The sequence below is a fragment of the Crinia signifera genome, chromosome 1, assembly GCF_055691185.1.
Source record: "Crinia signifera chromosome 1, ASM5569118v1, whole genome shotgun sequence".
NCBI lineage: Eukaryota > Metazoa > Chordata > Amphibia > Anura > Myobatrachidae > Crinia > Crinia signifera.
Window position 1 is genome coordinate 259,771,848 of NC_139217.1, and position 262,891 is coordinate 260,034,738.

General features: G+C 44.7%; 2 protein-coding genes across 5 annotated transcripts in view; one reads left to right on the top strand and one right to left on the bottom strand.

Annotated features, from left to right (window-relative positions):
- Positions 1–38,851: 38,851 nt before the first annotated feature.
- Positions 38,852–168,813, top strand: CELF5 (CUGBP Elav-like family member 5). The gene is made up of 13 exons (XM_083181472.1): positions 38,852–39,174; positions 89,665–89,747; positions 149,050–149,098; positions 153,035–153,163; positions 153,460–153,539; positions 155,364–155,510; positions 157,943–158,087; positions 158,654–158,800; positions 158,902–158,967; positions 160,032–160,109; positions 163,976–164,119; positions 164,234–164,399; positions 164,557–168,813. Exons 1-12 carry the CDS (start codon positions 38,913–38,915, stop codon positions 164,359–164,361), a joined length of 1,458 nt encoding a protein of 485 aa, XP_083037598.1. The 5' UTR covers positions 38,852–38,912; the 3' UTR covers positions 164,362–164,399; positions 164,557–168,813.
- Positions 168,814–211,508: 42,695 nt separating this feature from the next.
- The window catches only part of LOC146073909 (hydroxysteroid 11-beta-dehydrogenase 1-like protein), a 77,260-nt gene continuing 25,877 nt past the window's right edge, over positions 211,509–262,891 (bottom strand). Inside the window, exons 1-8 of one of the 4 annotated variants that reach the window (XM_083181504.1) lie at positions 262,051–262,524; positions 260,403–260,517; positions 256,106–256,236; positions 253,431–253,542; positions 222,738–222,829; positions 222,520–222,613; positions 220,523–220,688; positions 211,509–211,797 (exon numbers count right to left, since the gene is read on the bottom strand). In XM_083181504.1, coding sequence (XP_083037630.1) covers positions 211,593–211,797; positions 220,523–220,688; positions 222,520–222,613; positions 222,738–222,829; positions 253,431–253,542; positions 256,106–256,236; positions 260,403–260,484 — 882 coding nt within the window. In that variant the 5' untranslated portion in view covers positions 260,485–260,517; positions 262,051–262,524 and the 3' untranslated portion in view covers positions 211,509–211,592. Of the gene's footprint in view, positions 211,798–220,522; positions 220,689–222,519; positions 222,614–222,737; positions 222,830–253,430; positions 253,543–256,105; positions 256,237–260,402; positions 260,562–261,749; positions 261,940–262,050; positions 262,525–262,891 lie in introns of those variants that run through there. The other 3 variants (XM_083181500.1, XM_083181485.1, XM_083181492.1) reach the window with 3 other exon arrangements.

Consider the following 262,891-nt stretch of genomic DNA (forward strand, 5'->3'; position numbering starts at 1 on the left):
ATCAAAAAATCGGCAGCCCAGATACTACATAAGTACCAAATATTGCAATGGTATATGACAATGGGATTGCACTAAAGTAGTGTGGGGTATCTCCTTGGCTGGCAAAGGTTGTGCATCTACATATTCCAGCAGGCTCTGACACTCATGGTTTGGACTGTAATGCTTAGAGTGTGTCAGGGCATGCTGGCACGTGTAGTTCCACACCACCAGTGAGACATGTTTGACTGCATACATCATTCATACATGTCTGAAAAGTACTTACAAGCTAGATATCAGCAAGGGATAGGTCAGCACCACCATCTGCATCCGTTGGGCTCTGTGTATTAGGCTAAATGTGGGTGGAAGCAGATGGTATTGGTCACACATTAGTTAATGAGTACACTTACAGCACAGGTACATTTTGCAGTACAGGGCACATGTGCTTACCAGAAAAGTATCGGCTGATGATGTGTGTGCGCACCAGATTCCCCCTCTGCGTACCCCTCACTACCGGAGTTGTGGTAGGTTGGGCTTCCTCAACGACTGCTGCATGCTCCTCCTCCACATAGGCAGGTTGAGACAGGGCTATGTTGTGCAGCATGCAGCAAGCCTGGATAATCATGACTACTTTGCCAGGGTGGTAAAGCAGTGTACCCGACGACCTGTCCAAACACCGGAAGCGACTCTTCAAGACGCCAAATGTGCGCTCCACCACATTGCGGGTTGCAATGTGGGCTTCATTATACCGGTGCTGTGCAGGGCCCTCTGGGGTGCGCAAAGGTGTCATGAGCCAGGAAACACAACCATATCCTGAGTCACCTAAAACACAGATAGGAAGTGATTGCCTTATATGGTAATGTATGTGTTGATTTCAAACAGGACACAATGGTAGAAGAGCAATATGCTTGTGAAAGAGGAAACACACACATTGCAGCAGGTACAATTAGGGACAGACAGGGTATTATGTTAAAAGGTACTTACCTAGTAGCCAGCCCTCTGGCATTTGGTGGTTGGTAAATCTGTTCCAGAGGGCTGAGTGTCTCAGAATATAGGCGTCATGGCAGTTTCCCGGAAAGCCTGCAACAACACTCAGGATTTTCAAATTTGCATTGGATACAACCTGCACGTTCAGGGAGTGCCGCCCACGCCTATTGACGTAGACGTGTCCCCGCACGTGCGGTGCCCTAATCCCAATGTGTGTGCAGTCTATAGCTCCCAGCACGCGAGGGAATGCTAAGAGTCTATAGAAAGCCAACTTGTGGTCCTGCCACTCCTGCTCAGAACTGGGGAATCTGATGTATGTCCGCCACAACTTCTTTAAAGCAAGTAACACTTGAGTGAAATGCTTAGAGAAAGTGGCCTGTGATACCCCCAAGGCCCATGAGGTCACAGACTGAGTGGAGCCTGTGGCCAAATAGTAGAGGGCACACATTAATTTGTGCAGCCCAGACACTGCATAGTTGCCTTCCCCAAAAGGGTCCAAATCCTCTCTCACCTGCTCATATAAGTCCAACAGGTTAATGCGGTTCAGCCTAAACATCCCCACAACCTGCTGATCCGAGAGGGAGTCCAGGTAGAGCCGAGCACGATACATACGTGGGGTACGCAGTAGTCGGGGGGCTACCTGGATCTGGCGCGCAGCTTCCTCCCTCCTGCGCAGCTCCTCCAAATGGGCCACATCACAAATCATCAACTCCAAACCACTCTGCAAAATCTCCATGTTTCAAACCCTCACAGGTGTCCTAAATGCTGTTGGGGTTTATGTAGGGGTGTTTGTGAGTGAAAATGAGGGCACCTGTGTTGAAATTAACCATGTGTGCACTTGACCAAAATGAGTTCTGTGCAAATTCGCAAAACAGAACCTGGTCTGAAATAAGTGCGATAATTAGACACCTAAAAAGTGCGATTTGCGAAAACGCATTGCATTAAATAAGCGATTTGTATACTTTCCTATACGAAAACATATGGATGCGATATAAATGCGAAATAATCTCGCACTTTTGTTCCGCATACCTTAACGCACATATTATGCGATTTCAGCCCCTTAGCGCATCCCATTAAATTGGCGATTTCAGGGAAAAATGCGATATCGCCATTTTGTGGTCTAATTAACGCCAAAAAAAACAGATCTCATCCCATAGAATGTCACCCGATGTGTCAGTAAGCCAGTTCTATACAGGGTAGGCTGCTATAGATACACACTATGTGTCAGTAAGACGTGCTATACAGGGTAGGCTGCTATAGATACATGTAATGTGTCAGCAAGTCAGTGCAGGGTAGTAGTGTTCCCGCTAGGCTTATTTCAGGGGGCGCTGCGCCCTGCCCCTTTTATAGCTGCCGATTTCCGCCATGCCTGTTTCTGCCCGCCCTGCACAGTTAATAGCCGCTGCCGCGCTAGAAGTCTCCTCCCGCTGACAGTGTAATCTACTAGCGCAGCAGCGTGTGGACACTCCCCCCTCAGCCCTGACATGCCGCAGCAGCGGGGGGGACAGTGAGCACCAGGAGATCACGGGGCAGAGGCTGCTCTGTGCGTGACAGTGCGTCCACTTGAAGGCACCGGCCCAGAAGCCTGCTGGTAGTGACACCTGCTGGCTGGAGGCAGTGCTTGGCCCCCGGGGCCAGTGATGGACAGCTAGGCACCCTGGGATATGCAGCCCTCCCGCTCCCCCGCCGCCGCACACTTGTTGATGCGCCCGAGTGCAGCGTGTAGGGGGGTCCCGGCTCATCTGCCCCCTCTCTGCAGGCCACACGGACTCCTCAGCGCTGCCTCTGGGGGACTTTATGGGGGATATAACCCGCTCCGGAGAGTTACCCCTGCCAGAGGGCTGGGAGCAGGCCAGGGATGTGGATGGCAAACTTGATTATATTGATTACAGATAAGTGTCAAAGGTCTGTTTCATATGTGCAAGTTTATTTACATGTGCAATGCTAATAACCACCATTGTTGGCCATATAATATTGTCCAGTATACATAGGGAAGTTGCAGGAACCCAACTTTATAAGTTTCATTTCCGGACGCATTGTTTGCATTATATTGATCCACTCACATTTTCTGTAATCACAGTATGCATATTGCCAATCAAAACATTGTCCATAATAAATACAGGATGTGGCCAGGGGGTCTCAGGTGGTCAGAAGTAATGTACTCAAAGCCCAGCAGTATTCATAAATTTATCAGGTTTACATGGCTAAACTCAAGGAATTTGTGCTTGAAATAGGCAATACTTAATGGGTGCCAACAACACTATTGCCCATTCTCCATCACTGACATTATGATGTCAAAGTATGACCGATGTCACAGACCCATACTATTCATTCGCAGTACGAGTGCAGTGCACATGCAAATTGATGGTGTGACGCTCAGGTGTCACAAGATGGTTATATAGCATAAATGTGCCGATGGTGTGATGCTCAGGTGTCACAAGATGGATTATATACAGTAGCATAAATGTGCTGTTGGTGTGACGCTCAGGTGTCACAAGATGGTTATATAGCATAAATGTGCTGATGGTGTGACACTCAGGTGTCACAGGATGGGTTATATAGCATAAATGTGCTGATGGTGTGACGCTCAGGTGTCACAAGATGGGTTATATAGCATAAATGTGCTGATGGTGTGACACTCAGGTGTCACAGGATGGGTTATATAGCATAAATGTGCTGATGGTGTGACACTCAGGTGTCACAAGATGGATTATATAGCATAAATGTGCTGATGGTGTGACGCTCAGGTGTCACATGATGGATTATATAGTATAAATGTGCTGATGGTGTGACACTCAGGTGTCACAAGATGGGTTATATAGCATAAATGTGCTGATTGTGTGATGCTCAGGTGTCACAGGATGGATTATATAGCATAAATGTGCCGATGGTGTGACACTCCGGTGTCACAAGATGGGTTATATAGCATAAATGTGCTGATGGTGTGACACTCAGGTGTCACAAGATGGGTTATATAGCATAAATGTGCTGATGGTGTGACACTCAGGTGTCACATGATGGATTATATAGTATAAATGTGCTGATGGTGTGACACTCAGGTGTCACAAGATGGGTTATATAGCATAAATGTGCTGATGGTGTGATGCTCAGGTGTCACAGGATGGATTATATAGCATAAATGTGCCGATGGTGTGACACTCCGGTGTCACAAGATGGGTTATATATCATAAATGTGCCGATGGTGTGACACTCCGGTGTCACAAGATGGGTTATATATCATAAATGTGCCGATGGTGTGACACTCTGGTGTCACAAGATGGTTATATAGCATAAATGTGCTGATGGTGTGACACTCAGGTGTCACAAGATGGGTTATATAGCATAAATGTGCTGATGGTGTGATGCTCAGGTGTCACAGGATGGATTATATAGCATAAATGTGCCGATGGTGTGACACTCTGGTGTCACAAGATGGGTTATATATCATAAATGTGCTGATGGTGTGACGCTCCGGTGTCACAAGATGGGTTATATAGCATAAATGTGCCGATGGTGTGACGCTCAGGTGTCATAAGATGGTTATATAGCATAAATGTGCCGATGGTGTGACGCTCAGGTGTCACAAGATGGTTATATAGCATAAATGTGCCGATGGTGTGACGCTCGGGTGTCACAAGGTGGATTATATACTGTAGCAATAACGTGCTGATGGTTTGAAGATCAGGTGTCACCATTTTGACCTTTTAAATTAAAATGTGCCCTCGCGAATGAAAAATGTGCCCTCGCGAATGAAAAATGTGCCCTCGCGAATGAAAAATGTGCCCTCGCGATTGAAAAATGTGCCCTTCCCGTGATCAGCACCCTGCCCTAAAAAATTTCTAGAGTGAACACTAGGTAGGCTACTATAGTTACACACAATTTGTCAGTAAAACGTGATATACTGTACAGGGTAGGCGTGTATAGTTACACAATGTGTCAGTAAGCCAGTTATATACAGGGTAGGTAGATGTTACACTGACGGTCAGAGAGCAGTGATTCACTCCTAACATTCCGTTTATAAATCGTTAATGGTATCATTCAGTGTTTAAGACCTAGATCGTTCGCCCACCAGGTGAAGCAATATCTTTATCAATATCTCGTTTGCTAACAATATTGCATAGAGGAGATTCAGTATATCCAATCAGCCTTCCGCAGCTATCTATCCTATGGCTTACAGGTAACTCCACTATTGAGCCCTTCTGTCTAGGCCACACACAGTAACCTATCACTGTTACCATAACAACACAGGTGTTCCGCCAATGCGCATTTCACTTTAATGGCTTTATCAGGGTCGCACATGACCAGTAGCGGTGCCCGAACAGACCTTCTGAGAGCACAGAGGCTGAAGCAGCACTGACAGTCCCCTACCCAAACTTTAGTTTGGTACTTGGCAAGGCCTGAAACACTTGACAGCATTAAGACATGTTATATTGGTATAAAAAACCCTGCCACAATCTGCAAAGCGCCTCCCACTTTGGTAATATATTTGCCCCCTTTCAGGGTTGTAAATTGAGGCAGGTAGGAGATATGCTATTCTGCCCTTGCTTATACATACACATAGTCTAAAGGTGGCCATACACATGCAGATTTATCTTCAGATCTGGCTGCTTGAAACAAAAAAATGGTTATGGATGAGAGCAAATGACAGTTGACCATTTGCTTGGAAATGTTGGAAAACAGACAAACTGTCACTCATCCATAACCATGTTTTTGTTCCAACCAGCCAGATCTGAAGATAAATCTTACTCGTGTATGGGCACCACTTTATTTGTATACATATATTTGCCTGTGTGGCTACTGCTAATACCTGTGTGATGACATCACAATGGCCCTGTGATGACATAACAGTGATTCTATGATGTCACAATGCCTGGTGAGCCAGGACGGAACACTAGGAGTCATTCTGTTGCCTGGTCCCGACTTGTGCAGTCAGAGCTTTTGAACGTGTCTGATTATTCAGCATTTTCAGTTCAAATATTGTGTTTGGAGAGGAGCAAGGAGAGAGAGGAGAGAGAGGAGGAAGGAGGAGACAAACGGGAGCAGCCCTGCGCTGCGTCCCGTTCTATAGTGGCAAGGTAAGTGCGCACTTATTTCTATTCATACTTTTTTGTTTGAGCAATTGGGGTTCTTCATGGATTTCTTAGGGGGGCGAGACTCACCTGAAAGTGGCCGTGTCATAGCATAGAAGGCGGTTATGTCCCAATTTAGTGGGTGTTTCAGGGGCTCTTTGCCCAAACCTGAGGGGTTATTTATTATTTATATCACTGCCGGTTCCCAATGACCCCCAACATTTTTGGCGTTCAATATGAGCTAAAATGGTTATTCGATTCCAGTGGGTTCGTGTCGTCCCCCCCCCCCCCCCCCACACACACACACAAACACTTTTTTATTTTGGTTTAAACCCGTTCTTTTTGTTGGTGGTTAAATAATCACAATTTGCATGTGACAATGGGCACCGATATTATGCCCACATTTCACTGCAAATGAGGTTGCTGATAAATGGGCTTTAAATAATAAAGCCCTTTATTTCCCCCAATACTCCATTATGGTATTGTATTCGCTGATACCTGCATATCTGTGGTCAGTTGTGTAACACATATTTATACTGATCCTACTAGCGGAGCATTGTGATTCCGGATTATAATCGTATGAATATGAAATTAATTGTGACAGGAGATCGGGGACCATATTCACTTTTTGCTTTTCATGGCACCCAGAGAGGTTGCGTGTAGTAGCGTAAAGGGCTCGCTTGGCTGCCTATTTCCGCTGCCTATCAAGCAGGTAAACTCCATCCCACCAAAGGCACGCCCACCCCGCCACACAAATACCCGCACTATGCTGCAACGCGTACGCTTACACATTCACCACCCGCATCGAATGATTTTTCCTCTGTTCGTTGTGTTTCCGTCCACTATGACTAGAAGGGATATTTGTGTATAGCTTATTTGTTATTTAATATTACTATTTTATCTTTAATTAAGGTGACGCAGTGAGTCAAACTTGCTACAAGAGGGGAAATGGCCCAATTGCAATCAGAGAGCCAAGCCAAACAAGAACCCCGGGAGAGGCAGATGCCCCCGGCACCACGGGTAAGACAGGCCCCACCGCCTCCCCGCGAAAAAAAGGCACCACCGCCTCCCCGCGAGAGAAAGGCACCACCGCCTCCCCGCGAGAGAAAGGCCACACCGCCTCCCTGCGAGAGAAAAGCCCCACCACCTCCCCGCGAGAGACAGGCCCCACCGGCACCGAGGGAGAGACAGGCCCCACCGGCACCAAGGGAGAGACAGGCCCCACCGGCACCAAGGGAGAGACAGGCCCCACCGGCACCAAGGGAGAGACAGGCTTCCTCACCATTGAGGAATTCGCCCCCGTCAATATCCACGGTGTGGCAAGAGCCACCGTCACGATCAACGGAATGGTATACGCCCCCATCACCATCCATGGAGAAGCAAGAGCCCCCGTTACAATCCACGGAGTGGCATGAGAACCCATTCTCAATGGACTGGTATTCCGAGATCCCGGAAACATCCACGGAGTGGCAAGAGTCCCAGGAAGCATCCACGGAGTGGCAAGAGTCCCAGGAAGCATCCACGGTGTGGCAAGAGTCCCAGGAAGCATCCATGGTGTGGCAAGAGTCCCAGGAAACCTACACGGAGCGGCAAGAGACCCAGGAAACATCTATGGAGTGGCCCCCCGTCACCACCCACAGAGTGGTATACGCCCCCGTCACCATCCACGGAGTGGTATGCACCCCCGCCGCCATCCACGGAGTGGCATGCGCCCCCGTCACCATTTACGGAGTGGCAAGCGTCCCTGTCACTGGAGTGGCATTCACCCCCTACACCTTCCAAGGAGTGGTATGCACCCCTGTCACCATCACGAAGTGGCATGCACTCCCAATGTAGAGGCGTCCCACTACATATCAACTTCTGTTAAATATGGAATATTGCACATAACAACCAATCAGACTGTATCTATTATCTCCTATACGATACTAAATAAATGAGTAGTCTAGATAATAGACAAATTATTTATTTAGTATTGTCTAGGAGATACTAGATAGAATCTGATTGGTTGTTATGGGCAACATCCCATCTTCAACAGAATTCCCATCTTATACCCCATCATGTGTTATTTCCAACAACAATTTGGGTAATAAAATGAGTGGTGAATAATACTGTATCTCTGTGGTTATTTCCTCATTTGGAGCGTCTCCATGCTGGGTGAATGCTTGGCGGCTACAGTGTCAGAATATGTCAAATAAAACATGTGTCCATTTACTTTTTTAAATATGTCTACACACATCTCAGAGGGTTCCTTGGTCTATGAGAAGACCTAGCCATTACCCGATAATTCTGTCTGCACACATCTCAGAGGGCGCCTTGGTCTATGAGAAGGACCTAGCCATTACCCATCATTCTCCTGTCTACACACATCTCAGAGGGTTCCTTGGTCTATGAGGAGACATAGCCATTACCCATGATTCTTCTATCTACATACATCTCAGAGGGTTCCTTGGTTCCTTTCTCCTATCTACAGACATCTCAAAGGGTTTCTTGATCTATGAGGAGACATAGCCATTACCCCATAATTCTCCTGTCTACACACAACTCAGATGGGTTCCTTGGTCTATGAGGAGATGCAGCCATTACCTCATCATTATTGTGTCTACATACAGGACATCTCAGAGGGTTCCTTGGTCTAGGGGGAGACCCCTTGGTCTAGGAGGAGACCCCATCATTCTCCTGTTTACACACATCTCAGAGGGTTCCTTGCTTTGGTCCTTGCAGTATTTAAAACAGTCATTAAAATCCTGTAATTTCAGTAATGTTACAAATGCCTGGGGAGTTCATACAGTAGGTTGCGGCACATTCAAAATGTTACCTCAGGAAACAAAATGGCCACTTCACAAAGCGCTGCAGTGAGGCCCCTTGTTCACAGTGACTGATATTTTGCATCTTCCTAACAAGTTTGTGCTAAAATAATACACACAATGCAATATTAGCATTGCTGTCTGTCAAAAAGTGTATTAGTAGGTCGACGATAACTAGGTCAACGGTCATTAGGTCAACCACTATTGGTCGGCAGTAAAAAGGTCTACATGCACTATGGTTGACATGGACTAAAGTTTGAGACAAGCAAAAGGTCGACACGACTTTTTAAGATTTTTAGTGCCTAGGTCAACAACAGTCCCTCAATTAGTGTACCAAGTACCCTCGTATGGTGCCTCCCTCGCCATACTTTACCATTACCAATTGTAGGCCACGTGGATAATAAATTATAACAAGTTATCCAAGTGAAAAAGGTTGGAAAGAGATAAAAACAGCCAACCAGCTTCTAACTGCCATGCTACGGCCTGTGTTTCAAAAATGTCAGCTAAGAGCTGATTGGTTGGTACCTTAGCTCTCTCCAATCTTTGATAAATATCCTCCTTACAGACACAGCAGGCTTCTTCCGAACACTTCAAGTCCAGCGCTTATTTGGTCCTGACAATACAGTGTACAGCATACAAAAAGGCCGACAAGCCTTGATGAACAGCACACGTGGCACACTTATCTCTCTCCTTATGTACACACCACTGGAGAGTGGTATAGTCAGATGATTATCGATTTTGGCCACACTTTATTTCATACAAACGGAGAAGAGGAGACGCCCAATCCACATGTGGTAGGGAATATGGATTGTACGCTCCACTGGGGTAGGGACTGATGTGAATGTTCAAATATTCTCTGTAAAGTGCAGCGGAATCTGTGTGCGCTATATAAGAAACTGCTAATAAATAAATTAATAATATAGGGATGTATGGTATTTTCTCCCCACTCTGGCAGGCATCTTCGGTGATGGGTATCCATATATAACAAGAATCCCTTTCAATACTGCGGTCATCTCTACTGTATAAACCAGTTTGAGGCGGAGAAGAGGAGACTAATATACCTTCATAGGGATGTATTATCTATTGATAGCGCTGATGAACGAGACACGATTTCATATGGTCTTGCATATGATCTTTTTCTTTCATGTGTTTATATGGTGTGGGGACACCATCCCTGTGTCTTCATCCACCAAGATGCATTCTAAGCGCGATTTGAACACCTTTATATTACTTTCATACTATAGAGTAGGCTACTATAGTTACACACAATGTGTCAGTAAGCCAGTGCTATACAGGGTAGGCTACTATAGTTACACACAATGCGTCAGTAAGCAAGTGCTTTACAGGGTGAACTGCTATAGATACACACAATGTGTCAGTAAGCCAGTGCTCTACAGGGTAGGGTACTATAGTTACACACACAATGTGTCAGTAAGCCAGTGCTATACAAAGTAGGCTACTATAGTTACACACAATGTGTCAGTAAGCCAGTGCTATTACAGGGTGAGCTGCTAAACTTACACACAATATGTCAGTAAGTCAGTGCTATACAGGGTAGGCTGCTATAGCTATACACAATATGTCAGTAAGAGGTGCTATACAGGGTAGGCTGCTATAGATACATGTAATGCATCAGTAAGCCAGTGCTATTACAGGGTAGGCTACTATAGTTACACACAATGTGTCAGTAAGCCAGTGCTATACACAGTAGGCTACTATAGTTACACACAATGCGTCAGTAAGCCAGTGCTATACAGGGTAGGCTACTATAGTTACACACAATGCGTCAGTAAGCAAGTGCTATACAGGGTGAACTGCTATAGATACACACAATGTGTCAGTAAGCCAGTGCTCTACAGGGTAGGGTACTATAGTTACACACACAATGTGTCAGTAACCAGTGCTATACAAAGTAGGCTACTGTAGTTACACACAATGTCAGTAAGCCAGTGCTATACAGGGTAGGCTACTATAGTTACACACAATGCGTCAGTAAGCCAGTGCTATACAGGGTGAACTGTTATAGGTACACACAATGTGTCAGTAAGCCAGTGCTATACAGGGTAGGGTACTATAGTTACACACACAATGTGTCGGTAAGCCAGTGCTATACAGAGTAGGTTAATATAGCTACACACAATGGTGTGAACTGCTATAGATACACACAATGGGGGAAATTTACCAATACGAAAAACCTAGTTTTTCGTATTGGTATTTTCCCTACGACTGCATACGACTGTTTCAGTCGTATGCAAAGTCGTGTTCCGGAGGGGAATATACAAAGCAGTCAGATACGACTGCTTTGTAACCCTCCGATGGTGTGATGATTCGTATTAGCGGCACATATATACGGCCGCTAATACGAATTCGTAGAGGCAGTCTGCACGGATCAGTCGGATCCGTGCAGGCTGCAGTGTGTAAAAAAAATAGAAAAATAAATAAATATAAAAAAAAAAAAACGGCGTGGGGTCCCCCCCACAGCCGAAACCAGCACCAGGCTGACAGAGCCTGGAGCCGGTAATTAAAAATCAGGGAACCCGACAAATAGGGGTTCCCCGATTTTTAACAACCAGCCCAAGGCTCCTGCTCTGGGGCTGGTTCCCAAAATACGGGGGACAAAATGACTAGGGGTCCCCCGTATTTTAAGAACCAGCCCCGGGCAAAACCAGCCAGCAGGGTAATGCCACAGCCGGGGGGAGACTTTTTATACAAGTCCCCCCGGCCAAAGCATTCATCCCTACCGACCAGTCAGCCTGGCCAGGGGCCCTGGGGGAGTGGGGACCCCCCCAATGAAGGGGTCCCCCCCCTCCAGGACTTACCTGACCAGGCTGAAGCCTGGTACTGTCAACGATGCCCCTGGGCGGTGGGCATCGGGCTGATTCAAGTGTAAAAAAAAAACATTAAACTATTGTTTTTTACTGTGGCACTACAAGTGCCAGCAAGCCTCTCCAGCAAGCTGGGACTTGGAGAACCACAAGTCCCAGCCTGCTGGGCATTAAAGGGCCCGCTGGCACTTGTAGTTCCACAGTTAAAAAAATAGTACAATAAACACACAATGAAAATAAAAGTTTAATACATACATTACACACATACTGATACTTACCTTTCTTGATCCCGTAGGTAGCCCTCTGTCCTGGTGTCCTCCAGGTCCATGTCGGCGGTCCGCGTCGTCCTCCAGGTCCATGTCGGCGGTCCGTGTCGTCCTCCAGGTCCATGGCGGTGTCCGGGTCCGAAGAAATCCATGTTGGAGCTGTGGAAGGAAATCCTACTCACCTGGTCCTGTGCTGAAGAAGTCTTCTCTTGGTCCGACGTAATCCAGGTAATGTTCACAGCTGTCGCCGTTCCCCGCACTGTCCGCATCGGAGCCAAGAAAGTCGGCTCCTGATTGGCCGCTAGGCGGCCAATAGAATTCATTCTGAGGAGAGGCGCCGAGTATGAAATATCTCAGCATCTCTCCTCAGTGCGATGCGGAGACTGCGGGGACCGGCGACAGCTGTGAACATTACCTGGATTACGTCGGACCAAGACAAGACTTCTTCAGCACAGGACCAGGTGAGTAGGATTTCCTTCCACAGCTCCAACATGGATTTCTTCGGACCCGGACACCGCCATGGACCTGGAGGACGACACGGACCGCCGACATGGACCTGGAGGACAACGCGGACCGCCGACATGGACCTGGAGGACGACACAGGACACCAAGACAGAGGGCTACCTACGGGATCAAGAAAGGTAAGTATCAGTATGTGTGTAATGTATGTATTAAACTTTTATTTTCATTGTGTCAGTGTGTATTTATTGTACTATTTTTTTAACTGTGGAACTACAAGTGCCAGCGGGCCCTTTAATGCCCAGGAGGCTGGGACTTGTGGTTCTCCAAGTCCCAGCTTGCTGGGGAGGCTTGCTGGCACTTGTAGTGCCACAGTAAAAAACAATAGTTTAATCTTTTTTTTTTTACACTTGAATCAGCCCGATGCCCACCGCCCAGGGGCATCGGGGACAGTACCAGGCTTCAGCCTGGTCAGGTAAGTCCTGGAGGGGGGGGACCCCTTCATTGGGGGGGTCCCCACTCCCCCAGGGCCCCTGGCCAGGCTGACTGGTCGGTAGGGATGAATGCTTTGGCCGGGGGGACTTGTATAAAAGGTCTCCCCCCGGCTGTGGCATTACCCTGCTGGCTGGTTTTGCCTGGGGCTGGTTCTTAAAATACGGGGGACCCCTAGTAATTTTGTCCCCCGTATTTTGGGAACCAGCCCCAGAGCAGGAGCCTGGGGCTGGTTGTTAAAAATCGGGGAACCCCTGTTTGTCGGCTTCACTGATTTTTAATTACCGGCCCGGCTCCGTCAGCCTGGGGCTGGTTATGGCTGTGGGGGGGACCCCACGCCGTTTTTTTTTTATATTTAATTTTTTTTATATTTTTTTACACTAAAGCCTGCACGGATCTGACTGATCCGTGCAGGCTTAAAGCAAATACGACAGGGAAAGCAAGGTGTATTTGCCTGTCGTATTTGCGTGGGTGTTTCACACCACTTAGCAGCCGTATTATCAGTACGGCTGCTTAGTACATCAGGAACCACCATTCTTTTGAATGGTGATTTCTGTCGTATTCTATCGATGGTGTAGACATTCGTATTTGTAAATACAAATATGAATGTTCCATCTTTAGGAATACGAATTGTTGTATTTTCGGGATTGTAAATCTTGAAAATACAAATTCGTAAAAAAAAGGTGTATTTCTCCCTACGAATACACCTTTTTTCTACGAATCCATTTTGGTAAATGTCCCCCAATGTGTCAGTAAGCCAGTGCTCTACAGGGTAGGGTACTATAGTTACACACACAATGTGTCAGTAAGCCAGTGCTATACAAAGTAGGCTACTATAGTTACACACAATGGGCCTTATTCTGGTTGGAGCGGCCGGGCCGTACGCGTACGTCCCGGGTTTTTTTATGATCTGCGCATGCGTACATTCGCTAATGCGCAGGCGCGACCACTCACCCACGCTTACGGACGGGTCTCTACGTGCGAAAAAACCTGTACGCGAGTGTACGGGTATTGGGGGCGGCATAGGGGCGTGAAGAGGGGAGCGGCCGAAATAATGAGGGAAAATGGGCGTAAATATGGGCGTACACGGGGGTGTGCACCAAAAATGAGCGGTGCTACTATCGACTAAGGCACCGTTCATTTCGGACACAAAACAGGCGGCCGCCAACCGCCATCTCAAACCACCCCTACAGATACCGCATGCCAGCGTGCGCCTGAGTTTGCTAATTAACGCTGATTCCTACTCAAACACATACAGCTGAATGTAATAAGCAATGCTGCAGTCTATTAAGTCCAAACCATGATTTCACTACCTGCAAGCCACACACAGCACTCAAACACATTGGAAGCTTATCTTTCTATACTTCTCTACATTTAAAGGTTTGTTTAATTTAAGGTAAGAATCTTTTTAAGACCTGCTTATATATGCTAAGGTAGGTATTTGCTAAACAGTTAGACACATTCACTACGTGCTTTCATAGACTTTACACAGTAGCACACTCAATCTACACAAGTCGACATGTGTCAACGTGTTCACTGTAATACAAACATATGTTTTGTATTTAGGATACAATAACATAAACCACATCTAACACCTACAAAGGATGTTTCAGCAGGGGCGGATTGGCCCACCGGGAAACCGGGCCGTTTCCCGGTGGGCCGGCACATTTTAAAGCAGAAGTGGCCGCCCATTCTCCTTATCTGAGCCGCGGCCCGCCAAACAGCTATGTCCGTGCTGCGGCCGGCCGTGGCCGCAGCACTATTCCCTAGTTGAAGATGGCCGCGGCTGGCCTCGCTGCTCCCAAAGTTAAAATGGCCGCGGGAGGGCTGGTGCGCATGCGCGAGCGCACTCAGCTGCTCCCGCGGTCTGGATGAAGTAGCAGCGCTGCCTACCCTGTGATGCTCCCCAGCTGCAGCAGCGTGCAGGAGTCGGACTGTTTTGCACGCTGGGCTGGGGAGCTAGATCTAAAGGGCAGCGGCGGCAGCAGCAGCAGCCAGTCAGCAGCAGAAAAAGTCTGACTGCTGACTCTGAGGGCAGCCACAAGAGGTAAAGTGCCAGAAATAATAATAAATAATGCAGCCTGCCTCATTATATATATATATATATATATATATATATATATATATATATATATATGTATATATATGTGTGTGTGTGTGTGTGTATATATATATATATATATATATATATGTATGTGTATATATATATATGTATGTGTATATATATATATATATATATATGTGTATATATATGTGTATATATATATATATATTTATATATATATATATATTTATATATATAAAATCACCGTCCGCCCCTGCCAGTACCATTTATTTGTCTGCTCTCATGAATGCGCCGCTGAGCGCATTGGTATATAACCATGTGTGTTAGCAGTTATTTTCTATGATTGTGTCCCACCCGTGTCGTCTAAGCCGTGTTGTTTTGTCCCAATTACGTTTTCGGCACTGCCTGAATATTGATGAGGGTTAAGTTGTTTGACACCGTCGCGTGTCGTAACCTCTATCCCCCTCCCAGTGTTGGGATCATGGAATTGGTTGACATGCTGACATAGGCGACAATTTAGCCCTGATAGGCTGCTGTCTAGTCCCTGCATGGCTATGTTACTGATTGGCAACGGCTTACATGCCACCACCTCAAATGTGTACTGCTGTCCTTGGCTATATGTTGAGTGACACCGCCGCGTGTCGTCAGTTTCGACCAACTCCTGTCTGATACTATATACAGCAACATTATATGGTGAGCTTGCGCTATCCAATGTCTGGCACTTCTTATTGACTGCAACCTGTAGCAAGCCACAGTCGACTTTCTTAATATATATGTTTGACTACTTGGTCTGACACCGCCGGATCACGTTCCCCACACTATCGACACATTGACACAGCAGAGTACACCACTTTCAGGTCAGCCCACTCTAGTTGCCTTCACTTCAATATAACCCAGTAACCCGCAATGGGCCGATCACCGACTGGTTGACACGCCTCTGTGTAGACTTCAGCCCATTCAACACACCAGCATGCTGACTTGACACTCGTGTGTAGATTTCAGCCCCTTACCCAGAGAGCGTGCTGATCTGGCACGCTGCTGTCACATAATCTACATTGGACTCTACAGCCCTTACTTCACGCAGCCTGGTCTGCTCACTGTCCGGGCTCTCTGACAGCACACATCATTATCGGCTACTACCAGCCGCTCAGCAGGACACACTCAGCCTCACACGGCATGTCATACAGCTCATACAGCTCACCTTAATTGTTTCTTTCACATATACCCTGCCAGGGGCGGATCGGATCACGGTGTGTGGCATCACGGTGTGCAGCATATGTATAATGGGTATACGGTGTGTGCCAAATGTATAATGGGCATCACGGTGTGTGGCATATGTATAATGGGCATCACGGTGTGAGGCATACGTATAATGGGCATCACGGTGTGTGGCATACGTATAATGGGCATCAAGGTGTGTGGCATACATATAATGGGCATCACGGTGTGCGGCATATGTATAATGGGCATCACGGTGTGCGGTATATATATAATGGCATCAGGGTGTGCGGCATATGTATAATGGGCATCACGGTGTGCGGTATATATATATATATATATAATGGCATCAGGGTGTGTGGCATATGTATAATGGGCATCACGGTGTGCGGCATATGTATAATGGGCATACGGTGTGCGGCATATGTATAATGGGCATCACGGTGTGTGGCATATGTAAAATGGGCATCACGGTCTCCCCTCCCTGTATCCTCCACCACTTTGCAACTCCCCTCCCTGCATCCTCTGCCACTCTGCACTCCCCCTCCTACCCTGCATCCTGTGCCACCATGCCCCCTCACACTCTGCGTCCTGTGCCACCCTGTTTAAGTCCTCCCTCCCTTCGTTCGCAGCCACCCTGCATCTACCCTCCCAGCATTGTACGCCACCCTCCGTCCCCCCTCCTTCCCTGCATCTTCGTTCACCCTACCACTCTACTCTCACCCCTCGTCACCCCTCGTCACCCCCTTCTCACCCTTCATTACCAACCCCTCTTACCCTGTGTCTTCTCATTCCGTTGCATAATGTGAACTTTAGCGTTTTTTTTTTTTATTCAGCTGCAAAATCGGGCATGGCCTCGTTGAAATAGGCCACACCCCCATATTGATAGGCCACACCCCCCCCAAAGAAAATCGGGCGCGCCTACGGCGCGCTACAACACTCCCCCCCCCCCATTGGGGCTGCTTCAAGATATTTCCCGGGCTGGTTTTAATTCCCAATCCGCCCCTGTGTTTCAGCAATGTTTTAAGCCCATGACCACTATTTTGCACATTAATTAATTAAATCAATTAATTAATTTTCATAATTATAGTTGAAAGGCAAAATTTGCAGGTCCATATATATGAAGGGTATGTCAGCGTACACGGACGTACGCTCACTCTCACGAGCGGTGACATAAGCTGACTTTTCTATTGAAAACAATAGGGACCCGTCCATGCAAGCTGGCGTACGCTCAGATCTCCGCAAGAAGGCGGTGGGAAGACGGACGAGAGACGTCCGTAAACGGCGCCGTACGCTCAGTTGTACGCCTGTTGTCGGAGTGCAAGGGCTGGGCCGTCCGCGTACGTTGCCGTATGCTCATTTGTACGCCACTCCCCTTCTACGGTATTTCTGCCCGTACGTAAGCGGCTGATTTGTGGGTGGACTTAACCCTAACGGCCGCGTACGGCTAGCGTGCGGTAATGGCGAACGTACGCACGTTTGGCCGCTCCGATCAGAATAATGCCCAATGTCAGTAAGCCAGTGCTATACAGGGTAGGCTACTATAGTTACACACAATGCGTCAGTAAGCCAGTGCTATACAGGGTAGGGTACTATAGTTACACACAATGTGTCAGTAAGCCAGTGCTATACAGGGTGAACTGTTATAGATACACACAATGTGTCAGTAAGCCAGTGCTATACAGGGTAGGGTACTATAGTTACACACACAATGTGTCGGTAAGCCAGTGCTATACAGAGTAGGTTAATATAGCTACACACAATGCTTCTGTAAGCTAGTGTTATACAGGTTGGTCGTCTATATATATATTTTTGGGGCCACGGTCCTCAAGGCACGCCAACAGTGCAGGTTTTAGTGATATCCAGGCTTCAGTACAGATGGTTTAATCAGAATCCCTCAGATACTAATTAAGTCACCTGTGCTCAATTCTGGATATCTACAAAACCTGCACTGTTGGTGTGCCTTGAGGACCGTGGTTGGCAATGCCGTGATTAAAAAAGATTGGGAACCCCTGGAGTAGGCTGATATAGTTACACACAATGCTTCAGTAAGCTAATGCTATACAGAGTAGGATACTATAGTTACACATAATGCGTCAGTAAGCCAGTGCTATACAGGGTGAGCTGCTATAGATACACACTGTGTCAGTAAGCCAGGGCTATACAGGGTGAGCTGCTATAGATACACACACTGGGCGGGATGTACTAAAGGGAAAATGCGGTAAAACCCCTGTTTTACCGCATTTTCCTATGTACCATTACCCGGCCGCACGGATTTCGCCGGGCAGGGTAGCTACATATAGCAGCCTTTGGGCTTCTTTTCGCCACCCGCCGCCTCGCCGCAACCCCGCCACCTCGCCGACCCCCCCTTTCCCCCTCCCTTGGGCCTACCCTTCTTGCATGTCCTCCTGGACCCCGGAAGTTAAGCCCTTCCTCCCCCTATCAACGCAGCCGGACGTCCTTCCGGCTGCAGGGGGAGGAGGAGGCGCCGGGGACAGCCTGCTTAGCTGCCCCCAGCGTGTAGGCATCAGGAGGCGGCAGGCAGGAGACGGAAACCCCCCGCAGGCCACAGTACAGGTATCGCGGGGGGTCTCCATCACCGCATCGCGATGCCAGCCGCATATGTTAGTACATATACGCTGGCATCGCGGCGGACAGCGGCGAAGGGCGGCGATGTATATTAATACATCCCCCCAACTGTGTCAGTAAGCCAGTTGCTATACAGGGTGAGCTGCTATAGTTACACACAATGCGTCAGTAAGCCAATGCTATACAGGGTAGGCTACTATAATTAAATGCAATGTGTCAGTAAGCCAGTGCTATACAGAGTAGACTACTATAGTTACACACAAGGTGTCAGTAAACTATAACTATACAGGGTAGGCTATTATAATTAAACACAATGTGTCAGTAAGTCAGTGCTATTACAGGGTGAGCTGCTAAATTTACATTAAATGTGTCAGTAAACCAGTGCTATACAGAGTAGGCTACTATGGTTACACACAATGCGTCAGCATGCCAGTGCTATACAGGGTGAACTGCCATACTGTTACTCACAAAGAGTCAGTAAGCCAGTGCCATACAGATAGGCTGCCATAGATACACACGATGTGTCAGTAAGCCAGTTCTATACAGGGTAGGCTGCTATAGATTCACACTATGTGTCAGTAAGACGTGCTATACAGGGTAGGCTGCTATAGATACATGTAATGTGTCAGCAAGTCAGTGCTATACAGGGTAGTAGTGTTCCCGCTAGGCTTATTTCAGGGGGCGCTGCGCCCTGCCCCTTTTATAGCTGCCGATTTCCGCCATGCCTGTTTCTGCCCGCCCAACACAGTTAATAGCCGCTACCACGCTAGAAGTCTCCTCCCGCTGACAGTGTAAGCTGCTAGCGTGGCAGCGTGTGGACTCTCCCCCCTCAGCCCTGACGTGCCGCAGCAGCGGGGGGGACAGTGAGCACCAGGAGATCACGGGGCAGAGGCTGCTCTGTGCGTGACAGTGCGTCCACTTGAAGGCACTGGCCCAGAAGCCTGCTGGTAGTGACACCTGCTGGCTGGAGGCAGTGCATGGCCCCCGGGGCCGGTGATGGACAGCTGGGCACCCTGGGATATGCAGCCCTCCCGCTCCCCCGCCGCCGCGCACTTGTTGATGCGCCCGAGTGCAGCGTGTAGGGGGGTCCCGGCTCATCTGCCCCCTCTCTGCAGGCCACACGGACTCCTCAGCACTGCCTCTGGGGGACTTTATGGTGGATATAACCCGCTCCGGAGAGTTACCCCTGCCAGAGGGCTGGGAGCAGGCCAGGGATGTGGACGGCAAAGTTGATTATATTGATCACAGATAAGTGTCAAAGGTCTGTTTCATATGTGCAAGTTTATTTACATGTGCAATGCTAATAACCACCATTGTTGGCCATATAATATTGTCCAGTATACATAGGGAAGTTGCAGGAACCCAACTTTAACGTTTCATTTCCGGACGCATTGTTTGCATTATATTGATCCACTCACATTTTCTGTAATCACAGTATGCATATTGCCAATCAAAACATTGTCCATAATAAATACAGGATGTGGCCAGGGGGTCTCAGGTGGTCAGAAGTAATGTACTCAAAGCCCAGCAGTATTCATAAATTTATCAGGTTTACATGGCTAAACTCAAGGAATTTGTGCTTGAAATAGGCAATACTTAATGGGTGCCAACAACACTATTGCCCATTCTCCATCACTGACATTATGATGTCAAAGTATGACCGATGTCACAGACCCATACTATTCATTCGCAGTACGAGTGCAGTGCACATGCAAATGGATGGTGTGACGCTCAGGTGTCACAAGATGGTTATATAGCATAAATGTGCCGATGGTGTGATGCTCAGGTGTCACAAGATGGATTATATACAGTAGCATAAATGTGCTGTTGGTGTGACGCTCAGGTGTCACAAGATGGTTATATAGCATAAATGTGCTGATGGTGTGACACTCAGGTGTCACAGGATGGGTTATATAGCATAAATGTGCTGATGGTGTGACGCTCAGTTGTCACAAGATGGGTTATATAGCATAAATGTGCTGATGGTGTGACGCTCAGGTGTCACAAGATGGTTATATAGCATAAATGTGCTGATGGTGTGACACTCAGGTGTCACATGATGGATTATATAGTATAAATGTGCTGATGGTGTGACGCTCAGGTGTCACAAGATGGGTTATATAGCATAAATGTACTGATGGTGTGACGCTCAGGTGTCACAGGATGGATTATATAGCATAAATATGCTGATGGTGTGACGCTCAGGTGTCACAGGATGGATTATATAGCATAAATGTGCTGATGGTGTGACGCTCAGGTGTCATATGATGGATTATATAGTATAAATGTGCTGATGGTGTGACGCTCAGGTGTCACAGGATGGATTATATAGCATAAATGTGCTGATGGTGTGACGCTCAGGTGTCACAGGATGGATTATATAGCATAAATGTGCCGATGGTGTGACACTCCGGTGTCACAGGATGGGTTATATAGCATAAATGTGCCGATGGTGTGACACTCTGGTGTCACAAGATGGTTATATAGCATAAATGTGCTGATGGTGTGACGCTCAGGTGTCACAGGATGGATTATATAGCATAAATGTGCTGATGGTGTGACGCTCAGGTGTCACAGGATGGATTATATAGCATAAATGTGCTAATGGTGTGACACTCAGGTGTCACAGGATGGTTAGAAAGCATAAATGTGCTGATGGTGTGACGCTCAGGTGTCACAAGATGGGTTATATAGCATAAATGTGCTGATGGTGTGACACTCAGGTGTCACAGGATGGGTTATATAGCATAAATGTGCTGATGGTGTGACACTCAGGTGTCACAAGATGCATTATATAGCATAAATGTGCTGATGGTGTGACGCTCAGGTGTCACAAGATGGGTTATATAGCATAAATGTGCTGATGGTGTGACGCTTAGGTGTCACAAGATGGGTTATATAGCATAAATGTGCTGATGGTGTGACGCTCAGGTGTGACATGATGGATTATATAGTATAAATGTGCTGATGGTGTGACGCTCAGGTGTCACAAGATGGGTTATATAGCATAAATGTGCTGATTGTGTGATGCTCAGGTGTCACAGGATGGATTATATAGCATAAATGTGCTGATGGTGTGACGCTCAGGTGTCACAGGATGGATTATATAGCATAAATGTGCCGATGGTGTGACACTCCGGTGTCACAAGATGGGTTATATAGCATAAATGTGCCGATGGTGTGACACTCTGGTGTCACAAGATGGTTATATAGCATAAATGTGCTGATGGTGTGACGCTCAGGTGTCACAGGATGGATTATATAGCATAAATGTGCTGATGGTGTGACGCTCAGGTGTCACAGGATGGATTATATAGCATAAATGTGCTGATGGTGTGACGCTCTGGTGTCACAAGATGGTAATACAGTATAGCATAAATGCAGGGCCGGCGCTACCCACTCAGCAGCTCCTGCAAAGCAGCAGTGGCAAACGCAGGATTTTCAGAAGGGGGTTTCCAGAGGGGCGGAGCAAAGCACGGAGATGGACACTTAGGTGACCCAGTATATGCCGGGTCAGTTAAAGTATTATAGATAGACCAAATGTATATAAATAATAATAATTATATATATATATATATATATATATACATACACACATATATATATATATATATATATATATATATATATATATATATATATATATATATATATATATATATATATATATATATATATAGATACAGGGGCGTCAACAGCAGTGTAGACCCCTGGGCATAGCAATGTATTGGGGCACCTACCGATCCTCCAGCGGTAGGGGAGGGGGAAGCTTTGATGTCCCCCAGGTGGTAGGGGGTATTATATCAACCGCTCAGCATGTAGGGCCTGGATCAGTAATTACCACTAATTACCCCTTTACTGCACAGATGGTGGGAGATGGGATGGGAGAAGAGGGCATTGGGCTGAATGAAGGGGCCCTGATACATAACTTCCAGGGTGGTAGAGGATGTTTAATATGCAGAGGAGGGGTGTATAGTGGAGAGGGCTTATTATTCATAATTTTCTGGTGGGAGGATAGCTTGCTTGACTGAAGATATCTCCAGTTCCCAGAAATAGATTTCTTAGATTTTAATGGAAATAAAACTAGAGAATCCCACCTAGCAAATGCTATTGGGTACTAGGGGATCAGAGTTCAGGAGGCAGAGCAATCTGCCAACGAGTATATAAAACTACATACCAGGTGTGTGGAGCTGGAGCAGTACCCAGCTGCTGATATCTCTGGTTCTGGGAACAGTAAAGACAAGCCACTAGTGTCATTCAAAGGGGGAGAGTCCCAGCTTTTGGAATATACCCTCAGCAAAACTCCAAGTCAGACAGAACCTGAAATATCTGACTGGGAATAGCAATTAACAGGCTTGGATGGGGACCACTGCTTTGAAGTCAGATATCTCCGGTTCCCAAGTTCCGATTTTAAAAATTATTGTACCCATGGAAAGAGGAGACCCTCAGCTTTCAGCCTAGAGTCCTTAGACTCCTTGGGGGGTTTCTGGGTACTCAGAAACCCCCCCTGCGTGCGCTACTGAAGCAGGGAGGCGTCATGCTGAAAAGGCGGTCTCCCTCCCTGCCCTGCTAAAGCTGCCTCAGCCCTCACTGTCACTGCCTCCTGCACGCCACCTGCAGCGCCTGTCTGACAGCAGGCGGCAGTATGGAAAGGCCACTGTCAGTCCTCAACACTCCGGCCCCTCTATCTGCTCCACTCTTCTTCCATCTGCTCCTTCTCTCCCCTCCTTTCCCCCTCAGTCACGAGAGGGGTGTAATGGCGTCCTGCCTACGCAGATAGAAGAGGAGGGACGGAAGTGAGTCTTTTATTATACATGTTTATAACAATTTTTTTTATAATTGTAGATTTTTTTATATTAATTTAGACACTTTTTAAATAATGGGCTGGGTTATGTGCCTAAAGGTGGCCATACACGCTGCAATAGCAGCGTGCGATGTGATGTGCGCGGGATGCAGTTAAGATCCCGGCGGTCGGGATCCCGGCGTTCAGAATCCCGACGCCGGAATCCCGACTGCCGAAATGCCGACACTTTCTCCCTCCTGGGGTGTCCACGACACCCCTGGAGGGAGAAGGGCCCGCTGCGTGGCGAGCGCAGCGAGCCCGCAAGGGGGGGCGATCCACGTCCCCCCCTTGTCGGCATTTCGGCTGTCGGGATTCCGGCGTCAGGATTCTGAACGCTGGGATCCCGACTGCCGGGATTCAATACTGAATCCGATGTGCGCTCCTGCGGGCATCGCACAGTACAGAAAGTACAGATGGGGCCGGGCTCATCTTTGCAGGGGATGGCGATGGCATCGCCATCGCCATTCCCTGCTCCCGCGCCATCTGTGTGTCGGAAGGGGACGCGCGCGCACGAGGTGCGCGCGCGTCCCCTTCCGACGGTGCTGCCCTCGGTCGCCCGGTGCCCACACCGGGCGCCCGCACCCCCCCACAGCCTCCTCGGGTCCCCCCAGCCCCCCTCGAGCGGGAGGCGGACAGTATTGCGTCCGCCTCGCCGGCCGGCCGCCCGGATACTGAGACGCGCGTGCGTGGGGGACGCACGCGCGTCTCAGTCAGATGGCGCGCCGTGTTGCTGGCGGATCGCCAGCAGCATGCTGCTGGCGATTCGCCAGCAAGCATAAGGCCTGCGCTATCTGTATGTGCTGCACATACTTTTTGTACTGCTTTCGGATCGCACACACATTGCATGCATGCCGTGCGATGCGATCTAGCCCATAACGTATGCGATAAAGGTAGTGCCTGCAATATTTTGTGGACACAGCACTGAGACGGTGTATGCGTACATGTACATGCACCCGAGATCCTCCATAGGATCGCATGTTGCATACACTCCCACAATCGGGCTGCAGCTTGTTGCAATGGCAATGTGAAAGGGCGCAAAATGTATGGTTTGCAGGAGGGCGCCGGAAACCCTAGCACCGGCCCTGCATAAATGTGCTGATGGTGTGACGCTCCGGTGTCACAAGATGGGTTATATAGCATAAATGTGCCGATGGTGTGACACTCAGGTGTCATAAGATGGTTATATAGCATAAATGTGCCGATGGCCTGACGCTCAGGTGTCACAAGATGGTTATATAGCATAAATGTGCCGATGGTGTGACGCTCGGGTGTCACAAGGTGGATTATATACTGTAGCAATAACGTGCTGATGGTTTGAAGATCAGGTGTCACCATTTTGACCTATTAAATTAAAATGTGCCCTCGTGAATGAAAAATGTGCCCTCGCGAATGAAAAATGTGCCCTCGCGAATGAAAAATGTGCACTCGCGTTTGAAAAATGTGCCCTTCCCGTGATCAGCACCCTGCCCTAAAAAAATTCTAGAGTGAACACTAGGTAGGCTACTATAGTTACACACAATTTGTCAGTAAAACGTGATATACTGTACAGGGTAGGCGTGTATAGTTACACAATGTGTCAGTAAGCCAGTGATATACAGGGTAGGTAGATGTTACACTGACGGTCAGAGAGCAGTGATTCACTCCTAACATTCCGTTTATAAATCGTTAATAGTATCATTCAGTGTTTAAGACCTAGATCGTTCGCCCACCAGGTGAAGCGATATCTTTATCAATATCTCGTTTGCTAACAATATTGCATAGAGGTGATTCAGTATATCCAATCAGCCTTCCGCAGCTATCTATCCTATGGCTTATAGGTAACTCCACTATTGAGCCCTTCTGTCTAGGCCACACACAGTAACCTATCACTGTTACCATAACAACACAGGTGTTCCGCCAATGCGCATTTCACTTTAATGGCTTTATCAGGGTCGCACATGACCAGTAGCGGTGCCCGAACAGACCTTCTGAGAGCACAGAGGCTGAAGCAGCACTGACAGACCCCTACCCAAACTTTAGTATGGTACTTGGCAAGGCCTGAAACACTTGACAGCATTAAGACATGTTATATTGGTATAAAAAACCCTGCCCCAATCTGCAAAGCACCTCCCACTTTGGTAATATATTTGCCCCTTTCAGGGTTGTAAATTGAGGCAGGTAGGAGATATGCTATTCTGCCCTTGCTTATACATACACATAGTCTAAAGGTGGCCATACACACGCAGATTTATCTTCAGATCTGGCTGCTTGAAACAAAAAAATGGTTAAGGGATGAGAGCAAATGACAGTTGACCATTTGCTTGGAAATGTTGGAAAACAGACAAACTGTCACTCATCCATAACCATGTTTTTGTTCCAACCAGCCAGATCTGAAGATAAATCTTACTCGTGTATGGGCACCACTTTATTTGTATACATATATTTGCCTGTGTGGCTACTGCTAATACCTGTGTGATGACATCACAATGGCCCTGTGATGACATAACAGTGGTTCTATGATGTCACAATGCCTGGTGAGCCAGGACGGAACACTAGGAGTCATTCTGTTGCCTGGTCCCGACTTGTGCAGTCAGAGCTTTTGAACGTGTCTGATTATTCAGCATTTTCAGTTCATATATTGTGTTTGGAGAGGAGCAAGGAGAGAGAGGAGAGAGAGGAGGAAGGAGGAGACAAACGGGAGCAGCCCTGCGCTGCGTCCCGTTCTATAGTGGCAAGGTAAGTGCGCTCTTATTTCTATTCATATTTTTTGTTTGAGCAATTGGGGTTCTTCATGGATTTCTTAAGGGGCGACACTTTTTTATTTTGGTTTAAACCCGTTCTTTTTGTTGCTGGTTAAATAATCACAATTTGCATGTGACAATGGGCACCGATATTATGCCCACATTTCACTGCAAATGAGGTTGCTGATAAATGGGCTTTAAATAATAAGGCCCTTTATTTCCCCCAATACTCCATTATGGTATTGTATTCGCTGATACCTGCATATCTGTGGTCAGTTGTGTAACACATATTTATACTGATCCTACTAGCGGAGCATTGTGATTCCGGATTATAATCGTATGAATATGAAATTAATTGTGACAGGAGATCGGGGACCATATTCACTTTTTGCTTTTCATGGCGCCCAGAGAGGTTGCGTACAGTAGCGTAAAGGGCTCGCTTGGCTGCCTATTTCCGCTGCCTATCAAGCAGGTAAACTACATCCCGCCAAAGGCACGCCCACCCCGCCACACAAATACCCGCACTATGCTGCAACACGTACGCTTACACATTCACCACCCGCATCGAATGATTTTTCCTCTGTTCGTTGTGTTTCCGTCCATTATGACTAGAAGGGATATTTGAGTATAGCTTATTTGTTATTTAATATTTCTATTTTATCTTTAATTAAGGTGACGCAGTGAGTCAAACTTGCTACAAGAGGGGAAATGGCCCAATTGCCATCAGAGAGCCAAGCCAAACAAGAACCCCGGGAGAGGCAGATGCCCCCGGCACCGCGGGTAAGACAGGCTCCACCGCCTCCCCGCGAGAAAAAGGCACCACCGCCTCCCCGCGAGAGAAAGGCACCACCGCCTCCCCGCGAGAGAAAGGCACCACCGCCTCCCCGCGAGAGAAAGGCCACACCACCTCCCTGCGAGAGAAAGGCCCCACCACCTCCTCGCGAGAGAAAGGCCCCACCGGCACCGAGGGAGAGACAGGCCCCACCGGCACCGAGGGAGAGACAGGCCCCACCGGCACCAAGGGAGAGACAGGCCCCATCGGCACCAAGGGAGAGACAGGCCCCACCGGCACCAAGGGAGAGACAGGCCCCACCGGCACCAAGGGAGAGACAGGCTTCCTTACCATTGAGGAATTCGCCCCCGTCAATATCCACGGTGTGGCAAGAGCCACCGTCACGATCAACGGAATGGTATACGCCCCCATCACCATCCATGGAGAGGCAAGAGCCCCCGTTACAATCCACGGAGTGGCATGAGAACCCATTCTCAATGGACTGGTATTCCGAGATCCCGGAAACATCCACGGAGTGGCAAGAGTCTCAGGAAGCATCCACGGAGTGGCAAGAGTCCCAGGAAGCATCCACGGTGTGGCAAGAGTCCCAGGAAGCATCCATGGTGTGGCAAGAGTCCCAGGAAACCTACACGGAGCGGCAAGAGACCCAGGAAACATCTATGGAGTGGCCCCCCGTCACCACCCACAGAGTGGTATATGCCCCCGTCACCATCCACGGAGTGGTATGCACCCCCGCCGCCATCCACGGAGTGGCATGCGCCCCCGTCACCATTTACGGAGTGGCAAGCGTCCCTGTCACTGGAGTGGCATGCACCCCCTACACCATCCAAGGAGTGGTATGCACCCCTGTCACCATCACGAAGTGGCATGCACTCCCAATGTAGAGGCGTCCCACTACATTTCAACTTCTGTTAAATATGGAATATTGCACATAACAACCAATCAGACTGTATCTATTATCTCCTATACGATACTAAATAAATGAGTAGTCTAGATAATAGACAAATTATTTATTTAGTATTGTCTAGGAGATACTAGATAGAATCTGATTGGTTGTTATGGGCAACATCCCATCTTCAACAGAATTCCCATCTTATACCCCATCATGTGTTATTTCCAACAACAATTTGGGTAATAAAATGAGTGGTGAATAATACTGTATTTCTGTGGTTATTTCCTCATTTGGAGCGTCAAATAAAACATGTGTACATTTACTTTTTTAAATATGTCTACACACATCTCAGAGGGTTCCTTGGTCTATGAGAAGACCTAGCCATTACCCGATAATTCTGTCTGCCCACATCTCAGAGGGCGCCCTGGTCTATGAGAAGGACCTAGCCATTACCCATCATTCTCCTGTCTACATACATCTCAGAGGGTTCCTTGGTCTATGAGGAGACATAGCCATTACCCATGATTCTTCTATCTACATACATCTCAGAGGGTTCCTTGGTTCCTTTCTCCTATCTACAGACATCTCAAAGGGTTTCTTGATCTATGAGGAGACATAGCCATTACCCCATCATTCTCCTGTCTACACACAACTCAGATGAGTTCCTTGGTGTATGAGGAGATGCAGCCATTACCTCATCATTATTGTGTCTACATACAGGACATCTCAGAGGGTTCCTTGGTCTAGGAGGAGACCCCTTGGTCTAGGAGGAGACCCCATCATTCTCCTGTTTACACACATCTCAGAGGGTTCCTTGCTTTGGTCCTTGCAGTATTTAAAACAGCCATTAAAATCCTGTAATTTCAGTAATGTTTCAAATGCCTGGGGAGTTCATACAGTAGGTTGCGGCACATTCAAAATGTTCCCTCAGGAAACAAAATGGCCACTTCACAAAGCGCTGCAGTGAGGCCCCTTGTTCACAGTGACTGATATTTTGCATCTTCCTAACAAGTTTGTGCTAAAATAATACACACAATGCAATATTAGCATTGCTGTCTGTCAAAAAGTGTATTAGTAGGTCGACGATAACTAGGTCAACGGTCATTAGGTCAACCACTATTGGTCGACAGTAAAAAGGTCTACATGCACTATGGTTGACATGGACTAAAGTTTGAGACAAGCAAAAGGTCGACATGACTTTTTAAGATTTTTAGTGCCTAGGTCAACAACAGTCCCTCAATTAGTGTACCAAGTACCCTCGTATGGTGCCTCCCTCGCCATACTTTACCATTACCAATTGTAGGCCACGTGGATAATAAATTATAACAAGTTATCCAAGTGAAAAAGGTTGGAAAGAGATAAAAACAGCCAACCAGCTTCTAACTGCCATGCTACGGCCTGTGTTTCAAAAATGTCAGCTAAGAGCTGATTGGTTGGTACCTTAGCTCTCTCCAATCTTTGATAAATATCCTCCTTACAGACACATTTATATTCCGCTTTTTATTTCTATCAGCGCTGATAGAAATAAAAAGCGGAATATAAATGTGATGAACTCAGAAGTAACAACTGATATAGTGTGGAGCGCAAATATGGGAAGTGTATATTCCGCTATGAAACGCAAGAAACGTCACTTCCGCCATACGGGAGCTCTGCATCAAGACCTGGAACGCAAACACAGGAAATATCTGTCCCGCTTTGGAACGCAAGTCGTCACTTCCGCTTCCGCCAGGAGACGGAGTGCGGAAGTAAAAGACCTACTAACGATCCTTACAGCTGTGATTCTACTGCGGCGGGAGTTGTGTACATAACACGGAATGGACTCAAGCATTTATGTTGTTTTTAGCATAGGGGATTTAGTTGGCAGCTAACCCATGTCTGGAAATAGGTCATACCCACTAGGGGTATAAAGATAGGATTAGGATGTTATCTCCACATGCCTTGATAAAGGAACCATTTAGGTTCAGAAACGCGTTGGCCGTGGAGAGAAGGTGGAGAACTCTTGGACTCTGACTGGTTTGGACTGTGGGCTCCGGGGACGCCTGGGAATTCAATCTATGCCTGTTTGTCTGCATTGTTTTTGTAGACCACTCCATCCGGTGAGAGGCTGATATTTTACACCATTGTTTTTAATGTGTTTATATGTCAAATAAACAAAGCGGTATCACACTATACCAGCTTTTAAAACTTTTTTGCATGTACACTTGATTGCAATTGGACATCCTTGATGACGATTCGGTGACGTTACCGCCCCTACATGAGCGCTATTGTCTGCCTATTCTAAAGCAGACCACTCTAAAGGGTACGAGTCTGAACGTCTCAGAAACATCATATATATTTTAGCATAACTTGTGTGTATTTAAAACAGTATTACACTATTGTGTGTCCCCCCCTCTGTTTCATTTTTCGGTTAAACATCTTGAAAGAGGGGAGAAACTGTGGGGATTACTACAATCAGCGCCCAGGATTAAGTTGGTATTCTTTCTTTTACTGTGTGTCTATTTTGTATGATAGGTGATTCATACGCTACCAACTAGATCCTTGGCTGCAGATAGCGCAGGAATCAATCTCAGAGAATCCATTTGTTTTAGTATTATAATTAAACACAATGTGTCAGTTAGTCAGTGCTATTACAGGGTGAGCTGCTAAATTTACATTAAATGTGTCAGTAAACCAGTGCTATACAGAGTAGGCTACTATGGTTACACACAATGCGTCAGCAAGCCAGTGCTATACAGGGTGAACTGCCATAGCAGTGGCAAACGCAGGATTTTCAGAAGGGGGTTTCCAGAGGGGCGGAGCAAAGCACGGAGATGGACACTTAGGTGACCCAGTATATGCCGGGTCAGTTAAAGTATTATAGATAGACCAAATGTATATAAATAATAATAATTATATATATATATATATATATACATACACACACACACATATATATATATATATATATATATATATATACATATATATACATACAGGGGCGTCAACAGCAGTGTAGACCCCTGGGCATAGCAATGTATTGGGGCACCTACCGATCCTCCAGCGGTAGGGGAGGGGGAAGCTTTGATGTCCCCCAGGTGGTAGGGGGTATTATATAAACCGCTCAGCATGTAGGGCCTGGATCAGTAATTACCACTAATTATCCCTTTACTGCACAGATGGTGGGAGATGGGATGGGAGAAGAGGGCATTGGGCTGAATGAAGGGGCCCTGATACATAACTTCCAGGGTGGTAGAGGATGTTTAATATGCAGAGGAGGGGTGTATAGTGGAGTGGGCTTATTATTCATAATTTTCTGGTGGGAGGATAGCTTGCTTGACTGAAGATATCTCCAGTTCCCAGAAATAGATTTCTTAGATTTTAATGGAAATAAAACTAGAGAATCCCACCTAGCAAATGCTATTGGGTACTAGGGGATCAGAGTTCAGGAGGCAGAGCAATCTGCCAACGAGTATATAAAACTACATACCAGGTGTGTGGAGCTGGAGCAGTACCCAGCTGCTGATATCTCTGGTTCTGGGAACAGTAAAGACAAGCTACTAGTGTCATTCAAAGGGGGAGAGTCCCAGCTTTTGGAATATACCCTCAGCAAAACTCCAAGTCAGACAGAACCTGAAATATCTGACTGGGAATAGCAATTAACAGGCTTGGATGGGGACCATTGCTTTGAAGTCAGATATCTCCGGTTCCCAAGTTCCGATTTTAAAAATTCTTGTACCCATGGAAAGAGGGGACCCTCAGCTTTCAGCCTAGAGTCCTTAGACTCCTTGGGGGGTTTCTGGGTACTCAGAAACCCCCCCTGCGTGCGCTACTGTGTGGGCGGCGTTTGGTGGACTCGCAAAGCTGTGAAATTCACAGCTTTGCGATTCAACCAGAATAAGGTCATAAATCCGCCTATGTAGGGAATTTTTTTAAGGGAGAGCTCCTCATTAATAACTCACCCAGTGGGGAGTGCTCCCAAAATATAAAAACCCACCACTGAAGGGGTTAACTTGCACTTTCTAGAACAGTGGTTACCAACCTCAGTCCTCAAGTATCCCCAATAGTTTACATATTCCTGGTTGCCTAACAGGTGCACAGGTGCACTGACATGTTTTAAAAGATCCACAGGTGGAGCCAATTACTTCAAATGCAATTCTGTGTGGAGACATGGAAAACAGGAACTGTTTGGGGGTACTTGAGGACCGAGGTTGGGAACCACTGTTCTAGAAGGTAAATAATCTGATTGGTTGCTATGGGAAACATCTCCAGTTATGTAAAGCCACACTTTAATAAATATAGGAGAGAACACTAACACTGTCACTCAATAAAGAATTAGAAGACCAGGTCCATTACCTTTTTGTTCGAGTCTTGGATAAATTGCAGTAGCTCTCTGAGAAAGCAATTGGAGAAGATCAAACTACATGTTTTTTATTTAACCATAAGTATGAATAATGTTTGTAACATAAAATAAATGTAGTAAAATCTGCCTGAAAGTAGTCTATTATGAACTTTTCCATAAGTTAAGATAAACTGCAGAAGAAAAGAAATTCGCTTAGGAAGCCACAAGGAGGCAGCCTAATACCACTTTATCATTCAATTGAGACAATTTTAAAAATGAATCACAGTTCAATTAAATCTGTGTTCAAAAGACAACATTATAGACATCCACAGACTCTTTGTATTTAAATATGAGGTGAGACCAGATCTGGTAAGTCAATTTAAATCTTTTTGGCCAAAGTCGCTTGACACTACATCATGTATGGGGAACCAGAGAACCATTCTAAATGGTCAGAATCCAGCCACAATTTAAAACACATATTCAGCATTATCAAAACCTATTTGTAATTTGTGCAACATATTGTTAACTATTGCTCTCTAATATATTTTATTTGCGGTCATTCTTACTTTGGAATTTAAGGATGACCTATACCTCGAAATTCAGACATTATACGCCTGGGCTGAAATACCGGTGCAATCAATTTGTCGACATTAAAGTCAAAATGTCGAAAGTATTATACTGACATCTTTGTCATGTAATTCAATGCATTTTTACCATGTTGGTATTATAACTTTAAACATGATGGTTTGCAATAATCATCTTTAAAGTTATAAAGCCAACTTGGTTAAAAGCTTTACAACCATGTTGGCGTTCTTCCATTGACGTAATGATACTGACATCTTTACTGTCAACAGCTTTACTAGCAACATATTGCCTGTATTCTGAATTACCGTATCTGCCCACGTGTTACCAAATTTAGTATTAAGCTATTTGCTGTAACTGTTCAATGTGTCTACTTGAGTTATTCATACTGCAGATAGCTGTGTATCATTGGTTCCCTTATTTGTAATAGCACATTTTAAAAAGAAAGAATTGTTGTACAGGTTTTTTGTCCACTGTGTGGGGACAGTATTTTTTTATTGTCCAGGATTCCTGAGGAAATAGCTAAGATTATAAAGCACAATTATTTTTGTTTTGTTCATTTTTTTTTATTATTGCACCAGGAAATTAAGTAGTGGTATATAGTAGTGTTGAGACAGGGCCTGCTGGTGGGATTAGTGGAGGCTCTTGGCCAGTAACTAAAGGGGGCAAGTTTTCCTGCTTTCCAGTCATGCACATGGAATTTCACTAGAAGGGTGTGGTCGTGCTTCTAGGATTTGGCTATGCCCCCCATCAATACCTGGGCCATGTGGCTAGCTCAACAGTCCTACCAGTGTACTAATAATATTTAATCATTCACACCAGTCACTGCACCATTGGAGCTTACACTCTAATGGGCCGATTCAGACTAATTTGATTGGGTTCCAATTAGTCCCTATCCCCGACGTTCGGGGTTTCACAATTGCTCGGTCGTTTGCTCCAGGAGGGGCAGAATGAGGGAAGGTAGGAGGCGGTGGCAGGGAAACACCCAGCTTTTATGGATGTCCCCATAAAAATGCTGGGCATTCCCTGCATACCCCCTAGGGAGGGGTTTCACAAAGCGGTGGGGGGAGAGGTAACATTGGGCCAGGCAGCTCTTTTTGGTTTCTCAGCCATACAGCATTCCTATGAATTGTACTTGCCTAATCTTCCAGGCAGGGCCAAATTAACAATGTAGCAGATACATCTGCAGCTCTAGATCTCCACATAATAATAAACCCACCATTATGAACGCATGATGATCACCAGATAGACACCAGCTGGTCACATGGTTGGCCATAACTAAGTATTACAATTGCATTCCTATGTTACACATTTATACAATTTTTGTACTTTTATATACTTAGGGAGTCACTGGGGCTTATAGTGTAAGGGTTCTACATGCCCACATGGAATTGGGGATTCGGTATGAAATCCCGACGGTCAAAATCCTGAATGGGTTAAAATCCCGAATGGATCATAATACCGACTGGATCATAATACCGACAAGGACAAAATCCCGACATTTAAAATCCTGACAAGGAAAAAATCCCGACATTTAAAATCCAGACATGGTCAAAATACCGACATATAGGATGTGCAGGTGAAACTGTCAACATGACTTTGGGTCGACAGGTTGCGAGGTCAACATGGGTTTTTTTCAGTTTTTTTACCTGAATGTCGACACCGTCGACATGGATACAGTTGGAGGTGAACTGCAGCCCCTCGTATCGCTCGTTTTCGCTCGCAATGCTTCAGGCACACTATTTTATTCTCCCACCATGCCCTAGTGGATGGTAGGGCATGAAATATCGCCTGTCGGCACATGTCGGATCAAAATACAGTGAAAAAACCCATGTCGACCTCGCGACCTGTCGACCCAAAGTCATGTTGACATTTTCACCCGTACATTGTATATGTCGGTATTTTGACCTTCTCTGGATTTTATATGTCGGGACTTTGTACTTGTCGGTATTTTAAATGTTGGGATTTTGACCTTGTCGGGATTTTGTCCTTGTCAGTATTATGACCCATTCGGGATTTTGACCGCATCCCGGAATTGGCATCAACTCATCCACTTCTGATAATAGGCCTTTGTAAATTTTTAGCTCCAGGCCCATTAAGCCCTTAATCCGGCCCTGCTTCCAGGATATCAGAGAGACTTATGAAATTTGGAGGGAGCAGACTATTCTATCCTCCCGGAAGTCAGCCAATTCTCCAAATATTTGTGTCATTCAACAGCTGGGAGGAAAGTCCTTATGTCAGGATGCCATATACTGTACCCTCCAATAGTACAGAAATCCAATTTTCTCTGATAGGTTACACACAGCTGAAACCATAAAGCATTGAAAAATGTACAGCAATGAAACACATTTGTGCTGCCCTATTTTAAGCATGAAGGCCAAGTCCCTGGTTGGAAGTCGTGACCTATGATATGTTCACTACTGGTCTGCGTGGCAAGAGTATAGGTCCCACCATTTCTTTTTTTTATGGTAAAACTTTTTCACAGTTCTTTTTATTAATTTCATTTATGCGGAACAATACATTCACCACTTTCTGTGGTCCACAAATAATCACATAAAACATTTAGACATATATAAAACAAGACCTACTTATCTGATACATGAGGGGTTGGTGATCAGACCAAGGAGAGCGTTATTCTTTATATTCTATTTAGGTTTTACTCTTCTTTCAATTTCTTTACTAGTTTTTTTTTTGTTCTGTATTCTACCTAAGTTCTTTAATTCTTATATCTTATAGCATTTGTCGATTTATTTAATTTTTACCGCCTTCCTTGATCAGACTAGCCGCCCCTGTACATTTTTTGTCAAATTAACAGCTCTGCTATGATAACAACCTCTTATTCAAAGAGTTATACTCATGTACCAATATCTTCCAACATAAGCGGGTAGATGTGATATCACTATTTCCCTATTTAAAGGAAGTGCAGCCAAGCTCGGCAACCTTGGATATTAACATTCACCACATTACACCCTTCCCTTTACTTCCCTATTTGGGTCAATTTGATAACTTAACGGAGTAGCAGTGTCATACCCAGTTAGAATATTATGAATCACCCAAACCCTGGGTCCTAATAACAATAGGTCTATCTATATGTTACTATGAGTTATAACCTTTTATTTGTACTTATAGTTTTTGTATGTCTATTTATCAACTGTTTAAGAACTAAACACACAGGACTAAACATACAAACACGACATTGACAAACACACACCAGATACAGAAGGTAACGAGGTAGGCGGGGAGAGGGGAGGGGAAGGGGGGGGGTGGATAGCCAACTTCATTGGCTGTAGTATTTTCATGAAGAGGATTGGCCAAGTTTGGAGAGGGAACAAGGGGACGGGGGGAAGGGATCGGCGGGGTGGGAAGGGTGTTTTCAGGTTCATTCTCGCATTTATCCTAAAGTAGGCTTTAGTTTCCCCTTTTAGGTACCCTGTCTTAATTACCTAGAGCCCATATTCCTGCTTCAGAGTCCCTTTTCTTTACTTATCCCCCTTTTTTTTTTTTTCAGTCGATCGGCAGGTTATGGTATATTAACCATGGGGACCAGGTTTCTTTAAAAGTTTCCATTTTTTCTTCCACCATACTAGAGAGGTGTTCCATATGGTACAAATGCCAAATCATTTCCTTTATTGCTATTTCGGCTGGTGCCTTTTCCGTCTTCCAGTTTACCGCTATTTTTATTTTTACCAGACTCAACACATGGCAGATGAACTTTTGTATAGGATATCTCACCCCTGGTGTATTCATGGGGAGCAACATATACTTGGGAGTCTAATACCCACAATTTGATAAATCAAGTCTGATATAAATCTCCAGGTTTCCCAGATTCGAGGGCATTCCCAGAAGATGTGTATTAAATTGCCACTATACCCACAATCCTGCCAACAGCAATCTGTTGTCCCTGGGTATATGTGTTTTAATCTGTTTGGAGTTAGGTACCACCGGGAATATATTTTAAAAGAATTTTCCCTAAATCTGATGGATTGCGAGGCCGAAATCAAGTTTTTTCTAATTTTGGCCCAGGTCTCTGGTAGAAGCTGTTTCCCTAGTTCCTTCTCCCATGATAATTCATGTGATTCTCGGCATTGCCTCCCATGATACAGCAGGAGTTGGTATGTTATTGAGGTCAGTCCCTTAGATATTGACCTCTTCTGGCATAGGTCTTCAATTTTTGTTCCCGGCTGTGATCTTTGTTTTTGTTGAGTGCGAGAAAAATAACTTTGTATCTGTAGATACTGATAGAGCCCCAAGCCTGGAGCCTCGTATTTTCCTCGTATCTCGGCTAGCGACAATAACCTACCTGCTACTGCCAGTTCATTAATAAAGAAAATATCTTTTTTTGCCCAGATCTTTTTAAATACTTTCTCCTCACTAAGAGGAAATTGGGGGTTGTCCCGTAGTGGGGTCAGTCTGGCAGGTCCCACCATTTCTTAAGTGCTGGAAGCGGAACTACACATGTGACTGGGCAGTAGGCACATGCAGGGCTCCCAAAAGAAATGTTGGGCCCCCGGTACAACAAATTTTCAGGGGAACACTGGAGGGGGTGTGGCCACAGCATGTCAGAGGCATGTTTAGCAAATGAGAAGAACTTTCCACTTTCCTCGTCGAGCTGAATGCTCCCCACCCCCTTTTATCGCCGGCATTTGCTGGCTATCGCATCCATAATAATCGCATATACACTAACATATGAGATTAGTAATGTAAAGGATAGCTCTTCCGATAATTGCTGTCCTTTGTGATGCGGCTCCATTGCTAGAGTTCCGGGTCTGGGACGGCGCTGGCTGCGGCGCATGCTGGGAGGAATGCGCGACGGTTCCTTAAACAGAGCTGTGTTGGGCTTTACCGCATTTGGAAATTATCATCTTGTGAGAGCGTCTGTGATGAGTGAGTTACTGTAAACCACAGTCCGATGATCTCCCTCACCCCTTCCGGGCCTGAACTGGCAAGCTGACCGAGGAATATTAAAATTAATAAAAACACATACTGTAATGACAAATTTGAAAAAATGGCTGCTGTGTAAGCTCCAGCCTGGGGGCCCCATGACGTGCCTGGATAAACATTCCCCCAGCCCCCCCCTTGCCACACTGCATGCATGTTTTCCAGACCCTCCAATATAGATACAAATATCTATTTGTGTTCTCTAATGCAATGTTATTGCCCTATGGTCTTTGTCTCACCACAGCTCCATCTACTTATTTTGACCATAAATGAATGCCTTGTGTTCAGTGGAGGGCGAAAGACCGCATGTTATACATGTAACATACATCGGCTTAAGTCATTTCATCCTAAATGATATAATGGTACAGCTAAATAAAAAATAAATAAATAAAACACGTTAATTTGCTATATTATTTGCAAATAAAAAAGACATTTGCTTTGATAACAAACTGAAACTTGATAATGCTACAAAATCTGCAATTCTGCCTGGTGCTGGCTTCCAATTGGATATGTTTGCTCATATTCTGAAGCCTACATGGGGTAAATTTACTAAAGCTTCTATAAATGAAAGAGGTGATGGTTGCCCATAGCAACCAGAGTCGATCATTTCTCTATTGCATCCTTGAAAATGATAGACAGAATCTGATTATTTGCTATGGGCAATATCACCTTTCATTTTTATAAGCTTTAGTAAATTTACCACCTAGATCCCAGGGTTTTTGCAAAGTGTTTCTAAACGGACTTCCCAAATACACGAGCACACACCACAGTGACAGCTGCGTGAGTTTTTGGACCCACATGAAAGCAGCCATGTAGCTCTATCGCTCTCAGCCGCCATCAGCTGCTCCCCGGCGCTTTGTGTGCCAGCGCTTTCCCCTCGTATCTCCGATTCTGCCCATTCCATCCGCCCACTCCCGAGCGCACACCCCCCCCGCCAGCGGGGAAGCTGTCGTACCTGCGAGTTGCCGGCAGGGCGCGCCGCCGAGCAGCGCTGCGCGGTGCTGATGCTGCCCGGGCTCAGTTTCCAGCTGAGAGCTCTGCCTGTGTGACTGATCCAGCCTACCGAGGGGCTGGAGATGGCCAGACTGACGGAGAGAGAGGCGAGAAGGCAGCAGCAGCAGCATCCCCCGCAGCAGCAGCCCCGAGCCTGCCCCATGAGCGGCCCCGAGCCCCCTTCTCAGCAGACAGACAGCATGAAGGACCTAGACGCCATCAAATTGTTCGTAGGGCAGATCCCTCGCAACCTGGAGGAGAAGGACCTGAAGCCTCTCTTCGAGCAGTTTGGCAAGATCTACGAGCTTACAGTGCTGAAAGACCGATACACGGGCATGCACAAGGGTGAGCATCTCCTATTACCTGCCTGTTACCTGCTTACCCCTTGTACCCCTAACCTGCTTACCCCATGTACCAGCTCCTCTCACCTCACCCCAGAGTTCCCTTCCTCATGTTAACTACATGTCATCATGCTTATCTTCGTTTCACCTCAGAATTGCCCAAAACTGGGTATCATCCTGTCCCTTCTCTAGTAACCTATTCTCCACCAATATATGCAGAATTCGCCTATCTCCTAATATATTCACCATTCAGATTATGTCCAGGATGAGTAGCAGCCGGACTAGCTGTGTCCTCTTACCCCCTCATCCAATACAGATCACCTCCCTTTCTTCTTCCTCTCAAAAACTCCCCCATTCATAATGGATATGTAGAAGATGAGAGGCTGTAACCCCTCCTTATATATTTTCTATTCTTTGACACCGTTTTTTCTTCTCATTTTTTGCCCATACTTATGGTAATAATAGGCTTCCTACAGTAGCCTTCTCTTCACATTCCCTCTCCCACTGAAGTGAGTGCATGCTCACATCTCCCATCCTGCACTTTAATCCATTAAAGTTTTACCCCATACTTACCCATGGCAATCCCGGCATGCCTAAGTGGCATTTCATTTAATTATAAAAATCTGCTTTACTTTTGCCTTTACTCTTACAAGTTCATGTATATAGATGAAAAGTATATGTCACACATCACTTTATTGTTTCCTTTCATTCTTTTGCCAGAATTCAGGTGACATGTACAATGACGCCTACTAGCCTGCGTCACTCATTTTACACAGTCATACATGCGTCCTGCTCCCTAAGCTCTGAGGGGGGAAGGCCCACTACGCCCATCTCACACTTTCTCCAAACACCCTGCAAGCCACACTCACCTTGTTTACCTGCCTATACACTGAGCCACTGCATAGACAGTGAGGGCATGAAGTACATATACAGTATGTGCATATTTTTCATTTTGCTAAATAAAATAATCAGTTCTTGAACCTTAGAAAATCTCAGAAATATTAATTTCATTGTAATTTCATGGGCATTTTTGTATTGTGCATTTATAACCCCAATTTCCTCATTTCATACTTGCTGTCATGGATTTGTGTTCTTTTATTGCTCATTCCTCCCCAATTTATTTTACTATACTCTATTAACGTATACATACTTGTGTCTTTGAATTGGAGGCCAGGAGGTAGACTTTTCCACACAAGAAAAAAATGGTTGCCACCTATCAGAAAAAAAATCTCTACAATGCATGATAAATGCCATTTCTGCAATATCCTAATGACAGATCCCGCATACATATACTATAGAGTTACTCTATAAATACCTGAACATGTTATATCCCACAATGTTTTTCTCTCACCTTAATTATGCACATGGTTTATTTGTATTATTTAGCCTTTCTTTCTTCTATTCTACAAGCTGTACATTTCTCAATGCCTTGATTCTACTCCTTTACTGCATCTCTTATTTACCTTTTCTTGGTGTGTCATCTTTGAAACATGGGTGAGATTTAATAGGATGAGAGATTCAGAAAGTGAGAGATTTGGTAAGAAATCTCCAGTTTTTTTAAAGCGGAAATCATTTACACTGCAAAACCAGTTTGATATTGCAGTGTAAATGATTGCCGCTTTAAAAAAACTGGAGATTTCTTACCAAATCTCTCACTTTCTGAATCTCTCATCCTATTAAATCTCACCCCATGATGTCTATTACGCAGCCACAGACTACACCCTCACTATCCTCCTCTTAGCCTTGTTTCCTTTACACCTTGGTCTCACAGTACCATCATCACATCCATTCTGTCACATCCTCACTGCTATCATCTCATGTATTGTAACACTTTCCATCTTCAAACACCTCTTGGCTTTTTGCTCTGTAATTCTTTAACTTGTTCTACTCTTACACCCACTTTTCTCTCATGCTCTCTCTCTCTACACTTCTGAATCTTAAATCTCTTAGGGGTATATTCTCTATGCCTTGGGGAGAGATAAAAGTACCAACCAACAATCTCCTACTTTAAAAAACAGCCTGTAATGTGCTGTTTAGGAGCTAACTGGATATGAATTTAATAGTATATACAATTAATGTCGGAACCATTACAACATTTATTTGTTGGAATGGATCCAACATGCCCTATTCAATACAGCCAAATCTGACTTTCAGATTTGGCTGCTGCTCATCACCCGGTCCAGTGGTGGTGGGAGGCGGCGAGAGGCTGACAGGAGACGGTACAGCGCCCTCTTTGCCAGGTGAACTACTGCTGCTCACTCAGGCCAGTGGTGGGACCGGGTGAACATCTGGGGCCGAAGGGGGGTGGATGGCAGATGGGAGGACGGCGAGCTGCTTCTCACCCTACGCCGTTCTCCCTACCCCAATCCAAATGCTTTTAATAGCGGATTGAGATTGTCGGAAACGGGGCCAAAACCAGATTTCTCTGCAGGTGAAAGCTGCCGTCTTTCAGACAGGATGGCAGTTTTCGACAGCAATTGAATATACCAGTATATCTCTTTCCACTTTCTTCTAACAATCATTATCTCACTCCTCTACTCCCTTATGGGGCCTACAGACATAGCGACGTGTGCGAGCAATCTGAGTGATGCTAAATCGTTAGATCGCTCAGTAAGATCACTCAGCACACAGCGATGCACCAGTGATGTGTGCTGAGCATTCTGGCAGGGCCAGTGTTCTCCGGTGAGAACACTGGCCATCTGACTAGATTTATACTGCATGCAGTCACTCTGCACATCAATATTGCTGTACCCCTACACACAGAGCTATTTTGGGTCATTTCTAAATGACCTAGTCAAATTTAGTCAGATCACTTAGAAAAACACCCAAAATTGATACGTGTGTAGGGGCCATTACACTTATTCTCAGACCTGCCCCCTCCGTATAATTTTATAATTTAGGTTTTTACTATGCCATTGCATTAATTTTGTTTTTACCATTTTCTTATATCTTTGTGTTATACTCTTAACTTTTATCTCTAACAAGTGCATATCGTACCCCATTCCCATTTGTGCCCTATTCCCATTCCCTATTTGCTCATACCTTATCTATCATCTTTCTTTTTTCCATCTCTTAACGCCCCAAAACCATCACCTCTGTTTTTATAACTTCATTACTGTTTACAATAATTGCTTCTTTACCTAAATGCCAAATTCTGTCCTCTTACACCTCAATGCTCTTCTCTTACTCTTTTTGATTCCTGTAAAGAAAGCTTGTAAACATATAGGCTAAATACAAAAACGTTTAAGTTATGGGTACCATAGCATATTGGCATTGTCTGGGAAAATTATCAATCCAACAATTAACTCAAGAATTTAATTTGCCTTTAAGAGTTCTTATTCATTTATTTGAATATAAAATGTGTTATGCGTGTGTATTATGTAACCATGGTTCCCAGATCTAGATTAGCACTGCTCAACTATTAAACACACCTGTGTAATTTATTTAATTTCCAGCTTATACACATTAAATGTGATGCAGATATACATTTATGTATGTGTTCATTATGTAACTAGCTTTTATTTTCTAGTTATACATTATGTAAGAAATATTCGGTACTTGTTTCCTAGCATGGTGCCCACGATATTAAGTTGTATGGCATCGCATTGCATGCCATATGCCCACATGCGATGCGATTTTAAATTGTATAAGCCCCTATATGATTTTTAATTGTATAAGCATCCTAATGGGTGCTTACAATGTTAAATGCACCCCCACTATCAACGCCAACCCGAAGTGTGGCGAGCGTAGTGAGCCCGCGAGGGGCGGCGGTACACGTCCTCCGACCTTTTCATACCCCCACTATCCACGTCAGCGTGGAGTTGATTTTATATGGTGTGGCAAGCACAGCGAGCCACAGAGCCCGAAGCGTGGTGTGCGGCCACGTATTACTTTACATGTATTCCGCGGCCGCTCGCCACGCTTCGGGCTCGGTGGCTCGCTGCGCTCGCCACACTATCTAAAATCAACTCCACGCCAACGTGGATAGTGAGGGTATGAAAAGGTCGGACGATGCGTACCGCCGCCCCTCGCGGGCTCGCTGCGCTCGCCACGCTTTGGGTTGGCGTTGATAGTGGGAGTGGCGTGGGGGTGCTTTTAACATTGTAAGCACCCATTTCGGTGCTTATACAATTAATTATCTTATAGGGGCACATTTAACATTGAAAACACCCATTAGGGTGCTTATACAATTTTAAATCGTATACCATTGTATATGGCATACAATGGCATACAATGCGATGGTATACAATTTAAAATTGTATAACATCGGCTGCCATCGCGTTACATTGCATCGCATCGCACACCATTGTATGCCTTATGGTATGCTATGCGATTGGCGCCGTGCTAGGAAACAAGTACCAAATATTCTAATACCAAACCCTACCACTGCCACACAAACTTTGCCCAGTGCACATCCTCATTTACAATGTTACTTTTACACACATACATTTTGTTTATTTAGGTTGATTATCCCTTCTCCAGATAGCTATCATACAAATTATTCCGAAAACCATACTTTCTGGAATGTACTTTTTTTTCTTAAGGCTTTACTGGGGACTAGGGTGGCCAATGCCGGGATCGGGGGGGATCCCGGGATTTGGCCCCAAAATGTCCGGGTTTTCAATCCCGGATTAGAGTATCCAATCCCGGGATTTCGGGATTAGACTGCGCATGCGCAGTCTTATGCAGGGCAGCTTCTGAGCACCCGCTCAGAAGCTGCCCCCGACCCCGGCGTGCGGCCTGCGCAGCATGACCTCTGACCGTCATGCTGCACAGGCCGCAGCATCCTTCTACAGATGATCATTCCTAGCCTCCCCTCCTGCCCAGCTAGTGCTGCCACTAACTGCCCAGAGGCACCAGGCAAGCACCACCGCAGCGCTGCTGTCTGCCCTGCTCCTGCCTGCCTATGTAAGTAAATCTGCGGGGCGGCACCTGCCCCACTCCCGGCTGCCACGCACCCGCCCATGTAGGGGTGGACAGGGCGTGTATTTTTTTTAGGGATGCCAATCCCGGGATCCCGAGAATCCGAGGTTGAGCATTTTTAAATACCGGAATCCGGGATTGAAAAAATGCCCTGGGATTGGCATCCCTACTGGGGACATATGTAACTGGCACTACTGGGGACATGATATGGAACTGGCACTAAATATGTGAAAGACATGTTTGCTTAGTATTCAAATCCAGTGTCTGAGATTGTACACAAACTTTGTTTCATGTTTTGAAACTTTGCTTTATGCACAAATAGAATATATGTGTGTGTATTTCATGTGTTTGATGTGTTTATACAACATAAATGCATTTATATTGTATATATATATATATATATATATATATATATATATCCACTTTTGATAAAATCGTTTGCTTTGGAAAAAACAACTGGAGTGCCTTTCCTATTGGAAGGATTGTATGGATTATCTAAAGTGCACCCAGTCTAGCTGAGACGGTGACCACTGAGTGCCAGCATACAAAGAGTTGTATATATATTATCCAAAATGCTTCTGGTCCTAAGCAGTTTGGGTAAGGGATACTCAACCTGTATATCATCTATTCCTCTTCCTACAATCAGGCTCCTAATCTTAGGGTTACCAAGTCCTGTCTTATACCCTTATTTCTAATACAAAAGCCACAATTATTACCTTTCTCACATTTAAGCCCCCTCCCCCAATCTCATTTTAATGTTTTTTTTTTTTTATGGAAATATGAACCATACCCCCCACAAACATGGATTAATGTACAGTGCCCTGAAACAGGAAGTGCCCCACATGACTCGGGATAATTATGCCGTGTACACTGCCTCACAGATTACACTACTGTTACTATTCTGTTAGTTTCTCTCCTGTTACACCCACATCACTTTTATTTTAATTTTTTTTTTTTTTGGGGGGGGGGGGGGGTGGTACCACTGGTTTTGCAGATATATTCTGCATGCTATTTTGATTTTTAATGCTTGCTAGCCAAATGTTTGCATTATGGTAAACTATCTATTTAGGTGGTTAAATCGCTTTAATCCAAAGTATAAATTATATATATTTAAAAAAAAAAAAATTGGGGTTAAGGCAGGCATTTTATTTAGCCATATGTGCAAATCCAGATATAGCTACAGTATGTAGTGGCGCACAGGTATTTTTTTTTTTTTCTTTTTGCATGAAGGGGAAATACTGCCTGATTTTCATGTACTGTAGAAGACTAATACTGGGCAGCTTTATTTCATTCAATTTTTAATCCCTTTGCCTATGAGGCTTTTCTCACCCCTGTGCTGAGCCTAATTATGCAATTTATGTGCTGCACATTCCAATAATTTTTGCCATCTCAAACGTAATGCAAACATTGTGACTGAATAATTAGGAGTCCAAAAAAGCACATCATTTTAAAGATGAGAAGTTACCCCATTAACCCCTTGTTCGTTTTTTACTCAGAATGGTGGAGATCTGAAAAAAGGGTGACTGGCACTGCTATAGTTAAACATTTGTAACTGCAGCTTTGTATGTACTAGGACACTAGGGGGTTTATTTATTAAGATTGGAGTTATATTGAAGATGGGATGTTGCTTATGTATTTAGCACCTTCTGGAAGATAAGAGAATTTGATTGGCTGCTCATAGCAACATCCTATATTCAATAGAATGTGCATCTTAGTAATAAACCCCTTCTTGTAGACACACAGTGAATGGACCTGAAAAAAAAACCATAGTCATTGTAAATCAAAAGAATAGAGAACAGATTGTTAATACATTATTTTTGCAACAATGAGCATAGGATACTGTACGCTATTAAAAATGAGATAATTTGGGTGACATTCTATGGGATGAGATTTGTGTTTTTTGGCGACATCGCATTTTTCCTTGAAATCGCATATTTAATAGGATGCGCTAAGGGACGGATATCGCATATTATGTGTGATAACGCATGCGGACCAAAAGTGTGTGAAAAAATCGCATTTTTATTGCATCCAGATGTTTTCGTACAGAAAAGTATATAAATCGCTTATTTAATGGGATGCGTTTTCGTAAATCGCACTTTTAAGGTGTCTAATAATCACACTTTTTTCAGACCAGGTTCTGTTTGGCGATTTGGCCCAGAACTCACTTTGGTCAAGTGCACAAATGGTTAATTTCAACACAGGTGCACTAAATTTCACTCAGAAACACCCCTACATATACCCCAACATCATTAAGGATACCTGTGAGGGTTTCAGACAAGGATATTTTGCAGAGTGTTTTGGAGTTGCATATCTGTGATGTGGCCCATTTGGAGGAGCTGCGCAGGAGGGAGGAAGCTGCACACCAGATCCAGGTAGCCCCCCGACTACTGCGTACCCCACGTATGTATCGTGCTCGGCTGTACCTGGACTCCCTCTCGGATCAAAAGGTTGTGGGGATGTTTAGGCTGAACCTCAATAACCTGTTGGACTTATATGAGCAGGTGAGAGATGATTTGGACCTTTTCGGGGGAGGCAACTATGCAGTGTCTGGGCTGCAGAAATTAATGTGTACCCTCGGTACTTGTTTCCTAGAACGGCCACAATCGTGAGTGATCGTGGCTCTTAATTAAGGGACACGATCCTCACGATGTGGCCGATTTTTTACAATTTTTTCACTTTGATTGACAGAAATCGGGTCAATCGGTCGGTCGCGACCAATTAAAATCGGCCGCGATGCGACCGACCGATTGACCCGATTTTTCCATAGACTTCAATGTTAAAAAATCTTTTAACATTGAAATCGGTCGGTCTTGTGCCATTATAATGGCACAAGATGAGATGGACTTGATTAAGTCCATCTCACATAGGGAAAAATGATAAAAAAGGTGAAATGGGCCAATATGACCCATTTCACATTTTTTATGTGCCCGCCATGACCCCACGATAGACGTGAACCCGAAGCGTGGCGAGCGCAGCGAGCCCGCGAGGGGCGGCGGTGCGCGTCCTCCGACCTTTTCATTCCCCTACTATCCACTAGGGCGTGGAGTGAGAATATAATAGTGTGGCGAGCGCAGCGAGCCACCGAGCCCGAAGCGTGGCGAGCGCAGCGAGCCCCGCGAGGGGACGCGTATACCTGTGAAGTTAGACGCGTCCCCTCGCGGGGCTCGCTGCGCTCGCCACGCTTCGGGCTCGGTGGCTCGCTGCGCTCGCCACACTATTATATTCTCACTCCACGCCCTAGTGGATAGTAGGGGAATGAAAATGTCGGAGGACGCGCACCGCCGCCCCTCGCGGGCTCGCTGCGCTCGCCACGCTTCGGGTTCACGTCTATCGTGGGGTCTAGCACACTTATTAACATTTGGGGGGGCAATTTAAACAAATCTGGTGAAAAAAAAAAAAAAATCGGGTGAAAAATCGGTCGATCGGATCGGTCGCATCGTATGCGACCAAATCGCATGCGATGCGATCGATCCGATTTTTTATCTTACGACCACAACGATCTAAATCGTTGTGGCCGTTCTAGGAAACAAGTACCGTACCCTCTACTATTTGGCAACAGGCTCCACTCAGTCTGTGACCTCATGGTCCTTGGGGGTATCACAGCCCACTTTCTCTAAGCATTTTACTCAAGTGTTACTTGCTTTAAAGAAGTTGTGGCGGACATACATCAGATTCCCATGTTCTGAGTTGGAGTGGCAGGACCACAAGGTGGCTTTCTATAGACTCTCAGCATTCACTCACGTGCTGGGAGCTATAGACTGCACACACATTGGGATTAGGGCACCGCACGTGCGGAGATACGTCTATGTCAATCGGCGTGGGCGGCACTCTTTGAACGATCAGGTGGTATGTGATGCTCATCTCAAAATCCTAAGTGTCGTAGCAGGCTTCCCTGGGAACTGCCATGACGCCTATATTCTGAGGCACTCAGCCCTCTGCCACTCCTCACTCTGCCACCAACACCTCTTCCTCTGCTCACACTGCCACTGCTCCTCTCCATGCTCCTTACTTCCTATCAAAGAGTGAACTGGTGCCAGTGCCCCTTTATATAGGGGGTGTGATGCATAATGGAGGGGACAGAGGTGAGCCAATAGGTTAGGGGGTTCTTAGTCATGCGGAGACAGTCTTGTAAATCGCACTCCGGTTGGTCCAAAACTCGCACATGACCGGCGGAAGAAATCGCACTTTTTTGTCATAAAATCGCACCACTTCGCCGCAAATCGCACTACATCGCACTTTTCAGCCTCCAAATCGCATCCCATTAAATATGCGAATTATTACCAAAAAATGAGAATTAAAAAAGTGCGAAGAGCGGCGATGTGGTGCGAGATAAAAAAATGTGCATTTATCTCATCGCATAGAATTTCACCCAATGTCTTTTTACTGCTTATCATGATAATGGCCTTTTCAACTAGATTCCTGGACTTTATACTAGATCTCCAGCCTTTAAACTAGTTTTCCTCTTTGTCTAATAAAATAGGGTAACAAGGGAAAATGTTGCAGAGGCAACAAACCGGGCGCTGGCTGGGGGTGTGTTGCAAAGCAGCTACTAGAAGAGGGAAGAGCAATCCCTCAAAAATAAAAAGGTCAGGAAAGAAAAAGTAGTGCTACTACACCAATGAACATTCACAGTAATAGATTTAATAACACATAAACATACATTAAAATGACACCTCAGAATTAATAAAGCAAGTATCCGTTCCTATATCTACTGCCGATGAATATCCACATTTAGCTCCAATTAATCATTTTCTCAGAATAGATGGAATAATTGAGTCCCCACAGATTTGCCACCAATAATGATGGGTCACTTGTGCGGCATTGCTGAACGGTGAACAACCTCAAGACAAGGCTTGAAACTCACGCCGGACAACGTGGCTGTGATGGAGAATACCCAGACATGCGGCGATCACGTGTGCCCGATATGTGGGTCACGTGACACCGCATCATAATATCAGATGCTCAATTCCCCTTACCATGATTGGTTAAATCCCGTTTGTATATTGGTTGCTATGACCACCAACCAGGAAGCACGCTGCTACATGAATGAATTACATTATTTTCGTGCATAATAAATAAGAATTTTTATATTACCTTTATCCCTAGGTAATAATGTATTTTTATGTGTTATTAAATGTATTACTGTAAATGTTCATTGGGGTAGTACTTTTTCTTTCCTGATCTAATAAAATAGGGTCTGATTCAGAGGCAATCGCTGTTGTGCAAATTCAATTATCGAATGACTGTGCATGTGAACGGATCAAAGCGTGCATGCGCGAGCCATAATAGCAACACAAATATGAAAGATTATTTAATTTCCTTGCAATTTGACCATCATGAAGGTGGTGTTTGGGGGTGGACACATGCGGTTTTCTGGCAGTGTCAAAATAAACACAGCGTGCCCAGGCATTTTAAAGGAGGATTTGTGAACATAGGCGTGTGCCTAGGCGTGCAGAGGGGGTGGAGCTACACAGGTCCAGGCCAGGGCTACTGTACATTATGTCAGAGGGAGATCCGTAGAATCAGAGGCTGTGAGTATTACCTTGGCATTATTTATATAGACTAGGGGGAATTGCATATATGGCACTATGGGGGCACTATGGGGGCATTACGGAAATGGCACTAATGGAGGCATTGTGTATATGGCACTATGGGGGCATTTTGTAAATAACATTATGGGGCATTAAGTATATGGCACAATGGGAGGCATTATGTATGTGGTACTATGGTTAACATTACATATATGGCACTACCGGTGGGCATAACGTATATGGCACTACGGAGGACATTACATATATGACATTATAGGGGCATTATTTATATGTCATTAAGGGTGGGCATTATATATATAGCACTACTGGGTAATTATCTGTGTAAATGGCACTACTGGGGGCATTATGTGTGTACAGTAAATGGCACTATTGGGCGCATTATGTGTGTAAATGGCACTAATGCGGCCATTATGTGTAAGTGGCACTAAAATGACATGGGGGGCACACAGACACAAAATTTATAGTCATGAGCAGGTCACACTGCGGTGAGCAATGTCTTGGTGTGCAGATTGCAAAACTGGGGTATATGGTAGTCTGTTTCTGCAAAGTACATCCCTTGCAGCAAAGCCACACCCCATTTTGGAGCATGCGTGCTTACTGCTCGCACAAATTCTTTTGCTGCCCATACACGCTGCGATCCCGGCGTACGTTCTGGGCTACAATAGCATCCATCGCATTGCATGGCGTCTGCATGCAATGCGATGTGATGTGATGAATATGAAGTACAAAAAGTATGTGCAGCACATACTTTTTGTACTGTGTGATGAGGTGCCGTGGGAGCGCGCACCTCAAAGCACACATCGGACCCGCCGGGATCGCAGCGTGTATGGGCTGCTTTTGTTCTTGCAATGTCTATAGGGGGCAAGGATCATTTTTAACTGTTCAAACATTTACTTCAAACACTTTAGTAGTGGTTGTGAGGGGTTTAATTATCATGATTGTAATGATTCAGATAATACTAGAATCACACACCCCGACTGGTTCTAGACCCCCACTCAGGGCTAGAAATATATATTTTTTCCCAGCGGTGCACACCCTAATGTGTAATGTTCTACCCACGGATATGTGTGTGATGCCAGAGCCAGTCTCAACCAGCCTGTCTCTGTGACAGACGGTCAGGGTTACTCACATTTGCATAGACTTAAATAATCATTTGATGATTTGTGAATTGCATATGGATGTTTGACAAGATACCGGATTGTGATATTTTCCCAATTCACACGCAGATTTGTACTCGCAGCCATCTGCAACTTTGTTGATGTGAGCTCAGGTCTGAATTAGACCCATTTGTTAAACCTTTTTAAAAATAAGCCATTAGTTTGACCGTTATAGTAGACCCCTGGGGCAGTACAGGTTTAAATAGAATAACCTGTTACATTTTTACATTCTGGAATGCAATGTGTATATGGAATTTTGCCAACTGTGCTGGTTCTTCTTACTTGTGAAATAACTTGTACAATGTTAATTCTTATTTCTATTGGTGCTTGCTCTCTTTATACCATTTGAGACTTTTAGTAAGCTACATTTGAATGATATTTTAATAGAGGCTATACAATATATGTTAATAATGTTGAGGTTGTTGACTAATCCTTTGATATAAACTACTGTAGAGCTACTTCTCATCATGGGCTAGATTTAATGATTAACTCGGTTATGTTAGTTAAAGGCACGTAACAATTGTATATAATAGTCTTGATTATGTTCTCTTTTATTTTTTCCTGCTGCACATGTAAATGTTGGTTTGGCCTAGTGTATACAGTTGCTTGTAGACTATTGTATAGTAGGTTAATTTGAGGGACTCCTGAATCATTAGTAATGGGATAAATTGCAGTGTGATCCCTAAACTATTTTCCTCCTGTAGTTCCTGTAGGGGTTCCAGTTTCCTGGAAACCCCCCTCACATTGTCCAGTGTCTCAAATTATTACCACAATGACCTAGTATATGACATGATTGCTAGAGCTGTTGCCACAACATGGCAACATCATTTAAGAGACAAAACAGAGCTACTAAAATGCCAAATAGATACAGCTGCTTCTACCAAGTTTGCTATCTGAGTGCTCAGTCAGTGCACTAGACAAGAGAGTAGATGCCAGGAAGAAGAGACAGGTGCCTCAGCATGAGGTGGGAAAATATGTGCTTATAAAGTGCAGCTCTTTCTTTTACTGGTTCTATTATGGTTCTATTATGTTTGTGTATTTATTTATCATAGAAGTGGGAGATTGCATTTGGAAACCCCTCCCCTAGAAATCCTGTATTTGCTTAGCTGAATAAGTGAGTGCAGTAACTTCTCCCCGGAAAACACTGAACCTGACAGCACACAGCGCTGACACATTGTTCAGAACGCTCAGATAATCTCCCCATGTGTAGGCCCCTTTGCTCTGCAAGAGGAACTGTCAAAAGCACCTATGAGTTGTATTTATTATGACATTTTGATTTCTATTTCATGAATTGTGATTTGTCAATTTGTTGCAGATTTTTATAGGTAAAATTGGCTATTTGGGTTGGAGAATACAAATTAATTTAATATTCCCCAAGTGGGGGTACATAGTTGCTTAGGACTGATTTGCTTTAAGTCTAGACTTCTGGTGGATCATTTCCTTAGTTATTTGTTCAGCCGTAATAAGGTAGCTAGATAAGGTTTTCTGTAGTTACTGTACGTTTCCCTGTAAAAACCTGGGTACCAATGAGAGCCTCATAAAAAAGGTTTTTGGAGTGTTATTTAAATTATTGTAGAAGTTATCTGCTTAATAGTGTCTAAAATGTGAGTGTGTGTGTGTGTGTATGTTTGTGAGGAGGATGGGAAGGGGGAGGGGGAGGGGTAAGGGGTTACAATGGCTTGTTGAAGAAAAGCAAAATATTAAAATTGACCATGATGAAACTGCGACCTTACTCATGGATGTGTGGGAATGACTTGTCGTGTGGAGCAGGATGGATATCAGGGCCTCCAGATAGCATCAGTGGCGTGTGGTGGGGTGAGGCAGAGCCTTTCTTGTCATACTAACGTATATGAATTATTGATGTGAGTGCCGCTGTTTGTGCAAAATATTGGACCCCCAACTGGGGATACCTTGCCATATAATTTTATGTACGGGAGTGCCACCACCTACAGTGTTATATTTGGACCCCCGATGTGGGGCACCCATTGGAAGGCACCCGATGTGGGGCACCCATTGGAAGGCACCCAGAAAGCTGATTATATATATATATATATATATATATATATATATATATATATATCCATATTTAAAAGATAACATATTCTTTATTGTTCTTTTATCACTGGAGCTTTTTTATTGTTTATGGTATTTATAATAAAATGTATATTTTTTTAAAGGAAGTCAACAGTCATCAGTAATTTTATTGTATTTTATCACTATTTATTTTAATGCGTGATATGTATATACTACCATTCCAGATACCATAGGTCGTTTTATACCATGATCCATTGTTCCCTATAGATAAAATGATAGATAAATAGATAGACACACACACACACACACACACACACACACACACACACACATAAAGGGTGCTATACATCAGAACTACATTTCCAACTGGAAGAAACACAAACTTTATAATAATGAAAGGAATCATATCTGATACACTTGTTTGTGGTCCAAAGACTACCTTTTACAAATTGATAACATAAATAAATGTCTGTCAGTAAATTATAATTTCTGCACTGGTGCAACACCATATAATCAGATTGATTTATTTGGATATATATCACAATATTGTGCTCTCACAAAGTATGTTTAGACTTGTCTGAAATATCCTCCATAGGACAGACATCGACCTCTGCCACATCGCATTGTATCTAGGTTAGGCATCCAGGCAGTTTACAGTACAGAGGGAGCAAACTTCTGTTTCAGCCTTAAATAAGTGAGAAGGTTACACAGGGGGTTATACAGTTCTTGCGGATTTTAATCAACTTCAAGTTCATCTTCCTCACATGTGTATGCTCTACCTTGATTAAATTGAGATTATTAAAATGTATAATAATTGAAATAGAGACACTCCTGCAAGACAAGTCATAAGTGTGTCTTAATCATACTCTATGATACAGATCTTATACTTTCCTTTTATCATAGACGGTAAGAAGTCCAACTGTCAGAGCAGTGTTTGCTATTGCAGTCCCGCTTTCCTCATGTATATCCATGCTAGCTTGCAATAGTAAAAATAGTTCAAGTCATCAAAATATTATTGATATGTAAAAAAACAGTGTGCATGCTCAGTACAATATTCCAATACCGCTAAAAGGCACAGAGGAGCTCTATGGTAACCTTTATTATCTTTATAAATTGCAGTAGAGCAGGGGTGTAACTCCCAGAGGCAATGGAGGCTCTAACCTCCGGGCTCCAAGCCCTGAACGGGCATCAGCATGTAAAGTAGCACATGTGCAGAACACCTGTAGTTAATTGGCTCTATACCGGGAGCCTTGCTAACATCTGCAATAGTAGGAGATAGGATGGCTCCTGCCCAGTACCTCTCAGCCTGCACTGCAGCCAGCATTTCTGCTGGACTCTGAGATGAAACGCACAGGTGAATTTTGACACACACCATATTTAAGGTGGGGGGTATAAAACTCCAACTTGCCTCCGGGCGACTGAGATGAACCTAAACCTCTGCAGTAGATGACATGATAATTCACATAATACACATTTATTTCCAATGGGTACTATATAATTATCAAAAATATATATAGTATATTTTATTTAAATATTATCAAGAAAGTGCTTTCATAGTTTAATTTTATTTAACAAGCTTCAGATTTTCTCACTTTTAAGTGTACGTTATCACTAAGCGTAATTTCTTATCACTACATATTGCAGCAATATTATCACGTATCAGTAATGTTCTGCCGTAATGTCAGTGATTTCTATCACTTAACTGCAGGGATCTGACCAGGACAATTCATTACACATGCACAGCCTGCCTCCAACTACGCCAGATATGCGAGCAGGCTGAAGCTCCAGCTACGCTTTATGGAGCATGATAGATTGGTCTAGATCACAGACCCCATTGAGAATTATGGAGACTATGGTATTTTGCATATATGATATCAGCTTTTGATTAATATTTAAATAAAAAAAATGGAAAAACTAATGCATAAGCAGCCATACTACATGGTTTTCAGCTTGGTTAATAGACCCCTAATTCAGATAGCGAACTGTGTATTTTTCATTTTCTCTCAAAAAAGATCTTTCTAGGGTACTAAATATGCCCCTAACACAAAAAAATTCCAATCTGTTTAATGAATTTGCATATTTATTATTATTATTTTGGGGATCTTGATGATAGGTCAACAGTGTCTAGGTCAATAGGTCTATTCCATATGGTCAACATGGTCAAAAGGTTGATACAAGCAAAAAGTGGACATGGCTTAAGGACGACATGCTGAGGTGCACAGCGGTAGCAAAGCGAGGAACTCAAGCATTATGAGGTAAGCGAGCCATGCGCAGGGATGTGGTACACTAATTAGGCTTCAACCTGTTTAAGTGTCAACATTGACACCAGGGGTTAAAGTGAGGGGGAAGGGGGTGGAATTGAGTTCCACCACCTCTAATGGTGAGGTGGAACATTTTAACCTGCACATTGGCCCTGCACAGTAATATTTACAGAAAAGCATTCTAGTTTGCATGGGAATGCCATAAACCCTACCACTGTCTCTGCCTAATGGGGGGGAGGGGGTGTAATTAGGTGGCATAGTTCACCCACCTCTGCATGACCACTTTGTGCCCTGATTGACACCAAAAAATATGTGAAAAACTCAGGTCAGCCTTTTCATGTGTCAACTTTTTCTGTGTCAAACCTTTGCTTGTGTTACCCTTTTGTCACTGCCGACCTTTTGGTGTTGACCTAGACATTGTCGACCTACTGTAATATACCACACCCTTTATTTTGCTGTATTAGGTAATGCTCGTATATGTAAAATAATTGGATCAAAAAGACTGACCACAAAGAGGGTATAGCCCTTATTCTAGTTCACTCGCAGAGGCAAATTCTTTTCAAATGGGCAGAACCAGGGTCAGCGCCACCAATAGGCTGCTCTAGGCATTTGCCTAGGGCGCCGGCACCTGGAGGGCGGCAGTTCGCCCCTCACCCCCAGCGAACTGTGGAAAAAACTTGCGCCCCGGCGTCCCTGCAGTGCAGCTGGACCGGTCAGGGGTGTCCGTGCCGCAGGGGTACCTGTGGCGCCGTCATGTGTATAAAGCTGGCTGCGGCCGGTGGGGTCCCTGTAGTGAATAGAAAATAACTAGCGCTATGCGTGCGGCGGCGCGGGAAGCGCTAGTTATTTTCTATTCACTACAGGGACCCCACCGGCCGCAGACAGCTTTATACACATGACGGCGCCACAGGTACCCCTGCGGCACGGACACCCCTGACCGGTCCAGCAGCACTGCAGGGACGCAAGTTTTTTCAACAGGTACCACCCCCCCCACCTCCCCCCGGCACCGGGGCGCCCCCACCCCGACTCGCCTGGGGCGCTCCGGTGCCTTGCACCGGCCCTAGGCAGAACCATGTGCACTGCAGGTGGGGCAGATGTAACATGTGCAGAGAGAATTAGATTTGGGTGACTTGTTTTGTTTCTGTGCAGGGAAAATACTGACTGCTTTATTTTTACACTGCAATATATCTCACTTTGAAGTAAAACCCCGCCCAAATCTAATTCTTTCTGCACAAATTACATTTGACCCCCCCCCTGCAGTGCACATGGTTTTGTCCATTTTGAGAAGGAATTTGCCTCTGAGAGTGAACCAGAATAAGGCCCTATGTTTCACTCTTGTGCAATTATTGCCTATATAACTGTGTACGTGCCATTTAATTGCTGCCATGACTACAAAGCATTGTAACAGAACAGTTTGATTGTTACACATATAGGCCCTTATTCTGATTGAGTTAGACAACCATACGGCTGTTTGGGCTCATCATATGCGTACACCCCGCGTTTCATGGGCATTCCCATGAAAACGCTGGGCGTGCGTATGGAAATCCGGCTGTGACGCATGTGTGGGGGGAGGACAGCTGACATAGCCAGATGTCAGCTGCCCGTCCATATCCTTGCTTTCACATGGATAACTGTCTGAGCACTCGTGGCTGGAGCACTCATAGCTGCCTGACCGCTCAGTCTATCATTCGATGGTCGGCGACCATCGGAGAATGGGGGTGGTTCCCACAGGCTAGCGAGTGGGTGTTCACATGAAACATCCACTCGTTTGGCATCCTACCACATTCGTACAGCGTGAGCGATCCATATGATAGGCAGGGTTAAGAACACTCTGTGCCTGTCCGAAATACGCAACCGTCCGAATCAATCAGAATAAGGCCCATAGTCAGACCATAAAAACATTACATGGAAACTTTTTAAAATTCTGATTTAAAACAAAGTTATATTTTAGTCAGATTATTCAAAAATAGATATAATTTTATAGGATTAATATACAATATAACATCATAACTCAAAGGATTTGAAGCATGGCAGTCTTCTCCAATGGATGCATTAAATTAGCCATGTGCAGCCATTTACATCAATGTTTTTTAAATATATTCTCCCCCTCCTACTGTACCTCAATCCTGTAAAAATGATCTGAGGCCAGGAGTTTACTAACCACCGTCATGCTTTGTGACAGGAAAAAGAAAATTCCAGGTTAGTACTTTATCACATTTCCTGATTCCTGCACATGGCAGTTCAAAAAGAGATCAAGCAAAGTGGAGCTGACAGATGCGGCGTCTGCAGTACATTGCCACAAACTTGTTTTCGATTAAAGTAGTTACATCAAACCTATAGCGATTATTAATTGAATAAAGAATACACTATGCTCTACACCTCTAAAATTATTTGGTCTTGTATCGCTTAAATAAATGTTCAATTAACTGTTAAGGAAAAAAGTATGAGTAAGGATGGCAGTTGTGCAAGTCCAAGTTTGGAGCATTAATATTAATATATAATAATATATTGATGAATTATAATTCATATACATTTAGAGAATTATCTGTATTAATAATTCCAATGAGCTGTGTAAATGTTTGTGATCAATTCTGATACTTAATAATTCCAACCACACATTTTGTAATATCAGAGTAAGTTCGGGTACAGTCAATAGCTCTAGCCCTATAGCAGGGATGGGGAACCTTTGGCACTACAGCTGTTGTTGAATTACATCCCTACATACCCAGCATGCCCTGATACAATTTTACTATTTGGCCATGCAGGGCATGCTGGGATGCATAGTTGCTGGGCATGCTGGGATGCATGAGGGCCAAAGGTCCCCCATCCCTGTCCTAAAATAATATTATCAAATATTAGAAGGGCGTTTCAGAAAGGGTTGCAAGAGTGATAAAGCTAGCAAAAAAAAAAAAAAGAATATACTCTATGGAAAGATGATTTAACCAGCATTAGGTATAGGGATGACTGAAGAACACATAAGAACACTGTTGCTCTGTATAATTCTTCCAGTTGTGTCTATGAACTAGGTAACACACTTTGAAGGATGCAAAGCTTCACAATAATTCTCTCCTATAAGTCTAGCTAGGGCTCAGGGTCCTGCAGAGTTTTGTGGAGCCTCTTTCTCAAATATTCCTTGTATGGCACCACTTCTAAATGTAGGACTACAGTAGACTGAGATTGCTCCTAGGTTTTGAAGAAGCAAGGGAAGGACCAGGTTCTGGCTTGAGGCTTTAATTGTTAAACAGTCCCCATGCAGACTTGTTCTGTATAATAAAATAAAATAATTAGGACTGGCCCTGCAAGGGGGAAGAACTGGGGGCGCTTCTACCAGCATTGGGCCGACCACACGGATACTAGTGGACGATGCATATACCCTATTAAGGGTGGTAACTATCCATATAACTATATTCCCTCCAGCATTTAGAGGTACTATAGGAATGGACCCTCTGGCATATCCAACAATGTTTATGGGTGTCATTATTTTTATATCTTATTGAAATTTGTAATTTTGTTTTTCATTATGTTTCATTAAATTTTATGTAAAAGATCATCCAATCTATCTATTAAGTCGTTATTGCAAGTGAACATCATTGTGTGCGCTGATGTCCCCCCCTTTTTTTTCTTGTTCTGTATAATCTCCTGGTGATCTGTAAGTAGTCAGTGCTAATAGAACTGATACATTGAAATAAAGGTCATGCCCTTATCTATACACTTATGGAGCAATGCCAGCCCTATCTGGGATAAAGGACAATCATAGGCCAAAGATAAGCACTCAGAAAAGCCAGGAAAGCTTTCCAGATTTTGTAATATTCAGGTGTTGATTGTTTCTTATATCCAACAATGGGTCATATTCAATGCGGCCGGTGAGGGGGTTACACGGCAAGGATCACCGATAACAAGCGACCCCCACTATTTAATCCCAGCACCTTCCACTCACCTTATTCAACGTTCTGGGGGAATCCTCGCTGTCAGAGGATGGCGAGGATTCCCCCAAATGGCAAGGTCCGCAGCTAATGCAGGGAGCCCACTGCATTTAGCTGTGTGCCTCTCTGTTCTGGCGGCCCCACATGCCATTTCCACGTCACTGTAAAAACGTTACAGATGGAAATGGCGGGTGCAGGGGGGGTCAGTTGAATACTGACCTGTGAGCTTTTGATGGCGAGCAGTCAGCACTGCTCACTATCACAGCTCGCAAAAAGGCATTTAATATTGCCCAATGTCTCTATTGTCTGTTGAAGAGGGCACTCAACTCTGTATTTCTCTCGTCCATGCCATGAGAGCCCGCTTGCTGATACACTGATATAGATTTCACCCCCATTTTGTCAAGAATAATGTTTATGGGAGATACTGTAAACAAACTCTTTAACTACCACAGTCTTTTTTGCCACAGAAGCAGAAAAAACAACATGTGGGCCCTGTTCTTCTCAACATGTGCTCAATTTCTATATATAGTTTGTACAAATGTTTCTCATTTTAACTTTCATATACTGTATCTGGAAAGGTGGCTGTTTCGTTTTGGAAATCTGATTTGCTTTGACCTTGGATTTGAATGAATACTGAGATGAAATTAATATCTTCCCAAGTTAGAACCTCTGGTGCTTTGAAAGACATGGAGACATGCCGCTTCTGAATGTATGGAGCAATATAAAACAGGACTAACTGAACAGTGCTCAGCTCTCTTCACTGGGCCCAAATTTGAAGATGCTCATGTTACTTCTGAGCATAAATATCCATATTTTTTATGTGCTTAAGATTCTCAGTGAAGAATCAAGTCTTCATTATATGAGAAGTTAGAAATGCATGAATACTTTCTTTGGTTCTCAACATTTTTAGTTCATATAGACCATGCGGAGGTTCATGTGTATTTGTAGGTAGTGTTCTTTGGAAGATGCATCTAGGATCCATTCCTTTTTTCTGTAAGAGCCCAACAATGCCTTAAAGTATCTTACTCTGCTTTGGCTGGGAATGCTCATCACCATGGAATTTATGGGAAGTTTTATTTAGACTTACAGGATGTAAAATGAGGTTAGTCCTACGTTACATGAAGCCCATCTGCCAGATGCTCTGACAAGGTGCCACTTTACAGTTTGAGATGTAAAATTTTGCTTTAGCCTTTTCTCCTTGCAAAGAAAATAACTCATGCTTGCAAAATGTAATAATGTTCCAAAGAATACTTCACCTTCAAATGGACATGGATAGGAACTTATCTGCCGGCCTAAATATTTCAATTGCTGCATGGACAGTGTACAGTCAAAATATCAAGAGGGACATAACTTTGGCATGGTCAGAAGTCAGACAGTCAATATTTAGACGGTTTGAAATATCGACATGGTAAAAATGTCATCAGTCAAAATGCCAACATGTCAAAATATCAACATTAATAACATAGCTAGTACAAAACGTAGTAAAAATATCCACAAGTCATAATGTCAACAAGGTATAGCAATCCACAGCAGGAGTTGGCGAACTTTGATCAATGAACGATCAAACAAGGATGGTTGTTTAACCATGAAATGAACACCAATGCATAAATCAATTTAGCCAATATGTGGTGATAGATTTGGAATGGCAAATCAATATTATATGTATCTATGGGACCAATGGGCTTAGAACACCAATTATAGGGAACACCACTTCTTACAACATTAATTATTGATTATCATGGAAGAGGCATCACATATTTTATGCCAAATTGTGTAAAAGGCTATTACATAATGGCCCTTATTCTGGTTGACTCGCGAGTCCCCCAGATGCCTCCCATCGAATGCCAGTCCGCCTGCCCCCTCGCACGCTGGGTTCGTTCGCATGGCCTGCGAATGGATGTTTTGCAGGCTATGTGGAAACACCTACATCACCTACACCAACCAGCATAATGATATAATTGGCCTGTCTATATTAGACTAAGTTTTGTCATGTTTATATTATGAACAGCAACATTTTGATTGCAAACATTATGACCCTGTGGACCTTTCAAATGTAGACCTATTGTTTTAAATGTTGACCTTTTGACTTTTAACTGTCGATAATACGACAATGTCAATGTGTACATTTTGATTGGCAAGAATTCGACCTTTTGACTTTTGACATTTTGATTGTTGATTTTTTATTGTGGATGTTTTAATTGTATACATTGTGGCCATTATTCTAGTTGACTCGGATGTATGCATATTTTCAGATGGCCACCGAGTGTTCTTAGCCCCGCTTACCGTACGGATAGCTCACACCGTCCGATTGCGGTAAGGCGCTGAGCGAACGGACCGCGAGTAGATGTTTCATGTGAACAACTCCCCCATCTGTGGGAACCTCCCCCATCCTCCGATGGTTGCTGACCATCAAATGATGGACAGAGCGGTCAGACAGCTCCGAGTGCTCCAGACCACTCAGACACTTCTCTGTGCGAAAGCAGGGATATGGGTGGGCAGCTGGCATCCGGCTATGTCAGCTGTCCACCCCCCCCCCACGTGCGTCACGGCCGGAGTATCATACGCACGCTCAGCGTTTTCATGGGAACACCCATGAAACGCGGGGCATATGCATATGGTAATGAGCCCAAACAGCCATTCACACCCCTCTCCACCCCCTGTTTGGATTGTTCAGACTGATCATTTTCTGTACGGAATTCACGCTGTATTCGGACGTGCGCGGCATTCGCACATGCGCAGAAACGCCTCTGCACATACGCAAACACAAAATATCGTCCGTCCGACCGAACACGCAGCCATCCGACTCAATCAGAATAAAGGCCTATGAGTAGATCTAGTTTTATGCCCTCCCAGAAACTAAATGATGTTTTCTCTTTGGATCTCATTATAGAATCTCTTTTGCATTCAGAAGTTAGTTGCTGTGCCGAAATATTTAGTCATCTTTGGCACACTGAATACATTCTGGATATTCTCAGAGTAAAAAGGAATAGATCTCAGGTTGTAATCATTCATCTTTAATCAGGTTATTTCATCTTGGATGAAAAATTGTAACAAAGCCAGGTCAAATGAGGATGATGTTTGTAGTAAAGATGCTGTTTTTCCTCAAGGTCACAATCAGGTAGATAAAAGATTTAATCTGACGGGCCCACAGACTCCTGGATTGGTGAAGGACTGGCAAAATGAGATGCCTGCAGAATGTGACCTGAATAACCTGTGTTAGTAAAGGACCTCATACATTCGGCTATCATGTCCTTAGGACAAATCGGACCCAATTCACCTGTGAGCCGCCCGGCAGCTCCCCGGGAGGCTCACATACAATTCGGCACTTGATGAGCCAATTCACATGTGATAAATTGCTTGCGATTTATCACATGTGCGGGGAGCGGCAGCAGGCAGTGAGGAGCAGGGGGCAAGCGGTGATCCTCATCAGGGGGACGCCAGAGCGGGCAGTGGGTCCTGACGCTTTAACTAGCTGGGCGGCGCTGGCGAGTGCTGACCTGGCCTGGGGATGTGTGTTCACAGACATCAGCAGCGGGGACGGGCAGTGCAGTGGCGGCCGAGTATTAGAGTTTTAAAATACCTGTCAAATGACTGGCCATTCTCTGATTGGCTGAGAGCTCTCAGCCAATCAGAGAATGGCCAGTCATTTGACAGGTATTTTAAAAATCTAATACCCGCCAGTCCGCCACTGCACTGCCCGTCCCCGCTGCTGATGTCTGTGAACACACATCGCCAGGCCAGGTCAGCACTCGCCGGCGCTGCCAGCTATTTAAAGCGTCAGAACCTGCTGCCCACTCCGGTGTCCCCCTTATGAGCGCTGCTGCTCCCCCGGTCAGTCTGGAGGTTGGACGTGATCTTATGTGCTGACCGTCCGACCTCCCTGATCTGATCCGATGTGCATGGGAATCTGCGATTTTGGGACGATTTCACCCGGTTATCGGCCCAAAGTGCAGAAATCGGATGAAATCGTCCCAAAATCGCATAGTGTATGGGGGCCTTTAGTCCTTAATCACTAACATTGTAGCTTTTCAGCCACCATTATATATATATATATATATTGGCAGATCCTATGGTGTTGGTGATAGCGGTGTTTGATGTAGGTTAGTTCACATAGCAGATAACTAAACCAGGGATTGGTTTATTAACTGGAGATTGTAGTGCATGCAAACACATACTGTACACCCACATACACACGCGCACACACAATGGTGGAAGCAGTATAAGTATATACTGGTAGCAGTGGTATAAGTTCATCCCAGTTGCCCCCACAAACACACACATACCACCATATATAAATATATTTTTTGCATGTGTCTATGTATGTTATGTGTATTATGTTTAATATAAAGAAAGTGTAACCTCAATGGTCCTGCTAGGAGGGGGAATCAGCCACAGAAGCAATATCTATAGATTTCAATTAATTGTTTTAAAGGAAAAGTGCCCCCTTGGTAGCAGGAGCCCGGCGGCAGATGACTCCATTGCCTCCCAGAGTTCTGCCTCTGACTGGTAGTGACACAGTGGTATTAGAGGTCTCCTGCCTGTGTTATACAGTCTTGTTTTTGAAGACACTCAGGGGCCTGTCCTTAGAATATGTGTGTAGAGATGTGTTCATAGCAACCAATCAGATTCTACTTACCATAGAGGAGATAATTGCTAGAATCTAATTGGTTGCACTTTAGTGGGTCTTGGTGAAAAACAAAAAAAGACTGAAAACAGAGAGACAGAGACAGTTTAGATGTATGAAGCAGTGATAAGGCAGTATAAGTGATAAAGTGCCTGGTACTTTATCATTGGCCAATCAGCTCCTAAATGTTCCTTTTTAAACCCAGCTTGTAACCTAATAGTCAGGAACCAATTGGTCTGTGATAAAGTACCAGGCACTTTATTACTTCTCCTCCCTTATCACTGCTTCATACATCTACCCCAATGTGCAGAGCACTTACTCAACAATACATTGACTAGACAATGGACATTTCCTGATCAACTTTAGGCAGGGGAAAATAGTAGTAACCTGACAAACACATTTGTGATTAAAAGTATTTATACTGTATATCAGTAAACAGCAGTGGCGGCTCCTACCTCTTTCGGGGAGGGGGGCTGCCTCTGGCCGCAGGCACCCCCCTCCCCCTGTCACCACAGCTGTTGCCTCTTCCCATCCCTGGCACCTGTCCTATGATGACAGGCGCCGGGACTGGCGCATGCGCAGTACAAACATATATACTGCACATATGGCCAGCTTCCATGGGCTGCTTTGGCAGCAGCCCATAGAGGTATTCATGGTCCAAGCGCCTGTACATTAGTTACAGGCACCAGGACCAGCGTGTGCGCAGTACCTATATAAGTACTGCATATTTGCCGTTTTTGCTCGGCAGCCTGCAACAAGGCATCCCGGAAGAAGGTAACACCTCCCGATGGGACTGCCTTTGTTACTGGCAGGTCGGACTTCCAATTGGAAGTCACTGCCAGTCACAGTGAAGCCAGTGCAGTCTCACAGAATGCATCTGGCTTCACTACAGTGGCGGATTTTACCTTGGGGGCTGCAGCCCTGCAGCCCATAGGTAAAAAGCGCCACTGGAAAACAGTTCTACGACTCTTGAAGATTTTCCCTTGTATACATATTTTTCTCTCCCTCATTGATACACTGGAAATTTAAATCAAATCCAGTTAACAAGAGTCTTTGTTTCAGAAATGATGGTACAGTATATCAGATGTCAGAGCATAAAACGTAGAATTCAAATAAGACCAAGAGCAAATTCTTATTAATCCTTTGAGTGCCAACATCTCTGTGGGAGATGTTCAAAACATTTGCTAAAATCCCCAGCATCTCTCCCATTTGTTATATAAATTCAAATAAAGAAGGTGTTAAAAAACATTTTATTTTCTTTATAAGGTAAACATTTCAGTTCATTATGATGAATAAAAAAAATTGTCTGGCAATTTTCACACCTATTTTGACACATTCACTTGGCACTCAAAGGGTTAATAAAAAATAAACCAGAGCAGATAATATAATATAGTAAGTTATATGCATAATTATTAGTGATCAGAGTAAATACCGTATGAAGACATTTGTACTCAAAGCAGTACAGGCTTCATTGAAAACGGAACAGCCATCTTACCCTGGCTTCCTTGTAGCATACAGTAAAATCATATGGCGACTGTGGTCATCTATGTATAATGTGAAAATTAACAAAAAAATCCCTGGTACAGTACTCAAAACCAGTGATCTTGGGAAGATACAATGCCCTAGCCTGATCACCAAAGTGGACCCTCCACAGTATAAGTGCCATATTGACATTATGCTAGGGGCATTGGTTGTACACTTTTATTAAGGAAGGTCTGGCTGGTGAGGGACAAATAAAGGCTGAAGTAAGAAAGTAAGGTATATATTTTTATAACATTGCGGCAACTGGCTTTGCGTACACGTCAGTTGAGATTTACTCCACAATACAGAACTTTTGTGTTTGTTCAGGCGCCACCATTCGTCATCAATAGAACCCTTCTTCCTTAAAGCGGGTGCCCTTAATAGCGGTTCTTCTTTCTACAAGGGACTCCAAACAAACATATATAGTGCAATATTGTTCAAAAAAATATGGTTTTAATAGTTCAAGGTTTCACTCACATCCAATTGACTTCAAAAATCGCATAAACTGAAATCCACTGGCAAAGCAGCTCCCAATCGTATTCCTCCAAACAGGCATCAACTGTATTTGGAACTCAAAATACAGATATATAGTGCAATATTGTAATAATACCAAAAGGAATTTATTAAAAATTACACTCACAATAAAGACATAAAAAATTGCATATCACCATATTATATGGTAGTTCCTCCTAGAAGTCACGATCCACAGGATCCAAACATAGATGATAAGATAGGGGGCAAGCCAATCCAGTCCCGGAAACCGTCCAGCATATACCTCCTCCGCATGGAAAACCCCTCTAGGATCCTTCTAGATAGTCTCTTGCTTAAGCGCTTTCAGACCTTCTGGTCCTTCCTCAGAAGCATGAGACTTTTAGGCTCCCGTTTCTTCTTATATACACATCCTAAATGTCAAACTTCCGGTACTTTGAAAAAGCTATATTCTAGCAAAACGGCTCAGGTGACTTTACTTGGCAGCACCAACTTCTCTATTTGGACATACTCCAAACCAGCCTGGACGGATGGACTGCTTTTTTACCCTCATCATTGGGTTTCAGCTAAAAGTTTGCCTACCATTGGGATTACAACTAAATAGGGACTCCTACCTAGAACCAGACCCTCCTTGAGATTACAGGAAAGGTTTCATTACATGGTCTGCAGGACAATCGGAACCCTTATCCCTAAAACGTAGATGGTAACTATATCATTCCAAGCTAAGCTTAGCCTGTTCCAGGCATACATAGGAACGGCTATTGTCCATTGTGCTGCCACTTATTTTAAACTCTATTTTATGTTTAGCATAAATTGTATAAAATGTTTTTATATACCCGTTACTCTGATTAAAATATACTATTGATACTATTTCTTGAAAATATCTTGTGAAGTCAATCCAATCGGTTATATTATTTATAATCAAGGCGCTGCATCCATTACAGATTCATTGGGCCTTGTCGATGCTGGCGATCCGCCAGCATCATGCTGCTGGCGGATCGCCAGCAACACGGCGCCTCTATCTGACTGAGACGCGCGTGCGTCCCCCATGCACGCGCGCCTCAGTATCCAGGCGGCGGGGCGGCGAGGCGGACGCAATACTGTCTGCCTCCCGCTCAAGGGGGCTGGGGGGGACTTCTGGCCACTGTGTGTGGGGGGGTGCGGTCGCCCGGTGTGGGCACCGGGCGACCGAGGGCAGCACCGTCGGAAGGGGATGCGCGCGCACCTCGTGCGCGTGCGTCCCCTTCCGGCATACAGATGGCGGCGGGGCAGGGGATGGCGATGGCGACGCCATCACCTGCAAAGATGAATCCCGCTACCCCTGTATCTCTCTTTTGTTTTTTTGCTTCTATTTAGGTTTGACTAGACTGAATTCTTTGCAGCAGCCCTACCAAAGTTGAGACAGCTCATGCATTGCGCCCCCTAGTTGTCTCTGCCCCCAACTGGGAGACAGAGATAACATAATCCTTCACATGTCTAAATAACCCTCTTGGTCCCACTCAGATCTTAAGTATTCACATTCGTAGATCTCAAGGGCCAGTTTGGCCACCCCTGGTCTAGAGTATAGTGCAGATGGACAGGTTGGGGTTGGAACATTGGAGCTACATTGCACATGCATGGTAATGAGATTTATCATTGCCATGCAGTGACGTATTTATTATATTTATAATTGGTGCAGTGTTTGCCATGCACAGGTGCCCCTTCGCTACTTGACTGACAAAAAGCTGGCGTTTGGGGGTGGTAACTATAGTTTTCTGCCTAAGTGTTTTAAGGGAGGGTGCGTGGCCGGTGCCCTAGGCAAATGCCTAGACCTGCCTAGTGGCAGGCCCTGCCCGCTTATCCTGGAATGAATGCCCCGGCGAGTGTGAAACTCGCCAAATGTGTTCGCTCTGGGGTTTTGCACATGTGCATATCTGCGTATGCGCAAACACCAACAATCGGCTAGGGTATTGAATTTGGCCCGCACCATACAGGTGTAAATCACTCCCTCTGTGCCTTAAAGAGCCCTTTGGGAGTACTTACGTAACACCATTACAATACAGTCACGGTCCTGCTGTCTTTGCTTATTTATCATACTACAAAATCCTTCTTTTTGGGGAATTTTTTCTGGAGAGGGATCTTCATTTTCTTGTTGTCTCTATATACATGCTTAAGCTATCATTTTAATCTTCACTGGACCATTTTCTTTTTGAAGCAGCTACCATGGTAAGGTAAGTATAATAAATACCTGAAAAGACATAGCTTAATGCTCTCTTATAGCAATTGTCATAGCCACAGTTTAGGCGTAAGCGAGCCTGAAAGCTGAGGTTCCCCTCTTTCCAAGGGTACAATAATTTTAAAAATCGGCCCTTGAGAACCGGAGACATGTGACTTCAAACTAGTGGTCCCCATCCAAGCCTGTTAATTGCTCTTCCCAGTCAGATATTTCAGGTTCTGTCTGACTCTCCCCCTTTGATGGACACTAGGAGCTTGTCTCTACTGTTCCCAGAACCAGAGATATCAGCCTTCAAGCAGCTGGTTATTGCTCCAGCTCCACACACCTGGTTTGTAGTTTTATATACTCGTTGGTGGATTGCTCTGCCTCCTGAACTCTGATCCCCTAGTCCCCAATACCATTTGGCAGGTAGGATTATCTAGTTTTTAATTCCATTAAAATCTAAGAAATCTATTTCCGGGAACTGGAGATATCAGCAGTCTAGAAAGCTGTCCTCCCACCAGAAAATTATGAATAACAAGCCCACTCCACTACACACCCCTCCTCTGCATATTAAACATCCTTTACCACCCTGGAAGTTATGTATCAGGGCCCCTTCATTCAGCCCAATGCCCCCTTCTCCCACCCCATCTCCCGCCATCTGTGCAGTAAAGGGGTAATTAGTGGAAATTACTGATCCAGGCCCTACATGCTGAGCGGTTGATATAATACCCCCTACCACCCGGGGGACATCAAAGCTTCCCCCACCCCTATCGCTGGAGGATCGGTAGGGGCCTCAATACATTGCTATGCCCAGGGGTCTACACTGCTGTTTATGCCCCTGTATGTGTGTGTGTGTGTGTATCTTTATTATTATTATTATTATTGTTATTATTATACATTTGGTCTATCTATAATACTTTAACTGACCCGTCTTATACTGGGTCACCTAAGTGTCCATCTTCGTGCTTTGCTCCGCCCCTCTGGAAACCCCCTTCTGAAAATCCTGCGTTTGCCCCTGGTAGCAGCTGAAAATATTATAGGCCCAGTGTTCTATTTAAGGTTATGTCTTTACAGTTTACTGTTTCCATACACAGTGGTGCCCCAAACAGTGAAATTATTGGCATTAAGACAGCTGGCACTTTTATGAAATGTTAGGTCAGCATTGTAATATTAAAACCCCTTTCCGTATTTACTTTTTGATTAATACAATTATTGTGAGGTGCAGAAACACATAAGAAATCCATTTTACCATTAGATTGACGTTACATGGCAAAACATGAATATAATTTCAAGGGTTTCATACAACTCTAGTGCCTTTCAGAGTTTCTATCAAAAATGGTAGTGCTAGTGACTAATATTTAGTACATTCCCTATTCACTGATGTTCTGTGCAAAGTTCAGAGCCCAGAAAAAAGGCGCTAGTGCACATTGCAAAATCAATTAATTTCTAGTGTCTAATTGTATCCCATCAGGACTGTCTCGCAATCTGGTTGGACTGCCATTCTATGGATTCCTATCCTTATGTATCCCTCCTAGTATCCCTATAGTAAGCTGGCAAGTAGGGCCCTCCTACCTCTATATTGGTTTGTTAATACCCAGTTTGTTTTATCACAGTTTTCTATTGTAAAACACAATGGAACATGCTGCGCTTTATAAGAAACTGTAAATATATAAATAAAATACAAAGACCTTTCACATATAACCAGTGTTATATGGAGCTCTTGGACAAGGTTTGCCAGCGCTGGCTGAATAATGTAACCCAGTCGGCTCACAGATGTGACATTTATCCTTTTTTTTCATTTTTTTAATTATTGAGTTTTACATTATCATCAATTATAGTATTATTGATTTTTACAGTAGTATAGTTAATAAATATGAATTATCATTGTGAACCATCTGGGTGACATTATTCAGCCAGCGCTGGTAAACCTTGTTAAATTTCTTAAATTTTAGGGGAGTGACTACCCCTTGCCAGCTGCTGATAATAGCGCACCACACATCCATTGCTTTGTTATATGGAGCTCTCACTCTCCAACACCGGAATATATAATACAGTTGAGTTCACCTTCGGGGCTGGATGCCAGCCAAACTCAGATGTTAATCTAAAGCGGCAATCATTAACAAGGCATGCACCTCTGATATTTCGATGAATATGAGCAAAAAATGGCGGCCACTTCTGTATTAGCCTAGGAGGGCTGGAACCATTAATCAGGCACTGGCCCTGCACCAGAATATGCTGCAGTGGTTCTGTTGATCCATATTGTAGCTCAACCTATACGCTACTAGAATTTTAAATGGAAAATGTTCGGTATCCGGAAATAAATAGCGCTATATGCATACATCTACCTCAAGGTTGGTGCAAACTGATTTACAGAAATTTGGTTGTTATTATGTGTATTTTTGGTTTCAAAGCAAGTCTGAATTTACCATAGATGAGGAATTGTTGGACAAAGGGTATGAGAACATCTTGTGCACAATTACTAGTTTATTATTTGCAGTGCTCACAATGCCTAATAGTGTTGCGTTCGAAGCCACATACAGTATGTGTTATTTAAAGAAACACCAGATTGGCACCGCTAAAAATTTAAATATATATATATATAGGAGATTGAATTTCCTTTACAATTATAATAATTTGTTTAATGAATAATTAAAAAGCACATTATGCACAGTACCATAAATGGACATAAAAAACATATAATTAAAACATGGATGGTTTGCACTATTAGAATAGTCCCATGAGAGGTGATAATTGAGTCTGTTCCTATTATGCCCTCTGGACAGTTGTAAATCAGCAAATATAAAAGCTGTGCGAGTATAAGAGTTTTGTTACCAACCAATAGCGGAGGAGATTTGTCCAGCTACCTGAAGTCTCATATAATATGGTGTAGAGTTCCGGTTGTGTAGCTGGATAGACTCTCACCACTAGAGAAATGGAATGCTGGCGGATGGTGTCCTCAGTCCATATAGGAAATAAACGCCCTGGTGGAATAACTCAATGTTGCTGGTTTGGATAGCAGATGGCTAGGTCCGGTGGTTGGTTCAGACAAAGGTGTCACATGCCGAGGTAGTAGAGATGCAAATTTGAATGTTTCAGTGCATCCTCACAAGCAGCTTTGTACTACAAGCGGGATGTACTACTGAGATATTTAAAAATGCAGCTACACGACAGAATATAGATTACCCATGTGGTATTACAGTTGGTTTCTGTTCCTCCACACCTAAAGAATCCTTTTGGCTTGGATGGAAGCCAGGTGGGCCACAAACGGGCATCTCAAGTTTAATAAAACTGAGGGCTAAAAGATGTTTTAAAGATATATACTTTTTGAAGATAAATCTAGTTTTAGAGGTAGAGAATCAGTTAGCAGCGGATACTGCCTTAATATATTGTAATTTATTCTAATGATAGTTTGACTATGGGGCAATAGCTGTTATATGTAGCCACATAGGCCAATTCCATTTCTTGTGAAATAGGTTGTTTTTCTCCCTTAGTACAAAGTAATAACTCTTTTTCCATGCGAGTCACTTCTTTTAAGACTTGGTCAAAGATATATCTGGGATAGCCTTGCTTTTCAAAGGAAAATCTCATGTTTTTGGCTTGATGCAAGAAACCCTTCATATCTGAGCAGGTTCTTCTTAACCACATAAACTGACCCCTTGGAATAGTTTTTTTACAAATGGAATAGTGTTCACTAGAAAAATGTAGATAGGCATTACGACCCACCTCCTTAGTAAAGTTGGTAGTAAGAATAGAATTGTTGACTGCCTCAAGGGCTACATCCAGGAAAGTAGTTTAAGTTTGGTGCAAGGAGTATGTAAACATAAATGATTAAACTTAGAATTGAGGTGATTTACAAAATTAAGTGCAAAGAGGAGTCTCCATCTCAAATAATAAACAGGTCATCGATGTATCTGCCGTAGAGGACCAGGTCTGCAACACAGTCACCCCCTCCCCCAAAGCAATCTTTGACCTCACCCATATAGAGGTTGGCATAACAGCGCAAACCTGGTCCCCATGGCAGTACCCATGACCTGAAAATAATATGTGTCCAAAAAAGAAAGTAGTTGTGACATAAGATAAAAGCAATAAAGTCCACCAGGAAGTGTCAGTGTTCCACTGTCAGGACAGTATGTGCTATTTACCTGCTCTATATGATTTGATTTGATCGATTTTCCTCCCTACCATCAATCTGTGTAATTATACAGTTGATGCAGAGCAACCCCCAGAAATGGTGATCCTCTTGTTCTCAGACATTGGCATACAGTATGTGGGACACTGAATAGTTTCCTGGTGTATATGATGCATCTAGATGTATGTGCGCATTGTGCTGGTAAGGAAATGAATTGAGTGAATTAATGTAAATGCTTTGTTCTGGTAGGACACCATTATTATTGTATCTTACAATAAATAACCAGTATTCATTAAAATTACTATTTCCTTACAAACTGTGTCCAAACAAACATCCCCTCTCTGCAATCCCCTTCTGCTGTTGTTCTCTTTTAACATTGTTCCCCACCACAATACAGCATGGGAAGCAGCCAACTGATACTTCACTTATGCTGCTGCTTACCACTAGCAGTAGCCTGGGGGGTTGTAGTTTGTATTGTTTGATAGTCACTTGTAGACCTGGTGACATAATATTGTTGTCCGTGGCCTAAGAGTATGGCCCACTCACTGAGGTAGAGGGATGTGTGGTTGCCTCAGTATGTGGGCGAGTCATGGGCCATTATGTTGGGGTGTAGTGTGGTTACCACTGCAATCAGGCACAGGAGGCCCTGAATGGTAGGCAGTTGTCTGTGTTATGTGTGTTCTGCTTCTATTGAAACTGTTACAGGAGCTTTGTGGGACTGAGTGTGATGCAGCGCTACCAGGAGCCATTTAAAGATAGAAATGTGATAATGTGTTCTAAAAATAGCACCACCAATAGTTAACCATCCACCATAGAGGATCAACAATATAAAGCAATTTCCTCCTCAATCATTCCTAGAGCGTCATTTGTCTCCTTATTCTCCACGTTCTCTCTGAAAAACTTCAAATGGAGCAAATATGGTGCAATATTGTCTGATACCAAGTATTTTACAATTTAAAATTCACACTCACATGTAGTGTTGTAATAAAACGCATATCAATCCATTTACAGTTGCAAGAAAAAGTATGTAAACCCTTTGTGATTACCTGGATTGCAGCATAACTTGGTCACATAATGTGTTTTGATCTTCATCTAAGTCACAACTTTAAACAAAGTCTGCTTAAACTAATACCACACAAACAGTTATATGTTCTCATGTTTTTATTGAACATAACATGTACCAATTCACAGTGCAGAGTAGACATAGTATGTGACCCCTTGGATTTAATAACTGGTTGACCCTCTTTTGGCAGCAATAACCTCAACCAAACCTCTCCTATAGTTGCATATCTGACCTGCACAACTGTCAGGGGGAATTTTAGACCATTCCAAAATTGAGGTGGTGTAAATTGCTCTCTTGAGGTCATGCCACAGCATCTCAATTGGGTTGAGGGCAGGACTCTGACTGGGCCACTCCAGAAGGCGTATTTTCTTCTGTTGAAGCCATTCTGTTGTTGATATACTTCTATGCTTTGGGTCGTTGTCCTGATGCATCACCTATCTTCTGTTGAGCTTCAATTAGTGGACAGATGGCCTTAAGTTCTCCTGCAAAATATCTTGATAAACTTGGGAATACATTTTTCCATTGACTATAGCAATCTGTCCAGGCCCTGAGGCAGCAAAGCAGCCCCAAACCATGATGCCCCCCCCCCCCCCCCATACTTCACAGTAGGGATGAGGTTTTGATGTTGGTGTGCTGTGCCTTTTTTCTCCACACATAGGGCCTTATTTTGGTTCATTCTTTCTGACAAAATCCTTCTTAGATGGGCAAAACCATGTGCACTGCAGGTGGGGCAGGTGTTACTTGTGCAGAGAGAATTAGATTTGGGTGGGGTTTTACTTCAAAGTGAGATCTATATTGCAGTGTAAAAATAAAGCAGTCAGTATTTTCCCTGCACAGAAACAAAATTACTCACCCAAATCTAATTCTCTCTGCATATGTTACATCTGCCCCCCTGCAGTGCACATGGTTTTGTCCATCTAAGAAGGATTTTGTCAGAAAGAATGAACCAAAATAAGGCCCATAGTGTTGTGCATTCCTTCCAAACGACTCAACTTTAGTTTCATCTGTCCACAGAATATTTTACCAGTAGTGCTGTGGAACATCCAGGTGCTCTTTTGCAAACTTCAAACCTGAAGCAATGTTTTTTTTTTTTTGTGGACAGCAGTGGTTTCCTCCCATGAACTCCATTCTTATTTAGTGTTTTCCGTATTGTAGCATGTTAGCATGCACCAGAGATTTCTGTAATTATTTTAGCTGACACTCTAGAATTCTTCTTCACCTTATTGAGCATTCGTCTTTACAGGATGGCCATTTCTAGGGAGATTAGCAACAGTGCTCAACTTTCTCCATTTTATAGACAATTTGTCTTACCGTGGACTGATGAACATCAAGGCTTTTGGAGATACATTTGTAACCCTTTCCAGCTTTATGAAAGTCAACAATTCTCAATTTTACTGTAGGTCTTCTGAGAGCTATTTTTGTGCGAGGCATTGTTCACATCAGGCAATGCTTCTTGAGAATAGCAAGTTTAAAACTGGTGTTTTTTCTAGGGCAGGGCAACTTTAACCAACACCTCCAATCTCATCTCATTGATTGGACTCCAATCTTGTCTCATTGATTGGATGATATTGATGTATATGAGAAGTTAATGTTCAGTCCCGGAAACTATCCAAACTACTCAGCAGTCCAGTCTCTCCACCCTCTCCTCCGGTCTCCCAGTTATGATGAGTCTTTTGCTTAGGCGCTTTCAGATGAGATGTCCTTCATCATAAGATATACTGTAAAGATGCTGTAGATATACTGTACTCCCCAGGAAATGCTGGAATTGCAACTTGTATTGCACATGGAGTCCAGGACTTTGCCGGACTTGTGCTCATGTGGTCTTGGGTGAGATGGTCACATAAGTAGCTGAGTGCGGCTTAGGCTTTTATTATTCATCTGACAGCTGGCTGAGCACTACATGGTATGGAACTGTAGTATAGGATGGTGGCAGGAGGTGGTGGGTGGAACTGGCATATTTATAATGGGCTCATTGTGTGCCATGCACATGGCCCCTGAGACCAGGGGTGCCACATTGTACCTATATTGTGAATACTTTTCCCTCCGCTGTCCTCCACCAACGGGAGCAGTGCTCTATAAATATCAATGAAAAAGGTGTGGCTGCCATTCTCCTGGTGTTTTGGGCATACGCAGTATTAGAAATACACGTGCGCATTAGATTCTGAGCCCTCTAGTGCAGCATTGCTGGCAGAGATGGAAACCCAGAAAGAGGAGGCTATGCACAGCCCTCCTCCCCCCTTAAAATGCCCCTGGTGGTTGGCCAAACGTATGGGGTATTTGATTCTGGAGGGCGGTTATAGTTATTATGTTGACAGAAGTTTAGGGGAGTCTGCAAAGGTAAGGGCTGTAATAAGGCTCAGATGTGTGCACAGGTTCTGAAGAAGTGAGGGGTCCAGCACTGAGGTTGTCATGCATAACTGTCTGTGACCATATAGGCTAGGAGTATTTGTGGTGGTGGTGTCTAATAATTTTGTGCCTAGGAGAGGCCTGACCGCTAAGTCCACCTCTGCTCCATACACAGACTCAGCCACAAACAATATTCAATTGTCACATATCAAATTAATCAACACAGTCTCCTGGTACACCGTAGTTGCATTGAGCTGTGAAGCATTTATAGCAAAGAAAGATGCCCAGCTCTGGCGGAGTTGCACAGGACCTGGCACCTCACTCACGCAGGCATCTCACACTGCATTGAGCATGGATATATGAGAAAATATGTATAAAAACAGTGGAACTATATTCCTATGCCTATCCCAAAGTAATATATACATACAGTATAGCACATCATACATACCAAGGGGCCACATTTTTGTGTCCTGTTAGATAGAAACTGGCAAAAGTACGGTTTTATACTATGGAACGTGCATTAGGTTTAAAATAAATATGGCTCCATTACCCTCTCACTACTTTAAACCATCCAATCAGCTCCTAGCTGCCGTGATACAGGCTGCGTTTCAGAAATGACAGGAGCTGATTGGGGTATATGTAATAATCCAGTGAAGTATGTGAAATAAAGGGGGCACTATGCACCTCCATCATTATTAACACTGCTATCTACAAGATACTGTAGCTGCTGTCTACAAGTGGCACTGACTTTTACAACAGCTGCAGCTACCGATTTTGACAGCTGCAGCTGTCCCTGCTGCATGCACAGCATTGTCCTTGGCTGCTGTTTCCGACAGCCAGAGATTGTGTATTTAAAAAAAACAATTAAAATTATTATTATTATTTCAATCCCCCTGTGAATGACATTGGGAGAAAATGATCGGCACATGCTCTGAATATACGCAAACACTGGTTAGTGACAGCAGACGCTAAAAATGGAAAATGGAATTCTCCAGACAAATGAGTTAACACTCTACCTTTTTTGCAAAAGAAGCAATAATACATGCTGCAGGTGGCTGGGCATGCTGAAGGTGGCTGGGTCATGCAGACAATCATACATCTCCCCCTTTATCTCTCTCCACTTTTATTTTTCCACAAAAGCTTAGTACATCTACCCCTATTTCGAATACAGCGTTGCTTTCAATAGGAGTATTTACCTCCTTAAGCCAACTGGGTGTGGTATGGGGTTTCGACAGTCGTGATTGTAATGGTCATTAGTCTGACATCGGAATCCCGACTGCCGAGACACTGACAGGGGTGCAAGCACTAAGAAGCCACGCTGCACTCGCCACCGGTTCTATTCTCCCTCTTGGAGCAGTGTATTGGCATCTGATCCCCTTGCATGTGACATATTTTCATCACATTCTTGTGACATATCGCACATGATCCCCGTTCCCCACTGCAGAGAGGGGGCCAAGCAGAGATTAATGCGAGGGGGAATGGGGGTGGAACTGAGTTCCACCACCTCTAATGGTAGGGGAAACTGAGTTCCACCTCTACCACAGCCTTTAACAGTAATTCCAACAGAAAAGCCTGTCCCCAGCGTCTCTCATCTTCTAGCCGGCGTATGCAGGGGCGGATTGGCCATTGTATCTACCGGGAACTTTCCCGGGAGGCCGACACTACAGAGAGGCCGCCGCTGCTGAAAGGTGCGCATGCGCACACTCACAGTCACGAATTTAGAGTGACAGCCTGTGACTGAGGCCGGGGCTGCTCAGCCGCTCTGAGGCAGGAGGCTTCGCCCACGGTGTGGGCCGACATCCTCATTGGTGGGTGGCTGCCGTCCGTCATAGATGGTGGCCCGCCTCCCCCCCCCCCCCCCCCCCGCGCCCGATATATCGAATGCTGTTTCCGATGGCCGCGACAGAGCAGAGTTCAGTGAGCTGCTGCAGCTGCATTGAGCTGCAGATACAGCCACTGACAGGCAGGGGGAGCACCTCTCAGACTGATGACGTCAGCCTGAGAGGGGAGAGAGAGAGAGACGAAGAGCAGCAGCGCTGTGGCCGGGCTGCAGCATTCGGAAAGAATCATGTAAGTCACACTGTGGGCTCTGGGGATGCCAACACTGGTTGGCAACCCTGTTAGGGAATGATCAAAGTACACTGGTGGTGGGGGCCGCCGGGGGTGGGGGGCAGGGAGGGAGGGGAGAGAGATTCTGTGTATATGTGCCATGCCTGCATATGGGAGGAAGGGGGGTCTGTGACTGCCTGCTGTCTGCATTAGGGCAGACAGACTCACTGTGACAACTCAGATCCCCCTCCAGCTCAGCCCCCCCATAGGCAGACATGTGACATATTCAGACCCCCCCCCCCATAGGCATATCAGACATAAAATGTCTGCCTATGGGGTGGGGGGAGAATGAGCTGTGCTGTGCTGAAGGGATGTGACATGTCTGTCTATAGGGGCTGTGCTGGAGGGGTATGTGACATGTCTGCCTATGGGGTGGGGGTGGGGGCTGTGCTGGAGGGCCTGTGGCATGTGAATATGTGAGTCTGCATATTTGTGGGGGGGGTGGGGGGCTGTGCTGGAGGGGGATCTGATTATGTGACATGTCTGCCTATGGGGGTGAGGGATGTACTCAGGCCCGGCAACAGGCACGGTCCAAGGGTACAGCTGACCCAGGCCCCTGCGTTCTCAGGGGCCCCAAAGCATGGCTGCGGCGATGATGCACTCAGCCGCCTACACAGCACCCTACTCAGCCGACCGCCCACTCAACCCTCCTGCCGTGCAAGTTCCTTCACCCACAACCCAGCCACACTGTGGGCATTACATGTATAGGCGTCATTACTACTGCGGGCATTATGTGTATAAGTAGTGTTACTACTGCGGGCGTTATGTGTATAAGTATCGTTACTACTGTGGGCGTTATGTGTATAAGTATCATTACTACTGCTGGCATTATGTGTATAAGTATCGTTACTACTGCGGGCGTTATGTGTATAAGTATTGTTACTACTGTGGGCATTATGTGTATAAGTATCATTACTACTGCTGGCATTATGTGTATAAGTATCGTTACTACTGCGGGCGTTATGTGTATAAGTATCGTTACTACTGCGGGCGTTATGTGTATAAGTATCGTTACTACTTTGGGCATTATGTGTATAAGTATCATTACTACTGCTGGCATTATGTGTATAAGTATCGTTACTACTGCGGGCGTTATGTGTATAAGTAGTGTTACTACTGTGGGCATTACGTGTATAAGTATCGTTACTACTGCTGGCGTTATGTGTATAAGTATCGTTACTACTGTGGGCATTATGTGTATAAGTATCATTACTACTGCGGGCGTTATGTGTATAAGTATCCTTACTACTGCGGGTGTTATGTGTATAAGTATCGTTACTACTGCGGGCATTACGTGTATAAGTGTTGTTACTACTGTGGGCGTTATGTGTATAAGTATCGTTACTACTGCTGGCGTTATGTGTAAAAGTATCGTTACTACTGTGGGCGTTATGTGTACAAGCGTCGTTACTACTGTGGGCATTATGTGTATAAGTATCGTTACTACTGTGGGCATTATGTGTATAAGTATCGTTACTACTGTGGGCATTATGTGTATAAGTATCATTACTACTGTGGGCATTACGTGTATAAGTATCGTTACTACTGCGGGTGTTATGTGTATAAGTATCGTTACTACTGCGGGTGTTATGTGTATAAGTATCGTTACTACTGCGGGTGTTATGTGTATAAGTATCGTTACTACTGCTGGCGTTATGTGTATAAGCATTGTTACTACTGCGGGCATTATGTGTATAAGTATCGTTACTACTGCGGGTGTTATGTGTATAAGTATCGTTACTACTGCTGGCGTTATGTGTATAAGCATAGTTTCTACTGTGGGCATTATGTGTATAAGTATCATTACTACTGCGGGCGTTATGTGTATAAGTATCCTTACTACTGCGGGTGTTATGTGTATAAGTATCGTTACTACTGCGGGCATTACGTGTATAAGTGTTGTTACTACTGTGGGCGTTATGTGTATAAGTATCGTTACTACTGCTGGCGTTATGTGTAAAAGTATCGTTACTACTGTGGGCGTTATGTGTACAAGCGTCGTTACTACTGTGGGCATTATGTGTATAAGTATCGTTACTACTGTGGGCATTATGTGTATAAGTATCGTTACTACTGTGGGCATTATGTGTATAAGTATCATTACTACTGTGGGCATTACGTGTATAAGTATCGTTACTACTGCGGGTGTTATGTGTATAAGTATCGTTACTACTGCGGGTGTTATGTGTATAAGTATCGTTACTACTGCGGGTGTTATGTGTATAAGTATCGTTACTACTGCTGGCGTTATGTGTATAAGCATTGTTACTACTGCGGGCATTATGTGTATAAGTATCGTTACTACTGCGGGTGTTATGTGTATAAGTATCGTTACTACTGCTGGCGTTATGTGTATAAGCATAGTTTCTACTGTGGGCGTTATGTGTATAAGTATCGTTACTACTGCGGGTGTTATGTGTATAAGTATCGTTACTACTGCGGGTGTTACGTGTATAAGTATCGTTACTACTGTGGGCGTTATGTGTATAAGTATCGTTACTACTGCTGGCGTTATGTGTATAAGCATTGTTACTACTGCGGGCATTATGTGTATAAGTATCGTTACTACTGCGGGTGTTATGTGTATAAGCGTTGTTACTACTGTGGGCGTTACCTGTATAAGCATTGTTACTACTGCTGGCGTTATGTGTATAAGCGTAGTTTCTACTGTGGGCATTATGTGTATAAGTATCGTTACTACTGCGGGTGTTATGTGTATAAGCGTTGTTACTACTGTGTGCGTTACGTGTATAAGTATATGCCCAAATGTTATTTCATATTATTTATTGTTACACAATAAATTGTATATTGGACATTTATTCTGCTTAATATTTTTTTTCATTGGTCTGTAACCAATTATTTGGAAACCCCCCTTTTAAAATCCTGTTTGCCACTGCCTTTACCTTGTTAGTAAGCAGCGCTGCAGCAGTACACAGCATCAGTGTCTGCTCTGATGCACTGCAGCACTAAATTAGTGATAATAAATAAGTGTGCTGCACGTCCCAATATTTTTATTTCATTTATTTACCATTTTTTAAATACGTTCTTGGAAGTGGCATATTCAATAATATGGGACGAGGAACTTTTGGCACTCAAGCTGTTGTTGAAATACACTTAACAACATGTCAGTTTTGCTATTAAAACTGTTGCAAGGCATGCTGGAATGTGTAGTTCAACAACAGCTGGAGTGCCAAAGGTTCCTCACTCATACTGTATATTCCAAAATGTTTTCCTTTGATAGGGCCTGGGCCAATTATCATTACTGTGGGTGTTAGAGTCAGAGGAGAGTGCAAAATACCTATATGCCCTATATATCCTGTCTCTGCAGATGGGGGCCCCTTCAAAACCTTGCTATGGGGCCCAAAAAAGTTCTGGTTACGGCCTTGAGCTGCCCCTTCCAAAAATGTCTGCTGGTCATAGAGGAGGGCTGCAGCGTATGGTGAGCCGCAGCAACTTCTACTCCCATGTGCCTTTGTGGAGTCAGTCTGTCTTCAGGCACTGAGCAACAGCCACCACCCTCCTATATCCAGTCTCCACCGCAGAACACCAAGCTCAGACCCCAGAGCTGTAATCCCCCTGGGCAACAACCATGTAACACCCCCCCCCCCCATGGCAAGGAGTATAAATCCCCTGACATCAATCATGTAATCCCCTGGGAATGAGGATGTATATCCTGGCAACAAGCATGCAACCCCTGACATTGCATATGTAGCCCCTAATATTGGGCATGTAGGTAAGTGGCCCTTATGTGGCATAATATGTGATGAGCATTACAGTGTATGGTATAATGTGTAATGGGCATTATGGCATGTTGTATCATTTGTAAGGGGCATTTTTGTGTGTGGTATAATGTGTAATAGCATTACAGTGTGCGGTGTAATGGGAATCATGGTGTGTGAATGTGTAATGAGCATTACAGTGTGTGAATGTATAATGGGCACTAGTGTGTAATGGGCTTTAAATTTGAAGTAAACAAAACAAGCCACAATGTGTTTTTTTTGTGTGTGTTTGGGGGCCCAAACCATATTTTTGAACCTGGGCCCACAACTTGCTTGTTCCGCCTCTGTGGGGACCAGTGCAGTGGATAGCGCTGCTGCATGCGGTGTGGACGGCTGCTGATCGGCAATGGCAGGGGACTCATTTTTATTTTATTTTATATAACATACATGGCCTGGAGAGGAGGCAGGACAGTAGCCGCTTGGAGAGAGGCCGCATCCAGTAGCAGGCAGGGCACTGTTCGCCGGGGAGTGCACTGGGAGGAGGCAGGGCGGCGGACTCTGGAGTGACAGTCTCACTCTGAGTCTGTGATTGTATGTGTGTTGGGACGTCATGACGTCACCGCGCACATTACAAGAGGCGCAAACTGTGCTGGGGCAGGGTGGGAGGTTCAGAACGGAAGAAGCCTGTGTTGCGCAGCAGTTGGAGTCCTCAGTTGTGGCTCCTACTCCCCTGAGTCCGCTCACAGCAGCAGAAGACTTCTCTCAGCAGTCCAATGGCTGTGGCATCAACTAACTGTGCACTAGCATGAGGGAGGGATGGGATCAATAGGAACAGTGTATGCATGCATGTATGTATGTATGAGAGTTGCGGTGTTGTATGTAAGACAGCGGTTTATGTATGAGATTGGTGTGTGTATGAGAGTGGCAGTGTATGTATTAGAACGGTGTATGTATGTATGAGAGTTGCGGTGTTGTATGTAAGACAGCGGTGTATGTATGAGATTGGTGTGTGTATGAGAGTGGCAGTGTATGTATTAGAACGGTGTATGTATGTATGAGAGTTGCGGTGTTGTATGTAAGACAGCGGTGTATGTATGAGATTGGTGTGTGTATGAGAGTGGCAGTGTATGTATTAGAACGGTGTATGTATGTATGAGAGTTGCGGTGTTGTATGTAAGACAGCGGTGTATGTATGAGATTGGTGTGTGTATGAGAGTGGCAGTGTATGCATGTATGTATGTATGTATGTATGAGAGTTGCGGTGTTGTATGTAAGACATCAGTTTATGTATGAGATTGGTGTGTGTATGAGAGTGGCAGTGTATGTATTAGAACGGTGTATGTATGTATGTAGGAGAGTTGCGGTGTTGTATGTAAGACAGCGGTGTATGTATGAGATTGGTGTGTGTGTATGAGAGTGGCAGTGTATGTATTAGAACGGTGTATGTATGTATGAGAGTTGCGGTGTTGTATGTAAGACAGCGGTGTATGTATGAGATTGGAGTGTGTATGAGAGTGGCAGTGTATGTATTAGAACGGTGTATGTATGTAGGAGAGTGGCGGTGTTGTATGTAAGACAGCGGTTTATGTATGAGATTAGTGTGTATGAGAGTGGCAGTGTATGTATTAGAACGGTGTATGTATGTATTAGAGTTGCGGTGTTGTATGTAAGACATCGGTGTATGTATGAGATTGGTGTGTGTATGAGAGTGGCGGTGTATGTATTAGAATGGTGTATGTATGTATGTATGAGAGTTGCGGTGTTGTATGTAAGACATCTGTGTATGTATGAGATTGGTGTGTGTATGAGAGTGGCGGTGTATGTATTAGAAGGGTGTATGTATGTATGAGAGTTGCGGTGTTGTATGTAAGACAGCGGTTTATGTATGAGATTGGTGTGTGTATGAGAGTGGCGGTGTATGTATTAGAATGGTGTATGTATGTATGAGAGTTGCGGTGTTGTATGTAAGACAGCGGTTTATGTATGAGATTGGTGTGTGTATGAGAGTGGCAGTGTATGTATTAGAACGGTGTATGTATGTATGTATGAGAGTTGCGGTGTTGTATGTAAGACATCGGTGTATGTATGAGATTGGTGTGTGTATGAGAGTGGCGGTGTATGTATTAGAAGGGTGTATGTATGTATGAGAGTTGCGGTGTTGTATGTAAGACAGCGGTTTATGTATGAGATTGGTGTGTGTATGAGAGTGGCAGTGTATGTATTAGAACGGTGTATGTATGTATGAGAGTTGCGGTGTTGTATGTAAGACATCGGTGTATGTATGAGATTGGTGTGTGTATGAGAGTGGCGGTGTATGTATTAGAATGGTGTATGTATGTATGAGAGTTGCGGTGTTGTATGTAAGACAGCGGTTTATGTATGAGATTGGTGTGTGTATGAGAGTGGCGGTGTATGTAGTAGAACGGTGTATGTATGTATGTATGAGAGTTGCGGTGTTGTATGTAAGACAGCGGTTTATGTATGAGATTGGTGTGTGTATGAGAGTGGCAGTGTATGTATTAGAACGGTGTATGTATGTATGTAGGAGAGTTGCGGTGTAGTATGTAAGACAGCGGTTTATGTATGAGATTGGTGTGTGTATGAGAGTGGCAGTGTATGTATTAGAATGGTGTATGTATGTATGAGAGTTGCAGTGTTGTATGTAAGACAGCGGTTTATGTATGAGATTGGTGTGTGTATGAGAGTGGCAGTGTATGTAGTAGAACGGTGTATGTATGTATGAGAGTTGCGGTGTTGTATGTAAGACAGCGGTTTATGTATGAGATTGGTGTGTGTATGAGAGTGGCAGTGTATGTATTAGAACGGTGTATGCATGTATGAGAGTTGCGGTGTTGTATGTAAGACAGCGGTTTATGTATGAGATTGGTGTGTGTATGAGAGTGGCAGTGTATGTATTAGAATGGTGTATGTATGTATGAGAGTTGCGGTGTTGTATGTAAGACAGCGGTGTATGTATGAGATTGGTGTGTGTATGTGAGTGGCAGTGTATGTATTAGAACGGTGTATGCATGTATGTATGTATGAGAGTTGCGGTGTTGTATGTAAGACAGCGGTTTATGTATGAGATTGGTGTGTGTATGAGAGTGGCAGTGTATGTATTAGAACGGTGTATGTATGTATGAGAGTGGTGGTGTATGTATGTATGTATGTATGAGAGTGGCGGTGTATGTATGTATGAGAGTGGCGGTGTATGTATGTATGAGAGTGGCGGTGTATGTATGTATGTATGGTCAATAGTGGCGGAGTATGTATGAGAGCGATGTATGTTTTAATACAGGATTACGGTTAAAAAAAAGTCTGCAGTAAGTTGCTTTGTGGACTAGCATGAAAATCATCGGTAACACTAACAACGGTTCTTGTACGGCACTAGCCATAGTGCCGTAGTGTAGTTGTTAGTTTGGGGGTCTGGGGGCCTGGCACCAGCAAGCCTGGCAGGCCATTGTTGCATGTGGTATACTATGTAATGGGTGTGTGACGTGTCATAGGCATTATGGTGTGATTTTTTTGGGGAGCGCCTGCGGTGCGCACTATCCCAGTTGTCCCTACTTTACAAAAATGAGTAAAGCCCTGACATGATGTGTAATGTGCATTACGGGGTGTGGCATTCGTTTTGCCTGTCAACAATTTATCTAAGTATAGTGATGTAATAATCCCACCTGATGTAATGTTGGCTCCACCCCTTATTGATTTGTTGCCGCCCACATGAGGCCACTTTCAGAAATTTTCCAGGGCCACTTTTAGTTCCCAATCCGCCCCTGGGCGTATGTGATTTCATGCCATCACCACTGTCAAAGTGAAGAAGCCCACTAAGAGGAGTAGGCTCTGTGCTTGCTGAAGACAGGGTGAGAGGGGGCTGGAGGAACTCAGAGGTGGGGAAGCTGCTGGAGGGACACTGGGCATGGAGCTGCTGAGGAACACAGACAGGGTAATAACTTCTATGGGTTATATATTCCAACCAGTGGCGGATCCACCACGGGACTGTCACTGTGTCACGAGGAACCTCATAGGAAGGAAGATTTTTCCTGCTTCCTCAGCAGCGCAGCGTGGACGCAGTGTGTGTGCACACTGATTGCCCAGACTGAATTGCTCCTAGAGACAGTGGCAGTACTATCAACACCCATCAGGCAGGGTTAGCAATGCAACTCCTTGCACAAATGATCTGGGAAGGTAAGAACCTTTGAATTTCGGAAAAAAAATGGGCGCTCAGCATGCAGGTGGCTAAAGTAGGATGTTAACCCCTGTGCAGTTTGGAATGCAGAAGTACCTTGCAAGTTGTGATATATGTAATCATGGTTTTCTTTTTGAACGGTTGTTCATGTTGTAATAAACTTTTACAGAGGTACTGTACAACATCATCATTGTATCACTTTTATTGATAGGGGCCCCCACAGACCTTAATCCACCCCTGATTCCAACCATAAAAGGTACAAGGCACAGTAGCCGTCTTGGGTGCACAATGTAGGATTACCATGGGAGGAATAGGTCACGCCCAGAAGAGATGGCACAAAATGGGTAGTTTCGGCGTCCTAGTGCAAGGGGTAGCGTCCCAGCATAGCCATCGGATCCATGTGTTTTTCATCCTATCCACTGGCATACCAAATTTGGCAGCCGTTTTGGGCGCACTACGAAGGTTATGATGTAGGAGATAAGCCACACGCGATGCACATATGGGAAAACTGATGTGTGCAATAGTATGATAAACTAGGCATTAATAGAGCCACAAGAAGTACATTCTCAGTGTACATTCTAGCACCCTGCAGCTCCCAAACACCCACGCAGTGCCCCTTCAACCCAGGTTGCCTCTCTCCAGCGCTGCGCCTCCAGCGCAATCTGACATGGACCTCAGTACTGAGATACAGACCAAGGAGCTCCAGATGCACAAAGGCAAAGACCAAAACCCCTTGCAGGACATAAGAACTCTGTCTTGGCTCTGTCTAGTCACAGAGGGGGGTGTTAGGGGAAAGGAGTTCCACCACCTCTCCAGGACCACTTTAAGCCCTGACACCAAGTCAGAGATCATAAGTATGATCTCCGGCTCCGATCAGATGTGCACAGGACCGTACATGTGGTCGGATGTCAACACACTTTTCATATTTTGCACTTTTTGGATGGATCAGGTAAAAAACAGGCCAAATCGCACTCCATAATGCTTCATGGGCTAGGGGGCACGATAAGCAGGTAATGCAAGTGGCAAAGACCACATTATAGTGCCCTGAGTTACCTGGATTCAGTGTTTTCTACTGCTATTGTTAACCATCAGTCCCAGTTCCTTCTGATTGTTGCTTGTACCAATGATTATCCTTTCCTTTCCCTCTGCCTAGGACCATTATTCTCTGTTTTCCAGTTATCTTCCTCCATTTTGTCTGCTTTTTTCTGGGGCAAAGTATCCAGATTTCTCTATATTTTTGCTTTATCCCTTGAGCAATTTTCTTTCAGGAGCTTCCCCCAGAGTATTAATCCTGTCACCGCAGCACTGGGCCATGTATTGAAGACAGCCGTTGTCATGTCATGTCTCTGCATTTTATTATCCCTTTTCTAGATTTAGAGAGGTTAACCCTTCAGCGTGCATAATCCTTTCAATTCTGTACAAGTGGATTTTGCACACAATGCAGAATACACTTACAACTAGCTTAATAATAGAGAGGAGACTGTTGAGAATAAAGAATTCTGAAGCAGCTAAGGGCAGTAGCTTTTACATGTGTGCGTGTAGATTAACCAGGTAAGTGAGAGCAGTCATGCCATGTGTCCATCACCTATCACAGGTGCAAGCAGTGTGTATTCAGCTGCACAATTATCTCAGTAGTGGTAAGGGCAATACTATGTAGTGCAGCACATCAGGACTGCGGTGTTCTGTTGTGTGATACAGGTAGTTGCTTATCAGGGTGCTACAGAAGACATACAGTTACAAGCATTCAACCTGCCCTCCTCCGTACCATGGTACATGCCTACACAGATGTTTCTCCATCTTACTCCTTTTGTCAAATGTTACACCAGTGCCGATATACTTTATCATAGTATGCACTTAAAAAGATATAAAAAAATTATATATATATATATATATATATATATATATATATATATATAGAAGTCCAGTCAAATTGGCACTCACGTATAAGAAGTAAGAAGACTCTGTGCCATCCAGATGATCCCAGTCCAGGTATCACTAACATATATATATATATATATATATATATATATATATATATATATATTTCTAGTGGTAGATGAGTATGTTACAGAGTTTTGCATGAGAAGGATAGCTGCTTTGTTCTACCTGTATAAATTGGAGGAGTCATTTTTCCTCTTTCTCTTAGCCATTAATACATCTATGTTCTTACACTATACTCCCAATAACCTATTTTTTCTTAGCTTATACAACTGACCTTAAACTTTGTGTGAATCCGTCACATCACTCTAATGCTATAATTTCCTTCCGCCTATTGCTATCTGCATCTGTCAGCCTCCAGACGTTCTGGTCTCTGTCCTGCTTTATGTATATATTCACATACAGTCTCTCCAATCTTTGCACACTGTGCCTTTCTACTCTTATCTCCTGTATCCCCATCCTATTTCTATCTTTATAAATCCTAATTCTATCCCATGGTTTTCCCCATACACTATTTTCCACTATATTTCTGTATCTCAATTTTTCTTTCTGACAATCTCTTGATTTTTTTTATTCCTCCCTTACCCTCCCCTTCTAGGTCCCCAGCTGGCTTATGGCTGTAACGGAAATCCCCCTTGTGTCCATACCTCTGAAGCTATGCCTAGAAGATAGAGCCTACACACACTTCTGTGTTTCTGCCATGGAAAGGGTTAATGAGATGCCTCTAGGAAGGGGGAGGGTGTTTTTCTTTTTTTTCTCTTATTTTTTTGTGCTCCCAATTTTTTCGTTTAATTGTTTTGTTTTTTTTTGTTACCTGGAGGAGATGGTATTTCAGGCGTTTCCATGGAAACATATCCTTCTCATGTAATGAAGATGCTTGCGATAAAGACGGAAAAATCCCCTTTCTCTCCCCCGCCCCCTATCCATCCTCTAAATATAAAGCTTTGGAGAGGGGCTTGCAGAGAGACCCTGCATCTTGAGGTAGTGATGGAGATTTCAATGTCAGAAATCAGTGTCATATTTGCCTTTTACCTGTACATTGAGGCAAAGGAACTGAAAAATTATACTCCCAAAAATACATTGAATCTTTTCTTATGCCCAAGGCTGCGCAATGGATAAATTCTATTTAACTATCTCTTAACACAGGAAAATACTCTTCAGTACAATGGTATAGGAAATAAAAATATAAATTTTGTTTTAGTAGAAATGATAAGCAATGACAGAGTTAGGTAAATGGAAATTTAAAAATTAAATGTCATGCCATTGATATGTGATAATATAATGGATGGGCAGCTGAAGTCCAGTGATGTCAGTCACCCGCCCCCGGAAGGAACCTGTGTGTTCACATGGGGACGCCCAGCATTTTCCTGGGCGCACCAATGTTTTTGTCACACACACACACCCCACCGTGCGAGCGGAATTGAGACTATGCTTCAGCATCGGTTAATTTGCAGCAGCCAGCAATCAGGTAAACTCCGCCCCTCCAGAGTGAAATTCTGCCCTGCGAATAGATGTCCACGGCATGCGAATCTATTTGCAGGCGTGCAAATAGTTCCAAATACATTTGCAACCTGCCCTAATGATTTTTCCAGTGCAGCACAGTGTGCATGCGCAGTCTATCAGTAATCGGCCTCTGTGCAAATTCACAGCTGTGCGATCAAGTTTGCATTAGGCCCTTTGTCTCCACCATACTGTATTTTTGTTTCATGTTACTATTGGTCAACCCCAATAAAACTGTTTTTTTTTTAAAAATACAGTTTCTTTAAAAACACACGTTAAAATCAGGTGACTACATATGAGAAAGCTATGCAATAATACAGAGATGGAAAATAGATTCCGTCTGTCATCAACTTTTAGTTACAGTATGTAAAATACCTGCATCGAGTACATTAATCTTTGTACTAGTTTATCTTTGCTTTGACTTGTGGCTATAAGCACATTAGTACTCGATACATTTAGGGAAGTGTTCTAATGCCGGATTTAAGTAAAAGTGTGAATCTTAAGATTTATCTATCTATCTATTTATTTATTTATCCATCCACTCGTATAGATTTGTTTGTCTGTCTATCTATTTTAGCAATCTGTTGACCAAAGTATTCTCTTCTCTGCATGTTTTGTGTACTCTCCTTTATTCCCATTCTGTGTATATGAACAACTGCCCAGTATAATCCGTTTTCTTTGTATGCTGCTATAAGCAGCCATTTTTATTACATATGCTGCAAAACTAAAGATACATTGAAAATCTTCTCATCAATTGCCGTCTGCTATTTTCTACATTTTGGGTATTCATCTAAATATCTCCCTGTCATTTCATCCTCAGGCTGTGCCTTCCTCACATACTGTGCCAGAGACTCCGCTATTAAAGCACAAACAGCTCTACACGAGCAGAAGACTCTTCCTGGGGTGAGTTGAATTTGGGAAAATTGGGGATGGTTTGAGAGGGCAGTGCCTGCAGTAGAATTCAGGAAAATACAGAACAGGTTTAAACTACATTCAGTCGCATGGCAGCCTTCTGTATCATTTACATAATGACTGTGTGTTGCTATAGGAATTTATAAAACTATGAGCTATCAATCAAAGATTTCATGTGAACAGGGCATTTTATAAACATTAAGGTGTTCCATCAAGCGTATCATAAGAGGAAAGTGATATGTACTAGACTACAATGAACGTTTCAGAAGAAAATATGAGGAGCAAATGTATTTCACAAAAGGTTGCTGGATTAATGGAACAGCTTCCCCGTGGGGTTGGGGCAGAATGATACAATGAATGGATTTAAAATGTTAGACTGGATTTGACCAAACTCTTGACATGATATAGGCCTATCTTCCTATATATGCATTTCATGTACACGGATCACCTCATAAATCAGCTGCTGTACTTGTAAAGGTTCTTCTCTCCTATTAGCTTAAGGCAAATCATAACCTTTATCTGGATGTGTAGGTAGAAAAAATAGAAGAACGAGTAGAACAGGGTATTAATTGCACATATCCAAGCAAATAAAGAACGGAGGAATAATATGAAATGTAGTTCTACCTTTTGGGGCCTATGTGCTAAGCCTATGGGGGAGATAAAGTACAAGCCAACCAACTTCAAACTGTCATTTTTTAAATCATGGCAGTTATGAGCAGTTTGGCTGGTATTTTATGTCCGTCGACTTTAAATATCTCCAAGGCTTAAAACATAGGCCCTATAATGTATACTGTATTTTAGATCAGATGTACTGGTCTCTGCTGCCTAGAAAATGTAGCTGCATAACAAAAATAAAATATACAACCTTGCTTTGGGTCATGGCTGACCACTGTTGATGCATTATAAAATTCATAACCTGACCTTCAAAATAATGGAACTACATTATATACAGTATATATATATATATATATATATATATCCCTATATCCTATACCTTTTTGTTTTACACCACTCACCAAGGTGTTTATTCTTAGAGGATAGCTGACACCTTATAAATAAGGGAATACCTGCTCTTTATTGTCACCTTTATACCGCATCCCACCTAAAGGGGTGACTACCAGTGTAGGACACAAGTGGTGCCTTTCATCTCTTTTTTTTCTATATATATATATATATATATATATATATATATATATATATATAATGTCTCCGGTTGGTCCCCGGCACTCACGATGTCTGGATACTTGGGCCGGTGCCTTCCCTGATGGCTCACTGCGGACTGCAGAAGTCACATAAATACGTATGCGGTGGTGGCGGCACTCGGACACAGAATGATCACACAAAGGCAGTGGATATGTGCAACGTTTCAGCGCATGTAGCGCTTTTATCAAGAACGTTCTTGATAAAAGCGCTACATGCGCTGAAACGTTGCACATATCCACTGCCTTTGTGTGATCATTCTGTGTCCGAGTGCCGCCACCACCGCATACGTATATATATATATATATATATATATATATATATATATATATATGTGTGTGTGTGAAAGAATAGGCGGCACTCCAGGGAAACTTTCAAAGAACTTATATTGTGAGAAACGACCAAAGTTTGACAATGACCCCTTTGTCAAGGTGCTCAAATGAATCGTGAATATATATATATATATCATACATAAATGAATAGCACTCTCAGGACAATACAAACGATTTTATGGCACCTTGTTTAATCCAGATACATCAGGTGCCAGGGAAAAATAGGCTGTGGGATGGTTTAGAGGGGCAGCACGAGGGAGGGACTCACACTGCAGGTGGGGAGTCACTACATTGAGTGAGAAAAGTGGTGCTGCTGGCCAAGAGAGGTAGTTGCACTGTGGGGGCTGGGAGAACTGATGCTGCTGTTGGAAAGAGGGAGTCGCGCTGCAGGGGCAAGAGACAGCCTGCAAGGGGGAATCGCACTGTGAGGGGGTGAGATGGGTGAGTTGCGGGGGGATACCACCGAAAATATGTCAAAACGCATAATCCATCACACTTTTGGAATCACGGTGCTGGATTATCGGTGGTGTACCTGTAGTAGAATTGGGCAGATCAGTCTTAGTTTTGATGCTTATTGGCTGGTTCTCAACCTCAGTGCTCAAAGACTCCGATCAGTTCACGTTTTGCAGGTCTCCACACAGAATCACAAGTAAAGTAATTAACTCCACCTGTGGATCTTTTAAAATGTGTCAGTGAATAATGAGTACACATTGCAGGGTGACCTGGAAAACATGAACTGTTTGAGGTACTTGAGGATCGAGTTTGAGAACCATTGGGCTAGACAATGACTAGATCAGTGTGCAGATAAATAAAGGACAAATTACATCTATAGATCCATAAATTTGTGGATGGAAGTCAATATGATAACCAAAGACAGTGTGTTTTCTTTCCACTCACATGAGCGCTGTAAAGGTGCCCATATAGTACACAGGTGGGATTTGTTCTGTTTTCATCCGATTCTGACAGATCAGACTTATATATTAGATGAAAACTGGCTGAATTGGAGGTGTTTGACATCAGGTGAGATCCAATGCACATTGGATTGGAGCATGGCTCTCTTATGCGCAGCACATAAGATATATTTTCAATCGGACCATCATTGGTACATCGCGGGTGCTTTTTAGCAACTGCGATGTATCGCATCCAATTAGTGCCGTAACTAGGTGTGTGCCGGTAGTGCCTTGAATCGCTTGTATACACCTATAATCTGCAGAGCAGGGAAGCGCCGGGCAGTCTCCCCGCTCTGCATCCTCTGCTGCCAGCTGCTGTGCCTGTCATGTCAGTCTGACAGGCAGAAGCGTTATGCCCCTCCGAGACCGCTGAATCCTCCCCCTGTCGCTGGCAGCTGCAGGCCTGCTACTAACAGGCTGTGGTAGCGACTGGCAGGCAGAAGAGAGTCAGCAGCTGCACAGCTGTATCGTCGGGGGGGGGGGAGGGGAGAAGAAACAGGGGCTGCTAGAGTGAGTCAGGGCAGCACAGACAGAGACAGCGGCTGAACGAAAAAGTTAAGAAAGGGAGGTGGAGCTGGGACAGACCTGTGGGCGGAGATTAGGAGAGGAGGAAAAGTGCACAGCTACGGGAGGAGGATGAGATGACTGCTGCAGTGCTGCTTACCATTGTATCCATTGAACTGTATGGCCCCTCTCTGCACCCACTTGGGCGCCCGCTCCTGCTGTGTGCCAAGGCTAGTTTCCTGAGCTGCCCTGCAGACGGCCACCCACATAGGGCGGCATACTAATAAATTACAGCCAGGCAAGAAATGCCTTGGATATGAGCCTGGCTGGGGGTGGGGGCATGTGCAGCGCTGCAGCAGCCCTCCCTCCGTTATTACACTTCATGCTGCTGCCTGCCTGATCGCAGCTACCTGCTGCTTCTGTTCGGCCAAGCAAGCAGAAGTGTGAGCCGACCAGATGTTCCGATGCCCCAGTCAACCGCTGCTGCTTGCTGACATAAATGAGCCGGCTCTAGGCTTGGGGTGGCCGCCCCTAGGCATTCCAGATGCCCTAGGCATTTGCCTAGTTTGCCTATGCCTAGGGCCGGCTCTGACTGGCTGTCATATAGTGCAAAGACATTACCCAATTGCAAGTATACATCCCACATATAAACCCCAAATCCCAAGCACCTGTTGCACAGATCCACCCATGGGCCAATTAATCCGTGTTTGGGGCCACATATTGGTATACAAGCAAACACTTATTAGAGCACATTTATATTGATATACAATTTAGTTCGTATCACTAAAAGTCTTTAAGTTAATAATGGGATACTATTACTGTGTATAGTATTAATATAAGATAAAGTTACACATATGTTGGTACATAAGGAGGAGAAAGGTGTGAAAGAACAATACATTAGCGTGGTTTGCAACTGGTCACTAAAAGTGCATAAGGAAAATACCTTTTGATACCTCAATGAAAGTAATGACAACAGATGAGTAAATATATTTATTTTCTGATTTTTCAACTAAGTGATGCTCCATATGTGAAATAAATCTAATGCATTATATTATCTACAGATATTGATATCTTGCCTAAAATACATTAAATAGAGTCCTATTCTGTGTTAGACAATCTGACAGGTACCTTTTGGATGGTGGTTCAGGAAAGAAATGTCCCTTGCACTTGGACAAATAAAAATGAGAATTCTGTATTCAAAGAACAATGCTAAGAGACAGGTCAATCAAATTCATGGCAGGGCAGGTAACTCGCTATTATAAACAATTTTATAGGCCAGGAGTTGGGGCAGGAAGGTCAAAGTTATCAAACAGTAATGGAAGCCATAGGTCAAGTCACATAGATTAGGTTCACAAAAGACAAGAGATGGCAAGGTTCATAACACAGGCTTCTGTTAGGAGTAGCTAGGATCAGCAGTAATCAAGTGTACAGTACTCAGAGGCTGAGCATGCTGAATGTCTTTCAGCATTGTGTTATTTCAGCTGACAACCTTAAATAATGACTCAGTATGCTCCTAAGTGCTAGGCTATCAGAATGATTTTGATGAAACTCATTGGCTAATGTGGGACTGATGAGTTTTGGTTTCTGAATAAATTGGTGGCATAAAATGTGATATTTTTAGTATCTGACCACCACTAAAAGAATGATATTGAACCTCTCCAATTAAGGGAGCTTAGGAAAAAGTCCATAGAAGCCATATACTAGAGTCTTTTTGTAGTTGGTAAAAGACAAAGTAGCATCCGGACACTCATCGCCAGCCAGTGACTTGCGGTGAGGTAAATGGCTGGGGAGGCACTGGCTAGTTTCAGAGCTGAGGGTTCATGTGGGCATTATACAAAGGTTTGGTGGTATATAGTGCTGCAAATTTGGTGTGTTGATTGTTCAGTGATGTGTAGACAAGGTATTATAATATCTTCTTTGTATTTGTCCATAATTTTCATAGTCAGATCTATGGATTATACTGGATTATGACAGGAAAGGCACTGCCCACCTAATGGCACATATCTGATGCAAGCATAAGTTACTAGCACCGTATGCTTGAAGAAAATCACAATTATTATTATTGTTTAATTAACAGTTTCTTATATAGAGCACATATATTCCGCAGCACTTTACAGACTATATCAATATTCAGATCAGTCCCTGCCCCAGTGGAGGTTACAATCTATATTCCCTACCACATGTATACGCACACTAGTTCATTCTAGGGTTAATTTTTGTTAGGAGCCAAATAATTTACCAGTATATTTTTGGATTGTGGGAGAAAACCAGAGTACCTGGAGGAAACCCACGCAAGTACGGGGAGAATATACAAACTCTGCACAGTTAGAGCCATGGTGGGAATCAAACCCATGACCTAAGTGCTGTGAGGCAGTAATGCTAACCATTACACCATCCGTACTGCCAAACAATGGCTTTCCCAGTAATAGCTGTCCTTTGTGATAGAAAAACATCCAGGTGTAATACCCAGGAGTTCTTATATAGCGCAGCATATTCCTTTGTGCTTTACAAATCAGAGAGTGATACAACAAACAGGGTATTTACAGACAGTCAAACGGTAGGAGGGCCCTGCTCGCAAGCTTACAATCTATACTCCACATGCATCGAGTGACGTGTGTGCCACAGGGAGTGTTGGGATTGGATCGTAAAGAAGCCTATAGGATTCTATTGGGTAACACCATCTACAGATGGCATTGCCCACTGCATCCAAGCTTTGGAATGTATCACATTCCAGAGTTCGGTGCTTATACAGTAAGTAGTCACACTACCAGAAGCTGCATTTTTGGAGGTTTGAGCACAAAATATGCATTGCTGCATCTTGCCTTTAATAAGAGAGAGGACTAACAGATGTCAGACACACTTTGTGCTGTCTTGAGACAGTCCATGCCACCATAACACTTTTTAAGCTATTCGGCTGATTTAAGGCTGTACGTAATGCAGATATTTATGGAGTTGAGCAATTATCGTCCTGTGCTTGCATCATAGTCACACTGCGCATGTGCCAAGGTACCTAAGCAATGCCATTCATACCTGTAGTAATGATTTAAAAGTGAAGTGATTGACAGCCAGGGACCGTTTGTGAGAGGTTATTGGGGAGTGACAGCAATTGCGCAGTTGTGTCGACTTGTCCACTTTGCACAAAACATGGCATGAGCAATGCAATTCCTGCAGCCATTCTGTGTGACAATAAGGTTTCCCAGGGAGTCAACTATCGATGGATCTGTGACCACCGCTCTGTATGTGTACACAGTTGATTGGATTTTTGATGAGGACATCTCAGTACATTTCCAGGCAGCTACAGCATTAGCACATTTTCACACATCTGATGAATCAGGCCCTTAGTATGATGGATTCCAAAGTCACCTCCCAAATTACAGTATAATCATATCTGAATTATAGGTCCCCTCAGGTCACATTGCATAGTATGTACACACTATGGTCCTCATTAAGATTCAGTTGTACTTTTGCAAAAAAAAAATAGCAAAACTACAACTGCTGTCACCAGCATGAATTGGGGCTTTCAAGGCCGCCCCGCATGCTGGGTCCCTCCCCATGATGCAATAGCAAAATGTTACAATTGCTAAATACAAAAGTGCCTGCATTATTATGGTAGCCCACTGTCTGCTCAGCCTAGCTGTGAAGGCAGATGCAGGGCCGCCATGTTGTGGGTTAGAGCGACTCGGTTTAATGTCATAGAGCTGCCACAGCTTGCACTGCAACAGGTTAGAACATGATCATACCTTCCGCACTCAATGACACATTACTGCCCTCCCGTGCATTTCCACCATGTGCCGGCCCTGGGTGTCGTACGTGCCCCTGACAGCAGGGCCGGCAACAGAAATCCTGGTGCCCTGTACTCTGATTTTATTGCCCCCAATCCGCACAGTGCTGCGGATCGGAAATAGATATCTGCAGTGGGTGGGGGCATAACGGCTGGCCTGGGCCCCTAGGACTTTGGGGCCCTTGAGCAACTGCCTACTAAGCTCATGCAAAAATACTGCCCTCACTACACTACACACTGGCACTGCCGTGCCTGGCTCTCTCTGCACAGAGATGAGCTCCAGCCCCCAGGCAGCTCCTTAGTTCCTTGCCACCTTTTCTCATTACCTATACCATTAAGGATCATGGGGGGCTTCATAATTCAGTTGGGGACTCTTCTCCAACTTTACAGCAGGATCAGCAGCCAGCAGGGCAGGACTTGGGGCAGCCACAGCCTCCAGGCAGCACACAGTGCGGAACACAGATCGTGTTGCCGCACATGCGCAGAAAAGGTCCATGCGCAGTGCAGCCAGGACACAGCCGACTCAGCCTCTGAGCGATGAGCGGCTACAACTTGGCACTGACTGTATGCGCCGAAAACTGTGAGTGACAGCGCTGTGGCAGGAGAGAGTGGAGACCCGTGGGCGGCGCGCACAAGTGGTCGGACGGACAGCACACAAACACAGAGTGCAGACTGCGACAGACGGGCCCTGGCTGGGCTCTGGGGCCCTTTAGATCGCCGGGGCCGTCACATATGTCCCCCTTGACCCCCCCCCTGTCGCCGGCCCTGCCTGACAGTCCTTTTTTTTTTTACATCAGAATCCTGACTGTCAATAGTCTGACAGGCAGCTAGTCCCGGCTGGCGGCCATGGATGCATCTTCGGAAATTGCCTAGCGCATATTTACATCTGTTTCGTGTGCGGGATATTACCATTTCAACACTAAGCGATTATTGCACCTCCAATTACTAGTACTCCCATCAAGAAGCTCCCCCTTTTCACAATCGATCATCATCTCTGCTCCCCGATACACGGAATCGAACGGGTAAGAGCAAGGGGATTGACACTTTATTTGATGACTAATTTACCTTCTGGGTTCCTTAACAATCAATACACTATTATTATTTGATGAACTTTCCGGGATAATATATATAGATATTTAAATTTATACCCTCTCAGGAAGATTGAGCATACCGCAAAGATATTGATAGAAACCGACTTATTATATTTTAGCATTATATTATTGTGATTATTATTATTTTTACTATGTATGTGTTACTATTATTATTTTCATTTCATATAGATGGTTTTTAAAGTAAAATAAATATATGTTTATTTCATAACAGTGTGCTCTCTTTATTGATTGGTTATATTGTAAATTGCCTTTTAAATGAAAGATTTTAGCAAAGTCTTTCGACTTGAAAATCTCTTGCTCTTTGGGGAAAATAGCACAGTGTGTATGCACTACTTTGGTAAAAGATATCTGTCAGAGATTTTGGTAAAGTCTTTTGAAATAAAAATCTCCTTTGGGCCTTTAAGGAGCCCATACACAGTGTGTTTTTTATGCGCTATGTGATGCGCGCTCCCGCGCACATTCAATCACACAGCTCAAAAAGTATGTGCTGCACATACTTTTTGAACTAGATTGCATATGATCACACATAAATCGCATGCAAATCATATGCAAAGCCATCCTGAAAGCCGCTCATCTGCCGGTATAACCAGCAGATGAATGACTTTCCCGGCGATGTTGCGGGAGCACACAGCAGCGCTCACTGCTCATCGCCGGGCCATACACACTGGGCAGCTTTGAGCCACTCAAACCTGCTGTTTTGAGCCACTTTCAGCTCAAAGTCACCCAGTGTGTATGGCCTTTAGACTTTACAGAATGTGGCTGCAATCTAACAATGTCATCAACAACAGCAAACTCTTTGGCATGGACACTGACGATATATCGTTGGTAGGCACTATATCCTTTGACTGTGATCTTAAAGGAAATTGTTGATAATATCGTATTGTTTGCACATCGATTAGTGTGTACCGAGCTTAGACATGTGGCTAAGATAAATTATATTTAATTTCTAAATTCTGAATAGTAAGAATATATATTTTTCGGCATAAAGAAAAATAATGCCCAGTGAGCTTCTCATAGTTCATCTCTACTTTCAAACATTAGATATTTAAGTCTTTGTAAGGAATGTAAATGAATACTTGATGAATATCACCATTCTGGAATCAGCACCATTCTTGTATGGAAATCTTAATACATAATAGTTCCCATTCCCTTACATCATAGTCTGTTTTAACAGGGGTGAATGTTTTGTAAGAGAGAACTATTGGATGGAGGAGACCAATGGTATACATTCTCTGTGTAGATTACCCAACTAACTGCCATGTCTGAGGCATAAAACTTTAGAGTGAATATAAATGTTCAGGATCTATACAAATGAACCTGATTCCGAGATAGAAGCTAATGCAGATACAAGTGTGGTTTTCTCAGCAACTCTGCTGATATCAGAAAGTGAAGCTGCCACCCAGAAATGAAAAAGAGATACCCACCGGAGCTACCAAAACTAAAATGCATACCCAGCCTATAAGTGAACATGGGAAACATTGACTGCTTAATAGGTCTATGTAGTGTTCACGCTAGGTTATTTTAGCAGGGCGCCACACCCTGCCCTCTAACAGTGCCCTGCTAGAACTGCCTGCTTTAGCACTTTATGGTGAATGTGCAGTAGCAAAACATCCACCATTGGATCAGTCTGTCAACTGACAGAATGCAAAGTATTATTAAGGTAGATTCTGTGGAGACAGATTATCTGAGGGTATTGTTTTTGGCAATCAGGGACGGTGTAAGGCTTCCCCCCTCCCCCCAATCCCACAATGCCACCGATACCCACTTTCCAGACACTCAAGTGAAAGTGTGGAGGTGGCATCTTAGAAGTTCCACAGCTGCCAATTTCATTAAGTGCAACAAGCATGTCTCCTCATAGACATCCTTCATTTTGTGATAGACAGACAGAGTGGTGTCCCCTTAGATTCCAGCGACCCTGCCTTGGTGGCCATAGCATGTCACCATCAGTTAGGATCGTTCCAGCAATTAAGGTTCCATGGCTTAGGTATGCCAGAAGAATAGTTGTTACAACACTTACATTGCTAAATAGGACTTCTCTGCACTATTAATAGTTAAAACACAAAACTGACATGAGTGACATATATATACCAGATACCATAGGTGTGAAATATTTACACATTTATTATACATCACTTTTACAATTATATACCTTTGGAATAAGAAACATAAAGTAAAATCGTATTAAGCTATCCAGCTCTAATATAATGTTGCAACATTCATTTAACCATTGTATCAGATCAACCTTCCCCATGCTTGGATAAGTCACAATGTTAATATGTATCAGATACAGGTCTTGCTGCAGGGGCAGCAATACATGTTCATAAACCCACACTCTCCGCTCTGGGAGATATGTTGTAGTGTCTGGGCAACAATTTATGCTGATAAACCCGCTCACTGGGCGATGTAATGTCCAGGCAGCTCTGGGGGAGTTACCTCTACTCATACAGTACATCCTTGCGGCAGTCAAAAATGCAATGAAAATGTGTCTTAAGGCCCATACACACTTGACGATTTTCAGCCGAAAATCGCTCAAAACAGCCGTTTTGAGCGATTTTCGGCTCAAAATCGCCTAGTGTGTATGACCCAGAGATTGCCCACTAGCGATGATGCGCGCTCCCGCATCATCGCTAGGAAAGTGGTTCATCTGCTGGTTTTACCAGCAGATAGGTCCATTCACAATGGGCAATTTTCAGATGAAAGCAGTTCAGTTTTGTGTATGGGCCAGCGATGAGCTCCCGCATCATCGCTGGCCCTGTTGCTCATCTGCTGGTATTACCAGCAATTGAGCGGCGGGGTGGACGGTTTTCCATAGTGTCCTGCCATGGAAAGTCATCCACCCCCACCCGCTGTGAAAATAGCTGGCAAGGGGAAAAATCGCTCAGTGTGTATGCACTAAAGGCCCATACACACTGGCCGACTTTGAGATGAAAGTCGCTCAAAACAGCAGGTTTGAGCGGCTTTCAGCTCAATGCAGCCCAGTGTGTATGGCCTGGCGATGAGCGCAACATCGCCGGGAATGTCGTTCATCTGCTGGTAATACCAGCAGATGAGCGGCTTTCAGGACGGCTTTGCATAGCACTCCACTATGCAACGCTGTCCTCCCACCCTCCGTCGGCGCCGGGCAGGGGGAAAGCCGCTCAGTGTGTATGCACTGAGCGGCTTTCTTCGCAGCCATGGTGGGCATACATGGTGGGCATAGTGCCCAGTGTACACGGACCCTAAACGATTTACAGTCCAGAGATTTTCAAATCTTCGTTGTCCATACACGCTGGGAAAAATCGTCCAGTGTGTATATACCTTTAACCCCTTCCCGACGGGGCGTTTTTTGTTAACTTTTTTTTTTTTTTCCTCCTCGCGTTCAAATAAGCGTAACTTTTTTAATTTTCCGGCTATATAGACACATGAGGGCTTTTTTTTTGCGGGACAAGTTGTACTTTTTAATGGTACCATTTACTATACCGTATAATATTCTGGGGAATCAGGAAATAATTCAATGTGGGGTAAAAAGAAAAAAAAACACAATTCCACAATTTTGCGCTGGTTACGTTTTTTTTGGAGTTCATAGTTCGTTTAAAATGATGGGTTATCTTTATTCTATGGGTCGTTACGATTCCGGTGATACCAAACTTATATAGTTTTCGTTACGTTTTACCACTAAAAAAAAAATAGAAAATTTTACGGTTTTTCTAATTTGCGTCGCGTCGCCATGTTCTGCGGCTTATAACTTTTTTATTTTTCCACCTACGGACCTGGGTGAGGGCTCATTTTTTGCGGGCTGAAGTGTACTTTTTAATTAATACCATTATGGGATATGTGCGACTTTCTGATCTCTTTTAGTTACTTTTTTTTGGGTAGGCGATGCGACCAAAAAACGTAGTTTTGGCGTTGGGAATTTTTTTCCGTTTACGCCTTTAACCGTGCGGGATAACTAATGTTAAATTTTAATAGATCGGACTTTTAGGAACGCGGCGATACCAAATATGTTTATTTTTTTATTTTTTATTTATTTTTATTTGTGAAATGGGGAAAGGGGGGTGATTTGAACTTTTAATATTTTTTTATTTTTTTTTTATTTTTTAACTTCTTTTTTTTTTTTTTTACTTTTACTACAAGGCCCCCTAGTGTACTTGACCACTAGGGGGCGCGATCGCCTGTACTAGGTTCAGCCATAGAGCTCTATGGCTGAACATAGTGATTTTCAGCACTTCCTATTACATCCTGCCTCAGGCAGGATGTAATAGGAATGCTGACATGGCCAGCACAGGGGTCTACATTAGACCCCTGGCTGCCATGGCAACCGATCGGCACCCTCCGATCTCGCCGCGGGGGGCCCCGATCGGCGCCGGAGGGATCGCCCCCCGCAACCGTCATATGACGTACATGTACGTCATATGTCGGGAAGGGGTTAAAGGCCCATACACACTGGGCGACTTTGAGCTGATAGTTGTTCAAAACAGCAGGTTTGAGCGGCTTTCAGCTCAAAGCCGCCCAGTGTGCAACATCGCCGGGAAAGCCGGGAAAGCCCCAATAAAGGGGTCCCAGCCCCAGGCTTCACCCATCCAGGGCTGAATCCCCATGCTGTCCCCTGATTTTTTTGTGTAAAAAATAGAATAAAAAAAGAACATTGGTTTGTGTTGTGGAACTACATGTCCCAGCATTTCAACCATGTTAAAAAAAAACACACACACCCAGAACAGGACAACTTTAATAACATACATACATACACACACATTCACACACACAAACATAAATACTCAGTATACACAGTAGCACTCCAGAGGTTTAAAAAAAATAAAAATAAAGATGTATGCAAACCCTGAACTTGAAGAAGTGCGGCTCTTCCCCGATACTGAGGGAAATCCCAGTGACTTCAGTCACTGGGACTCCTCTCAATCAATCAGGGCTACTCTCCAGAGGAGCTTCCCACCTGATTTCATGTAGCTGTCTCCATGGAGATGGCTACATCCAATGAGGTTTGAGCTCAGCCCTGCTTGGTTGAGAGAAGTCCCAGTGACTAAAGTAACAAGTCATGTGTTATATAGTGCGATTTTTTTTTTTAAATAAAAAATTGCATTATCATATATCTCACCCCAAATTTGTTTATTCGTATTCAGTAAATAACAGTAAATACCAATTAATTGCCAGTTAATCAAAGCTAATAGCGTTTTTAGATCACAAGTGTAACATTATATTTTAAAAACCTTTTACTTCAGGGTTGCCTACTTTTCTAGTATGCACTCCAGGAGAAGCCCAGAGAGGAGACTTAAGCAGCAGACTTTCGGGTGGTTGATCGTGATGTCATCAAGACCTGCCCCAGGACTGCAAATTACCCGATTTGCAGAACTCCATATAAGGGGTGTGGCTAAAAGGACACCATTATGATGTTTTAGCTCCTCCCCCTCCTTGGGGACCTGTGGATTGCCGTATTTACCAGCTGCGGTCAGGGGGAGGATGCCACGATCGGGCGGGGGGGGGGGGGAGCGGTTTTCGGGAGGTAGTAGAGCAATTAGAGCTTTCCTAACCTAAACAATTAACTGTTTTTTAAGCCAGGAGGGGGCCCCGGTTTTCGGGAGGGTAGTAGAACAATTAGAGCTTTCCTAACCTAAACAATTAACTATTTTTTTCCCTCTTTGATATATTTTATATCTATCTCAAGTTTCATGGCTAGCCTTCAGTGTAATTAGTTTTCCTTGTTGGTGCTGCAGTTTATGAAAATGTACTGAAGTGGTTTTTATTTCTAATTTATTTACAGTGACTTTCTATTTACTTGTAGCATGACATGCAGGGTTGTAATTACATCCTATTCTCACAAGTGGTGTACAAACTTCTCAACAATACAGTATCCCATATATATTTCTTGTAACAATATACATGACTTATGTCCTGAATCATCCATTGAAGCACATACACTGAGTGGTCAAATTATTATGACCACCTCCTCAATACAATGTTGGACCACCTTTTGTCCTTAATACTGCATGGATTCTTCTTGCCATGGACTCTATGAGATGTTGGTAGGTGGTATGAGGAATTTGAGACCATATCCGATGCACTGCACTTTCCAATTCCTTAAGATTTGATGGTATTGGATCCAGCTGCCTGATGGCCCGTTCGAACTCATCCCACAGATTCTCAATTGGATTGAGATCTGGTGATTGTGCAGGCCAACTAAGCAAGGTAAGTCTCTGTCATCAGGGGCGTAACTAGGACACCAAGGGCCCCATAGCAAAATGTTGAAAGGGCCCCCCCTCCCCCCCATTGTCAGTTTCATACCTCTCAGGAGGGCAGGAGACATTGGGGAATGAGAGATAAAAAGGGTGTGGGAGAGAGAGAGAAAGGAAGAAGTGAGAGAAAGGGAGAGGGTGTCAGGCAGAAAGAGAGATAGAGGGATGAGAGGGGGAGAGCACGAGTGGGGTTCAGAGGTGGCAAAAGAGATGGAGCAAAAGAGAAAAAGAGGGAAGCGTGCAAAAAGGAGTGTGAAACAGGGTTTCGGGGAGGGAAAGAGGAATAGAGAGTGACAGTGAGAGAGAAGGAAAGTGTCAGTGTGAAAGAGAGAGAAAGATGGTGTCAACAAGAGCGGGAGGGAGAGAGAGTGTGTGTCAGGGAGAGAGAGGAGCAAGAGAGAAAGGGAGAGAGGGAGGGTGAGCGATCAGATCACTACCTGATTACAGCACAGAACAGGGGGCATAGATGGACAGACAGACAGATGAGGACAAGGGTGGACAGGTGATGATTAAGAGGGCATAGATGCACAAACAGACAACCATATGTGGGCATAGTTGGTCAGATGAACAGACAGAGCATCATATGGGGGACATAGATGAATGGTTGGGGGGAGGGGACACAGACAGACAGGTGGGGGGTAGGGGACACAGACGGACGGGTGGGGAGGGTAGGGGACACAGATGAACGGGTGGGGGACACAGATGAACGGGTGGGGGACACAGATGAACGGGTGGGGGGGGGGGACACAGATGAACGGGTGGGGGACACAACTGAACTGGTGGGGGGGTAGGCGACACAGATGGGTGGGGGAGTAGGGGACACAGACGGATGGGTGGAGGAGTAGGGGACACAGACGGATGGGTGGGGGGGGTAGGGGACACAGACGGATGGGTGGGGGGGGGGTAGGGGACACAGACGGACTGGTGGGGGGTAGGGGACACAGATGGACACGTGGGGGGTAGGGGACACAGACGGACAAGTGGGGGTAAGGGACACAAGCGGACAAGTGTGGGGATAGGGGACACAGACAGATGGGTGGGGGATTAGGGGACACAGACGGACGGGTGGGGGATTAGGGGACACAGACAGACGGGTGTGGAATTAGGGGACACAGACAACAGAGAAACATATAGAGGCAGATGGATACAGGGCAGGATTGATATAGAAAACTGACCCAGGAAATTTCCGGAAGCACGCCGATTCTCACAAAAATGACTGCATGCCGGCCGCACCATCTTCACTGCAGCCCGAGACGTGACAGCCTCTTGCGTGCAAAGCTCATATTGTTATGACCCCTGCAGTCAGCTCTGACGCTGACGCAAGGGGTTCTCTGCACTCCGGTCCGGCTGGTAATGCGGCCACCCCTGCAGCCGGCTCTAGCGCTGACGCAGGGGGTTCTCCGCGGTGTCTCCCGGCTGTGATGTCACAGTCAGGGCGTCGTCGCGTCAGGGGGCGTCCCCGCGTCAGGGGACGTGGTCGCGGCAACGACACACGCCCCCCGTCTGACGTCACGTACGGCCGGGAGTCTCACGCCCGGCCACTTCCTCAGCGCACGCCCCGGTTGCCTAGGCGACGGGGGACGCCAGGCGGCTGGGCGGAAGAGGAGGCGCGCAACGCAGCCTCGTCCTCCTATGGAGGCGCTACTATTTAAACCCTGATGCCGGGGCACTCAGACGCCGGTTATAGTTCAGATCCAGCGTCCTGAGTGTTCCCGGTTCCTGGAGCTTTGATTGGTCTTTCTGGGTGTACTTTCCAGCGTGATCCTTCCGTCAGCTGGTTCCTAGTCTCACCCTGCTCGCTGCCGCTCAGCCCCAGCTAAGTGTACCCTCTACCTTGCGTTTATCTTGTTTATGGTTACAGTCCTGCTTATTGAGTCATCTTTATGTATTGTTACAGTCCAGCTTTTTGAGTCATCTTTATGTATTGTTACAGTCCAGCTTATTGAGTCATCTTTGTGTATTGTTACATTCAGTATATTGAATCATCTTTTGTGTATTGTTACACCCGTGGGGTGGTTCCATCCAGACACTGTTTACACCAGGTTCCTAGGGTTTCTTACGGGAGCCCCGTGGGTATTCTCGCCAGCAGGTGTCAGTTAGAGGTTCCCCTTGTTAATCACTGGCCTTGGCGTGTGAGTTGTCATTTACATAAGACCAGGTGGCATCGAGGTGGAAGCCTGACTAACGGGCTCCCACGAACGCGGCTATTAGTGGTGAAGCTTAGCATCCTGCACTCACACGCCAACTACATCTGGTAGCAACGGAGTTAGGTTGGCGAGGCTGCCCTCCATTCCTGGTCAGATCTCCTACCAGCCAGTGCCACGTGGTGCCTCGCCAGGCAGCGTGGCACAGGAGGTCCTAACATTATAACCGGCCCGATAATTTATATTTTGTCCTCAGTCGCGGGTTATAGTCCATTATGGATCCTTCCCAGCAGGCCACGGGACATGCTCTGGTGGGCCAGATTCACACTCTCACACAGGAACTCCAAAAGCTTTCTCTCCGGGTCAAAACTCAGGAGGAACAGGTACATGGAGTCCTGTCAGCGTCTAGACTCCCAGAGCCCAGACTCGATCTCCCTGATCGCTTCTCTGGAGATCGTTCACTTTTTTATAACTTCAGAGAGGCCTGTAAACTATATTTCAAACTACGTCCATTATCCTCCGGGTCAGAGACCCAGCGGGTGGGGATAATCATTTCTCTCCTACAGGGGGATCCTCAGACCTGGGCATTTGGGCTCCCTGCAGGAGATGAGGCCCTCTCCTCCGTCAGTTCTTTTTTTTCAGCCATGGGGTTGTTATATGATGATCCCGATAGGTCTGCTTCAGCTGAGGCCAATCTCCGAGCCCTCCGTCAAGGGCATGGTACGGCAGAGGGGTATTGCACACAGTTTAGGAGGTGGGCCATTGATTCCGGGTGGAATGACCCAGCTCTACGCAGTCAATTTCGGATTGGCTTGTCCGATGGCCTCAAAGATGCACTGGTGCACTACCCATCTCCCACATCCGTAGATGAGATGATGCAATTAGCCATCAAGGTGGATCGACGGTTTCGGGAGCGTCAGCGAGAGAGAGAGTCTGGGATCTTTCCCTCATCTCCTTCGGGAGATTCTTTTGACCATTCAGGGGAAGAACCCATGCAGCTAGGGGCTACCCGCCTTTCCGTTTCCGAAAAGAATCGGAGAAGACTCAAGGGATTGTGTCTTTATTGTGGGGGGTCCGGTCACCGTGTGGTGGGTTGTCCGCTTAAGGCGGGAAAAGACAGGGCCTAGGTAACCTTGGGGGGGTTCACTTAGGCCTTACCTGTTTTTCCCCCATGGAATCCATTTATATCCAGACCACCATCTCCTTTGGGAAGCAGTTTCTGGAGGTGTCTGCCTTCTTGGATTGTGGCGCAGCTGGCAATTTTATAGACGCCACATTGATTGAATCCTTAGGGTTCAAACCCATCCCCCTTGAGGGGTCTTTGGCCGTTTGTGGGTTAGATGGCATACCACTATCCAATGGCAGTATATCCTCCCGTACTCCTCCCCTCAGGTTGTCTATAGGAGCTTTACATTCCGAGGAAATCTCTTTTTTAGTTTTTCATTGTCCGGTTGCACCTCTTGTGTTGGGTCTGCCTTGGCTAAGGAAGCACAATCCCAATGTCAATTGGGTTACGGGAGAGATTACCCGTTGGGGGTCAGCATGTTCTGACAGCTGTCTCTCTCTCCCTCTACGGGCGGTGTCTCCTGTTTTGTCTTCTTTACCCTCTTCGTATCACACTTTTCTTGATGTTTTTTCTAAGAAAGAAGCAGAAACATTGCCTCCCCATCGGCCATTTGATTGTACCATAGATCTCGTCCCCAATGCCAGGTTACCTAAAGGGCGTTTGTATGCTCTCTCCGCTCCTGAGTCCCGCGCTATGGAAGATTACATTAAAGAAAGCCTAGAGAAAGGCTTCATTCGTCCGTCCAAGTCTCCGGTAGGGGCAGGGTTCTTCTTTGTTGAAAAGAAGGACGGGTCCTTGCGCCCCTGTATTGATTATCGGGCCTTGAATCAGATCACCATTAAGAATTCTTATCCTTTACCTCTCATTTCTGTGTTATTCGACCAGATTCGGGAAGCCGTTGTTTTTTCTAAGATCGATTTGAGAGGAGCATACAACCTCATAAGAATCAGGCAGGGGGACGAGTGGAAGACGGCTTTCAACACGCATACTGGCCACTACGAATATCTTGTTATGCCTTTCGGATTGGCCAATGCTCCGGCTGTCTTCCAGGATTTCATTAATGAGGTACTCCGGCCGTTTTTAGGTGTTTTTGCTGTGGTGTATCTAGACGATATCTTGATTTTTTCCAAGACTCTGACCGAACATAGGCAGCATGTCTGTATGGTTCTCCAAAAATTACGCGAAAACCAACTGTACGCCAAGTTAGAGAAATGCGAGTTTGAAGTTTCCCAGGTTTCTTTCCTGGGCTATATCATTACTCCCAAGGGTTTTGCCATGGAGCCTAAAAAGGTTCAAGCCATCCTGTCATGGGCTCGTCCCTCTAACCTCAAGGCTGTTCAGAGGTTCCTGGGTTTCTCTAACTATTATCGTAAATTTATTCGTTCATTTTCAGATATCGTGGCTCCCATTGTGGAACTCACTCGCAAGGGAGCAAATCCACAAGACTGGTCTCCACAGGCCATTGACTCCTTTGAACGGTTGAAAAAAGCTTTTTGTTCCGCTCCGATTCTTCACCATCCTGACCCCCGGAAGCCGTTCTTAGTGGAAGTTGACGCCTCCGATGTTGGGGCGGGAGCCGTGCTCTCCCAGACTCATAGTCTGGATAACAAACTGCATCCCTGTGCCTATTTTTCACGGAAATTTTCCGCCGCTGAAAAAAAATTACGATGTAGGTAATAGAGAGCTTCTGGCCATAAAATGGGCCTTTGAAGAATGGCGCCAATGGCTGGAAGGAGCAGAACACATGATCACCGTTATCACAGATCACAAGAATTTAGCATATATCCAGTCAGCCAAACGACTCAACCCTCGTCAGGCTAGATGGGCTCTTTTCTTTACCCGTTTTCGATTTAACATCACCTTCAGACCCGGTCCTAAGAACGTCAAGGCCGATGCACTTTCCCGGAGTTTCCAGTCTTCTCAGGACCCGGAAGTGGGGGATGAGACCATTATCCCGTCAGCTTTTATCTTGGCCGGGTTAACCCAAGATTTGGCTACCCGTGTTCTTGCTTTCCAGCCTTCTGCTCCCCAGTCGACTCCTCAGAACCGACTCTTTGTCCCCAAGGCTCTGCGAGATTTAGTTCTTAAGGATTTCCATTCCACTAAGTTGGCGGGCCATCCTGGCATCACCAAGACCCTCGAAAGTTTGTCCACAGCAGTCTGGTGGCCCTCCATGAGACAGGACGTCGCCCGTTTCGTCTCAATTTGTCCCGTATGCACTCGACAGAAGTCTCCCAGAGCAGCACCCATGGGCCAGCTTCTACCCTTATCCATTCCAGACAGACCCTGGTCACACATTTCTATGGATTTTATCGTCGACCTTCCTTTGTCTTCCCGTTTTTCCACCATTTGGGTTACGGTCGATCGCTTTAGTAAAATGGCTCATTTTGTACCTTTGCGCAAACTTCCCTCGGCTCAAGAATTAGCGCAACTTTTCATTACTCATATTTTCAGACTTCATGGTCTCCCCAGAGATATCGTCTCGGACAGGGGACCCCAGTTTGTCGCCAGTTTTTGGAGAGCATTTTGTTCCAACTTGGGTATTCAGCTCAGCTTATCCTCCGGATACCATCCTCAGTCAAATGGACAAACCGAGAGGGTTAATCAGGCACTGGAACAGTATTTACGCTGCTTTATTGCTAAATGTCAGACTGATTGGGCAGACTTGGTGCCGTTAGCTGAATTTTCTTATAATAATTCCTATCACGTGTCAACCAAGACTTCACCATTTTTCTGTAACACCGGTTTTCATCCCAAATGCAATTCCTTTGATGTTCCGGTTAAGTCCTCTCACTCAATTCCCTCGGCAGTTACTGTCCTTAGGGATTCCTGGAAGAAGGTGCGTCGGGCCTTGAATCTTTCTTCGGCCCGTTCTAAAGTTTTTTACGACAGACACAGGAAACCCTGCCCATTCAGGGTGGGCCAGAAAGTCTTTCTCTCAACCCGATTCATCAAATTACGTCAGAAAAGTCATAAGTTGGGCCCCAGATTCATCGGACCCTTTCTCATTACCAGACAGGTTAACCCAGTAGCCTTTCAGTTACAATTACCTCGATCATTGAGGATCAATAATGTTTTCCATTGTTCCCTTTTTAAGCCGGTTTCCACTCTCTTTCATCAGAAACAGTCTAAGAGACCTGTGATTATCAGAGGCCACAAGGAGTTTTTGGTAGAACAGATCCTTGATTCCAAGTTTGTCCGGGGTCAGCTCAAATTTCTTGTTCATTGGCAGGGATTTGGGGATGAAGAGAGATCCTGGGTTCCGGACAGACTTCTTCATGCTCCCAGACTTAGGGCAGAGTTCTTTAAGAAATTTCCATTTAAACCTGGGGGTAAGGGTTCGGTGACCCCTCCTCAAGGGGGGGGTACTGTTATGACCCCTGCAGTCAGCTCTGACGCTGACGCAAGGGGTTCTCTGCACTCCGGTCCGGCTGGTAATGCGGCCACCCCTGCAGCCGGCTCTAGCGCTGACGCAGGGGGTTCTCCGCGGTGTCTCCCGGCTGTGATGTCACAGTCAGGGCGTCGTCGCGTCAGGGGGCGTCCCCGCGTCAGGGGACGTGGTCGCGGCAACGACACACGCCCCCCGTCTGACGTCACGTACGGCCGGGAGTCTCACGCCCGGCCACTTCCTCAGCGCACGCCCCGGTTGCCTAGGCGACGGGGGACGCCAGGCGGCTGGGCGGAAGAGGAGGCGCGCAACGCAGCCTCGTCCTCCTATGGAGGCGCTACTATTTAAACCCTGATGCCGGGGCACTCAGACGCCGGTTATAGTTCAGATCCAGCGTCCTGAGTGTTCCCGGTTCCTGGAGCTTTGATTGGTCTTTCTGGGTGTACTTTCCAGCGTGATCCTTCCGTCAGCTGGTTCCTAGTCTCACCCTGCTCGCTGCCGCTCAGCCCCAGCTAAGTGTACCCTCTACCTTGCGTTTATCTTGTTTATGGTTACAGTCCTGCTTATTGAGTCATCTTTATGTATTGTTACAGTCCAGCTTTTTGAGTCATCTTTATGTATTGTTACAGTCCAGCTTATTGAGTCATCTTTGTGTATTGTTACATTCAGTATATTGAATCATCTTTTGTGTATTGTTACACCCGTGGGGTGGTTCCATCCAGACACTGTTTACACCAGGTTCCTAGGGTTTCTTACGGGAGCCCCGTGGGTATTCTCGCCAGCAGGTGTCAGTTAGAGGTTCCCCTTGTTAATCACTGGCCTTGGCGTGTGAGTTGTCATTTACATAAGACCAGGTGGCATCGAGGTGGAAGCCTGACTAACGGGCTCCCACGAACGCGGCTATTAGTGGTGAAGCTTAGCATCCTGCACTCACACGCCAACTACATCTGGTAGCAACGGAGTTAGGTTGGCGAGGCTGCCCTCCATTCCTGGTCAGATCTCCTACCAGCCAGTGCCACGTGGTGCCTCGCCAGGCAGCGTGGCACAGGAGGTCCTAACACATATGCCAGGCGGGGGATCCAACATGCCGGGGCACAGGTATCATTGTCATTGTCTTGGACGCCCCTACATCTGACCTCCCCTAGCCATGGCATGCAAAGAGGGGCTCTCAGGAATCACACATGGTGAAGGGCAGCTACATGCCTTGGAGGTAGCCAGTGACTGGGTGCAGAGGGAGCAGCGGGCCCCCGGATCAGCTCAGGCCCCATAGAAGCTGCACCCCCTGCACCCTCGGTAGTTACGCCACTGTCTGTCATGCTCTTCGAACCATCTGCGGACAATGCCAGCTCTATGGCAGGGAGCATTGTCCTGCTGGAAGTACACCATGAACATAACAGGATGTACTGGATCTACGATAACACTCAAATAACCTTGGCCATTTCGGACGTTGTTCCACAGGAATAAAAGGACCCATACAATGCCAAGAAAACATTCCCCAATTTATAATATTGTCTCCACCATATTGAAGTGTTGTGGCAATGCAGTTGGGGTCCATGCTTTCATGCTGTTTTCTCCATATTCGCACCCTGCCATCTGCATGTTGTAATTGAAAACGTGATTAATCGGACCACATGACCCTTTTCCAGTCATCTACCTTCCAATCCTTGTGCTCCTTTGCAAACTAGAGACATCTGCTCTTGTTCAAGGCAGACAGTAGAGGATCTCAAACAGGTTGTCAGCATCTATAGCCTATATGGTGTAATGTGCGGCGACCAGTTTGTTCAGAGACCTTCGAGGTTGCTCCTTGATTAAGATTCCCCACAATTTGACGTACTGTTGCTCTTCTGTTGGACTGGCAAGTCTCCTTTCAGATCGAGCATTCAGTAGCCTGTGGCAACCACAAGCCTGAAGTTGAGACCCGGTTTGGTAGTCCACTCTCTGTAAACATTAATAACTGCTGCTCTCGAACACTTCACAAGTGCAGCTATTTTGCGGATACTGGTTCCGACAGTTGGAGCTCCTACACTCATCCTGCGTTCAAACTCAGGGGTAGATTTATTAAGCTCGGTGATGTGATAAAGTGTCTGGTTTTTATCACCGGCCAATCAGCTCCTACCTGTGAAGTTACAGGCTATGTTTGAAATATGACAGGTAGGAGCTGATTTGCCGGTGATAAAAACCAGACAGTTTATCACTTCACCAAGCTTAATAAATCTGCCCCTCAGTTACTGTAAATCATGTTTTTGCCCATTTATTTGCAAGCAACACAGTGCAATTGATGCTTCACTTGTCCTGCATTCTCTTTTTATAGCTATCTTGCCCTCTAGCGGCAACATCGTGAAGTTATGGCCGATCTGCGGATAAGTGTCAAGTGGTCATAATAATTTGGCCACTCAGTGTATATCATTATTAAATACTTAAAGAGCCCTCAATTGATGGCTTCTCCAATGTACTTTCACTTTGAACTGTGACAGTTTTTAGCCAAGTAAAGGCCCATACACACTGGGCGACTTTGAGCTGAAAGTCGCTCAAAACAGGAGGTTTGAGCGACTTACAGCTCAAAGCTGCCCAGTGTGTATGGCCCGGCGATGAACGGTTATACCAGCAGATGAGCGGCTTTCAGGATGGCTTTGCATAGCGCTCAGCTCCCCCCATCCGTCGGCGCCTGCCCGGGGAAAGCCGCTCAGTGTGTATGGACCTTAATTCTGCACCCCACCCCCAGCCCCTATCGGCTTTTTATGTTATAACATCTCTTAGCTCTCAAAGGAGAAATTCAGTCTATAGAGTGGCCTCTAGTGGTCGTTGGTGGTACTTCACCTTATAGAGCTGAGGAGTAGTTAGGCTTTTATATGTATAGATGATGTAATTACATTATTGTCTATTTTTTGAGCAGTTGTTATATTTGAGAGACTCTATAATTCATGATAAATACCATTTGCTTACAATATTTCTGGAAGGTTCTGGCTATTAATTGTCTAATGGGTTCTGCAACATGTAGCCTACTGATTCAAGAATACTTTCCGTTCTATAGACAGTTAATAGGTCAACCCCAAATGATTAAAGGCCCATACACACTTGACGATTTTCACCTGAAAATCGGTCAAAACAGCAGTTTTGAGCGATTTTCCGCTGAAAATCGCCTAGTGTGTATGCCTCCCAGATTGCAGACTAGCGATGATGCGCGCTCCCTGGAAGCTGCTGCGGGGGTGCGGGGGCATCCAGGCAGACATGTCAGGTGGGCGTGTGGCCGGAAGGACCTGCGGGCGGAGGGGTGCCCAGCAGCCTGACGAAATTGGCCATTCGGAGGGGTACTGTAGCCGGAATTTAGGTGCATGCTGGGGGAGGGGGGAGGGAGCAGGGGGAGACGGCGGGGCGGCACGCGGGCTGAAAGTGGCTAATCTTTCAGCCCGTGCTGCGTACACACATAATCCAATAGACCGGCGGGTACTTGTGTAGTTTCACGGCGCCACTAAATCGCATGCGATATCGCATGCGATTTAATACCTGTTCATATCCCCACTATCCGCTGTGGCGTGGAGTTGATTTTATATAGTGTGGCGAGCGCAGCGAGACACCGAGCCCGAAACGTGGCGAGCGCCGCAAGGGGACACGGAATGCGATATCAGGTGTCGCCGTCAACTGACACAAGTACCATAATCCGTGTCCGCTCGCCACGCTTCGGGTTCAGTGGCTCGCTGCGCTCGCCACACTATATAATTTCGACTCCACGCCGTAGTGGATAGTCGGGAAATAAAGAGGTATTAAATTGCGTTTGATATCGCATGCAAAATCGCATTTCTCCGAATATACTCCGCCCAGCGATCAATTCTGAATCAGGACCCAAAAACTGAAATGCACAGAATAATATGGCCCCTTCTCCCACCCTTGGAAATCAAACCCAGCCCATTATGTAAATAGCCTTTTACATGAAAGATTTTCAGCAAAGTCTTTCACCTCCTGAACATCTCTTGCTCTTTTGGGAAAATAGATCAGTGTGTACGCACTACTTTGGTGACAGATATATCTATCAAAGATTTTGGCAAAGTCTTTTGAAATGAAAATCTTCAAGTGTGTATGGGCCTTTACATACAAAAGGTCAACATCATGTTGGCATAGAAAAGTGGCAAAGATTGCCTTGTACAAAAATGTGACTTGAAAATAGTGCAAGTTACTCTTCCAATCATACTACACATGAACAGTGTTGACCATTGTCATGTCAACCTCTTGAATCTATCGACCTTTTGAACCTGGCAACCTTAAGCACTGTCTACCTTTTGACCCTGTCGACCTTTCATATGTCAACCATATGGGATCAACCTATTAACTGTATCTTTTTACTGTAGATCTAAAAAACTAATATGCCTTTGAGAAACGTATAAATGATAGTAATTGACCACTCTGCCACCTGTACTTGTTCTTGAATGACTTTTGTTGCATATATTCCAAATAAATTATATCCATGTAAATCTAAGTTTTCTCAAAACATGCTAGTATACTTTAACACTCCTCCGTGGAGCTTGTCACAAAACTAGTCCGTTCCAAGTACTCTCAGCACGAGGATGGCACCAAGGGGGTTGTGACAATGACAGGAGCCTGCACATAATGTTACAGTGCTGCACCTGGCTCATATCACTGAGCAGCATTCTGGAGTCACCCCACGGAAGGTGAAACCTGTGTCCCCCCCCAACCAAAATCTAAATCTTTCTGCACATTACATCTGCCCCACCTTCAGTGCAGCATGGTTTTATCATACCTCACAACTTTCTTCTACTCCCGTATGTGTTTCCAGAAAGGGGAGTTACCTTGGACAAAATGGGCATGGCTTTGTGGGAATGTCTGCAATCACAAAGCCACAACCCATTTTCACCACTGTGGGGCCATTGCCAGCAGTCTGTGATCTGTTGGCCACACCGCCAGTCCCTCTGTCTCCTGGAATAAAGCTTCTATTCCCTGCTTCTCTGCTTAGAAAAGCAGTAACTGACAGGGGGGACTCCCAACTGTCCCCCCACCAGGGGACACTGCCAGTCAATGGGCAGAACACAGGGCCTTATTCAGATCTGAGCTCAGTACAAATTTGTTCGGAAAATGGGCAAAACCATGTGCACTGCAGGTGGGGCAGATGTAACATGTATAGAGAGAGTTAGATTTGTGTGAGTTATGTTATTTCTGTGCAGGGTAAATACTGGCTGCATTATTTTTACACTGCAATTTCAGCACACCCCACCCAAATCTAACACTCTCTGCACATGTGACATCTGCCACATGGTTTTGCCCATTTTCCGAACAAATTTGTACTGAGCTCAGATCTGAATAAGGCCCATAGAACAGTCCCAAACAAAGGGACTGTCCCACAAAAATCTGGACTGTTGGTATGCATAGTTTGTCCAGGTGGCCAGTTGCTATTTTTTTATCCCTTTATTTCTGGGATCAGGCTCTGTGTCTGTAGAGGGCTGTGTAATATGATGGCACTATCCAATAAATAAACAGTAATAATTATAATAATAATATGTACTGTAGTGCTAAAGATGATTGTGCAAGAATTTTTTTTTTGCCCACTGCATATATCATTTTTATGGATTTGAAATATGTATTAGGCAATTATCAAATGTTTACTATGTAGCATCAGTCCTCATCTGTTACCACCATCATTGTAGTAACTGAACAAGTGTGTACTAAGCTCAGCTCTTATCCTATGGCAGCAGAGGCGTAACTACAACTTCCTGGGCCCCATAGCAAAATCCTGAAAGGGCCCCCCTCGATTGTCACTTCCACGGGGGGGCAGGCAGAGTGAGAGATAAAGGGTGCCGGGAAACAGAGTAGAAAAAGAGAAAGGGAGGAGTGTGAGCAGGAGAGAGGGATAGAGGAAGAAAGGATTAAGAGTGTGAGAGTGACAGGGAGCAAGAAGGAGAGGCAGGTTGTCAGGTAGAGTGAGAGAGTTTGAAAAAGTTTGACTGGATTCCCCCTGGCAGTGGCAGATCTGCGAATGCACTCACTCACCAGCTGCTCTTCTGTGCTGGGCTGTACGGCTGCCCAGCACCGCGGTCCCCTGCTCCCCTCCGTGACTCTGAGGTGAGGCGTGCTTTACTGCTTTCCAAGTTCCTGGGCGGCCCCGGAGCCAGGATTTACTGCTCCCTTGAAGGTGCGGCCTTTAATGCTCCCCGGGCGGCGCCAGCTCCACGCACTGGTCCATGAGCAGTGCCATGCCGTCCGGACCTTACTACTCCCGAGTCCCGCGCGCCGCCGTGCTCCGCTGCTGCCCAGGTGCCGCCAGGCTCCACTACTTCTCTGGCAGCGCCGGGCTCCACTACTCCCTGGACAGAGCCGGGAGGTAATGCTACCTGGCTCTGTGCTCCACTGCTGCTGGGTGCCGCCGGGCTCCACTACTTCTCTGGCAGCGCCGGGCTCCACTACTCCCTGGACGGAGCCAGGAGGTAATGCTACCTCTGTGCTCCACTGCTGCCCGGCCCCTCTGAATTGTTAGCAATAGGGCAGCGCGGCAACATTAAAAAGAAAACTGGTGAAAATAAGAAGATCCAAGGGGGTGCAGGGGATAGCCTGCTGGGGCCCCGGGCCCCCCCAAGCCCCTGGCCCCATAGCAATTGCATCCCCTGCACCCTCTATAGTTACGCCACTGTATGGCAGCAAGTACACCAATCTCACATTGCACAATAATATTAGCCAATGGAGTTTAACATATACACACATCTAATAACTTAAATTGCATCTTCCTATTATACCCGTTTCTCTTTTATGCTTTCTGTGTCAATGTAATTTGCTTCTCATTCAAGAGCTGTGTGCATGGGTGTAACTACCATAGGTGCAGGGAGTACAGTGGCTATGGGGCCCAGATTAGAAAGGGCCCACCTTCCCTGTCAAAGTTACATGTGTTATATACATTTTTCCCCATTGGATGGTACATACTGTAGGTGCCCTTAAAAACTTTTGCTATGGGGACTATAAATATCTAGTTATGCCACAGGCTTTGTGTCTGTATTTGAGGTATATTTAGGTCACCTAAAATAAATAGAAGCATACAATACAATGAGACTTGCATATAAGTTTAAGAACCACTTCCATCTAGCATTTGATGCAAAGGTGGCACTTAACCTTGAGGTGTATGTTGTAAACAAACACTCAGATATTTGGTCACTCAGTAATTCTGGTTACTGCGTAGCTGTGAAACAGTGTTTATATATGCATTATCATCTCACTTTTAACTAATTACATAGTGTATCCATCAGGTATTCATATGATAGCTAACTGTTTATGAATAGTAATGAGGACTGTTGCTGAAATACTATGTTCAGACACCTCAATAGTCCTAAATATTCACTCAGGTACACAAGATTCTCTATTTTTACTCTATTGCCACCAAATAGAACTTCATAGAATTTTGTGTGATGTTGCTATGGAAACTATGGGGTGAGCGAGGCTTGCTGGAGCATGTGACCTGCTCTGGGGCAACCTGAGGCCATAAAATTAGAACGGAAGCATCAAACAGAAGCATAATGAAGCACATCTCAGCAGTCATCCACATCCTACTCCATCATCCTCAGTGAGACTGAGGATTTTCTTCTCAAACTCCATGACAGAGGGAGAAAGCTAGAGAAGGATCAGCGTATGGGAACGGAAGTGAATGAGAATTGGATTAAATATAGTTTGTGTGTTCAGAGAGCACCAGAAAGAGTCCTGAGGCACAGTGTATTCTTATCCATGTCAGTAAGGTGCTTATGTCTTATCGCTATTTGCAGTACAGTAATTCTCAACCTTTTTTGCGATGGATAAAACAAAATATAAACCATTATACAAAACAGAGGCTGACTTAAATGGATAATATAGCCTTTGATGTAACCCAATATTGCTTTTTTTTAAATCACTCTAGTATCAGCATGTGATGTGGCCAGTAAGCAACTGGCTGCTAATAGAAACTTTTAGAGCAGTGGTTCTCATACCTGGTCCTCAGGACCCCACACAGTTTACGTCTTCCGATTCACCTGGGAAACATGAACCGTGTGGGGTCCTGAGGACCGAGTTTGAGAACCTGCATTACAAAGGATTCTCCAAAGAGACCAGGCAGATGTACTAAGCCCTTGAGAGTGATTTAGTACCATTCAGTCAGCTTCTGTCATTTTTTAAACACAGCCGATAATATGGCAGTTAGGTGCTGATTGGCTAGTAATCTCTGTACTAGCCTTGGAGAAAGATAAAGCGGACCTTGATTAAGTACCAATCAAGCAGATCCTAACTGTCATTTTTCACACACAGCGTATAAGTAGGTTCGCCAATCCCAGCAAAAAAATTGCTGCCATTTTAATCTGGGCTTTCGTGATCAAAATGCCCATGCCAGGAAAACAAAGTTGTGCGACTGCGTTCACAATGTGCAGCCACACACCTGACTAATTATTCAGGCGTGCCCTATTAAGATCTGCTTCACAGCGTGACATGGCATCCAAAGGCCAATCCTGGGATTGAGAGTTGTTCAATCCCCAGGATTGAAAGCATGACATCCCTACCTGTAACATGGCAGTTCTGAGCCTGATTAGCTTTGACTGTATCACTTTATCTTTCTACAAGGCTTAGTACATAGTCCCCTTTATCTCTCCACTTTCTCATTGACTATAATTTTATAAATGACTATAAAAGCATAAGCAATTGTTTCTTTTAGTGAATCTCAAATCATCACAAACATTTGGTTCCATTAAAGATATCCAGATATCCCTATGCAGAGATATTGACAATATTACTAGACCAAACTCTGACTTCTGGGCCAATTGGCAGATGATACAGAGACAGCATGTGCATCGATAACAACTTATTTTATTCTTGTTACTTATGAAGCGTCTATTTACTACTGACTTCTTTACAGATTAGAGCACCTGCTACATATTATTAGCATATTTCTATGAAATACTCATTCTTTTATTCATACACAATATATATTGGAGATACATTGCAATCAAGCCTTCTTATGAGACACCATAGAATGGGGACTTTAATTAAAAAAAAAACACTAAAGGGGACTTGCACATGTATCCCAAAAGTAAAGCTTATAAATATATTTTCAGAAATGCATCAGGTTTTCTTAAGAAAGGGAAAGCAGGGTTATAATCACAGCCACTGAATAAATAACAATTTATTAATAACAATAAAAAATGCCCTTTGGGCAAAAAAATTACATCACAGAGTAGGAATCATTCACTTTATAAAACAGATGAATAATATCATTGAAGTAGAGACTTCCAAAGTCCAATAGAATTCCCAACGCGTTTCGTCATATAGAATGACTTCCTCAGGGGCAATGGAAGTTACAATTCATACATCAGGGTAAACTGGAGATGGTCTCCTTCAAAAATGAGGAAAATATTAACATAGATTTCGAAAAGAGGTGATAATTCTGAAACACCAGGTTGTTTTAACAAGCCACAGATGTCAGGGTTACAAACACTTCTTAATGTCAGAGAGATCCAGGTCACAAATTAGATAATAATTCAGTATTCACTGGCCAATCACTGGGCAGAATTAGCAAGCCACAGATGATAGCGCAACAGGCATCTTAATATCAGAGAGATCAGGTCACAATAACAGTGATCTCTCTCTCTCTCTCTCTCTCTATATATATATATATATATATATGTATATATATTTTTTTTTTGAGGATGTAAATTTACTAAAGCTTTTAAAAATGAAGAGGTGATTTGCCCATAGCAACCAATCAGAATGTCTATCCTTTTCTAGGATGCAATAGAGAAATGATATAAAGAATCTGATAGGTTGCTATATGATGCTTCATTAAGAATAATTTAGCAATAGAGTTCATAATAAAATGCGAGCTGGGTTTCCAGAAAGATCTTACATTTGGATTTATATATCTGATTTTAATGTAACATTTATGGTGAAATCTTAGATAGGCTCAGATGTAGTTTCTTCAGCCAATGAAAAGGTCTTGTGAGATTAGGTTCTTACACAAAGGACTATCTAACCATATCTACCACCAATACAGTCAGATAATGATGGCAAACGTGGCCAGATGTCTTCATCATCATCGAACAACCACATTTGGCCCTGACTGATGGACAATATATTAGGAATTATTTTATATTTTGGCTTATACTTGTGAATTTCATAATAACCATATGATTTATCTAGAAAATATGCCTTGGGCTATTGCATCTGCTGTACTATTATGTTTAATCTTTGGTGTAAGGAAATTGTGTGTCAAGCTGTCATTGACCATCGCAAGCATAAAAAAAAAAAAAAAACAGCTGGCAGTAGAAATTCTGCCTATCAGCGCCAGATACTTATGTTAATATACATAAATTTCAGCACAAGCAAAATGAAAGCAGCTGACATAAAACTGTACATTAGTGCTTGTGGGCAACTCCTCCAGCAATAACCCAACCAAAATAGGTACAGTACAAGGAAGGCAACTGTTAAAAACTCAACAATCCGCATGAGACCATGTACTAGCTGTGATATAAAAGGAAACACAAAGGTAAATTTGCTAAAATGGGAGTTCTATTGAAGATCGTTCCCATTGGTTGCTATGGGCAACATCCAATCTTCAATAGAACTCTCCCATCTTATTTGTTTTTGTGCTACTGTGTACCTCACCTTTTCTCGTTAATTTTCCTTGTATTTGAAAAGGCTGCAGGTATTTTTCTTTCCGTAAAATGCTTTATTTCGTTTAATAAAAAAATCTAAAAAATAACATTTAAAAAACAATTTGATTCTGTCATTTTTCTAGGGCAGTCACAATGGATTATAAAACCCCTTTCGTATGTGCTAGGTTTAAGAAATGTAGCTGAGCATGTTTTTCAAGCAATATAATTTCCAGTTATAAGTACAGGCATATGTAAGTTTTCAATTGCACTCAAAAGTAGAAATATACAGGGATCATTTCCTACCAAGCTGTCATAAATCTTTTGTGGGACCCATGTATACATGCATCAATTTATATGTATTGGTGCCTGACCTGTTAATGTTCTGTACTACCACTTATAATTGTAACAGCTCCTCTCATTGCATCTATTAAGTGAAATTCTTTAGTCAAATGGTGAGAAAGTGTTGCTTTAGAAGTCTCTGGTAATTTATGAGGGCAATCTTGACTCAGTTGGGGACGCTGGATAATTTGTGATGTTAGAAAAATGTATGTATGTCTGTATATATATATATATATATATATATATATATATATATATATATATATATATATATATATAAACTTGCTGACTATCTATTCTTTGCGCAGTGTGCCATTGGTTGTAACTATGGGACTGTGTGTCCTGACAGATCCCAGTATGAAGGGTGTCTGCATAATTATTTCAGTACCTCATTTTGAGGAGTCCTGCTTACTTTGACATATAAAACGGGGGAGGTGAAACAAAAGAGAAAACGAAAAGGGAATGAGACAAAAAAGCAAGGATAGAGATTAAAGGATAATAGAGGCAAAAAGCCTAATTCATGTATCTACGCTATTGCAGATGTTCACGCAAGTGTGTGATTATCGGCAGACTGTGCTGCAATCTCACTGCTTATTGTCCGCAATGAGAATTTGAAGGGAAAGCAATTGACAGGAAGTGGTCATTTGGAGTTGTTTATGGGGAGTGGTTCCAAAACCCCAGCACATCATAATGTTTTTGGGGAGTGTATCTACTGTCAGCTGCCAGATTGAATGTACAAAAACATGGCACCTGCATCACTACTGCCATACCCACTGTGAAGCCATAGGCCACACCCAATGTTCCTAATTTCTGCATATAGGCTGCGAATATGTATGCAATTGTAAATAAGTTTACAATGGCTCCAGTCAGCATTCCTATAGATTGTAAGCTTGCGAGCAGGGCCCTCCCACCTCCATGTTGGTTCTTATCTACCCAGTTTGTTTAATCACTGTTGTTTCCATTTGTAAAGTGCAACGGAATATATAAGAAACTGTAAATAAATAAATAAATCTCTTTTGATTCCTGGACGGCTCTGTCACTTGTCAGCATTTGCAAAGAGAAAGGAGGGATAATGTTAGATAGGAGTCTCAGAGAGAGGTGGATAGACAAAGAGATAGAGATAGAGGTGGGCGAACACTGGCAAAGACACAGGAAGAGAGGGAAGACCATGGGATGGAGAGAGTATGCGAGGAGAGAGAATAAAGATGGTGGGTATAAATGTTCGAGGCATAGAAAGGTAGGTGTACATAGAGAGAGAAAAAAAACAACACGGCATTGCCAGTCACTGACCCAGCGAATGTTGGGTCCAAAATACTGGCAACTCCACAAAATTCCAAGAATGTAATATTGGCACAAAATGGCCACTTTTAGTCCACAGGTGTCATGACCAATCTACCGGAATACCTAGCAAACTTGAAACTTGTAAGTGCCTGTTAAAATTGGGACAGTTTGGGTGTACATATTATTACTAAAGGATATTCTTTAATCTTGCTCATGCCAGTATACCTCCTGGTCATCAGCTTACATACATCATTTTTATGTATCACTTTCCAATCCATTAAAAGTCTATTTTTATTTGAATTTTAGGTAACTAAAATGCAATTGAACTACAGCAGCTTTACTGTACCCATAAATAGACTTAAAAGTAGCAATCATTTATTTTAATAGGATTATAATGTCTGATTATTTTCAGACAAAAACCATTCCATGTGACTCCTCTACTAGATACTATTTTTGACTAAACAGATCAAGTGAAATATGTTTTTTTTTTTGTCTCGATTATTTTGTGAGTAAATGTTGTTTGTGTGGTACATGATATGCTTTATTTTTTATGCAAAGCTTGTCATGAAAACTGGTAAATGTTATATGAAAAGGACATTTTCATGGAATGACCCTATGGGGGATATTCAGACCTGTTCGCTGTTGTGCGAATTCGCAACCCGACCAATTATCGGACAACTTCGCTTGCATCTGTATTACAACACGCTTGTGTGACACCAAAGAGCGATGAATCTATTTGCATTTCCTCCACAGTTTGTTTGACAGTAAGTCACCTTTTGTGGCTGGCAACCAGAAGTTTTCGGAGAGTGTGTGTCACGTCAGCTCTGATCTTGATCAGCTCTCTCTGTCATAGGCTTGTGGAAGGGTCAGGGTTACGCATACTTACACAGACTGAGAAAATAATTAGATGGTGAGTGAGTTGCAAATTGATTTGCAGATCAGTGATCCATTTTCAAGTAATTTGTAGGCAGTCGTAAATATTTCCCAATTCAACCAAAGCTATTTCATCTCTGCCTGTCTGAAACGTTCCAAGTGTCAGAAAACACGTGGATCGGTGAAAAAACTCGCCAATACAAATGTATTTTATCACAAACAGCCGCAGATTCAACAATCTAGTGTAGTTTTCAACATTGCAGATTCAAGTTTTTGAATCTGCATGGAGGAATCTGCATGGAGGAAAGACGTCCGATTGAATAGGTGTGTGCCGGTATTTCTAAATGTCGGAAATATCGGCACACATTGAATATCCCTCTATGGGGTAAATTTTCTAAAGGTTGATTATAATTGATTTTGGATGATTAAAAATTGGTCTAATCATTTTTGCGGTTAGCCTTTCAGGTCCAACGTTTAGTCAGGCTCAACAGCCCTAGCGCAGATCCAATTGTGAGTCACTTAAAAATTAGATTGATTAACATCGTTCGACAGCCAGCTCAGCCCAGCAGAGTACTTATGTTATTTACAGTGTCCGGGGCAGCCAACAATTTATAAAAAGATTTTTTTTAAATGGTGGGGGGAACTGCTTCCTTTCCACCCCATTCTGACACCCATGACCACAATGGTGGGTTGGGGAAGAGGGGGTGTTTGATCTAAACCTGGATGTAAAGTGTTTGCTAAAGCAGGGTGAAGGCAGCTGGACCATAGTAGGTAGAGAGGGGAGGGATTGCTTCCTTTTTCTCCTGGTACCTTTTACTCTCCTGGTTTACTTTTACTATAAGTCAACTGAATGAAAACATAAAATGCAGTGAGAGCAAAAGGCAATATAGTGATTGTTATGTGTATCACTGTAGCTCCCCCTACACTGTGGGCCTTATTCTAGTTCACTCTTTCTGACAAAATCCTTCTTAGGTGGACAAAACCATGTGCACTGCAGGTGGGGCAGATGTTACTTGTGCAGAGAGAATTAGATTTGGGTGAATGAGGTTCTCATCTCATGATGGGAAGAGCTCTGGGAGTAACAAGGTGAGTCAGCAATGACATATTGTTGTTCTCTACATAACCACCCTGCAGGCTCTGCCTCTCAGTGATCTGTAACCATTAAAAATCTGCGTGAATCCAAATGAAAAACACAACCACCTGCAGGAAAACGCATCTGTTTTGTGAGCTCATACCACATTTCATGTCCATGAATACAAATAAATATTGTTTCAACAAAAACAGTGGCAAGATAGGGCAATATCCAAGAAACAATAAGGCAATATCCAACAAGGTCCATATGTCTACCACTAACAGCACCCCCCCCCCCTTTCAATAATCTCCTAACAGCACCCTCTTTAGTAATCACCTCAGAGACACCCCTTTCAATACTATTTTGTGATAATCATTGACAGTGGCGGAACTCCCAGAGGCAATGGAGTCATCTGCCCCTGGGCGCCAGCCTTAAAGGGGGCACTGGCTCCTTTGCCTCCTAATATTCTGCTCACAGTCACTCCTGCATTTAGAGCCTGGTGCTGGCCAGCGGTACCTTGTATGCAGCATTGCAACGCACCCCCCCCCCTGTCACTTGGTTGGCTGACGCTGTACTCACTGCTGTCAGTGAGCCATCCAACAGTGAGGAGTCGGGCGGGAGACTGCACAGCCATTGCCAAGTACCGAGTGAGGTTGATGCAGCTGCGGCAGTGTGAGGAGCCGGGAGCCGAGAGGGAAACACTGCAGCGTGTGAGGCCAGCAGAGACAGCAGTCACCGAGGAGCTGGGCAGGAGATGAGCAGACACCAACCTTTGGGGGTCACATGGCTCTAAGTATGTGTGTGTAATCCACAGACATATATATATATATATATATATATATATATATGTGTGTGTGTATATAGATATATATATATGTGTGTGTATATATATATATAGCCCTCTGACGAAGTTGATACGAAACGCGTAGGGGCGTGGCCTAGCACAGGAGAACACCACCACTTGCTGTTTTGCTGTATGTCCGGGAACGGAGGTAACCGGCTCCAGTCTGTGGGTGCTTGCATGCACCACTCATAAGCTGTTTGACCGCGGTGATTAAGAACCGCCACCGTTGGTACGTTTACCCATTCCTATGTTTCATGTTTTTATATGTCTGAATAAATTTTCAAAAAAAACGACATTTATGCACTATGAAGCGCCCGTCTTTATTTCTCTAGAAATCTCTTACCTGCTGGATACAGGTTCATTTGCCCCATGAGAGACGGAGCAGCTGGGACCAATATCCTAAGTGCCTTTACAGACTATCCTAATTGAAGGATTGGACGATTTGTTGGACACTGCAAGGTTTTTCTGGACTTGTTATTACAGCGCATTGTTCTTTTTCTTTTGCATATATATACACAAACTCAGTCCAATCGGTACTCACGTATAAATGGAAGAAGTTGGCTCCGGTGCCCTCAAAGCGACCTCCAGCACGGGGTCACAAAATATAGATCCACTTCTGCAGCACTCACGGATATAAAGTACAGATCACTCAGCTGTAGTTACCGCTGAGTGATCTGTAATTTATATCCGTGAGTGCCGCAGAAGTGGATCTATATCTATCTATCTATCTATCTATATATATATATATATATACACTGTATATATAATGTTACACAGGATTAGCAGCGTAACTATAATTTTGGCGCCCCCCCCCTCACCCCACCACCACTCCGGACGCCGATGCCCCCCCAACCCCCCATCCCCCGCATACTTACCTGTATTCGCTGCGCTGGTCCCGGCTCCCATCCTGGCTTCATTCTGATATGAAACACGGACCATCACAAAATGGCCGCCCCCATACAGCAGACAGTTTTAAAGAACTGGCTGCTATATGGGGGCGGACATTTTATGGTAGCTCGTCGCAATAGCCAGGGGAGCCGGGACCGCCGCAGCGAATATAGGTAACGCTGCGGGGGATGGGGCATTACGATAGCACCGCAGCCCCCCGGCGCCCGCACTTACCCAGCGCCTCCCCGCGACCGCGGGGGCTGCGGTGCTGTAGTTACGCCAGTGCACAGGATGCAGTAATGCTGCATGGCATGGTAATAGGGTAACATGAGGTGCAGGTAACAGGGAAAACTGGTGGGTGGTCCAGGGGTGCAACAGACCACCCATTCAGGTGTGCAGCGGCCCACTTCTTGAATTGAACTGCGCAGTGCTGTGCCGCAGGAGGCAGGGCAGTGGCCAGCCTGTTGCACTTACAGGACTCTGTGGTCCACATGGTCTGCTGCCCCATGTCCCCTTACTGGTGCCCGCACAGCCGACACTGTGCCCGCCGGTTGCTTTCAACCTGCTCTTATCCCCACCGCCTGGCTCTTATACATGCCGCCGCTGGAGCCCGCTGGATGCCCACACCCTGCTCTCATCACCATCGCCACTGGAGCCCCATCAAGTCTGGTAGGCATACTGTCACTCTCCCTGTGTCTCTTATGCCACTGTCCCTGTGGTGATTTTTTGTTCATACCATGCAGCATAATGTAAATTTTGGCTCATAACGTGTGGCATTATGTGAATTTTGGCTCATACCATGTGACATAATAACCATTTTTGGCTCATTCCATGTGGCATTATGATAATTTTGGTTCATACTGTGTGGCATAATGTGAATTTTGGCTCATTCCATGGGTATTATGCATCATTCCGTTTGTATATGGTGTGGTAAATTACACTTATATATATATATATATAAGCACGTAAGTCGGCGGCACTCAGGTCTTTTAAAAATAGACTCACTTTGTTGCCGTGGCGCTTTTATCAAAAATATATATATATATATCTCATCTCTTATATATTTGGCTACATGTGTCAATCATCCGGACACTGTGTCCGTAACGCTGGGCGGGGTCACACACCCCCTTCCAGCTGACACATGTAGCCAAATAGCCATACAGCACGACGTCATGGAAAGAAGTGCGTCAGGACCAATTAGCCAACGGCAGCAGGCCGGGGGGCGTGTCCGGCAGGGGGGCGGGGCAGGCGCGGGCAGCAATATCTGCCACTGTGGGGGCATATCTGTCACTCCACGCTCCCCCCCCAGCAATATCTATCACTGTGGGGGCATATCTCCCCCCCTCCCTCCAGCAATATCTGCCACTGTGGGGGCATATCTGGCACTGTAGGGGCATATGTGTCTGGCACTGTGGGGGCATATGTGTCTCTGGCACTGTGGGGGAATATCTGGCACTGTGGGGGAATATGTGTCTGCCACTGTGGGGGCATATGTGTATCTGGCACTGTGGGGCATATGTGTCTGGCACTGTGGGGGCATATGTGTCTCTGGCACTGTTGGGGCATATGTGTCTCTGGCACTGTGGAGGCATATGTGTATTTGGCACTGTGGCGGAATATCTGGCACTGTGGCGGAATATCTGGCACTGTGGCGGAATATCTGGCACTGTGGGGGGCATATCTGGCACTGTGGGGGCATATCTGCCACTGTGGGGCCATATGTGTATTTGGCTCTGTGATGGAATATCTGGCACTGTGGGGGCATATCTGGCACTGTGGACATCACATTGTGCAGTGTAATGGGCATCATGGTATGTGGCGTAATGGTCATTACGGTGTGGGCAGCATTGGGTAATTGCCATCACAGTATGGGGTGTAATGGGCATCAAGGTGTGCGGCATAATGTGTCATTAGCATCACAGTGTGCTCTAATTTTAATGGGGCGTAGCCCCCTACGACGGTGTGAAGAGCGCCCGTAGGGCGCGATGAATCACTTAGTTATCTATATCTATATATATCCATCAGGCATGGGGGGGGGGGGGGGCACCAACATGTGTCTTGCCTCCGGGCAAATGGGATGAACTTACGCCAGTGATATGTACAGTATACCTTACAGACACCCCACTTTCAATAATAACCACAAAGAACACCCACTTCAATAAGCACATCATAACACTTTCTTTATCCCCTCTTCAATAAGCACCTGACAGTGCACACCGCTCATCGCCAGCCAAATTAACATATTAATGTTAACCTCCTTGTCCTGGGCTCTTCACCTTTAATTGCTCCCAACCTCCTTCCTAGGATGGGCCCAGAAAAGTCCTGCTGAATTGTATTAATTGTAGTTTAACACAGTTACACATTTCCTGCTATTTACAGAGATGTGCATCCAAGCTGCAATATCACCCATGCCGTACTATAAAAACTAAATAAATATTAAAATATACTGTCCCAGGATAATGACATTTCTTTTTTTTTTTTCAAATTCTTAAAAATAAAATAAAAAAATAATTAATACACTAACATCACAAAAAAACAAGTAAATAAACATGATAGCCAGCTAATTAATCAAATACAATTACAACATACACAATAAAAATTGTCAAAAAAGATAATAGTTACTATAATTCGCTCCAATGGGGAGGATCGAACTCCTGTGTAAACCCAGTATGTAAGGGGTTTAGTGAATGTCCCACAAGAGAAAATAATTATTAATGATAATGCTAGGCAGACTTAATCTTTCCGGTTAGTATGCTTGTTAGCCCTGAAGTTAGTAAGTTCATCCTACACAGTACTGCCATTATTCTGATTCAAAGTAACTGCTCTATTAGTATAATAGTTACCAACTGTCTTTATAAGCTGTCTGCATGCATGCAGCTCCTTATGGATGGTCACCTTTAAAATCACACTTGTTCGGAGTCTCCCTGCAAGTTAGCACTTCCAACGCACCTTATCTGGAGTACGTCCTTTCAGCTTGGATTGACAGGTGACAAAATGATGTCCAAGATAGTACCAATGTATCTGACTTACGCATTTCTCCGCCTTATTCCATCGGTGGCTTCACTCTCTGATAAAGAGAGTGAAGCTGCCCTCAGAATAAGGCCATTAAAGTACCCATGCAAAAAGAGTGATGATTCTATTACTAAAATAAACATATTTTAGTAACACACACTTAATTGATTTTGTTGAAAAATGCGCTCAAGCTTTAGCTTCATGTTTCATGGTATATCTACTCCTAATCACAGTGGTGTAGGCTTAGCTAGGTATCATGGTGCCCGGAGCAAGAATATGTTTTGCGCCCCCCCCCCCAAATTTGCACTGTAATGCCCATTACACATAATGCCACACACCGTAATACCCATTCCACATACTGCCACACACCGTAATGCCCATTAAACATAATGCCACCCACGGTAATGCCCATTACACATTCCACCCATCATAATGCCCATTACATATAACGCCACCCACTGTAATGCCCATTACACATCATGCCACCCGCCGTAATGTCTAGTACTACTTATGCCACATGACATAATGCCTACTACACACCGTTATGTTACATACATTATTATGCCACATAAGTTCTGCTTACCTACGTGCTATGGGTTTCATGCTCGATAGCAGGGGTTTCAATGTTTCATGCTCGATGCCAGCGGTTCCATGCTCCATGCCAGTTGTTGCATGCTCTAGGCTGAGTAAGAGGACCCTGCCAGGGCAGGGCAGGAGGGGTCAGGGGGGGGGGGCAACTTAGGCAAGGGCTTTCGTGCTCTATGCCAGGGGTTGCATGCTCTAGGCTGAGTAGGAGGGCCCTGCTAGAGCAGGGCAGCAGGGGGCAACATTGGCCATGGGGGCCAGCATGGCAGAAGAGGCCAGGGGGGCAGCAGGGGCCAGGGGGACAACTTAGGGAGCACAGCTACTGTCAGTCTGACACAGCGGCAGCCACAGGGAGTAAGGGGGGTCACACTCAGAGCTGACTGAAGCCTGGAGCACAGGCACAGTGCACATTGGACAGCTCCAGGTGGCTGTAGGCTTTCAGACTTTCGGGTTGCGAGTGGCTGCAGTCTCTGCTGGGCGGGTGGGCAGGCGCCGAGCAGCTCAAGTCAGGCAGTGCAGGCACAGCATCAGCATGGCCCAGAGGATCATTTGCGGTGCGCGCCGCCACCCTGCACCCCTTCGGCGCCCGGAGCTTGTGCTCCGCCCTCCCTACGCCCCTGCCTAATCACAGATGAATTTCTCTCTTTGGACACAATTCAAATTTGTGTTGCACCGGTAGGGCTGCACACTTGCCTCCCCCAAATATTTTAGAGGTGCCAGTGATGGATCACGTGATGCAGTGTGATTGCCGTCTACAACTCTTCTCCCTCTGACTCCAGGGACCTAATCTCCCCTTCTTCATCCCCAACAGTGTGTGGCTAGTTACTTTTGGCTCGCCCCACCTCTCTTCATCACCTCACACTTCCTATGTTCCTCCCCTCTTCCCCATCAGTTCCCCTTTGTCCTCCCACCCCTTTCCATTTTTTCATAGCCATTGTATTCTATGAGCTACATATGACAATATTTACCGGGAGAGGGATTGTCCGGATCCTCTTCCGGTAACAGCCACTGGTGCATGCAGTGTGTAATGACCACGTAGGTGCAGTAGGTCCTGATGTGAACACTATAGTGTACACATTGCTGGGATAGGCTAGAATCAGAGTGTCTATCCCTAAATGTGATTTATAATACATGTTGGTGGAAATGAATTTGTTATTGCACGAATAGCAGCAATAAGAATTTCTATTTATCAAATTTAAACCTCAATAAACAGTAAATGGGTACCTTAATTGTTTTTATTTTATTAATATAGTATCATTTTTTTTTACATAAATGTGTAGCTTTGTGGCAGGTAAGTCCAGCTGCCCCTAGGGAGGAGGTGACTTTCAGTGGTATAGGAATGCCAAAATGAAATAAGATTTTGGCCCACCTCAATCAGTATTCCCCAGATTGCATCCCATTGTGGTATATTGTGTGTCACTTTAGACAGCACAATATGCAAATGTTTATTCCAGCTTCCATTGGTTTTCGTGATTGTCACGCCCAAAAGCACCAAGTTTAGCCACACACCCAAGCTGGCTGTGCTGCTCAGGCTTCTGAGACTGGTGAGTACTGTAATTTAAAATGGTGGCTTCCCAGGAGCATGAAAGGAAGGATTTGTTCTACTGAATAGTGTATGTGGGCAGTAACACACAGATGTATGAGAACTCTCCTTCAAAGACTCCTTCATAATCAACAAAACCCTTTAATTTATCATACAACTTGCCTTGAGCTCATCAGTGTAAATTTTACCCACCTAAGACAGAAAGCTATAAATTATAAAATGATGGGATAGTTTGATTTTATTTCCCAATACATTTGAATTAGAACCTGACTGTGTTTAACAATTGTTTAATCAATGAGTGTTTATAGATTAAGAGTTGGTAGATGAAAAAGCAGCCTCTAGGGCCTGTTCTCCAAGAGTCTACTGTAGGAATCAGCAGCATGCAGTTTTCCAGCTGTAGCTGAACTTGAAATCCCATAAATACCCATCAGCCACTCAGCCACTGGCAACAGGAACTTTCTCATGACAAACAGCAGATAAGTTTGTTACGTTGTAGAATCTGAATACTTTCACTTTAAAATAATACAATTATATATTGTTAGACAGTTTCGTATTAAAGACATAGATGTGAAAATCCCAACCTCTTTTAATTGTTATTGTTTCTTTATTATTTCTCTGGCTACCTTTATGTGTTTGTGTGGAAGCTATAATATGTGACCCATTGAAAGTTAAGGACAAGAACCAATTTCCACAAGTTCAGAGGTAGTGCAAAATTCCAGTGTATTACAAAAACACCCACATTCTACCTAATTTACTCATGTTTATAATCTTTTTCAGAATAAATATTCAAAGAGATTAATGTTCTATTTGAAAGGATGGTAATAAATAACTAATAATAATAATAATAATAATAATAACAATAATAACACATATACATGCACCATGGTTGAAAATAATTTTTACTTAGGCATGTAGGAGCACTTATATAGATTAGAGCAGGGGTCCTCAAACTATTTTGCTCTGGGACCCCATCAGACAAATAATTCCAGGACCCCAGCAACTTACTGCAGAAGGTCATCACATCACATATGTAGTCAGCAGACATCACACACATGGCAGCATTAGGGAGGCACAACATGATGGGAGGAGCCTGAAGTAACAGATAATTAAACAGATATTTCAGACTCCTTAAATCACTGACTGAGATTAGAAAAGTCATCAGCCTGATGGTCAGCAGCATGGAGTCACGACCCCATGCTGAGAAGGTCGTGACCCACTTTGGGGTCAGGAGCCACAGTTAGAGAACCGCTGGATTAGAGGGACTACCGTAGGGCAGGTGCAGTCCTTATACACACCTATGCAACACCAAAAACAGCATAAAAAAGAATAACTGCCTCTTACATATTATAGATCAATGATACCCATGAAGAACACACCTATAGTACACAGTCACCAACATTCTAAGTGAATGTAGGATGATGTATTGGTACAGAGCACACCATTTGCTAATGCCCAATATCCATCAAGTAGGTACTCTGCTGTTTCCTAATGCAGTGCGCTTTTTTATGGATCAGAGTAGGTATTCAGTTTTCAAATGTAGTACAATGGAACACTTGGCATCCTTACGTGGTTGTAAATTGTCTACAATTTTACTTCTACTTTTTTATGGCTAAATTTAAATTTGTATGGCCAACATTGCTGTGTGACTGCATCGTACAGCTCATTAAGACATTTAGAACCTTTGCAATCTGGCATAACCATTATGCAATAGGTAGTACATATCCTTGTGCATCAGTGCATATTTTCATATAAATAATGACTAAAATAAAAATCACCTCTGGATCAAAGGGATTTCTCAGTGATAGAGGTGTTACTGCTGTTTATGCAGAGCCAGGATGAGGGCCAAGTGACCTGGGGTTAAAAATGGACAAAGGCCGAGTGTGAGAAGCGGTTGCGCTGTGGCCAGTACTGTGCGGGTGTGGAAAGTACCATATGGGTATGTGCACCACTACACTATTAGCTCCATTGTCTCCTTAAGTATATATATAAGTAAATACATTTATTATTTTGTGATAAAAATAAAAAATACAGTTGTAATAGCCCACCATTTGGTCAACTGACCAGCTGGTCAGCATCAAGCTGTCATGATGGTAAGCCTATTATTTTGTGGAGGCTTGGGACTGTAGTCCCATCCTCCATATTGGTAATCTGGCCCTGTTATATTCAATGCAATGTTTACAGAATGCATAGTCATGTGTAGATATAAAATTAAATGTATACAGCAGTGTTTCCCAACTCCAGTCCTCAGTGACGCCTAACCGCATGTTTTACCGATTTCCTTGTTGACGCGCAGGTGTACTCATTACTGGCTCACACATTTTAAAAGACCCACAGTTGGTGCTCATTATTTCAGTTGTGATACTGAGGAGATCTTCAAACATGCACTGTTAGGGGTTCCTCGGGACAGGAGTTGGGAAACATTGGGGCAGAGCCAAATATCCGTCAAAGATTACTCCAGAATTCAGCAGGTATATAGAAAATGTTCAGGTTGTTAAAAATTGTGTTAAAATGGACACTTGTCCATTCATCTAACCTGTACAAAGAGTGCATATATTAAAAATAAAATTGTTTGCGTTCTCTATTAACAGGGTGTATTATGTATCATTCATAGTAACTCAACAAAGTACTTTTGTTTTCTTCTGACCTAATACTGTATCATTCCTTGTTTATAAGGCTAATTACACCGGTGAGCCAAACTTGTTTCATTGCACTGTGTGCTAGGTAACAAAATAAAATAAGGTGCATTGTGACATACAGTATGGGCCTTATTCTAGTTCACTCTTTCTGACAAAATCCTTCTTAGATGGGTAAAACCATATGCACTGCAGGTGGGGCAGATGTAACTTGTGCAGAGAGAATTAGATTTGGGTGGGGTTTTACTTCAAAGTGAGATCTATATTGCAGTGTAAAAAAAAGCAGACAGTATTTACCCTGCACAGAAACAAAATAACTCACCCAAATCTAATTCTCTCTGCACAAGTTACATCTGCCCCCCTGCAATACACATGGTTTTGTCCATCTAAGAAGGATTTTGTCAGAAAAAGTGAACTAGAATAAGGCGCTATGTGTTAGCACACACATGCTTTGGCAAAAGAGTTTACCTTTGTCTTATGACTGCTCTTCCTTTGTCCACCTTGTCTGTACTTGTTCTCTTTTTATGTGCAACTGTTTTCTGTATGATTTATACAGGGCCGGCTTAACCACGGGGCGATAGGAGCGGTCGCCCCTGGGCCCCCACAATTCAAGGGCCCCCATACTGGCACTGCTGCAGCTGATGGGTGGCAGGCAGCAGGGTCGGGCAGTGCAGGGCAGGCAGAGGGTCCCTGCAGTACGGGGCGGGCAGGAGGTCCTGCAGCACGGGGTGGGTAGGGGGTCCCTGCGGCGGCTGGGCAGTCAATGGCAGGGTCTCTGAGGCGGATAGGAAGTAGTAGCACTACTAGTTCCCATCTGCCGCAGGGACCACGCCGCTGACTTCCCATCCACCGCAGGGACCCACGCTGCTGACTGCCAATCCACTGCAGGGACCCCGCTGCCTCCCCAGCACTGCATGGACCCCGCTGCCTGGATCTCCACTGCCTGGCCCAGGTACCACCTGCCTCCGTCTGGGGGTGGGACACCACAATTTTGTTCTCTAAGGCCCCCACAGACCTTAATCTGGCCCTACCCCCGATTGTCCAGCTCTGTACAGTAGTGTGGGGCCTTACAAGCTAACAATAAGGATGATATTATGCATCCCAGGAAAATCTACTATGCATCTTCTTTATCATTCTTAATCCACCACTACTAAGGAAATTTTAATTGTAACTCCCGTTTCTGTAACTGGTAAAAGTGAAACTGCATCATAAACATACAATGAGCATATGAAGAACTAATGAAGCTTTTATGTAGCATTTGACAGGCTTTCATGCAAAGCTAAACTACAAAACAGAGATTGATGCCGTGAGTACGCAGCCTGAAAGTTGATCTTTCATTTTGATACATGAGCATTAAATGCAGGGAGTAAACCATTTTTCAACATAACCTTATGGATTAAATTATATTGTAAAAGCATTAGAGGGGGTACACATAAGCACTTATCGTGCGCCCATGATATTTTCCATTTAAGCTGCAATTACCAAAACTTGAATGGATGGTAATATAGACATCATAGCCATCACTGCTATAGCAAACAGTATTGTCACTGCATTTACAATTTTCCAAATGCTTGATAGTTCACAGACGCTGCATGTGTGCACTGATAATTCTGTTCACTACAGGGATCAATTATCTGTATTTTACCATGAAAATTGCGGTGACTGCAGCTAGAACAGAATGTGCCATGGGCACACAATAAGCCTAGGTTTATATCATTCCCTTTTTTTCTGTTTTTAATATAGGAATCTGATATTTCTTAGTGTGATGAATTAGTTATGATGCTGTGTTTATGAATATATGCATGTCTGGGTAGTGCCCAGGAATCTCTCTGATGCACCTCACTTAAGGATTCCCCCAATTTATGCTCTTCATTCGGTGTCAGCTTCTGTGCATTTAACATAGACACACACACAAATGCACATACACAGACATTGAAGAAACAAGGTACAAGTGGCGTGTGCCTCTAAGCGCTGGTTGCCACGACGACAGCAAATGTCAGGTTCCGTGCAGTGAATAGCCGTTTCCATGGTAACCCCATCCTTTTCAGAGAGGTGCTGTTATAGCTGGAGTGACAGGTCTGGGGGAGGGGAGAGGTATGGGGTAGGCTTGAGTGTCTGGATCGTGTGAAGTGTATATGTCCCTTTGAGCATATATGTGCTGCTCAGTGCTATGGCATTCATTGCTCTGCATGAGAAAGGCTTGCATTTGTTCAGCATGCTACTAAAATCAGCATTGTGTATTTGCAATTTTGTGGAAAAAATATTCATTTATTTTCATGACTCTGCATGTAATCTCTATGCATTTATTTATGTATGATGATATATGTATGTAACATACATACAGTACTGTATATTGCAAAGGTTGTACATTTATATGCATTAATTTGCTTCCTATAGATCTGTTTTGCTAATGGATGTGATTTTTTTTTTACTGTACATGCTAGCAATGTTTTTAATTTCTGTTATTGTGGTTGCATGTTGTTAATTTTAATAGTGATTAAACAAAGCAGTATTATAAATGATTACATTGTATCAGAAAATTACTTTTGATATGTATACACTTTAGACCATGTTACCGTATGCCAGTATTTACAGCATTCTACTATATTTTTCAGTGAACACAACAGTTCTGTAGAGGGGTTCCAGATTTCCACTGCTGTCCCTCAGATGCCTCCCCCAACAAAGGCAGAGGGGGGTTTCTGGTTGCCCGGAAACCCCCTCCTCTTGGCAAGTGCCTTAAATTCTGACAACAATAGCACTGGTATACTATATGATCAAAAAAGCTGCCACCACACCATGCAGTGTAAGGGACAGAGCAGAGCTGCTGCACATGCCCAGTGTACCAGCTTCATCTACCACATTTACAGTATGTGTGGATCTGAGCCTTCAAAAATCACAATTGACCAGAGAGCAGCTGCCAGGAGTAAGAGACAGGAGCCTTACCATGAAGTGGGAAATTGTGAGCTTAGAAAGTGCAGCACTGGTTCTATTATGTTTATGTATTTATTTATTATGATATGTTTAACCTTTTCCTGACCACTTATTTTATTTAAATATTTGAAACAGCCTATACTTTAAGACCATCTGTACTGTTAAATATTAATACTGTATTCCATGCAGTATGCAGTGTATAAAAAGACCAATTTTCAAGGCAAGGTTACCGCTTTCCCAGACTCTTGTACTTACGCCAATGCGCTGCAGAGTGGGAGATTTTGGATTACATTTGGAAACCCCCCTCTAAAAATCCTGCATTTGCCATTACCCAACCCCTCCCCCCCAGCTGAGATACTCTGTGCTCCCCTCCTGTACCACAGCTCCATCTGTTTGTGGATCTCCCAGAGCTTTCAGCTTAGTAGAGGGACAGTGCTGAACACTAGGGGGATATGTGTGTGCTGTGTGGGAGAGAACAGCTGGGGAACAGCTATGTACAGAAGGTGAAAGCAGGCAGAGGAAGAGAGAGGAACATGGACAGCGTAATTCAAAAGTAGAAATTAAGTGTAATTGAGAGGCTAAAGATAGATTGAAGAGCAAATGGTTGGAAAAGAGAGGAAAATACATAATGATTCTTCATATGGACATACCAAGACGGGTGACATGAGAGCAAGACCGGAATGATACAGTACAGAGTCAGTGACACAGAAATACAGAGAGACAGATGCAAAGCCCCAGGCAGAAGCACAGAGACATACACAAACAGACAGAAAGAGGCAGGGATATGTTTAGACAGTGATAAGAATGCAGGAGTGAGAGGGAAAGAAAACGAGGGGGGAATTGCACCGTATTTTAACACTGAACATAGTATAATGCATGTAATTATCACTAACATGCGCCACAGCGCTTTACAGTAAGTAATAAAACAAGCCTTTGGTATTACCATTCAGACAAATAGGTAAGAGGGCCCTGCCCGCAAGTTTACCATAAAATAGGTGTTTCACACATGAGATGTTTGACACATACACATTGGGGCGGCCAGATTTCAGAGCAGTAAAGAAAGAGTGGGGCGATATCATCCAGTCACACGACACACACCAAACTATAAATGATGTTTGTTACGCCTACGCTATTAATGTATTGTTTCTTTCACTAGATTATAAACATTAACTGTGACACTTATGTGGCCTGACTGTCACTCACTCTGTGTCCAAAGTCTCACTATGACAATGGTCAGTAATCAATTGTGACAGATACGCAGTGCTAATCAGATGTGTGCGCATACAAAGAAACATCGGCATAACTTCCACCAGTGAATCAGGCCCTATGAATATAAGTATCATATATAATATAATGCACATGTAACAAGAAATATATAAATGATATAATTACAATAATATTATTCCTTATCTATATACATATAAAAGGCAAACTACTCCTCACCTCTATAAGGTGAAGTACCGCCACTAACCACTAGAGGCCACTTGATAGACCAACTTACTCCTTTGTGTGCTACTGGATTAGCTCTGTGCCATTTTGTTCTTTTATACAGGTGAAAGAAAAACCAAGGTGATATAATATAGACTGTAGTTAATAGTTTATTTGTTATATATATACAAACTTTAAAAAATTATTATTTTGTCTCACATAAAATCTTTTATTCTCTCCTTGAGGTTTCAATTTATTTTATTTAAACCTTGTAACTACGTCACAAAATTGTATTCCCCTTTTGCCTTTGCATCAAATCCTGTAGCTGCTACTGAATATGCTGGGCTAGAAATACACACAAGTGGTATGTTCAGTAGGCATGTCATAGAAGATAAACTGCACACAGGGCTGCCAAGAGGGGGGTACTAATTACCTGGGCCCGGGCTTGCTGGATGGGGCTTCAGTGGGCCCGGGTCCGACCTCCCCCCCCCCCCCCTCCTTCCCCTTCCGTCCCTCCCAGGCAGCAGCGGCAGCACACACCTACAGCAGGCTCAGCATGAACATTTCCCTGACAGCGTGAGAGCTCATGCTGTAGGTATGCTGCTGTTGCTGAGGAAAGGGGGGGGGGGGGGGGGGGGCACAATAACACTCCGCCCTCGACTTTAGAGTGTTTTTTCACCCACCATAAACATTTTGGGGCATGGCTTAATTGCAGGAGGTGGTCACGCTTCCCGCGACTAGGCCATGCCCCAAAAAATTCACCGGGGCCCAGTATACCTCTCGGCTTCCCTGACTGCACATAGATGGTCATGTTGAAATGGACTGGGGCTGGTGCAATTTATCATGGTGCGACAGATGGGGGTGTTGAAGGATGCACCAGTCAGTATCACTGGTCTGGGGCAGATGTATTAAGCCTTAACAAGAGATAAATGCAAGGAGATAGTGGGGCAGATGTACTAAGCCTGGAGAAGAGATAAACTGGAGATAAATTGAAGATAACATGGAAGAGATATCGCACCAGCCAATCAGCTGTGTTTGAAATATGACAGTTGGGATCTGATTGGCTGGTGCGTTATCTCCTTCCACTTTATCTCCAGTTTATCTCTTCAGCAGGCTTAATACATCTGCCCCAAAGAGAGATAAACGTCCAGTCAATCACCTGCTAACTGCCATGTTACAGACTGTGTTTGAAAAAAGTCAGTTAGCAGGTGATTGGCTGGACGTTTATCTCGCCTTATCACCCTTGTATTTATCTCCTGTTAAGGCTTAATACATCTGTAGCAACATTTGTATCAAGTTGCAGATGGGCACAGATGAGGCCTTAGGATGCCATACGAACTCCGTCTGGGTAACGCTGTTTGAATCCAAGAGTGACAGGCTGCTCAGCCAAAATAACACTAGAAGGTTTAGGATCAGATGTTGTCACCAACAGAACCTAAAGCTCATGTAACCCCATAGCATCAGGAACAGTTTCTTTGACAAGCCTGTAAGTGTTGCATAAACATCACTTGCTTGGCTATGTCCAGGTGTTGACTTACAGTCCGTTTGTGCCTTTGCCTTTATTATTTAGTCAGTGTGTCATTGCCATAATTCTCCTCCCTCTTCAATAACATACACCAGAGGACTTCATTTGGAAGTTGCCAATTGTCTCCTCTGTAATCACAGAGCTTCTTCACCAAAGTGGTAGGTCTGAGCAGGTTTCTGATGAACATTTTCAAATTGTCTATTACAGATGTGTTCTCATAAATCTTTGCTGCAGTCACGCCAAATATGCCAGGTCTTGTAAGACTGTGCTAACGCAAGTGTCTTTCTTCTGAAATGCCTCTGTGTCGCAACATGATATACTGTATCTAGGACCAACCAGAAGACTGTGCTGATTTATTTATGACACTTATTTGAGTGTGTGCAACTGAGTCTCTGAATCTGTAAATAAAGTACTAGAATGTACAGTAGCATCTGCAGCAAGTTCTGTTTTGCTCCATATTTAGACTCCGTTACACGCAATACACAATTGGCACATATCCAATTGATCAACTTAGCCTCCAGGTGGTAATAGTCACATCGCATTGCAACTAAGACTCATTTTTGGCAAAGAAGATTTGCTAAACTAGATGCCTGACACTGGGACATTGGGGCTAACTTCGCGCTGCATCGTGTATTGAGAATCGATGTAGGAAGGCACATCTGCATGTAACTTTTGTCTCACATTCAGTTTTATCAAGCGCCTCGAGACCGCTGAACGGTACTGGAACACTGAGTTCTAGGATATGTAAACAGATAGTTGTCAATCCTGTATTGCAGTTGCACACGTTCATGGTGCAGGGACTTGGTAGCTGTTTTGAACGTTTGCACATACAGTATCTCTCATCCAAACCGATAATTGGTGGCTGGTTGGTGAGGAGCTGATGTATAATGTTAATGCCTTTGTTCCGCACAAAGTTTTGGAATTTTGGTGGACATGAATTGTGGCCCATTGTCCCGCAAACCTTGGTACATCATTTCTTGCTGACGGTTCACATAACAGCAGTTGTTTTCTTAGATGTAGTGAATTTCACCTTTATTAACATCTGTATATACGTGCACCCAGGAACAATGACCATTGTTGAAGACAAGCAGTAGTCATGGTTGGAACTCCCTTTTGTGGTTTTATGATCAGTTATCATTGTGATGTTTTGTCCTTACAGCCAGGGCCACCAAGAGGAATCCTGGGCCCCGATATAACAACTTCCTGGGGCCCACACGGACAGAGCTCCCCGCACACTCTGTGGGCCCATTGTTACGCCACTGCTTCCAAGGGGGATGCAGGGACAAACATTTACACTGTAATGCCTATTACACATGTCACACATCCATTGCATATTGTACCACATGACATAATGATCATTACACATTATGCCACACACCGTAGTGGGCAGTACACATTATGCCATACACCGTAATACCTATTACATATTTTACCACATGCCATAATGCCCATTACATGTTATTCCACAAACCATAATGCTCATTGCATATTAGGGGGTCAAGATGCTCATTAACATTCTCTGCCAATGGTTAACATTCTCTTTGCCATGGGATTAACCTGCTCTGCCATGGGTTACATGCTCTGCCAGGGGTTACATGCTCTGCCACAGGGGTTAACATGTTCTTTGCCATGGAGTTACATACTCTGCCATGGGTTACATTCTTTGCCAGGGGTTAACATTCTTTGCCAGGGGTTACATGCTGACTTCTAGAGTTGGATCTCAGCCCCAGCAGCATGGAGGGAGGCAGGAGACACAGAACAACCAGCCACCAGCCTTCCACCTTGGAACACAATGACCTGGACATGGGAGGGGAACCAGGTCTGGGACTGCTAGACTAGAGACATGGCACTGGCACCTGCTGCTGGAGGCGGTTGGGATGGGAATGTGGGGAGCACGGCGGGCTGGATTATGCAGAGTGGGTGGTACTCCCGTGGGAGGTGGCCGCTCTCTGACCCAGTTCCTCCTGGCACCCAGGGGCTACCCTAAGTATCCTCCTGTCGCCAAGCCTCGGTAAACTCCCTAGTCACGTGGCTGGCTTTCAGCAGGCCCTGGAGTCGGAGAGCAGATCGACACAGAAAGACCTCTGTGATGCTACTGCCCCCACACCCCGCCCACATCTGCACTCCCAATGCTGCCACTGAACAGCTGACTCTGGCGCACTCAGACCCAGCGCACTCGCCACCAAATAAAAAAAAACCTGTGTGTCCAAAGCAGGGCCCCCCTGACAGGCTCAGGCCTGGGTAAACTGTACCTGCTCCACCCCCGCCCCCCCTCTCGGTACCCCTGCTTACAGCTATTGGTGAAATCTCTTTACTCCCATGTCTCTTGATCAATTTGAGCATAATTCTTCTTTTCTATTGTCAACAACCATGAAGCAAACACTATTTTCTTGCTTCCATCTCCCACTTGATGTGACAACACTGTTCCAATGCCATATGGTATAGCATCACATGTCAGTGTGATGGACAGATTTGTATCAAAATGGGTAAGAACTTTAGCAGATGTAATAAGTCTGTTTACTGAGTGTTTTGTCCACTTCCAATGTACAATTTTTCTGTACTAAGGCATTTAGTGGGTGTAGCAATGCTGAAAATCATGTGGCAATAATTCCTAGGCCCAATGTAAGACCTCAGTTGTGACACAGACTGGGGTCCGAGCGGTTAATCAGACAACTTGTGCATTCCCTCTCTATGGATTACATGCACACAATAGGAAATCCTTTCTTGGAAAAAACCTGTAGACAGGAAATCCTGTCTACAGGTTGTGTAACCCTTATACGAAAAGGGAGCCATGACCGCCAAATAGATGTGCTATTCCACATGTGCAGGCAGAAAGAAACTCTGAATGCTGAATAAGCAATGAGGAGACATGAACAACTAAAGCAGGGGTGGGAAACCTCAGGCCCGCGGGCCGTATACAGCCCCCGTAGCCAGCCTGTGTGGCCAGCCCACCCGCCCGGCGGCTTTGCCGGGAGTCAAGTACAGGGGTATTCTCGCAAGATTTCGGTAGTTCTCGCGAGATTCCTCATAATCAGCAGCAGCCGGACACTGTCAGTCCTGTTCAGCGGCAGCCGTCGGAGCGTGGGATGGCTGCAGCAGGACAAATGTTTACATATGGCCCCCGAAGGAATTTTTACCCATACAAACGGCCCTTGCCACAAAAAAGGTTCCCCACCCCTGCACTAAAGGGTGCTGACATGCTGACACTTTAGTTAGTTAATCAGGTCATTTGTAAATGAGATAGGGGTGAGCCAATCAGGGTGTTCAAGGAGGATTAGGCAGGATAGAAAGGGGCATGGGGGGGGTACGCAGCGTCAGGTGGTGGCTGCTCACGGTCAGGTGGCTCCCTCTCTAGTGGTTGCGGCGCAGGCTGATGACGCGGTCGTGCGCCGACTCGCTCAACTGAGCGGCGGTGGTGGTGGCGCGTCAAGGGAGTCGGGCAGGGGTAGTGCCCGTGGTGCAGGATATCGTGTGTGGAAGCGGGGATCCCGCAGCCCGGGGGGCAGCTAGCAGTCCAGGGCAAAGTGATTCAAGGCCTAGTAGGCCACGAGGCGGGCGTCCCGCAGCGGGGACTAGGCCTCAGGATAGCATAAATAGCATGAGGGGGTGACGCCGTTGGCTGTGGTGGCAGATGCTGCGCAGCTGCCGGTGACCCCCTGGGGTGGCACACTTCTAGGCTACAGTGAAGTGGGTAGGGGCAGCGGTCCCTCTGGTTGCCCCCAAGCAGCCAGGCGCCCTTCGATTATTCCCAGGGTTTGTTATCATAGGTTTAGTTCTTTTCCGCCTTGTACGGCAGGACGGACCAGTGGAGATCTTTTCTAGTGTCTAGGGCATTGCGCAGCTGGCAACGTGCCTCGCCAGCTACCACAGACTGCAGGCGCACTATTGATATCTCGTTGCTCCCACCACTGCTGGGGGCCCTCCGGGACATCTGTTGGCCTTGGTATGAGGTCTGGTTGTTGAAGTTGGCTTATGCGATGGAATATCGTGGTGTCTTCAGGATTGGGGAGTTGGTGGCGCCATCCAAGCGGCTGCCCTCACCTTTAGATGTGGAAGATGTTGTGGTCCAAGCGGACTTGGCATTATGTCAGTTGTGACAATCCAAGACGGACCAGGCTGGTCGGGGGAGGTGGCTGTTGTTGCTCCCGTGTGCGGTGGAAAGGGTGTGTCCTGTGGAAATGGCAGAGGCCTTCTCACAGGTGCGTCCCGACCATCCTGGCGCATGGTTGATACATGAGGATTGATCACCTCTTACCAAGTATCAGTTCTGTTATGTCCTGGGTCGGGCGCTGCAGGCCTTAAGCCTCGATCCTAAGGAATTTGGGTTGCATTCCTTTCGGATTGGGGATGCTACATCTGCTGCTGCGGAGGGCTGCTCTGACGCAGAGATCCAGTCTCTGGGTCGATGGTGATCGGCAGTGTTTCCCAGATAAATTCGGACTAATTTATCTGTCACTTTACACCATGGTCAACTGGATGCATAAGCACTCGTCAACCTACTGTGGGGTCTTGAGGTGTTCACATTTCCCCCGGGGGGCACAATTCAGCCTTTAATTCTAATCTGACATGGCGTACCTGTTAGTTTACTCCGGGGTTGTTTATGTTTGTGCCTCAAAATCTGGTAGGCCATGGTCTATCTCTTTTCTGTCCCCTGTGTGGTGCGCGATTGAATTCTGTATGTCAGATCATGGCGACGTCAATATTAATCTCTTGTAATATTTCAGGTCGATCGGACAACAAGCCTGTGTGGGTGGTAGGCCATTCCTTCGTGTACTGGGCCTCGCGTGTGTGTGTGTGTTCCCGCAAGCTCATACGGTTAGATGGTTAGGTGTGCGAGGTATGCTTTGGTGTGTATTGCAGGCTCAAATGTTGTGAGCCTTGCGGGACTTTGGGGTCCCTGAAGTTTTAGTCATCCATTTAGGTGGCAATGATTTGGGGTGGTGTTCCGCCCTGGAATTGAGGTCGCTGATTATCAGGGACCTGCAGATCATTGTGCAGTCATGGACGGCTTGTCGGCTGGTTTGGTCCTCCATGATCTCTTTTAGAGCGGTGGCGGTGCTGCGTCTTAGGACTAGCTTTGGCAATAAACAATGGTCATCTTGTGTAGTTGTGTGAGTTGTGTGAGTTTGTAGATAGTGGGTGCACTCTCCCTGACATCGATTGTCTTAGGCCATGCTTCTGCACGGGGGACGGCCGCACCATCTGCAAGAGTGGTGGTGCTGGGAGAGTGATCCCCAGCGGTGTATGGATGGTATGGTGATGCTTACCCCCACTTTCCTATCTTGACCATTCTTTGGTGCCGCCACCATTTTGATAGTCTTTAATAAGTTGTTAAAAATAAATTTGACATTCATGTTTTGAAACGCCAGCACTTGTGTCTGTGTCGTTATTTTAGTGTTAAGTATTAATTAAGTTAGAGTTAAGTTATGGTTGAAGTTTATAAAGTGTTGGGCATAAGGATGCCCAATGGTGAGTTCAACCATATTTACTCTGGAAGAGGTTCACATCACTGCACACAGGCTGTGCAGTACTTAGCTACTGGCTACCTGCTATTAGCCTGTGATTGGCACCACTGTTGTTAACCTCTTCATTACTACTGCATTCCTGCATTAACCCTGTAACTGCTGTTTACCAATAGACTCAATGTTTTCTGTGCACCTATTGTGACCATCATTCCAATAGGCTATATCAGTGATGGCTAACCTTGACACTCCAGCTGTTGTTGAACTACACATCCAAGCATGCCCTGCATCAGTTTTGTCATGGCCAAATAGCAAAACAGTAGCAGGGCATGCTGGGATGTGTAGTTCACCAACAGCTGGAGTGTCAAGGTTAGCCATCACAGGGCTGTATCAATAGATAGTCTTTGATTATGAATAAAATAATGCATGTTTCTCTTATCAAATACCAATCTGTGCTCCTTTTTAGACTATGATCTTTGAATGTTTCCTTACATATCCTACATGTTGATGCTATTAGTTTAAAGCAAGAAGTCATAGGAACTCCTGCTGAGTATGACACAATTTATATCTGAACCACTGACATATAGCTGCAGCTAGGCTCATCTTACCCACAATGCATACGTGGTAGGGTAGCTGGTTGATTGGTCAACAGTGTCTAGGTCAACAATCAATGGTTGACATGAACAAGGTCCACATCAGAAAATGTCGACCTAGCAGTGGTTGACACATGAAAACTTCGACTATGGTTTTGTCATAACTATACAGGGTGCAGAGGATGCAGCTGTTATGGGACCCAAGACAATCCCACTGTACCCTCTAAAAAAAAGTTTTTCCTCATTTTTTATTACAAATGCCTCCGGCGCTAACCGCTACGACACTTCAGAATGGATCAATAGGATATTTGTATGATTGTACTTCCTGTTATACTGGTATATATCCCTGCACAAGGAGCAAAGGAGATCACCCTAGAAAAAGTTGTGTATATCCCAACGATACGCGTCAGCTGTACTGTACTTGGACACATTAGAGGAAACTCAACCCTGACTTGAACCAGCTCAGGAATAATTACAACATTCAATTATGGGACCTTGAGACTTCAATTTATGGACACCAGCACTACAGAGATCGCCTTCTAGTGAGGCTGCCATTGCTTACATCAAGCATCCATCTGTTATGCAACTTTAATGATGTGAAATATAAAACTGCATTGAACTATTGAACTAAAAATTATATTGGACTTCTCACTACAATTTAAAGTTCCTTAATAGAAGTTAATGGGATATATATATATATATATATATATATATATATATATATATATAGAGAGAGAGAGAGAGATCTATATATCTATATATATCTATATATATCTATATATATATATATATATATATAAATAGTCACTGAATTGATCCATGATCAGTATGTTTTTTAGCGCTACTCTTCCATAGTTTGTTTTCCTATATATGCTTGTGAACTGCCTATTCCTTGAGATTAGCAGCTTGGTAATGCAGCCCTAACCAGCACCTGATATTTGACTTTTGTAAAATACCTGTTTGCACATCCATGTTGCTAGATGCATGCATTTTAGGGAGAGTAGAAAATGTGTCAAGTTTACTCTAAAATATCTGTCTTTGTAGCTACAGTTATAGTACACAACTCATACACATTATAGTCCGTGTATGTTCGGCATGTGTTATTAATAAATAATAAAGTTGCATTAACCATGTAAAAGGAGATTACACAGAGGTCCGAGGCGAAAATGAAAAATGATAGTATTAATTAAGGTCAAATCAATAGGCATCCATTACCTGCCCCTTAAAAGAATCAATGTTGTAGACTGGTTGCAAATATCAATGCAATAATGTGAGTAGATTGCAGTAGCCGCACTACTAATAGTAATAGTATTATTGTGTGTGTCTGGCTGTGTGTGTGTGGGATGTTTTAAATGCAATCAGCCAATCAGATTCAAACGTCATTTGTAATCAACAACAGTTTGTATTCTGTAGCAGTGTCAGCCTACTGCAAGTGATCTGTCTTCTGGCAGGTGAATGTGCACATTTATCTTTGGAAGCATGGACTCATTTTGCACAAACACGCCCTTATTGTACTTTGATGCAATAAAAACATGGATCCCTATACTATTGGGGCAGATGAGGTGCATTTACACAATAAAGAAAAGGCAATTGTCAGGGGGGAAATGTGTAAATTATACATCTAACTCTAGAAAATAGGGTATAATACTGATAATGCTTTTCTACTTATCCAAACTACAAGATTGATGTACACTATAAATATCGTATAAATACTTTGAAATAAAGCTGCATATTCTACAGTATATATAGAGAGACTTCACATATGCTTGTTTTGCTAAATAAGTTTTCCATGCAGAGTATCTGATATTTCTATATTACAAATGACAATGCTTGTACAGTTATGCCCAGGGCTTTGTGATCAAATCTGGCTTCAAACTGTATATCCAAGGTTATTGTAGACGTAGGGGCCAGAGGTGATTCCCTGACATACTGCGTGAATTCTGAGATGTTGTATTTTTCCCATCTTTATCTCTGCATGCCATGTTCTGTACATGTGGGAATAGGCAATGTCTAATACATAGAATTAGGAGGCACAGTCTTAGATCAGCACCATCGTTAGTACGGTGATGTTATTATGTCAGCTTCACCCCCTCTTATTTGTTTCTAGTCTGGTGTTTGGCCATCAGCTCAGTAAATAAAAAAACATGGAGACCCGGCTGATGAGTGATCTAGCATGAGCATGAAGGATGTACAAAGAACTATTTACGGTGCATGTATGCACGGTGGCACAAAGCAATAACTGTACTACTTATATAACTAGCATATTTGGAGGGATTGATCTTCTTGCTGTGTGTATATATATATATATATACATACATACATACATTGGTCTTACCATTCATGTAATTATCTCTACTGATGCAGAGCAGTCTTAAGCTATGTACCCACTGGCATTTGAGATTATTTTTTTATTTGCATACTAAGAGATGAATGAATTGTTAACTGCACTGAAACGCATCAAATGCACGGAAATGTTACAATGTAAGTAAATGCATGTAAAAATGTACCTAGGTATGGCGTCCGTTCAGTGATTCATATGGCTCCATCTGTTTACATGCATTTTACTTGCTTTAATAATGCATGCTAAACGCAGAATTCTCTAGCACCAGTGGGTACCTATCCTAACCCTGAACCCACCGCACACGATCTACAACTGTTCATGTCAAAAGTAAAATCATTTGATCATCGAGATTCTTTGACAGCGGTCTGATGCTGACAAATCAGTTGGGAATCCTTTATTGGGCAAGTGCCACACTGTGCATGGAAGTCATCCTACGGCATTATTTATAAACAGATGGATTCATGCTTATTATAGCATATATTGGTTTGTAAATTCAAAATAGATTGCAAACTCTTGGGATTATTGTCCATAATTTTGCTCCAAATGTACAATGTGGCACTTGCAAAACAAAACATGTATGTATGGGTAATGGATGAAGGTTTGGGTCAGAAGCATTTATCCCGCGTGTTCTCTGGTTCCAGATGGCACGACCCATTCAGGTGAAGCCTGCAGACAGCGAGAGCCGGGGAGGTATGTATCCTGTAATGCTCCCCCTGATCAGGGTATCTGTCCAGCAATGTTACCTGGACATTGTTTCATCTCCTTTCAGTTGAAGGAGCCATCATGGTACAAGGCTGTGTGCTGATTATTATACATCCCAGATCCCAGCATGTTCATTATCAATGTACAGATATGCAGCATCATTATACGGCACAGCATGTTCATTATTACAGCATCATACTGGGAGGCTCGGTCATTATCAATGTGTACATTCTCATCATCATTATATGGAGCAGTGTGGATAGTGTTCAGCGTGTTTCCTAGACAGATTGGTGGATCTCAAGACATTTTTAAATGAAACAGGCGATTTCTCAAGTATCTAATTAATGTATCTATTGAAATATGTGCTTTGAAAGATCTGGGTGGAAACTGGATTGGCGCCATTATAGGCTTGGTTTTGAACCACTTCTATCTGAATATCTTCATTATACACCGCAGTATGTATTGCACTGTTTTGTGGTCAGTGTACAAATACAGCGCAATATTACACAGCAGTATAAAGGGCAGAGTGCAGTAATATTCTGTATTGTCATTACAGCATACCATCATCGATCGCTGTATGTGCCATCTTATACAGGACCGCCGGCGCCTTCATTATTTTCATGTATATTATTAGTGGAGGAGTTATTTAATAACATTGCTTAAGAGTGCACATCTGAACTACAGTCATAACTAATTGGCCATTCGTTTTCATCTGTCTGGGGCAAGTTAGATGAAAGCAAATATTTTATTCTTTGGCGATGATTCATATTTGCACCCTTAAGTCTGTGTTGGAAAGTAACCTTCTGTGTCTTTGCATTGTGTTGTGTTTATCATGTATGTTTATCAGCACACTCATACAGAGTTCTGTGTCCATTATTTGCTGAGTATGGTGTAAAAAGCAACCACAGTGCAGATACCCAGCACCATTATACATCTGTATGTGCATATGAGTTACAGGATACTTCATCTCACTCAACAGTATCATGTGTTTCTATTGATATATACTCAGGCTCATTGTGCAGCGAAGGATGGTTATGGTTATGAGTATAGGGATCTTCATTATCATTATACAGTCCTGCATCCCCACATTCCCCTGCTTAGTCCAACCTCCCTGACCTGGTTTTGCCGGCACTGTCTGCAGCAGCTGAGCACTCCTTAAACCCTTGCAATATGCATCACCATCGCCCTGGCACGCTGCGTGCCGGTACAGCCCATTGCCATAGCAACCAGATGCAGCTTGAGCTTCAGACACAAATTTTTATGGTTGCTGGACAGCATGTGAAATTGCCAATCAGAGGGTGAAGAGAGAGAGAGAGGCTCCTGGGGGAGAAAGGGGGGTCTGGTGTATGTCTGTGTGGAGGGAGATTGTGAGGGGAGTGAGTGTTCAACAGAGCATAAAAGATAGGAGGTAGATGGCAGGGGATGCTCTGTGTGTGTGGGGAGGAGGGGTCTGTATCAGCTGTGTGTAGTAGTATGTTAATTCAATATTGTGGAACGTTTAGTGGGTTACTGACGTTTGCGTGTCTCTCTGCATGAATTACACATGAATATGTGCTCCTCCATTCTGTTTACAGGCATGCAGTAGATGCAAAACCGTATCATGTCATTGTGATTGCATGCAAACATATGGCATATACATGCATTTGAATCATGCATAAGAATAAGTGCATGCCAATGTATGTGTATAACATATGATTCAATCAATACATTTGTCATTGTATGTTCACATGAATTTTAGTCAGTACACACTAGATGTATACATGTGGCTGGTTTGCCACTGTAAGTATGGGTGGGCAAATTCTGCATGTATACTCTATCTGTGTTGTGTTATTTTATGTCATGTTCTTCTACATGCTGTGTGTAGTATTTCTGTGCGCATATTTAAGCATCAGTCTAAAGAAATGGTTTTCATGTGCTGACTGACATTCCCTGGGGATTGAAATGATGTTGTGGATATTCTTTAAAAGAGGAGGAATGGATATTCTGAATTTATTTGCAATTACAACTGTCCTCAATTCCAGGTTATACAACGTTATAACGCCATTTCGCCCTCACACTTCAACACATACTCTTGTAGCAATAATTATAAAGTGACTGTGGCGTAACACAATACATTTTTGGCTTTTTGACTTGTAGTAGTTAATTATACTGGTGGAAACAAATAGGTAATCATCTAAACAGTGGCTGCAAACACAGTTCACAACAGTCCAAGGTTTACAGTAAGTATATCCATTCTTGGCCACAGGCTCTATTAGTACCTCAGTCAATCAGAGTGATGTAACTATCTGTGCTAAGGCATGCATATGCCTGGACCGGTACTGATCCTTGAGGACCGAGTTTGGGAAACTCTACAACATAGGGCTACAATTACTAGCAGTGGTTTTTACAATTGCAATAATTCTTCATTAAACACAAAGCAAGGCACATTTTGCATTTAATATTATTGCCATTTTAAATCCCGCTCAATTCTCAGTCACAGGATAAAAGTACCTTTTAAAACAATGTTTCCCAACCTCGAACCTCAAGGCACACTAAGTGAATTTAAATTTACTGAAGGCTCTAAAATTTAAGAGATGATGTTGCCCATAGCAACTAATCAGATTCTGTCTGTAATTTTTTAGAATGCAATAGAGAAATGACAGAATCTCATTGGTTGCTATGGGCAACATCATCCCCCCCCCCCATTATGTAAATTGACCCCTTACAGTCCAGATATCTACTGTAGGCTTCAGCTCAGCATAGTTGGTTAAGAAAAAGTAACTGAGGTACTACAGTATGTGCTCCAGCATGGATATCACTAAAAACTGTCTTGGTGTGACTTAAGGGACGAAGTTGGGAAGGGTATGGGTCATAGGGTTGACACTATGAAAGTTGACATACATTAGGTCGACCAGTAAAGGTCAACATGGCTTAGGTTGACACATGAAATAGGTCGACCTGGCTAAGGTTGACACACGCATTAGGTCGACAATGGAAAGTTCGAACAGTCAAAAGGTCTACATGAGTTTTCACATCTCTTTGTCCCAAATTTCCCAGTAAGTTGACATGGACACCGTATCAGTGTACTGCGTCCCCTCGCATGGCTCGCGCTTCAGGCGCAGTGCCTCGCTGTGCTTGACACGCTACACTATTCTCCCTCCACGCCGTAGTGGATGGTAGGGTATAAAATACCGTCTGTCGGCACATAACGGCTAAAAAAAATGTGAAAATGCATGTCGAGCTTTTGAAGACCTTCCCATTGTGGACCTAATGCTTGTGTCGACATTCCGACCATGTCAAACTCAGCCACGTCTACCAATTTCATGCGTGGACCTAAGTAAGCCCTGTCGACTTTTAGTGGTAGACATAATGTATGTTCACCGTCATCGTGTCGACCTAGTGACCGTGTCCTGTTTTAAAAGGACAAAATACAAAATCTGTATACATCCCAAAAAATTTTTTAAATATAATTGTACCAAAGACATTTGTAAGAATGCAAAATTCCTCCATTTTTAACGAATACTCACATGTGTCTCAGTTGCAGGTCAGTCTCATTAAATGCCCCACAAACATGGCATCCTGTTTTCACCGAGAGGAAAGTTTTGGGGGGTAGAAAAAAAAAGTAAAAGTATAGCGTGTTGACGATAAGAAATCTAATAGTTGATTCATCCATGTTTATCACAATGCAATAGTATGAGGTGAAGATGCACTGTTTACTGGTGGAAGAATAACGCCTGCCATTTATGGGTAGAGTAGGTTCCCTACATTCTTTGAAGCACAACTGCACTGGTAATAGAAAATACCAGTGCTGAGCTGCTCGTATATTTTGATACAACCTCCAGCAATTACATGTTAGAGTTTCTACTGGCGGATATTGGCATGTAAGTCATTTTAGCACAATGACAGTTGTGACTTGGTGGCACTAACTTGAAAATTGGGCCACAGGTGACCGCAAACTGTTTGTGGGGATGCTGAGCAAGCAGCAATCAGAAGAAGAAGTGACTAGCATGTTTCAAGCCTTTGGATCGATTGAGGAATGTTCTGTTCTACGGGGACCTGATGGAAGCAGCAAAGGTAAAACAAAAAGAGGGACATGTAATGTAATCTTATTCCTTTTTAGAAATGTTTTTTTTTTTTTACCCCACAATTTTTTGGGGGGAATATGTTTACTATAGAATCATTCGTACTCTAGGTTGTTTTAAGATTTACAAGTGACAATTATCAAATCGCCTCAGTCACTGTACCAATCAGAAATGTTTATATTGCTGACTCATTTAGATATACAGTATGTACTCTCTGATCTGATAGGGTATCAGTGAGTGGTCTTTACTGCCGCGTATGTACAACCTGTTCTCCCTTTTCTTTTCCAGGTTGTGCATTTGTCAAGTTCTCTTCTCATGCTGAGGCTCAGGCAGCGATACATGCTCTACATGGGAGTCAGACAATGCCAGTAAGTTTTCTATTCCCTGGTCAAAAACCAGGCAACATTCAGCAGCTTGCAGTTGCCCAAATATAGACAGAACTGATAGGTTGATATGATCATACGTTTAAGTAACATAGTCAATGGTTAATGATTCTTCCAAAAACAGTTTGGACTAAGAAAAGTCAACTAATACTTTTCACATCCCCATCCCAGAATATTAATAGCACAAAGCACATGACCTATAGCTCATTAAGCTACCATTACACTGTCAGGTACCATCTATGTGTCCTGCAGTGAAATCCTGCAAATCTGCCATGTGTATATCACCAACTGTGTGATATCTGAGATGGGTATCCGATTAGGTGCCAATAAAATGGCCTGATGTCGCAGTTTCCGACTGATGGTCATTATTACGGTATCCAATTAGAGTCTGAAAAAGTACCCATGATTGTGCGGATTTAATTCTCCTGAATTGCTCGGGACACCCAGCTTACCAGGACATCGGACATGGTTAATTCATTTTTTATAAGGACCTATGTATTTTAAACAAAGATTGTCCTTACAGCCAAGTCCAGTATACCACTAGAGGAAAATACATTTTTATGGTATTTTTTACATACTGTATACTGTTTTTTTATTATTTAATTGTAATTATTTTAGTCTTTGCTCTTCAATTCAGTTGTCTCCAAGGGAAGAGGCAGCTTCCATTTGAATTCAGGGTTGCCTATTGCCAATTTCCTGAAATCCTTAATATAGCGTTTGAGGCTACTTACGGGGTGTGCCCTTTTGTACACACTTATGCCGTTTCTAGGTCAGTATCTCGACAAAGCTATGGATTGCCAATCTCTGTTATTTTTTATAAATAGTGGTAAAAGAAAGAAATAATTTTCAGCAACCCAAAAAAATATATATTTTATTTTTTTGCATGTTGGACCATAAAAAGAATATGATTGGTTGCTATGGGCAACATCACCTCTTTTCATTTTAATAGCTTTAGAAAATGTACTCCTACTTGATTGACAGTGTTTCATGTCATTATACCACCTTGACCACCATATTTCAGGAGAGAATACTGTCACAAGGCCAGCCTTATATAAATATACTGCATCAGGTTTGTCTTCATTTTCCATCATCCAGACCCCTCAATCATCCTTCTATCTACTTAAGGCATTCCAGGGACCAAAATAGAAATATAGAGACAAATAAATGTTGTTATTGTAAATGTAAATATGCAAATTCCTGAGCATTCATTGTTATTGAAGTGTTATACTAGATAAGCAGATACATATAATGCAAAATAAACCCTTCACTTAGAGAAAGTAGATATATTCTTCCTTAAACAAAATGTATATCCTTTCTCATATATACCTATTCACAAAGAATACATTGTAGACCATTTAGCCCAAATTGGCTCAACTTTGCAACATATGCTCCACCAATTGCTGATGATTGCCAGGAAAGCTAAATATGTAATCATATTTTTATCCTTTGAAGCGTAAAAAATGTATGGCCAATTACTGCTATCTGCCAACAACTGTAATTGCCACAGATTGGGCTTTGTGTGATCCATTAATTCAGTCTTACTGCACGACAACCAGATCAGATTTGGCCATCAAAGTGTGGTTTAGACAGCGTGGCGCTAATCTTGTTTGCCAGATTGTAGTGATTTCAGTAAAAAACACTAGAAATATGTAACTCCGACAATGTGTCACTCAGTCTAAATAAATGTTCCCAACAATTTCAGATTTATGCCTTCTATTTCTTATGTGTAAGCACTTTGCCAAGAGATACATAATCATGAAAGAAATAGATGTACAATGATTTACTTTGTTGTTTATTATATGCTTCCAGGGAGCCTCCTCCAGCCTTGTGGTGAAATTTGCCGACACAGACAAGGAGCGAACTCTGCGTCGAATGCAGCAGATGGTTGGCCAGCTGGGAATCTTTACCCCATCGCTGGCACTGCCCATAAGCCCATATAGCGCCTATGCACAAGCGGTGAGAAGACAACCTGCATGCAATGCAAATAAAGATTTATTTTGGACAGTTTCACAGCTCATATCGTTGTTGGTTTGGAATGACATACAGATTACTATAAAGAGTACAGCTGTCTGGTGTGATGATGTCACACGCATTAGTCTGGAATGGACCAGGCTCAGTTGTCCCCGCCCCTGCAGGCCCATTCTATACACAGCAGCCTGTGTGTATAGTATATCCAATGGACGGCAGTGTCTCAGCTAACTAAAAAGAGACCAATAGTGTGTACAATATTAATAACCTAGAAATACATGTATAAAGCAGAGAAAATGGAGCTGGCAATACAATAATTGTTAAGAGTACAGATTCAGGAACTATTTCCTTAATGTCGGATTTGACTACTAAAAGGGTCACATTTTGAATTTCACACTGCAAGTGAAATAGGAGGACAGGAAGAGGGAAGATATAGGGCTTTAACCTGGAGATATGGTACTTGGAATAAATAGTGATAAATCTTGTACTGTTGAGCGATGGGGCTTGTAATAACATGAAATAGAATATGGATTGGTTGGATCCTGCACAACCGGTTAAAAATGAAGCTGTGAATGGAGAGATATAGGGATGTAATGAAAGCTAGCTAAGGACGGGAAGGCACAGAGCTGGGATTGGGAGCTGGAGCGATACACATAGTACGTCACAGCTACAAAAGAGAAAATCATCCTCGTCACTGGCTCCCTGGGGCTGATAAAGAACAACCTACAGGGAAGGAGTTAATTATACTTGAGAATTGTTAGGAAACATTGCCCCCTTGTGTTGAATTAGTTGTATGACGCTATTTAAGATTATTGTTACACCTTCTTTATAAAGCTTCGACACTATACAGCTCTGTACATTCCACTGTACATTGAGGATATCACAATACAAATGATGTACAATGGGACGCAGCACAATAGAAAGGGCTACTATAATGAATGTGACTTGCTGCTGTAAATCAGAGTAGATGTAAAAATTGTGACAAAGAGGAAGAGAAATAGCCTTCATTGAAGAAATCAATCTTCAGGAACATTTAAAGATTTGTTGAGTCTTGGCAATGTGCATGGGATGAGGTTTAAGAAGGAAAATTGTTAGACGATCACCGGAGGAGTTGGGAGTGTATTATGATAATATTTTATGGAAAGACTTGCAGGCAAGGTTCAACAAAATGATATTTCTATCCTGAAGTTTTTGAGAAGTGAATGAGGAGACTGAGCCAGCACACAAGGAAGTACAAGGCATAAAGGCGGTTGCAATAGTGCGTATTCGGTCGACAGATTGTCTGTGTCTAGATCAACCATGTTATGGTCGACCACGCGTAGTCAAACGCGTCTAGTTACATGACTAAAGATAGTCGACAGCGTCTAGATCGACAGTAACGAAAGCTAGACACAACGGGACCTGGTTCATATTTTACCATCCAAGTGGGCATATAGTTAGATTATAAGAGTGTACTGAGCCCGAAGCATGGCGAGCATCCATGTTGACTTATGTTGACGTTGTCACCAAAAAAACATGAAAAACTCACGTCAACCTTGTGACTGTTGATCACGCTCCCGTCAACATAACACTTGTGTCTAACTTCCGTTACTGTATATCTAGGCGCTGTTGGCTATCTTTTGGCGTCTAACTAGATGGGTTTCACTAAGCATGGTCAACCATAACAATTCAATCTAGACACCATCGATCCCCTATACCATTACACTGCATACTATGTTATATTACATTATATCACAGTCTATTGCTGTTATTAATCTGGTACATTATCCCACGTACACTAGCAGCATTTATATAGTTATCAAGGGGCCAAAACTATGCACTCTCTCATGGTGGCCGCCACAGCGCTAATCATGGGCCCATATGACTGCATTACCCCAGTGTGACCTTTATGCCCCAGTCCGACACTTTTTGTCAATAATTTATCAAACTTTCTGAAGTAGACAAGTGAAGGTGATACCTATTGAACCTATCAAATTCTGAATAATGATATTGTATGTACTAACTAGATAAATGATCGCTATAATCTCTTTGGATATTATACGGCTGAGAGGAAGTAGAGTGGGAAGTCAAAGATGACACTGGGATAGCAAACTTGGGAAGTATGTATAGATAATGTGCCTTTGCCTAGTAAAACAAAACCAAACAGACATGTGAAAGGTGATCCAAGCCATATAACCATTTACCAGTTGATAATGTGAAGTTTGTTAAATGTTTAATTGGTACTAAGCAGCTATGGTTTACCAGAACAACTTAAGTGATTTCAGTGGTGCTTTTATGATCTCTAGTAATGCAGATTATTGATTGGTACTTAACTTATCCTCTATGTGTAGACATAGAAACAGAAATACATTAGAATCCCACTCTGGACAATAAACGTTTAATTTGAATCACACTTTTGTTGACGCTCTCATCTCATGCAGCTGATGCAGCAGCAGACAACAGTTCTATCAACCTCACATGGTAGTTACCTAAGTCCTGGTGTGGCGTTTCCCCCCTGCCATATTCAGCAGATTGGAGCTGTCAACCTAAATGGGCTGCCAGCCACTCCCATTACATCGGCATCAGGTGAGCAGTTTAGTAAGTGTGCACAGTGGTTACCTCTGTGTTGTTGTATACCATACACTCAGTGTGTTGGCATATGCCCTTCATTTGAAAAGGGTTTAATATGTGTGTATATTATAACGTTTGTAAGATGATCTTATGTTTGACTAGCTAATCTAATTAGTCTCAGCATTTGCAATGATTTCATATAATGAATTAGCAAATTAGATTCATAATCATTGAGATGTCTGGATCTGTTTGTCAATTTTATTTTGAAAAATGCAAGCATTAGGTTGACACTGGAAGCAATAGCAACACTGGGGATGACAGATAGAAATAGTGCTTAGAGTTCCTTTGTATAAGGCAGGGTTTCAGTTACTTAGCAACACTGGTAGCAGTCTAGCAATATCAGGAGTTGTGTTGCTTAGTTACACAGAGAAGAGTTAAGTTGCTTAGTGACATTGGGAGGAGTACATTGCTTAGTGACACTGGCATGTGTTGCTTAGTAACTGTGAGCAGCTGTTATTAACTAAAACTGTATTTTCTACTAATTTATGCCTGGGTGACCATTATCTATACTTGCCCTGCAGGATTGCATTCTCCACCTGTAATTGGCACCGCAGCTGTACCTGGATTGGTTGCACCATTAACCAATGGGTTTCCAGGTCTTGTCCCATTTCCAGGCAGCCATCCTGCTTTGGACACAATTTACACAAATAGTATTATGCCATACCCAGGTGAGTTGGAAAGGGGAGGATGAAATTGAAGATTTCTCATAGATAGATATCCTTATTACTGTGATTGTTCTTAATCTTTGCATTCTCGTCACTTACCGTAGCCCAGAGCCCTGCACTGACAGTGGAGAGCCTGCACCCTTCCTTCACCGGGGTACAGCAGTATTCAGGTATTTATGCTCAAAGAACCTAGGAGAAAAAACGGAACTTGATTGCTGAAATCATCCAAAGTATTTATATAAAATGCTTATTGCATTGTCCTATAGTGGAATAACTGAGCTAAAAAATATATATTCTTTTATATATATAATAATAAATTACATTATCTCTTTTGGAGCGGGGCAGCGGTACCTGTTTGCTAGGCAGCAAGTATACGCAGCCCAGTGAACAGTTCTGAACCATTATCAACTAATCAGCTCAAACATGCTGTGCTTTCAAAATTACATTTAGGAGCCACATGGTTGGTGCTTTATCTCTCTCCAATTTGTCACTCTCCAAGGTGACATAAATTATATTACAATCATCTCTTTGATGCACAAACAATACAGTAAAAAACGGAGGGTCTGATTCAGAGATGTATACTAATGCCGCTACAGCTGTGCATGTGTACACAGCAACTGTATGTAAGTGCCACGGCTACCTGGATTTGTACTGATATGCTCACCTGCGGCCTTGCGACCAGCGCTGGTTACAAAGACAAATGCTCAGTTGGTCGATGATCACACAAATGTGTAAAAACGGGGTATGCGTACATCTCTGAATTAGGCTCTGAGTGCTGAGACCTATATGTTTCAATCAAAATATATTATTTTAGGTTTTTTTTAAACCACAAGCAACTTTTTTAGTGATGTGCTGCAGACATTCAGCAGTGTCCTGACACTGATCTGCACCATTCTAGGAGGTGGTACAGGTTTAAGATGTAATTCTTAATACACCATTGTGTCTTGTTCCTAACCTCCTCCACAGTCCAATTTCAGTGGATAAGAACTGAAAATCTGGGATTCTCGGTCCCTTGGCACCAGATAAAGGTTTTAATGTGCCCTCCCCCCGCTCTCACCACAGGCAGCTCTCTGCACCCGCCTTAGGGGGCCTTTAGTCCTTCTTTAATAAGTGATTGTGTATTTCTTCAGGGGGATGTTATACATTGTGCCATTGTGGTTATAAATATAGAGTAGTATGACATTTGTTTTGACTCACACCCACAGTTCACCATTCCTTTTGTTTTCCACACCAGCAATTTATCCCACAGCTGCTCTTACGCCTGTCACACACAGCACTCCTCAGCCTCCTCCTATCCTGCAGCAACGTGAAGGTAAGGCCCTGATGGAAACCTCTCACACTACTCATTCTCACAATCTGTACTACAATATGCATGATAGCTCATTGTGTGATGCAAGCCAGAAGCTGCACTGTTTATTCATACAGAGAAACTGCCGGCCGACATGGAGCAGAAGATGGCACAAATAAAAAGAGGGTAACATGGAAGACCCTACCCCTGAAGTCAGACCACAGTGCACACTGAGGGCCTAATACCCCTTTCACACCAGACAAAACTTCCCGGGTTGGCCCTGTGAACAACCTGGGTCTAGTGCTGGCTTGAAAGGGCCCCGGGCCAAAATCCCGAGACCAATGCCCCCGTGATTTAAACCCTGCTAGCTTCCAGGGTTGCTCCCAGTACCTTCCCGGGGTACTGGCCAGTATGAAAGGTAAGGGGACATGTCCCTCCTTCCCGTGTTGTCTCTGCTGATGCTGAAGTCAGACTGGGACACAAAAGGAAGGACCAGACACACAGGACAAACAATAGACACTCAGCACATTACTGTGTGTGACCAGCACGGGACCATTGCGGCAGATAGTATACATGACCACCACAGCACTGGAGATGGAATTACCAAGCACTGGGCAGTGAACCGCAGTGGCTGAGGTGTAAGTGATGCAGTCGCTGTAGTGCCTGAGTACAATGTGAGCAGACAAACGGACAGAACCAGAATGCAAGCAATACCGCCTACAGACAGGGACGGTGCCACCACTAAGCAGCTCTAGGACACTGGAGGGTGGCACTTGGGACGGAGCAGGTGTAACCCCCCCCCCTCCCCCCACCCTGGAGCCAGGTGAGGTGAGCGGCAGCAGCGACCGCAACCCAGTAGAGTGACCTGGCGGCGGTCTCTCCTCGCAAGGCTGGGATAGCCCCCTTCCCCCCCATGGAGTGACCCGGCGGCACAATGCGCTGCTCTCCTATGATGGTGCCATGATCATCCGGCCGGCGGTAGTCTCCCCTCACGCCACACGCCCAGTGGAGTGACCCGGCAAATGAATCAAAGTGTATGAACAGCATTATTCTGTGAGGGTTGTACACATGGCCATTAATGGGGGTTATTCAAACCTGATAGCTGGGATGTGAATTTACAGGCCGGCTGATTATCAATCGACTGTGCATGCGTACGGATCATTTCGCACATGCTGGAGGCAATTCTGTAAAAAAAATCCAGCGTCTTTTCTAATTGCAAGCTGTTTGGAAGTGGATTGATAGAAAGCATCTGTGGGCGATATCCAGACTTTCTGGGAGTGTCAGGTAAAATGCAGACGTGCACAGTCATTTTCAGGGAGAGTGTGTGTCGCCGAGTAGTCTCTGGGTTACGCAGACTTCATACACTGGAGAAATCATTCGGTGGTGAGTGAGTTGCAAATATTTTCACAAGCTTTCACAGCCTTGCACAGGGTGAGATTTCACTCTGTTATGGCGGTGGTTATCTCATCTCAGGGTTTCGCAATTTAGCAACCGTGCGATCAGGTCTGAATAACCCCCAATATCAAGCATTCACAACACATTCATAAAGCCTGCTGAATGTACTCACATGCTGCTCCCTCTCCCCTCTGTGGCCCCGGGCTCCTGTATAATGTAGATCACTGGCACCTGCTCATGTGCAGTATTGACCATGGTACTATGCATGCACCTGCCCCCAGCTTATGTGTGCTGCATCGCCAGTAGCCCATAGATCCCAGTGCCTGTACAATGCAGGTGACAGGTACCAAGAACTGTCGCATGCGCAGTATCAGCCTTGGTACTGCGCATGCGCATATCCCTGGTTCTATGGACTGCTTCAGCCTACAGAAGACAAAGAAGCAGCCCAGAGGGAAGGAACACCTCGCGATGGAATAAAGAGCGGATTCTACTTAACTAGCGCTTCAAGATGCATTGATCCTCGTGGATAACCAAAAAAGAATAAAAATAAATATGCAGTAGGGATCAAAAGTTTGGACACACCTTCTCATTCAATGGTTTTTGTTTATTTCAATTATGTTTTACATTGTACAGTAGATTAATACTGAAGACATAAAACTATTAAACAACACATATGGAATTATATTGTAAACCAAAAAGTTTTAAACAAATCAAAATATTTTTTATATTTTAGATTCCTCAAATTAGCCACCTTTCGCCTTGATGACAGCTTTGCACACTCTTGTCATTCTCTCACCAGCTTCATGGGCTAGTCTCCTAGAATGGTTTTCCAGGAGTTCCCAGAGGATTGTCAGCAGTTGTTGGCTGCTTTTTCCTTCACTCTGCGGTCCAACTCACCCCCAAACCATCTCAATTGGTTTTAGGTCTTTGAGGAATATAAAATAAAAAAATATTTTTATTTACAACAGAATTCCATATGTGTACTTTCATAGTGCTGATGTCTTTAGTATTAATCTACAATGTAGAAAATAATTGAAATAAACAAAAACCATTGAATGAAAAAAAAAAGGTGGCTATGGTGAGGAGCAGGAAGAACCTAGCTACCTAAACACAAGGTTGTGTCTTGTGAGTGTTCTATGCGCACAGTTGCAGTTTTGTATTTTTATATTTCTTGTCTATTGACCCTTGAACTGCCTTGGATGACTGGCAGGTCGTACTTCCAATAGGAAGTCACTGCCAGTCACAGTGAAGCAAGTGCAGTCTCACAGACTGTATCAGGCTTCACTTTGAGCACAGTGACAGTTTTTACCTGGGCCTAGGTAAAAACGGTCACTGAGTGTAAGAGTTTTATTTGTAATAAAATACATTTTTATGTAGTGTGTGATTTTAATTGCATTCATTCTTGGAACAATACAGGTCTCAGCTTGCTCTGGATACCAATGGTTATGGTTCTAAGCAATGGTATGCCCCATCACTTAAAGTGATCCAGATGTGCTTGGATATTAACACACATCCACTGCAAGGGTTGTGGGAATGGCCACATTTCTTTTGTTAGTGTAATTCAAGAATTCAGCCTTATACTAACCCCTGTAAGTTTGTTTGTTACTATGGGGGCAATTCAGACGTGATCACTGCTTTGATAAATTGCAGACCCTGCGATCCCATATATGCTGCGTCACCGGCGTTAAATCCCACCCCGGCCTGCGAATTGCTTTCCATGGCTTGCGAAAATTAGCTGGATCAACTATTAGCTGTAAATTAGCTCACCACTGAATGATTTTTCCAGTGTGTGCATTCTGTGTGTAGCCCAGGACCTAGTCAACAGCTGAGATAGAAACAGGACGATCGGGGTCAGAGCTGATGTCACAGGGCTTCCCCTCAAACTCCTGGGCACACCTGCATTTTTCCTGACACTCCCAGAAAACAGCCAGTTACCACCCGCAAATGCCAGTTTCTGCCAATCACCTTGCGTACGGCCAGTGATAAAAAAAAATAACAACAGGATTTTATCATAGGATGGCCTCGCGCTTGCGTGCTATGTTCCATATGCATGTGCAGTATATTGATTATCACCACGCCTCCGAATTCACTATGCAATTAGGTCTGAATAACTCCCTATATCAAGTGGATCCAATGCTGTTGGTTTCTCTTCTGTAGTGTTACCAACCCTTGTTGGCACAGCCTAGTGCTTCCAGTCTGTATAATTGCAGTTGTACTTATAGTACTGTGCAAAAGTTTTAATAAGGTATAGGAAAATGCTGCCAAGTAAGAAAGCCTTCAAAAATAGAAGTATTTATAGCTTCAAAGGAAAATATCATATGCCATCTGTTTGATTGTGGCACTGAACATTATACAGTTGTATCCTTTGTAATATAGGTATGGTGTTTTCCAGAAGCATACACTTCTACAGAAATGGGTCAGCACTACAAGCGATCAGTCCTAATTAATTGGCCTTTATCCAAAATGTATAACATATTGCTTCCCTCTCCTCACAGGGCCAGAGGGCTGTAACCTATTCATCTATCACCTGCCCCAGGAATTTGGTGATAATGAGTTGACACAAATGTTTCTTCCCTTTGGAAACATAATTTCATCCAAAGTGTTCATGGATCGAGCAACCAATCAAAGCAAATGTTTTGGTGAGTTGGAAAAAAACCAAACAACGGTGAATCATACCAATGAGAAAGATCATGCTTTGTTTAACCTTTTATTTTTCTGAAACTGAAATCTTTTTTTCTAACATATCGCTACAGGATTTGTCAGTTTTGATAATCCATCAAGCGCTCAGACAGCAATTCAGGCCATGAACGGCTTTCAGATAGGAATGAAAAGACTGAAAGTCCAGCTAAAGAGGCCCAAGGACACAACCCAACCATACTGACCATACATAGGACCAAAAGGCCCCTCCTGGTCATACAGGTAGGCATTAACTCTTGGACACTCCTGATTATTTTTGAGAACAATGTAAGATACTAGACCATTGTTAATAATTTCAGCATCCATTTCAGCTATTCTAACCACTGTAACTCCATGATGAAGAATAATAATGTTTGGCAATATTTTCTTTATGCTACAGGTACACCATGGACCTTTGACCCCCCTCAGTCCTATCCTACAGGATTATGGGAAAAGAAGACTTTTTACCACTAAACACTCCCTCCTGCCCTTGAGCCTCCTGACCTTTGTCCCTCACCCACACCCAAGGACCAAAAGTTGGCTATGGTGAGGAGCAGGAAGAACCAAGCTACCTAAACACAAGGTTGTGTCTTGTGAGTGTTCTATGTCTGTCTGCTGAACGCCCAGGAGAAACCACCCATAACGGAACAGACTTGCACCTGATGACCTCCCTCAAATGACCAAATATGTGAGGGGGTACAGGGCGATACCCATTTCAGAGACACATGGGGTGACTAACTCCCCTCCATAAGAGTGGCTACAGATTTGCAGTGCAAAGAACTATCTGTTTACTTATTTATATGAACATATTTATTTATTGGGGAGGCCCTGTGCAACCTACCACACCCATTCCACTGCTAGAGGGCTGAGCAACGTGGGATGGTTTGAAATCATTGCTATATTTTGTGTTTTAGAATTTATTTTCTTTGCGGAGGACAGGGTGTTCTGGGTGGGCAGGAGTGGAGTCCAGCAGAGTTCAAAGGTCATGTTTACAAGTCGCCCACACTTACAGGGCAGATCCCATTTTCTGCTGCTGCTCGTACACCTGGCCCCCCAGAAAAAGGGCTGGACTTTTGCATCTGCTCCAAAACCCTGCTCTGTGTCTTTCAGGATTGATAAAGATTTAACCTCTCAGTATTGCTGCGTGGGGGGGAACCTGTATCTACAACCATGCCTTGTTCTCGCAACAGATATTTTTTGCCTCCCCTTTGTGTTAATGGAGTTAAATGCTTTTATTAGCAAGAGTGTTTGGATGCTTAGTATAACAGAGAATCTTCAACTACATGAAATTAAGAATCTACGGATATGCCTAATAATACCAAGAATGGTCTCCATACTGCCACAGCTGCTTTTTCAGAATCACATTTATGTCTAGTAATTAGGGTGTATGGAGGCCTACTGCAGGAAAGAGAAGTCTGCTGTGTGGGTGCATGTATCAGGGTCTTGTAAGGCTATAGGGCTCATTCATGAATCTGTAAGAGTGCAAACGCAAATTCTCTAAAGTCATGCCCCTACTATGGAAACTGTTCTATGAGTTATTGTAAGGATTTGTAAGCCAAGACGTGCACCTCTGTGGTGCTAACTAAATGTACATTGGGGCTGATTCAGACCTGTTCAGGTCCAAAATCGGCCTAGACCCCGATGGTGGGGGTTTCAGCATGTGCGAATATGTGCATGTGCAAACCTCCAGAACGAACGCCTTTGGTGAGTCTCACACTCACTGGAGCATTTACTCAGTGACAGTGGAGGGCAGGGGGTGGGCGCTGGGGTCCACCCAGCATTTTATGGGCATGCTCACAAAAACGCTGGGTGTCCATGCCTGCTTGGGGCGGACGGCTGATGTCACATGATGTCAGCGCCTGCCCCCAATTCGGCGGATGTTAATGTGGGGATTTACTCAACGAATATACACAGCCTAGCAAGCAGGTCTGAATCGGGCCCATCCTTTCTGTGAGTTTAGGCGGGGCATGTGTGCACATGCTTACAAAATAAGAGTAAAGGAGCCCATACACGGTCCGTTGTGGACCGGCTCCGTTCTGTACTATGCGATGCAGGCTCCCGCGCATCACATAGTACGGTACAAAAAGTATGTGCTGCACATACTTTTTGTACTAGGTAAACATCGTATCGGATCGCAGTGCATGCACAAGGGATGCGATTCGATACGATGTGTGCTGTTTAAGCACAGAATGGATCCGATGAACGGACCGTGTATGGGGGGCTTAATAGGATTATTTAAATTAGATAAGGGGGCGGATTACATGTATGGGCAGTCCTGCATAAAACCACTTCCTTTTTGCAGGATTTTGGTGTAGATCTGGCCTTGTCTTGTCAGTAGGAATTTAGCACCTTCCTGTTACACATCTGATAAGCGTATATGGGTACTTCTTTACTTTCACGGCGCCAGCATGGCGCCGCGCGTCAGAGTCCCCTTGCGGGGCTCGCTTCGCTCGCCCACGCTGCGGGCTCGGTGGCTCGCTACGCTCGCCACGCTAATTAAAATCAACTCCATGCCAACATGGATAGTGAAGGTATGAACTATCCATGTTGGCATGGCGTTAACTCCGTTTATTTAACTTAATTAGTGGCGAGCGTAACCCGGAAGTACGCCCGGCGCCATGCTGGCGCCGTGAAAGTAAAGAAGTACCCGTATATGTACGCACAATCAGATGGAATGACAAGATCCAAGCACACATCAGTTAGAGTATCATTATTCCCTCACTTTTGATTTATGGCACATGTAAGGCTAAACAGACCAGTACTTCAGGAGGAAAATATAAAATGTGAAATAAATGAAAAGGGTAGGCCAGACTAAAGTGACAGTTCATTGTATTCCAGCATTAGTGTTATTATCCTATGAATACAAAGTTTTTAAGGTGTCTCCACACGGTGCGATTATCGCATGCAATTTGACTTTTTAGTTCAGATTGCATGGCATCTAGTTCAAATCGCAAAGTGTTCATTTTTCCTTGCGATGTGATGTGTTGCACATCACACTGACTCCTGCTTAAGTATTGTTACAAAAGCATTGTCCTATAAGTCCACAGAAATAAGCACAGATAGAGCCCATATAGTTGACACACCTGAAATTACAGGTGGATCCACATGGTTAAGCACATGTTTCAATTTTTGGGGTTGCCCATTCCAACTACCATCCATTAGGTAAGCACCTAGAAATACATTCGGTAGACAAACAGGTCAGACAGATACAGTAATAGTGCTGGCCTGTACTCTTTACCATTTATAAATGAGCCTTACAAGTTGCAGCTCTATCAAGCAATCCACACTGCAAGACTACTTACTACTTATTCAAGTCATTTGCACATTGTACATGCACAGATTAGGGTTTACAGATTCAATGTACCCATAGCCTACACACAGTTAATGCAGCCATCTTGGGGCCTCTAATATTACTGAAGAGACATCAATGATGCATTATCGATCTTGCTAGCAAATAGTAAATTGATATGCGGTAGTCTCATTAGCATTGGTTCAGTCCACAAAATGGCTGCCTCCACTGTGTGAGGACAACAGGTATGAGTTGCTAAAATGGCCTGAAGCACATAGCTGTGCCATATATTGAGATGCCAATGATAGGTCATTAATCATTAAGAAGACACAAGTGCTGTTTTTCATTATACGTTTTTGTCTTTAAGTCTTTTTAAGAAAGGACTGGGAAATTGAGTGGTATATCACATTCCCATAATACACAGTATTAATGTAAAAGTCCAGGAGGGGCTTTTAGGAAAATGTAGGAGAAGTTCGCGGTATGCTTTTTAAATTGTTCTATTATATTGTGGCACCACTAAGACACACAGGGTACAATGTGGGCAGTGGTACAGAGTTCTACAGCCTTGTACAAAGAATAAGCAAAATAGATATAGATATTTTCTTGTGGTAATAACATTGGGAGGTAACGTGAAAACAACACAATGTTTTTTGCTAATTTATGATAAATCTTAAATACCCCTTCCTGTGACATAGAGAGTCCTAGAGGTGAGGTAACAGCCAGCTCCAAGAACAAGGGGGCTTTGCATCTGTGGTCACATGTAAATACCATTTTTATACTTCAAACATTCCTTATCTCAGATGTGAAAAGACAAGGCCCTAGTTAAGCACAAAGAAGAAAGAGGGGCTTCTGGGCTTGTTTTACCTCTCCCGATCCTCCAGCATATAATTAGGACTAATTATCCTCTTCTCTAATGCATGGCAGCACCACCAAGTACAGGTTTCGTAATGAATCTCCCTGTTATCCTACTATAGGTTATTTTGACCTGATGAACCAAAACCTGCCTGATAGGAAGGGGTTAATCAATTAGCACTGATATTTCTCTTATCACCTCTCCAAGGCTTACATTGCTTGGTTTACTTGTATGGTACAGAGAGTTTTCAAGATGGCAACCAACAGGAGCAGGTAATCTTCAGGGCTGCCAAACTTTATAAAACATATCCTATTATTTTCAGTGCTAATTTGGCACCAAAAGAGTGAGCCACACATGCAACTGTGCCTCATATGGGCGAGGTTTTCTTAGCATCCTCTTCATACTTCGCCCGGGCAGCACATCCCCTTGGTGTGTTTAAGATTATATTTGTGGCAGAACTATCCAGGTGTTCAGAAAAGCTGCCGTTTACGGAAGAATTAAAAGTTAATTCGTAATGCTCCGCATCTGTTTGCCTTTAATGAAGAATTATGTATGGCCTCTTCTTGTGTGTTTAACTCATTGTATGAAAGGGAATAACATTATACATCTGTGCGTGTGTGTGTGTGTGTGTGTGTGTGTGTGTGTGTGTATGTGTATGTGTGTATATTTTCCGTCTGAGATTATGATTCTGAGTAATTCATGCCTGTTGAAAATCAGGCCATTTACACTGCATGGAACATTAATAAGCCAATCAGCAAGAGACTAGAAATGTCAAATTTCTATATAATTTATAAAAGGACCTTAAAGTTCCTGTGGCTCTCATTCTTTCTGGAATGTTCTAGGGGAAAAGGTATATGGCTACAACTATCTGTAATGGGCTTATGGCATGAGCTGTGATTTATTATGGCCTGCACTGCTACCATTCTGATTTCCACAACCACTTATCTTCCGTGTAACCCTGGTATATAGGAGACTGTGTGAATGGCCCATGTCTGAACACAACACACCATTTTTTATTTAATCCAGTACTGTAATAAATGAAAAATGAATCTTTCCTGTAATTGCCCATATACTGTAGGGCAGGCATTCCCAACCACGGTCCTCAAGGCACACCCACAGTGCACGTTTTAGTTATATCCAAGCTTCAGCACAGATGGTTTAATCAGAATCCCTCAGATATTAATTAAGTCACCTGTGCTCAAGCCTGGATATATACAAAACCTGCACTGTTGGTGTGCCTTGAGGACCGTGGTTGGGAATGCCTGCTGTAGGTGTTCCTAAAATGTTTTTTTTTAGAATTCCATGACTAAAAAACGAGTTTTTCCTTCTCTTGTCATAAGAAGATTTGGGCCGATTTGGTGTTTTTGTGTGATATCAGATCGATTTTGAAGATCGGAGAATCACTAAAAGGCAAAACCAACAGGAATTCACAGATGAAACATGACAATAGACTGCATTAGATCATCGGACCAAATCATATCCTATACATAGGCAGAGACAGATATCCCGGATTTACTAAGAATCGTGGGTACTTATGTATTATCTGGACTCCCATGTTAAATGCACCCCATTTTTTCATACCCCTACTATCCAACTACGCATGGAGTTGATTTTGTATAGTGTGGCGAGCGCAGCGAGCCACCATGCCCGAAGCGTGGTGAGCGCAGCGAGCCCTGCGAGGGGACGCGGTCTCATAAGAAAAACGGGAGTCCAAATATTACATAAGTACCGAATCGTGTTGTTAAAACCTGCAGAAAAATTGCATCACACTAAAATTACAAAATAGAGGAACAAATAACTTGTTATGTTTCGCTATGAAATAGTCTCCAGGTCATGATGCAAATAAAAGGCCCAAACAACCTGCAGCAATGTGGCTGATTTATCTGGCTGTCATTTTGGGGCCACTACAGTGCACACGTTTGGACAGTTTGGAGCATTTATATAAGGGATCTTTGGTGAGAGTGACAAGTTCAGGTGAAGCCTTCGTCCAATAAAAAATGATAGGAAGAGATTTTGAACTTAATTTTTTTTTCATCTGTTTCATTTTAGTCAGTTTGAAAGCAGTGTCTATCATAAAGTGTTCAAGCCAACAGGTTTGGGACCGAATAACACAACGGGTAGTGCCATCGTTTCAGCATTGACACTCAAAAATAATACTTAGTATATCTGACCCTCTAAACTGCCGATGGTGTCCAACAATTGGTTTACAAGTCAAAGACGATTCTTATAAAATTTACCTCTAATAGTGTGTACACACGGTTAGATTTAGCTTCCGATGTTCCCGATATAGGGAACATCGGAAGCCAAATCGCATGCTTTTTTAGGGCTTCCGAGCCCGATGCGCTGCCGATGCGCGCTCCCATGTGAGCGCATATCGGCAGCCATATGGAGAGGGCAGGCAACCCTATATAGTGCAGATCTGCATCTCATGGCAGCACCTGCCGTGTGTACACACCTTAAGTGTACAAATACCCAGAAAGTATAATGTCACCTATTTTGGAAATACATTGCTCAAAGGTAATAATTAATATTTACCACAAAGTTCATTGTACCTGAAAAAAGCCATGGTCATGCCATGGGTAATGAGAAACTGACATTAGTGCTGTTGCAGTCTGATTCTATGGGCTACTCAGTGCTCATCAGTTGTGCTAATTACAGAGCAGTGTGTATTGTAGCAAGAAGCAGTGATGAAGAGGAAACAGCCAAACAAGTAGTTGTGGCTTTCATGCAGAAGGCACATAACATGTTTCTAACAGACACATAACAGGTTTCTGGCACTGCCAATTGCATCTGAGAAGAACACTACAGCCACCCCACTCCCGCCCCCCAAAAAGTATATTGAAGAAAAGTGTAATTTACCTGATGCTAATAAGTAATGCTAATTCACATTGGTAACACAAAACCCAGACTATGTCATGACTATGACCAACAGCTTTACAAACAAGAGCCAAGAATAAATAATACCGTTAATCTAACAGTCATAGGGCTATCTCACACACTCCGGCTCCTGCCGGGCGGCGAAAACCCGCACAGGCCAGGAAGCCGTGCCGCACTCAGCAGTTTAGAATGGTGGGGATCGCCACAGCCTGGCAGCTGTCCCTTCAGTGGTGGGATCTGGCTGCAACCGGGCGGCCGGGCCGTGGATATTCCATGTGAAAGGACAAATAGTTTCCATTAACAACTACTGTGCACGGCATTTGCATGGCCGTGCGGGATTTCACCACCCGGCAGGAGCCGGAGCTTGTGAAATAGCCTATACAGTATTTAGCAGGACATCCCTACAAGCCATATCAAATCAGTTTGGTTATTATGGATATTAATGTGGCAACAGTCAGTTGTTTAGTACATGTACAAAGGGTGAGTGTAGAGTGCAAGTGAACAAATCCCCAAACATTATCAGCTCTGCTCCATTACATGGAAACCATCAGAGTCTATTTAGATAGAAACACCAAAAAATCGATGTTGACCTTTGAACTGAATACATGGGAACATTTGTGAGAAACTAAGATGTGCCTTGACCATGGTGCAGAACTGCACCTTCTAGCTAGATTTATGTAGGCCAACCTCAATAGGCATATTCAATTAGCGGCAGGTTATCCCCATGCCTTATTGCAGTAGCTGAACCTATTCCACCGGGGAGGGGTGGGGGGGAGGGGGGATCTTTGGTAGTGGACTGAACTTCACAGCTTTATGAGAAGCAAGGAAAAGTCTGCAAGAAAACATATAAATCGCTGCATATGCAGAATCAGTGGGTTTCAGCATAGTAATCCCTGATTAAAGGTTATTTAATTGAATAGCCTATACCAGGGGTGGGGAACCTTTTTTGTGCCAAGGGCCAATTTTTATGGTGGAGAAATCCTTCGGGGGCCATATATAAAAATGAATCTTACAAATTGTCCTGCTGCAGCCGTCCCACGCTCCGGCAGCTGCCACTGAATAGGACTGATAGTCTTTGGTTGCTGTTAATTAAGAGGAATCTCGCAAGAACTACCAACCTCTCGCAAGAAGTCCCCTATACTTGACTCATGGCAGAGCTGCCGGGTGGGTAGGAGGGCCACTCAGACCGGCTATGGGGGCCGCATACGGCCCCCGGGCCTGAGGTTCCCCACCACTGGCCTATACACATGCCTCAGGGATTTTAACCAGCAATTAGCATTTTTGAATACACCCAACAGTTGCAGCATAAAAGTACAGCAGCCCACTATTTGTGTGCGACATGCAAGTGTTACATGTGCATTGCCGTTTAATAAATAAATGAATAAATAAAAAAAATATATTACAGATAATATGATCTTTGACAAAGAGAGCCAACTCTCGAAATGCATTGGTGCCGGGAAGCCGACACTCGATGCACTGAGATAACCGGAAGTCAAGCTACCCGAACTTCCGGTCACAATTGCACAAAGGAAACAGAAGGCCAGAAGACCTACTGTAGGTAAGAGTAGTGAGAGATAGGGAGCCTGGGACCCGCAATATAGTGCTGGGCACTACAGTGCTACTCCAATCCGAGGACCCCACTTATTGCTCATAAAGAGCTGTAAACATTGTTTTACCATAGTTTTATATATATTTTATATATCCATAGTCATTTATTGTTTATTTTTATTTATTCATTTATTTATTTTTTAAACGGCAATGCACATGTAATACTTAATTTTATTTACACAACCAAGCGCTTTTATTTATATTTTAATTTACTAATTAATTGTTAAAGCTGCTAAAATAAGCACAGAACACACTTGTTTAATTTTACTGTTACATGCCAGAGCAACAAGTATCTTCTCGGCATCCTTCATAAAAACGAAACCATTTTTGCACCGCTTGCAATACAGCAATGTTATTACATCTGGGGTTCTGAAGCACAAACGGCCTTATTCTGGTTCACTCGTTCGGATGTGCGTTGGCACGTATCAGACCGAACGCACCGTACACCAACACGGTGATCAAAGACACGCCTGTAAGGCCACCGCATCTGTTCGGACCGATTACCACATGAGAGGGAGTGGCATGGTTCTGCATCAACACTACCATGTGCGGACAGAACTCACCAAGTTCGCACGGTCTTTCAGGGTCCAAGTGGCCGGACAGCCAACCAACAGCACGAATCCGCACGGAACTCATGCTTTAAACCCATTAATCAATTAGCCAAACTCTATGGTCTCTATTACTTTTAATGGAATGCTTGTACACCCAACTAGCACTTTACATTAACCCTTACAACATTATAATGTATTTGTTAGCATGTGGCAGTTTCAAAACTATACCTGCGTTTAGGTGTCTCACAAATTTGCTTACTGCAATGACCTTTGCACCACTGCAATATAATGTTTAATCAACATCCCTTCAATTTCTATAACTGCCACAGTTGTGTACCCATTATTTAATCTACATCTCATACTGTATTTTTCCAAAACATTACACATAATAAATAAATGAATGTCATTTGTGAGTATTCAAATATTGTGTCATGCAATGTTGTCACTTCCATATACTACATTCCCATACAAATGTGGCCCTGTACGTGTCTGAACTTTACCACTTATCTCTGATAGCATTGCAAAACACAATTTCTGAATTGGACTCAAATATGTGCCTATGTGTACTATACCCTCCAACTGTACCGAATTTGCCATGTACAGTACCGTTTTTTAACAGTCTGTACCGGCGAATTATAATTGTACCGAATGTACCGATTTTTTAAACTTTTTTATTTCAGCTGGCGTCGGCCTCACTTATGTGCGCCGCATCCTCCTCTTGGCTCCCGGGCCCCTGTGCTGCGCCGCCGGCTCCCCCCCCCCCCGGCGTTCCCAAGAGTGCTTTGCAGCGGCCGGTGCCGTGCGTCATTACGTCACGCGCCGGCACCGAGCACCAATCATGGGAGGACTCGTCCTGCCTCAGTCTCCCTCTTGGCGCCAATCTGCCAGTGTTCACTGCATGCGGTGGCCAGCCAGGACTTGGAGCCCGGCACGTGTGACACTGACTGGGCTGGAATAGTCACATCGGAGGAGCCTGCCACAGCACACTGTAAGTGCACGGCAGCAACTAAGGCCTGGCTGTACTAGTACTTTAAATATTACATCTCCACACTTCTCTTGACTCTTATCAATCGTGACGCACCGGCTACAGCTCATCTCACAGCTGCAGCTCATGTCACTTGGTGGCTGCTGGTATATTAAATAAGTATATTAAATATATTAATATGCCAGCAGCCCACCAAGCCACCATGTGACATGAGCTGCAGCCTGCAGCAGGTGCGTCACGATGGATAAGAGTCAAGAGAAGTGTGGAGATGTAATATTTAAATATTTATATTATAAGCGCTCACTTTTTATTTGAAATGCCCGGAAAGTGGGTGACCACGCCCCTTTACGTATGACCATGCCCCTTTACTTATGGCCACGCCCCTTTCTCCGTGTGTACCGATTTTGGCCCTCCAGATGTTGGAGGGTATGTGTGTACATGTGTTTGCCAAACCATTGTCTGCTGTTACCATTGTATACATTCATGCATTAATTGTGATGGTCTTATTTATTCACATCACACAATAAGCTAACCCAATATTCTGAAAACACACACACACCCCACCACGCGTTCAGCAACATGTATTCATTACCCTTCACTTTATACCACACAGAAAAATGCTATAACACATGTGTATACTGTATGTACCTATTTCCCTTACCATAACACAGTACACAAACATAGCTGAACAACACACAGACAACTTCTAACTTATCATAAACTTTTATTTATACAAAAATAATAATAATAATAATTCAAAAGTTTGGACAGGTTGTCCACCTCCTCTGCTGCCGCCAGCAAGTACAGATGGAGTACGGGCCATCCTTGCACGGGATGGCGCTGGTGACGCCAGACGCCATCCCCCACCAGCACCATATCGATGGCGAGAAGGGGACGCGCACGCGTCCCCTTCCGACGGCGCTTCCATCCGTTCCCCCGGGTCCCCGCTGGCTTGCCGGCTGTAACCCGGGGTCCCCACCGCCTGCCCGCACCCCCCCACCTAACCCTGTCCGTCTCCCTGAGGCGGAGACGGACAGGGTTTCCGTCACGCTGGCGACGGAGACTGAGACGCGCGTGCTCGTGAGACGCACGCGCTTCTCAGTATGTTCGTTGGCGAGGCTGCTGGCGGGTCGCCAGCGGGGACGTTCTGGCGATCCGCCAGCAAGGATGGCCCATACTCCATCTGTACTGCCTCAGTCTGGCCAGCATCCCCTGCACGGCCAGGTCAACTTGAGTTAGGTAATCTGTTGGCATGGGAAATGGGGTTTCACATAAGTGTTGTTAAAGTTTTGTGTGTGCAAGAGAATGGTTGTTGTGCCTTGGTGTGCACATCAGGGCCCATTTATGATGATTGCATTTAAAATGCAATCTGGGTGGAATATTACCACCCAGGATCGCATTTTAAAATGTAAACAATTCATAGGGATGTATTATCCCTGACAGTGCAGGGACAGGGCTCCAAAAGGAGCCTGTCCCTGCGTAGCGCAGACCCAGAAGCTGGGGGTGTGTGCTCATGTGTGGTTATGCGCTGACCCCTGCTGACCCCTGCTGACACCTCTGACCCCACTGCCCCACCGGCAGTTCAATCCCGTACCCATATTTTACAATGCCCTATTGCCATTTCAGAATGGCAATAGGCCAGGGATGTGAAGTTGGCCTCACCAATGCTGATATATCGCCCAGCTTTGCAAACCCCATAGAAACCTATGGGGGATGCTGGCACCGGCGGTGAAGGGATTGCAGCAGGGATCAGAGATTCATGCTGTGGAGCCACATTGATACATTATGGGGTTACTTAATATTTGTGGCTAAAACCCTAAAACTGGTGTTTCCTGGGTTTTAGCCACAAATATAGTGTGATAAATCGGCACCATAGTAGCTTACATGTGGCATGTACACTACATACCAAATACAATATTTGTATTGAGGCATATTGTGTACTTACCACTCTCCCCATCTTGTGATCCTATTCCTGCAGGCTGGGTGGTGGGGGGAGGGTAAGTAGGTGCTGGGAGAGGGGATTGGCTGGGGGGAGGGTAGGTAGGTGCTGGGAGAGGGGATTGGCTGGGGGAGGGTAGGTAGGTATTGGGAGAGGGGAATTTGCTGGGGGGGTAGGTAGGTGCTGGGAGAGGGGATTGGCTGGGGGTAGGGTATGTCGGTGGTGAAGGCAGGGAGTGGGTAGGGGTTTGGGTGCGGGTAGGGGATTGTGAGCGGGTAGGAGATTGGGAGCTGGTAGGGGATTGGGAGTGGGCCTCCTGGTCCGGGCCTGCCTCCTCTGTCTGCCGCCTTTTCACTCTGGATCTTTGTCGTGCTGTGTATATTTTGTCCAATTGTAGAATTTGCGTTGTCGGAGGAATCCACAGAGATATGAAAAAAAAAAAACCATACATTTTAATTTCACTGCTGAAGTTATAAACCAATACACAGAACTCTTTTAAAACAACAATACAGAGGTTAGGTGAAAATGTTGTTAAAAAAAAAATACACACTCACTCACACCCACTCACACTCGTACGAATCTCACACTAATAAAAACAATTGGCCTAACATGAGCAAATAAGAACAAACGCATGAACAAATTTGCAACAAACAGAAAATATGTGTTCGATGCTAAAATACTCACAGCGGGTGCTCAAGCAGCTCCGGCTGCCGCCTCCACAAGTCGGACCAGCGCCGCTCCAAATCGGAGATGGTATGATGCATGTCCATGCGGGCGAAAATACAGCGCCAGGCCGCAAGGTAGGCCCGGTGCTTGTCTCGGTCAGAGACATAAGGGCCTGCACGCCCCAGCCTCTGCTCCATTACTCCCACAAGGGCCAGGATCTCCCTCTGTGTAAAGGGTGCAGCCCTGTGGGAAGACATATTGGCAATGGCGTATTAAACAAATGCAGGAACATATATTAATAATGGTTGTTAACATTCTTATTTGGTATTAACTTTATTGATAATAGTTCAATTAACAGTATGTATGCGACATTTCTCTCGCCACAGCGATCAGAACAGATCGCAATACTTGCGTGTCTCCTGCCTACATGATTTTATTTTTTAGACTGCTGACCATGCCTGACTGTATACCCACTAAACTAGTAGTTTGGACATTTGAACAATCTTAACCACCATATAATACCAAACAAACACAAAAAAACACATACCAACATGACTGTTACTGTAGAATACACATACAAATCAACTCACCTGACATGGCGTCAATAGTCAGCTATATAGAAAAATTACAAAATAAACATCACCCAGTTCACACATGACTGGGCCCCAAAACCATTACACCACAATCAGTATATAGCCTACAGGTGCATTGTTCATCAATGACAATGACATCCGTGATGTGACCTTTTTAACACATTTGGAATTGTTTCTGTATTTATAACGTAATCGAGTAGTTTAAGTGATGATATCATCATATGTTGTCCATTCACACAGATACCTGAAATAGTGTGCCACCACAGAGTCCCGCAGATGGTACCCCGGATGCTTTCAGGGGTGCGGGATGGGCGCAGGGCAACGTCTTACGGCTCAGATGTTGTTACTTCCGATTCGGGAAAGGGAACATTACGCCTCACAGCGATGTTGTGCAGGAAGCAACACACCCCCACAATCCTTGCCACCATTTCTAGGGAATATTGCAGGTCGCCACCAGGGCGGTGGAGCACACAAAAACGGCCGTTTAACAGGCCAATCATGTGCTCCACCTCTTGCCTGGTGGCGACATGCGCCCCATTGTATGACTCCGGTGGGCCTGGTGTTGGGGAACTGTAAGGAGCAAGCAGCCAGGGCATGCAGTGGTATCCGGAGTCACCCAGAATCCACGCATCACGGCCTTCCAGCTCTTGGAGTCTTTGGCAGATCCCGGTTTGTCGGATAACATGAGAGTCATGGGCACTTCCGGGCAAGTCGGAATGGAATGCAAGAATTTCCATGGGTGGGCAACATACCATATCATATTGAGCGAATGGAACATCTTCCTGTTCCGGGAGATCCGCTTGCTCCGTGATGGTGGCACAAATGGTACATGGGTCACATCCACAGCTCCTATCACATTAGGAAAGCCAGCGAGTTATTGGGTACTTGTTTCCTAGCACGGCGCCCATCGCATACCATTACATAAGGTATGCGATGGTATGCGATGCGATGCTTTAATCGGGTAAATGACCCGGATTGTACAATTAAATATCGCACAGCATCGCATGCCAGCAAATGGCATGCAATGCGATTTTTAATTGTACCACCCTGATGGATGCTTATAATGTTAAATGCACCCCCATTGTCCACGCCACCCCCACTATCAACGCCAACCCAAAGCGTGGCGAAGGGCAGTGGTGCGCGTCCTCCAACCTTTTCATACCCCCACTATCCACGTCGGCATGGAGTTGATATTAGATAGTGCCCGAGCCCGAAGCATGGCGAGCGCAGCGAGACCCTTGAGGGGACGCAGAATACATGTTAAGACATCCGTGTCCCCTCGCCGCGCTTCGGGCTCGGTGGCTCACTGCGCTCGCCACACTATCTAAACTCCACGCCGACGTGAATAGTGGGGGTATGAAAAGGTCGGAGGACGTGCACCGCTGCGCTCGCCATGCTTCGGGTTGGCATTGATAGTGGGGGAGGCATTGACAATGGGGGTGCATTTAACATTGTAAGCACCAATCGGGTGCTTGTACAATTAAAAATCGCATTGCATCACATTGCATCGCATCGCATGCCACTATATTGTATGCGATGCGATGAGATGTACAAGATGCAGTAAGATCAAAATCGTGGGTGCCGTACTAGGAAACAAGTACCAGTTATTGCCAGCTTACTCCTATCAAGGGTATCTTGGGCAAAAGACATGGCCATGAAGTGCCCCTTGCGCCTAAACATGGCAGACATCACACGCCTCAGGATTCTGCTAAAAGTAGGCTGGGATATCCCAGCAACTACTGCCACTACTTGCTGGAACAAACCTGAGGCGCAGAAATGCAACACCGCCAACACCTAGGTGAGTGGTGGTATTGCTGTCTTGAGCCGATGATAAGCTTCCAGATCACTCTCAATTAAAGTAAGAGTTTCTAGAATAACATGTAGGGGATACCTGTACCTAGTAAGTACCTCATCATCGGGCATCCCAAAGAGGGTCACCTGTGAGCGGTAGATTCTAGCACGACCTGGCCTCCTTTGGCGCCGAGTGGGTGGAGCCGCAAGTTGCCCCTCTTCGTACACTACATACACCATTGCAGCTTCTGATAACTACATTAACAGGAAATACTCACAATTACAATGTACTTGTAATGTTGAAAATGATAACAAAATAACAACAGTTTCATAGAACCATAGATACTCAGCACCCTAGGCAAAACTTCAACCTACTGCTCCCCCCCATACTGCCACCAATACCCACTTTATAACACCTTGAGGCCTACCTGCCTAACATTCCAGAATAGCAGGGAATGTTCCCAAAAACGGTGTGGTCCCCTGCTTTCCCTGGAGTCCCCTGGATTCTCCCCTTTGCCATCCACAGCAGAGTACAAGGAGGAGGGGGCAGCAAGGTAGGGAAGTATGCCTCAAGGGAAAGTATGGGGATGAGGTCTTAAGCTGCCCATACACGGTCCGTTTAACGGATCCGTTTGGGACTTAAACAGCACACATCGGATCGGATCGCATCCCTTGTGCATGCATTGTGCATGCACTGCGATCCGATACGATGTGTACCTAGTACAAAAAGTATGTGCAGCACATACTTTTTGTACCGTACTATGTGATGCGCGGGAGCGCGCATCGCATAGTACAGAACGGATGCCGGCGAACGGCTCCGTGTATGGGCAGCTGTAGAAATTCCACAGCAGCCATCTGCATTAAGTACAAGGATCCTCATAGACATCCTTGATTATTTTTATAGGCAGACTTAATGGTGCCCCCCAAGATTCTGGCGCCCTAGGCAGCTGTCTAAAGCTGTCTTATGGTAGATGGCCCGTATCCTCCATTGTTGGGTATGGATGGCCAATGCTTTCTGAAACACAGGACACAACATTTAAGTTGCCACACACCACTATTGAACATATATGTACTAACCATGGACAACATTGCCACCAGTTAGACCAGTGCTTGCTAAAATGTAACAGTACCAGTATATTTGTAAACAAATGTGGCTGGAATACTGTATCCTAGACACCATTCAAGAGGCTAAAGTGTGTCCAGGGAACATGCACTCTTTTGCCAAACTATACAGTATATGTTACAATGATGTTTAAATTGTCAGAAAACGCCTTTGAAACCAGTACAGAAGCATGCAGTAAGAATTAGTAACTTTGAGACAGACATCATATCCACACTTACATTGCTAGAGAACACACTGAAGACACTGGGACACAACTACATTGCAGGCATCCCATATATATAGGCCCCTTACATGTGTTAGCCATGACATCAGCTATTTTGATGGGCTGTGATGTTGGTGGTTTCATAATGTGGCATGGATTTCTTTATGGTACTGCAATATAGCACCAACACGCACAAATACATAAACAGAAGCACAAAGTTAGATCTGTCACTTCAACAAATAACTCCATTTACTACATAGAAACTTGACCTGTGTTCAGTTATTCCATTTCAAGCGTGCGTAATTTTAGCCGCATTATGCCGGAATGTCGCCGGAATCTCCGCCGCTGCTACAGTAGTGAGCATTGCAGTGTCCATGCAGGGCCGGTGCTACCATAAGGCAGCTTTAGGTAGCTGCCTAGAGCGCTGGCTGCTGGAGGGCGCTCATTGTTCAGCACAAGGGGGTACCAATTTGTGCTTTCTCCACCCGCGCCCATCACCACCAACAGCAGCTGGGCGTCCGATCCCATGCCCGCCACATGCACAGGGCAGGAATGACTGTGGATAGATGCGCAGGTGCACTGTTCATATTTATACCCATTGCACCAAAGACCCATCTGGCGCACCGGCTGCATCAGTTGTAACCCCCTCCGCTCCCGCTGGTTACTGCAGTTCCTCAATGTGACGCTATGCTCTGCCGCTGCGGCCCGGCCGTGTACATGAAGCTTGAAGGGGGAAGGAATAGCCTCCCACCCCCTCCCATTGTGGAACGTTTCCAGCAGCAAGCTGCATGCCTGCAACTCCTCTTCCCCTACTGACACCCTCCGTGTGATTTAAAGGACAAAGACAAAAGAGACAGGTAGAGCTATAAGGGGTGCACTCTGCAGATCACACAGTGTGCCTACTTAACAAATTAGTGAATAGCTAAAACATAACTTTTATTATCTGTATATTAAAAAAAAAATCTTAAAATTAAAGATGTGCTGAAAAAAAGGAAAAAATAGTGGTTAAAAAATGTGACCAAATGTGTTCATGTGTGTTATGCTTTAACAGTAAATTTATTGCAAACTGCTGACTTTTTATATTTTATAAGTATATATTTTATACCCATTTTTTTCATTAAATACTTATATATTACATATTATACTAAATATGCTGTTGCTCTGATACTTCTAAAATACAGTATACTGTAGGAGCCGGACTGGAGGCAAAGCCTGGGGGTAGGCTCCCCTGACAGGGTTTGTAGGGAGCTGAGGAGTGCTTAAGGAGAGAGTCATAGGGGGAGGGGCTTAACGGGGTGTTGGAGGGGTTTATAAGCAGGGTTCAGACAGGAAATAGGGGTCACTGGGAGATTTTCTCAACAGCTAAGCAGCGTGACATCTCCCATGGCTTCCCCAGGCAACGCTGATGCAGAGGTATCCGCTGCGCTTGCTGCCCTCAGGGAGGCAGCTGGCACCAGAGGGACTGAGTGGCTGCAGCAGCAGATGTCAGGTCTGCTGGGGGGACTGGGAGCAGCAACGCAAGAGGCTGCTCCAGCGGGTGCACGGCCTCGGAGGTCCAGGCCTCCGGAGCGCTTTAGCCCATCTGTGTCCCCCAGGGTTCAGCGCCGTTCACGGAGCCCCGTTAGGTACCCTCCAGGCCAGGCTGCGGGCCGGGCACCTTCCGCCCGCAGGACCAGGTCTGGGAGGAATCCAACCAGCAGGCGGAACCCTCCGCGCGGGGGGGATCCCCCCCACGTGCAAGAAGATCCGGCGTCGCGTGGTACTGGACCTGGTGCGGTGGGGCATGCGGGGCATGCTGCTGCCCAGCGCGGGGTGAGTCGTGCCAGGGAGGCAGAAGTACAGGCTGAGGACCGCAGGCCTGGTACACGGAGCGAGAGGCGCACAGCTGGCTCCGCCTCCAACGAGGTCACGCCGGCTGGTGCTGTACCTGAGGGTCGGGATGACAGGAGAAGAGAGATGGCAGCGTCAGCAGATGATGGAGAAATACCTGGTCCTTCCCCATTGGCTGGAGTTCGTCAGGACACTGGACCTGCGGCTGCTGGGTTCACAGCCCCCAGGCAGCCTGGTGAGTCTGTCTCTATGTCTGTTAATGCTTTAGCGCAGAGTCAGGGGGGGGAGGGTTAGCCCTCCAAGGGGAAATGAGTAGAGGTTTTACTGAATTATTGAGTGGGTTTGCAGATTGGTTGGTGGGTTTGCGGCAGGGGGCGGGGCCGTCCCCGGCGGCAGCATGGGTGCCGCAGAATGCAGGCACACCAGCTAGCATTAATGTGCCAGTCAGTAATAGTGTGTCGGTTAGCAGTGGGGTGCCGGTTAGCAGTGTGGTGCCGGTGAGCAGCGGGGTGCCGGTATCCGGCGGCGAGCAAGGTAGCAGTAGTGCAGGGGCAGAAGGGGGCAGTGTTGGGACGCATGAGGAGAGTGGGAGGCTCAGTGACACTGCGAAAGGGGAAGTGTATGTATGCTTTGAGGGTCCTTTGGGGGCCCACCTGAAGCAGGAGGTGAGGGAGAAGATTTGGAAGGGGGAGTACGTCGATATATTTTCATTGCTCCCTTTAGAGCGTTTTAATCTGGATAGGCCCCGTAAGGAGGAGAAGAAGGAGGAGGAGGAACGGCGGCGGTATCGGCTGATACCGCGGTCATTCACGAACTGGTTGCAAGCATTTGCTATTTTGGCTAGTGTGATTGGGGAAAAGGCACCTGACAATTGTTCAGGCTTGTTTTGTTACATGGATGCGATAGGAGAGGCGTACCGTGTGTATGGGGGCTTGGCTTGGCTCAGGTACGATGAGCAGTTTAGGCAGAGGAAGGCGGTTCGCCCTAACATACGTTGGGACCATAAGGATATTGCTTTATGGTTAAAGGTGACGGCTCCCACAAAAAGTGGGCAGCCCTTTCGTGGGGACGGGGGGGGGGCCGAGGGAGGCCACAAATGGGACGGCCATGCAGAAGGGACTCTGCTTTGCCTTTAATGGCGGGTCATGTCGGTTTGGGGCAAAATGCAAATTTAAACATGAATGTTCCTCGTGTGGAGGGACCCATGGTGCAAATAAATGCTTCAGAGGGAAGTCACGGGACGGTAATTCAAAAGGGGGAGACACCAGTTCGACTGGAAAGGATGCTGGGCTATCTGCATAGGTATCCTGACCAGCAGACAGCCGTGTTGTTGGAGGAGGGGTTTAGGGAAGGTTTTAGGATACCCTCTGACGTGCAGTTTTCAGGGAGCTTTAGGAGGAATTTGAAGTCTGCAAGGGAGCATCCAGAGGTGGTGCAGGAAAAACTGCTTAAGGAGGTGCAGCTGGGTCGTATGGCCGGACCTTTTGGGTCAGCACCATGGCCAGATTTGATAGTCTCTCCATTGGGGGTGGTACCTAAAAAGGAGGCGAACAAATTTCGCCTTATCCACCATTTATCTTTTCCAAAAGGGGCGTCGGTCAATGATGGCATTGATCCCGACATCTGCTCGGTGGTTTATACATCATTTGACGCGGCTGTTCAGTGGGTGAAGCGGTTTGGGAAAGGGGCCAGGTTGGCAAAGACTGATATTGAATCAGCATTCCGTTTGCTGCCGGTTCACCCAACCAGTTTGCGTTTGTTGGGATGTTGTTGGGACGGGAAGTTTTTTGTTGATCGTTGTTTACCGATGGGCTGTTCTTTGTCATGTGCTTATTTTGAGGCCTTTAGTTCTTTTTTGGAGTGGGTGGTTAAGGATGTCTCTGGGTGTAGTTCAGTTATTCATTACCTAGATGACTTCTTATGTATTGGTCCTGGGGGGACAGTAGTATGTGACTTATTGTTGAGGACTGTTGAAAGGGTGTCGGCAGACTTTGGGGTCCCGCTTGCTCCAGGTAAGACGGAGGGCCCTGGGACGGTGATCAGTTTTTTGGGTATTGTCATTGATACCGAGAATATGGAGTGCCGCTTGCCCGAGGAGAAATTGCTGGGTTTGAAGGCCGAGGTAGGGAGGGCATTGCTGTTGAAGAAGATTAGATTGAGGGAATTGCAATCCTTGCTGGGCAAATTGAATTTTGCGTGTCGCATTATGCCTATGGGCCGCATTTTCAGCAGGAGGCTGGCAGCAGCGACGGCAGGGGTGGTTCTTCCTCATCATTTCGTCAGATTAGGTAGGGAATTGAAAGGGGACTTGCGGGTGTGGGCAACTTTCTTGGAAGCTTTTAACGGCAGAGCCTTGTGGATGTCAGACACGTGCGTCGCTACTGAGCTAGACCTTTTCACAGACGCGGCCGGGAGTGTTGGGTTCGGGGCATATTGCCAGGGACATTGGTGTGTGGGCCGGTGGCCGGAGTCTTGGGTGCAGAGAGGCATGGTAAAAAACTTGGCATTGTTGGAGCTGTTTCCTATCTTGGTTGCGGTAGTTGTTTGGGGGGAGCTATTCCGGAATAGGAAGATTTGTTTTCACTGCGACAATTTGGGGGTTGTCATGGCTATTAACCAGTTGTCGGCATCTTCACCGCCAGTGGTCACCATTTTGCAGCAGTTAGTGTTGGAATGTCTGGCTTTGAATTTGTGGGTTGTGGCTAGGCACGTTCCTGGTGTCTCTAACGGCATTGCGGATGCTTTATCTCGTTCACAGTGGGAGCGTTTTCGGGAGTTGGCACCAGAGGCGGACAGGGAGGGGACCGGGTTCCCGAGTCGGCTCTGGGCTCTGCTGGACGGGTAGTCGACCAGCTCATCAGGGAATCCTTGGCCCCGAATACATGGTCGGCATACAATCAGGAATGGCGGAGCTGGTTAGAATGGCGTGAGGTAGTAGGTCTGAAGGAGGATGATGACGAGTTGGCTGTCTTGCTATATATAGGCCATTGTAAGGAGATTGATTGGTCAGTGGCAAAAATCACGCGCTGCATGGCGGGATTGGCTTTTGGGTTTCGTGCAGGCGGCAGGCCTGACGTCACTAAGAATTTCCTGATTGCGCAGGCTTTGAAAGGTTGGAGGAGAGGCCATGTCGTACAGGATCAGAGAAGGCCGGTGTCTTTCCAGTTGTTACAGAATATGGGCATGAAGTTAGGGGAGGTCTGTAGTTCCAATTTCGAGGAAAGGTTGTTTGGGGTAGCTTTTTCGCTTGCCTTCTTCGGGGCACTGCGGATTGGGGAGCTCGTGAGTCCCAGCGTGTCCAGGCCGGGAGGTTTGTTAGGAGAGGATGTGGATTTATACTCGGATAGGGTGGAGCTAGTGGTGAGGAGGTCTAAGACGGATCAGTTAGGGAGGGGGAAGAAGGTAGTTCTCTTCTCTGTACCAGGGTCGGATATGTGCCCGGTGGCACGGCTGAGGATATTTAAGGAGGTCAGAGTGGGCAGGGAAAGGGATCCTTTGCTGATGCATGCGAATGGATCCTTTTTATCACGGTTTCAGTTCACAAGTGTGTTTAGAGCAGTCCTGCGGACGTTGGGCCTCAAGGGGGAGGAATACGCGGGTCACTCTTTCCGCATTGGGGCCGCAACTGAGGCTGCTAGAATGGGATTTGGGGATGAGTTGATTAAGCGTATTGGGCGGTGGGAATCGTCTCGCTTTCGGTCTTATGTTCGTTTAGGGGATTGTTGAGGTTGACCGTGTTTTTTCTGTTTTAGGGCAGCCTCCGTGCCTGATTTGGATTTTAGGACATTCCTATGTCTTTTGGGGAGCTTTACGGGCGGATGTCAGACCGAACGGCCGCCAGCTGGGTTTGGACAGAGAGGAGGCAGTGGTTCGCTGGCTGGGGAAACGCGGTATGGTATGGAGTGGAGTGCTGCAGGAATTTCACCGTTTTGTTCGGCTCGATAGGGTTCCCGACATATTAGTTCTGCATGTAGGCGGGAATGACCTTGGGGGCAGACCATTTAGGGAGTTGATACGGGATATCAAGTTTGATCTCCTACGGTTATGGGCAATGTTTCCGGAATTAATCACGGTTTGGTCAGACATCGTGCCACGCCGTTATTGGCGGGATGCGAGGTCGGCTGACAAGCTCAATAAGGCACGGATTAAAGTTAACAGGGCGATTGGGCGTTTTATGGCCAGGAACGGGGCTGTTGTGGTGAGGCACAGGGAACTTGAGTCTGGTGCCGGGGCATTTTGGAGAGGTGACGGTGTGCACCTGAATGCTGTGGGGATAGATGTTTGGTCTTTGGGACTACAAGAGGGAATAGAAACAGCGTTCCGGATGTGGGGGGGCGCACGGGGTTAAGGGTTTAACCTCGTGCTTTGTGGCGGAGGGGGGTCCTCGAGGTTGGTGGCATTGAGGCTTAATTATGCGGCGGGGAGGGCCCCATGAGGGGGCTGGACTCCCCTGGGTGAGGTTAATTAATGAGCACTGGGTGTGTACAATTGGTGCCCTCGAGCCAATCGCTATCGGCTGGGGGTAAGAGCTCCTGGAAGTGCTTAGAGGTGTGGATATATATTTATTGAGGGCCTCGGGGACCACCTTCCGTGGGAATGTTTTTGGATTGTTTAAAATTGTATTGTTCAATAAAGATGGCTGCTGTGGCCAATTTTATCCAACAAGAGAGTTATGTCATTTGTGGGGGGATAGTTGGGCACAGCGATTAGACAATACCCTGTCATGTAGGAGCCGGACTGGAGGCAAAGCCTGGGGGTAGGCTCCCCTGACAGGGTTTGTAGGGAGCTGACTAGCAGTTAGTCATAGGAGGAGTGCTTAAGGAGAGGGTCATAGGGGGAGGGGCTTAACGGGGTGTTGGAGGGGTTTATAAGCAGGGTTCAGACAGGAAATAGGGGTCACTGGGAGATTTTCTCAACAGCTCCCACCCACCCTTCCCTATTTTTTATAGTTTAGGTAGAATATTTGCTAGGATGTCTTTTTGTCACAGTGGCCTGTGCGGAGGGGGGTCCTCGAGGTTGGTGGCATTGAGGCTTAATTATGCGGCGGGGAGGGCCCCATGAGGGGGCTGGACTCCCCTGGGTGAGGTTAATTAATGAGCACTGGGTGTGTACAATTGGTGCCCTCGAGCCAATCGCTATCGGCTGGGGGTAAGAGCTCCTGGAAGTGCTTAGAGGTGTGGATATATATTTATTGAGGGCCTCTGGGACCACCTTCCGTGGGAATGTTTTTGGATTATTGTTTAAAATTGTATTGTTCAATAAAGATGGCTGCTGTGGCCAATTTTATCCAACAAGAGAGTTATGTCATTTGTGGGGGGATAGTTGGGCACAGCGATTAGACAATACCCTGTCATGTATATTACATTGTCCAGAATTGGCGGCACTCTGGACTAATAAAATTACTTTACTTAACTTTACTTTAATGATGACACATAACTTAAATGTGTCATCATTTTATTGTGCTTTTTCAGCTGAAAGTGCTGAAACATTGACTTAATGACACTTTAAGAGTGTTTTACTATTTTATTAGTCCAGAGTGCCGCGGGGGAGTGGGAGTCAGAAGTTTTGCCTAGGGCGACTAGAAGTGTGTCAATGGTAACATTCTGGATAATGGATGTTTAGTAAGCTATACGGGATAATTAAAGAATACCTTTTTTTTAGTCAACAACCACAAATAGGTTGGTCAATACTGGTTATATGTTTCTGAAGTATGGTTTGAAAAAGACTTAGATTCAAAATACACTTGACATGTCATGTTGGTATGGGCAACCAATCTGAGTGTCCTTCTTATTTATGTAGAACCCTCTACAAGATATTAGGCAGGATGTGATTGGTTGCCCATACCAACATGACCTGTTAAGTGTATTTGACATCATACCAAATAAGACCCCATGTCCTCTATGACACCTTAATTTCCTATGATTGTAAGTATGGGAGGAAACATATCGGTTTGTTGACCTTAAACATTTTTACAATTATGTGTATTTGTATTGGATGTGATAAGTAGGCACCATGACCACACCATATAAAATAGGTAAATTGCTGTAAGTGCTATGTGCATGATTCAAATTGTATGCAAATGATGTTGTCAAAATGAAAATAATTGGTTTATTATGTATTCAGTGGTCATTCCTATTTTTTAGGTGGCATGATTTCAAAAGCAACCTAAAGATGAAGCTGGCAGGACGGTGGAGGCATATCCAGACCACTGGGGCTGGCAGAATGGCAAAACATCTGGAGCTCACCTCCCTGGATCTCCTGGCACAGGATTGTGTGACAATCAAGGAGATCCGGGGAGTGGCCAATATGGATAGCGAGCTCCCGGTGGAGGTGTTTGCGGTTGAACTTGGAGGTAAATGTTGAATGTGGCATTTTCTTGTTTGCGTCCATTGTATTACAGCATGTGTCTAAAATTCTTACATTTCCCCTATATTTTTAAAACAAGATGGACCTCCATCGTACTTAGCCACACCATTATCAGAAGGACCTCCCACCCCTCATCCTGGGAATGTACAGCATGGTCCCACACAGCCCGAGCGGAATCTTGGGGCGCAGTTCCTTAATGCAATACTGCAGCAGGGAGTGCAAGCGGCAGGGTGGCATATTAGATGCCAAAAGGTCATGAAGGCGATGGCTGCGAGTCAGCAGGTCATAGCCGACCAAGCCATCCGCAAAATGACCTCCTTAGCCGCTAGAATGACCTCCTCCTCCGCCACAATGAGCTTGTGGCATAGATGATCAACACCAATAGGGCCCTAATCGCTGCCGTTTCTGCCACTAATCCACCTGCACCACTCAGTGCTCGCTGAAGGGGACTGACATCACGCCCTTCCACAGCAGCTGCCCCCTCAAACCTCCAAACCCAATGGGCCAGAAGAGCTGCGGACACAGCAAAGGGGCCAACCAAGGCCAAACGTGGCCGAAACAAATAATGTGTTGCCATCAGTGGCGGAACTCCCGGAGGCAATGGAGTCATCTGCCGCCGGGCGCTAGTCTTAAAGGGGGCACTGACTCCATTGCCTCCCGATATTCCGTTTCCTTGTTCATTAGTCCTGATCTGCAGAGCGGTAGCCTTATTTTATGAAGTGCCCCCCTCCTCTCTGTCACCTGCTGTACTGGGCGGAGAGGGAGCCAGCGAACAGCGATTGACGAGGAGCCGGGAGTCGGGCAGGAGAAGTCGCACTCGCAGCCAGTGCGGGTGAGAGGAAGCAGTGAGCACATCCCCCTGCCGGGTCATCTCCGCCTTCCAGCAGGTGGCCGCGGCAGTCACAGCACACACCAAGCGAGGTCCGGCCTCTGTCCCTCCATCCCCGGCAAGTCCCCTCCCGGCAGACGAGTCACAGTGTCTGACTGGCAGACAGTGTGTGTCCTCATGAGTGTCACATCAGCTGGCTGCCTGCACTGTACAGCCACAGTCTCACAGCACTGCAGCACAGGCAGGTGGAAGCCAGCATGTGAGTTGCTGCCTGCATACGGAGAAGTATCTTGACCCGGTCCTCCGGCGGCAGTAAAACAGCGGGAGGAGCTGTGCGGTGCCCTTGCCTGTGAGTGATCATATAATTGTCAGGCCTGCTGGCACTCACAAAAAAGTGTGTATATACAGTATGTCCATCATGATACATTCTCCATCCAGAGTATGGATACTGTAGATCTTCTTTTCTTCACTGTTCTTCTCTGCTACATTTTCCTCCTTCTTTAATACTTGTGTGTTATACTGTATGTATTTTTCTACTTTTCACTATCTGCTAAAGTTTTCTAGCCTGTTCTCTATAAACATGTCCCATCTCCTTATTCCTTATCTTTTCTTCTCTGCTAAACATTTCTATATAATCTTCCCAGCACTATCTTTGTGGTTATATGTACATTTCCTACATTTTCTGCTCTGCTATATGCTCCTACTTATACCTGACCCCTATGTAACTATGATACTGTACTGTGTGCTTATCTTTACACAGAGTAGCTACCTGCTTACCCTTTGCAATCTTTACACATGCACTCATTGCTTAGTGCTCATTTACACACAGAGTAACCATTTGTGTACTCGTAGCCTTTTGCAATCTCCACATACGCACACACTGTTATGCCGTTTTTTTCTCATAATAGAGATATATACCTACATAGCTACTGTATATATATATATATATATATTATATATATATATCCTCAGTAGACAAGGTAAGTCTCCAATATGTATCCTGGGTATAGGGTGGCACTCTGGCGACTTTGAAATAACAGAGACAAATGCCTGTTTGGTTCAACGTTTCAAGAGAATAAAAGTGGAGACTTACCCTGTCTACCAAGGGACCAATCATCTATCTCGTGTATGTATACATAAGTTAGAGAGATATGAATGCCCGCTCGCATCCCCTTGCTAGCTTGTAAGGGGATACATATGAGAAAACATCCCCTCACCTGCGGCTGCCCAGCAGAAAAATCATTCGATATTCATTGACCATTGAACGATTTCTGCATGCGCAACCCCCCCCACCAGCGAAAACAGGGCCAAAGTCAGCTTCTTTAAATCAGGCATGGGGGGGGGGGGGCACCAACATGTATCTTGCCTCCGGGCATCTGATATGAACTTACGCCACTGGTTGCCATCCTTATTGATCAACATTATTTTGTCCCTTCTTTTGTCCTTTGTTGTGTGGCCCAGCTTCTTGTGGGTAATCTCTATCTAATTTCGTAAAAGGGTACCAAAATTGCAGGTACCTTCACTTGAAATGCTATTTTTTTCCATCATGTTGACCCTGGCTGCCAGGATTCTTGGCTGATGCCCATTCAGTGCTGGTGTGGTGTATCACTTGGGCAAACAACTGTTGTGTGAGAGATGATTCTGCTGATGCTATATTTTGTCATGACTGTGTTTTGATTTCAGTTATGTTTTACTTTCACATTATGACGTTTCCTGTGAAACTGAACACTAAAAAAACTAAAATAAAATACTGATTTAAAGTGACCTTTGTGTTTTTTTGTGAAATAATATATCTGCAGATTAGCAGCTAAATGTATGTGCAATGTGGGTCCCCACACCCATATTGTGTTGCGTTTGGACAGTGATGAACTCTTATTACAGTATTTTTCATTCTTGAATGGACACATGTGTGCCTTGGGGGAAAATTGAGTAAGATGTATGTTCTATTTCACATGTGAGGTTGCTATGGGCAACCAATCTGAGGGAGATTGCTAGACTAATGAGGGAGAGAGGGAGATTGCATCTATTTCAGGGAGTCCCCTGCAACTATGCGTTTTGGTGACAGTGCCAGTTGCATGTGATGCTTTCTACCTATAGGAAAACAACAGGAAGTGACTTTCATATCTAGCTTCTTATGTACTACTGTGTGCTTCACAGAAAGCACTCCTGATTTGTTTGTTACCGATGTGTAGACTTTTACTGCATTAACGGACATTTCAGTTTCACTGCACTATGGAATAAATCTGCACTTTGTAACCAAAATGATCCATAGAGTAGAAGGAGGAGTTGTTTTATGAGGACCATAATTAACATGTTGCAAGCTCTGCGTGTTCATGTCCCATGCAGATAATTAGATGCTGCCAATGTACAAAAATACAAAGATAGTCTACTCCTCTTTAACAAGTCCATGAATTGTTCAGCTTGGGAGGGATTTAGATTCCAATATGAAATTATAGACAATGGGGAAACAGTTTATAAAAATGATTGGTACTTGTTTCCTAGCACGGCCACACCGATCAAGATCTTGGGCATCGCAGGTAAAAAATCGCGTCGGTAGCATCGCATGCGGGCTTAAAAATCGCATGCGATGCGACCGACGCGATGCCCGTGATTTCCCATAGGGAACAATGTTAAATGCCTCAATTTACCCAAATCATCATAGGGAACAATGTTAAATGGGCCAGAAACCCCCAAAAACACCCCTGAACAGTGAAATGGCTCCCCAAATTAGTTAACGCCACCCCACGATCAACGTGAACCCAAAGCGCGGCGAGCGCAGCGAGCCCGCGAGGGGCGGCGGTACGCGTCCTCCGACCTTTTCATACCCCCACTATCCACGTCGGCGTGGAGTTGAGAATAGAATAGTGTGGCGACCGCAGCGAGCCACCGAGCCCGAAGCGTGGCGAGCGCAGCGAGCCCCGCGAGGGGACGCGGATACCTGTGAAGCCCGCCAAGGGACGCGTTTCCCTGTGAAGGTATCCGCGTCCGCTCGCCACGCTTCGGGCTCGGTGGCTCGCTGCGCTCGCCACACTATTCTATTCTCAACTCCACGCCGACGTGGATAGTGGGGGTATGAAAAGGTCGGAGGACGCGTACCGCCGCCCCTCGCAGGCTCGCTGCGCTCGCCACGCTTCGGGTTCACGTTGATCGTGGGGTGGCGTTAACTAATTTGGGGGGCCATTTCACTGTTCAGGGGTGTTTTTTGGGGTTTCTGGCTCATTTAACATTGTTCCCTATGATGATTTGGGTAAATTGAGGCATTTAACATTGTTCCCTATGGGAAATCGCGGGCATCGCGTCTGGACCATTTAAGCCTTTTTTAGCCGCCTGCGATGCGACCGACGCGATTTTGACTTTTTTCAATGCATTTCAATGGGAAATCACGGGCATCGCGTCGGTCGCATCGCAGGCCACTAAAAATTACCCGCGATGCCCGCGATTGTGGCCGTGCTAGGAAACAAGTACCAAATGCTTTTTGTAATTTTATTTGTTCAATTATCAAAACAGTTTGTAGTATTGGAGATAAGCTCACAATTCCTTTGTACCCATCGAGTGTCCCTTTATTCGCTGTAAAAAGAATATTTAACATTAACAATGTAAATACAGTATATGCACATTAGCCATACAATCTCAGACTGTACCACTAATGAGCCTGGAGCTCCAGTTTAGGACTGATTATGAATTAAATGGGGATTCCTGTGCAGCATCCAGAAGGTGGTTATTAGTGTTTATTAGTCATTAGCGGGCGTATTAAGGGGATTTCAGAGCAACGATTGTACTCCCAGATCCAGGCATAGGAGGACAGGCAGGAAAATTGCACCTGCCATATAGCTGATCGAAATTTCAGTGTTGCAGCCAATGGTTGCATCTCATGATGCACCAATTGGTATTATACAGGGGCAAACGCAGGGTTTTTCTGAGGGGGTTCCTGTAAGGCCCCTTTCACACTGCACCTTGAACCTGGGATAATGCCCGGTTGCTGACGTAGAGACCCGGGTTAAGGTGTGGTATGAAAGCACCAAACCTTATAACCTGGGTCAAGCAACCCAGCAATTGGACCCTGGTTATAAGAAGGGTGAAACCCGGGTCACCCTCTGTATAATGGGTGACTTGGGTTTAATGTGAATGCGCCCAATTACCTGCCGATCCGGATTTGAGATGTGAAAGCGGCATACATGTACGATTATACATAGATATACACACACACTTTTGTATTTATACTGTACATACACACAGCATACTTACAAAAACAGCATACATACCCCCACACAGCATACATACACAATACAGAGGCACACACACAGAAAAACACATAAATTATATATACGTAGCATACAAAACATTAGAGATAAGCGGGTCCGGATCGCCGAGATCCGACAGATCCGAATATCGGGTATCCGGGTTAGATCCGAGCCGGCTCGGGAGTTTCCGCCTGAATTCCGGACCAATAACGAGGCCGAACGTCATCATCGCTCTGTCGGATTCTCGCGGGAGCGGGATCTTATAAAAGACGCACGCGCGCCCCGCCATCTTCACTCCAATCTTGGAGAGGGAAGAGGGTGGTTGGGAAGCTCCGTGTGCTCCGTGCTGTGCTCTGTGCTCCGTGACCTGACCTGTGCCCTCACTGCCCTGTGCTCCATGCTATGTGCTCCGTGCTGTGCTCCGTGACCTGCCCTGTGCCCTCACTGCCCTGTACTGTGCTCCGTGACCTGCCCTGTGCCCTCACTGCCCTGTGCTGTGCTCCGTGACCTGCCCTGTGCCCTCACTGCCCTGTGTTGTAGACTTGAGAGTCAGTGACTGTTTATAGGCCTGAGCCCTGTAGTGTGATTTAACTAACTAGGTGCTGCAGTGCTCACACGCAGGGGCTGCAGTGTCCACTGTCCAGGGGCTGTCCTGTGGCCCGTGCCCTGTTGTGATTTATTTAGCCCTAAGCCCTGTGTTGTGATTTATTTAGCCCTGAACCCTGTGTTTTTTGTGATTTAACTAACTAACTCAGTGCTGCAGTGCTCACACGCAGGGGCTGCAGTGCTGCTGAGTAGTACACTCACTGTGTACAGGGGCTGCAGTAATACAAGGGGCTGTGTCCAGTGTGACGGCCTATATTTTATCCATTGTCCAGTGTCACGAGTCACTCACGACATATATCCTGTGTCCTGTCCTGTGTGACGACTGACGACATATCCTGTGTCCAGTGTGACGACATATATCCTGTGTCCAGTGTGACGACATATATCCAGTGTCCAGTGTGACGACAATATATCCTGTGTCCAGTGTCACAAGTCACAACATATATCCTGTGTCCAGTGTGACATGTAATGTGTGCCGGCATATATCCTGTGTCCAGAGCTGGATTAACAATGGGCCTGATGGAGCTACAGCTCCAGGCCCACTCTCTAAATAGGCCCATTTTATAGATGAGGGTCAGGGCTTTCCAACAAGCCCAGCCCCGCGTTGCTAGCCCCCCGGGAACCGGAGATAACGCCAGGCAAAGCTGGAACGTTTTCCCCATAGGATAACATGAGACCTGCTAATTCCGACCCCCACCTGGTTCCAACGGCATCACAGAAGCTCGTGGTTGATCTCAGTCTAAAGGTGGCCATACACACGCAGATTTATCTGCAGATCTGTCTGGTTGGAACAAAAACATGGTTATGGATGAGAGCAAATGACAGTTGACCATTTGCTTGGAAATGCTGGAAAACTGACAAACTGTCACTCCTCCATAACCATGTTTTTGTTCCAACCAGCCAGATCTGAAGATAAATCTTACTAGTGTATGGGCACCTTAACACAAATCGCTGGGCCTTCAATATGATACTAGGCTGGTCCATATGAGTTCATTGGTTCTAGAGATATTGCGGGTAAACCGATTTTTTCATTTTTGAAATGTTATTTTATTTCATGGCTGTTCATGTTGTTTGAGGACAGATTTCTCTGGAACCAAATGGCACAGTTTCACAGGACCAAAATCATTTGAAATTCATTCGAAGCCCACATGTAAATGGGTCAGTTGGTTCTGAAGATAATGCTGGTTAACTACCCCCCCCCCCCCTTAAACTTTAAAGGGGGGGGGGGGTTTAGTTTTCTCTCCTCACACCAGAAAATGCAGGAACTAGGCTGGTGTAATAGGGGCCAGCCCGGGTAAATCCCTGCATTTTCTGGTGTGAAAGGGGTATTATTTCAAATAGCCGGGACCTGCATTGCTCTGAATACAGCGGGGCAGCCCCCTGCTCTCTGTCTGGCTGTCATTTCTGCCAGGCGGCAGCTGTCCCCCAGTTACCGCAAGCATGTATTGGGGGTGGGGGGGCTGTGGATCACTCCCCCTTGCAGGGGACACCCATAAAGGGACAAAGTGCATTGCAGTGGTCAGGATTCTGGCATCTGTATTTTGACCGCTGGGATTCCGACCACCGGCATATTGACCGCATCCCGGTATATGGTGTGGTAAACTTAGGTGACCACATAAAAGGTGCTGAAATGTTGTCTATCAAGTTTTGTCTTTCAGTATTCTTTTTATGACTGGAGTGCCGCCTCACCCCGCAAGTATTTTAGGATTTTAGGACATCGGCGTCCTGCGGTTGCACCTTTTGGAGGGCACCCGCCAATATATCTTCCTGCATTTTTTCTATGCCAGCCCCCTGCTTTTTCCAGGCATATATAATTAGTTTAATGTATTTAAACAAATAGAGACCCATGAGCAGGCCACCCAACCAGAACACTGGTCACGTCCCCACATTATTAGGTGCTGGCCACAACCCCTATTATTGCGCATAATAGGCCCTTGATAATTTTCAGCTCCAGGCCCATTTAGACCTTAATCTGGCTCTGCCTGTGTCCAGCGTGACATATATCCATTGTCCAGTGTGACGACATATATCCAGTGTCCAGTGTGACGACATATATCCTGTGTCCAGTGTGACGACATATATCCTGTGTCCAGTGTGACGACATATATCCTGTGTCCAGTGTGACGACATATATCCAGTGGCCAGTGTGACGACAATATATCCTGTGTCCAGTGTCACAAGTCACAACATATATCCTGTGTCCAGTGTGACATGTAATGTTTGCCGGCATATATCCTGTGTCCAGCGTGACATATATCCATTGTCCAGTGTGACGACATATATCCTGTGTCCAGTGTGACGACATATATCCTGTGTCCACTGTGACGACATATATCCAGTGTCCAGTGTGACGACATATATCCTGTGTCCAGTGTGACGACATATATCCTGTGTCCAGTGTGACGACATATATCCAGTGTCCAGTGTGACGACATATATCCAGTGGCCAGTGTGACATCTAACCATTGTGTGACGGCGTATATCCAGTGTCCAGCGTGACATATCCATTGTCCAGTGTACAGGAGCTGTGTCCAGGGACGGTGTCCAGAGGCTGTGTCCAGTGTGACGGCTGTGTCCATTGTCCAGGGGCTGTGTCCAGTGTGACGGCTGTGTCCAGTGTACAGGAGCTGTGTCCAGAGGCTGTGTCCATTGTCCAGGGGCTGTGTCCAGGGTGACAGGCTGTGTCCAGTGTCCAGGGGCAGTGTCCAGGGGCTGTGTCCAGGGGCAGTGTTCAGTGTCCAAGGGGCTGTGTCCAGTGGGACAGGCTGTGTCCAGTGTAAAGTAAGAAAAATAAATAAAAGTAATAAATAAAATAAAAACACATTTTTGGAGGATGATGGACGAGGAAATAGTGGGAGATCAGCAACCTGATAGAAGTGCTGAAGCTGCTACCACCAGTCATGACAAGGCCGATACCTCTTTGTATTTGCTGTTTGGAGCATTTCTCTTTTTTTGGGATAGTTTATTAAACTGCCACCCTGTCTGCCCCTGCAGTGCCGCTCTGCCAGGTTGGAAGTGTAAGGTCCACATGTATGTGATGCCGACTGCTGTCGCTTAGCTTAGTCATCCAGCTACCTCGGTATACCCTTTTGGCCCAACTACAGTAAATGAAAACAATTTTGTAAGCTGTGAAGTGATCAAAATTGACTAGAAATGAGTGGAAACTAATGTTATTGAGGTTAATAATACTTTAGGGGCAAAAACAGGCCCAAATTCTGTTATTTTAGCCATTTTTAGCATTTTTTCATAAAAATCCAGATCCAAAACCAAAACCAAAACCCACAAGGGTGGTTTTGACAAAAACCAATCCAGATCCAAAACACAAAGGGAGATCCAGATCCAAAACCCGAAAAAGTGGCTGCCGCACATCTCTACAAAACATACACATAGCATACATACACACACATCATGTACACACTAACACACAGTATACAAACACACAAACCTACCATACGTGTGTGTGTGTGTGTGGCATAAATGCACACACAGCATGCATACACACACAACATACAAGCACACATCATTTATACACAGTATACACATAGCATACAAAAACACATTATATACACATAGCAAACACGTCCCACCAAATATCAGGACAATCCCTGACTTTCCCCAGCCAGCATGACACATGGAGGCTTAAAAATAAATAAAAACCGGTAATCTGTGCCACTGCATCCCGCTGGCAGGGGGGTTTCTAGATACTTGGAAACCCCCCTTGCGTGCGCTATAGCATGCACAGATGCTCAAAGCTTCTGCTACCTACCAAGCAGCATGCTGACAGACATTCAGAATGAAATTAAATTGGGTGAGAGAATCAGAAAGTGAGAGATTTGGGAAGAAATCTCCAGATTTTTTAAAGTGGAAATCATCTACACTGCAAAATCAAACTGGAGATTTCTTCCCAAATCTCTCACTTTCTGATTCTCTCACCCTATCACATTTCATCCTCACTGTCTGGCTGCAGGCTGGGCTGTAGGCAGGGGCCGGCTGGGCTGGGGGGCAGGGTGCCATGTGCCCCCTGGGCCGCTGAATCGTTTTGCGTGCGGGCCGCCATTGTTCTGAGGCTGCTGCTGCAGCCAGACTGACCAGTTTCCGAGTGGTCTCCATAAACATGGCCGCCGGCCTCCTGCACTGAGGACATGTTTAGTGCAGGAGGCCACTACAGAGACTCTGTATGTTCCACCTACTTCCTGCCTGTGCGTTACACTTTCTTCCCTATGCTGCAGCCTGCCTCACTGTCTGGCATCAAGGTAAGAGTAGGGATGACCATCGTTGCCATTGCCATCGATGGTTGCCATCGATGGCAATTCGGCAACTGGCCATCGATATTTTTACATATCGATGGTCATCCATTGTGTTTGATTGATTGGCCTGTGGGCCAATCAAAACACGGGGGTGGGGCTTCGCGGGTGTCGGGGGCGGGGCTTCGCGGGTGTCGGGGGCGGAGCTATGCTCCATGTCCCAGCACTTTTAAAAAAAAAAAAGCAAAACATCGTTTTGCTATTTCATCGATGGAGGGAAACCATCTGGTACTCCCCCATCGATGGCAAAAGTATTCGACATCGGCCATGAACCATCGATGATTTCGAATCATCGATGGTCGATGGCCATCCCTAGGTAAGAGGGAGTGGGACTGTACAGGCTGAGCAGCCTGTAAGGTTCAGTTATTATACAGGGGGAGCAGCCTGTGGGGGTCCAGTTATTATACAGGGGGGAGCAGCCTGTGGGGGTCCCATTATTAATATACAGGGGAGCAGCCTGTGGGGGGTTCCATTATTATTATACAAGGGGAGCAGCCTGTGGGGGTCCTGTTATTATTATTATACAGGGGGAGCAGCCTGTGGGGGTCCCTTTATATCATACTTGCCTACCCTCCCGGAATGGCCGGGAGGGTCCCGCAAATCGGGTCCCCCTCCCGGTCCCCCGGGAAGGGGGGCAAGTCTCCCGCATTTCCCTACAGCCCCGGCTCCCCCTCTCCCCGCGGTCTAAAAACTATGACTTTCGCGGGTCCGCGGGGAGGGGGCGGGGCTAAATGACGCAATTCGCGGCATTTCGCTGCATTTTTAGCCCCTCCCCCCACCCACCGACCCACAAATTGAGGCTTCAGCCCATCATGGGGCGGGGCTTGATGACATCACCCGTGCCCCGCCCCCAAAACGAAGCCTCTACCCACCCCCTTTCACTCCTCTCCGGGCTTCTCCCGGAAAGGAGTATGCCAAAGTCGGCAAGTATGCTTTATATACAGGGGGAGCAGCCTGTGGGGGTCCCGTTATTATTGTTGTTATTATTATTATTATTATAATAATAATACAGGGGGAGCAGCCTGTGGGGTCATGTTATACAGGCGGATCAGCCTGTTGTGTCCTGTTATTATAAAGGGGGAGCAGCCTGCTGGGGCGTAGCTACAATAAAGGCAGCCCCTGCAGCTGCTTGGGGGAGCCAACTGCGGTGGGCGCCCGGTGTACTAACTAGTATGCAGGGAGGGATGACAGGCAGCAGCGCCGGCTGTAATGAAAGCAGCAGCTGCTGCTGGACGGGACTCAGGAGCCGGGGCTTACAAGGGCAGCAGCAGAGGAAGTCACTTTACTTTCACTTTCCACGCTGCAGTTCTGAGCCCCGCCTCCTCCCTCCAGTCACTGCCTGACTGAGAACAAGCATGGGTTCCTGGGGCTGGAGCTGCTGCCTCTTCTCTGCCAGGGGACAATTAAGCTGGCCAATGCAAACACCTGCTGCTGGACTCCCTAGTGCTGCTGCTGGCAGGCCCTCCACCCAGCGCCAGTGGTACAGTATGTTACTATGTACATCCTTGCTGGCGGGTCGCCAGAACGTACGTGCTGGCGACCCGCCAGCAGCCTCGCCAGCGAGGAGACTGAGACGCACGTGCGTCTCACGCGCACGCGCGTCTCAGTCTCCGTCGCTAGCGCGACGGAAACCCTGTCCGTCTCCGCCTCAGGGAGACGGACAGGGTTAGGGGGGGTTAGGGGGGGTGCGGGCAGGCGGCGGGGACCCCGGGTTACCGCCGGCAAGCCGGCGGGGACCCGGGGAACTGATGGAAGCGCCGTCGGAAGGGGACGCGCGCGCCCTCTCGTGCGCGTGCGTCCCCTTCTCACCATCGCCATGGCGCTGGCGGGGGATGGCGGCTGGCGACGCCAGCGCCATCCCCTGCAAAGATGGGACCTGACCCATCTGTATGTACAATATTATTAATATCTTGGGATACATGTATGGATGTCATTTTGGGGACATATGGATGTATGTATGTATGCATGAGGGTGCAGTGTATGTATGAGGGAGGCAGTGTGTGTGTGTATGTATGTATGTATGTATGCATAAGGAAGTCAGTGTATGTATGTATGTATTTATGTATGTATGTATGCATGCATGAGGTAGGTAGTGTATGGATGGTTGTATGTATGTATGTATGTATGTATGTATGAGGGAGGCAGTGTATGTATGTTTGCATTTAGAAGTAGGTGTATTTATGTATGTATGTATGTATGAGGGAGGCAGTGTATGTATTTATGTATGCATAAGGAAGTCAGTGTATGTATGTATGTATGTATGTATGTATGTATGTATGTATGTATGAGGTAGGCAGTGTATGGATGTGCTGTATGTATCAGGGAGGCAGTGTATGTATGTATGTATGTATGTATGTATGTATGAGGTAGGCAGTGTATGTATGTATGCATTAGGAAGTCAGTGTATGTATGTATGTACTGTATGTATGTATGTATGTATGTATGTATGAGGGAGGCAGTGTATGTATGTATGTATGTATGTATGTATGAGGTAGGCAGTGTATGGATGTGCTGTATGTATCAGGGAGGCAGTGTATGTATGTATGTATGAGGTAGGCAGTGTATGTATGTATGCATTAGGAAGTCAGTGTATGCATGTATGTATGTATGTATGAGGTAGGCAGTGTATGGATGTGCTGTATGTATCAGGGAGGCAGTGTATGTATGTATGTATGTATGTATGTATGTATGTATGTATGAGGTAGGCAGTGTATGCATGTATGCATTAGGAAGTCAGTGTATGTATGTATGTATGTGGAAGTCAGTGTATGTATGTATGTATGCATGCATGAGGTAGGTAGTGTATGGATGGTTGTATGTATGTATGTATGTATGAGGGATGCAGTGTATGTATGTACTGTATGTATCTGTATGTATCAGGGAGGCAGTGTATCTATGTATGTATGTATGTATGTATGAGGTAGTCTGTCTATGCCCGCCCCCCAGTCCTGCGTTCCATACCCAGTGCCTACCCCACTCCCTGCCCAATATCTGTCCCCACTCTACCTGCCCACAGGGGCATAGGGAGGGCGGAGCCACCGGAGCATGAGCTCCGGGCACAGGGAGGTCAAATGGCGCCGGAGCCGTGTAGCCCGCTCCCCCACTCCCTCCCCCGCCAGCTCCCTGCTCTGCCCGTCGCCCAACTGGCTGAGCTGTGGCTTTTTCAATAAAGCCAGCAGCAGACAGCGATATGGACTGGCTCACACCTAGTCACCTTGCACGTCTGAAACGAGGTGCAGGGAGACTGCGGATTCAGGCTGATTTACTTACCATCAGATCAGCCTGAACAGAGGACCCGGCTGGCCAGAGCAGGAAAAATAGTGGCACATGGGATTTGTAGTTTAACTGTTACTGCTCACACTCTGAGCAGTCAAAGATTAACTACAAATCCCATGATGCCAATGTTCCTGTTAAAGATGGCCACCGCGGAGCTAGACAGCATATGGGCTGTCCTGCTTGTCCACACCGAGCTGGATGAAGAATCCCCCTCTCCCAGTGCTCTGCCAGCTGTAGGGGGCTAAACTGGATGGGAGGAGTGTCTCCACATCGAGCAGGTGGGCGGAGCTACACGGCAGCCTGGATGTGAGGAGGAGGGAGCTGCAATGAAGACACTGGGTGGCCGCCCACCCAGTAATAGTGTGGTGTGAGGTACTATATATACATGTGTGACAGTATATATATGTATATCATATACATGTGTAATGTGTGTGGCTGTATGCATGTGTGCTGTGTCTCTGCCTGTACTGTACATAGATAAGTGTGTGACTATTTTGTGACTGTACATATATATGTTTATATGTGTTGTACTATTTGTGTGACTATATGTGTATGTGTGTAATTGTACATATGTATGTTATGTATGTTTATATGTGTTGTGACTACATACCTCCCAACTTTTGAAGTGCTGTAGTCGGGACGACGCTGCCGCGCGCCGGAGGCGCGTTTGAAATTTTTGGGGGCGTGGCCTAATTTGGGGGCGTGGCCTATACTCGCGGCTCTCCCGCGAGGCCACGCCCCCATTTTGCCGCTATGGGGGCATGACCCAGAGGCTCTGTGAGCCTCTAGCCATGCCCCCAGTCCCCTGGCTGCGGGAATAGACGCTGTGCACATGCGCACAGCGTTTATTCCCCGCTGCTTAGCAGCTGACAGGGGGGACTCCCAACAGCCCCCCCACACCGCGGGACACTGCCGCCCGCGGGTGGGACATCGGGACTGTCCCGATAAAATCGGGACTGTTGGGAGGTATGTGACTATATGTGTGTAACTACATATGCAGTGGCGTAAGTTCGACCAGAATAAAATGGTGCGCCCCTCCCCATAAATAGAGATAGCTAGAGAGAGGGAGAATGATATAGGGGGAGCGAAAAAGATATGAGGAGAATGAGAGAGTTAGGGAATCATGGAGAAAGAGAGAAACAAGAGTGTCAGAGAGAGAGAGAGAGAATGTCAGGGAGAGAAGATGGTGTCATATATAGAAAAAGTGAGGGGGAAGAGAGAAATGGTATCGGAAAGAGAGAAGGGATGAGAGGTTGTAATGGATAGCTAGAGGAGAGTAAGAGAGAAGGGGGTCAGATACAGAGAGCGAGGGGTGAGAAATAGAGGGAACAGGACAGGTAGACAGGGTGGGGGGCAGGTAGAGAGGGTTGAGAGGGAGCTTAGGCAGAGACAGGGTGTCATGGGAGATGGGTAAGAGGAGTGAGAGGGGGATTAGGCAGAGAGAGAGAGAGGAGCAGAGAGAGAGAGAGAGAGAGGGGTTTGGGGGGGATCAAGTGGAGAGAGAGAGAGGGTGAGGCAGAAAGAGAGAGGGGTCCGTCATATAGAGAAGGGGTGAGGCAGAGAGAGAGGGGTGAGAGGGGGGAGGGGGTCAGGTAGGTAACGCGTATGCTGGAGTTATGTGCTGGAAGAGGGTACAGCACCCTAAGTAGATGAACAAAGGCACAATGTTTAATGGGCATGCATTACAGTGTGTGCCACCAATATGTAATGGGCATAACTGATTGTGTGGCCTAATATGTAATGGGCATTATGGTGTGTGTGTGTGTCATAAATAATGTGTAATGGTCATAATGGATTGTGTAGCCCTCTATTTAATGGCCTTACGGTGTGTGTCATCATGTGTAATGGGCATTACGGTGTATGCACTATACCCACAATGCCCTCTCAGCATGCCACAATATCATGAATGGTGGCCACATCAGGTGGGCCTGTGTGCTCACAATGCCAGGTCCGCTTTTTCGTCCCAGTCCGACCCTGGCTGCACCTGAGTATAGGGACGGGGGAGTGCGGGCAGCAGAGGGCGTGGGTCACAAGCTGTAATAACGGGGGGGGGGCAGAAGGCTTCGGGTGACAGGCTGTGACTGGGGGAACAGAAGGTGTGGGGTGACAGGCTGTGACTGGGTGTACCAAGGGTGTGGGGTGACAGGCTGTAACTGGGGGGACAGAAGGTGTGGGGTGACCGGCTGTGACTAAGGGAACAGTGGGTGTGGGGTGACAGGCTGTGACTAGGGGAACAGTGGGTGTGGGGTGACAGGCTATGTCTGGGGGAACAGAGGGTGTGGGGTGACAGGCGCGAAACATGCCCTTGCTCCGGGCACCATGGCTCCTAGCTACACCACTGCCTGCCCAGTATCTGCCCACCGACTCACTGGATATCCTCTCTCTCCCCCCTATACCTGCCCAGCATCTGCCCCCCTCCTCTCCCTGCCAACCATCCGTACCCCTTCTCCCTGTCCACCATCCTGCCTCTGTCTGCCCACCATCCATCTCCTCTCTCTGCCCACCATCCATCTCCTCTCTCTGTTCCCCCTCCCCCTCTCCCTGTCAACCATCCCTCCCCCCACTCCCTGCAAACCACCCCCTCTCTCTGCCCACCATTCATCCCCCCTCCCTCTTCCCAGCACCTGTCTTCCTCTCTCTGTCCAATGTCTGTCCCCCTCCATCCACAGCATCTCTCCCCGTCTCTCTGTCCAGCATCTGTACCACCTCCCTGCCCATCACCTGTCCCCCTCTTCCTGCCCGACATCTGTACCACCCTCTCTCTACCCAGCATCTGCCCCATGCGCACTCCTCAGCATCTATCTCCCCTCTCCCCACATCTGTCTCCCTCTCTCTTCCCAGCATATACCCATCTGTCCCCAGCTAGAACTGTATCCCATGCACCCGGAATGATGAAAATGAATTTGTGGCTCCTGGGAACAGTATTTCCTTGGAGTCCACAACCCGTTTTATTAGACCATACATACTTTTCTAGGAACCTGCACGAAACTGCCCCTCCCCCCCCCATTTATTTATTGTAGTGCCCCCACTGTCATTTTTTCTGGATCCCTGTGTGTGTGTATATGTATGTATGAATATATATATATATATATATATATATATATATATATATATATATATAGCGAACTCTGTGGTGAGCGGCACTCATCAGTCAAACAGCAGGTACATCGCAAATGAATAAGCCAAAGGCAGTGCGGTAAGTCAACGTTTCGGGTACTCAAACCCTTTATCAAGACATGCAAGATACAACTGGAGTACTTACTTTTATGCAGACCATCAAGTGCAAACCACCCAGTGACATGAATGACTCCCTGTGAGTGCGCCAACCTGAGCCCTGTGACGTCATCCTGGCGCCGATGGTGTGTCGGTGTCAGTCAGGGCAGGGGGCGTTTTTGTGGGAGAGTGACAGGTAACCCAAACATCTAGTGAAAAAAAAATATATCATATAAACAATGCATTAAAATGGTTTAAATTTTTACCATTTTAATGCATTGTTTATATGATATGCCCTGACTGACACCGACACACCATCGGCGCCAGGATGACGTCACAGGGCTCAGGTTGGCGCACTCACAGGGAGTCATTCATGTCACTGGGTGGTTTGCACTTGATGGTCTGCATAAAAGTAAGTACTCCAGTTGTATCTTGCATGTCTTGATAAAGGGTTTGAGTACCCGAAACGTTGACTTACCGCACTGCTCTTGATTGTCACCCCAGCAAGCTACCCATGTTGATGTGAGTGCCAGTACTATGGACTATATATATATATATATATATATATATATATATATATATATATATATATATATATATATATATATACACTAGGTTATTCATCGCGCCCTACGGGCGCTATTCACATTCGTAAGGGGCTCTGCCCCCTTAATTTGTGAACGTTTGTATTGTGAAAAATTGGGTTAGAATTGTATGAAAGATGCCTGTATTGCAACTTGAGTTATAGGTGAAATGTGTTAAATAGAGAGCATATGATTTGGAAGGGGGTGTGTATTGTTTTGTTTAATTAAAAAGCGGTTACAGAGTAAGATGTACATTGATAGTGTGGATGGTACAGTGACATTTGTGGGTGTGGCTGGGGTGTGCGTGCGTGTTGTTTAGGTGTGTGTGCAATAGTAAAGTAGGGTGTTTTTGAGTCAGCGGCTCCCCACTGGCGGAGGTCACGACACAGGAAAACAGGAGGCTGGGTAGTGATAGGGGTGTGTGGGCATAAGGAGGACTAAAGAGGAGGGTGGGGGACACTGTGCAGCTTCTACCAGTGGGTGAGGGTCCAGCGTGGCAGCACAGGAGTACAGGACGGTGACCCTGTGTCATTGTCTCCTTCTACTGGGTGGGAGTTAGGGTGCATGAGAGCAGGAGGCTGGGTGGTAAAACATGATAGGGGAATGTGGGCAACACAGGGTGAGTGGGTCCCCACTGGCGGAAGTTACAGGACAGGAGAACAGGAGGCAGGGCAGTGATAGGGGTGTGTGGCAGTGGCGTAGCTATAGCACCGCAGCCCCCGCAGTCGCGAGGGGGGCGCTGTGCATATGGGGGCGCCGGGGGGCTGCAGTGCTATAGTAATCCCCCCGCCCCCCATCCCCCGCAGGCTTACCTGTCCAGTGTCCGCGCGTCCCGGCTGGCTTCAATCAATGCTATGGAGACGGACCACGATAAAATGGCCGCCCCATAAAGCAGACTGTTCTCTGAAACTGTCTGCCGTATACAGGGGGAGCAGCCTGTGGGGCTCCCATTATTATTATACAGGGGGAGCAGCCTGTGGGGTCCTGTTATTATTATATAGCGGGACTCGGAGCAGCCTGTGGGGTCCTGTTGTTATACAGGGGGAGAAGCCTGTGGGGTCCTGTTATTATTATAAGACAGGGGTAGCAGCCTATTGTGTCCTATTATACAGGGGGAGCAGCCTGTGGTGTACTTTTATTATACAGGAGTAGCAGACTGTGGGGGTCCCATTTTTATACAGGAGCAGCCTGTGGGGGCCCTGTTATTATTATACAGGGGGAGCAGCCTGTGGGGTCCTGTTATTATACAGTGGGAGAAGCCTGTGGGGTCCTGTTATTATTATAAGACAGGGAGAGCAGCCTGTTGTGTCCAATTATACAGGGGGAGCAGCCTGTGGTGTACTTTTATTATACAGGAGTAGCAGCCTGTGGTGTACTTTTATTATACAGGAGTAGCAGCCTGTGGGGGTCCCATTATTATACAGGAGGAGCAGCCTGTGGGGGGGTACTATTATTATACAGGGGAGCAGCCTGTGTTGTCCTGTTATTATTATAAGATGGGGAGTAGCCTGTGGTGTCCTGATATTATACAGGGGGAGCAGCCTCTGCTGTCCTGTTATTATTATAAGATGGGGAGTAGCCTGTGGTGTCCTGATATTATACAGGGGGAGCAGCCTGTGGGGGGGTACTATTATTATACAGGGGAGCAGCCTGTGTTGTCCTGTTATTATTATAAGACGGGGAGTAGCCTGTGGTGTCCTGATATTATACAGGGGGAGCAGCCTCTGCTGTCCTGTTATTATTATAAGACGGGGAGTAGCCTGTGGTGTCCTGATATTATACAGGGGGAGCAGCCTGTGGGGGGGTACTATTATTATACAGGGGAGCAGCCTCTGCTGTCCTGTTATTATTATAAGACGGGGAGTAGCCTGTGGTGTCCTGATATTATACAGGGGGAGCAGCCTGTGGGGGGTACTATTATTATACAGGGGAGCAGCCTGTGTTGTCCTGTTATTATTATAAGACGGGGAGTAGCCTGTGGTGTCCTGATATTATACAGGGGGAGCAGCCTCTGCTGTCCTGTTATTACTATAAGACGGGGAGTAGCCTGTGGTGTCCAGATATTATACAGGGGAGCAGCCTGTGGTGTCCTATTATTGTTTTTATTTTAATTTTATTAATACATATTTTTAAACCGCAAAACCTAAATTTAACGATGCGCTGTTACTTATGGGCCAGTGCTCTGGGCTTGCCCCCCCAGGCTAAAAGTTGCCATCCAGCCCCTGGCTGTAGGTAGCATATGTGGACTAAACTTTCTGTGTAATTCACAATCAGAGCATCTGGGCAGAGTTCTCTACCTGCCTCCCAAGAAGCTCCCGAGACACCGGCCCAATGGGGAATTGCCCCTTCCCAACTCAAAGGCTCCTGCAATCATGGGATGCTGGCAGCTGCCCGGGTATGGATCGTTAGGTAGACACGATTTAGGTGAACAGTTAGACCATTATTGGTCGTCAGGTAGTAGGTCGACACATGGAAAAGGTCAACATCCAAAAGGTCGCCATGAAAAAGGTCATCAATTCAACCCAAGCTATTAGTGGGGGTTAAACCCGGGTCGTCCTCTGTATAATGGGTGACTCGGGTTCATACCTCCCAAAATGACCCTCTCCAGGAGGGACACAATGCTCTATTCCTGGACTTTCCTCTTAATTTATGATTGCCATCACCTGTGGTGGAAAACATTCCTTATCAATGAACCTGTTTACAACAGGTGATTGCAAACATAAATTAAGAGGGAAGTCCAGAAGCAGAGCATCGTGTCCCTCCTGGACAGGGTCATGTTGGGAGGTATGCGGGTTTAATGTGGACCTGGGTTGGGATCTCTCTGAGAGGGGCATTAGATGGTTCCCCAAGTAATGATCTTCAATAGACCGCTTCAGATTGTTACCATGAGGCTACTGGCCACCAGTTGTCCCTGGAGAATGACTTGTACACCTCCAATCAGTACTCTGAACATTCTGATTTGACCCCTTGTGTGAGTCTCATCTGACTGATTGATTTATTCAGTCTGTCTGAGCAGCAAGACTTCTGTAGGACTTCCCCTTTTGATATCTGCATTGAAGCCATGCCTGCATTAATGCACTCCAATGCAGACAACCTAGCACCCCATCCCTTGTGCCCCCAATGTGTAATCTGATACTGGTACCTGTCCCACTTTTGGTACCTCCTCAAAACCAATTTGGGAGCACACACCACTCCTAACAGTTTTTCTACTGAAAAGATGGACCATGCACAAAGTGCCTCTGTGTTATAATGTGACAATCTTAGTATGTTTTAGCCACTTACTGGCTTCTGTTATTTATCATGACCTGTCACATCTAGATGTTCAAGCTGGCCAAATCAATTTGCAGCTTGTACAGTTATGAACAGAACAAAATGGCAAAAACTATGAAAAACAGGGTTCCAAAACAATGAAACAAAATTAATTACACTTCTTAAAATTCAAATATAAAAAATATGGGGTTCACCCCTCATACAAGAGAATGACCCTTTGACGCAGACTTTCAATTACAGAGGCTCTCATTGGCAGATATCTTGTTTTCCAACAAGAGACAAGTTTTCTTGCACAGTTTGGATCGTAGACTCATGCCTTACTTCTGTGCTTTGGGGTGACCCTGAACAACTTGTTTTTGACTAAAACACTGCACTGCACCTTCCCTTCTAGCCTAGGTAGGTACATCTTTGCCTTACTAATAGGTTAGTTCCCTGGCGCTAACTACTTTTTGGGCAATCCCCCTTACTCATTAATGTCCATTCCACATAGGTATCATAAAATTCCATGTAGTTGTATGGTAAATATTAAAAAAATATAATAATATTGCATGTCCTGGAGGAATATAACTTATATTATGGACACACAAACAACATCAATTAATAAATAAGTAAATAAAAATAATAAATTACATAATATACAATCATAACAAATATATATTTGCAAGTCCCTCGATGAACAGAAAACAGGGTAGAGAAGTAAAGGATGAATATCCCTTATCCAAATATCCATTATACAACTTATTCCGAAAACCATACATTCTAGAAAGTAAAAAAAAATTTTTTTGCCAAAAGCACTACTGGGGACATCTGTAACAGCAATACTGGGGACCAGCGCACTACCACAGCTGATTGTTGCATAGCAACAGAATGCCTAGTTCAGTGACCAGAGCGGGGGGCGCGCGTTAGCCGGCTGCCGGCCGCCAATCACATAGGAAGCATAGTACATATACATAATAAAAACACAAACATTTAAAAATTTAAACATTACAATTAATGTTACATACAATAAAAGATAAGTGCACGTAAAAAAGAAGAACTTATACAGCAAGCCAAATTCATATAATATATATTTACAGGAGAGACGGTGAGTGAATGTCCATTATCACATTAGGGAGCTCCACGTGATTCTGTCATTTAAACCTTTGGGAAACACAGTATTCCATTGTATCCACATCGCTTCCAACTTCAACAGTTTCTTATTGCGATCAAAACCCCCCCCCCCCCCGAATACTATCAGGTATCTGGTCCTTGATAAGGTACCTCAACATGCTCAATTGATGGTTCCGTTGTTTGAAGTGCAATGCTACAGGCTGATCACAAGATTTCCCAGCCAATGCAGCTTTAATTGAGGAACAATGGAATGCCATACGTTCCTTGAACTTTCTAGACGTTTTGCCCACATAATATAGTCTGCATGGACAAATGATGTACACTACAAAATGTGAATCACAAGTTAACACATACCTGATCTTATATTTAAAACCTGTATGTGGATGTTTGAAGCTGTTAGATGCAATCAAATATCCACACGTAACACAATTTAACAGCCACGGCTGTTTTAGAGTTAAATCCACTAATGTCAGTGTGGACCAAAAAATCTCAGAGATTTTTCCCACGTTTATAGCAAGTAAGTGGTTTCAAATTTTGAAAACATTTCAAATTTTTGTCTGTAGAGACTGTAGGCCACAATGTCCTAGGCGGCCAGTGGTAAAACTGAACTAGAGGTATCATAAGTAGGTAATAATGGGAAAATGGATTCTTGCTTCTTAACTGATGGAACCAATAATTTATCCCTCTGTAGTTTGAGCACCTTCGCTTTAGATTGTTTAAGCATTTTCAAAGAATAACCCCTCTCATGGAATGTATCCATAACCTTATCTAATTCACTAGGAAGGGTTGTCCAGTCACTACAGATACGGGCCACCCGTATCATTTGCGAATAGGGCAAACACTTTTTGAGAGATGGGGGATGGTGGCTATTGGCTGTTAGTAAGGTATTTCTATCTGTGCCTTTAGAAAAGACAGTGGTTGTTATATGTCCCTCCGCCAAAGAAATGCTGACATCCAAAAATGCGATACTAGTAGTACTCCAAGAAAATGTAGGATCTCTGGGCAATTTATGGTAAACATTTACATCAGATAATTGGCAATACACTTCAGTACAATAATCACTGTCTTGTATCACTATCCCACCCCCCTTGTCAGAGGTGCGGATATATATATATATACACACACACACACACACACACACACTCCACACACAATAGAGGCCAGCAACATTGTACTTGTATGAAAAGATGACACATAAGGAACATTTTATTATATTATTTTTTATTATTTGATTTGAACTACAGCAAAATGTAAACAAGAATGTGTTTAGCAGAGCATGACTTTGCTTTGTGACAAATAGCTATTTGCAGTTCATTAATGCTTGGCAGTCTCAGGATGGTACTGTACTTGCGTCTGGTTTGTATTTGTATGACATATGCATAACCCAGTCTCTGGTCTGTGGAAACCAGTCCCTAAAGAAGCATGCAGGTCTGACATACCAAGGATAGAACATCTCCTGTAGACGGACTGTTCCAGCTGACACCACTGCTAAAGCAGCATCTTGGGCAGGGTAAGCAGTCATGGCAATCTTGTCCCTGCAAAAGGTGGCAAAACATAGGATCATGACAGATGAAATCAGGCACAACTGGTCTTCTTATGTTATCTGTGAAGCATACTTGCCTACTTTTGAAAACCAGTTTCAGGGATATTATAGTTGGTAATAGAGTTTCGAAAAACGCCCTATTGAGGGGAAATGTCATGCTCCTCCTAAAGGGCGTGTCTAGTTCCATATATGGAGAGATTGTGAAAAGAGATTGTGAACGTGGCACCTAGAAGCGTGGGTGTTTACTGCTACATCTGAGAGGAATCTTTTAAAATGACTTCTATCCAAATGTAGATGAGCCCAAAGCAGTCAGTAAGAGCTACTATATTTAGTAAAGTGCTTGGAAATGGTGCTGATGATTCCATGTAAATGTATCTATCTTTCATTCCCTTTTTCCCAAAAAATGTAACAGTGTAATGTGGGCTGGGTGAAATGAGGGAGATTGGTAGACTAATGAGGGAGAGAGGGAGATTGCTGTTATTTCAGGGGGTCTCCTGCAGAATGCATGAGGGTGGGCAACTATGCTGTGAAGGCTCAGATAATCCATTCTGCATTGTAACAATGAGGATACATGTACACATTTGTTTAATGGCATAATGAGTAATTTATGGCTATAGTGGTGATACTAAATGACAAAATAGCAATTAGTCACAGGCATCAATCACAATCTTGCACACATACAGGGCTAGATCTGAAAATAATCATGTTTGGTCAAAAAGAATACTACTGTATCTGCCTCATGATTTTCCATTCTTATACTAAGCTCACTATGACACAAACAGAAATAATTACATGCATTCAGGTGCACATACTGGGCCTAATCCTGAGTAGGACACAAATTACTGTAATTGTGGAAGGCTATTGATTTCAGATTTACTGACGTAAGATGGCCGTGGGATTTGGGCATTTTTGCATGCTCTCACCCCATGAGCTGTCAATCACCGGTGTCGTTCACAAATATATCGCTCGTACACACTGTCCAATGGTGCATTGATCGGCTAATCAATCAAACTGCCGATATATCGGCCAGTGTGTCCGCACCAATAGACAGCACCTGGGAGCAGGACTTAAAGGTCTCCTGGGAACAAGATTTAGGGCTAGTTTCCTGGGAACAGGAGGGTCTATATTTGTAATCTTGCAGCAGGGCCCTCCTACCTCCAAGTCTGTCTGTTGTTATTCAGTTTGTTTTATCACTGTCTACAATTATAAAGCACAACAGAATCTTCTGCGCTATATAAGAAACTGTAAATAAATCAAAACATTTAGACTTGGTTCATACTATCCAAGTGGGCATAGAGGCCCTTATTCTGGTTGGTGCGGTAATATCCGCGTGCGTTCGTGCCACCGATGTTTTGTGTCTGCGCATGTGCAGAGGCGTCTCTGCGCATGTGCGAGCGGGGCGTACGGCCAAATCCCGCATGAAATGTGAACACTCCGAACAGGGGGTAGAGAGGGGCGTGAAGGGCTATTTGGGCTCATTACCATATGCATACGCCCCGCGTTTCATGGGCGTTCCCATGCAAACGCTGGGCGTACGTATGGTAATGCGGCCGTGACGCACGTGTAAGGGGCGGACATATGACATCACCGGATGTCAGCTGCCCGCCCAGATCCCTGCTTTTGCACGGAGAAATGCCCGTGTGGTCTGAGGTTGCGGGAGCTGGTGGACCACTCGGTCCTGCATTCGATGGTCTGCGACCATCGAATGATGGGGGAGGTTCCCTGAGATGGAGGAGGCGTTTTCCGTGAAAAATACACGTGCGGTCCGTTCGGCCAGCTTCTTACCGCGTACGGACGGAGTTGGCGATCCGTATGGAAGGCGGGGTTTCGCACGCACGGTCCTGGCCGCACCGATCAGAATAAGGGCCAGAGTGAGAATATAATAGTGTGCAGCGAGCCAAACCACTGCCCTCCTACCTCTATGTCGGTCTATTACTACCCAGTTTGTTTTATTACTGTCTACTATTGTTAAGCGCAACGGAATCTGCTACACTATATAAGAAGCTGTAAATAAATAATAAATAAATAACACTGTGTCAGTGGGGACGTGTCATGGTCTATATATGCCGACATAGACACCAAAACTGTGAAAATCGTGTGTCGACCTTTTGAGTGTTGACCATGTCCATGTCGACCTTAAGCTTGTGTTGACCTTCTGTCAATGTCGACCATTTTTACGTGCTGACCTAGTCAATGTTGACCATTAGTGGTTTACGTAGTGACTGTGGACCTGGACATTGCCTAACTTCTATACCGTACCCTTCTATAATATCCGACTGTAGATAGGTCGGAAAATACAGCAGTAATATACAGTATTTATTTGAGTGCAATGCATTAAAAAAACTGTTGCACTTTAAAACTTTATTTGTGTGTATGTATGTGTACACATACACACACACACACACGCACATTTTTATTAAATGACTGCTGCCGTCTCCAACCCTAACTTTTTAGGCCTCCTGCAATGGAGAGTTGAGTGTATTTAATGCACATTAGGTTTGCTGCTTTCTTTTATCTATATGTAAGGCATGATAATTAGAGGGCCGGAAGATTTTATAATAAAGAATCAGCAGGATCGCCTGTTTGTGCTCAGAAATGTTCATTCTGAGGCCCAGCAGGGTGAATAAAGGGGTAATAAGCTGATAAAGATAGATTTTATTGTATTAGTTTCAGCTTTTAAGATGTGAAGTGCATCTACAGTAAAAAAAAAAAAAATTAAAAAATAATAATGCGCACAAGATATTTCAGTTTGGCGATGTGCACTTAGATGATCCGCACATCAAAGCGCACATCTAGCGCACATCTACTCCCTGCTTTTAGGATATGCTTCTAGCAGCTACAAGTTCAAATAGGTGTGTGGAAAGCCCACTGTGCAAATGTCTTACTTAAAAGTCCACTGTTACACCACTATCATTGCATTTAACTTTTACATTTTTCTTTAAAATGCAGATCAGTTTAAACTTGTTTATAGTTTATAGCTTAAATTAATTATGAGAGATGATAATGGGACATTCTTTATAGCATATGGTGTTATTTTATGTTTGAAGCAAAGTTGTACGTTGCAAAAAGGTGACCTAATGGGCTTACTATAAAGAATAGGATGAGACCCAATCCAGGAAGTCCCTTTACAGAGTGTAACGTAGCCATGGTGTGCTCCCAACAGGGAATGTCCTTAACAATGAGCCCACTTCACGGGCCAAATGTAATAGGATGTGAGAATCAGAAAGTGAGAGTTTTTAGGGAGAGTTTTTCCATTTTTTTTAAAGCGGCAATCAATTCCACGGCAACATCACCATAGTTTTTCAGCGTAAATGATTGGCGCTTTAAAATTCTCCCAACACTTTCTGATTCTCACACTCTATTACACTTGGCCCCACATCTAACTTCAAATTAAATCTCAATAGGACTTCAACCGCCTCTACAGTATCTTGTCCTTTTTTGTTGCAGACTTTAAAAACAGCTTTTGTGGTACTTTTTTGACAGCTACATGTGCCCTATAAGCCAACCCGACAGTTACAGTGTCTACAAATGGACTTTATTTGCCAGTGTTTAGACCGAGCAATGGGACTAGGCAAGCCCACATTCTCCAGGAAAGAGAGGGGGTGGACCCGCAACAGCTAATTTTTGATTGATAGATTTGATAACTTGTGGCCAGCATAGAGAACCACTTCTGACTAATGCTCGTGGTTGTGGTGCTGGTGGTGCGCCCAGCGTTCAGTAACTAGACTGAAAATTGGGGATTTTTCGTTTTTGCAGAGGTGCAAAACAAAAGACAGACAAAGCGTTTTCTGTCTTTTGTTTTGCACCTCTGCAAAAACGAAAAATCCCCAATTTTAAGCCCACATTCTCCTCTAATTAATGCATTCAATGTTGAACCTTTGGCCTAGGCCACAACTAGAAGGAGGCTTGTGTGCCTTGTGTGCTAGTTTTGAGGGGACTCTGAGGGAGAAAGCGGAACGCCACAATGATTCAGAAGCATACAATGGTAGTGTAGTTCACGATACGTCATGCACACTGAAGAATGGTGTGTTAGAAGCCTGTCCCACCTGTTGCCTTGAGGAGAAGATCCAGGAAAGTGGTGACAGGGAGAGGGGTATAACAAACACAGACTATATAGGGGGGAGACGGACTGCTGCAGTGATATGGGGGTGACGGGACGGACTAACTACTGGAGAGACACCAGGGTGGTGGAGCACAGACTGCTACAGTGATATGGGGGGGGGGGGGGACGACAAATAACTACTGGAGAGGGAGAGACACCAGGGTGGTGGAGCACAGACTGCTGCAGTGATATGGGGGGGGGGGGGGACCAACTACTGGAGAGACACCAGGGTGGTGGAGCACAGACTGCTACAGTGATATGGGGGGGGGGGGGGGACTAACTACTGGAGAGACACCAGGGTGGTGGAGCACAGACTGCTGCAGTGATATGGGGGGGGGGGGGGAATAACTACTGGAGAGACACCAGAGTGGTGGAGCACAGACTGCTGCAGTGATATGGGGGGGGGACTAATTACTGGAGAGACACCAGGGTGGTGGAGCACAGACTGCTGCAGTGATATGGGGGGGGGGGGGGGGGACCAACTACTGGAGAGACACCAGGGTGGTGGAGCACAGACTGCTACAGTGATATGGGGGGGGGGTACTAACTACTGGAGAGACACCAGGGTGGTGGAGCACAGACTGCTGCAGTGATATGGGAGGGGGAATAACTACTGAAGAGACACCAGAGTGGTGGAGCACAGACTGCTGCAGTGATATGGGGGGGGGGGGACTAATTACTGGAGAGACACCAGGGTGGTGGAGCACAGACTGCTGCAGTGATATGGGGGGGGGGGGGGGACTAACTACTGGAGAGGGAGAGACACCAGGGTGGTGGAGCACAGACTGCTGTAGTGATATGGGGGGGGGGGGGACCAACTACTGGAGAGACACCAGGGTGGTGGAGCACAGACTGCTACAGTGATATGGGGGGTGGGGGGGGGGACTAACTACTGGAGAGACACCAGGGTGGTGGAGCACAGACTGCTGCAGTGATATGGGGGGGGGGGGGGGAATAACTACTGGAGAGACACCAGAGTGGTGGAGCACAGACTGCTGCAGTGATATGGGGGGGGGGGACTAATTACTGGAGAGACACCAGGGTGGTGGAGCACAGACTGCTGCAGTGATATGGGGGGGGGGACTAACTAATGGAGAGACACCAGGGTGGTGGAGCACAGACTGCTACAGTGATATGGGGGGGGGGGGACACACCAGCTACTGGAGAGACACCACGGTGGTGGGGCAAAACTGCTGCAGAGACACTGTGAACTGATGGGTGGCCAAAATCCTTGTTTTGATCCTGCTTTGGCGGCAAGGGTGCACTTTAATCTAGATATTTTTATTACAAAGGCCTAAAACTAATTATATAAATCCAATTACACTCTATGTCCTTGCATTTGGACCTGGGAATAAAACAAATAGACAACATTGAGGGTTTTTACTAAGATGGGAGTTATGTTTCAGATGGGATGTTGCTATGGGACCCCAATCAGATTCTATCTATTATATTCTAGAAGGTGCTAAATAAATAATATTCTGATTGGTTTCCCATAGCAACATCCCATCTGAAATATAACTCCCATCTTCGTAAATAACTCGTGTTTGGGGGTGGGGGAGTGGCGGGGTGCGGGCTGAGAATCTTCTAACGGGGATGGGTGGCGGTGGGTGGGTGGGTTATGCTGGCTTTAGATTAAAGGAGGTACGGACAGTGATCGTGGGGGGGGGCAGCAACAGGGTGCGGGGGGAGATGCTGTAGGGAGAAGGGGGGTGTGGGCGGAGATGCTGGTGGGAGTGTGGGTGGAGATGCTGCTGGGAGATGGGGGGTGCGGGCAGAGATGATGGCGGGAGATGGTGGGGGGGTTGCGGGTGGAGGTACGGCCATGAGGGGGGGGTGGAGATGGGGGGTGGGGGCAACATCTCCACCCACACCTCCCCTCCCACCAGCATCTCCGCCCGCACCCCTCACCCTGCCACTCCCCCACCCCCTGTGGCAGCAGAGAGGAGCAGCTGCTGGTTGTACACAGACAAAGATACTTACTATATTTTCCTAGCTTTTATACTTTCCTGGAGGATGCTGTTGGGATGGCAGACTACTACATTCAGCAGTGATCAGAAGACACTGGGGTGGGGAGCCATAGGGGGTTATTCTGGTTCACTCGCAAAGGCAAATTCACTCTCTAATGGACAAAACCATATGCACTGCAGGTGGGGCAGATGTAACATGTGCAGAGAGAGTAAGATATGGGTGGGGTTTGTACTTCAAACTGATATCTATAATTCAGTGTAAAATAAAGCAGTCAGTATTTACTCTGCACAGAAACAATATAACAGACATATCTAACTCTCTCTGCACATGTTACATCAGTCCCACCTGCAGTGCATATGGTTTTGTCCATTAGAAAGAGAATTTGCCTTTGCGAGTGAACCAGAATAACCCCCATAGTCAGGGGCAGATTATTATGGGGGCACAAGGGGTCTGTGGTTGGCATGTATTTGTAAAAAATATTTTTTTGTTTTGTTTTTAGCTATAGGTTTTGTGCATGGGAGTGGGGTAGTGCTACAGCTTCACCTATCTGCCAATGTGCCAATGATTAATGTTGCTGAGTATCGGGAGCCTGGTGGCTGATATCATGTGACCTCAGATGCCCGCCCCCGGCAGACTTCGTCCCACCCGCATTCCCATGGGAACACTCAGTCACCGCCCCTGTCCCTCCCTCCCCACTATGAATGGCCCGGCAACATTGCAAATCGATGAGGCCATTTGCAGTCGGGGTTTGCACTTGTGAAGAAATGGGCATGCGCATACACAAACCCCGACTATCGGAGCAGAATCGGCCCCTATGTCAAAGAGACTTACACTTGGGGGGTTATTCTGGTTAATTCGCTTGGATGCAAATTTGCATACTTGCAAGTGAACCAGATCCCACCAGTGAATGGTGGTACGCTGGCCCACCAGTCACAAGTTGCGTATGTTCGCAATGTGATGTTTTACATAAACATCCATTCGCATGCCACTGGGACTGTCCACATCTTTCGATGGTCGCCGACGCTCAGGAGGAAGTGGCTGCCCCCGCCCCTGCATGTCTTTCACGGCCTCATTAGCATGGGAACAATTTTGATACAGATGGAGCGTGCTCAATCTTTGCAGGGGCATCGCCAGGGGACGTGCGCACACGGGACACTCACGCGCCCTGTGGCGACGGAGCTCCCCGCCGCCATCCGCTGCCTCCCCCGCTGCCATCGACGGTCCCCATCGCCGCCCCGAATTCCCCCTAACCCTGCCCATCTCCCTGAAGCGGAGACGGGCAGGGTCTTGCTGCCCAGCCACCGAGAAACTGGGACGTGAGTGCACGTGAGACACATCCCTCTCTGCCGGATCTCGCCAGCAGGGACTGTCTGGCGAGACCCGAGCAAAGAAGAGAGGGGCTCCATCTGTATCTAGTCAGATCGCTTAGAAATGGGGCTGAAATCGCCCCATGTTTATGACCAATTTCCCTTGAACTTCCCCACTGTCCTGGACGAAAGATGTGATGCATACACATTGAACGATTTGACGAAAGATGAACAATTTAAGTACAATCTATAGTTTTTGTATTAAGATATCCAAATTGAGCTGCCTGCACAGTGGACGGACATCCTTGATGAACAATCATTAGGTAAGCGCATCATGGTTGTTCCACGTTCCTAGCATACACACGGAACGATATTTTGACCAATATTGTTCAGAAAGGTAAAAATGAATGATATTGGCCAATAATCTTATTGGCCCCACACACAGCACAATAGGGGGGAGGTAGGGGGGTTTGGGGGGGCCACTGGCCACAAATAAAAATAAATTAAAAAAAACTTTTTTTTTGGGGGGGGGGGATGGCACTGGCCACCAATGAATAAAAAGGTTTTTTGGGGGGCACTGGCCACCAATGATTACATTTGTTTTATTTGCCACTAACCATTATTTGCTTGGGGGAGGGGGGGGAGCGACACTATGCCACCAACATATATTTATTAAGGAAATTTATTTTATTAAGTTTATTTAGGAAATTTACTGTCTATACCATATAACATTATTCGGTACTTATGTAATATCTGGGCTCCCGGTTTTCTTATGAGACCGTGTCCCCTCGCCACGCTTCGGGCACGGTGGCTCGCTGTGCTCGCCACACTATATAAAATCAACTCCATGCGTAGTTGGATAGTAGGGGTATGAAAAAATGGGGTGCATTTAACATGGGAGTCCAGATAATACATAAGTACCCATTATTCTTGTGATGAAGTGTAGTTTTTTACGTCACTTTCTGTAACAGTTGTGACAGATTTGAAATCTCCCATACTGAATCTCCCGTTATGAATCTCTGGCACTAATCTCTGCGTATGTAGAGCCTTTTAGAGTGTGCATGAACCTTAAGAATTTTGTTTACATAAGTAGATTGTACTATATTGTTTGCTCTTTACACCCTGCAATTAAGATTATCATCTGTAATGTTCTAACATCACCGTAATCAGATGTACAGTATTTTTTAAATAAATAAATAAATAATGAAGGTCACATTTTACACTGCTCCTCAAAACAAGGCACAGTGATGTGCCTACTCACTACTGTGCATTGTGACTCCTCACTCTGCCCCGTGCTTCATAATTACATATAAATTATAGTGATCAGAATCCATACTTACTTTATCTTCTCCATGGCTGATTCAGTATCAATTAGCCCAAGGATACACAATGTGATGGAGACAGGGATCTTTTTCATTACTAATTCGTGCCGCAGAGCCCCAAAGAACCCATCCAGAGCAAACTTTGTAGCACCATAAGTTGATGTGTAGGGTGTGGCAATTTTACCTGGAGGGACATGATAGATTAAAAAAATAATGGTTTGTTCTGGGCTTGAGATAAACGTTTGAAAATAATGATAAATTACCCTTCAGCAGATATATTTGCCATCGGTACCAAGGAGGGAGAATGAGTGTAGCTCTGAAGCTCGGGTCTTATATATATTATTTGAGAGTGAAATATTAAAACTCAATATAGATTTTATTTAAATACAAATTTAAGGAAAAATTCTTAAATATAACTTCATCTTGGAATGGCTGCCAAGGGATCTGGAAATATAGAGATATAAAAATATACTGAAGGACAGCTATATTAAATGTGGCAATCTTGAAAAGCCAACCTAAAGTTATTTGTCGGTATTAACGGATATCATAGGTACTGGAGAAGTGACAAACTTCTGTTTGGGAGAGATGTATCAAATGTTGGATACATCTTGATACATCTCCCCCAATTGTGTTTATTTTCCAGCAAGTATATAGCATGTACAGTATTACCTATTTATACCTTATCTGGCTTTAATCCAGGGTGAAGTTAAAAATGTCTGTGCTCCATTACAGTTCAAATACATAGGGGAGGTAGAGAAATAGTGAGTAAGTCCTAATAAATTGGGTCTTACTCACTATTTCTCTACCTCCTCTATGTAGTTAAACTGTAATGGTGTATGGGATTAAGCTGTTTTATGCTATGTTATGCTGTTTCGAGACTACTGTATGTGACTGTATCGGTGACCGTTGTGTCCCGTCGTCCCCCCTGTTTTTCCTTTCTGTCCCCCCTGTTTAGTTTTGCATATTGTGAAAAATTTTCAATAAAGATCATTGAAGTAAAAAAAAAAAAATGTCTGTGCAAAATTGTCAATTTCCATACCTCCTAATCTAACTGTGTGAAATTATACAGTATCCAAGCTGCCCTGCTCAGTGATTCACTTCCACTCGGCCCGTGAAAAAAAATAAAGCTTCTCTGCTAAACACTCCCAGTGGGGAACATGGCTACTCCCAGTGGTATGGTATGTCCTTAGCATGCATCAGTCAAACTCACACCCCGATTTCAGTTGAGTTCAAGGGGTAAATTTAGTAAGATGGGCGTTCATTTGAAGATTGGATATTGCCCACAGCAACCAGAGTCTATTTCTTATTATTTTGCACCTTCTGGAAGGTACTAGATAAATAGAAAAGACAATAGAAGACGCCATCCCATTTGAGTAAATTTACCCCTAGTAGTGTCTAGAAGCATGTTCTATCACACCAGCCACAATGCCTTCTCCATTACTAGTCCATATTCAATGAGGCAAATTTGGCAAACTATTTTGAAAGATCTATAGAAGTAATAACATTAGTACTGGTTAATTCCAAGCTGCATAACTACCTAAATATAAGTTGTTATAAAGTTTCATTTAAGTTGTAATTTAAGGCACATTGGGGTAGATGTATGAAGCAGTGATAAGGGAGGAGAAGTGAGCCAGATGAGAAGTGGTCCATGGCAACCAATCAGAACTGAAGTAACATCTATAATTTGCATAATAAAAAATTATACAGAGCAACTGATTGGTTGCCATGGGCCACTTATCCTCTGGCTCACATCTCCTTCCTTATCAATGTTTCATACATCTACCCCATTGTATTGTCTTGGTAAAGCGCCCCATGTTAGGCTAGTGCTACCATAAATACAAACAAAAGTACAATGTCATACATGTTTAAATCTTTCAGATTCCTCATTCATGTGGGGTAGGAGCTCTGATATGCAATAATAAAATAATTATTCGAAATTAATATAAACAGCAAATAAAATGGGCCACTAATTGTTACAAATAATTATATCTCAATAGAAATCATCCAACAATTACCTGTGAGAGAAGATAACACAATAATGGAGCCTTTTGCTTTTGTCAAGTGAGGCAGCGCCCTGGTGGCAAGATGAACGTAGCTGTGGAAGTTTACCTGGAAGCACATTGAACCTTTTATTAATGAAAAGCCTATAAATAGGGACATAAAAACAGAAGTGATAAATAAAAGTGTACAAGGTAAGGATTTGCAGCTAGTTTAAACAGGAAACAACACAAACCTTCATTAGCAATCGTGCATGTTCTAAATCTCCATTCCACATCTCAAATGGGGATGCTCCAATGTGATTTAACAACAGGTAATCCAAACCTCCTACAGAGATATACACAGTGAGTGCTTCATATAGTGCAAATTATCTTTGAAAAGAAAGACCAAGGAAAATATAAGTTCTTGTTGTTACCCCGGGCCGGCTCTACCATTAAGCAGCTTTAGGCAGCTGCCTAGGGCGCCAGGCGGGCACCACCAACTCTGCCTATCAAAAATTAAAGATGTCTATGAGGATTCTTGTTGTGCTTAATGCAGGTAGCTGCTGCAGAACTTGTAAGACCTCCATACTTTCCCTTGAGGCATACTTCCCTACTTTGCTGCCAATCCTCCTTGTACTCTGTTGTGGGTGGCAAAGGGGGACCTCCAGGGAAAGCAGGGGACTTGCCCACCTTCCAGAGGTGGGACCGGGAGGGCCACCTAATTTTTTGAGAGTCTCCCTGCCATTCCAAAATGTTTGTCAAGTATGCCTTAAGGCGGATGGAAAGTGGGTTTTGGTGGCAGTATGGTGGAAAGGGGGGTGCAGTAAGTTGAAGTTTTGCCTAGGATGCTGTAAAGCCTTACACCGGCCCTGTTGTTACCAGACAATGGGCCTAATTCAGAGGTGGTTGGAGTTGCTATTACTGCTGCATCCTTGGGAGCAGCAGCGATAGTGCTGTATGGTGATACAGCAGGAGGTGGCTATTACAAGCAGATGCCTCTTGTTGCAGTAGTGATCCGACCTGCGTCCTAGGATGCTGCACCGGATAACTAACTCATAATCAAGCAGCTGGCGGCACTCATGGTGGCCCAAAAGACACCTGTTACAGAGGCCAGCAAGTCTTCTCTACCTAAACAGTGGCAACACCACTCCATTTGGAGAAACAGAGGCCGCTGCCACCCTCTCCCTACCCCTAATGCATCAGCCTGCCAATCGGGCTGCAGCTTAGGAGGCACTGTGTGCAACAATGCAGGACCCATTGCATAATATTTCAACCCTTTTGTGTTTCATTTTTCTCCAAAACAGTGCCTCAAATTCATAATATCATACCAAAAGTGCCATGATTTATAATACAGTCAAACCTGGATAAGTGGGAAACTTCTGTTGCTGGCATTAATTGTGATGTCCTTGCATTATACAAGCACTGCTACCCATATACAGTCATCAGCCTTTGACCTTTATAGTTTGCACTGCCCCCTGCAAAGAGTTTGTATATGCAGTAATGCCATAGGCGTGCGCAGCCCATTTTATTAGGGGGTGCACCATTGGAGGGGCGTGTTCATCACGCCTACTGAGCATGTCCATCACGCCTACTGGGCATCAATGCAAACTAAATAGAAGGTGACTTATTTATGTATAGGGGCTTTAGAATTAATCATTCCCATCACACACACGAGAAACAGGGACAGTGCGCGCCGAAGGCGCACTGCAAAAATTTACACTGTAATGGCCATTACACATAATGCCACACCCCATAATGCCCATTACACATAATGCCACTCACCGTAATGCCCATTACACATAATGCCACACACCATAATGCCTATCACACATAATGCTGCACAACAGTAATGCCCATTATACATAATGCCACCCAGCATAATGCCCAATACACATAATACCACAGACCATAATGCCCATCAAACATAATGCCACACACAGTAATGGACATTCCACATTATGCCAGGGCTTGACAAATTTTTGTAAAATAGGGATAATAGGGGCAGTGTGCGCTGAAGGCGCGTGCCAAAACCTCACACTGTAATGCCTAATACACGTCACACACCCACATGCCATAATGACCAATACACGTTATGTCACACACATTATACCAAACACATTATACCCATTACACCACAAACTGTAAGGCCCTTTACATATTACGCCACACACCGTAATGCCCATTACACGTTGTGACTCACACCGTCATGCCCGTTACACCTCACGCTGTGAAGCCCATTACACGTTGCGCCTCACATTGTGACGCCCATTACATGTTGCACCTCACACTGTGATGCCCATTACATTTTACACCTCACACCATGATGCCCCTTACATATTGACCCAGACCACGATGCCCATTACATCTCACACCGTGATGCACATTACACATTACACCTGACACTGTGATGCCCATTGCACATTATGCAATAATGCCCAGTACACATTCCATAATGCCCCTTACATATTATACCACACATTGTAATAATAGCTATTACATATGATGCCACATAAGTGTCGCTGGGGGCCCCACACGCTGTACACCCTTCACCCATTTAATTCTACTCACCTCATCATTGGTCCGGCAGAGCAGCGGTAAAGACCACTGGGAAAATGGCTGCGTGGTGACCCATATTCACATTACACAGCATGTAGTGACCCATAATCACTATACACAGCATGCAGTGACCCATATTCACATTACACAGTATGTAGTGACCCAAATTCACATTACACAGCATTTACTGACCAATATTCGCACTGGGAAAATGGCTGCGTGGTGACCCATATTCACATTACACAGCGCGTAGTGACCCATATTCATATAATACAGTGCGCAGTGACCCATATTCACATTATACAGCGCGCAGTGACCAATATTCACATTATACAGTGCGCAGTGACTAATATTCACATTATAGAGCGCGCAGTGCCCAATATTCACATTATACAGCGCGCAGTGACCAATATTCACATTATACAGCGCGCAGTGACCCATATTCACATTATACAGCGCGCAGTGACCAATATTCACATTATACAGCGCGCAGTGACTAATATTCACATTATAGAGCGCGCAGTGACCAATATTCGCACGTAGTGACCCATTTTCACATTACACAGCACAGTGACCAATATTCGCACATAGTGACCCATAGTCACATTGCACAGCACATAGAGACTAATATTCACACATAGTGACCCATAGTCACATTACATAGTGCGTAGTGACCCATTATTCATATTATACAGCGCGCAGTGACCAATATTCACATGTAGTGACCAATATTCACATTACACAGAGTGTAGTGACCCATATTCACATTACACAGTGCATAGTGACTAATATTAGCACATAGTGACCCATATTTATATTACACAGTGCATAGTGACTAATATATGTATTATATACACAGTGCATAGTGACTAATATATGTATTATATGTAAACGCTAGATGTACCCTGAGGGATATAGACGCAGGGAACATATATTCGCTGCGCCACTGGACCCCCCAGGTGGGTAACAATATAGGCTGAGACGGTACAGTTATCACACAGGGAACACATACCTGTCGAGCAGCACAGAGCCTAGGCAACCAAAGAAAAAAAATTATTATCCACGGCCCCACTGGTCGCCGCAACAGCCCTGCCTGGCTGTTGCGGTGACCAGTGGCGCCGTGGATAAGATAATACAGCAGGGACAGTACGGTTATCACACAGGGCACACATACGTGCTGAGCTGCACAGCGCCTAGGCAGCCATCAGCGGCGCCACTGGTCACCGCATCAGCCAGGCAGGTAACAATACAGCAGTGACATTACAGTTTTCACAGTTATTTGCGGGCGGTGTTCTACTTGCTAAGCAGCAAAAGATTGTTGCTTAGTGAGTGATCCTGAATCAAGCCCCCTGTTCCCCTCACTACATTCTCAAACACAGCCCACTCCCACACAATAAATGTCACACTCCCCAGTCTCTGCAGTGCACACATAAAGGAGAGAGGGCGGCCTGCTGTGCTCCTGCTAAACCGTCCCAATTATCCCTCCGCTTGAAATCATACTCAGAGACACGTTTTGGGATTAAATCATTGGCCACAGTTTTATTCACAATCCTTAACCAGCGTTTGCAGGGTGAGGACAGAGAGCGGTGGGCAAGGTGCAAGAGCCTATCAATGCCGATCATTGATTTCGCGCTGGGGCGTGCCACATACCTACGCGGTAGGCCCTCGGCAACGCCCCCTCCCGTTCTGGGAGCCAGCCCCTGCAGATCACTCTCGCTTGGCGCGCAGCCGATGGCCCGCCGTCGAAAGCTGGAGCCTGGCGTGCGGCCCCGCACCGAGGGTGAATCTGCCACCTCGGCTGGTTCCCCTCCTCCGCCTGCCTTGCGCACCGCCTCTTCCCGCCCTGCCACATACATCAATGCAATCCTGTGACAAAATAGGTAACACATACCAAATATCATTACCGTACATCCCTGTAAATCTTTGACAATAGCACATAACTTGCCAAACACCAAGGAAAACAAAAGCAAAACAACGTTACAACATCGACTTGCCCTGAATAACCTCCTCATGCACTTGTGCTATAACGAAAAAGGGGGTGGGTGGGTGGGATCGTGCTCCGGGACGCTGTGTGCCCGGCCTGCTCCCCTGCCTGGTCTTTTAACCCCCTCCTGGCCGCACCTCCCCCCAGGTGCCCTACTGGCTGCCCTTTGTTCCCCAGGTGTGAAAAAGGGGACGGGGACACCAGCCCGACCCCCCCCCCCTGTTGTGCCGGGTCGCCGGCCGCACGGCCTGCCCCTCCCCCTTATGCCGCGTCAGCGCCATAGCGGCGCCTGTGCTCCCTTAAAGGAGAGAGGGCGGCCTGCTGTGCTCCTGCTAAACCGTCACAATTATCCCTCCCCTTGAAATCATACTCAGAGACACGTTTTGGGATTAAATCATTGGCCACAGTTTTATTCACAATCCTTAACCAGCGTTTGCAGGGTGAGGACAGAGAGCGGTGGGCAAGGTGCAAGAGCCTATCAATGCCGATCATTGATTTCGCGCTGGGGCGTGCCACATACCTACGCGGTAGGCCCTCGGCAACGCCCCCTCCCGTTCTGGGAGCCAGCCCCTGCAGATCACTCTCGCTTGGCGCGCAGCCGATGGCCCGCCGTCGAAAGCTGGAGCCTGGCGTGCGGCCCCGCACCGAGGGTGAATCTGCCACCTCGGCTGGTTCCCCTCCTCCGCCTGCCTTGCGCACCGCCTCTTCCCGCCACTGAGGTTCCCGGGTGTATTGGCCGGGTACCGAAAAGACCCCCACCCTGCAAAATGCCCCTTCTCTCATGCCCCCAGCGCTTCCTGGAGCGCATTGTTGAACAAGTCAATGCCAATGTCCGACAAATGCACTCCATCTGTCCGATACATGCCATTGATCTTCTGGTTGATATCCGCGTGGCGGATAACCCCCCACCCCATTTCCAACACCCGCTTGGCTACCGCCACATTTACTTTTTTCCTGGTCCTTTCAATGGCTCCTCCTTTCTTTGCCCCGCGCCATACCAACCTGGGGATGATGCTGGACCACAGCACCCTAACCCCTTGCCATCGGGCTTTCACCCACTCTAAGTCGGCGCCAACCATTCTTACCAGGTCCAGGGATCTGGCATCCCCCAAGTCATTACCTCCCAGGTGAATAATTATCGTGCCTGGGGTGCCGGCCATCCCCTCCCCCCTCACCAACGCTTCCCTGAGTCCGCTCCACTTCATCCCCCTCCGCCCAAACCAAAACACTCGCCCTTCGCTCCTTGCCAGCCCTAGCTGTCTGCCGTAGGGCCTGGCCGCGGCCCTGACTTCGGCCCAGTGAACGTAGGAGTGGCCGACAATCCATATCCGTTTTGTGTTTGTATTCCCTGCGGAGGGGGGGGGGGGGGTGGAAGAGTTAATTATCTGTCGGACGCTGTGTGCCTGGCCTGCTCCCCTGCCTGGTCTTTTAACCCCCTCCTGGCCGCACCTCCCCCCAGGTGCCCTACTGGCTGCCCTTTGTTCCCCAGGTGTGAAAAAGGGGACGGGGACACCAGCCCGACCCCCCCCCCCCTGTTGTGCCGGGTCGCCGGCCGCACGGCCTGCCCCTCCCCCTTATGCCGCGTCAGCGCCATAGCGGCGCCTGTGCTCCCTTTACCTTCAGGCTTCAGCCAGGAGCCATGCAAGAAATTTGACTGCCCTAGGGCGGTCAGAGGGCGCTGCTATGGGATGTCTGTCAAATGCAGCAGCTACTTAATAGGGACTGAGTAGGTCCCCAAAAGTGGATACAAACAAGAAAGAATAAAGTAGCGCTTGCCAATGAGGAAAATCAATATAAAAATTTATTACACAATATGGACAATAATTGAATCGATATAATAAGAAATACACAATAAAAATATATTAGTAAAATGCTCAAGCCCTCAGTGGATGCCACTGTTGGTGGGATGTTAATAGGATCCGTCCTATGTATGCCGTGAGGTGGGTAAATGGATAGGGGCCCAACAAAGTTCTTTTTTGAACTGGAACAATATATAAGGTCTCCAATTGGGAATAAAAGTCAGCGAATTTTTAGAAGATAGAAATAATTACCACTGATTGTCCCTTGGGAGTCTTGTGTCCATATAGGACTGCTGAAAAAGCTGTGATCTCCGTGTGGGGTTGGTGGATAAATCTTCTCCGCTTGGTGATGGTGAATATGGAGCCAGATGGTAGGTCTCAAGGATGAAAGGTTGTTTTCCCAAAATATAAAGATAATCAACGGCTGGTTGGATCCAAATAGCGTGGTGTGGCAACAACAGTGAGGGGCCAGTATGAGCAAGCAGCTTCCAACGCGTTTCACTGTCTCTAGGGACAGCTTTGTCAAGGATATGCTGCTGACAGTTCTTTAGGGGTATTTATACCTGTGTCTGATAATCAAACACAGTGCACCTGTGTGCTAAAGAACATTTCATCTACTTTAATACATAAAATTTCAATAAATGAAAAACAATAGAAGGCAACAGTAAAATGAATGACATGCAGAATGAACTTTCACATTAATATGACGAAAAATTAAGTTTTAGGCAAATAAAAACATGTGTAACAGAGGCGCGCTATTGGACGGGGATCAGGTGTCCAATAGATTATTTCCTCAAACACCAAGCGTTCGTCATGACAACGGGTCATGTGTTTGTGGTACAGCCTATACTAGGCGTGGGGCGGGATGAATTTAGACAGGGGAGGCTGGCGCGATGTTCGCGTGCGTTCCAAGCCTCTATTTAGGAAGCGTACTTCCTGTTTCATTCATATCGCCTGGACGCCCCGTAATAGGCTTGCGTCTCAGACCTCGTTTTGGAGATGGTATTCCGGAAGTTCCGGTTTTCACTAGCGTGCAGTCTGGTTGCCTAGTAATAGGCTTGCGTTCCAGACCTCTTTCTAGTGATAGGCTTGCGTTCCAGACCTCTTTCTAGAGTTTATTATTATAAAAGTGGCGGAGGAAAGTTAAACTAAGGTTGTAAAGTTATTACGCATCAATCTAAACACACATCATTGTGGAAATAAACATGATTCAAGAACAGACATAACCTTTTTTTTTTTTTTTTTTTTTTTGTGGGGATGGTCACGTAACTCAGTGTTGGTATATTTAACTTTTATATAGACGTGAAAATATCGTGTGTCCATTTTAGGTCACATATAGATTAGAAAAAAACGTTATGGGGTTTAACCCCTTCATGACAGAGCCAGTTTGTGCCTTCATGACAGAGCCCTTTTTTTCAAATCTGACATGTCTCACTTAAGTGGGGATAACTTTTTTTTGCTTTTACTTATCCCAGTGATTTTGAGATTGTTTTCTCGTGACACATTGTACTTCAAGTTAGTGGTAAATTTGGGTCGATACAGTCTGTGTTTTTTTGTGAAAAATACCAAAATATCGTGAAAAAATGGAAAATTTAGCAATTTGCAAAATGTTAAATTTTCTGCTTGTGAGACAAATAATCATACCACTCAAAATAGTTAATAACTAACATAGACCATATGTCTACTTTATGTTTCCATCATTATTTCAACTTCCTTTTAATTTTTTTGGACACTAGGAGGCTTACAATATGAATAGCAAATTCTCAAATTTTCAAGAAAATTTCAAACACTGATTTTTTTAGGGATCAGTTCAGTTCTGATGTGACTTTGAGGGACTTGTATGTGAGACACCCCCATAAATGATGCCATTTCAAAAACTGCACCCCTCACAGTATTCAAAACAGCATTTTGGAAGTTTGTTAACCCTTTAGGTGTTTCACAGGAATTAAAACAAAGTGTAGGTGAAATTTCAAAATTTCTTTTTTTTTGCAGAGTTTCAATTTTAATACATTTTTCTAACGAATACAGTAGATTTTACTAGAGAAATGTGACTAAAAATTGATTCCCCCAATTCTTTTGTTTTCAAAAATATCCTATATGTGGCCCTAGTGTGCACTTTGACCAAACCACAGGCTTCATAATAGAAGGAGCACCTACTTGATTTTGGAGCCTCCTTTTTATGAGATTTTTTTTTAGGCACCATGTAGGTTTCTAGGCACCATAAGTGCTAAAAGTTAGGAACCTCCCCCACAAGTCACCCCATTTTGCAATCTACACCCCTCAGGGAATTCATCTAGGGGTAGAGTGTACATTTCAAACCCCCAGGGGTTTCACCAATTTTGGTACAACTGGGATGTGAAAATGGAAAATTACATTTTTTTACACAAACATGCAGTTCTGGCTCAAAATTTTTCATTTTCACAAGGTATGAAAAAGAAAAAGCACCCCAAAATCTGTGCCCCAATTTCTCCCGAGTACGGCAATGCCTCACATGTGACCAAAAAATACCAGTTGGGTGCATGGCAGGACTCAGAAGGGAAGGAGTGTTTTTTGGATTTTGCAGCACAGATTTTGGTGGAATGAATGGTGGGTGCTATGTTGCACCAATACAGTGGAACCCCCCCACAAGTCACCCCATTTAGCAAAGTACACCCCTCAGGGAATTCATCTAGGGGTATAGTGTACATTTCAAACCCCCAGGGGTTTCACCAATTTTGGTACAACTGGGCTGTGAAAATGAAAAATTACATTTTTTTACACAAACATGCACTTCTGGCTCAAGATTTTTCATTTTCACAAGGAATGAAGGAGACAAAGCACCCCAAAGTCTGTGCCCCAATTTCTCCCGAGTATGGCAATGCCTCACATGTGACCAAAAAATACCAGTTGGGCGCATGGCAGGACTCAGAAGGGAAGGAGTGATTTTTGGATTTTGCAGCTCAGATTCTGGTGGAATTTTGGTGGGTGCTATGTCGCATTAGCAAGACCCCCCAAGCACCAATACAGTGGAACCCCCCCACAAGTCACCCCATTTTGCAAAGTACACCCCTCAGGGAATTCATCTAGGGGTATAGTGTACATTTCAAACCCCCAGGGGTTTCACCAATTTTGGTACAACTGGGCTGTGAAAATGAAAAATTACATTTTTTTACACAAAAATGCAGTTCTGGCTCAAAATTTTTCATTTTCAGAAGGTATGAAGGAGAAAAAGCACCCCAAAATCTGTGCCCCAATTTCTCCCGAGTACGGCAATGCCTCACATGTGACCAAAAAATACCAGTTGGGTGCATGGCAGGACTCAGAAGGGAAGGAGTGTTTTTTGGATTTTGCAGCACAGATTTTGGTGGAATGAATGGTGGGTGCTATGTCGCATTAGCAAGACCCCCCAAGCACCAATACAGTGGAACCCCCCCACAAGTCACCCCATTTTGCAAAGTACACCCCTCAGGGAATTCATCTAGGGGTATAGTGTACATTTCAAACCCCCAGGGGTTTCACCAATTTTGATACAAGTGGGCAGTGAAAATGAAAAATTACATTTTTTTACACAAAAATGCAGTTCTGGCTCAAAATTTTTCATTTCCAGAAGGTATGAAGGAGAAAAAGCACCCCAAAATCTGTGCCCCAATTTCTCCCGAGTACGGCAATGCCTCACATGTGACCAAAAAATACCAGTTGGGTGCATGGCAGGACTCAGAAGGGAAGGAGTGATTTTTGGATTTTGCAGCTCAGATTCTGGTGGAATTTTGGTGGGTGCTATGTCGCATTAGCAAGACCCCCCAAGCACCAATACAGTGGAACCCCCCCACAAGTCACCCTATTTTGCAAAGTACACCCCTCAGGGAATTCATCTAGGGGTATAGTGTACATTTCAAACCCCCAGGGGTTTCACCAATTTTGATACAAGTGGGCAGTGAAAATGAAAAATTACATTTTTTTACACAAAAATGCAGTTCTGGCTCAAAATTTTTCATTTTCAGAAGGTATGAAGGAGAAAAAGCACCCCAAAATCTGTGCCCCAATTTCTCCCGAGTACGGCAATGCCTCACATGTGACCAAAAAATACCAGTTGGGTGCATGGCAGGACTCAGAAGGGAAGGAGTGTTTTTTGGATTTTGCAGCACAGATTTTGGTGGAATGAATGGTGGGTGCTATGTTGCACCAATACAGTGGAACCCCCCCACAAGTCACCCCATTTAGCAAAGTACACCCCTCAGGGAATTCATCTAGGGGTATAGTGTACATTTCAAACCCCCAGGGGTTTCACCAATTTTGGTACAACTGGGCTGTGAAAATGAAAAATTACATTTTTTTACACAAACATGCACTTCTGGCTCAAGATTTTTCATTTTCACAAGGAATGAAGGAGACAAAGCACCCCAAAATCTGTGCCCCAATTTCTCCCGAGGACGGCAATGCCTCACATGTGACCAAAAAATACCAGTTGGGTGCATGGCAGGACTCAGAAGGGAAGGAGTGATTTTTGGATTTTGCAGCTCAGATTCTGGTGGAATTTTGGTGGGTGCTATGTCGCATTAGCAAGACCCCCCAAGCACCAATACAGTGGAACCCCCCCACAAGTCACCCTATTTTGCAAAGTACACCCCTCAGGGAATTCATCTAGGGGTATAGTGTACATTTCAAACCCCCAGGGGTTTCACCAATTTTGATACAAGTGGGCAGTGAAAATGAAAAATTACATTTTTTTACACAAAAATGCAGTTCTGGCTCAAAATTTTTCATTTTCAGAAGGTATGAAGGAGAAAAAGCACCCCAAAATCTGTGCCCCAATTTCTCCCGAGTACGGCAATGCCTCACATGTGACCAAAAAATACCAGTTGGGTGCATGGCAGGACTCAGAAGGGAAGGAGTGATTTTTGGATTTTGCAGCTCAGATTCTGGTGGAATTTTGGTGGGTGCTATGTCGCATTAGCAAGACCCCCCAAGCACCAATACAGTGGAACCCCCCCACAAGTCACCCCATTTTGCAAAGTACACCCCTCAGGGAATTCATCTAGGGGTATAGTGTACATTTCAAACCCCCAGGGGTTTCACCAATTTTGATACAAGTGGGCAGTGAAAATGAAAAATTACATTTTTTTACACAAAAATGCAGTTCTGGCTCAAAATTTTTCATTTTCACAAGGAATGAAGGAGACAAAGCACCCCAAAGTCTGTGCCCCAATTTCTCCCGAGTACGGCAATGCCTCACATGTGACCAAAAAATACCAGTTGGGCGCATGGCAGGACTCAGAAGGGAAGGAGTGATTTTTGGATTTGGCAGCACAGATTTTGGTGGAATGAATGGTGGGTGCTATGTTGCATTACCAATACAGTGGAACCCCCCCACAAGTCACCCCATTTTGCAAACTACACCCCTCAGGGAATTCATCTAGGGGTATAGTGTACATTTCAAACCCCCAGGGGTTTCACCAATTTTGGTACAACTGGGCTGTGAAAATGAAAAATTACATTTTTTTTACACAAAAATGCAGTTCTGGCTCAAAAATTTTCATTTTCACAAGGAATGAAGGAGACAAAGCACCCCAAAATATGTGCCCCAATTTCTCCCGAGTATGGCAATGCCTCACATGTGACCAAAAAATACCAGTTGGGCGCATGGCAGGACTCAGAAGGGAAGGAGTGATTTTTGGATTTGGCAGCACAGATTTTGGTGGAATGAATGGTGGGTGCTATGTTGCATTACCAATACAGTGGAACCCCCCCACAAGTCACCCCATTTAGCAAAGTACACCCCTCAGGGAATTCATCTAGGGGTATAGTGTACATTTCAAACCCCCAGGGGTTTCACCAATTTTGGTACAACTGGGCTGTGAAAATGAAAAATTACATTTTTTTACACAAAAATGTACTTCTGGCTCAAAATTTTTCATTTTCACAAGGAATGAAGGAGACAAAGCACCCCAAAATCTGTGCCCCCATTTCTCCAGAGTACGGCAATGCCTCACATGTGACCAAAAAATACCAGTTGGGTGCATGGCAGGACTCAGAAGGGAAGGAGTGATTTTTGGATTTTGCAGCTCAGATTCTGGTGGAATGAATGGTGGGTGCTATGTGGCATTAGCAAGACCCCCGATGCACGGTGAAATGATGAACCTAATAATCCATCGATGTGTGGTATATTTTGAAACACTCCTTTATACATAGGCCGGGTTTGTCGGGGCAAGTTTCACAGTGGAAAATAGTTTCCTTTCTTATTCCCTTTTTATAGCAAACTTTGCACCTTTTTTGTGTCCTGCCCTTTCTTGCAGTGGAGGGGATTTCGTTGGGAAAATGCTGCCCTGGTACAATACGGGGCCCAGTACTAGAAGTACTGGGGCCCTCTGCCTGCTGGTTCCCAAATATTAGGCCCTTTATGACTTCCTCTTGAAAGTGCATAAATGTCCCCCTCTGGCCGGTAGAACGGAATAGCACGTAAGCGTTATACAGTGCCATCTGGATGATATACACGGCCAGCTTCTTGTACCAGATATTTGTTTTCCGCAGGGCACTGTACGGCTTCAGTACCTGATCTGAAAGATCCACTCCGCCCATGTACTTATTGTAATCTAGGATACAATTTGGTTTTGAGGTGTGGGTACTGGTACCTCGTACAGGGATGGAGGTGGTACTGTCTCCATGAATTGTTGTCAGTATAAGGACATCCCTCTTGTCCTTATATTTGACCAACAACATATTTTCGGTGCATATTCCCCTGCTTTCACCCCTTCTCATTACTTGGGCAATGTGCGTTTTGGGGAGGCCTCTTTGGTTCTTGCGCACAGTACCGCAAGCTGCTGTACCTCTTGAACCAAGGGCCTTAAACAGGGGGATGCTGGTGTAAAAGTTATCCACATAGAGGTGATAACCCTTATCCAGGAAGGGGTGCATTAAATCCCAGACAATTTTGCCACTAACACCTACGAGGGAGGGGGGGCATTCTGGCGGTTCAATTCTTGAATCCTTCCCTTCATATACCCTAAACTTGTGGGTGTACCCTGTGGTGCTTTCACACAGCTTATACATTTTTATGCCATACCTTGCCCTCTTACTGGGAAGGTACTGGCGGAATTTAACCCTTCCTTTAAAATGTATAAGGGACTCGTCAATACAAATAAATTTTTCAGGGATGTATAGCTCTGCAAATTTGGCACTGAAATGATCAATGACCGGCCTGACTTTGAATAGCCGGTCAAAGGTGGGATCATCTCTGGGTGGGCACTGTGCATTATCGGTGTAATGTATAAATTTATGGATTGCCTCAAAACGAGTCCGAGTCATGGCCATACGGTAAAATGGGGTGCTGTACAGAACATCTGTACTCCAATATTGCCTAATTTGTGGCTTTTTTACTATGCCCATATGAAACACCAGACCCCAAAACGTCATCATCTCTACTGCATCTACAGGGGTCCACCTAGCAAATGATGACGTGGGGTTTTGAGCAATAAACTGCTGGGCATATAAATTAGTTTGGTCCACCATTAAATTTATAAAATCATCAGAGAAAAATAATTTGAAAAAGTCAATTTCTCTGAGACCTGTGGAATCAAATTGGATTCCTGGCATGGCCAAAAACTCAGGAACCTGGGGCTCAAAATTGTCTGGTGGTGGGGTCCATACGAGATCAATTATTGGGGGGGGGGTCTCAGCTGCTCTACGGGGGCGTCTTTGAGGGGGTCCCTCATCACCAGAGGAGGAAGAGGAGCTTAAGACGAATCCTTCAAATTCCCCGCTTGCCTCACTGGCTGTGTCAGAATCAGAGGCAAGCATGGCATATGCCTCCTCCACTGAATACATTCTTCTGGATGACTGGGATGACATTTGGGAGGACATTTGGGAGGACATTTGGGATGCCATTTTTATTTTTGTGTTACTGGTAGTGAAATGTTTCAACACGTGTATAGTGTAGGGGGGGGTACAAACTTTATTTCAACCCGGGGGGTATGTAGTGTGTTGTGTGTATGTAGTGCAGAACAAAAAAAATACTTTATACAAAAAAAAAAAAAATGAAGGGGTTAAAAAAAAAAAAAATTGAAGGGGTTAAAAAAAAAAAAAAATGAAGGGGTTAAAAAAAAAAAAAAAAGGTCCTGCACCAAAAATTGAGCACAGATGTTGGTCAGTAACGTCTGTCACTGAACAGCGCTCAAAGGCAACAGGAATTTGATCAAAAAAAAAATAAATAGATCAACCCTGTGCCGAAAAAGCTGATCAGTGATGTACGTCACTGATCAGCGCACAGTGGCCACAGGACACCCACAAAATCACAGTGTGTGTAAAAAAAAAATTAAAAAAAGACCACACAGCACCCACAAAAAAAAAAAAAAGGTGATCAGTGATGCGACACTGATTACCAGTGAGGGGCAGCAGGTGCACAACCTTTGGTGCAACTGGCAGCAACTGACAGGTATATATAAAAAAAAAAAACCTCTGCACCCCCAAAAAGTTGCTGATCACCTCAGATATAGTGATCAGCACAAAAGGCGGGGGTAGCAGACACAAAATATACACTCTCTATCACTATCTCTCTCTATCTCTCACTATCTATCACTATCTATCACTATCTATCACACTGCAGCAGCAGCACTGACAGTTATATGTATAAAAAAAAAACTGCACCCCCAAAAAGGGGGGGTAGCAGACACAAAATATACACTCTCTGTCACTATCTCTCTCTATCTCTCTATCTCTCACTATCTATCACTATCTATCACTATGACACTGCAGCAGCAGCACTGACAGTTATATATATATAAAAAAAAAACCTGCACCCCCAAAAAAGGGGGGTAGCAGACACAAATCTCTCTATCTCTCACTATCTATTACTATCTATCACTATCTCTCACTATCTATCACTATCTATCACTATGACACTGCAGCAGCAGCGACAGTTATTTATATATAAAAAACCCCTGCACCCCCAAAAAGGGGGGGTAGCAGACACAAAATATAGCTCTCTCTGTCACTATCTCTCTATCTCTCTCTATCTCTCTCTCTATCTCTCTATCTCTCTATCACACTGCAGCAGCAGCAGGAAGTCTCAGGAAGTCAGATCCAGGAAGCGTCCAGCACGCTACAAGCAGTGAGCAGGTGATCAGGTAAGGTATTTGCAAGGATCAGGTAAGTATTAGCAAGGATCAGGTCGGTATTCACGGCAGACAGGCACGGTGACCGTTCTGCACGCTATTCCAGACCGGAATGGCGTCTGCAGCGCAGTCACCGTTAGTTTAAATGTCGCGCCTTGGCTGTGATTGGTCCGTGGGTCCCACGGACCAATCACAGCCTTGGGGGCAGGTGGGGTGAGGGTGGGGTGAGGTGTCATCGTCACCGATGACCCCCTCATGCCCCCTGACGCCCGGCGGTGATTGACACCTGTGTTACCAAGCGTCTGATTCGCTGGTAACACAGGAAAACGCTGTGAATGGCTGTTCACACTGAACAGCCAATCACAGCGATCGCCGACGGGGGGGCGACATCGCAGCCCCCCCTGGGCATGCAGGGACATGTCTGCTGTCAGGGACAGCAGACATCGTCCCTCTGTCACTGCGTCTCGAGACGCAGTGACAGTTTAAAGTCATGACGTATATATACGTCATGTGTCGGGAAGTACTTCCCGGCCATGACGTATATATACGTCAAATGTCGTGAAGGGGTTAAAAAAGAGAGTCTCATTCAGTAGATAAGAACATTTGATAGATTATAATTAGCTAAAGAATACTAAACCATGATTGCAGAATGGCAATGGAAAAAGTAGCGCCATCTTGTGGCCACTTTTGATACATACATCAGTATATTATATACATTTGGCCTATGTTGTTGGTCAGTGGAGGAGGGAAATACAGTATATAGCAAACAATAATACAACATCACTTAATTCTTCTTTTGGTAGAAGAATAGATGAGAAGGTAACCAAAAATTATTATTACACAAATGAAAGAATGAAAAAATTAATAATAATAGTGATAATGGTAATTATATTTAATTATATTTATATTTAAATATAATAATACAGGTACAAAAAATATATATATATATATATATGCACAAGAATCTTGTAAAGAAATGTATAATAATAATAATAATAAAAGAAATAAAAATTGAAATTGAGGATTAGATCAGTAGGGCAAGAGGGACTCATTATAGAAATGGGAATTTTTTAGTGTGTAACTCACTGATTTCAAATCACACTATTTAGTTCTATTGCTTCGTTTAGACCATTAGGGTGGATACAATTCATCTGATACATCCAGTAAACTTCTCTCCTACATAACTTTTTGAACTGATCTCCACCTCTAATGGTCTTAGCGATGTGTTCAACCCCTATCAATTTAAGACTCTTAGGGTCACTGGAATGTTTCTCAAAAAAATGTTTGGATACACTATGCAAAATCACTTTGTTAATGACATTTCTACGATGCTCTAAAAAACGTTGTTTAAGGGGGCGAGTGGTGCGCCCAACATATTTCAGGTTGCAATCGCATGTAAGTACATAAATAACAAAACTGGTGTTACAATTAATGAAACTGTCGATTTCATGAGTCGACCCATCGTCTACAGTGACTTTCAGTGTCCTTCTGTCTACATGTTGACAAGTGAGACAGCGGTTAGACCCACACTGAAAAAAACCCTTAGGTTTAGTGGGTAGCCAGGAAGTAGGCTTCTCGTTTGTACACGTAACAATTGGTTTTAGAAAGCTGGGGGCTAATAGATTTTTTAAAGATTTATTTTTGCGGAATATAAAAACAGGTTGGTCTGGAATAAGATTGCAGAGTACATTGTCACCTTTAAGAATATTGTAATTCTTCTTAATTATATTACGGATTTTAGGACAGTAATCATTATATTTGGAGATAAAAGCCATCTCTCTCTTATTATCATAGAGTTCTTTATCGTTTTTATTTTTATTTTTTTTAGAAGTGGCTGTAATATTTGTCAAAAGATCTTTTCTTTCGATCTGTGAAACATCAGATAGTGCCTTTTTAAGGATATTTTCTGGATAATTGTTTTGTTCAAAAGCTTCTATCAAGATATGTGATTGTTTTTGATATGTTACTTCGTCCGAGCAGTTTCTCTTTAAGCGGAGTAGTTGGCCTTTTGGTATATTCTTTTTCCAGATAGGAAGGTGTGAACTATGATAATTGAGGTAGTTGTTGGTACTTACCTCCTTAAAAAAAGTGCTAGTAGCAATCTTATTGTCTTTGATCTCTAATGTGAGATCTAGATAATTAATTTTTTGCTTATCATAAGCATGGGTGAATTTCAAATTAAATTGATTATTGTTTAAGTGCTCAACGAAAGAATTTGCAGAAAAGTGGTCCCCATCCCAAATAATAAAAAGATCATCAATGTAACGACCATAGAGGACCAGGTTCGCACCGAATGGACCACCCCATATCAGGGTGTCCTCCGCCTCCCCCATAAAGAGGTTGGCGTAACTCGGCGCGAACCTGGTCCCCATGGCCGTCCCATTCACCTGTAAATAAAAAGTGTCCAAAAATAAAAAATAGTTGTGCTGTAAAATATATAAAATAGAACGTGTCAAAAACAGTCTGTGATCCTCCCCCAGGTCTCCATCTCTTAAAAGTTTGTTATTGATTGCTTGTACTCCTAATAAATGGGGGATGTTTGTATACAAGCTTTGTACATCCAATGTAAGGAAAGCATAAGATGGTTTCCATACTACAGTTTGAATTAATTGTAAAAAGTGTCCTGAATCCTTGATGTGAGACCTGAGGGAGGGTACACGAGGCTGTAGAAAAGAGTCAACATAAAAAGAAAGATTAGAAGAGAGAGAATTAATACCTGAAATAATAGGGCGCCCAGGAGGTGAGGTGAGGGACTTGTGGATTTTGGGTAAATGATAATAAATGGGTGTGAGAGGGTGTTCATTATAAAGAAAATGAAATTCTTCCTTCGAGATGATTCCGTTGTTTTTGGCCTCATCCAATAAGAGAAAAAGCTCAGATTGATATAACAGTGAGGGGTCTTTGGGCAAAGTTATGTAGAAGTCTGTATCGTTAAGTTGTCTTTTAGCTTCTAATATATAATCTTTTGTATCCTGAATCACCAGGCCCCCCCCTTTATCTGCCTCTTTGATGATTATAGAGGAATCTTTCATAAGATTTTTTAAGGCTCTTTTTTCCCATTTATTTAGATTGGTGTGACGTCTTGGGTGTTCATTGACTTGTTTACAAAGATCTTTAAAATCTTTCAAGGTGGTCTTGTAAAAGCTTTCCACACTACTTCCTTTCGTTTTTATTGGAAAAAATTCCGATTTCATCTTAAAATTTTTCTTTATATCGAAAATTTTTTGAGGGGAAGAAGAAAAAGATGGATGTTCATTTTCATCTAAGAGCTGTACTAAAGTGGCTAGAGCTTGTTGGTCTTCTGTGTCTAGCAGAATGGGTGAGGCCTGGTCCTGTTTTTCAACCAGAGTTTTATTGGCGAAGTATTTTTTCCTACACAAGGTCCTAATGTATCTATTTAATTCGACGAAAAGGTCGAAAATATTGGGTGTGGATGAGGGTGAAAATTTGAGTCCTTTATTTAAGAGTTTATTTTCGGTGGTGGTTAAAATTCTTTTTGAAAGATTAAATATTTTTTGTGGGGGTTTTGAGTTACTGATTATCTTCTTATTCTTGAGTTGTACCTGTCTGCCTCCTCTACTTCCTCGAAGCTTGAGGCCCTTCTTCTTTTTGGTGTACCTGTTACGTGATCGGTTTTTTGGTGTGGACTTGGGAGTCTCTTCTTTCTCATTTGTTGATCTAAAAAAACTACCTCAGGTTCTTGTTGGGATTTAGTTTTGAGTGGGTAGGACCATTCTTTGGGTCTGGCTCCTCTCTCCATTGTTTCTCTAGATCTATATTCTTTTTCCCTTTGGGAATAATTGGAAGGGGGATTGTAATGACAATCCCCCTTCCAATTATTCCCAAAGGGAAAAAGAATATAGATCTAGAGAAACAATGGAGAGAGGAGCCAGACCCAAAGAATGGTCCTACCCACTCAAAACTAAATCCCAACAAGAACCTGAGGTAGTTTTTTTAGATCAACAAATGAGAAAGAAGAGACTCCCAAGTCCACACCAAAAAACCGATCACGTAACAGGTACACCAAAAAGAAGAAGGGCCTCAAGCTTCGAGGAAGTAGAGGAGGCAGACAGGTACAACTCAAGAATAAGAAGATAATCAGTAACTCAAAACCCCCACAAAAAATATTTAATCTTTCAAAAAGAATTTTAACCACCACCGAAAATAAACTCTTAAATAAAGGACTCAAATTTTCACCCTCATCCACACCCAATATTTTCGACCTTTTCGTCGAATTAAATAGATACATTAGGACCTTGTGTAGGAAAAAATACTTCGCCAATAAAACTCTGGTTGAAAAACAGGACCAGGCCTCACCCATTCTGCTAGACACAGAAGACCAACAAGCTCTAGCCACTTTAGTACAGCTCTTAGATGAAAATGAACATCCATCTTTTTCTTCTTCCCCTCAAAAAATTTTCGATATAAAGAAAAATTTTAAGATGAAATCGGAATTTTTTCCAATAAAAACGAAAGGAAGTAGTGTGGAAAGCTTTTACAAGACCACCTTGAAAGATTTTAAAGATCTTTGTAAACAAGTCAATGAACACCCAAGACGTCACACCAATCTAAATAAATGGGAAAAAAGAGCCTTAAAAAATCTTATGAAAGATTCCTCTATAATCATCAAAGAGGCAGATAAAGGGGGGGGCCTGGTGATTCAGGATACAAAAGATTATATATTAGAAGCTAAAAGACAACTTAACGATACAGACTTCTACATAACTTTGCCCAAAGACCCCTCACTGTTATATCAATCTGAGCTTTTTCTCTTATTGGATGAGGCCAAAAACAACGGAATCATCTCGAAGGAAGAATTTCATTTTCTTTATAATGAACACCCTCTCACACCCATTTATTATCATTTACCCAAAATCCACAAGTCCCTCACCTCACCTCCTGGGCGCCCTATTATTTCAGGTATTAATTCTCTCTCTTCTAATCTTTCTTTTTATGTTGACTCTTTTCTACAGCCTCGTGTACCCTCCCTCAGGTCTCACATCAAGGATTCAGGACACTTTTTACAATTAATTCAAACTGTAGTATGGAAACCATCTTATGCTTTCCTTACATTGGATGTACAAAGCTTGTATACAAACATCCCCCATTTATTAGGAGTACAAGCAATCAATAACAAACTTTTAAGAGATGGAGACCTGGGGGAGGATCACAGACTGTTTTTGACACGTTCTATTTTATATATTTTACAGCACAACTATTTTTTATTTTTGGACACTTTTTATTTACAGGTGAATGGGACGGCCATGGGGACCAGGTTCGCGCCGAGTTACGCCAACCTCTTTATGGGGGAGGCGGAGGACACCCTGATATGGGGTGGTCCATTCGGTGCGAACCTGGTCCTCTATGGTCGTTACATTGATGATCTTTTTATTATTTGGGATGGGGACCACTTTTCTGCAAATTCTTTCGTTGAGCACTTAAACAATAATCAATTTAATTTGAAATTCACCCATGCTTATGATAAGCAAAAAATTAATTATCTAGATCTCACATTAGAGATCAAAGACAATAAGATTGCTACTAGCACTTTTTTTAAGGAGGTAAGTACCAACAACTACCTCAATTATCATAGTTCACACCTTCCTATCTGGAAAAAGAATATACCAAAAGGCCAACTACTCCGCTTAAAGAGAAACTGCTCGGACGAAGTAACATATCAAAAACAATCACATATCTTGATAGAAGCTTTTGAACAAAACAATTATCCAGAAAATATCCTTAAAAAGGCACTATCTGATGTTTCACAGATCGAAAGAAAAGATCTTTTGACAAATATTACAGCCACTTCTAAAAAAAATAAAAATAAAAACGATAAAGAACTCTATGATAATAAGAGAGAGATGGCTTTTATCTCCAAATATAATGATTACTGTCCTAAAATCCGTAATATAATTAAGAAGAATTACAATATTCTTAAAGGTGACAATGTACTCTGCAATCTTATTCCAGACCAACCTGTTTTTATATTCCGCAAAAATAAATCTTTAAAAAATCTATTAGCCCCCAGCTTTCTAAAACCAATTGTTACGTGTACAAACGAGAAGCCTACTTCCTGGCTACCCACTAAACCTAAGGGTTTTTTTCAGTGTGGGTCTAACCGCTGTCTCACTTGTCAACATGTAGACAGAAGGACACTGAAAGTCACTGTAGACGATGGGTCGACTCATGAAATCGACAGTTTCATTAATTGTAACACCAGTTTTGTTATTTATGTACTTACATGCGATTGCAACCTGAAATATGTTGGGCGCACCACTCGCCCCCTTAAACAACGTTTTTTAGAGCATCGTAGAAATGTCATTAACAAAGTGATTTTGCATAGTGTATCCAAACATTTTTTTGAGAAACATTCCAGTGACCCTAAGAGTCTTAAATTGATAGGGGTTGAACACATCGCTAAGACCATTAGAGGTGGAGATCAGTTCAAAAAGTTATGTAGGAGAGAAGTTTACTGGATGTATCAGATGAATTGTATCCACCCTAATGGTCTAAACGAAGCAATAGAACTAAATAGTGTGATTTGAAATCAGTGAGTTACACACTAAAAAATTCCCATTTCTATAATGAGTCCCTCTTGCCCTACTGATCTAATCCTCAATTTCAATTTTTATTTCTTTTATTATTATTATTATTATACATTTCTTTACAAGATTCTTGTGCATATATATATATATATATTTTTTTTTTGTACCTGTATTATTATATTTAAATATAAATATAATTAAATATAATTACCATTATCACTATTATTATTAATTTTTTCATTCTTTCATTTGTGTAATAATAATTTTTGGTTACCTTCTCATCTATTCTTCTACCAAAAGAAGAATTAAGTGATGTTGTATTATTGTTTGCTATATACTGTATTTCCCTCCTCCACTGACCAACAACATAGGCCAAATGTATATAATATACTGATGTATGTATCAAAAGTGGCCACAAGATGGCGCTACTTTTTCCATTGCCATTCTGCAATCATGGTTTAGTATTCTTTAGCTAATTATAATCTATCAAATGTTCTTATCTACTGAATGAGACTCTCTTTTTTAAACCCCATAACGTTTTTTTCTAATCTATATGTGACCTAAAATGGACACACGATATTTTCACGTCTATATAAAAGTTAAATATACCAACACTGAGTTACGTGACCATCCCCACAAAAAAAAAAAAAAAAAAAAAAAGGTTATGTCTGTTCTTGAATCATGTTTATTTCCACAATGATGTGTGTTTAGATTGATGCGTAATAACTTTACAACCTTAGTTTAACTTTCCTCCGCCACTTTTATAATAATAAACTCTAGAAAGAGGTCTGGAACGCAAGCCTATCACTAGAAAGAGGTCTGGAACGCAAGCCTATTACTAGGCAACCAGACTGCACGCTAGTGAAAACCGGAACTTCCGGAATACCATCTCCAAAACGAGGTCTGAGACGCAAGCCTATTACGGGGCGTCCAGGCGATATGAATGAAACAGGAAGTACGCTTCCTAAATAGAGGCTTGGAACGCACGCGAACATCGCGCCAGCCTCCCCTGTCTAAATTCATCCCGCCCCACGCCTAGTATAGGCTGTACCACAAACACATGACCCGTTGTCATGACGAACGCTTGGTGTTTGAGGAAATAATCTATTGGACACCTGATCCCCGTCCAATAGCGCGCCTCTGTTACACATGTTTTTATTTGCCTAAAACTTAATTTTTCGTCATATTAATGTGAAAGTTCATTCTGCATGTCATTCATTTTACTGTTGCCTTCTATTGTTTTTCATTTATTGAAATTTTATGTATTAAAGTAGATGAAATGTTCTTTAGCACACAGGTGCACTGTGTTTGATTATCAGACACAGGTATAAATACCCCTAAAGAACTGTCAGCAGCATATCCTTGACAAAGCTGTCCCTAGAGACAGTGAAACGCGTTGGAAGCTGCTTGCTCATACTGGCCCCTCACTGTTGTTGCCACACCACGCTATTTGGATCCAACCAGCCGTTGATTATCTTTATATTTTGGGAAAACAACCTTTCATCCTTGAGACCTACCATCTGGCTCCATATTCACCATCACCAAGCGGAGAAGATTTATCCACCAACCCCACACGGAGATCACAGCTTTTTCAGCAGTCCTATATGGACACAAGACTCCCAAGGGACAATCAGTGGTAATTATTTCTATCTTCTAAAAATTCGCTGACTTTTATTCCCAATTGGAGACCTTATATATTGTTCCAGTTCAAAAAAGAACTTTGTTGGGCCCCTATCCATTTACCCACCTCACGGCATACATAGGACGGATCCTATTAACATCCCACCAACAGTGGCATCCACTGAGGGCTTGAGCATTTTACTAATATATTTTTATTGTGTATTTCTTATTATATCGATTCAATTATTGTCCATATTGTGTAATAAATTTTTATATTGATTTTCCTCATTGGCAAGCGCTACTTTATTCTTTCTTGTTTCAGCCAGGAGCCAGCCTGAGAGCCTGCCACAGTGACAGGACAGTAGGCAGAGCCGCTGCAGCTGCAGTGTGGTCTACCCGGGCACAGGGAAAGGCAGGGGCGTGGCCTAATCACGGACCCCCCGTGGCCACGCCCCCTTTTGGACACTCGACATGCTGACTGCTGCTGAAGGAGCCCAGCCAGGCCAGCAACCCAGCGCAGGTACAGCTAGCCGGCCGGGGGAGGGGGCACTGCCGCTGTCGGTAGGAGGTGCTGCAATTGTGCGCACCCCCTGTGCGCACGCCTATGAGTAATGCTTAACAAACCATCCCAATGGCTAAGTTGTAAACTGTTTCATGAATTATAGGGGTCTGCTGGTGTGTACTATTATTCTGCAATCACCATCCCTAATAGTACACACATTTTCAACAGAAGACAGGAGGAGGACCCATGCATCATCTTTCTGACATCCTAAAAACCAATACCAATAAATATGGTAATGGGTGGTCCCAGATTCAACTACTCATGCAGGTGGGAAAAGGAGGCTTGGCACCACAAAAAGGGGGAGTGCTATTACAGTTTATACCACACAGCGTAATGCCCATTACACATTTTAGCAAACTCCTTAATACCCATTACACATAAAGCCACACCCCGTAATGTCAATTACACATAAGGTCACACACCATTATATTAATTACACAATGTGCCACACATTGTGATGCCCATTACATAATATATAACAAACCATAATGCCCATTACATATTTGACACATAAGTGCTACTTATTGACATTCTCATTGCTAGGGGGTTCATACTCGATGCCAAGGGGGCTTAATACTCATTGCCAAGGGGGAATACATGCTTGTTGCCAAGAGGGATTGAACTGCTCATTGCCAAGGGGGAGTGAATTGCTCATTGCCAAGGGGAAATTATTTGCTCATTGCCAAGGATGAAATAATTGCTTGTTCCTAAGGGGGAGAGAAATGGCTTGTTGCCAAGGGGAGGGTCAAATGCTGCCGCCTGCCTCTACGCACATAATTGTAAAGACAAGACAGTCGGACAGCGATGTATAGTCAAAGCAGGTCTGCCACTATTTTCAACTCTCCCACTGGACCGATAGCCAATAGGGGCTTGCGGTCCAGCAGCCAATCAAAGAAAGCCGCTCCTGATTAGCTGCTGGACTGGGAGCTCCTTTCAGCTCTTTGAAGGACCCTACAAATTACATACAATGTAGTTTTTCTTTCAGTTATTGAATATTATTACTAAGGTCCATTGCTGACTTTTACTGACTAGTATAGTTATTTAATGCCTCAGTTGCCGAAATAAAATATTTTAGACATGTTTTTTAGATGCATGTAACATGATTTAGAGACAAATTGAATGTGAGGACAGTTCAGTCAGGGATGACACATAGACAGTGAGCTTGTGGAGTAGGATTGCTTGTTGTGTTCTCAACAGTGATAGAGATACTGTATCAGGTTGGTAACTACTCTTGGCTGCTGGGAATATAATTAATTCTGTTATGGATGTGTTATTTGATGTGGTGAGATGTAATCCAAAATGAAATGGCAGAAAGGCATTCACAGATGCAGAACAATACTGATGGTGACAAATTAGGGGAGGATAGATAGATTTGAGTATCATCAGCATTCAGATGATACTGAAATCCAAAATAGTTGATTCATTTGTCAAGAGAGGAGGTATGGATTGAGAAAAGCAGAGGACCTAAGACTGAGCCTTGTGGTACTCTGACTAACAGAGGTAGTGAAGACAAGGTACTGTAGAATCAGAGAAGCAAATACTGAAAGAGCAATTAGATAGGTAGGATGAGAAACAAGAAAGGGCTGTATTCTGAAGACCTAGGGACTGTACTGTTTGTATGAGAAGAGAGTGGTCAACAGTGTCAAAGGTAGCAGAGATCTAGAAGAATAAGAAGTGAGAAATGGCTTTTTCATAAGTGGCCAGATAATTCACTACTTTAGTCAGTGCTGTCTTTTTGGAGTGTTGAGAGTGAAAGACTTACTGAAGTGGGTCCAATAAGTTGTAGGAGTTAAGAAGGTGTGCGAGGTGAGTATAGGCAAATCTCTTAAGTAGCTTGGAGATGCACAAGAGCTGAGAAATGGGACGGTAGTTAGTTAGAGAGAGAGTTAGGATCAGAATTGTGTTTTTTCCAGCATGGGAGTAATAACTGCATGCTTGACCATAGAAGGAAATATACCAGTAGAGAGAGAGGTTACAGAAATTAGTTAAGTTTGGGATAAGCACAGGAGGTAAAGTTTTACTGACTTGTGAGGTTATAGAATCAAGAGGAGAAGTAGTAGAGTAGGAGGATGAGAAGAGTGTTGATACATCATCCTCACTCAGGGCCTTATTCAAATGGACAAAACCATGTGCACTTCAGGTGGGGCAGATATAACATGTGCAGATAGAATTAGATTTGGGTGAGTTACTTTCTGTGCAGGGAAAATACTGACTGCTTTATTTCTAAACTGCAATATAGATCTCGCTTTGAAGAAAAACCCCACCCAAATCTAAGTCTATCTGCACATGTTATATCTGCCCCCACCTGCTGTGCACATGTTTTTGTCCATTTGAGAAGGAATTTTCCTCTAAGAGAGCCGCCTCCTGCTACCCAAGTTCCGGCCGCCGCTGCTATACTCACTGCTGCCAGAGGGGGAGAGCCTCACTAATTTTAAGACGGCCCTGTCCTCACTTGTGGAGTTAAATGATGAGAAAGTGTCAAAGGGCTCAATAAAGGAAGTGAGCAAGTCACTGGCTGAGGAGGAGCATTTGAATTCCTCTTGGATTTTATCAATCTTGTCCTTGAAGAAGGAAGAAAGTTCTTTGTGCACTGATAATGTCACGAACCTGACTAGTTTCATGTTTGTTTTCTGTGTTTCCAGGCTTGCCTGTGTCCATGCTGCTGCTGCTGCAGTAGCATCACATTCCTAGGTGATTACTCACTTGTGAGGACTCCTATCTGCTGAAGTAATCACAGGCTACTTCAGGTTGTCTGCATTCTAGGCTCCTCCATATTGAAGACCATCAGCTGACATGGTTGCTCCAATAGGTTACTTGCAAACTCTGACCTGTACACCTGTGCCAGAATCAAGGTATTCTCAAGTCCCTCCTGGTTCTGATTGATGCTGTGGCTTGCAGCCAATCACAGACAGGCAAGGGGGATATAAGTCAGAGTTCTGGCCCTGCCTCCCTGCCTTGAACAATTGCTCATTCTGTACCCTAAATGTTTGCACCTGTTTCAGAAGTTCCTAGGCTCCAGGCTACCCAGTGCTTCCAGCGTTATCACCTTCAGTTTCCTGCTGCTGATTTGGCTAACCTTTCACCTACTAGTCACTACTGCTTATCCATCCCTGTGGTAGAGTGTGCCCAGCCATCCCAAGTAGAGGTCACCGCTGTCCCTGGCTAGCTATCTCTGCTAGCTCCCAGGCTAGTCACCTATATTGGCTCCCAGGCCAACCTCCTGTTATTGCTCTGCCCCAGAGACTCTTACCACCAGCGTCATGACCATCAACTACTACTACTGAGCTCTCCAGAGATTTTTACCACTAGTGTCCTGGCTGTTGACATCCCAGGTCAACCATCACCGACTCCCAGGCCATCAACATCTCCTAAGGCTCCCAGGGCACTGACAAACGTCACCGGCTCCCAGGCCATCGACAGTCCTAACAGCTCCCAGGCCGTCAACACTCCTAACGGCTCCCAGGCTGTCAACACTCCTCTCCGGCTCCCGGGCCATCGATACACACTTCCATCTCCCAGGCCATCAGCAACCATCCCCAGCTCCCAGGCCGAAGAACACACTATTGGTTCCCTGAAAGAAAATGTCCTCCATTGGCTCTCAGGCCAAGTACCCTCCTGGATCTCAAGCTAGACAGACTCTCCAGTGGCTTCCAGGCCAACGTACCCTCCTTGCTCTCAGGTCAGACATTCTTTCCACTGGCGCCCAGGCCAATCTACCCTCCGACTCTCAGGCCATGGACTACTCATCTCCAGCTTCCAGGCCATGGACTACTCCTAATGGCTCCCAGGCTGTCAACAGTCATCTGCAGCTCTCAGGCCATTGACAACTCTCAACGGCTCCCAGGCTACCAACTGTCATCCCCAGCTTCAGGCCATTGCTACTTACCTGCAGCCAAGGCCGACCACAAGTCAAGACTACCTGTATACAAACTCATCGTACATAAAGCAACCCTCCTACCAGTTCCCAGCGCCCTCCACTGGTTCACCACGGCCACAGCCGGAAACACAACAGACCCCGGTGCTGAAAGCTAGTAGCTGGTGGGGATGGTGAGGGAGGGTAAAGAAGTGATTTAAACCTATTAAAAAGTAATTTGGGGTTAGAGATTGGTTTGTTTGGCAGTGTCCAGAGCATTACGATATGAGTGGTTAGTAGTCAAATGTGAGGAAGTCACTTGGATTCTGAGATTTAAGCCACTGGTGTTCTAATCTACGCAATAGTTTTTGTAGGTGTCTTCTTAATTTAGAGTGCCATGGTTGGAATCTAAGTCTAAATGGATTGAGGAGTAGCTGGAGCAACTTCATCATCGGTTGTTTGTAGAGTCAGGTTCTGGTTGGATAAAGCGATCTCAGAACAGGTAAATGTAGAAATTGGTGAGAGCAGTTATTGCAAAGAGGTAGAAAGTTGTTAGTTAATAGCGTTAGTATTTCTGAGAGTTTGAGGAAGCTTGCATGATTTGGGTTTTACAGAGTTTTGCATCATGGAGGGGATTAAGAACGTGATAAGGTTGTGATCAGAGAGAGGTAACAGGGTGTTAGCGATTTCAGAACTAGAGCATAGCCTGGTGATTACAAGATCGAGGCAGTGGCCTTCCTTGTGAGTAAAAGAGTCAAACCATTGGGTAAAGGTGCCCATACACGTTACAATTATTGTATACAATATTGGGTACTTGTTTCCTAGCACGGCCACAACGATCATGATCGTGGGCATCGTGAGGAAAAATCGGGGGCATCGCGGCCATCGCATGCACTAAAAAATCAGGTGCGATGGAACGACGCGATGCCCGCGATTTCCCCATAGGGAACAATGTTAAATGCCTCAATTTACCCGCGATGCCCCCGATTTCCCATAGGAATCAATGTTAAATGGCTCAATTTACCCAAATCATCATAGGGAACAATGGTAAATGGGCCAGAAAACCCAAAAAACACCCCTGAACAGTGAAATGTCCCCCCAAAAGTAGTTGACGCCACTCCACGATCAACGCGAACCCAAAGCATGGCGAGCGCAGCGACCCCGCGAGGGGCGGCGGTACGTGTCCTCCGACCTTTTCATACCCCCACTATCCACGTCGGCGTGGAGTTGAGAATAGAATAGTGTGGCGAGCGCACCGAGCCCGAAGCGTGGCGAGCGCAGCGGATACCTGTGAAGCCCGCGAAGGGACGCGTTTAGCTGTGAAGGTATCCGCGTACGCTCGCCACACTATTCTATTCTCAACTCCACGCCGACGTGGATAGTGGGGGTATGAAAAGGTCGGAGGACGCGTACCGCCGCCCCTCGCGGGCTCGCTACGCTTGCCACGCTTCGGGTTCGCGTTGATCGTGGGGTGGTGTAAACTACTTTTGGGGGGACATTTCACTGTTCAGGGGTGTTTTTTGTGTTTTCTGGCCCATTTACCATTGTTCCCTATGATGATTTGGGTAAATTGAGCCATTTAACAGTGATTCCTATGGAAAATCAGGGGCATCGTGGCTAAATTGAGGCATTTAACATTGTTCCCTATGGGGAAATCGGGGGCATCGCGTCTGGACCATTTAAGCCATTTTTAGCCGCATACGACGCGACGACGCGATTTTGACTTTTTTCAATGCATTTCAATGGGAAAATCGGGGGCCCGCGATTGTGGCCGTGCTAGGAAACAAGTACCCAATATTGTATACAATATCGCATCTCATCGCATCTCGGTTTTGCGATGAGATGAGATCTAGTACAAAAAGTATGTGCTGCACATACTTTTTGTACTAGATCTCATCGCAAAACCAAGATGCGATGAGATGCGATATTGTATACAATATTGTATACAATAATTGTAATGTGTATGGGCACCTTTAGACCTAGAGAGGAGGTTAGAGAGAGGAGTTTGGGGGCATGTGGGGAAAACAGGTCGTCAATAGCGATATTGAAATCCCTCATGATGATGGTGGAGATGTCAGAAGATGAAAATTGAGGGAGCCAGGCAGAAAAATCTTCCAGAAATTGTTGTTTGGGAAGCCCAAGGAGAAAGGGGTGATACCCTGATAGAGTGATCTCAAAATTATGTGACTGTGAGTGATGGAACCAGTGGTAGGACTGTGTATGTGCACAACTGGGACAGTAATATTCCAACACCCCAACCTTTACTGTTACCAAGCCCGGTGGTGTGTGTTAAGTGGAGACCACCAGGTGACAGTGCTGCGGGGGAGGCCATGTCTGATTGTATGAGCCAAGTCTCTGTAATAGCCAACAAATTGAAGTTGCCAGAGATGAAGAGGTCATAGATTGATGTTAATTTGTTGCAAACAGAGCATGCTCACAATCACATACTTTAGTAGGGATGCGATAAGCATCCCGGCAATCAGACTTCCAGCATTCAGTATACCGACGCCAGCATCCTGACTACCACTGGGAGACCAACAGTGGAATCATGACTACCACCAGCAGACCGGCGATGGAATTCCAACAGCAATTAGGATGCCGAGGCAAGAAACATGACTGCAAGGATGCCAATCAGTATGTATGCTAGCCGGGCTAGAGTGCAGCCGGGGAAGGGAGGTTTAGGCACTAGTGGGGGGACTTACAGTTGCAATGGAGGGTTAGGCTGTGAGGAGGGTGGGTTGGAGTAAGGTACTAGTGGGGAGGGTTAGGTTCACTCTGCGAGAGGAGGAGGGTAAGGGTTAGGCTGCTAGGGAGGATTGAGGGGGGGGGGGGTAGGTATCTTATGACCGCCCGCATTGCTACACCAGAATACTGTATGTACTGTACGACTTGTAGTATGTGAGTATGTTATGAACTGGTACATAAATTCCCTAATCTCTCACCCATCTTAGAGATTGCTTGTTCCACCACTCTCTCTCGAGCCTCTGATGAACCCATATCAGCAAGGACCAGGAACACTGTCTTAGCCCCAAGTTCAAGGCACTTGTTTCTCACCTGCAGTAAAGTACAAGCTATAGTCAGAGATGTATATTGTTCATGAGAACCTTCTACTGAAAACATGACCTACAGAACGTGTCTGTTACTGAAAGAGTGGCAGCGATAATACAACATACAAACATTATATAAAAAGTAAAATAAACTAAGGAATTAGGTAAGTAATTACAGTTGTACAAGCTTATTATGTTTATACATTGAGGAAACAAGCCTAGTGGGGGTCATTTATGAAGCTTATCCAATGCCAAGGGTTTGCACATCAGATCTCCAAGGTCAGAAGACAAGTGTTTAAACTAGAAGTGCACCTTAACCACTTAATGTAACTTTTGTATTTTTTTTGCCAAAGTTGGATTGTCAGGTTTTTTTAATAATTGAATTAGTTCAAGAACATGTATTTAAAACATTTATTCTTTTATTTTCTTATTTAATCTGTTTTTATTAAAAATATCAAGTAAAAAATACATGTCCAACCAGTATATGGTGTATATTGTCAGTAAAAACAAAACCCACAAGTAATGTAAAATACAGCACCAGTCTGATAAAAAATTGAGATGCAAATAGTCTTAAAGTGCTGGACATATGTATAAGTAATTACTGAGCGTCTGAGCACATAGATAAGCATTAACCTGTGTGAAGAAGAAGAGTAGAAAAGAAATAAGTGAAGGATAGTAGGGGTAAGGATGGGGAAGACCTGCAACCAAGAGCTAAATGCCTGTGAATACAATGGCATTACCTTTACATTGAAACCACAACAACCTCATTAACCGAGAACATATAGTTTTTATAGGCCGCAGAGGACCTATACTCCAACCAGGGGTGCCAGACTGTCATGAATTCTGTTTGTTTATCTTTTGAAGTAAGGTGTGCATATTCCATATTTTGGTAATCAATTTTTGAGAACCACATTTTCCTCATGGGAGGGCTGATAGACTTCCAGAGAGAATCGATTATTGCCCGAGGCTTTGTGGTTCATAATGGTCATTTTCGAGTAGTTTATCAACCGAAAGGCTGGGTCAGATGGAACTGGAACCCCAGTATCTCTTGCGAGGTATCCAGAACGTCATCCCAAAAAGGTTTGAGTACGGGGCAATCCCACCATACGTGAAGAGAGCCTGTGGCTCGTCTGCATCTCCAGCAAGTAGGTGGTATAGAGGGTAAAATTATGTGAAGCACAGAAGGGCACATATACCATCTCATTAACACTTTATACTGTCTCCCTTACATGAATGCATATAGAGCTTGTATGAGTTTTGAGAAAAAATAGCCTCCCATTCTTTTGGAGATAGTGATAGACCCAAGTCTCTCTCCCACTTCTGGGCGAAAGTAGGAAGGCTCTGGCCCACAGGAAGTCGAAGTAGTTTGTATAAAGTGGAGATCGTATGTCTGGGATTTATAGGGGATACACATAGTCTTTCGAACAGTGTTAGTTCCCAAGCTGCTAATTTGGCCCTATCATTTGTGTTTAGGAAGTGTCTAACTTGTAGATATTTCCAAAAATCATTGGAGGGGATATTCCACTTCAAACAAATATCAGAAAATTGTTTAACACCAGAAGGCTGAACCAATTGTCCCACCCTGAAGAGACCTTCTAGTGCCCATTGCCTAAAGTGCGCTAGTATCAGTCCTGGGGAGAACTCAGGACTGCCTAGGAATGAAGTCAGGGGGCCGAAAGTCGAGGAGATATGTGTGTCACCACGTATCTTTTTCCAAAACATGAGTGTAGGGGAAATAGTATGTATTTAAAACTTTAAAAAAGGTTTTCTTTAAAACAGAAGATGCAGAGAAGTCACTGAACTGGTTATACAGAGGGAGATATGCTGCAGAGACAGGGGGATGTAGCTGAGCAATATGGGAGGATATGCTGTAGAGACATAGGGACAAGGAGCTGAGAGATATGGGAGAAGTGGCAGATTGGGGGGGGGGGGGGAGTTACTCAGGCCTGTGCCCTACTTCGATTCTGGCATTTATTTTTAAATGTAGACGACAGTAGTGCTCTCCTTTTGTATGTCTACATTACTGCTACTACTACAACTCTGGTACTATGTGCAGGAGGCACTACCACCACACTGTGGCATTATGGTCTTGTTTATTGTATGTACCCCATGCCCCCAGTGAGGAATCTGGCTCACACAGCTCGCACCTGTGTGAAAAATGTACCTATCACCACTAACTGTCCCCATTCCCATCAGGAGACCCCCCTTTAATTTTTTTCTGGATCTGCTTCTGCATGGGAGGATGTGTTGGAGAGACAAAAGTAGGGGTGAGGCTGAGAGACACAGGGTAGATGAAGTTCACAGACAGGGGGGGGGGGGGGATTTCTGCTGCTGGCCCTGGTTAAACTCATGCAATGTAAACCTCTCAGACATTAAACAAACTGCAATCACCACCAAGTGAGGGAATCGCTGATGTGACGATAATTACAGCATTCATAAACTGTGGTGTCTTATTGAATTTCCACTTCCCCTGTCCATTTACTGCTTTCAGATAATTTAATCTTTTACCCAACAACTTGAATCAATTTGCAATTCACTTTAACTAACATTCTGATGGGTAAATCTCTTACCTTGACCAGAGCATGTTCCCTCCTCGCAGTGATAACAAGATTTGCTCCTGCCTTGGCGTACTGATATGCTATCTCCTCCCCGATGCCAGTGCTGGCACCGGTTACTAGAACCCTAGCATTGGCAAGACTGGCTGTGATAAAATAGAAAAGGGTCACCATAAATCTTTACAGCATCTGTAAAACATATCAACTAATAATAATAACAAACACTAATTATAAATTGTATTCCATATGTATTTCGTTTTTTTTTCAACAACTTTTTTTGAGACATTGGAAGTATCATATACCATACATATATTGTATTACAGTGTACAGAATTCAAATAAACATTGATTTCCATATGCAATTAAACAATCTTACATTTCAGATGTAGTTAAAAATAATTAAGAGAAAATATATTATAAAAAAAAAAAAAGTCAACCTTGAGTACTGAAGATGCAGGACTATGACATGTCTACATGTGAGTACTGACCTACAATATGTTGAACGTTATAAATTCTCCTACAAATCTTACTGAACACACAGGTGTAATAGATATCACTGAAGCAATCAGATGTTGTCATAAGGTTCAGTGAGCCATATAACTGCTATATTTTGCGTATCTTATGCAAGGATGTCTGACCACTGTGAATGGCCTGTAGAGGAGTGTTAAATACCTATTCCTTTCCTATAGACATATTGAAGGAAATTTACTAAGATGTGTATTCTACTTCACATGTGATGTTGCTATGGGCAACCAATCGGAATATACTTCTTATTTATTTAGCACCCTCTAGAAGATAGTAGACATGATCTGATTGGTTGCCCATAGCAACATCACATGTGAAGTAGAATACACATCTTAGTAAATTTCACCCATTACATCAGCAGGCTGAAAGTCTCCCGACTAAGGGGGTTATTCTGATTCACTCAGAAAGGCACAATCACTCTCTAATGGACAAAACCATATGCACTGCAGGTGGGGCAGATGTAACATGTGCAGAGAGAATACAAGCCCAGACCCCCCCCCCCCCCCCCCCCCCCCCCGCCATGAGAAGTCTCCTGCATGTTCCCCAGAGCTCCTGCTAGATCCTTCATGCTGCAGGAATTTGCGGGTCAGTGTGTTTTATTTTACTATTTTTAATACTGTGGAACTACAAGTGCCAGCGGGCCCTTTAATGCCCCGCAGGCTGGGACTTGTGTTTCTCCAAGTCCCAGCTTGCGGGGGAGGCTTGCTGGGACTCATAGTTCCCCAGTATTAGACAATAGTTTATTCATACCTCCCAACTTCTGTGCTTAGGAAATCGCGAGCGTCCGAAAAGGGGGCGGGCGTATGCAAATGAGGTTGCGGCTTATGCTAATTAGCCGCAGCCTCATTTTCATACGAGAATAGATGCTGTGCGCATGCGCACAGCGTCTATTCTATTAGATTGGGGGGTCTCCCAACTGCCACCCCCCGCAGCGGGACAATGCCTGCCGCGGGTGGGACAGCGGGACAGGACCCGAAAATCGGGACTGTCCCGCTGTAATTGTGACAGTTGGGAGGTATGGTTTATTCTTTTTTTTACACTTTAATCAGCCCGGTGACCACAGCCCAGGGTCACCGGGGACAGCACCAGGCTTCAGCCTTGTCAGGTAAGTCCTGGAGGGGGGGACCCCTTCATTTGGAGGGGGTCCCAACTCCCCCAGGGCCCCTGGCCAGGCTGACCGGTCAGGGGGTTAATGTTTTGGCCGCGGGACCTTATATCACAAGTGTCCCCCGGCTGTGACATTACCCTGCTGGCTGGTTTGGCCTGGGGCTGGTTCTTAAAATACGGGGGACCCCTAGTCATTTTGTCCCCCATATTTTGGGAACCAGCCCCGGACCTGGAGCCTGGGGCTGGTTGTTAAAAATCGGGGGACCCCTATTTGTCAGGTTCCCTGATTTTTAATTACCGGCCCCGGCTCCTTCAGCCTGGTGCTGGTTACAGCTGTGGGGGGGACCCCACGCTGTTTTTTTTTTTTTTATTTATTTAATTTTTCTAATTTTTTTTACACACTGCAGCCTGCACGGATCTGAATGATCCGTGCAGGCTGCCAGAAACATACGTATTAGCGGCCGTATATATGTGCCGCTAATACGAATGGTTACACCATCGGAGGGTTACAAAGCAGTCTTATCTGACTGCTTTGTACATTCCCCTCCGGAACACGACTTTGCATACGACTGAAACAGTCGTATGCAGTCGTAGGGGAAATACGAATACGAAAAACTAGGTTTTTCATATTGGTAAATTTCCCCCATAGTGTCAATTTTGCGTCATTTTGTGTGGTATAAGATTAATTTTGTGTCATTCTGTGTGGCATAAGGTGAATTTTGTGTCATTCTGTGTGACAATGTGAATTTTGTGTCATTCTGTGTGGCATAAGGTGAATTTTGCATCATTCCGTGTGGTATAAGGGGAATTTAGCATCATTCTGTGGGACATAGTGTGTATTTTGTGTCATTCTGTGTGGCATAGAGTCAATTTTGTGTCATTTTGTGTGGTATAAGATGAATATTGTGTCATTCTGTGTGGCATAAGGTGAATTTAGCATCATTCTGTGTGACATAATGTGAATCTTGTGTCATTCCGTGTGGCATAGTGTCAATTTTGCGTCATTCTGTGTGGCATAAGGTGAATTTTGCATCATTTCATGTGGCATAATGTGAAAGGGCATTAATTGCATGGGGAGGGGAGTATTTTGCAAAGGAAGAGATGCCGGTAGATCACGGGTAAGTAAGTGTACAAAAAGTAGATTCTGGTTAACAAAAGTCTGGCCACCCCTGCTCTAGAAGATAGTAGACATGATCTGATTGGTTGCCCATAGCAACATCACATGTGAAGTAGAATACACATCTTAGTAAATTTCACCCATTGCATCAGCAGGCTGAAAGTCTCCATACTAAGGGGGTTATTCTGATTCACTCGGAAAGGCACAACCGCTCTCTAATGGACAAAACCATATGCACTGCAGGTGGGGCAGATGTAACATGTGCAGAGAGAATACATGCCCCCCCCCCCCCCCCCCGCCATGAGAAGATATCCAAGTCTCCTGCATGTTCCCCAGAGCTCCTGCTTGCCCCTTCATGCTGCAGGAATTTGCGGGTCATTCGGAGAGGGGAAGGGGCTAAAATTATGGAAATCGCATCCTCTCTGACCCAGTAATCGCGCCATACTCGTCCTTGTGCTTCCAACATACTGCGTCTCGTCTGCAGACTTCTCCCAGAGAAGAGATCGACAAAGTAGGCAAGTATGAAATTGGGCGTGGCTTCATTATTGTGGCGTCCCCACAAAGCCATGCCTCCTTTATGGGAGGTCATGCCCCTTTTTTGCTACCACCACGAACAGGAGTCCCGCCCCACAAATTGCAAATGTTGGAGGGAAATAAGGGGATGTCCACTACTGACTCCAACCCCACTTATTTTGATGAACTGGGACAGTTGAAATATAGTATTATTCAGAAAGCTATTTCTAAATGATTCGGTCCTTTTCCATTAAATTTGTGCGTATTTGCTATATACTTCCCTACTCTCATGGATCATCCGGGAGGCTCACGAAATAAGGGTGGAAGAGTATACAAGTCTCTGGGTCAGTGATGTCTAACCTTGACACTCCAGCTGTTTTTGAACTACACATCCCAGCAGTTTTAGCATTGCCAAATAGTAAAACTGTAGCATGCTGGGATTTGTAGTTCAACAACAGCTCTAGTGTCAAGATTAAGCATCACTGCTTCTGGGATAATTTGCACACCCTGCACATAACTACCCAGCTTTCCCGCTGTCGGAAGGGTTGGATGACCCAATTTACCCCCCAACACACACACTGTCGAGCTGTATAAACCAGGGGTGGGGAACCTCAGGCCCAGGGGCCGCATGCGGCCCCCGTAGCCAGTCTGAGTGGCCCTCCCACCTGCCTGGCAGTTTTGCCGGGAGTCAAGTACAAGGGGAATTCTCGCGAGAGGTCGGTAGTTCTCGTTAGATTCCTCTTAATCAACTGGAGACTGTCAGTCCTAGTCAGCGGCAGCCGCCGGAGCATGAGCTGCAACAGGACAATTTGTAAGAGAAATGTTTACTTATGGCCCCCGAAGGATTTTTTCCCCATATAAACGGCCCTTGACACAAAAAAGGTTCCCCACCCCTGGTATAAACAATGCACACTATAGACAGAGCAGTTATTTCCATAAAATCTGTAAATCAACTGCATAAAATCCCTCACATTGCCTCACATTTCAATGGATTACCCATACAAGAAAAATGTATTTCATATGATTTTACTTCATGAATTTCATTTCTTACCTGGGTCAAAAGTATCACGGTACAGATATCCCAGTACTGCCACAAATACAACAAAGCACCATCCTTTCATCATGTAGCCCATTCTGGAGTCCTATATTCAGTACAGGTTCACAGCCTGCCCAACAAAGTTGAAAGAAGTCTGTTGAATGTAGCCTAGTGCTTAAAGAATCACGTGTTAGAGATGGCTGTTCCATAAACTACATAGCAAAGTGTAATCCTGGCTCTGAGTGTTGCATAATAACAGTACAATAACACACACATAGATTTTGTGGCAGTCTGCATTGTAGTCATTCTACACCCATTTCTTTAACATAGCTTGCAGCCTTGCACGGAGATTGAGAAACTGGAATAGTGGGTGTCTCAAAGGCCTTTAGATAACAAACAGTGACAGTGACCAATGAAATATAAGAACTACTGGGAGATGATAGAGTTGAAAGTTCACATGGTGTTACATATCACATCTCTGAGACAAATCAATGCAAAATCTATTTAGTTCTGCCCTTAACACACTCCCTACACACACTTATGAATGTATCTAGACTACAACACTGAAATGCACAAGCAATCCAATAATTGCTTCAAGCTACAAAGTTCATAGCTGATATACTACGGACATGTAAACACATGCATCTTTACCTACAGTTTATAAAAGTAGTAGTGTATTTTCATGCTATCATAGCTAAGATCTGATAAATAAAACAGAACTGTGACTGTAAAGAGAAGCAGGGATGTGATACAGGGTCTGATTAAAAGAGGTACAGTCAGCGGCATAACTATAGAGGGTGCAGGGCATACAGCTGCTATGGGGCCAGTATAAATGTGTGTATGTATGTATGACAGAATGTGAGGGGCAGTGTATTTATGTACAATGTGTATATGAGAGGCAGTGTACAGTATGTGTGTGTATATGTATATATATGTGAGAGGCAGGGAACAGATGTGTCCTGATAAAGTGTGGCTGGAGCCAAGTGTGCATGCGCCCACCTCCTAATAAGTATAAGGGAGGCCCCTTAAAAAAATTGCTATGGGGCCCACAGATTTCTAGTTCACCCCTGTACAGCAGCATCAGCAATTTGCTCACAAACCAAGGAAAATAGACAAAAACATTCAGCCAAGTTGTTTAAGTGAATCAGATTCCACTACAGTGCCTTGTCTGATATACAGTTTTTGCCTGTTTCCAAATTTTGTGATCAATCTACTGATTTATAAATTATGGGGCCGATTCAGGATCACTCGATGTGATCTGAATTCAGCCCCAGCCCCGATAGTCTGGGTTTTGCGCACTTCTGCGCATGTGCAAACCCTGTGTCAGGATACAGGCTTAAAACCTTTTCTGGCGTAACTCACCTTTGCTTTCTTGTCAGCATGAAAGCTGCATGCTGAGTGCCTGGCTGCTGAAGTTCCTGATTAGTCACCTGTCACATTCCAAGGTATTGCAGGGAAACTGGACTCTCTTCTCACAGAGGTGATTACGCCTGTTCATGCTGTCTTTACACGCTTAGCTGATTAGTGTCTGTTCCTGGATCACAGTGTATTCTTGCCTAGAGTCACATGATCTCAGCATGCAAACCTCATGCGACACCCTGCTTGTCTTCTGTGCTTTAAAAAGAAGTCAAGCCCTATGCCTGATACCTGAACAATTGCATACCTTGCGGTGTGTACTGGATCACTCTGTGCTTCACATTCAGGTCCCAAGTTCCAGCGTGCAATTACCAGTTTGATCCAGCACCTCCTGCCTCCTGAGTCCGGTCCCATCTGGCACCTCCTGCCTCCGATCCCATCCGGCATCTCCTGTCTCCTGAGTTCAGTCTTGTCCGGTACCTCCTGCCTCTTGAGTCCAGTCTTGTCTGGTACCTCCTGCCTCCTATGTCCGGTACGTCTAGAGCGTGCCATCCGCACCTGCCCAAGACTAGGCCCATACACACTTAAAGATTTTCATTTCAAAAGACTTTGCCAAAATCTCTGAAAGATATATCTTTCACCAAAGTAGTTCGTACACACTGAGCTATTTTCACCAAAGAGCGAGAGATTTTCAGCCGGCGAAAGACTTTGATGAAAATCTTTCATTATAAAAGGATATTTACATAATGGGCGGGGTTTATATTCCAAGAGTGGGAGCAGGGGCCCTTTAATTTCAGTGCGATTCAGAACTGATCGCTGGGCTGCGTATATTGGGATCAGGTAAACGCCGCCCTGGCCGTTACCACTATAATATACATTGGTGGGCATATATATGGGATGCGGTTAATTTCCCGGCGGTCGGATTCCCGGCGGTCAAAATCCCGACGCTGGAATCCCGACCGCCGAAATCCTGAAACTTTCTCCCTCCGTGGGTGTCCACGAAACCCATAGAGGGAGAATAAATTAGCTCGCCGAGCGTACCGAGCCTGCAAGGGGGGGCAATCCACGTCCCCCCCCTTGTTGGGATTTTGGCCGTCGGGATTCCAGCGTCGGGATTCCAACCGCCGGGATTCCATACCGAATCTATA

Coding starts and splice junctions, on each gene's coding strand:
- CELF5 (XM_083181472.1), top strand. CDS start 38,913: ATGGCCAGACTGACGGAGAGAGAGGCGAGAAGGCAGCAGCAGCAGCAT. Junction 149,099..153,034: donor AGACAGCGAGAGCCGGGGAG/GTATGTATCCTG, acceptor ATTGGGCCACAG/GTGACCGCAAACTGTTTGTG. Junction 155,511..157,942: donor ATAGCGCCTATGCACAAGCG/GTGAGAAGACAA, acceptor CATCTCATGCAG/CTGATGCAGCAGCAGACAAC.